At 42.8% G+C, this 243,793-nt stretch overlaps 1 protein-coding gene across 1 annotated transcript; it reads left to right on the top strand.

Annotated features, from left to right (window-relative positions):
- The first annotated feature begins 3,337 nt into the window (after window positions 1-3,337).
- On the top strand, window positions 3,338-154,564 carry LOC147751387 (podocan-like). Its single transcript, XM_086938379.1, has 4 exons — window positions 3,338-3,372; window positions 3,462-3,535; window positions 69,107-69,827; window positions 153,478-154,564. The coding sequence occupies exons 1-4, from the start codon at window positions 3,338-3,340 to the stop codon at window positions 154,562-154,564; spliced, it is 1,917 nt and encodes a 638-aa protein (XP_086794505.1).
- The last annotated feature ends 89,229 nt before the right edge of the window (window positions 154,565-243,793 follow it).

Below are 243,793 nucleotides of genomic sequence, written 5' to 3'. Positions count from 1 at the left end.
ATGTGACCATTAATTTGATACTTTGAATGATAGTGCTAATCAAAAATTAGACTTTATTAGCCTATAGGAAAAAACAACTTAGGCTTTTTTTCATTACCAGGGTATATAAAACATATTTTATATTATTCCTGCTTTTTATAACAATGCACTCTACACTTGAAAGTCCAGGTGAGTCACAGTTGTGCTGAGCTCATCAGAATACTAGGCATGCTGAAGTGCTTAACAGGACTGCCTGGTAACTCAGACTTGCTAGGCCCTGGAACATAAACCGACACCAGCGTGCTTAGTCATTTCTCATGCATGCACAGCCAAACTGAAGTGCAACCTCAAGGCCTTGGAATACATCTCATTGAATGGCAGCCTAGGTCTAGAATCGTAAATCACACATGCTGTCCTGTGTTGAATTGCAACCTAAGAGCATGGAACATATCACTTAGAATGCATTGTGCTCTCAGGCATGCTTACAACAAAGAGTGACTGATGCTGGCCTGCATGCTTGGTGGCTTCTGGGTCATTGAATTGAAAACGTTGTCATGCATTAAGTATGTCTTCTCTCCAAAGCCTTGCTGAAGTGGAAAAAGGAATCCCTAGAGGATAATAGGTGTAACTGCCTGTTGTCTGAATAAAAACGCTTCTTCGTATATGAAGTCATTGACTGCAGGAACCATTATGCATAATTCCACTGGAACAAAGGACACATTTTCAGGTAGGCTCCAACTTTGACAGAGTATGTAATAAATCTTTTTTGCATAATTAATAAAAACCTTTGCAACATAATACATAATAAGATACCTCTACAAAAATGCATAAAATGACCCCTTTCTTTTCAATGAGGTCACATATAACTCATTTATAAAGATATTTGCATTACTAAACATAATTAATGTAAAATTTCGAAACAATGCAAACATTAATAAGCAGTAAGAACATTAAAGTGCATGGTGTCGATTTGTAAAAATTTAATTTTGAGACAGGCACTAATTACTATGCTTAGAAACCTTGACTGAGCCGGTTAGGGTAGGTATAAGTGCGGTCAAGGTGAAGCTAAAGGTGCAATTTATTCCTCTATTGGGGATTACACCAGATTGTTTTTTTGGCACGGCTGCCGGCAGTTGCGAGAATATAAGTACTGATGTGATAGCTTCTCAAGTAGTTCCTGTCTCGCCGTCGGCAGCTAAATCCTTACTCCCGGTCTTCTTTTCAAATCTCTGTAGGAATTTATTCATGGCACAGTTCAAACTGATAACGGTTTAAAACAAGCGAGCACTGCCACCCTACATGAGCTTATGCCCCGGATTCTCCACATACTGCTCAGAAGCTCACACTCAAAAATGTCTTATTTCATTTCTTTTCAAAGAAATCAGCAAAAATCCTACACTCCCCCTACTTCCATCTATCAAAGTGAAGCACGTCTGAGCAGTTGTAAAGTCAGAGTTATAATGTATTGGAGCCTTATCAAAATGGGTGGTTTGATTTTCTTTCCATCTCTATCTGATGCCAACACTTCCAATACCATCTACACTAGTAAGGCTAAATATGCATTGTGGGGAGTTGCGTTTTATTCAATCATGCTGGGTCCCATCGGGAGTACCAGACTACTGCCTCGTCCACAAATAGCTATTTTGTCTCAGTGTCCAGGACAGTCTACTCCCTCTTTACTACAACCCTCTTGCTCAGAATAAATTGCTTGGAGAGGATTGAGGCTCCTACTACCTTGGACTCAACTAAGGTCCAAAATTGATTCTGATTTGTCCTTCATTGCATCAGAAACTGGTATCTTTACTGCAGATGAGTTTTCAGAAAGAACATTATACAATCTTGTGTAACTACATCATTTCTGTGCTTTGATAAGAAGTTAGGGTTTTTTACACCGTGTGAGTAGGTTGAATATATTTCAGATTACTGCCATCACTGATGCATAAGGATGCTCCTCAAAAACCTCTATCTCAACTTTCAAAATAATTAAGGTCGCCTGGGCCACAACAATACCCTAAACATCCCCTAGAGAGTTGATAAAATCCTATCTACTCTCCTGTCAAAAGTAGAGTCCTTGAAAGTAGCCATTTAGTTGTACCTAATTTAAAAAACAGAACGTTGCTGGTCTTCCAACATCAAGTCCCCTAGTTCTAATCCCCCAACATACATGGTTGTGCAGCAGACTCAGAGTAGGACTCCTTCTACTCTTATTAGAATTGCCTCTCTGTTTTCTCTGTGGCATTTTATGTTGCACACTATCTGCTTTCGGTCAATGAATGACACTCTGCTGCTGTAGAAGAAGTATCTAAATGTGCAGAGCTCTTTTCTAGGAGCATGAGCCTTTCACCTTCTGGCAAGGCAAACGGTTTTCTCTCCCAGCCATTCCATGCAAACTACAGCGCCTTTGGAAATAGCCATAATTATTTGATTTACTTCATGTGCAATACCTGCATTATTGGATGACGCTTCCTCCATCTTTGAAGAGGGGTTCTTGAAAGATACCGGAAGCAGGTTATACAACTGTTACCCTACAGGAAGGCCATTGCTTGTCTGGTCCAACACATCATTCTCTCCATTTGTCTTGAGTCAGTCAGCTTAACTAAGACATCTCTGGGTTTCTCGGTGGAATCTACAGAACAGTGTTCCACTTTATGTGCCCTTGTTATTTCAGTGGCAAAGTTTAACTCCTTTTGAAGCTCTCTGTTAAATATCTTAGCACTCCTTTAGGTTGGGAACCCAAATATTATCTCTTCTTCAACTCGGTTGGACATAGGAGATTTTTAGAATTTATTAATATTGAAATTTGCAATACTTTGAAATAAAATGGAACCCAACGTAAGAGCCTGGATAAACGTTTAAGATTTATTTTATTTACGTTTTTATGAGTATTTCTGTGAAATGTATTTCTATTGTGGTGACAGAGTGAGAAGCATTGTGAAGTTAATAGAAGCTGGCCAATAAAATGTTTTGAAATAAAAGAATGCAATATATTAATCTAGAAAATGTACAGGAGAGCTCTAAAAGTTACCAGGCAGCTCGGCATCAATTAAGGGCTGGGTGTGTGGGAATTTTCATAAGACAGTGTAGTCATTAAAGTCAGCAGGGACAGTCGTTTATTGCTGTTTACTGCCCTCTACTCTCCATCTGAAACTAGTGACATTTTTCCTTCCTCAGTATTTGTGTGTGAAAATCCCAAGTCAACATTCGACCCAGTAAATGAAAACGTGACTACGGCACGCGCATTTGAGGGACAGACCTGTCCTATAAGGGACTGAGATGAACAGGAGGAGAATGTCGTAAGGAGCAAGCATCAGTGCACAGAGTGGCATCGGTGTGATTCAGAGCGGCCCCCTGATTAGCCATGGCTTCCATGAAGTTAGGAAGAGCCCCTTTCAGGTAGTATAGCCGCAGGATTGTAAGATAGATGCAAGAACATAGCAGGTGGGTCAAAGCAGTATTCTCACAGGGCGCTTTCTCTTTTCCAGCATGAAGACCTGCGCGAGGACATTTCTAATCTGGGCCTCCTTTTTTGCAGCATTATCACGTGAACAGCAGACCAGTAAGTTCTCCGATTATCCGCTGTATTTTAGTAATTACGGTCTTACTAAATACATAGAATTATGTTGTTGTGCTATTTTACGGTAAAATATCTGCATGTTTCCTTTCAAAGCAAGTTAAACGTCTTTGAAAAGTATACATCAACGGAATTAGATGAAAGATGTACATTTCTACAAAACATGAGTGCTATATGGTTCATATACAGAAATTAGGAGTTGCATATACAGAAATTAGGAGTTGCAACTTTTGTTCATTTTGCTTTTCAAGAAGAACTTTCTGTTCATCTTCAAAGGTAATTATATACCCATGTGGGCGGTGAGGTTGGCGGTGAGGTTTGCCACAGAAATGTAATAACTTACAATGAAAGATCATGTGACTGGGTTAACAGGCGGCTATCTGTCCTAAAATTATCAAGTGCGCACTGACTCAACTATCCCTGATCATAGAACTGTACTTCATCAATAAACAAGGAGCCTTAGTGGCAGACAAGAATATTTGAGCTTACAGGTTTAGCAGCATAATTTCTGCAGCTTAGCTTTTATATTAGCCAGAATTTAATGTATGCACATTATTTATTTTTTACTATTTGCAGTTTAAATTGCAATATGTACATTTTTTATCTTCTCCATAGACCTCTGTGATGGGTGTCTAACGCAAGCCTGTCTTCAGCCAGCCACGGTCTGGTCATGTGCAGGGTGGGAACTGCTGGTGCTGCCACTCTATTTGATTAATCCAACTCCACAGGCAATTCATATTCAGTAGTTTTCTCCCCATTAAACTCTTTGAACTCTCTTTCTAAGTTATGGCTTGTAGCAGCCATTCATGAACTGAGTCTGGGCTGGTGAAATTTGTCCTGCCTTTCTCGCCTACCATGCCCATTTCAGGCACCAGCCTGGCCCAATGCTGTGCAGATGAAACTTTAATCTACTGTTAGAGCATTTCACTATATGTCTTCAACAGATGTTCAGCTCTAATGCCAGGGAACCCCTCAGGTTAGCTGTTGCACTGTACACTTTCCGTCATCATCATATAAACCTGAGAACAGTCAATCGATTGGATGGTAAATGACTTGAAGTGGGCTTCAGATAGGTCAGTTGGGCCGAGCATCTGCTGTATGGATCCCTGTGCAGCCTACTGGTCCCCGGCTAAAATCTCAGGAGATAGACTCAGTCTTCCGTACTTTGAACTTCAGTAAATTGAGAACAGTTCAATTTCACTGCGAAATAGAGTGCTTTAGCGGTTAGCTGAAAATTGCTTGTGCTTATTACTATGTAAGATTTGTCTAAGTGAGGGATTGTATCAACAGATCTGAGATAGCAACAAGTGAGATACGTGCACTATAAAAAAAGCTATAGCTAAATAAAAACAAATATGAAATCGACTTTGAGAAGATGATAAAGCATGAGAAGAGACCCGTTTTGTGTGGAACAAAACAGAATCTAGATAAAAATGTAACAATGACTCAAGTGTTCAGACCTCCTGCATACCTGGAGCAGGAATCCGTATAGGAGCAGCTCACTGATGCAGGGGCCAGTTTAAAATAATGTACAGTAGTTAGCTGAGTCATTCCCAGGGATATGTTTGAACTATGAACATAATCCTTTCAGTTATTTTGTTATCTATACATAATATAATATTATACTAATAATAATGTTATGAACGTCCCACTGTTCAGAATCGTTTTGCCTACAACATATGTTTGTGGTATTGTTATAGGCAGCTTTCTGTTTCAAATAACATGAAACTTTAACATTAAGAAAGTAGGCTTTGGGTCAGCCCTTTGCTCATAAATGAACAGCTTTCATGTCTATTTCCGTTCCCTGCTCCCTATTCGATGGCATGCCTCCCTACTCTTTTGTAAGTCCAGGCTCAGGAGTATTTGTTTTCCATGGTTTCTGATTGGATGAGTTTTATCCTTCCACTGCTTCCAGTGCTGACATGAGTGGACATTTTTTTATCTGCTTTCACCCTATGGGAGTGCATCGCTTAACTGCCTCTAACCTAACTTCCCTCTTTGTCCACCCATGCCCTATTTATGTGATTATCTCACAACAAAGGTGTATCCTTTGCAGCGGTGGGATGTGCAGGTATTTAATTTTCGCTCTGATTGTCCCTTGAAATCCCCCCTTTCACAGCCCTACTGCCCCACCGCTGTTACCTGCATGGACCACAGCTGATCCTTTGTATATATATGTATATATATATATATATATATATATATATTTCGACAAGATTTCCCCCTCTCAAGGCAGAAAAGGTTGGAGTCGCATTCAAATCAAAATCCAGCACAGCGCTGCGGTTAAATTTCTTTCGTGATTTTATTGATCCATGGGGTCAAAAAACAAAAAACCAACGCGTTTCGACAGCGTCCGCTGTCTTGCTCACGGTTAGTTGTGTGTCAAACTCACATTGTTTTTGAAACATTTGCAAATGCTGTAGGCACCGCCCACTTAGGGAATTCACAACAAGCATTATGGGATTTGTAGTCTTATTCAAACTTAACACAATTAATGCATTTCAAGGTTAAATGAAATACCAGTCCATTTCAATTATTCGCAATTATCAATTTCTGACATCATTGATAAGGTGTATGTTATTTACAGTGCCTTTACAATTTAACCAAAATAACCAAAATGAAACAACCAAAAGTCCCGCCCTCTAGTGGGCATACCTCCTATTGTGGGCATTGTGGGATTTGTAGTTTTTAGCGTGTTTGCTCCATTAGAGACTGAAACCTTATATTTGACATTTCCATAATGCATTTCCAGGTTAAATGAAATACCAGTCCATTTCAATTATTCGCAATTATCAATTTCTTACATCATTGATAAGGTGTATGTTATTTACAGTGCCTTTACAATTTAACCAAAATAACCAAAACGAAACAACCAAAAGTCCCGCCCTCTAGTGGGCATACCCCCTATTGTGGGCATTGTGGGATTTGTAGTTTTTTGCGTGTTTGCTCCATTAGAAACTGTTACCTTATATTTGACATTTCCATCATGTTATGATTATACAAGGTGCTACTATTATCACTTTTTTATTTTCATTATGGTTGTTATGTGTTGGTAAAAAATACTGCCCTCCAGTGGGCTGATTCCTGATTGGCTTGGATTGTGTTATGTGAGTTACTGTACCAAAAGGAGTGAAGGGAGGTGAAGTGCAGGGATAAATTATAAGACAAATGGTTAAAATTATTTGGATAAGGGTGAGAAGGAGGAGCATGTTATGACATAGAAGTTACTACTTTTCAGTCCGTTACAAGTGAATATAAAGTTCCTCCGACTGGTTGAGGCCCAGGGGGGTCATTGTTCTGAAAGAAAGGATATGTCTGGATTCTTTGCGTCTCAAAAGTTTTTCCATATGGCCGCCCCTGTCCGACAAAGCCATTGTTTCCAGACCCCAGAAGCGCAATTGCTTCCAGTCGCCATTGTGTTGCGCCTCCATGTGCTTGGCAACAGCGTTGCTTCTGTCCTTGTGGATTGTTGCCCGCACATGTTCCAGAATTCTTTTTTTTAATTCACAAATGGTACTGCCAATGTATCTCATCTTGCAAGGGCACTCGATCATATAAATTGTGTACTTACTATTGCAGGTTATGCATTCTTGAATTTTCCAAACTTTTTTGTTTGGCATTGTGAGTTCCGTGGTAGGTTTTGCGATCTCGCATACCTTACAATTGTAGCACTTGATGAAGCCCCGCGTTTGTAACCAATTTGTTTTTTTCTTTGAGGCTTGGAAATGACTATGGACCAACTGGTCCTGTAGATTTTTGGCCCTCCTATATGTGATTACTGGGTGGTTGCCCATTTTGTGACCAATTGTTTGGTCAAGTTGGAGTATTTTCCAGTTCTTTCTCAATATATGGTTTATTTGCTTAGCTTCCAAGCTGTAATCCAAGATTAGCCTGATAGGCTCTTCCACAGTATTTACCAGTTTTTGTTTCTTTTTTAAGCATTCCGTTCTTTGTGTTTGATTGGCTCTTTCCCAACATCTTTGTACTATTTTTTTGTTGTATTTTCTTTTTTGAAAGCGGTTTATGCATTTTGAGCTTTGATCCTGCCATTCTATATTCTCACTACAGATTCTTCTGAGTCTGAGGAATTCTCCGTATGGGATGCTTGAGATTAGTGATTGCTGGTGGAAGCTGGTTGCTTCCAGTGTGGCATTGGTTGCTGTGTTTTTGCGATGGAGTGTAGTTTGTATCCGGTTGTTGTTAATGTACACTTCTGTGTCCAGGAAGACAGCTCGGTTGTGGTTTATAGTATGGGTGAATTTTATGCAAGAAGTGCTGTTATTGAGGATGGTAAAGTATTCCGTGAACTTCTCTTCCCCCCCATCCCATACGATGAACAGGTCGTCAATAAACCTTTTCCAAGTAATTATGTGCTTGGTGAATCTCTCATGTTTTTCATGCCAGGCTGTCTTCTCCTCCCACCAACCCATGGCAGTGCAGGCATAATTGGGACTAAAAGAGAAGCCCATTGCGGCTCCGTTCTTTTGTCGGTACAATTTGTCCCCAAACAGGAAGATATTGTTGGTTAACACACTTCTTATCATTGTTAAGAGCATTTCATTGTGCTTCTGGTAGTGGATGTTCCGTTCTTTGAGAAAGTGGTCACATGCCTGTAGCCCTAAGTTGTTATCAATGTTGGTATACAGGGCAATCACATCCATGGTAATCATGATGTAGTGAGGTTGCCAAGTCAATTGTTCCAAAACTCCCAAAAAGTCTGTCGTGTCCTGGATGTAAGAGCGCAGCATTTTAACTTGCGGACTCAAGTAAAAGTCAATAAAGTTCGACCAGGGTTCCAACAAGGACCCATTAGCTGACACAATAGGCCTCCCTGGCGGTTTAGTGGCATCTTTATGTATCTTCGGCAGAAAATACAGAGTTGATGTTCTTGGGAAATCCACTGTCAGATATTTTCTTTCATCGGCATCCAGCAGGCCCTCATTCTCCCATTGAATTAAGTGTTTGTCCAAGTCCCTTTTTATTTGGTCTTGTGGGTTCACATGGAGACTTTCATAGTATGTGGAATTGTTCAATTGTCCCATAGCTTCTTCCACATACAAGCTTTTATTCCAAAGGACTATATTTCCCCCTTTGTCCGCTGCTTTTATTTCGAACGATTGATCATTTTTTAGGGAGATTAGGGCCTCTCTTTCTTGTTTGGATAGGTTATCTTTTCCGAACACCTTAGGTAGTTTGTACAAGTCGTGGATGATAGCCTCTTGAAAAATATCAATCTTGTTGCCAGGTGGTAGTTGGGGATAGAATTTGGATTTAGGTTTCATGTTGCTTGTTCCAGCTCCCAGTTGGGTAATGGCGTTATCCAGACTGATTTCCTGACCTTCTTCCGCATTAAGATTTAACACAGTCATGTATGCCTCCGCTTGTCTCACTTGCAAATTTGAGGTAGGTTTTATTTGTATCTTTGGTATTTTGGGTTTGTTTTTTCGCTCCTCGAAAAACTTTGCCAATTTGATTTTGCGGATATAAAGGTACAGGTCAATCCGTGTTTGTGCCATATCCATCCGTTGTGTAGGGCAATAGTTGATTCCTTTCTTGAGCAATGATGTTTCTGCTGCTGTAATGGGTCTTCCCGAAAGATTGACTATTTGTAAATCCTCATTTATTTCCCCTTCTTTTGTTTCATTAGTCTTGTTTCTGTGCCCAATTTTTCGGCTGTGCTTCCTCCTGCGGCTTCTTCTTGTTGTTGGTTTACAAATTTGGGTCTGGGTTGCCATGCTCTTCCTCTTCCCCTTGCTCTGCCACGTTGATTTCTTTGCGCCCCATGGTTTTGTTCCCACTGCCTTTGTGATAGAACTAGGCGCATATCTCCTAAAAAAACCCTCTGTTGTGGGTCAAGGTTTGAATCGTCCTCGCTGAGGTCCAGTGATGTCAAGGATGTTAAACTTGATGAGGAGCTTGCAACATTGGTTTTTGGGGGTTTGAAGGGATCGTATTTTCGTGCAAACGTAAAGATGCGTCCTTGCGCATAATCGTTTGCATCTCTTTCGAATTTTGTTTGCTTTCTTATCCTCACCTCCTCCTCATGTTTTTCTATTTGTTTCGATAGATCCTCCTTGAACTTGGTCATTTCAGGATTAAGCTTAAGACTATCAAGTTCCTTTTCCACTATTCGTAGTTGGTCTTTGATTTTTTCGAGAGCGATGTCTATGTGTTTGACAAGAATTTTTATTAGTCCCAGAGAAGAGTTGAGAGTATGTTCCCCCCATTCTTGTAGCAGGTCATTAGAAACATCCGCTTGGCTTCATTTGGTTATTTCATTTTGGTTATTTTGGTTAAATTGTAAAGGCACTGTAAATAACATAGACCTTATCAATGATGTCAGAAATTGATAAATGCGAATAATTGAAATGGACTGGTATTTCATTTAACCTTGAAATGCATTAATTGTGTTAAGTTTGAATAAGACTACAAATCCCATAATGCTTGTTGTGAATTCCCTAAGTGGGCGGTGCCTACAGCATTTGCAAATGTTTCAAAAACAATGTGAGTTTGACACACAACTAACCGTGAGCAAGACAGCGGACGCTGTCGAAACGCGTTGGTTTTTTGTTTTTTGACCCCATGGATCAATAAAATCACGAAAGAAATTTAACCGCAGCGCTGTGCTGGATTTTGATTTGAATGCGACTCCAACCTTTTCTGCCTTGAGAGGGGGAAATCTTGTCGAAATACAAAGCAGTTGGGCTCAACTGCAGGAGTGACGCGACCACGACTGTAGCGCCATCTGGGAAAGGAGGGAGCCACAAGGAGGTGATACGTTTTTCCCTGGGTGCTCGCCGGCAACGCGACCTGAATGGTGACAGAAGTTTTCCCGAACGATCAGCGGACGGAAGGGAGTGATCGCTTGCCTGCTGCGGGGGGAGACCCCAAGGTAAGAGTGAGTAATCACTAGTACGCCTGCAGAAAGTTAAGGGACATATGCCAGAAACGCTTTGAACTGTATACATGCAACAGCATAAACCGGCTTTAGTGGTACAAACGTCATTTTGGAAAAGCAACAGAACGGTTTTGATCAACGCACTCACAAGTCTATCAGGACTCTGCGAACAAAATAACCGACACTATTTGACTTTTCAAAATAACGTGAAATTCAAATCCAGCCAACAATAACGCTGACATACGGAAAATTAAAATCCAAAAGAGGGGGTCTCAAAACCCAAGAGGTACAAATGGATAAGCGGGATGCAAGGAGGAAGGAACAAATAGCGGCAATGTTTGAAAAAAGAGACATGAGTAAGCCAACAGAAAGCAATAAAGAACAAACTACAACCAAAAATGACACAAAGGATAAACTTAGACACTGGGAGAGACTTAATAAGAAGGAAATAAATAAATCATGGGAATTGATTTCCTTACAACAATACTTGGAGGTGGAGAGGGTCCCTCGGGGACTACGTATCCTTCTTTTGCCCAGCCAAGCGGATGTTTCTAATGACCTGCTACAAGAATGGGGGGAACATACTCTCAACTCTTCTCTGGGACTAATAAAAATTCTTGTCAAACACATAGACATCGCTCTCGAAAAAATCAAAGACCAACTACGAATAGTGGAAAAGGAACTTGATAGTCTTAAGCTTAATCCTGAAATGACCAAGTTCAAGGAGGATCTATCGAAACAAATAGAAAAACATGAGGAGGAGGTGAGGATAAGAAAGCAAACAAAATTCGAAAGAGATGCAAACGATTATGCGCAAGGACGCATCTTTACGTTTGCACGAAAATACGATCCCTTCAAACCCCCAAAAACCAATGTTGCAAGCTCCTCATCAAGTTTAACATCCTTGACATCACTGGACCTCAGCGAGGACGATTCAAACCTTGACCCACAACAGAGGGTTTTTTTAGGAGATATGCGCCTAGTTCTATCACAAAGGCAGTGGGAACAAAACCATGGGGCGCAAAGAAATCAACGTGGCAGAGCAAGGGGAAGAGGAAGAGCATGGCAACCCAGACCCAAATTTGTAAACCAACAACAAGAAGAAGCCGCAGGAGGAAGCACAGCCGAAAAATTGGGCACAGAAACAAGACTAATGAAACAAAAGAAGGGGAAATAAATGAGGATTTACAAATAGTCAATCTTTCGGGAAGACCCATTACAGCAGCAGAAACATCATTGCTCAAGAAAGGAATCAACTATTGCCCTACACAACGGATGGATATGGCACAAACACGGATTGACCTGTACCTTTATATCCGCAAAATCAAATTGGCAAAGTTTTTCGAGGAGCGAAAAAACAAACCCAAAATACCAAAGATACAAATAAAACCTACCTCAAATTTGCAAGTGAGACAAGCGGAGGCATACATGACTGTGTTAAATCTTAATGCGGAAGAAGGTCAGGAAATCAGTCTGGATAACGCCATTACCCAACTGGGAGCTGGAACAAGCAACATGAAACCTAAATCCAAATTCTATCCCCAACTACCACCTGGCAACAAGATTGATATTTTTCAAGAGGCTATCATCCACGACTTGTACAAACTACCTAAGGTGTTCGGAAAAGATAACCTATCCAAACAAGAAAGAGAGGCCCTAATCTCCCTAAAAAATGATCAATCGTTCGAAATAAAAGCAGCGGACAAAGGGGGAAATATAGTCCTTTGGAATAAAAGCTTGTATGTGGAAGAAGCTATGGGACAATTGAACAATTCCACATACTATGAAAGTCTCCATGTGAACCCACAAGACCAAATAAAAAGGGACTTGGACAAACACTTAATTCAATGGGAGAATGAGGGCCTGCTGGATGCCGATGAAAGAAAATATCTGACAGTGGATTTCCCAAGAACATCAACTCTGTATTTTCTGCCGAAGATACATAAAGATGCCACTAAACCGCCAGGGAGGCCTATTGTGTCAGCTAATGGGTCCTTGTTGGAACCCTGGTCGAACTTTATTGACTTTTACTTGAGTCCGCAAGTTAAAATGCTGCGCTCTTACATCCAGGACACGACGGACTTTTTGGGAGTTTTGGAACAATTGACTTGGCAACCTCACTACATCATGATTACCATGGATGTGATTGCCCTGTATACCAACATTGATAACAACTTAGGGCTACAGGCATGTGACCACTTTCTCAAAGAACGGAACATCCACTACCAGAAGCACAATGAAATGCTCTTAACAATGATAAGAAGTGTGTTAACCAACAATATCTTCCTGTTTGGGGACAAATTGTACCGACAAAAGAACGGAGCCGCAATGGGCTTCTCTTTTAGTCCCAATTATGCCTGCACTGCCATGGGTTGGTGGGAGGAGAAGACAGCCTGGCATGAAAAACATGAGAGATTCACCAAGCACATAATTACTTGGAAAAGGTTTATTGACGACCTGTTCATCGTATGGGATGGGGGGGAAGAGAAGTTCACGGAATACTTTACCATCCTCAATAACAGCACTTCTTGCATAAAATTCACCCATACTATAAACCACAACCGAGCTGTCTTCCTGGACACAGAAGTGTACATTAACAACAACCGGATACAAACTACACTCCATCGCAAAAACACAGCAACCAATGCCACACTGGAAGCAACCAGCTTCCACCAGCAATCACTAATCTCAAGCATCCCATACGGAGAATTCCTCAGACTCAGAAGAATCTGTAGTGAGAATATAGAATGGCAGGATCAAAGCTCAAAATGCATAAACCGCTTTCAAAAAAGAAAATACAACAAAAAAATAGTACAAAGATGTTGGGAAAGAGCCAATCAAACACAAAGAACGGAATGCTTAAAAAAGAAACAAAAACTGGTAAATACTGTGGAAGAGCCTATCAGGCTAATCTTGGATTACAGCTTGGAAGCTAAGCAAATAAACCATATATTGAGAAAGAACTGGAAAATACTCCAACTTGACCAAACAATTGGTCACAAAATGGGCAACCACCCAGTAATCACATATAGGAGGGCCAAAAATCTACAGGACCAGTTGGTCCATAGTCATTTCCAAGCCTCAAAGAAAAAAACAAATTGGTTACAAACGCGGGGCTTCATCAAGTGCTACAATTGTAAGGTATGCGAGATCGCAAAACCTACCACGGAACTCACAATGCCAAACAAAAAAGTTTGGAAAATTCAAGAATGCATAACCTGCAATAGTAAGTACACAATTTATATGATCGAGTGCCCTTGCAAGATGAGATACATTGGCAGTACCATTTGTGAATTAAAAAAAAGAATTCTGGAACATGTGCGGGCAACAATCCACAAGGACAGAAGCAACGCTGTTGCCAAGCACATGGAGGCGCAACACAATGGCGACTGGAAGCAATTGCGCTTCTGGGGTCTGGAAACAATGGCTTTGTCGGACAGGGGCGGCCATATGGAAAAACTTTTGAGACGCAAAGAATCCAGACATATCCTTTCTTTCAGAACAATGACCCCCCTGGGCCTCAACCAGTCGGAGGAACTTTATATTCACTTGTAACGGACTGATAAGTAGTAACTTCTATGTCATAACATGCTCCTCCTTCTCACCCTTATCCAAATAATTTTAACCATTTGTCTTATAATTTATCCCTGCACTTCACCTCCCTTCACTCCTTTTGGTACAGTAACTCACATAACACAATCCAAGCCAATCAGGAATCAGCCCACTGGAGGGCAGTATTTTTTACCAACACATAACAACCATAATGAAAATAAAAAAGTGATAATAGTAGCACCTTGTATAATCATAACATGATGGAAATGTCAAATATAAGGTAACAGTTTCTAATGGAGCAAACACGCAAAAAACTACAAATCCCACAATGCCCACAATAGGGGGTATGCCCACTAGAGGGCGGGACTTTTGGTTGTTTCGTTTTGGTTATTTTGGTTAAATTGTAAAGGCACTGTAAATAACATACACCTTATCAATGATGTAAGAAATTGATAATTGCGAATAATTGAAATGGACTGGTATTTCATTTAACCTGGAAATGCATTATGGAAATGTCAAATATAAGGTTTCAGTCTCTAATGGAGCAAACACGCTAAAAACTACAAATCCCACAATGCCCACAATAGGAGGTATGCCCACTAGAGGGCGGGACTTTTGGTTGTTTCATTTTGGTTATTTTGGTTAAATTGTAAAGGCACTGTAAATAACATACACCTTATCAATGATGTCAGAAATTGATAATTGCGAATAATTGAAATGGACTGGTATTTCATTTAACCTTGAAATGCATTAATTGTGTTAAGTTTGAATAAGACTACAAATCCCATAATGCTTGTTGTGAATTCCCTAAGTGGGCGGTGCCTACAGCATTTGCAAATGTTTCAAAAACAATGTGAGTTTGACACACAACTAACCGTGAGCAAGACAGCGGACGCTGTCGAAACGCGTTGGTTTTTTGTTTTTTGACCCCATGGATCAATAAAATCACGAAAGAAATTTAACCGCAGCGCTGTGCTGGATTTTGATTTGAATGCGACTCCAACCTTTTCTGCCTTGAGAGGGGGAAACCTTGTCGAAATACAAAGCAGTTGGGCTCAACTGCAGGAGTGACGCGACCACGACTGTAGCGCCATCTGGGAAAGGAGGGAGCCACAAGGAGGTGATATATATATATATATATATATTCACTGAAAAAACATAGGTTTTACAGACATTATAGTTTGGAATTAGCATTTAAAAAACCTTAAAAATTCACTGAAAAAACCATAGGTTTCAGGGACGTTTTAGTTATTTGGACATTTGACTCATTTAAAACCAAAGAAATTTGCCAGTTATAGTTATTTGAGCTAACTATAACTTGCGTGCCCGCAATGCAGTGCTGATGACGTCACATATTACATCACTCATGACATGGTCATTGACATCACTGATGACATCTCAAATGACATCACTGATGACATCACTGATGACATCATCCAGTGAATGTGTGTTTCTGGACAGTTGAAGCTTTTTTCATATAAACATATGCCAAGGTGTATTGGAGAATGAATGCATTTACAAGTGCCTAAAGGAATTATATAGTAGGTGCGTGACTGAATTTATAAGTGAGTGATTGAACATGTCTTACTGAATGCATGGGTTAGTGACTAAACTGTGTGAAAGTCTGTATTAGTCTCTCTGTTGGTGTGTGAGCAACTGCATGGGTTGCTGAATAGCTATATGAGTGTCTATATGGGTTATTGATTTGTTGTCTGAGTATCTGTATGGGTCCCTGAATGTCTGTGTGGGTGAGTGGGGGGTGTATGAGTCTGTGCATAGATGTCTAAGAAGGTGATTCACAGGTTGTATGGATAAAAAGTGCATCTGGGAAGGGCTGTATGGGTGAGTTAGTGTGTGTATGGGTGTATTGGTGAGTGAATGGATGTCTCAGCGGTATATCTGTAACTAACTACATATGTTTAAAGCACTATATGTGAGTGTTGGAGTATATAAATGAGTATACGTGAGACTAACTTATTTGAAGAGTGGGTGTATAAATAAGTGTCTGCTTCTATCAGTGATTGTATAAGACAGTCAATATGTGTTAGTATCTATATAAATAAGTGATGTGGTATGTCTTTAAATAACGGAGGTGGTGTGTATCACTGTATACATGAGTAAATGGGCATGTGATTGATTATTTGCATACTGACTAGGTGTGTGAGTAGCTCTATGGATGAGTGGCAGAGTGTGATTGCCTGTATGGATGTATGAGTGTATATTATAGTCCTGCATTTATGAGTAACTACATGTATAAGGGACTGGATGTGTGTGTAGACCTAGGAAATAGTGAGTGGTATGTAGTATATGGCATTCTTGTGTGTATGGTTTCACAAATAGTAGTCTGCATTTTAGAATGGGTGTATCAAAGTTCATATTAGGGCATCAGTATGCGCATCAGATTATCACATGGATGATGTCATCAGTGATGTCATCAGTGATGTCATTTGAGATGTTACCAGTGATGTCATCAGTGATGTCACTGGCCATGTCATGAGTGATGTAATATGTGACATCATCAGCAGTGCATTGCGGGCTCTGGTTTTACATGAGTCAAATGACCAACTAACTATAACGCCCCTGAAACCTATGGTTTATTCAGTGAATTTCTAAGGTTTTTTAAATGCTCATTCCTAACTATAACGCCTGTAAAACCTATGGTTTTTTCAGTGAATTTCAAAGGTTTTTTAAATGTTAATTTCATATTTTAATATTTATGAAAACCTATATTTTTTCTAATTGTTTTTTAATATTTTGGAACTCAATTATAATTTATTTAAACTTTTAAAATTATGTAATGTATTATATCTTTCCCCAAAAATATGTATATCATTTTTTTATGTTTTTGAGAAAACTACAGTCCTGTACCGGTAGTCTACTAAGCTCAATCAGCACGCAAATCCTATCCACCATATTTAAATGATGTGTATTCCGTATCCAATGTGTTTGTGGCACCGCGTCCCTCATAACAACATATACGTATCAGGTCGTGCCAGCTGCTACTTTGGTATGTGACGGATACACACTACCAAGCCGCGCGTTACGTCATGTACGTATGGGATCGTGCCCGCTGCGCTTTGGGAATGCGATGAGTGCACACTACCACGCCCTGTGTTACATCATAGACCAGGGTTCTTCAATCTGTGGGGCGCGCCCCCCTGGGGGGGCGTGGCGCCATCCCAGGGGGGGCGCGGGCTCCACTTCGATCTTCTCTTTGTGCCCGTTTCTTTGTCTGGGTGATTCTCCCAGGAGGGGGCCAATTCACGGAGTCGACAGCGTGCGAGGCAGGGGTCTCCTCTGCTAAAAACGAAAGCAAACAAACAGACACGCTTTCAGTTTTAGCAGAGGAGACCCCTTGCCTCCCACTGCAGCTGAAGCTGTCAGCTCTGTGAATTAACCCCCTCCTGGGAGAGTTAGCTCTTCCCAGAAGGGAGAGAAGGTTTCGCAGAGGTTTTGAGGCACGGGCAGGGTGGGCTCTGGTCCAGGGCCCCAGCCTTTCAAGGGGGGTGGGAGTGAGGGGGAGTTGGGGGGGCGGGAGTCCTTCAGTTATTTTGGGAAGGGAGGGAGAGGTTGCAATCCGGGTTTGGGCCATGAATCGGGATAGTGGGCTCTGGTCTGCGGTCCTCAACTCATGAGGATCTTTGTGTGGGCACCCGGTGTTCAGGGATGTTGGTCTGCAGATTCGAATTTTAATCATAAAAGGTGTGAGGGTGGAGTGATGGATGTATGGGTGGGGGGTGGATGGATGAGTGAGGGGATGGATGGTGAGTGAAGGGGTGAATGGATGGTGGGAGAGAGGATGGATGCATGAGTGGAGGGATGGATGGGAGTGGATGATGTGTGTATGGTTGGAAGGGTAGAGGGATGGGTGGAGGGGTGGATGGATCAGTGAAATGGTGGATGGATCGATGGGGGGGTGGATGGTGGACGAGTCGGTGGGTGGATGGATGAGAGAGGTGATGGATGGATTGATGTATCGATGGGTCAAGGTGAGGTTCCGTGACAATTGTAAGTGGTGTTTTCGACTCACACGAATATGGTCGAGTCTAGTATCTATGAACCGCAAATGACGAGTTTAGCAAGTGTGCGCAGTTTCGCTGTGCTAACTTAAACCGTTCGTTTGTTATATGGGTTTGTCATCTGTACCCACAGGTTCCATCTTAGATACGGCATCCATTTTGTCTCTTGCCCTCAAGTAGCCAGCGAACGGACGCTGTCCGCTTCGCGACCCTGGGACTCCCAAGATATTTGCGGAAGACACATGTTCTTTGAAAGTGTCTTTGTGACGAGGGGGATGCTACTGTAAGGCAGATGGCGCCGCTCGAGGCTCATCTTGCCGCACGGGCTTATTGTCTCAGTTGTGCATCTCATTAGGCACGTCCCTTTGATGCCTGTATCTCGTGCTTCTCGACACTCCCCTTTTACACCCTTTCCGATCTCCCCACTGTCTCCGTCTTCCTCTGCACCTGTCTTCGTTCCTATTTCGATCTACTTTACTGCTGATTGGAATTTGCTAATGGTGGGAAGATGGGTTTTTACAGTTGGGAACCGCCAAATGTTTCCGCACTTATGTTCCGGATCTTGTGTGTTTCAAAGTGATCTAAGCGACCCCTCTGAGAGCGACTTGTGGGAACCAGGTTGTAAACTATTGTGTATCATGTTATCCTATGGGTAGAAACTGTATAAAAGGAGCGATCCACAAATACAATTTGAAGCAGTCTCCCCGAACTACACTCGATGTACTTCTTGTGACTTCTGTGTTCCCTGCAGTAAATAAACCTTGACTCTTTGACGCCGAAGGAAGTGTCCCGTGTCTCTGTGATTTGTACGCCGGAGCAGGTTACCCACGAAGGTTTCAGGTGTTGTGCCCTGGCACCGCTGGGTCCAAAGAACCCAGTCCTTCAGTTGGCGCCCAACGTGGGGCTGCATCAGTGGTACCGGTCCAAGCCTGACGATCGTGAGGAACTTCGTGTGAAATCTCCGAGGGAAGGTGCACCCCGCTTCATCGATCCTGTTGTCGAAATAAGTGGCCCGAAGACTTTTCCCGCGAAGATTCCCGCCTCCTAACGGCTGCGACGGACTGCTACCCTGACTGTAGACCTGTTTTGGCGCCTGGCGTAGACCTTGGTATAGCGAGACGATTGACGGGCCTTCCTGAGGACGCCATTGATCTTTGAGTTAAGTATTTGTGGGTCGCTCCCAGAGTTCTTGGTTGTAGACACTTTAGCGAGTGTCTTTGTTGTAAACACTTTAGCGAGTGTTTTTGTTGTAGATACTTTAGCGGGTGTCTTTGTTGTACACGCTGTGTGAGTGTTTTTGTCGGTGACACTTTGCTAGCGTACTTTGTTGTTGTTGTATTTGTTTGACGACTGCAGCCGCCAAAGACCGAGGGTTTAGTTCTTTACTGGGACTTGGTAAATCCCGAAATCCCGTAACCCTTGAAGTTTGTGAAACTCGGCTAGTGTGCAAGATGCCTGGTCGCAGTACTTTGTTCAGTTGCTTTAGACCTTGTGGTGCGGATTCCCTGCTGGAGGACTCGTGTCCGATACCTCCGGTTGGAACTCCTACATATGACTTATATAGCAAACATGGGCTAGGCCCGATTGCTTTTAACGATTATTGGATCAAATATACAAAGAAAGACGGCGATCTTCGTTGGCCACCTCACGGTAGCTTCGAAGCGTCGATCTTAGATAATTTGGAAATAAAGTTGTTCGAACGTAAATCAAGGCCGGCCATGTTTGATGCCTTTCGGTTCTGGCGCAAAGAAGCCCGACAGAAAGAGATCAGACAAAATAAACGTAGTCAGCGAGATACTGTTGCTACTATAGTGAAGAAAGCTGAGCAGTTTCAGCGTGATAAGGAGGATAAGGATAAGGAAGTGTTTGAGAGATTACAGCGTATGTCCATAGACAAATGCTATCCTGTTTTGTCTACGGAGTCGGATAAGAAGGAAGAGGCAGTTGAGGATTCTTTAATGTCCTATCTTATGAAGTCGCCACCTCCGTACGTACAGGGTACCGCAGCTCCTGTGGTCCCTGCCGTACCTGTTCCACCAGTTCCTCAACCTGCACTTGCTCTTCCGACTGTTCCTGCTCCTTTGCCTCTTTCTATTCCTACTGCTCCTCCGCTCCCACATACTCCTGTTCCCGCTACTGCTCACGCTACTGCTCCTGTGTTGTTAACCCCTGTTGCTGCTAACGTCTCTACTCCTTCTCTTGTTAGTCCTGTGTCTTACTCTTCTCCCTCTACTCGTAATCGTGATTCTCCCCTTGCGACAAACTTCTTTCAGTCGCTCGGACCTGTTTTTGGGTCTGCAGGTTCTGATGGTCCACAGAGACGTAGCCAGCTTCCTGGTAATAGAGAACGTGTTGCGCTATACAATATGGCGATGGGTTGGATGATAAACCCTGTTAGAAATCCACCTCGTGTTGTCCTCGAAACGTTTGGTCAATTCAACATACCTACTCAGAGATATGTGTTTGATGAAATGTGCAAGTTCTTACATGATCAGATAGCGGACAATGCGCCTGACGAGGTGCTGACCGCCCTGTCTGAACTCCGGCTTCAGTTCGCAACTGGACTGATAGTCGACACTAATGTCCGACGTGCTATTGAACGGTTGCTATCTCTTCGTCCCGCTCCTATTCCTCATGCATTGTTCGTTGAGGACATTGAACAACGAGATGGGTTTGGCCAATATCCTATGCGAGAAGTTCCGCCAGTTTGGGTTCCCGCTGATAATACTAATGCTAATGCTCCAATACCAGCACATTTCCAGAGAGTGTGGATACACCTCCCTTGGAAACGATCGGAAGTGCTTCAGGTGAAACAAACTTTGCCTGATCCTCGCAAAAATCCTGCGGGGTATTACAAAGAATTATCGCAGCTCGTAGACGCTACGATAATGAATCTGGCCGATATCGACATGTTGTTTGGCAATGTCGTACCGCAACCGGTATGGGCCAAGATTCGTCACCAAGATCACGCGAATGAATTAGGTGGTGATTGGGCTGCCATTACAGCGGCAGACGCTGGACAGGTGGCTGCTACTAAACCCGATCAGTTGATTGAACTTCTTCCCCAGCGAATCATTACATTAATGAAAACGCTTATGCCAGCTATGAGGGTAAATTGGGACAAGTTGTCAGCCTGCAAGCAGAAGAAAGATGAGAGTGTTTCAGACTTCTTTACGAGGTTCGAGGAAACATTCGTCGATCATAGTGGGCAGGATATGGGTACTGAGGGTGGACAGAGGTTGTTTGTGGATAAATTCGTATCGAACTTATTGCCCGACTTGAGCCATAAATTGAAAAATTCAGAAAGTTCATGGGCCGTTTCTACCTCAGCTCAGATATTGGCTACGGCACAATATTACGAAAATAGAGAAAAAGAGGAAAATGACCGTGCCGATAAAAAGACGAAAGAGCTGAAAACTAAAGTGTTGTTACAACAAGCATATCCGCCGCGTTCTAATCAGAATGCGCCTCAGCAAAATAGATCGCAGTCGCAATCAAATCGATCGCAGCCGCGTAATGATTCATCTTTTCAGAGATCTTCGTTGGGGTACAATCAATGTGCTTATTGTCGACAGGAGGGACACATTAAATTCAATTGTCCTGCTTTAAATGACCGTAGTGGTGGTAATTCGTCTAGAGGAGGTCGTGGTGGTGCACAGCACGCATCACGTGGTAGAGGTCGTGGTGCTCAGAACGACTGTTCTGATAACTCGTCAAATTCTAATAATTGTTTCGACCAACGTGGATCATCGCAAGGACGATCTGCGCAGTACAATGTAGACGATTATTACGTCGATCAGGGAACTGACGATAGTAATTACTAGGACAGCCAAAGACAAGGAGAGGGAGTGGTATCAGTTCCGGTTGATCAGAGAGGGCCTTACGTCGCAGTTGCTACATCGGGCGTCGTTGAGCCTTTTCTGTTGGACACTGGTGCAGCGAAAAGTTCTATTATGCATTCGAAACTCCCTGGCGCACCTTTGTCTGGCTTAACAAATGTATCTGTTGGATTCTCTGGCGCCCCCGTTAGCAATCCAGTTTCGCGCCCTTTGCCCCTTAAAATTGGGCCTCGTGAGCTCGAAGCTCCGTTGATTTTAACCACTGGTTGTGGTGAAAATCTTTTGGGTCTGGATTTGCTTAAACGTTTGTATGCAACTTTGTATTGTTCTCCTGCGGGTGTAAAGCTTACGTTAGGAGAGAGGGTAGTCTCTCCCATGTACTTGTCCCTCGATAAGCTTCCACCGGAATTGAGTTCTCTTCCTGCATCTTTGTGGGCGACGGGTCCAAATGACGTGGGCCTACTTGATATCTCCCCTTATGTTGTTCAGTTGAAATCGAATGTGCGATTGCCACGTATTCCCCAATATCGTATCTCCCTTGATGGTGAACGAGCTTTGTTAGCGATCATCTATGATTTGATCGAGAAAGATGTCATTGAAGAAACTCGGGGAAACGTGTGCAATAGTCCTGTACTGCCCATTCTTAAACGTACTGATCCTACCAAACCGCCTGTTTATCGTTTTGTTATCGATTTGCGGGAGGTGAATAAAATTGTGGTTCCTCAATTCCCTGTTGTGCCTGACATTACGGCGCTACTGACTCTGATTCCAGCTACAGCTTCATGGTTTTCGGTGATTGATTTGAAAAATGCGTTTTTCAGCATCCCGATTGCCGAAGAGAGCAGGGACCTTTTCGGTTTCTCTCTTGGTGGACGTAGCTTCCGGTTCAAACGCGCTCCTCAGGGCTACTGTGAAAGTCCATCGATTTACAGTCAAGCTTTGAAGGGTCAACTAGATGCGTTTAGGTTGCCGGTTGGTGCGGCTTTAATCCAATACGTCGATGACTTATTGGTGGCTGCTGATACTCAGGACATTTGCAAAATTGCTACAGTGTCGTTGCTGCAACATCTCTGTGAGTTAAATCACAAGGTGTCACCTTCTAAACTCCAATATTGTTGTCAAGAAGTAACCTATCTAGGTCACTTATTGTCAAAGGAGGGAAGGAGATTGACCCCAGAGAGAATTGCAGCGATTGCGCGCATGGCTGTGCCACAAACCCAAAGAGATGTGCGTGCCTTTCTAGGTATCACATCGTACTGTAGGCAGTGGATTCCTAATTTTTCATTGCTAGCGAAACCATTGGTGGCTCTTACGTGCAAGGATGTTTCGACTCCTTTACCATGGACGGAAGAATGTCAGAAAAGTTTTTCTGAATTACGTGATTCATTGTGTTCGGCTCCTGTGTTAGGTACCCCTGATTACAGTAAACCGTTCACGTTATATGTTCACGAGAGGGAAGGTTGTGCTTTAAGCGTCTTAACGCAACCTTTTGGTGGTAAGCAACGTCCATGTGCATATTTTTCCTCGACCTTAGACCCAGTAGCTAGAGCATTGCCGAGTTGTTTGAGAGCAACTGCGGCAGCTGCGGTCTCCATCCGACAATCAGCAGGATTGGTCATGGATAATATGCTTACGGTGATGGTTCCGCATGCAGTCGATACTCTTTTGAACCGTACGAAAACTCAGCACTTGACGAGTGCGAGGTTATCTGGGTACGAATTGACGCTCTTGGCAAGCCACATTCAGATAAAACGTTGTAATGTACTAAATCCGGCAACTTTGTTACCAATTAGTGCAGAGTCAGATGCAGTAACAGAACATGACTGTTACTTGCGGACAGAGGAGGAAACAAAAGGTCGTGTGGACCTTAAAAACACCCCATTGGAAGACCCGGATGGCATCCTGTATGTGGATGGGTCATGTTTTAAATTGCCGAATGGTGATGTGACTACTGCTTATGCTGTGGTGACATTGAATACTGTTGTTGAGACTGCGAGATTGAATCAGAATTCTGCCCAAGCTGCAGAGCTGATCGCTCTTACTAGAGCATGTGTATTAGCAAAAGGTAAACGTGTGAATGTGTACACCGATAGTCAGTATGCTTTCGGTGTAGCGCATAGTTTCGGACGATTGTGGCGAGAACGTGGTTTCTTGACGTCACATGGCACGAAAATACAGCATGGCCAGCTTGTGAACGATCTTTTGGATGCATTGACTTTGCCTGCTCAAGTTGCAATTGTTAAATGTAGTGCGCATCGTAAGGTGACGGATGATGTTGGACGTGGTAATGCGTTTGCAGATGAGATTGCTAAGGAGACTGCCCGGAACCTTAGCACTCGAATGTATGTGACGAATTCGGTTAGGTGGCCTACAGAATCAAGTATGTGTGAGAATACTATAGAGAGTGTGAAAGCAATTCAGAATGAGGCCACCGACACTGAAAAGATGAAGTGGAAAGAAAGTACGGGAAGGTTGGATGTGAATGGTTGCTGGATTGATTTGTCAGCACAGAAAAGATGGATGTTGCCTGATGCGTATGTACTGGCCGTTGTGCAAATGGCACATGGGTTAGCACATATTAGCGCGAAAGGTATTTGCAAGTTGTTGGCTGATGTGTGGAAGAATGATGGAATTACTAAGTGTGCTGAACGTTTGGTGAAGAATTGTATGGTGTGTATAATGTACAATCCTGGCAAAGGAACCCCAACTCCCCCTGGCAGTTTTGCTCCTCCTTTGTATCCCTTTGAGGTGATCCAATTGGACTTCATCCATATGGAGCGATGCAATAACCTGAAATACGTTTTGGTTGTGGTTTGCGCATTCTCCCGATGGATCGAGGCCTATCCCCTCAAAGATAATACTGCTTTGTCTACTGCGAAAATCCTACTGAAGGAATACTTTCCTCGGTATGGAATGCCTAGAGTCGTGTGGTCAGATAACGGAAGTGAGTTTGTTGGCAGTGTGATGAGGAGTGTGTGTAAGGGCCTTGGAATTAATCAAAAATTCCACAGCGCCAATCATCCCCAGTCAGCTGGATTAGTTGAAGGGTACAATGGCACCCTTAAACTAAAATTAGCGAAGATCCAGGCTACGACTGGACTTTCGTGGCCTGACGCTTTGCCTCTAGCATTACTGTCAACTAGGGCGACTGTACACTCCCGAATAGGGCTTAGTCCCTATGAAATAGTGTTCGGCCGTCCTGCGAATGTGTGGGGGGTTCCTAGGCCAGGTATATTCGTTGATCTTGAGTACCCGATGTTGATTGACTACTTACATGACTTGACTGCTAAACTGAGGTTAATTCATCAACAGGTTTACGACGCCTTGCCGACGCAGACGGAGGGTCCAGGCCACCAGCTCCAGCCTGGTGATTGGGTTGTCACCCGAAATTTTTCGCGCAAGAAGAATCTGGACCCCCGCTTTGTTGGACCTCACCAGGTGCTTTTGGCCACGAGGACTGCCGTTCGTCTTGAGGGACGGAAGAACTGGGTACATGCTACCCATTGTAAGCGAGTCCCTATTCCTTTGCCGGCAGACCCGTGGGTGAGGAAAGGCATTGCGTCAACAGAAGCAGCGACATTGTCGGCGTTTGTACCTTTCAGTGACGCACAACTTGTTGGTGAACACTCAGTGCAGCAGAAAGCCATTGTTGGAACATTGTCAGCAAAAGACTCAAGACCAAATCAACAAACTGATCAGCAGGACGCTGTCTTTTCAACGGATCCTTTGTTCGACGAGCAGACACGTCCCGGGAAACATCGATATTCTTTGCGATCTCACATTAAGGACTAATAAAATTTTTTGCTTGCTTTGCTGAAATTGATAACTGCAATATCTTCGTTTCCCATGATCAACTTTGAACATTCGTATCATTGAAAATTGTTTTGTATATATATATATATCAAGCTTCTTCCTTGTATCTTTTTCCTTCCACAGCTGAATTATTGTGCTAAATAAATACATATTGTGTATTGAGGGCCGTAGGGCCGCGCGCGTACCTCCTTCTGGACAGTAGGTCTTGACGCTAGGTTAAAGGCCGTCGGTTCCTAGGAACTCCTGGGAATTGACTATTGCTGCACAGAACGAAGTGCGTCAAGAAACGTTGCGGACGGTCGTAGGGAAATGGCATTTTCGAAGCTGAATGATTTGGAAGGAGCTCAGGCATATAGAGTCAAGCTGCAGAAACTTAGTCGTACGAACTGTTTTGTATCCCAGTTGTTTGTTTTGTTTTTAACTGCTTCTGCATTTTTGGCGGGTGGGGTGTATTACACTATGTCTTACTTCTTACTTTCTACCCCTACTCCTACTCCTTACCCTAACATTACTTCTACTGCTTCTCCTCATTCCTTTCATATTTTACCGGAACACGAACAGGCTAGACGTGTAGAATTCCGCAACAATTCCTTTATCCAGCTCCTCCATCAGCATCAGTTAGTGGTTAACACTACTAATTGTTGGGTGTGTGGGTTGATGCCACATACTACGGGTAAGGGAATTCCATATCTGGTGTTACCGTATAGTTCCCAAGGGTCAGCTCGAGCATACCAAACAATGCTTCGAAGCGCACTAGGTTTCCACCCCTCTTCAGAACGTTCCCCCAAACCGGGTCCTACCTCATGGCAGTGGGTGGTATCGATGATAATACAGGATTTGGAAGATGAGATCTATGATGCTTATCTCATCCCTAAGGCAGAGGTACAAGCCTATAGGGCACCGAATAAAGGGGAATATAGTACGTTCACTAATGAAAAGCAGCTTAAAAGCTCGTCTCCAATATGGGTCGTACCCCACACTGGTAATCTTTGTCTTGTGGGTCGTGGCTCGCAAGCCTCACTTGGAGTAAGTGCTTGCACTGAAAGTTACGTTCTGTCAATGTCCCCGATCCCTGTGCTTCTGGCTGCCAAGGGTACGTACTTCATCTGTCATGATCGAGCATATACATGGTTGCCCGCAGACTTCATGGGCTCATGTTTTGTTGCAAATCTGTTGCCTCCGACGTTTACTGTAGATGCCGATTATCATAAGACTAGAGTTGTACGAGGCGTAATTAGTGAAGAGGATACTGCCGGTCAAGAGGCAGGAGACTTTTTCAAGGGTTTCCTCCCGTTTTGGGGACCTATGGTTAATAGTAGGAACCTGAGACATTTGACTCGAGTGGTAGAATCGACAGCTAATGTTACTGCCAGTGCCCTTGGTAATATCACCACAGAACTTCAGGCGGAGAGACTTATGACATTACAAAACCGTATGGTTTTAGATGTCGTCCTGGCAGATCGCGGTGGGGTATGTAAAGTGATCCATTCGAGCTGTTGCATTTTCATACCTGATAATGCTCCTACTGTCTATCAAGCCATCTCGAAGTTGCACAAGATCTCCGAATCCATACACGTGGATGTAGGGGATTGGACGCTACTTGGTTGGTTTTGGGGCCTGGTGTCGACTTGGGGTTGGAAGATTCTGACGATCATCGGGGTTGTGGTAGTGTTCCTGTTCACGTGTTGCCTTTGTGTGCAGTGTGGTCCTGCCTTATGTGGCCTCTGTGCTACAACGTGTATGAGACAACCATCTGTTACCAAGGGGACTCGGTTGGACAGAGCTATGCTACAACGACATCTTGATGGTCTGATGAATATCGAGTATGATTCCGACTAGTGCTTGCCTACATGAGGGCAAAAGGAGCGTCTGAGGTTCCGTGACAATTGTAAGTGGTGTTTTCGACTCACACGAATATGGTCGAGTCTAGTATCTATGAACCGCAAATGACGAGTTTAGCAAGTGTGCGCAGTTTCGCTGTGCTAACTTAAACCGTTCGTTTGTTATATGGGTTTGTCATCTGTACCCACAGGTTCCATCTTAGATACGGCATCCATTTTGTCTCTTGCCCTCAAGTAGCCAGCGAACGGACGCTGTCCGCTTCGCGACCCTGGGACTCCCAAGATATTTGCGGAAGACACATGTTCTTTGAAAGTGTCTTTGTGACGAGGGGGATGCTACTGTAAGGCAGATGGCGCCGCTCGAGGCTCATCTTGCCGCACGGGCTTATTGTCTCAGTTGTGCATCTCATTAGGCACGTCCCTTTGATGCCTGTATCTCGTGCTTCTCGACACTCCCCTTTTACACCCTTTCCGATCTCCCCACTGTCTCCGTCTTCCTCTGCACCTGTCTTCGTTCCTATTTCGATCTACTTTACTGCTGATTGGAATTTGCTAATGGTGGGAAGATGGGTTTTTACAGTTGGGAACCGCCAAATGTTTCCGCACTTATGTTCCGGATCTTGTGTGTTTCAAAGTGATCTAAGCGACCCCTCTGAGAGCGACTTGTGGGAACCAGGTTGTAAACTATTGTGTATCATGTTATCCTATGGGTAGAAACTGTATAAAAGGAGCGATCCACAAATACAATTTGAAGCAGTCTCCCCGAACTACACTCGATGTACTTCTTGTGACTTCTGTGTTCCCTGCAGTAAATAAACCTTGACTCTTTGACGCCGAAGGAAGTGTCCCGTGTCTCTGTGATTTGTACGCCGGAGCAGGTTACCCACGAAGGTTTCAGGTGTTGTGCCCTGGCACCGCTGGGTCCAAAGAACCCAGTCCTTCAAAGGGATGAATGAATGGATGGATGAGTGAAGGGGTGGATGTGGCGATGGATGGGTGATTGAGGAGGGTGGATGGACGGGGGGATGGATGGAGGGGTGAAGGGGTGGATGAGTGGTCAATGGATGGATTCATGAGTGGATGAGTGGATGGATGAGTGGGTGGATGGGTGAAGGGTGGATGGAGGGATGGGTGGCTGGGTGAGGGGGGAATGGAGAGAGAGGGGGAGGATGGATGGATGAGTGATGACATGGATGAATGATTGGCAGAGTGGATGGGCAGGTGTGTGCATGGATGGGTGAGGAGAGGAGCATGGAGATGGATGGGTCAGAGAGTGCATGCATGAGTGGGGGGGGGAGGGTGGAGAGCGGGATGGATGGGTGGATGGATGAGTGGGGGGTTGAGTGGGTGGACGGATGAGTGACTGGGTGGATGGATGAGTGGGTGGGGGGATGGCTGGATGGGTGAGAGGGTGGGTGGTTGGATGGATGGATGGATGGATGGGTGGAGGAGTGGATGGATGGGTGGAAGAGTGGATGGATGAGTGGAAGAGTGGATGGATGAGTGGAGGAGTGGATGGATGGGTGGAGGAGTGGATGGATGAGTGGGAGGATAGCTTGGGTGAATGGTTGGATGGATGGATGAGTGGGTGGATGGATGGGTGGAAGAGTGGATGGATTGGTGAGGGGATAGATTGGGTGAAGGGATGGATGGATGATGGATGGATGGGTGAGGGGGTGGATGGAGGGATGAAGAGGTGAGATGATGGATGGAGGGATGGAAGGTGGATGGGTTTGCAAGTGGTTGAAGGGGTTTGGATGTGGATGGGGCTCAGATGGAGGGACGGAATGAATGGTGGGGGAGTTGGTGGATGACAAGGTGTACATGATGGATGGGGAGGGTTTTGATGACTTCCTTTGCTTTCTTGGTGCCATGAGAGCTGTGGTTCAGAGTGGAAGGTATTTGAATTGTTTGGCTGCTCCCTTGCCTATGTGTAACTGTTCTGTATTCTATGTGTGCTCATGTGTGGGATCTATGCATCATGCGTGTGACATTTTGCGTGACGTCCAGCTGCTACTTGAATGCGGGGCCCCCATGGGCAAGGTCGGGTTCCATGTTTTGGGTTCCGCTTGGTGAAGCACCCATGGTGTGTTCTTATAGTGGGTTCATCACGGCGGTCCTCCCTTTCGTTCACTTGTGCATGATGCTTTACATCCTACAATGTATTTGTTTATTTGTTGGGGAGTTTGTGAGATTGGGTTCTCAGCACTTGCGGTGTTGAAGACTAGGTACCGTTTAGAACTGGATGTGGAGCACAGCCTGAGGATGGCAGTGGCAGAGATTCACCCACAGATTGAGAGTCTAGGTGTGGCTGGGCACCGGCACACCCGGCACATTCATGTTGGTGGTGGTGTTGTTGATCTGTGTCCTGTGTAAGGCAGGGCATCCTAGTGGGGAGAATTTGTGCACATTTTGTCTTGGAGGATTGTGTTTTGAGCTGTCTGGTACGCCTCTGTCGTTTCGTCACACCCACTCACAGGCCTGCAGTTTGCTAGGCACTCTTGTTGTGTTGAGCATTGTTTGCCGGATATGGCCCGTGGTGTGCGCGTGGCAGTCGATCACGTGGTGTGCCGGATTCCCGAGGTTTCTGTCGGGTGGTGGGGGGGCCCAACATCTGGGGGAATTCAGCTGGGGGGGCTCAACCTGGAAAAGTTTGAAGACCTCTGTCATAGACAAACAGTGTTGTGCCACGTATGCCATTCCCTCATTTTTTTTGTCTCAAAACTATATCTAAATAACTTTAAAGTGTATATGAGAGCAAGCGATGATCTAACATATTTTAAACATTTATATATTTCTAACTGTGATAAACTTATATTTTAGCAAATATATTTTCTCAAAATCACGTTGGGTGCGGTCTCCTTGTGCAATAGGGCCCCCATTAGAATGACGGGCGGACTTTGCCCGCCCGCCATCCTCACAGTACTAGGGACCGCCTGCCATAAGGGCGGGGTTCCGGTGCATGGGATTAGGATGCACCCACCACAGTGGCAGGCACATCCTGTATCTTTACCATTGCGGCGGACGGTGCTGCAAGCACCGGCCGCCGCAATGGTAAAGATACATGTCGTGCATTTCAAAGCACAACGTGACAGGCACCGTGCAGTGCCTGCCACGTTGTTCTTTGAAATGCTGGGGGGTACCATAGGTACCCTCCATGTGCACCCCCTACAGTCCCAGAGTCCCCTGGGGCCCGCAACGGGCCCCACAGGAAGTCTCCGCATGCATGCCGCCATGGAAAGGCATTCACAAATGCGCATACTAATATGGCTGGCGGTGTCTGATAGACACCGCCACCATATTAAACCTTTTCCGCCCCGGTCGCAAGGCTACCGGGGCAGAAAAGTGGCGGACGATCTTTCCATCTACCGCGGACCCCCCAGCCCTCCTAAAATGGCGGGGGGTCATTGCAGCAAGGAGGGCGGGTGGATCGCCCCCGCCAGGCCGGCGGAGGCTACTGCCAGGTTGACGGGGCAATCCGCCTGCCATCCTAATGGGCCCCTTGGTGCGCGATTGCCATGTGACCATAAAAAAAAAGCATTTCATTAGTTCATAACAATTCCCATTGTAACAGTTGGAAAACCCCACCCATTTTAGTCAATCTCTGTACTGCATTTGATGAGACACACCTCTTCTGCTTAGAGAGCTTTTTTCCAAACTTTTTGTAATGTACACACATGCAACCATCATCTTCATCAATACTCATGGTCTGTAAAGTAGCCTTCCACCTGTGATAGCCATACACCTAAAAGTTACATAACCAAAGTTTTCCCCACTACCAGAGGTAACATAGTTACATACACTGCCCACAGCACAATGTTATGTAATACAGCCCAGGGGCAGTATCATGCATAGATAATGAACACACAGACACATATATATAGTGGAAGTGGGTATGGGCAAGTGCACTCAACACCTTTTTATTACCAGGGTCACATATCCAGTGATGTCTGTGGTGGATGCATGTGGAGTCAGTGTAAACCATTCCTCAAGGGATAGTTGCTGCTATAATCTACTACAACAGTAATCATTGGATCACACACAAACATTCAATAACAAAAGAATCAATAGTTTGTACTGCAGTAAGGTAGGGACAATAGATGTGAAATAATACAGAAAAATATTCTATTGTCAAAGAAGCACAACTTATGGTATACTGAGACACAATTCATAGATCAGAAATAATACACAAAAAGATTGTATTATAAAGGGTCCACCAGTTGTAGTGCACTTAGATAGCCACATCAAAATCATTCAGCATGCCAACAACCAGCGATGATGTGTGCTGTAGACGGGAAGGCCGTACTTCGTGTAATATCTGTTGCCATCAACAGAACATCATCAGCAATAGCAACTCAATCTAAATTGTGAACACTGCTGTCTACAGTGTAGGCCAGAGAGAGCAGTCAGCAAGGGCCCACAGCTACGTAAGTTGGAATTCAGCTACACAGTTTGTCATACGTGAAGCAACAAAAAGCCTGTCTGGAGCCTGTAATAATACGTATTCATGGTGTAGACAGAGCACACTGGAGCAATGTCTTTTCCTACAGAACTGCGTCATCTACAAGACCAACTCGATCTGAATTTAGAACACTGCTATCTTCAGTGTTAATTGTAGACAATACTCACACAGACATTCATGAATACTTTCTCTCACTTCCTCTTCACAAAAGACAACAACATAAATTGCAGAAAATCTGCAATAAATAAAACAAAACAATTCAAATACCATTTCTGCTGTCTACAGTGTAGACTATTTAGTGTTCCTTTGCACTTGCAAATTAAATTTGGTCATTGTAGTAAACCTATGTCATTTCTAAAATTGTCTTCAAGCAAGTATACTAAAAACATAATATGTATATTCCAATAGACGTTGTAGTTACTTGACTACTGGATTCTATAATTAAACAATCAGCACTCGATCTGAATTGTGAACACTTCTGTCTGTATTGTAGGCCAAACTCACTATTCATTAACACCTGACAGTCATGTTCAATTCGAAAGCATGGACTTGATTGCAGCAGATCAGAGGGTGTACACAGAAATAATATCAAACTTCAACTTCTGATATCCTCAATCCAACAATCAAGACCCCATTTCACTGTTCGCACCTGCTGTACCACAGTGTAATCCACCGATTGGTGTCAACTAAGCACAATAATCATATGCAGCAGTTAGCTATGGAAGCACCAAGTCTGATGCATCTCAACAGAGGGAGTTCTATGAAAACCAAGCAACAAGTAATATCGGACATAGTCCATTGTGGAATCAAGACACCATTCCACTGTTGGGACCTACAGTTGCTTGCACCTCGTCATAGGGAGTAACTACATCTCAACTCTCAGATGAAGTTCTAACATCCTCCATTGTCGGATCAAGACACCGTTCCACTGTTGGGACCTAGATTTTTATGCACCTCATTGGAGGGGGGTACCACAAATCATCACAAACTGTAACTTCTGACATCCTCAATCATAGAATCAAGACCCCGTTCAACTGTTCGGACCTGCTGTACCGTGGTGTAGTCCACCAACTACAGTCAACCAAGGCCATTAATCATGTGCAGCAGTTAACTACGGAAGCACAAATGCTGATGCACCTCAACAGAAGCACCTCTGAAAATTCACCTGCACGTTATATCGGACATCGCCCATTGTGGGATCAGGACACCATTCCACTGTTATAACCTAGAGTTGGTTGCACCTAGTCGAAAGGAGTTCCTTCATCTCCACTCTCAGATGTTGTTCTAACATCCTCCGATGTGGGATCAAGACACCATTCCACTGTTGGAACCTACAGTTTGTTGCGCCTGATCAAAGGGGATACACAAAAATCATCACACACTTTTACTTCTGACATCCTTAATCACAGAATCAAGACCCCGTTTCACTGTTCAGACCTGCTGTATTGTGCTGTTCTCCACTGACTTGTGTCAACCAAGCACAATAATCATGTGCAACAGTTTGCTATGCAAGCACAGTGTCTGATGCACCTCAACAGAGGAAGTTCTATGAAAACCAAGCAACAATTTGTATTGGATATCTTCCATTCAGGGATCAAGACACCGTTCCACTATTGGGACCTAGAGCTGGTTGCACCTGGTCGAAGGTGGTACACAGAAATAAACACAGATTTTAACTTTTGACATCCTCAATCATACAATCAAGACCCCGTTTCAGTGTTCGGACCTGCTGTACTGCTGTGTAGTCCAGCAACTACACTCAACCAAGCTCAATAATCCTGTACAGCAGTTAGCTACGGAAGCACAGAGTGTAATGCACCTCAACAGAAGGAGTTCGATGAAAACCAAACAACATGTAATATTGGACATCTACCATTGTGAGATCAAGACACCGTTCCACTGTTGCGACCTAAACTTGCTTGCACCTGGTTGAAGGTCGTACACAGAAATAATCACAGACTTTAACTTCTGACATCCTCAATCATACAATCAAGATCCCGTTTCAGTGTTCGGACCTACTGTACCGCAGTTTACTCCACCGACTACAGTCAAACAAATCCAATAATCCTCTACAACAGTTACCTACGTAAGCACACACTGTGATGCACCTCAACAGAGGGAGTTCTGTGAAAACCCCATTGAGTCTTTTATAGAAAAACATCACAATAGTAACAATAGTCAACATAAAGCCATGATAGCCATGATAGGAAAAATAATTTTCAAGCTTTTTTTTAGAATGCGCCCCCATCCCACCCCCTCCCAACCCCCACCCCTTACTGCCTCCCACCAACAACCCCTCACCCCACCTTACTTGAAAAATTCCTATTTTTCCTCTTGTGTGATCCTTTTTTCATCTTGTACTTATAGTAGAACAAAGTGTTTCTGTACTACTCCCATTTTTTCCAAATACAAACTTTTGCCTTTTGCACAAATATATATTTTTCTTCTCTTTTCTTTTTTTTGTACTTCTTCTTGGCATTTCCAAATTTTAATCCAAACTAAATAATTTTCTGAAAAAATTTGATTCAATTATTTTTCAAATTTTTTCACTATGTTAAAATTATAGCATACAATTACAAAACCTCCACTAACGACTTCCACACCAAGTGCTGCAACGTGAGTGAACATGACAGAGCAGCACTAACAGGACAATTAGTGCCATAGAACATACAACAAGTATTTATTTAATTATTTACAAATACCTTTACAATTTATATGTAACTGCACTATCTCATACTTTTCACCTCTCCGCCGCACCCCACCACCCCACACCACTCTCTGCAACCCACCACAGACAACAAAAATGTAATCTATGTACTTAAGATGATATTATCAACCAAAAAGCACACACAAAAATTACTACTATCAGCCTACAATTTTATCTACAACTTTCCAAACATAACACTGCCCCCTCCGGTTTTAAGTGTGGGGGGGTGTCTGTGGGTGTCTGAGCAACAGCACTTTATTTTAGGTGGCCTCTAAACAGGTCTTTATGGGAGTCTACTTTCGGACCACGCAAACCTCATCCGTTTTTTTTTCTTTATTGCACTGCAGTGAGACTGAGAGCATGCACATTACTCACTACTTAGAAGTTCAATTGTATGAGAAGGGAAATCCTTTAAAAAGACACTTTTTCTCTCCGAATTTCCCTTCGCTTTTTGCAACGCAGGAGCAACATCATCGTGGGATAATTAGCAAACGCCCCACCAGGCGCGCATCGCCCATTGCCCCGGACTCTCTCAAACAGCTTCCTGAGCGCACACACACAGCCGCTCCTGAGTACTTCACAGGTCTTCAAAAGAGCATTTTTTGGTAAAGAAGACTGCTTTTTTCACCCCTTTTTACAGCCCCTACATCCCCATTCTACGTATTGCTGAAAGAATTAGGCTCCCCCGAACTTTTGCTCTGGTTGCGCCTCTGGAAACGACCACAAGCAAGCAACTCCAGCTCGAACCTGCTCTGACCTTACACATTCTCTTGTTTTAGGGATACGAAAACAAACGCTTTGCCTGCCTCACTTAGTTCTCACACGCCCTCTTTAAATATGAACATAAAAGCTTTCCAATTACTTTTATATTCCAATACTGTGCTTCATATGGACATATAGAAATCAAGGTTCTGACCACCCCAAATTACCTCTCTGGTATACTTTCTCAAATGTAAGACATACAGGTATTCAGTATCTGTCAGTCACTGCCACTTTTAAGCAGTGTCCCTATAAACAACTCAACAAAACGTTATGCTTCTAAATTAACGTTTTACACTTAAAAGCTCCTTTACATTTATTTCACTATATGTACCTTTCTTTAAAACACCACCAGAGAAGGATGGTGAAGTATGCTCCACAAAGAGCAACTCAAAGATTTGTAATTCTTTATAAAATAATTTGCCTGTCAATGCTTTTCGCAAACATTTCCGACCCCTTAAGAGGCAGGATGGATGAATATAGTACGACGAATTTAGGATCGGGGCGGACGATGCACGAAAATAAGAATGTATAGTTGAATAAAAGGCGAATGGATGCATGGCCAGAAGCATCAATGCATATATACATAGATGGATGTATCAATGTATGAATGGAAGCATAGATGAATACAGGGACCAGTACTGAAGATAGACTGGTGGACTGATAGATGCTTAGGATTGGTTATGGGACAGATGTATCTATGGATATGTAGGCGTATGGCTGCATGAATTACACAGTGCTTACAATAGGCGAATGGGCTCATAGATGCTTAAGATAAGTGCAGGAAAAGATGATGTATGTATATAAGTAGGAATGTATGCATCAAATAAAAGATGGTTGGATGGTGCAGTGCTTAGGATAGATGAATGCTGGGATTTAATTGGGCCGGGTCTGAGGATCAGCACTTATTTTCACGGAGCCTCCAAACAAGTCTCTATCAGGCTCTATTTTCAGCCCTCCCAAACATAGTCAATTTTATTATCGGCTCTCCAAACATAGTCAATTTTTTTATTGCACTGCAGTGGGAGCATGCACATCGATGTATGCATGCTTATTTTGCTCACTCCTGAGAACTGGAGACATCATGATAAGTTACCTATGTTGTAGAAGGAAGGGAAATCCTTTAAAGACTGTTTTATCCGAACGTAGGATAATTGGAGAGCATTTCCTAAAGCACACAATGATACTTATCTTGATTTAGACCACGGCCCAACTTGCATAGCCCACACACCTTTAAGAGCTTTACCCCCCCTTTTAGAGCACCCCCACTTTCTGAAACGCTCATAAGCAAAGCGCATTAAAACATGCACATTTTTTAGTAAAACTTATATCATTCCATAGGGCACTTTATAAGTGCTCCCAGTGGTACTACATCACCTTTATTAGCTCGACATTTGCACGTTACTATATTCTGTGTTTTAATCAGTAACATACCCACCTCCCCCATATCCACACCCATCCCGCCTTTCCTTAACCCACCAAAATCAAATAGAAACCTCCACCATTCCTAGTAGCACCACTATACCCATACACAGACTTGATTTTAACAGGTGTGTGCCGGAAAACTTATCAATAAAAAGTATTCAAACATGCAAATTTGCGGGAAAAACATAAACAATACCATAGCACAGTTAATAAATGGGCCCAGTCAAACTACATTACCTTTACTAACCACACATGCCCATGTTACAAATGTCTGTCTTATAATCAGCAACAGACACACATCTCCCACCCCCACCCATACCCATGCTTAACCTTACGCAATCAAACAATGAGCCCCTGCACTCCCGTTACCGCCACTATAGCCATAGATAGACTTAATGTTAACAGGTGTCTGCTGGGACGCTCATCAGCAAAAGCTATTAAAACATACAATTTGGCAACTCAAACATACACCATACCATAAGAAGGTTTATAAATAGTTACAGTACCACTACACCACCTCAACACCCTCCCTTGCTTAACTTTACGCAATAAAAGAAAGAGCCCAAGTAAACGTAGAAGTGCCACTATAGCCATACACAGCCTTAAATTCAACAGATGTCTCCTGAAAAGCTCATCAGCAAACCGTATTAAAACATGCAAATGTGCGAGTAAAACATATACCATGCCATAGGGCACTTTATAAGTGCTCAAAGTGGTACTACATCACCTTTACTAGCTCCACATCTCCATGTTACTATATTCTGTCTTTCAAACAGCAACATACCTTCCTCCCCAACACCCACCCCGCCCTTGGTTAACAGTACGAAATCAAACAGAAATCCCCACATTCCTAGTAGTGCCACTATACCCATTCACAGGCTTAATTTTAACAGGTGTCTGCTGGAATATTTATCAGCAAAAACTATTCAAACATCCAACTTGGTGGGTAAAACATAAACCATCCCATGGCACGGTTTATAAATGGGCCCACTCGAACTACACCACCTTTACTAGCTAGACATATATATGTTACGAAAGTCGTTTAAACCCTCTGTAGAGTGTATAGCAGGGCATGGGGAGAGAAAACAAAGTTTTAATTCCAAAACTTTCGATATACAGTCCCTCTACTGTATCTATATTAAAGATATTAAATGTAATGAATACATTGACGAGTGTCTCAAAAGGGATCAGTAAAACACGAACCACTTCAACACCTACGTATATCTGCCACAGCGACACAGCCTGACAAAATAGTATCACTTATAATCACATGTAGTTTTCTAAAGTCAACAAAGTCATACAGAGAATATACCGCACATTTACATTTTTTTAATCTCTCACACATTTATAAAACATCTCTTCCAAACAAGCACTCCCGAACTACTTCTATTCCATAAGAACAGGCAATAATTTTTATTATTCACTAGTCAGAAACTACAAAAACTATTAACTATACCCAAATACAAACCAGAAACCATATTCATATTATATCTCAACTTAGGATCACATGATTCAAACTATGCGTACATATAAAAGGAACGTATCAATTTTCCTATCTCCATCTCCTCTCCATGTAATCTCCAAACATTGTACACAGCCCCACTGTATAACAACCTACCCTGACTTACATTCAAACCTACCTCTCAGTGTCAAAAATAAGACCACAACCTGCCCACATAACATTTCTGCATTTCGTTTTATCGCTTTTAACTTAATAACACATACGTCTCCTACCACCACCCCCCACCCCACTATTTCCACAAAAAGTATCAGTTGCAAACGTGCAACATTTTCTTTATCTCCCCGAATACATTACAAACTCAACTCAATGCTGTACCTCATTTTCAAAACCATACAGTCCTATAAAGATGACAAACTACACTTCTTCTCTGTGAAAAATTCCTAAACATATATAAAGTACTTCTATAACAACAGCTGAAACCTTACGCATATTTCATAACCAATATCAAACACCACACTTTACTAACACTGTATTACTTTGAAATAAAAAATACTTTCAAAATTAAAAACATCACCTCAAATACATAATCAATACTATAAAACACATAACACACCTGGTTCATTTCTAACTTACGTTTCTAGTTGTTATCCAGAATTCAAATGAAACACGCATACAATTCTGTCTTTCTCACATAGTACATGTAAAGCTCCGACTTCATCAAGAATGAAACCAGGAATGGCACAATTTCTCAGTTGCTCCACACATAAATACATGTAAAGAACAAATCAGAATACTTCATTCCTTCAATGACATTCTAAAACTTACCTCCATTGGTTAATTTTCAATTTTCCTTCTGAAAAGCTACTTAATATTCCGCGCCACGTACAGGTCACAAGTTCAACCTATTTTATCACCACACTTTCAGGAACATTCTACGACACCTGCAGGTTAAAAGTTCATAATTTTTTTTAAGCTAACGATATACTTTTGCAACATTTTATCGAGCATTTAACAGCATGTGCAGGTTAAAAGTTCACAATAAGGGTCAGAATTTCATCAGCTTTATTCCCAACTCCAGCAGCACCTCACCTCACGCCCCCAGGGCCATCAGACCCGTAGGAGTCAGTGCTTTCCACTTTCCAAATACCAAATTCATTTCATACACATGAATTTACCTTCGCACTCCCTATATAACACCCCCTAAGCACCATACACAAGTTACAATGTTTGAAACAAAAGTTCCTCCGAGTAGCTATAACTACATGCTGACACTACTTGGACAGATGTGGCACCCCTGCCATAGCAAATGACTTCACAGCATATGACACACAGTTTGGGCTCACGCTTTCATCCCCGAGTCCGGCAGAGGCTGAACTTAGCAGCATGATACTCTACACACTACCTCACATATTTTCCGTACCCCAAACTTTTCAGACCATTACGGGTCAGTAGTTCATCCTGGTGGTTATAAACACATGCATACACTACTTCCACAGCTGTACTGCAGCGGCCACGGCATGTGAGTTCACAGCATAAAACACACAATTTGGGCTCACACTCTAATCCCCGAGTCTCGTACCACCTCACCTTAACAGCATCACACTCTAGGCAATACCTCACTTAATTTTCGTAGCCTAGCACTTTCAAACCGGTAGGAATGATTAGTTCACTTTGCACCCCCACTATAGCACACCCTAAACACCCCACAGAGGTAACAGTGCTCCTACCCTCCTATTTCCCACTTTTTTTCACTCTTTTTCCCCTTACTCACATCAACTGAATCACAAAATGGCTGCCAACAGTTCCTCCTTCCATGAGTCTCTAGACAATAAATCACATATTTTCCGTACCCAGGACTTTCACACCAGTACGGGTCAGTAGTTCATCCTAGTAGATATTAACACATGCTGACACTACTTCCACAACTGTACTACAGCGGCCAGGGCACATGACTTCACAGCATAAGACACACAGTGTGGGCTCACGTTTTAATCCTCGAGTCGCGCACAAGCTCACCTTAGAAACATCACACACTAGGCAATACCTCACTTAATTTTCGTAGCCTAGCACTTTCACACCGGTAGGTATGATTAGTTCACTTCGCACCCCCTCTACAGCACACCCTAAACACCCCACAAAGGTTACAGTGCTACTACCATCCTCTTTCCCACATTTTTTGCCCTTTTTCCCCCTTACTTCAACGGAATCACAAAATGGTGCCCAACACTTCCTAGTTGCAAACTCTCGCAGTGCTCACAGCCAAGCAGCAGCAAGCTTGTGCTCATAATGCCTCAGCCAATCAGATGGTAGAATTCCCAAATATCGACAACTGTAAATTTTGATATTTCCCAATAACTACAGAACGGATTTACACAAAATAAACAAAAGTGAGCTTTCTAGACCAAGACCCTTCTCCCTGCCAAATGTGGGCTAATTCTGTTCAACCGTTCAACCTGTAGCCTTGTCTACATTTTCCTATGGAAATTAATATTGAAAAAACACGTTTTGGGACCCCTTTTTTTTCGGCCCCCCCTTGACGAATCACCCCCAAACTTTTAACATAGGAGCTGATCTCAACAAAGAATTCGTTTTGAAATTTTCACAAAGATTCATCAATCGGCACCAAAGTTTTGTGACCAGAATGTTATCATTTTCCCATGGTACCTAGGTCCTAACTATAACTGGAAATATATATACTAGGAAATATATATATATATATATATATATATATATATATATATATATATATATATATATATATATATATATATATACATATACATACATAATATATACATATACATACATATATATATATATCCGCAAAAACTCCAAACACCACTTCCAGGTCAAACAACGTCAGACCGGCGAATTTTAACTTTATTGTACAGTTAATAAAAACCATTACAAAAAACGACAGAAATAAAAAGTTAAGAACATTTTTGAGACAAGAGCTTCATTTTTGATAATAGCAAAAATTGGATTAAAATTTGTAAAAAAAAAAAAAAAAGGAAGTGTTTGTCTGCCACTGGGAACTTCTGCATTTCCTCGGAGAAGGTTCCTTTTGTCAGTCCTTGCCTCCTTTCCCGTTCAAGGGCCTATTTGAGGTCCGCATTCCTTATGGAAGTAAGCCCATCCTTTTCCCTGTGTGCTCGTAACTTCTAGTGATCCGTAGTTGTTTAGTTTTGTTAGCCGGTTATGACTCTATGCAATCTTAATGTTTTGTTTCTAGGAGTATGGAGGGGGCACTGTCTTTGTCCGTTTGTTCTTTCCTTGTATTAATTCTGGTTTCTACGGCTTCGAAGTATTTTACCAGTCGGCAGGCCAGTTGGACATCATCGCCCGAGAAGCAGGCCAGGGTTGCCTGTCTACATGACCTGATTCCTTTTTTATTGAATAGGGGTCTCAACAGGTTCCTGCGGTCTTGCTGCAGATCTTTACAGATTGTGATGAGGTGTACAATATTTTCCTCGTGGTTCCCGCACAGGCGGCATTTTGCTGGCTTTGGTGGGCGTAGCCAAGGGGCCATGTGGTCTGCTGAGGGCAATACTCCTAGCCGGTGTTTTAGGAATGACTCTTTTATTTTTTTGGTAAAACTGGTCAAAAGGTATGTCTGTGGTGTTAGTTTTTTGTACGTTTGTATAGTTAACCAGCCGTGTGCTCGCTCCGTTAGTGAAGCTTTGTCTTTTAGGAGAGATTCTTTCCTGACAGTGTTATTTACTGCTTTTTTGAAGCTTGCCAGATTCCCTTGCAGATCCCACAGTTGTTGCGCCCCCAGTTGTGTTATTGCCTCCTCCAGAAAAAGCCTTGCTGGGCTGTGGTCTTTTCTTTGTAGGTCTCTCCATAGGAGTGCGTTGAGGGTGTTTGCCTCTCCCCTACTGATTTTATACCAGCTTTTGAGGTATGCTCCCTTGCGTGCAAGCTCTTCCTTTACCAACCCAAACTCGAGTCGGATCTGCGCCGGGGAAGTGTACTTCGGGAGGCCAAACAACATCCGCAACGCTCTTGTTATTACTCCTTCTAATGTTCCAGCATCCCTGCCTCTCATTGCTTCACTTCCGTATGTAATGGATGGTATCAGTTTTGCTTGGATCAGTTTTAGTAGTGGGGTGAAGTTTGGACCAGTGATCTTGTTTTTCAGATTCCTTAGAGAAACAGCTGTCATTAGGCCTCTCTTTTTTATCGCCTCTCGCTGTGGTGTGAAGCTCCCCCTATGATCTATAATCACTCCCAGGTAACGGTATTTGTTTGTAACTTCCAATTTCATTGCGTCCCAATACCAGCTGAATGTTGATGTCTTTTTGTGGGAGTTAAGGCACATGACTTTTGTTTTGTTGTAATTGATGCTGAGTTTGTTTGTTTTTGAGTATTGCGAGGTTATGTCAAGGAGCCGCTGCAAGCCAATCGGGGTCCGGCTGATTAGCACCAGATCATCTGCATAAAAGAGATTAGACAGCTGAGTGCCCCCTAATTTTGGTGCGTGTGAGTTGTTTTCATTTAGTACAGTTGACAGTTCGGCCATGAAAAGGTTAAATAAAGTTTGCGCTAGCACGCATCCTTGCTTTACTCCAGTGCTGGTTGGAATTTTCTTAGTTAAAAAGTCGCCATTTCCTAGTTTGACTTGGACCCACGTGTCACTGTGTAGGAGGATTAGTTGATTCAGCAGAGTTGAAGGGATTTTCATTCTCTCTAGTTTTTGCCACAGCAGATTTCTATTTACGCGATCAAAGGCCGAGCTATAATCAAGTGACAAGGCTAGAATATTTGTAGTCGTTCCCATGTTTTTTCTAAAGCCAGTTTGGTTGAATGGGATTGCTGATATTTCTTCCGCCCACGATGTCAGCTCCTGAAGTAAGAGGCCTGCATAGTACTTTGCCTCGTTGTCCAGTAAGGCTATTAACCGGTAACTTCTAGGGTCTCTTATGTCACCTTTTTTAAATATTGGTGAAATTATTGCCCCCCTCCATGATTGTGGAATTATTGAGGTCTGCCATATTTTTTCAAACATAGGTTTGAAGGCAATAGCCCAGTATTCTGGTTCTAGCTTAAATATGATCGGTGGTATGCCATTTGGGCCAGGGGCTCCCTCTGTTCTCCCTTTCAAGATTCTGTTGGTTATTTGTAGCTTTGTGATTGGTAAATCCCTGTTACTTCTGGGGGTTTCTTTGTGTGGGAGCATGTGTTCTTTATTTTCTTTTGGCAGTTCTTGGGTGTCACTAAAGTGTGTGCTGATATAAGTTATCCAGGCCTCTTCTGTCACATTGGAGTCAATCCCCTGGCTTTGCTCATTAATCACACTATTAATCGTTTGCCAAAACTGTGCGCTGTGGTTGGTTTTCGCATCATGTAGGAGTTTTCCCCAAAGGGACTCATCTGCGTCCTTTTTTAGTTGCCATATTAGTTTCCTGCGGTTGCCTTTTAGCTTTCTCAGCGCTTGGCAGGTGGTGGGGTCTGTTTTTACTCTTCGCAGTGTGTGGTTGATCTGAGTCTTCAGCCTTTTTAGCCTGCTGTCCTTTCTGAAATCATAATGACTCTTATGTGTCACGGTGCTGCCCTGGCCATCGGACTTTGTGTGCCCACTTCTTTCAGCTATGTCTCTCATTTTTTTTGTAAATACCTCCCAGCGTATAATTAGGTTTGGAGATATGGATTGTGCCTTCGCCAGAGCTTGTTTAGCTTGCGCTAAGAGGTTTTGTGAGTCGCTAGTTTTGCACTTTACCCGTCTTTCGTTTATTGTGAAGTCCAAGTCCAGTTTGCTGGCGCATGGTGGACTTGGTATTTCCGATGTTTCTATCTTTGTTTCCTGGGGCAGATGGTCGCTGTAGTCCATCGGGCAAATTTGAAAGTCTTTTACCCTGTGGTACAAACTGCGGGAGAGGAATGTAAAATCAATTGTAGAGCTTGCCAGTGTACTGTGGAATGTTGCGGATTGTGGTCTGTCACCTGGGAATCTGCCGTTAAGTGCCCTGAGGCCCAGCTCTTCAAATTTGGCCAGCAGGCTCCTCGCTGTTTTTGTGCTTCTACCTCCCGAAGTACAGTCTTGACGGTTTTGCTCCCAGGCAAACGGATCCTCCTCATCGGTGGTTTCCTGGGCCGATAGGCTGAGCATATTTAGGTTGAAATCCCCTGTGACAATTATGTTGTTTGTGTTCTCGATTTTGAGCAGTTTTACGAGTTCTTCCTTCAGCTGTTGTGCTCCCTTCCTTTTCTCCCTGGGATGCAAATAGAGGTTTATTAAAATGATATCCTCTTTTGTTTCTTGCTCACGGAGCGACAAGCGTAGTGCTTGTATTGCGTTTGGGGCGGCTAAGTTGTAAACTAATGGAACTACTTTTGTTATCGTTGATAGCGCGCTGTAGGTGGCCAGACCACCTTTCTTATGGCCAAACAATGAGCTCTGGGATGACGGTAGGAAATTCAAATTGAATCCCGGCAGCGCTGGGGGAGAGTCAGACCAGGTTTCTTGCAAGGAGATAATTGTGTACTTTTTCAGGTAGGTGTTTAGGCCCATATCTGAGAATTTATCTCCTAAGTCGTTAATGTTCCATGAGCATAAGCTTAAGGTACTGATTGTGTTTGTTGGTTTTGTGTTGCTTTGTCAATGGTTTGACTCTTTCGCGTTTAGGGTCCTACAGAGCCAGCTCCAGTTAGGCGAGGGCAGGCTGTCGTTACCCATTGTTCTGTTGTCGTGCTGGTCTCTGAGCACTAGGTTCTCTAGGGTTTTGCTTCGAGCTCCTCTTAGGACAGTTTTTTTGGTGGATGGTTCCTTTGTTTTTTCCCTTTGTTGAATGTCGTACAGTTCTTTTGTCAGACCGGCGACGAAACATAGGAGACGGACCACCAAATGCGCTTCACAGGATCTTTATTTGTAAAGAAGCCGGTAGGCAAGAGGGCACTACGCGTTTCGGGCTAGGAAAGCCCTTGTTCACATATATATATATATTCAGGATAAGATTCCAGATTCCACAGTCTTTGACACTGAAAGCATCCAGGCACTCACGAGCAGGGTTTTATCAAAAGCTTATTTATTTAAGCATGTACCATCAACGCGTTTCGGGAGTCAGGCTCCCTTGATCACGATGTTTTTGCGTTGGTCTGAGCCTTCCTTTTCACACACATACAGGGTGATAAAAACAGTGAAAGGACTCACAATGAAACACTGTTAGAGTAAACACAGCGGCCATCTTGACATTTTCCAAATACATAGATATCAAAGTGAATATCTTATTGCAGGACCTCACAAAACAAAGCATTTATAAGGGGATAATTTAAAAAAATGCTCAAAATAGAAGAGATATATATATATATGTATCACTATCTCTTAGATGTAACATTCACAATTTTCAAAGTGCAAGTGCATATTTCATTCAACGGAAACATGTTGGCTCCCTTGTGCAAACAAAAATTCTTATGTTTGCGCTTTTAAAATAAGGCAAGTGCCTATTTCAATCGAGCGTAACCCTTTCTTTTATGTGAGAGAAATTGTTGTCCTTAATCATATGTGTTGCCAGAAAAAGTCGCTGTATTAAATTTGACACAGTCTAGTCTCATGGGAAATCGTCCTGGCTCTAACTATCAAGTTTACGTTACTACAACATATGGGAGTTATACGAATGGTAATGCTGTCAAACAATTCTACCTTATTAAAAACATAAAGTGCAAGTGCATTAGTCAACAGATAAATATATACTGTAAACGGATCGACTGGATATTGCACATGGAAAATGACAAAATGCTAGTGCTCAAGAGGTACTTAATATCTCAAATAAAGTGCAAATATTTCTGTGTTTCTCACAGTAATTCATATCTACATACCATCCTCCTATGATATATAATTACATAGCATTGGAGGGATTCCATGATCTCATTATAAAGGTGCAAGTGCCTTTACCTCAAAATAAACTACTCTATTAATGTAAACATTCCACTCAAATTGCACAATCAAAAGCATTATTCCAAAGTGGCAGTGCATATCACAGAGCAAAAGACAGCATTACTATATTGTAAAAGATTTCTCCCAGAGCCTTCATTCAAGAATAAAACCACCTCTGTATGTGAAGATACAGAAAGGAAAAGCTTCAGATTTGAACCATTAAAATCAACAAGAAATTTTCACCAAAAGGAAGTTCATAATGAAAAAATCTTAAAAATGCAGTTCAAGGATCGTCGAGGTTTATGAAATAGTTCATTGTATTTACACAGTCAACCCAAGCAGGTGTATAGGTCTTCATCAACGTTCAAACCCTGTGGTTCCTTACAATTAAATTCTAAAATAAAGTAAGTCTCCAATCTCCTTAACTCCCCCTTTCTATCTCCCCCTCTCTTCTTTTTTTGGGACTTCTGCAATACAAGAGTATAACAGACCTTCGGGGTTACTTTGGTGATGGAGTTCAAAATGTCGAGCCACAGGGTAAGACCTATCCTGGTTCACTATTGCTCTTCTATGCTGTAAAACCTGTTGGTGTACTGGTAAAGTTGTACTTCCGATATAAATCTTGGGACAGGGACATTGTAAAAGATACACAACAAATTCACTTTTGCAGGTAATGGTGCTTTTAATTTTCACGGTTTTATTAAAAGATGTTTTAAACTCAGTGCGATTCATACCATGTTGGCATGCTTTGCACTTAAAACACTTCTTAAAACCGGGTTTTGGCTTCATCCAGTCAGCACCGCTCTTAAGTTTATCTTCAAAATCACTACGGACAATTAGATCTTTAAGTGACTTGGATTTCCGATAAGTAATCTCTGGATTTTTCTTCATCCTGGAACCCAACACTGGATCATTCTTAATCAGATACCAATGTTTTCTAAATATCGATCTAATTTCCTTATGTTTGGTGTTATAAGTAGTGATAAACCTAGTGCTGCCTTGGTCTTGTTGATTAGACCTCGATATGCGAGATCTAGAGGGCTCAAAAAGTAAAGATTGTCTGGTTAGTTTTTTGGCTTTGCTAGCAGCACCCTGAAGAACTTTCTTGCTATAACCCCTCTCAAGGAATCTCTGGGTCATTTCTTCTTCTATGGTGTCAAAATGTTCATCATTGCTGCATGTCCGTCTGGACATACATGTATATGTATATATATGTGTGTTTGTGTGTGTGTGTATTTATATTGCAAAATATTTTTTGCCGAATCTCTCACTTTTTTAACACTCCACTACAACTCATCCCGTAAACCCTGGCCCATCTGATTTGCCCTCTTTTGACTGGGTTATAAAAAAAAAATGTATTGACTTTGTCAGGGTGTGGCAGTTGCAAATTGCAGCTGGGCTGCTCGCCTCCCTTAATTTCCATGGCTTTTTATGCATACTTTATTTTTTCATTTACTGTCCGAAGCGACCTTGGTACGGTGAATGTAAATGAAGCATAACAAAAAGATGCTAAGGTGGCCTCTGTTTGCCAGCGGGTACAAGCACACTTGGGTTTGCAAGGCCTCTGCCATTTTGTAATGACAGAAATCATTCTAAGAGGATCATTCGTTCATGCCTATGTGTGCTGATGCTTCAACAGCAATCATAAAATGTTTTTGCCATTAAATTAAAGACACACATGGTCACCAATGCATGTGTACATATGTGCATGCTAAGTGATGTACTGCAGCCATTTTGGATACTTCTTTTTGGGTTTTGCACAATTGGAAATCAAACACTCATTGGCAATTGCAGGCAATTACAACAGCTCCATGCCTGCTTATTACAGGTGAGACAGCCAGGATTTGCCAATGTTTTATTCACCACTGCATACCACAACTCAGATTTTTTTAACCATTGTATATAATAGTGGTTACTATTACTCAAATAAATGGTACTCAATTAATGGACTTCAGGAGAATTAGAGGCTGAGTCTGCCCTGCCAAGGCTCACTCCTGGGATTGCTTTGGGCTGTCTACTTATGCAAAGACCAATTTTTTTTTGAGAGACTGTCAAGTCAGCACCTATGCAAAACAAGGTCTGTCAGGCAAAGCCAATATGTCTAGCTTTTTGTTGTGCATTTGTTGTCCTAGTTGTCCTGGAAACCAAAAACCATAATGAAGCTACAGCGTGGGCTACAGCAATATAGAACCTGCGATTAGGTCCACTCTGCTGACCATACATTAGCAGAGTTAAGTTGTACCCGCAAAGAACATTGTTAAAGAATGTTATGAAAAAGGATCCAAAAGATGAAGTTGGAAAAGATGAACCTAAAAAGCATACACAGTAAATGACTGCATAGTAAACACTTTTGACAAGTTGCGAATGCTGTTTTTGCATCTTTAAGAAAGCCTATCTGTGCACGCCTCTTTACTGTGTGATCCAAAAAGCATTTACTCAAGAAATATTTTATCATAATCGCAAAGTAAAACTAACAAATGTGAAAAGGTGACTAATGAATAGCACATGTATTGCAGGTTAAGGCCTACAAACATCAAGCAGTTCCTAAATCAAAATCAACTAGAAGTGAAAATGTCATATTCTTCTTGTAAAGTTTATTCATCAAAGAATACACACAGATGTTTAATAAAAACCTATATCATGTTGCATCTGCAGTCTAACAAAAGGACTACCACCAAAATCTAATTGGAACACAAACTGAACAAAGTCAACATGCCAGTTCATTGTTGGACAGTCCATCCAAGTAAGCATTGAGAATCCATGAAAAACAAATTAAAGCCATTGGCTGAAGAGGGGACTGACTGAAAACACCCTCTCTCTCTGTACTTCTTATTGTACATTTTTATGATGTAGAATTTATGACATAAGGCATTCATCATCTAAGATTGTCTGTAGCCAGACATAAAATTGTAATCACTGACAGTATGTAACTGTAAAATGGCTAGTTGTAATATGTCACTGAATCACAAAATGAGTTTAGAAACCCATAACAAATCACTATGTTGAAGGGACACATTTAGGACATCCCTTCATAATAGCAATTCATGAAGGTATGTATCAATGTTTTGGGACCAGCATACGATTGAAAAACATTTACATTTTACTGACAGCTCAAAGAAGGTGTTAATCCAATCCTATTTAGTTAGCAAACTACAAACAAACAAAACATCTTTATAAATGTAACGCAGTTCTTCTAAGGAAAACTGTCAATTTTTTAAAAAAAAGTTAACTTTATTTAAAATGTGATCACCAACATGGTGGTCTGCTGACTCCACCAGGCCACCCTCCTTGTGACGGGATGCAGTTGTGGTGAATCACAATTTACGACCTACCTCATGAAAATTGATGATGTAGGTCAGATTGCAAGCCACTATGATTCAGAATTTTGCTGACTAAACTATTAGTACAATGGTCAGGTTGCCAAATTCCTCTTCTTTTGCAACATTTGTGACCACTTTTTGCAAATTGAGATTTCTTACATCAGGTCATATGTCTCTTAGAGATGAACGATCGTTTAAACATAAGATATAAACATTAGGCAATAGTGCAGACATTACCACATCCTGAAGTTCAACTAGCCATGCAATAATTAAAGTCATTTGTGCTCCTGTGAATGAATGGTGTGACAGAAGGTGATTAGGGTAATTAGGGTGACAACTTCTCTCCATGTCACAGAAGATAATTTTTACAGTACTGAACTTTTCATCTACAAATGGCTACCATGTGTGTCAGTCTAAATGAGTCAATGGAAGCAAACCAAGACTTCACTGCCTAAACTGCTTTAGGCTGATACTCAAAACCTGAGGATTGGTGATTGTGTCCATTATGACATCAAGTGAGGTGGTCAGCATTTTCTCTATTCATCTACTCATGCAAATAAAAGTAATTTTACTTGCCTCATTCCATAAAAAACAGAAGATAACATTATAGTACCTCAGCCAAAAGATAGGGAATCTTTGAATCCTGACATAAATGGAAGACAATCTTCCTGTAACTCATCCCAAAACAACAGAAGACATGCATGTTTTAGCCCATTGGTGACAGGCTTTATATATGTGAGCATGCAAGGGAGGGCTGTTCTGTCACAGTTTGATCTAGGTAATAAAAGTTGTCTTGCATTACAAATTGTAGATGGAGAAGCTTCTAATTAAGCTACAGTTCTTTGCAAGAGGACACTGACCTTACATAGTATCCAACTGGAATGATACTTAGTTCTACCTCTCTCCACTCCCACCGTTGATCACATATACAGAAATATGAGGGCCAATTCTAGAACCAGGGGATAAGAAAACAGAGACTCAGGAATCCAGTGTGTCTGCTATGTCACTCAGATGGTCAGAGCTCCAAGTAATTCAATGAGTGCCTACAAAAAAAAGAGGTATCGTAAGACTTTGGGAGAACAAAACATGGTTACAGCTGTGTATGGATATAGCTGAAATCTATCCTTTATTTAACCAACTCCCTGTAGTTTTATAAGAAACTGGAACCTTTGTTTTTTTCAAGAGATATATATATATATATATATATATATATATATATATATATATATATATTCATTCTGCAGCACACATAGAAGTAACAAATCATCATCACGATGAGTTATTGGTAGATTAGTGGTTCCTTGGGAATATACCTGGTCCGTCAAGTCAAGAAAGACATGATTTCCCATGTTCATTCGAATAGGAACTCTTTGATACTGAAACGATGACTGAATGAAGTTACACCAAATCCGTCAAAAAGTTAGAACTTTACTCAGAAGGTGTGATTTTTGTCATTAGATGTAATCCTTTTAGCTGTTTAACAGAAGGGGCAATAGACACTTGTGCATCCCCTTCTGTTATACTGCTAGAACTGATGCACATGTTGCGCCAGCACTATCATGAGAGGGAGTTCTCTCATTTGAATGGGGGTGTGGACCCATGCAAATGAGGGAATCACTTTGCCTCTGCGCCTGCATCGTATTAGGGTGCAAAGGGAAACATGTCCTTAGGAGGCACACCGATTGAGTCACGGCACCCGCCTTCTAGGGGATCTCTCTCCACTCTTCAAAGTGCAGGCAGCATTCAAGGCAATTGAAAAATTACTATTTTTGGACTGTAGTTGTTTATTTAGCTCTTCTTCCCTTGCAGTGGTCCATGTATCCAACCCACCATGAGTCACCAACATCCACTATTCAGTGTGTGCTGTCTACAGGGCTGAGCAACAAGACTCACTATGCATCCCTTTTTTAGTGTCTACATCATGGTGGACTGAGGGTTAAGCACCGTTGTTGGATTTGGGTTTGTGAAGGCAAGATTAATTAGCAGATACAAGCTGGACTGGATGAACCTACTTCTTTTTAAAAATTAATATATATATATTTTTTGTCCTCATCTCACCAATAAGCTTTGGCGGGTCTTTTGAAGCCGATGTTTCATTCTGTCGGGCTCCCGGCTTACCGCACTTGCTTAGGTCGCCTGACCGGTCCCATTTGTGAGGGGACTTTGTGTAATCATAGGACCAGCTATATTAATCTTAAGTTGCGACCCCAGCTCTTAAGGGGCAGCCAGATGTTTCTCAAATTGTGACCTTCCCCTTCATGTTCCTGGCAAGCCATTGCAAATGTGGCTTGAAGCCAGTCCTCTCTTTTCGGAGGAAGAGGGTCTTTCCACTTTTTGCAAATCTCCCTCCGTGCTAGTAATACCAGATATAATAGTAACACACGGTGAGATTGCGGTGCTGTCTGACAAAAAAAAAACATCATCCCCCAAAGAAGACTAGTGATAAATTAACATCAATATTAACTTTAAAAATATCTTGAAGAGTATCACCAATCTCCTTACAGTAAGTTTTTAGGTCGGGGCATTCAAAAAAAATATGAAGGTCATTGGCAATAGCCATCTTACATCTGGGGCATTTTGGTATTGGAGTAGGAGCAAACTTGGCTATCTTGGCTGGAGTGTAGTAAGCATTCCTAGACAGCGGTGTTGCTGTTACCCAGACCTATATTTGCTCTTTGGAAGTCATCTTCAGCTCCAAGATATCCATTTTATGTGCGGTGGGGACTTGTATCCAGCTTGAGCATCCCTACACTGTCGGTTGGTCGAATCACAGGCTTGACTGCTTTGAATGCTCCCGTCCGCTTCTGGCCATCGTTGAGAACCTTATGGAGTGAGGATCTAGATATCACCCGAGGTATATCGGAGCCTATTGTTCCCTCCCGGAGTCTAACCCTAATCCGAGGGAAGTTTGATCCTGATTTTTGCATACAGGTGTGTTGATCCACACTACTTGTCCATCCTCGCCCTGATGAAGGTGTAGCCCCGGCTGGGGCCAGACACCGAGACGCGCGTTGGCGTTCCAACCGTTGTGGGGAGTTGGATTGTCTTTACTCCTACTCCGATTGTCATCTATTCATCATGTGGCAGTTCAAACATCTCAATGTGTTTTTAGACGTATTAATATTGTTCTGTATTGTATGAATGACTGTGGTACTAGGAATGTATGATAGCTTGATAGTATAATTGTGTATTTGATTGAGGTATGTGGAACATGCTAATCACAACGATGTGTTGCTGAGTATCACCTTGATGATATATTTATTCTATTAAAACCTGATAAATTGTCTTTTTGATAGTATGAAAATAAAAATGAAAAACTATTTTGTCTAAGTCACCTTAGTATTGTATAATCATGTTTTGCGTAGCTGTCTACACTGGTGTGTGTATGTAAGTATTAGGACCCTTCTTTAAGGGCCTTTGTGTAATCTGCAGGCAGGTACATTTTCTTTACTGGAGTGTAGTAAAGCCTATTGATGACAAAAAAAGTGATTTTTTTTTTTAGACTAGCAGGTTTGATGTATTTGTATAGTGTTTTCAATGAAGGCTTGAAAAGGGCGTCTATTGAGGGTTCAAGGGTGGTTTGATTCCAGGCCGTGGATAAAGATGGAATCTCCAAATCACCGGCTTCTAATAGGTGGTTATACCATACTGACTGACTGACTTACTCAGACCTGGCTCCTATTTGGGATTCCCCCAGAGCACCTTGCTGCCTTAGAGACAGCCTGGGAGTACCAATTAAGAGAGCAGGCATTAATACCTGGTCCGACTTGTCAGATTCAGACAGGATTCACCCCTGGGAATATCTGAGGGCTAGGATTGGTGCAGGGCTATCTAGATTCAAGTATTTACAGCTAGTATCATGGTTCAATGCAGAAAAAGGGGAAGTAAGAGGGAACTGGGATATTGAAAATCTGTGTCAATCTGTACATCCGATAAACCTACTTCTAACTAGGAAAGGGAGTGTTTCCTTAGCACATCTATACCGTACATTGTTGTAGAGTTTGTCAATCAGATAGAAGATGAACTGTCAATTGAATCTTCTGTTATTATGATGGATGCAATCAATGGATGTATGAATTTGTTAGAAAACCTGAGATAATTTCAAACGTAGGAGGGAGATTTAGCAAGAACCTGTCACTTTTGAGAAAAACGATTAATAAGCTTTTTCTGGATGTACAGCCTTGAAGAAGCAGGGTTTCCTGCGAAAAACGTGTTGTGTGCTAACATGAAGTTTCAAGCCTGCATCATACAAAAATTGAATCATTTGTTGCTGTCTGTAATTGTGAGGATATTTCACATTTGCCTTTAAGCCTCAACCTACTTTCAAACACACCTCTGTTTTAAATCCCTCTTATATTGCGCTACTTAGGCCAAAGGGCGTCAAGGCGCCTAACCCAAAAAATGTCCACATAGCAAGCTTATTGATAAGCCTTAATGAAGCACCACGTTTTTAATGCTTTTCTGAAGAGAGACAACAAAGGTTACGTCTTTATGTCGGAGGGGAGGGCATTCCACAGGCGGGGGCCACGGTGGCAAAGGCCCTGCCTCCCCATCTGACTTTCTTACTTCGCGGGATGCTCAGAAGATTCATGTTGGAGGAACAAAGGTTCCTGCTAGGGGAGTAGGAAATTAGCAGAGAGCCTAAGGCATCTGAGGGTCCTGCCAGAAGCGCTCCAGAAGCGCTCTGCAACCCATATTAAGTATACTCAGCCTTTACGTTGTTTAACATGGAGTAATACTTGTACCCAAAACTTTAGTGATTGGTAAACAATGCACCATATAACTTTCAACCATCACAGTCACACTTGCCCCAAGGGCTTATACTATTTCCATGCTATGGACCCCACGTGTACACTGAGTAACTCTATGTAGTGAATGTCTACTGTGGTATTCTGAGGTCATCAGTAATATTGTTTGAGATGTATTCAAATTGTGATCATTTAACATACCATAAGTGATGTAATATGTGAGGTCATAAGCGGAGCTTGGTGGGGTGCAAGGCATAATTAAATTAGCTACGTAACCTACTAATGGTAAATGTAAGTGTTTTTTGTTGTTTTTAAATGTTAGTTATCTTATTTCAAAACCTCAAGATTGACCCTGCACCCGAGAAAAACAAGTACTATTATGTAAGGATATCCTAGTACATCATATCTGAACAATAGAACAATGTATTGATGAATAGCTTCCCAGCCAAAAATAACGGTAAATGGTCAAAATATCGATTCCAAAATATAGACTAACCTAAGATCGACTCCAAAATATAGAATGGACAAAATATCGAATGGACAGAATATAGACATCAAAAATTTCGTTTTGAAGGTAAGTAATGTAAAATCGATTTTAAAAATATAGACAGTCAAAATATCGAAGTGCATAATATAGTTTATTAAGAATATCGAATTTTTAATAATATCGAATTTTTTTAAGTGTTTTGTATGTTAGTATATGTGTGAAAAGTGTATATATTTTTGTAATTTATTTTAAGTAATTCATTTTATGTTATTTAATTTTTGCGTAATTTAATTCTGTAGCTGGTTGTGGGTTTATAGGGGAATACGGTGGGAAGTAATTTAATTTTAATTAATTAAATATGTTAATTGGTATTTATTTAGAAAAAATTGTTAATTCATTTTTAATTGGTAATTAATTAATTCTTAATTGATAATTACATTTTATTGATTGATTAATTGATAATTATGTGAATTAAATTAATTTATTTTCTGTAGCGGGTTGTGGGTTTATAGGGGAATAGGGTGGGAAGTAATTTAATAATAATTAATTAAATATGTTAATTAATTAATTGGTATTTATTTAGAATAAATTGTTAATTAATTTTTAATTGGAAATTAATTAATTCTTAATTGATAATTAATTTTAATTAATTGATTAATTGACAATTATGTGAATTAACCTATTTTATTTTCTGTAGCGGACTGTGGGTTTACAGGGGAATAGGGTGGGAAGTAATTTAATTATAATTAATTAGATATGTTAATTAATTTATTGGTATTTATTTTGCATGAATTGTTAATTAATTTTTAATTGATGATTAATTAATTCTTAATTGATAATTAATTTTTATTAATCTATTAATTGATAATTATATGAATTATATTAATTTATTTTCACTAGAGTGGGAATAGTAAAATTTACCCCTACGCTATTCAAAGCTTTCCCTACTGTTGCACTCTCTGGAGTGGGAATAGTAATTTTTACCCTTACGCCAGTGGTTCCCAAACTTTTGACTCCTGAGGACCCCCATTGAGTCAGCACTGGAATGCTGGGGACCCCCAAGCAATTTGTATGAGTTAAATTTCAAACATTAAAACAGTAATTCAAAAAAAATACGCATGTGTGCGCACAAAACAAATACTCAAAGTACTAATTGGAGACACATTGCGAGTGGCAAATTGCGAGTCCCTAAATGAAATGTACAACAGTGTGTTTAACACTGTTTGGGATTCCCAATGGGGTCGCAAATTGCTTGGTTCATTAATATTAATGAGCCTCCCGCAATTTGCGAGTCCATTGGGAATGCCAGCCCTCCCAACGATGGTGGCCTCCTGGGCTCTGCAGGCCACCATGTCTCGGACTGCTTTTAAATAAAACAGTTTTAAAAAAAAAAAATTAAGACTGTTTACCATGCATTAAAAAAAAAAAAAGAAAATGAAACTTTTTCGCTTCATTTTCTAAGAGCAGGCAGAGGTCCCTGGGACCACTGCCTGCCCTTAAAAAATAATTTTGCATGCATTTGCAAAGGGGAAGGGGTCCCCTAGGGACCCCTTCCCATTTGCGAATGCATTACCATCTACTTGAAGTAGGTGGTAATTGTGACTGTTTTGCGACTCCAAAACATTTGTACATGGTTTTGAGACTCGCTATTTGGAAGGGAATGCCCCTTCCAAATAGCAAGTTGCAAAACCTATTTAGAGAGTCGCAAAAAAATTACGACTCGCGAAATAGGCTGTGTACATGGCTCAATAGGTTTTTGTATGCGCAAACGGGTTCGCGAACCCGTTCGTCCATATAAAAACAGATCGTACATCTGGCCCTTAGTATTTTATATTGAAGTATTAGCCCCTCTGTCACATGTATTTCATTTGTTTTATAGCATCTCTCATACCATTGTAGGATGTCAGAGCACTTTACATCACACACATATAGAGACATTGAATCATACATGTAAATCAGTGTGTATATAAAATGTTTAAAGAGTGCTTGGTCTGGAAAAGCACAAACTCAGGATTCAGAACATAACACAGTGGCTAGCATTGACTTTAACATTAAAAATGTATTTCCACCCAAATATATCATTTTAGCAGCATCAGGTTAATGAATAACTGGGAAAAAATATAAGTTACTAACTGGTACCATGCAGTTTGCAAGCAGCTCTTTGATGACAGTTTATAGGTCCCTCTGCTAGATTACGATTGTCACTTATGAAGTGCACATTAACAAAAGAAACTCTGTGACAAAAGCAGTAACCACGAACCTAGGCACGTAAAATACTGCATTTTAAGATGCATGTTACGCGTTCTTTGCAGTAGGCACATTAACCCTCTGTGCTACATTAGTTAAATCAAAGCTGCCACTGAACAAAACTCTCCTGCTCTCCTGCAGGTACATTAATCACTGGCATTCTCTTGACACTTTTATTGTTGCTGGAAAGCTGCTAATTATACAAGAAATGATTCTGTGCTTTTAAAACTGTTGCCTACGGACCCCTTGGGAATGTGTCACAGACCCCTGGGGGTCTGTGGACCACAGTTTGGGAAACACTGCCCTACGCTATCCAACGCTTTCCCTACTGTTGCACTCTCTGGAGTGGGAATAGTAATTTTTACCCCTACGCTATCCAACGCTTTCCCTACTGTTGCACTCTCTGGAGTGGGAATAGTAATTTTTACCCCTACGCTATCCAACGTTTTCCCTACTGTTGTACTCTCTGGAGTGGGAATAGTAATTTTTACCCCTACGCTATCCAACGCTTTCCCTACTGTTGCACTCTGTGGAGTGGGAATAGTAATTTTTACCCCTACGCTATTCAACGCTTTACCTCCTGTTGCACTCTCTTGAGTGGGAATAGTAATGTTTACCCCTACACTATCCAATGCTTTCCCTGTTGTTGCACTCACTGTAGTGGGAATAGTAATTTTACCCCTACGCTATCCAACGTTTTCCCTACTGTTGTACTCTCTGGAGTGGGAATAGTATTTTTTACCCCTACGCTATCTAACGCTTTCCCTACTTTTGCACTCTCTGGAGTGGGAATAGTAATTTTTACCCCTACGCTATCCAATGTTTTCCCTACTGTTGCACCTACTGAAGTGGGAATAGTAATTTTTTACCCCTACGCTATCCAACGTTCTCCCTACTGTTGCACTCTCTGGAGTGGGAATAGTAATTTTTACCCCTACGCTATCCAACGCTTTCCCTACTGTTGCACTCTCTGGAGTGGGAATAGTAATGTATACCGCTACTCTATCCAACGCTTTCCCTACTGTTGCCCCCTCTGGAGTTGGAATAGTAATTTTTACCTCTACGTTATCCAACGCTTTCCGTACTGTTGCACTCTCTGGAGTGGCAATAGTAATTTTTACCCCTACGCTATCCAACCCTTTCCCTACTGTTGCACTCTCTGGAGTGGGAATAGTAATTTTTACCGCTACGCTATCCAACGCTTTCCCTACTGTTGCACTCTTTGGAGTGGGAATAGTAATTTTTACCCCTACGCTATCCAACGCTTTCCCTACTGTTGCACTCTCTGGAGTGGGAATAGTAATTGTTACCCCTATGCTATCCTACGGTAATAATATTGTGTATTTTTTATTAATATTATGTTAATATATATATATATATATATATATATATATATATATATATATATATATATATATATATATATATATATATATATATATATATATATATATATATATATATATTCACTGAAAAAACCATAGGTTATAGACCATATATAGTTAGGAATTAGCATTTGCAAAACCTTGAAAATTCACTGAAAAAACCATAGGTTATAGACCATATATAGTTAGGAATTAGCATTTGTAAAACCATATTTTACTCACACAAAACCATTGAAATTTCATATATAGTTAGTTGCCCTAACTATATATTGCGCACCCGCAATCCACTGCTGATGATGTCACATATTACATCATTAATGACATGGTCAGTGACATCACTGATGACATCACTGATGACATCTCAAATGACATCACTGATGACATCACTGATGATATCATCCAGTGACTGTATGTTGCAGTAAAGTTAAAATATGTCTTACATATTGAAGAATGAGTGGATGTTTAAGTGTCTGGATGAAGGATTTAGTAGGTGCATGACTGACTGTATGAGTGAGTGATTAAATGTGTCTCACTGAGTGCATGGGTTAGTGACTAAACTGTCTTAATTTGTGCATCATTATGTCTGTTGTTCTGTAACCTGCTGCATGTGTTGATCAGTAGCTATATGAGTAACTATATGGGTTATTGGTTGGTTGCCCAAGTATTTGTATTGGAGACTGAGTGTGTGTGTGAGTGGCTGGGAGGTGTATGACTCTGTGCATAGATGTGTGAGCAATTGATTCACTAGATGTGTGGGTTCAAAATTGCATGTGGAATCAGCTGTATGGGCGGTTGACTGTGTGCATGAGTGTATTGGTGAGTGAATGGATATCTCAGTGCTACATGTCAAAGTAAGTACATATGTAAAACACAGTACATGTGAGAGTTGACATATATAAATAACTGTGCATTAGAGCCAGTGAATGTGTGAGTGGCTGTATGGATCATTGTGAACTTTTATTAGGGATTATATAAGAGAGTAAATATGTGTTAGTATATGTTTGAATAAGTAAGGTGTGTATAACTGTATAGTTGAGGAAATGGAGGTGTGATTGATTCATTGCATGACTGACTAGGTGTGTGAATAACTCCATGGATGAGTGACGGTCTGTGAGTGTCTGTTTACACTGAGTGTATCTAAGGTTATATTAGAGTCTGAAGAGGTTCATCGTATTATCACATGAATGATGTCATCAGTGATGTGATCAGTAATGTCAAATGAGATGTCATCAGTGATGTCATCAGTGATGTCATTTGAGATGTCATCAGTGATGTCATCAATGATGTCACTGACCATGTCATGAATGATGTAATATGTGACATCATCAGCAGTGGATTGCGGGTGCGCGATATATAGTTAGTGCAACTAACGATATATGGAATTTCAATGGTTTTGTGTGAGTAAAATAAGGTTTTGTAAATGCGAATTCCTAACTATATATGGCCTATAACCTATGGTTTTTTCAGTGAATTTTCAAGGTTTTGTAAATGCTAATTCCTAACTATATATGGTCTATAACCTATGGTTTTTTCAGTGAATTTTCAAGGTTTTGTAAATGCTAATTCCTAACTATATATGGTCTATAACCTATGGTTTTTTCAGTGAATATATATATATACATACATATATAAACATATATCATCTGTATATCTATATAAATACAAACATAAATGCATGCATACATATACTTATATGCATACAGATGCATGTTATTTACATGAGAGTTGAAAAAACACTAATAAAAGCAAAGCTAAAAAGCCACCTCATTACAAACAGAATGGCTTTAACTTAAACGAGGGCGAGATCTATTGCATTTTCAATGCTTGTTTACTTTGGTTCCATCAAGAAAGCATTCAGATGTGTCACACATTTGCCATAAATTCTGAATGTTAGCACTCTAGTTGCACATTAGATCACTGTAGTAAAGCTACTGCTCACCAGGGACGTCTGCTGCTGGTATTCAAAGTGCATGTTTCAGTCTGCATGTCAGAATTTTTTTAATAAAATAGAAGAGGATTTGAGAAGTCACTCAAAATGATCCCTAATTTTTCTTTCTGAAGCACTAATCATACTTTCTATGGCAAAATTAACCCCCTCATGTTGTTCCTTTTTAAATTGAGTGTTTTCAGACTTACCACTTCATTCCAATCAAGATGGCTTCTGGTGTGCCATACCTTTGTAATAAGTAGGACTGTTAGCGCTCTAGTTGTTCTTTAGAACACTCTGGGACATTCTGTCAGTGGGCTATACTTGGGGTACATCTGGGTGATATTTGGGCTACATTTAGGCTCTTTTGTCTCTGGTGGCCATCTTGGGAGACTGTATGTCAGAATTTTTTAATGAAATTGAAGAGGGTTTGAGAAGTCACTCAAAATGTGCCCTAATTTTTCTTTCTGCAGCACTAATCATAATTCATATGGCAAAATATACCCCCTCATTTTGTTCCTTTTTAAATTAAATGTTTTAAGAGTTACCACTTTAGTCCAATCAAGATGGCTTCAGGTGTGCCATACCTTTGTAATAAGTAGGACTGTTAGCGCTCTAGTTGTTCTTTAGAACACTCTGGGACATTCTGTCATTGGGCTATACTTGGGCTACATCCGGGTGATATTTGGGCTACATTTGGGCTCTTTTGTCTCTGGTAGCCATTTTGGGAGACTGCATGTCAGAATTTTTTAATGAAATAGAAGAGGATTTGAAAAGTCACTCAAAATGTGCCCTAATTTTTCTTTCTGCAGCACTAATAATACCTTCTATTGCATAATATATCCCCTCAATTTGTTCCTTTTTAAATTAAATGTTTTAAGAGTTACCACTTTATTCCCATCACGATGGCTCCAGGTGTGCTATACCTTTGTAATAAGTAGGACTGTTAGCGCTCTAGTTGTTCTTTAGAACACTCTGGGACATTCTGTCATTGGGCTATACTTGGGCTACATCTGGGTGATATTTGGGCTACATTTGGGCTCTTTTGTCTCTGGTGGCCATTTTGGGAGACTGCATGTCAGAATGTTTTAATGAAATAGAAAAGGATTTGAGAAGTCACTCAAAATGTGCCCTAATTTTTCATTCTGCAGCACTAATCATACTTTCTATGGCAAAATATACCCCCTCATGTTGTATCTTTTTAAATTAAATGTTTTAAGAGTTACCACTTTATTCCAATCAAGATGGCTTCAGGTGTGCCATACCTTTGTAATAAGTAGGACTGTTAGAGCTCTAGTTGTTCTTTAGAACACTCTGGAACATTCTGTCATTGGGCTATACTTGGGCTACATCTGGGTGATATTTGGGCTACATTTGGGCTCTTTTGTCTCTGGTGGCCATTTTGGGAGACTGCATGTCAGAATGTTTTAATGAAATAGAAAAGGATTTGAGAAGTCACTCAAAATGTGCCCTAATTTTTCATTCTGCAGCACTAATCATACTTTCTATTGCAAAATATACCCCCTCATGTTGTTTCTTTTTAAATTAAATGTTTTAAGAGTTACCACTTTATTCCAATCAAGATGACTTCAGGTGTGCCATACCTTTGTAATAAGTAGGACTGTTAGCGCTCTAGTTGTTCTTTAGAACACTCTAGGAGGCTGCAGTAGAACACAAAGGAATCAACTGACAGTCTCTGTCCTTGTTGGGTGTACATGTTTTACTGAGAATGTCAGACTTCATTTTCACATGACTGAGAAAGATAATGTGAATTTACAGAAAATATGCTTTCAGTTTAGCTTATAGATCCCCTTCCAAACCACTGTGGGAAAATCATGAGATATTAGTTTTCTTTCAAACAATATTCATGATATCACAGCAGAAGGTTTTTTCACATGGTAAAATCACCTTAGAACCCACCACAATTCCTAAAACGAGTATGGTACCATCAACAAATGATTTATAATGTAACTAAAGTCCTAAAACCCTCTATTAACTACAATGCTTTTTAATGAGGTGCTATCATGTATATTGGTCTCAAGATGGCTGCCAACACTTCTTGGATGAAGTGCTGACAGCCAATCAGATCAGATGTGTGGTTAGGCTCCGCCCAGATATATATCTTTTTTTGAACCTAAATTACTCAAAATCCACTGGAGCACATATATTGAGACCTAGCAAAGGCACATCGGGCTAACAGTCCCTACAATTTTGCCAAGTTTCGTGCAAATCCATTCAGCCGTTCGAGCTAAAAGTGAGGCCAACCGCCCTATGGAAATTAACATGGGAAAAACGCGTTTTGGGACCCCCCTTTTTTCTCAGCCCCCCCTTGATGAAACCCCCCCAAATTGTCAGGGGCTGCTCAGAAACAAAATGTTCCATTTTCCTGAATATTTCAGCCAATTCCGTCCACAAACGCCAAAGTTATTAGACATAGAATTTTCAAAAATCCCATAGAGAAAAAATATTTAAACATAACTCACTAATATTTATTTTTCAGAAAGACACATATTCACTGGATGGTGTCATCAGTGATGTCATGAGTGATGTCACTGACCATGTCATGAGTGATGTAATATGTGATGTCATCAGCAGTGCATTGCACGCGCAAGTTATAGTGAGTCCGACTAACTATAACGTGGGAATTTCAATGGTTTTATATCAGTAAAATTTCCAGCTAACTATAACTGGTGTGAAACCTATGGTTTTTTCAGTGAATATATATATATATGTGTATATATATATATTGATGGAATAAAATACCTTAAAAGCAAACGTGGACTCCCTCTGTGCTGTGGATACTCTGGCGGGGATCTTGCCGAGTTGTTCTTGAGTATATATATATATATATATTCACTGAAAAAACCATAGGTTTCACACCAGTTATAGTTAGCAGGAAGTTTTACTCGCATAAAACCATTGAAATTCCCACGTTATAGTTAGTTGGACTCACTATAACTTGCGCGTGCAATGCAATGCTGATGACGTCACATATTACATCACTCATGACATGGTCAGTGACATCACTCATGACATCACTGATGACACCATCCAGTAAATGTGTGTCTTTCTGAAAAATAAATTTGTTTTATATATGTATATGTAAAAGTTGATGTAAGAATAAATGTTTGAATAAGTGTCTAAATGGATGTTTTTTTAATGAAAATTGATTAGTTAACTGGCTTATTAAGTGTTTCTTAGTGAATACATATATTAGTGAGTAATGTTTAAATATTTATATATATGTATTAGTGTTTCACTTTGTGTATAAGTGGCTGCATGGGTTGGTGAGTAGGTACATGTGTAGGTATATGGGTTATTAGATGTTTTTTAGTATCAGTATGAGTGTTTGTATGGTTTGGTGGGGGTATTACTTATCACATAGATGCATGACTGACTAACTCTCGCTTTGTATGTGTTTTGAAGATAGCATATGTGCAGGACTGTATGGGTGGATGAGTGTGTATATGTGTGTGTTAGTGAGTGAATGACTGTCTCACTAGTGTCTTTATCAGTAACTACATATGTTTTAATCTAGTATATGTGAGTATTGATGTATATAAGTGAGTATATGTGAGAGTGAGATATTGAAAGAGTTCCTGTTTAAATAATTATGTGTTTTTATAAGTGATTGTTTAAGAGAGTAAGTATGTGTAAGTTTCCTTAGAAGTAAGGTGGTAGTGTGTATAGCTGTATATGCAAATAAATGGATGTTCAATAGTTTACTTGCATGTGTGAGTATGTGTGAGAGTAACTTTTGGATGACTGTCGGTGTGTAACAGGATGTATAGGTGAATCACTACATATGATGAGTGAGTATATGTATGAGTGACTATATAGAACTGTTGGTGAATGAGTGGATGTGTATATAGATGGTGGAATTATTGAATTGGTTGTTGTAACTAAGGGTGGGCGTAAAATCCGTTTTGCGGGCGAATTTGCTGATTTTCCGCGATTTCGCGATCCGCGAATCTCGCGAAATCGTGGTAAAATCCGCGAATCAGCGTGGACGAATTTTCAGCCAAGCAAGGGTTACAGCAGCAGGTGCAAAAGTTGAACCTAATTTCTTTGTAACCTTTTACAAAAGGGTTACAAACAAATTAACTTCAACTTGGAAACCTGCTGCTAATTGCTTCCTGGCGCCTCAATCTACTTGCAACTATTCTCTGACCCTGCTCTGACCTTCGAAGCAGGGTCAGAGAATAGTTACAAGTAGGCAACGAGGCACCTGTCCAAGGAATTAAACCTCATCAGGAAGCACTTACAGATATAAAAAACAGGAAGAAGGGAGAGGATGCCAAATACACCCATTTTGAGTTGTCAGGAGGGGTTAAACTAAAAGATACCTTTACAGCACAATTTTCATATGCATTTTGCTAAAAATAAAAAGCTGTATGCTCTGTAGGGGCAACTCAGGAATCTGGCCCTTCAGAGATCCGGCCTCTCTTTCTTTCTCTCGTTCTCTTTCTCCCTCTCTCTTTCCCTCTCTTTCTCTCTCTTTCTATCTATCTATCTATCTATCTCTCTCTCCCTCTCCCATAAACGACTGCATGGGTAACTTCGCTATGCAAGCGGCTCGCGAAGACGCAAAAAGCCCAGCGAACACGCAAAAAACCCCGCGAACACGCAAAAAACAAAAATCTGCAAATTCGCACAAATTCGCGAATTTTGCGGATCGCAAATTCGCAAATCCGCAAATTCGCGGATTGCGAATTTGCAAAATTTGACCATGCTTAGTTGTAACTGGTATGGGTATCTCCATTTTTTTGAAAATTTTAATTTCTATTTTTCAATATGTGTTTCATGGGTTACATTACAGTGAAAGGAGGTCTGTCACTCTGTCACAAGGATGGTGTCATCAGTGATGTCATGAGTGATGTCACTGACCATGTCATGAGTGATGTAATATGTGACGTCATCAGCAGTGCATCGCACGCGCAAGTTATAGTGAGTCCAACTAACTATAACGTGGGAATTTCAATGGTTTTATGCGAGTAAAACTTCCTGCTAACTATAACTGGTGTGAAACCTATGGTTTTTTCAGTGAATATATATATATATATATATATATATATATATATATATATATATATATATATATATATATATATATATATATATGTAACTGATATGATTGTATATTTTTTTTATAAGTTAAATTAGTTATTTAATAATTTTAAGGTAATTTAAGTATTTTTAAGTATATTTTAGCTATTTTTTTTCAAATATTTTTTTAATTTTACATTATTTTTAAGAAATTCGATATTTTTACAAAGTATATATAAGCGATATTTTGGGTTCGATATTTTGGTACTTACCTGTTTGTAGATAGGAGTTCGATATTTTGTCTGTCGATATTTTGGAATCTATATTTTGGGTAGTCTATATTTTGTCCCTCGATATTTAGTCAGTGATCCGAAAATAACAGATGAGAGATTCTCTTGATTGTAGCCAGTATAATCCTTTTATTGAGAAAAAACATTATTCTTTAAAAAGCCCACACAATTGCTTGCCAACGCGTTTCATCCCTCAATGGACTTCTTCAGGGCTAAAAGCAATTACAAAACAGTATTTACAATAGAATCACAATCAAAACATACAATACATTAAAACGACACAATTCATTACAATTCATTATTACTCTAACAATGTACTGCTAGTAGTCGCCCTCATAGTTAGACATGATTCTCATCATGTTAATTATAAAATAACGGGAAGCCACTCAGCATATCGCCTAACCTTTATGACACAATCATTTTAGCAAAGGGAGCGAACAGAAAATCACAAGAACATAGTCTCCTACAGTGAATCTCGCATCATAGCTTTGACCTGTATAAAGGCATGTTAGCACTATATCACGTAAGTGAAAGAAAAATTAACATAAGTAATGTCATCATTAGATCAAACTCCATTCTCTTATCTACTCAATAGATTCAATGTACCATATTAGACATATTTATAAGGCACCATCATTTATCAATAACACCTATCCTAGATTAGAAATACATAGATTATATATGCATGTGTGACAAAATCTGCACTCCAACTCATACCTTAGTAAATATCTGTATTTGCTGATGGTGTTATTGAAGGTTCAACCCAACTTTAAAAACAGCGTAGAAGGCTCAGTGTATTTATAAATGAACACAATTTGTTTATCTTCTATAGGTATATGCTACAAATGATGTTTTCAATTCATAACTAGTGCTCTGATTTATATGAGAACATCACTATGGCGCGTTCAGAAAGAGACAAATTGCATAAATACTATCATTTGCAGAACGAACATCATTGATTTATCTACTGAGCAGAATGAGTAGATAAAGTTTAAACAAAATAATAATCACAATTCTTCAATAATGCTTATCCTGAATCTAACATACATCAATTTTATACATATTTGTAGAAATATCTAAAATCTACCTCATCCTTAATAAAGGTATGTGTCGACTATCAATATTATCAAAAAATTCCCAACAAATTTTAAAAGCAGCCAAAAAGACATAATATGTCTACAGTCAAACACAGTCTGTATATTTTTTAGGTTTGGACTTTGAATATTGTAGTCCTTTCTAACTAATTCCTTATTATTTCATCACCTAACTGAATCATCACTTTCACCTTTATTATTTTCAGTGAATTTCTAGTTTTATTTTTATATAAGTGAAGATCTTATACCATACCTAACTTCATACATTACATGTACTTTACGCAGAGAAGCAATTCTCCTAATAGTCACTGATAGTGTAATATTACCTTGCTGCACACATTTAACTACTTGCATCCTGGTTTTAGTTAAATACTGGTATTAAAACAAATACACATGAAACAATGCCATCGCATAAATCATTCATATAGATGCAAAGAATATAATGTGTTTTTATAATATTGTTGAGGATTCAAGGGTCATAATAACTATCTCAAGGCTTTGTCTTTCATGAGTAATGACCCTCCAAACACTACACTAAATACCATATTAAACTGTGCATCTGCAGATCAAGCAGACAGACTGATAGATAGATAGATAGATAGATAGATAGATAGATAGATAGATAGATAGATAGATAGATAGATAGATAGATAGATAGATAGATAGATAGATAGACAGATAGACAGAAAGATAGATAAGCCTCTACGTATATACTTTCCTGTGGTTCATTATCCGAAAGTGTGGCCAAACCAAAGACCTTGGTTTGAAATAATGGTATTTGGATCTGAAATTGTAGATCTGAAATTTTGAATCCCAAATTGTGGCGGCACTATACTTGGCCAATAACCCTTTTTGAACACAAATTAAGGGTGTCCAAATAGTGGACATCAGACACTCTTAAAAGAGTATCATATGTGATCACATAAAATTTTGTGTCTGCCTTATGGTGGTAGAAAGTGTATTAAATGTAAAGATCAGTCAAAAACAGTACATTTTGTGGGTGTTCGCAGAAAATCACAGAGGTCCAACCGGATTAGAGTCAAATACAGCAATCATGACACATTTGATCTCTAACAACAGATTGATGCCCAATCCTGATCTTGATCTAAAATGTAAATCGTCTCATAATCAGAAAATATGGCATGATTCCAGCCCTTGGAAGCCCTTTGAAGACCAAAGAGGGGTACCCCTGTCTTCCACCTGAACAATCCAGAAAAAAATGTCTTCTGAAACAATCATATGCATTTACAGAATACCCTTAATGTTTACCTTATATTTTCCTCATAATGGAAGCTCTGAAGAAATTGAAGAAATTGGGCCATATTATAGAGGAGGATCATTTTCCTGGATTGCGCTGCGTACACCTTTCAAAATGTGCTCCAAAAGCAATTCAGAAAAATGCGCCACATTATGGTGGATGTGTGTCCCCAGGGCAGCCATGACCTCACGCTACCCTGGGGGCAGCACATTTATGTTAAAAACAGAGCTGCTGATTTAAAGCTGCTCCATGTTTTTACAGTGCAGGCGGCAAACCCGCCTCCACTTTTGAAGGGGTTTAGCGATCTCCTTGCAGGCAGACTCACCTGCAAGGGGGTGTCTGGATGGTCAATAGGGCCCCCTTTGCACCCTCCAGAGGGCCACAATCAGGGGGCGTACTGAAAGTGCACCATCTTTTAGGTGGTGCACAGACAATGTGCCTCCTGAGAGCTTCTTTGCCTCTTCACATGTGCCTGAAATACAGTGCAGGCGCAGAGACAAAGGGATTCCTTCATATGTATGGGATCAGGCCCCCATGCCCCCATGCAAATGAGGTAACGCCCTCTTGAGGGAGCGCTGGCACTGTCTGCGCACCAGTGTTATTGGTATTACAGGAGGAGATGCACAAGCATCTGTGCCCCCTTTTGTGATACCAAAGTGCCCCGGGGAGGCGTAAACCGGGCGCAAATGCCCGTTGAATCCCCCGGGCACTTCCATAAAACGACCCCTGGTGTCCTATACAAAAAATACCAAAGTGCCCCGGGGAGGCGTAAACCGGGCGCAAATGCCCGTTGAATCCCCCGGGCACTTCCATAAAACGACCCCTGGTGTCCTATACAAAAACTCCTTGGACAGTAAAATTAGTGAATGAAAGAGGTATTTTGTGCATGGACACATTGCCACACTTCAAACATGAAAATATCTGCAGAACGGATTTCTTTTTCAAAATAATTGTAGTTATAAAATTAATTTCCAAGGACCTAAATTAGTGAGCATTGTACAGTAAATATATTAAATATATTGACGATAAATATGATACAAAGTGTTTTTTGTTAAATTATTATTGTGACTCCTATGGCATATTGAGACTATTTGTTTTAAACAGGCATACCAGTTACTGAAGCAGAACATGGGATGGCAAATTTAAATGAGACCTTTCCAGCGCTACAGACATGGGACATGGAAAATAACTCAACATCACGTATTATTTTTGAAGTTGAGGAAGTCCTGAGCACAGCACATTCTATGCAAGAGATAGAATTTATTTCATACAGGACACCAGAATCAAATTCTAAAGAAGACAACACCTCCATGGAAATTTTATTGAATGATAGCCTTCTTCCATTCACACAAAAAACAATAGACCAAGCCGATCTTAGCATGAACAACACTAATGTGAACATGCAAAAAAGGGAGCAGCTTCCCAATGACAATGTTGGCAGCTTTCCTGGCATGGAAAAAGATAACAATGTTCCTGGCGAAGTACTAGATACTATGACTAATTCACATCTCAAAAAAGTACAATTTAGGAACTCTGGGTCTGAAGTCGAATCTGAGAAAAAGAAGACGAAAGCATTGCCTTCAATTATAAAAGCTAAAAGGAAAGATCCCCAAAGGAAAAAGAAAATATTGACAAAGAAAAACAAAACTGCGGCCAAATATTTGAGAGAAAACATGCCCGAAAATCACGATAAAGGTAATAAAGCAATAAATAATATGAGGAAAGAAGGCAAACATGGCAAACATAAAAAAGGAACCAAGTCGAAAGAATATGTGCCATACTTTGAAGATAATTATTGTCCACCAGAATGTGCCTGCTATGGAAGGTAAGGAATCTGACAAGCAGAAATACATTGTTGAACGGTAAAAATCTGTATTTTAAAACCAAAAACAAAACAAAATACATTGTTACTCGTAATTCATTAAACTTGTAAACATTATAAAAGCTAAAAAAGAAAAAAATCATGAGGATGAATATATAAAATAAGCTTAATGTGTCAGTGGGATTCTAGTGGGGAATCACCCCTGGGACAAGTTTTATTCTCACAAACAACTAAAATATTATTACAGTTCACAGTGAGACCAGCAGCAGTCAAAGGGCCCGATGTAGGTCGGTCGGTAACGGCCGAAAATCGGTATTTTCGGCCGTTACCGACCGGTATTCAAGGATTGGCATGTAGGGGCACAATTTTACAGAATCGGTAAATTTACCGATTCGGTAAATTTACCGATTCTGTAAAATACCGAATCGGTATTTTTACCGATTCGGTAAATCTCAGATGTAGGTGGGACTCTTCTGAGTCCCAAAGGCCCTACAAAATTGGTATTTTACCACACAATCCTATTGTGTAGTAAAATACCGAATTCAGGTGTGCATGCACATGCGTGCATGCACACCTAGCCATGTGACAGACAGACATGCCCTTAGGGCATGTCTGTGTGCCACATGGCGCACATGCCTATTTGTGGGGTGCCAGAGGTGTCAAAGTGACACCCCCTGCATCCTTGCAAAATTCGGTATTTACCGATTCTGTAAATACAGAATCGGTATTTCCCATTGATTCCTATGGGCTTCAAAGCCCATAGGAATCAATGGGAAATACCGATTCTGTATTTACAGAATCGGTAAATACCGATTGTTACAGATTCGGTATTTCCACATCTGGAAATACCTATATATCCCCCCTTTAGATTTACCGATTTTTAATTACTGAATCGGTAAAATTCGGTAATTAAAAATCGGTAAATCTAATTTACCTACATCTGGCCCAAAGTGATTTAAGTTATCTAAATGGAAATGGAAATCTTTGATTAATGTAAGGCTGGATACCTTTATGAAGGGAGTAAGAAAGCCTGCAAGATTAGTTTGGTGGGGGGTGGCAGAGGAACCTTGCCACAGACGAGAATGGAGTTAGCAGTCTAGCGGTCCCGGCCGACTGGACCCTGGTCCATGATTAACAGATGCCCTGCAGTTCACATTTGCCAGGCTCTCACCCAAGCCCCTCAGCGCCATGTCTGACTGAGCCCACTCAGAGGACAGAACCAGGTGGTAGGGTGGGGCTTCGATGGGGGCTCAACCGCCATACCCAGGCACAAGGCCGCAGATGCTGGGGCCTATGCCCATCATATCTTTAGGCCGTGAGTGGAGGACTTAGTGGATGGGGTGGGCAACTGGCCACCTGTGCTTCAGGAGCTGGCGAAAGCAGCATGCGACCCTTGGATGGCGATTTCTAGGCTGCACCACCCTCACTACAGGCTTTGTCAGAGCACAGGCACAAGAGTGGTTAGAGACCTCCTGAGATCGGAGACGCCCTTTCAGCTGTTGGGGGTGGACCCGACCTGAGGGCCCTGATCCACCTTGCCGTCACAAGCAGTCCCACACCGGGGAGACTGGACCTCATGGCTGCTAGATGGGGATCAGCGCGCTGCCATATAGGATGTGGCTGACTGACTGCCTTCATTTTAATCAACTGCTACAACCAGATGGCGCATGGTGGCCTGGCTCTCCTACACGGGTCAGACTCTCCTGTCCTGTTTCAAATTACATAGCCCTAGTCACATTGTTCACCTGGCATGGCTTTGAGTTTCTCACCGGCACTGAGGGGTGAGTCTTGTTCAACAGTTGGAGCCTACAAATTTATGACTACTACCCCTGTTGGGGTATCGGCTATCAAGCAGGACTCTCCAGGTGTAACCCATTTCTTTGTAGTCATCATTTTAGCTCTCAGCGCCAAGTGTTTCTTGGCCTCCCTCTTTTACTTTTCCCTCGAGAGTTCCAGGTCTGGGCTTGCCTGGTTGTGTTTGATGTGAGCTTGTGGAGGGTGAGATCTATACAGCCCCAAAGTCTTTTCATGATTTCTTCATGAGAAGGGAGTTGGAAAATCTGTTGCCAAAGGTCGTTATTGGTAAAGGTGTTTGGCCAGACCATTCAGAGGATTTGTCTTAGACAGGTGTTGATGAAGGTCTCAACTTTGTTAGTGGTGGTCACTGTTTGTCATCCAAGTTTCTGCTCCATAAAAAAGGACTGTAAGTAAGTAAGTAAGTAAGTACATTTTTATTGTATAAGTTAATAAAAACCTTCACAAAAAGAAATCACTCAAGGCGAAAATTTATCAAAATAAAACTACAATTTCATCATTTATGCAGACCAACAATTAAAAGAGCAATTGGACAGTTTAGCTTAACCCAGTGTTTCCTGTTCAGCTGGCTTGTACCGTGCTCTGACAAAATATCTATTTATCTGATGAGCTTTGGGCGGTCCTTAGTCCCAAACATGTAACATAAAAAACATGAATAGAATGGAACCAATGGATTACATATATATCTAAAAATAACAAAATTAGTTGCATCGTATAGCAGCCTTGTAGTCAGATTTTATAATGGAGATGCTACAGGTCCATAGCCTGTCAAGTGCTCAGTAGTTAACAAAAGATTATTTTCGATGTATTAAAAGGAAAGCTTTTTGTGTCAGGCGTTTTCCCAGGATAAGAGAGTGCCAAATCCGGGGGATGGTGAGCCCGTGTTCGAAGCTGTTTATGGTGCACCGGATCTCTTCATTTTCTCCTCTACTGCTCCCATGAATTGTACGAACTGGCAGGCCAGCTGTAGATCTCATCCTCCAAAGCAAGTCTTGCCTCATGGTTCTTATCCTCTTGATGTTGAAAACTGTTTTAAAAAACAAATGTCGTTCAGGCTCCAGTCCACGGCAGGTGCTTAGTAGGTGCGTGATGCTCTCTTCCACTTTCCAGCAAAGACGGCACTTAGGGGCATATTACCAAGGGCCTTTTTGCCGCTTTAGCGGGACTTTTTCCCGCTAAAGCGGCGAAAATTTCATCGCCCAATTACCAAGCTGTCGCTAACACCGGTTAGCGACAGCTTGTAGGCGATAGCGAGCATTTTGGGGCCCGCTTTACATGTCAGCGTTAATTATCCCTAATGACATGCAAAGTGGGCGTGCCAAAAGGTTAGTGACTGAAAACAGTCGCTAAAATCGCTATCGCCTATTACCTACAAAGGCGAAGCGATGGAAACATTTGCGCTAAGCGCGAATATCTCCAAAAGCTAACGCCTGCTAATACCAGTTCTTAGCCATGTTATCCAATGGGAGATGGATAACATGGCTAAGAGCTGTTTCACGCTAATGCGTGAATATTGCTGTATTGTCAGCGATATTCACGCATTTCGCCTGATTTTTATCGCTTTTGAGATAAACCTTGCTAATAGCAAGTTATCTCAGCGATAAAAATCGGTGAAGCGCGGCGATAATAATTTTGCAGCTAACCCTACTTAGCAATAAATATCGCTGTTTGTAGGTAATATGCCCCTTAGTTATTTCTGCGAATCGCTTCTACGGTGGAAGGTGCAGCAGGACGGGAAGGATTCCCATTCGAAACCGGAGATATTTCTCTTTTAATCTCCTGTGGAAGCCAGCACACAGATAGAGTTGCGGGCCGGGGCTTGTATAACTCTGCAGCACACACCAACCATGAGACCTTCCTCTGAGCCCTTCTTTGTCCTCTACTACTGACAGCCTTTTCACAGTCTTATTTACCAAAGACTTGAAGCTGTTCTGCCTTCCCGAAGTTGCCCAGAGCTCCTTCAGGTCTAAGCGATTTATAGATGCTGTCAGGTAGTCTCTTGCTGTGTAGGCTTTGCTTTCGTTTATCTCTTTCCATAGGTGAAAATTCAGAGAACTTTGACCAGATCTTCTGATCCTAAACCAGCCTTTCACATAGGCAGCATTTCAAGCTATTTTTTGGGATTGTAGACCAAACTCTAGCCTGATTTGTGCAGGAGAGGCATAATTTGGAAGGCTGAAGATTATTCTTGCTGATCTGGACATGGTTTGCTCCAAAGTATCCTCATCTTCTCCCCTGAGGCACTCGCTCCCGTAAGTGAAAGCTGGAATTAACTTTGTTGTAGAACCTATAGTAGGGGGTTAAAGCATGGCCCAGCAGTTTTAAATTTGAGGGATTTTAGAGCTACCGCTATTCAGTTATCTCTCTGTTTATGGCTTTTTGTGGTTTAAAAGTACCTTACTCGTCAAGTATCAACCCTAGGTACTTATAATCAGCCATGACTTCCATGGGTGCACCTGCCAGGTACCAGTGAAACCCGGTTGTGTTCTTTTTGGGGTTGAATCGCATAACCTTCGACTTCTCTAGGTTGATGATTAGACCATTGGATGCTGCATGATTGATAGTTGCATTTAGCAGGTGCAACTATCAATCACGCAGCAACCAAAAGGACTGTTTTTAAGTTGGTGTTAAATAGTCTGATATCAGTTTGCAAAGTTAGGTGCTTGGAGCTCCAGATCTTCTTAAGCTGAATGAAGGCAGCCCTTGCTTTGCCGATTCTTACCTTGATGGCGGTGTCAGTCCCTCCCTGCTTGTCTATGACACTGCCCAGGTATGTGAAGGCCTCAACCTCTTCCAGTGCATCTTCTCCAAGAGGGACTGCAGTTGTGCTGACCATGCCAGTGTTCAGAATCTTAGTTTTTCCCTTGGATGTTGAAGTCAAGTTGTGCTGATTAGGCTGCCACATTTTTAGTGTTCTCTTACATCGGCAAATGTGCACGAGAGAGTAGGGTCCAGTCGTTTCCAAAGTTTAGGTCATTGAGCTGTGTCCAAGGTGTCCATTGCATCCCATTTCTTCCCCTTGTTGTGGATTTCTTGCTGATCCATTCTATGGCCACAGGAAAAGAAAAGGCAAGAGCAAACAATGCTGGAGGACTCCGCTTTTTACTTGGAAGGGTTCTGTGAGTTGTTCTCGATGAACTATCTTGCATGTCATTCCCTCGTAAGACTGCCTGATGACTCTTACAAGTTTTTCTCGCACCCGCAGTGGTAGAGGAGTTTCCAAAGAATCTTTCTGTCCATGCTGTTGAATACTTTCTCATAGTCGATGAAGTTAACATAGAGGGGGGAGTTCCATTCAATCGGCTGCTCAATGATGATGCACAGTGTTACAATCTGGTCTGTGCAGGATCTTTTGTTTGCGGATGCTGTTTGCTGGTCTCCCAACTGAGCTTCGACTTGTTCATTCATTCTGTTCAGAATGACTTTTTGAACATTTTGCCTGGGGTTGATAGAAGAGTTATCCCTCTGTAGTTTGCGCAGTAACTCAGGTCACCTTTCTAGGGGCCCTTCATAAGATATCCCCCCTTCCAGTCTGATGGCACCTTTTTCTCTTCCTAGATCCTTCCAAACATGGTGTAATGCATGTCTACTGAAGTTTCAATGTCTGTCTTCAATGCCTCTGAAGGAATGTTGTCAGGTCCTGCTACCTTCCCATTTCTCAGATGTTTGATGGTTTGTCATATTTCTTCCTTTGTTGGTCTGCTGAAGTCAGCTGGCAAGTACTTGTCAGCTGGTCTATGTCCGGCGGAGACTGTGGTATGGGCTGGTTCAGCAATCCTTCAAAGTGCTCCACCAATCTTCATTGCTGGCCTTCATTACCCATGATTTTCTCCCCCAACTTTGTCTTTAACAAGTCCATTAGGCTTGCTATATCTTCTATAGAGTTTTCTTGTTATGTCGAAGAGTTCTTTCATATTTCCATGGCTTGCCACTTCCTGGGCTTTTGTGGCACGACCATCGATTAATCTTTGCTTGTCTGCTCTTAAGCTTCTCTTTGCTTCCATGTTGGTTTTGGTGTATTCGGCTTGAGCTTTTGCTATTTCTGCTCTTGTGTGGCTGGTGTTGATGGTAGCTTTCTCTTCCCATCTCTCTTGGATTTTTCAGACAGTTCCGGTGGAGATCCAGTCTTTATGCTGGTGTTTCTTGGGGACCCAGTACCTCCTGGCAGATTGATTTCACTAATTGTTTGATCTTCTCTCATTTACTTTCTAATAGGTCTCTGTTGTCCTCTAGGTCTTGCAGGACTAAGGGTTACTGAGCAATCACTCAATTTCTGAGCATATTTAAGGAATGTGGGGCCCGATGTAGGTAAATTCATTTTACCACTTCATAAATACCGAATCATACCGATTCGGTATTTAAGAAGTGGTAAAATGGAGGGGGGGGGTGATGTAGGTATTTCAGATTCGGTAAATACCGAATCGTTCTGATTCGGTATTTACCGATTCTGTAAATACCGAATCGGTAATGCCCATTGATTCCTATGGGCATTGAAGCCCATAGGAATGAATGGGCATTACCGAATCGGTATTTACCGATTCGGTACTTACGGAATGTGGCAAGGGTGCAGGGGGTGTCACTTTGACACCCTCTAGCACCGCCAATTCAGGCACTTGTGACATGTGGCACACAGACATGCCCTAAGGGCATGTCTGTCTGTCACATTGCACAGGTGTGCATGCACACATGTGCATGCACACCTGGATTCGGTATTTTACCACCCAATCGGATTGGGTGGTAAAATACCGATTCTGTAAGGCCTGTGGGACTCAGAAGAGTCCCACCTACATCTCCAAGTTACCAAATCGGTAAAAATACCGATTCGGTATTTTACCGATTCGGTAAATTTACCGATTCGGTAACTTTACCGAATCGGTAAATTAGGGCCCCTACATCAGGAATGACCATTTACCAGCCGTAACGGCCGAAATCGGCCGTTACCGGTCGGTAAATGGCCACCTGTGGTGTTAAATCACTGGGATTGGTTTGTTGGTTCCACCTATACTGTCTTCATCTTTAGTCTGACCACGTCAATGATGGTCTGACTACATGTCTGCTTCTCTCATCACTCTCACATTCTGCAGGGATCTCTATAACTTCTTGGCAGTTCAGACATGGTCGATTTGATTCTCTGTTGAATGGCCTCGTGACACCCATATTGCCCTGTGTATTATTTTGTGCGGGAATACACTACCGCCTATCACCAGACTGCTCAAGACTCCAATCCCACGGTTGCCCATGACTTCTGTATACTCAGTGCTATCGCTTCCAGTCTCGGCATTGAGGTACCCCATCAGTATGGTGATATCTCTCTCAAGGCATTCACCAGGTTGGAGTGAAGTCTGTTGTATAACTGCTCTTTATCCTCTTCTTTGCTGTCATTTGTAGGTGCACAGCACTGGATAACCTTCATGTTGATCCTCTTTTTCTTTGTTCAGAAGGTCGCTCCGATGATTTATAGCTCTTCGTGAAGGAGATCACTCTCTGACCAAGGCTGAGATTTCTTTTGGTTGACGTTTCTGTTGCTAACAATGCACCACCTTTCGCAGCTAGACTTGGGACTGGCCCTGTCGGAGTTGTTGGCCTTCTTGTGTGTGGACATTTGGTTCTTAACATGGTCCCTGATGACTCGGATGTAACTGGTTACCTATGAGGTGAGGCCCTCACTGTTCTGATATGCATGTATGTGTACCAGCCGCTGGGGAGTATAGCCCTAACTGAAGACACACATATAGCACACACATAGCTTGATCTGGTGAGTAGGGGTGTGCAGACACTTGGATCTCGTGGCTGCCTGCCGCACTCAGGAGGTGTGACAGTGGTCATTGGTTGCCTCTCTGGAGGGTGTTCTTCAATCTTGGGGAGTGTTTGGATCAGTAACTGTCTCCCTCTGGGTTGCCTAACAAGTCCTTATCGGTTTTCAGCTGGTGGGTCGCCTGCAAAAGTTTAGTTCAAGTCTATCCACCAAGTCATCTTTTCAGAGACTGTCTCTAACTCAAAATCGGCGGTGTCCTCCCCTATGGGAGCCATGGTGCAGGATCCTGCAGCCATATCACTATCAGCAATAGACACTTTACTCCTGGAGCTCACCAAAATTAAGGTATCCCTGAGTTTGATCGATGAAGTTGTCTCAGAAACAGCCACTGATGTACAATCACTGGGTTAATTTCTAGCCTCCTTTCAGCACTGCCTTGACATGACAGATGTTTAAGTCTCGGATATTGAAGCCCGTATTGACTCCATCTCAGGCAGGCCCTCGGAGATCTGGGAAATGCGATGGAAGGTGGTTGACTTGGAGAATAGGAGCAGGCAAGACAATATTCGTATTACCGGAGTACAGGAAAAGAAGGATGGGTCACCCATGACTACATTTTTCTGTAACTTCCTGCAAAAATTCCTTGACCTGTCATTTGTACCGCAGCTAGAGATACCACAGGCTCACAGTGTCAGGTCTCACACTTCTTCCTCTTAGCAGCGCCCCCAGTCTATCTTGGCGTGCCTTCTGCATCATCAACGGGCACAGAAGAGTACATCAGTGGCACGGAAACATGGCCCTACCAACATGACACCCACCAATTTTTTATTTCGGCTGACTTCTCGCAGCCAACTAACTTTCTGAGATGGCAGCTCCTGTCTCTGAGACCACATCTTCAGAAATGCGAAATTCGTTATGGGTCCTGGAACCTGCTGTGAGGCTAGTTTTCCAGGAATATGATGACCAAGAGGAGCTGGAGCTTTTTTCTTGGACATGTTGGATAATAATTACAAGGATATTAGGGAGACAATTGGTGAGCCACGCCCTGCCACTGTATCAAGTGAAGACCGATCAGCCAAGGACCAAGATGAGTGGAGGAGTTTGGAAAGAGTTACACAATGATGGCCCGCAGGCAGTGGGAAAAACACGGTGAAGAAGGGCATTGCCCACAGAGGCAAATCACAGCTTAAGGTCTCACAAACTGGATCCCAGCCTGACACTGAGCCTATCCATCTACTGGGACTTCGAGGATATGATGGGTGCCTGTGGATTCTTGTGCCTTAGGGACATGTTGCACCGTGAGGGTTCAACAGAGGGCTCACATTGGGTTGTAGCTGCTGCTCCGGACCTCCGAGGCTCTGCCAAGCTGAAGAACTGCCTACTAGCCATCTGCAGCCTGAGGTGGAGTGTGCATCCATCTGGTTATATTTTGTTGGGGCTTTTTCATTATTGTTTCTAATTTTGCATGTTAATTTTTTTTACCATGTGGGTGGTATATGGTTCTTATTATTTCTATTGTCTGTTATTAACATGTGGCGTTGCATGGGACCCGGTTGGACATATTTATTATGCGGGTTGTCTCGTCATGCTTATATCCCCAATTGTACTGCTTTTCTTAGGCCTCTCAGTATCAAGGGCCCTCGGCCACTTTCATTTGCTTTCCCCTCCCCTGATCACCAGTGATAGTTGCTCGAGTTATCAGGCCTGGTAGAGGTGAAGGAGCTTATCCAAACACAAGTTTAATTGTGGCCATTTTACAATCTCTATAGTAGGGCCATCTACAAAGGATCTTTAGTACATCATCTGTCTTCTTATTTTATGCTTCTTCCCTGACACCCATTTACTGGTGTTGATTTCCATCATCTTGATGTCCTGTGCATCCTATGTGGCCCAAGGCCCATTGTGGATGGTTTCCCTGAACATGAATGGGTTGATACATTTTATTAATTATTAAGAGACAGAAAGTGTTTCCTTACCTGAAGCATCAATGCCCAGATGTGTCACTGCTTCAAGAAATGTACCTAACAGATTCTGAACATGATAAGTTATGGCGGAATTGAGTGGGCACATCGCTTTACTCTAGCAGAATAAAACATACATCTCCTCTACAGAAAGGGTGGAGTGGCCATTCTGTTACATAAATCTTTGGTGGTCCACCTATTATAGACATACAGGGACCCCCTGGGATAGATTTGTCCCATAATAGGCTCCATGTACTCTCCAGTGAGGGATAAAACAGGTTTCTTACCCACACTGTCCAAACTCATCCATTCCTTCGGCTTTGTCAAGTTGGTCATAGGTTAAAAGCCAAGTTCGACCTGCATTCTCAATATGTATCCCAAGCAGAATCTGCTCTCTTCAGATTGAAGAAGAGGCACTATGAACATGGAAAAATGTGGGATGTTCCTTTAGTGGCACAGCTGAAGCAAATGCAATCCCACAAGGCAATACCTGCTATTTTAACGACGGGTGTTACACTTCTTACTGCCCCGAATGACCCACGTGACACAACCCAGGCAGAGAAGGAGCTCATGGGGAACCTAACCTTACGGACACTCACTCTTGATCAGGCAGAGTTACTTGTAGGTGAAATTACTGGGCTGAAATAGCACAGGCTATCAGTGATATGGCAACCATGAAGGCTCAGGGAGATGATGGTTTCCCGATCGAGTTTTACAAGACCATTAAACCCCTATTTGTGCCTCTGTTGGGCAAACTATGTAAAGAAATTACCACTGGCACAGTCCCCTCCCCAAAATCAATAGAGAGCGGATATCGCTGATCCCCAAGCCAGGTAAGGATCCCATACAATACCCTAGTTACCACCCCATCTCACTCATCAGGGCCAATATGAAAATATTGGAAAAAGTACTGGCCACTAGACTTAAAGTATATATTCACTCCTAATACAGCCTTCACAAGTAGTGTTTGTGCCTGGCCGATCCACAGCAAATCATTTGCACTTGCTGTCTCACCTCCTGTGGCAGGTACATAAAGGTGAAGACGAGAAACTCCTTGTTTCCCTTTATGCACAAAATGCATTTGATCACGTGGAGTGGCTGCTTGTTTCGAGTGATGGGAATGAAGTGGTTGGAGAAAGCATTCATTGACAAGGTTTGGTGGCTATGCTCTTCCCTCACAACAACTGTTTTATTGCAGGGGGTTTTCCTCTGAATACTTTGCAGTCTGGTGGAGACAGGGGTGTCCCCTATCTCTCTACTAATCCTTAAAGGATTTACGCCACTGACAAGTGCCATTAATGCCACTCAGGATATCCATGGAATACCAACATCAGCAGGGGAGTGAAAAGCATTTTATTATGTGGATGGCATTCTGGTGATCCTGTCTTGCCTTCTAGAATCAGTGCCAGCACTGATAAACATGATAGAGGCATTTTTAATTTTTTTCAGATTACTGAATAAACTGGCAAAAATGCAAGGCCCTACCTACCACTGACACCTACTACCTCGGCACCATCTCTCAGGGAACTCCCTGTTTTATTGGTGCTCCTTGTAGGAAGCTGGCTCTGCATATACTAAACCAAAAAGAGGTATAGTGTGCACAGAGTCAAGTGCGACCCCAAAGGTGTGATCTTGGGAAAATAGGGGGCCCCTGCCTAATCGAATGAACTCTGGCAAGGAAACAGCATAAGGGGGTAAAGTCAGAACAAAAGTGCACCGGGTTATGTGCCTGTTAAATAAAGGGGAGGAAAACTGAAAAACTAATGACTGAAAACACTCTAGTGTTGATTTCTTATGATATTTTATTTTAGTAACATCTTTTTTTCTTAGCAATTGTTTTTTTTATAATTCATTATACGTGCAAATTGTTATAGGTAAAAAAGACAAAATATGTGCAAATGGTGTAAGACTAGACAATTTGATTGATTATTAAAAAATACAGAAGTGCATTCCTTTTCAACGCGTTTCGGCGTGAGCCTTCTTCAGGAAGTCTGTATTCATGCACCAATATCTGCTGGCGAATAAAGCCCAAGCGGATGAGAATGTACTGTCGTTTGATAAAAGAATCAGTCCACCTGCTGGTATGTAGATGTCTTGAAAGTGTTCTATCTGACGGTGGTCTATAGATGCACGAACGAACGGGGCTTCTATCTTCACTGATTATATCGGTCGGTTTGCGCGGTGTTCGCTCCAATATATTAACTATATGAAGGTGTATGGTACCATTGATCGGAAGACACTAGTTTAATGCAGGTAACGAGTTCACCCTCATGGATCCAGGGAGGACTCCATCTAAAATAATGAGGATCCGTCCATGGCCCGATCGTCCGTCAGCAGGGTCCACGAAAAGGTGTGACACAGGTTAAAGTAGATAATGCCTTACTCTCAATTTACTGGTAGCTGGACTGAGCAGTTAGGCTTATCAGAGGATAGTGTGAATGCATTTGGTTTACATACTCATACAAGGCAGGAACACACACTCAATTACTGATTCCAGGTCAATGTTTGTGAAAGGAAATATTACTTTAGTTACTTTTATTTCTAGGAACCAAGTTGAACTCAGATACAGGTATGTAGATTTTTATTAAATACTTTCAAGAGGTTTGTATATCATCAAACAATATTATACATGTTCATGCAATAATTTTCAGTAAAGAAAAAGAGATTTTGTATTCAGAATCACACTTAGTAAAATACAGTGAGAGACCAATGCAATCCTTTGGGAGGAAATACAGGTGAGTAAATTACAGGTAAGTAACGGTTTTTGAGATTCAGTCTCTAGGGGATTTGGCCAAAACTGGGCAAAGGTCAGACCAAGGTAGGTACTGCACCACCAGCGGCACTAGGGCTGCTGGGTGCAGAGGTCACTGGGCCCAATGTTATCCTACATAGGCTGGAGATACCAAAAAGAGGCACCGGTTACAGGTAAGTACCTGCAGGTCAGGGACACAGACCCTGGGGGTTGAGGTCCACACTGGAGGGGCCAACAGACAGCACTGAGACTGCACCACCAGCGGCACAGGGACGGCCGGGTGCAGAGTGCAAAGGAGGCGTTGGGTGCTCTGTCGAAACCAATGGAGATCCTTGGTTGGGGAAAAAGACTGCAGGCTTGGTTCTAAAGGCTGGCTATAGGAATCCCATGACTGGAGAGGTAAGTTTGATAGTGGGGGATACTGAGACACCATTAGTTGGGCACTCCTAGGCCAGGGGCTTCAGGTGCAGGGATGTCTTTAGGTGTCAGGTATTTCTCACCAGTTCCGGTCAGGGAGACCCTTCAGGTTGAGGCTGCAGGCGTCAAGGGGAAGGCAGGAGAGGTTATCCAATGCTGGATCCAAGGTTAGGATTGCTAGGGAGACTTCAATGGGTCAGTGGGCCACCTGGACTCCGGCCGTGGGTGTTCGGTACAGAGTGGTGCAAGTGCTGCAGGTCCGCCTAGTATACATGGGCAAAACTGAAAGAAAGTTTAAAACTCACATACATAAATACAAGAGCAACATATGTACTAACAATGTTCAATCTGTGGTGGCCGCCCACTTTGTGGAACAAAATCACAATATAAACTAGTTGAAATTCACCATTTTGGAAATTGTAGTAAAACTTGAAGGAAGATACAATAACAACCGTCTTTTACAACGAGAGAATTACTGGATCACTTTTTTGAACTCCATGAAACCCCATGGTCTCAATGACCGAATGGAATTCCTGTGTTACCTATGATATATGCATTTATCTTGCATTTCTAATTTTCTATCTGAGTCCACAGATTGTCTTATCAGTCTCAAGTTTTCATTTACTGATGGGACACACTGTCCTTTAACTGATGTTCTCTCTTTTTAATTAATTTTCACGTAATGTATTTATGACCTTTCTTCTTTGGTACACTTGTGTTTTCCTCTGAGATCTTCTGTATTCTTCTAGCATGTTTCTTTATACTTTTCTTCCTAGCTGACAGATGTGACTGCTTTTATCAAACTTCCGAAACACTAAATTAGCTGCACAGCAGGCTAGGAGACCACCATGACATTCACACTCTTTACAGACCTGATTTATACACTGTCACCTTTAATATTATTGTCAATCTTTGGTTTCTAAGTCTCCCTTTATGTAAAAATATGGGCGTTAGGTCCTTAAAGAGGCTGAACGTATATTCAATTTTGATACTTCACAACCGGTAGTGTTCTGTACAAGCAGGTTTCTATTTAATATGTACCTGATTAGGAAGAAGCTTGGTTTAAAGCTATAGTTTAATTAACATGATTTTAGTGTTCGCCATCTTTGCACATTTGTATATAGTATGTTTTAAAAGACCTAATTTTAATTCTGGCTATTAAATTAAATTTTACTGTATTTATGTACTTGGATTGTAGGTTTTAGGGCGCAAATTGTAAATATGGATTAATTGTATATTTATTTCTGTTCTAACTCATTGTTCCCTGCTCACCTGGATATTGTCTGTAAACTGTTTTTATAATGTTGCTTTTATGGCTAAAAGATAGCCGAAATAAAGTTGAATGAAGTCTCCCATAATAGAAAGTTGACACCCTCTCCATTGTCACCTTCAACATAGTTACCCACTTATCACTGCACTCCCTTCTTTTTTTATTGCAGTATTGTATTGCAGTTTTTCTTGTATAGCAGCTCACATTCGTTTTCATTTCTTTTCATCGTTTTCTAGTAATGTTTTAGCCACTTCATCTTGGCTGCATCACAGACTTCACCATGTCATGTCACTCGTATCAAGTCAAGTTTGCTTTATTTCGATTTTGGTTTTAAATCATAAAAGCATACACAAATATACATTTATATATATATACTATCAGCAAATAATTAATAAGATAAAACCGTCATTAATACATTATATGTTAAAAAGAGGATTAAACAACAATATACAGTTTAAAAACAAGAGTGATTAACAACCAATAGGAGAGATACATACGTTTAGACGAGTGGTTTTAGTTTCTAACGATTAGGTTCAATAGTGCCTTGTACGTTACTTAGGTCCATGGTCCTGCGGTATCTAACGAGGCATTTAAGGAAACTAGCCACAATAAAAACCATGTATTCCCCCTGTAACATTTGTAAAAAAAGCAAAGCAGGACGACACTGTCTAAAGCCATTGTTCCTTAAAAATAAGACAAGCCATTCTTTCCTAAGATATCTATACAATCTGCAAAAGATAATAGTATGCAAGGTGGATTGTGATGAGATATTGTCACAAGGACAGGCAGTAAGGTCTTTGGCCCAATTATTCCTAGTGGGGAAGGTAACCAACCTATGGAAGAAGTTCATCCTGAACCTGACCAGTAAAAATCGTTCATAACTTGTGGTGCTGTAAGTGAGATACGGCTGGATAGTAGGCGCTGCTTGTATCATCAGGCTGTGTGTTACCGAGGGTTTAGAAACCTCTAGCGCCAGTCTCTGTTCCTCAAGATAAGCAAGGCATTTCATTTTGAGGAACTTCCTTGGGATCTCACAAATTGAGCAAGGGTCTTTAAAGTATTTATCCCATCCCAAATCATGAAAAAACCCAGCAACTTAACACAGCCACCTTGAGTTTTTAAAATTATCCATAGACAGGCATTCCATGATGATAGTCTGGGTCAAAGTCGCTTTTTCAGAAGTCCAGATCCTTCGCCATAGAAGCAAGGGTTCAACTTTGGCCAGATCAGTTACATACGTGAGTCCCAGCTCTAAATGGCAGGCAAAGGTACCTGAGCTGCTCGGTACTGCAAGGAGGAATCGTAGAAAGGAATTTTCTATTCTCTGTATATTACCCGTGGGCACAAACCCCCACAGCACAGCCTCATACAAAGCCATGGATAGACACTTGGCCTTGTAAATCATAATAATTTCGGGGGGAGCTCTCTTTCCCAATTTCTTGGCAAAATTTATCAAGGCAGAGGTAGTTCTTAGGAAAAGCAGTCTGCGCGTTTCTACCGCTTGCTTCCAAGACAGTTTATCATCTACAGTTATGCTCAGGTAGGGATAGGTTTGAGTTGCCGCTATTTTTTCCCTTTTGAGATAAATTCCCCTCATGTTGTGCTTGTGTCCAGACCCTGCCCTCATAACAAAGGTTTTCGTGATGTTAATTTTCAGGTCCAAGCTAGCCATAAAGTTAGAGTATCTGTCCAAATTCTTTTGTAATTCCATGGGAGTGCATGCCAATATAACGGTGTCATCAGCATAAAGGAGTGCTGGAATGGGGTGATTGTTTACCATTGGGAGGTCCTGGGACCCCTTCAGCATTTCTGCTTCCAATCCATTCGTGTGCAGTGTGAAGAGGAAGGGTGCCAGGACACAGCCCTGCCTCACACCCCTCTGTACCGAGAACTCCTCCGTTAGTTCCCCCCCAACCCATAGCGTACTTGTGCTGTGGCGTTTGAGTAGAGTTCTCTCAGAAATTGCACTTCATTTGGGGGGGCCCCCATATCCAGCAGGATTGACCAAAGCTTGGAATGAGAGACACAGTCAAATGCCGACGACAAGTCGACATAGACCATATACAGATCGCCTCCCTTGATAGAGACATACTTATCGATCAAAAGTGACAGGTTTAATGCCTGCTCAATTGTTCCCAGTCCTTGGTGAAATCCATACTGGAGGTCCGGTATGATACTTACATCTTCAGCCCAGTCTTGCAAAAGTTCTAAAATGACTCGACCTGCCACTTTACCAAAGGAGTCTAAAAGGGAGATTGGCTGATAGCAAGAAACCAAGCTCCTATCCCCCTTTTTAAAAATAGGAACCAGGACGGATTTCGACCATGAATCCAGCAACCCAACATTGCAGCTTGCATTCAAGACCCTGGTTAAGAGGGGGGCCCAAAGGTCCATTTGAGCCTTAAACAAATCAGGGCCAGGAGCCTTCCCGGTTTTTCTGGCTTTTAGGGCCAGTTCAATTTGGTTCAGTGTGAACTGTAAGTCAATGGGATATGGACTAGTTACTTTTCTACGAAGAGAATGATCCTTTTGTCCGAGATCTCCAAATTCACAGGTTTCTGTGCTGAGTGAAAAGATCTTCGAGAAGTGCTGAACCCAATCCTTCTCCTCCATGGCTACCTCCGGCTTTGGGTGATCATTTTTGTCAGTTAAAAAGGGGAACCTAACAACATGCCAAAAAGTGGTCGAGTTCTTGTGTTTACAGCTCTCATGTAGCTGGTCCCATAATTGGCTTTTTAATTCCTTTTTTCTTAGCTTCAGCTGTAAATTATATTTCTTCCTTAGCCCCGCTATCTCATGTGGGATCCTGGCTGATTTCTTCAGGGCTTTTTTCAGATTGGAATAGGCAACCGTGCACTCATGGTTAAACCGGCCTTTTTTTTGTCTACTTTTGTGCTTTAGTTCAAGCCACAGGGCCTCTTTTATTACTTTAACAATTATAGCAAAATGGGCAATAATCTCCAAGTCTGTTGAGTCTAGGGTAAGACATTTTAGAATGGAAGAGAAGGCCCCTTCTACCACCGTCTTTGTTACTTTGATAGGGTCTGCTTTCTCCCATTTTAGCGTATAACTCTTCAACTTATCTAGGACCATGTTGTTTTGTGTTAAAATGGTACCAAGACCACTGTAATATTTACACATTATTGGTATAGAGATGCTAACTGGGGAATGATCACTCAGTGGAATGTCATGTGTTGTAAAAAGAACGTCTGAGGTCCTTACCCCACTTGAGACTAAAATAAAGTCTATTACTGAGTGGCACCCCCTTCCATGAAAAGTTGGTGCAAGGTTATTAGCTATTAACAAGTCTAGTTCAAAGATTATTTCGTTAAGGTGATTACCTAGTATGTTATGCTTAAAGTGTGTAATAAGGTTTCCAGCTTCGTCAGAGACTCCACATGTGTACCCACGAAGACATGGTCCCAAGTTAATATCCCCTCCCCAGATGATTCCCTCCTTCTTAGTAGCCTTTTCCCTTTGATTTAGCAAAACAGAGCAGATTTTAGACCCCACAATCAATGCCTCAGCATCGGGCAAATTATTATAGAAGTTCACGATGATAAAACTTTCCCTGTCATTTAATGATAGCCTAAGGATCTGAAAGTTAATCTCCATCGCTATAGTCACTATCTCTCATGTGTTGAGGAGGTTTGTGACATGTAATGTTAGGCCCCCTTTTGCCCGTCCTGATGTAGACGGTTGGGCAGGCGAAAAATAAGTTCGGAAGCCCTCCATATGTATCACATCAGGAGACCACGTCTCCTGTAATGCTATTATATCGAATTTGGGGATGAAGGCCGTCCATTCATCATTGGTTACTTTGGAACGTTGCCCATCCACGTTCCAGAATAGGGTACTGATGCGTGATTTTACCTGCCCCATTTCATGTCAATGGCTCTCTAACATTGAGCTTTTCAAGGTTTTAGAATTTGGATTTTGATCACTGATAATAAGTGGCAGAGAGTGACTCAAGTTCGTGGGTTTTATTAGGGTATCCGTCCTACCAAGGCTATCAGTCTGCAGGGAATTTATATCTGGATTAATGAGAAATTTTTCATTTACCTTTGTTGCCATTTGGGTCCTCTCGACAGCAAATTTTAATGGGTCCCAAGACTGAAGTCAATTGACTCCTTCCATGCCCGATAGAGCTGCGTAGTGGTTATATACAGGAATGGAATAGGCTGGGGACTGATGCTGAAAAGGGGGCCTTGGTTCTGGAACCCGTTGCTGGAAGCCATGCCTTTGATGGAAAATTTGATTTAGAGGCGAAGGCCCAAAATGATCATTCCAAAATGAGGATAAGGGCCTTGGGTTGAATACTTGATTTCGAGGAGGAGGACGGTGGAAATTATTCCGAGATTGAAACACAGGGCCATTATAGTTGTCCCTAAGTTGAAGCAAAGGCCTACCATTGGTTTTTGGGGCCACTAGACCTCTGGGATAGAAATATGTCAGGTCATGTATTGCGATCGAGTTACTGTCGCTATAAGGGATCCTATCAGTAATATATTGGGCTGCTCTACAGTCCCTAAAATTTATTATTACAACATCGCCCCTTATATTCTTTTCCCTTCGACCCAGCCAGGGAGTGCGCCTGACAAGAAGGATTTCCCCATTTATATCAGGGGGCAGTGGACAGTTTTGTGTAAGCCAGAATATGACTTTATTCCTTAACTGTTGTTGGTCTTCTCTGTTTCCTTCCTTTTACGATGGCACCCCAGTAAGAGCAACCACGAAAGGGGCGGCTTCCGGGGGCAAATCTACCATATTTTTCCCAGATGGGAAAACCCTACTAATATGCCCTTGGTCTTTATATTTGGTGGTGCTCGGGTTTGGGGTTTGTTGCTGAGGATTAGGATTTTCGACTACTACTACCACTTTTCCCTTATCTTTAGGTTTGCTATTTGTGCCTGTTGTTTTGGAAAGCATTGGCTTTGCTAACTTTCTATTGTCTTTGGCTGAAACATTAGACTCATGGGTATTTTGGTTAACACTCTTTTGGGCTGGGAAGACAAACAATGGTCCTGGTTGGGGCTTTAAAGTGCCTTTTGGAACCCCTTTGATCTCACCAATGGCCTGCTCCAAATTGTCCCACTGATGGGCAATTCTTTTTAGCCTCTCCACCAGTGGTAATATCATTGATCTAACTAACTGCTCCATGCCACCCAACAAGTCTTTAGTGACTATGTCTTTATTTGAAGTGTGTGTAGAGGTGATTGATGCAAATGGGGATGGTACCTTTGGCGAAGGTTTTTTTACACTCTCTAGGTTGTTATCACTCATCTTAACTTTGTGTTGTCGCCCGCTCCCCCTCTTTCTTCTTTTCCTAGGTGGTGGGCCATGAATCTGGGGAGTTATATGTGTTTTTTTTGTTTTATTAGCAGACTTCGGATGAGGTGATGAAGTGTCCGCGAGCACTACCATTTCTTCATCAAAATTTGAGAAGGAGGTTGTAAGATTCGTGTTGGGGTCATTAGGCTTAATTTGAGGGGGGTGTTTTATCCCTTAGTAATAATGGAATACTGTCATTGAAGGATCCGTCTTGACCCTCACTTATGTTGTGCGTTGCAAGGACCGGTGACAAAACTTGTTCAATTGGGCCTAAAGACGAACGCCTATTCTTCATCAGTTCCACTGAGCGGCGCCTTGCAGCACGTCTCTCTGCAAGGATGGCTTCTCTGTCAGTTTCCAGCGTGTCCCTTAAAACAAAGTTATCTAATGTGCCTTGATTTTGACCACCAACCACTGCAGGTTTATCTTTGAGAAGGGATGGTGTCATTTTGAATAAAGGGCGCTAGTTCAAAATAGTTTTAGATAGGCTGGGAGTACTGGTGCTGACCCAAACAATTCTTTCGGGCTACGTACCCTGTTAAGTCTTGTTTAAGTTGTTTTATCGGTTCCTCTTGTTGATATGTCCAGACGGCCGGGGTGTAGGGATCACTAGATCGATAAACCAAGGGAGTGGGCCCGGCCCAGCCTCTTCTGGCCAGCCCCGGGCGTCCCGTTCGAGTCCCGCGACGCGAGGGGTATCCGCAATTTAATGCGCCTCCTAGAGCGGTTCAGTGCGGCTTCCGGCCACTAGGGATGCTGGTAATTGAAGTCCCTCGCGCTGGTCCCCCCCCCACTGCGGCCGTGCTCAGATGTTTCAGAGCAGCGGCGGCGGGAGGAGACTCACGTTAGCCGGCACTGCAGGACTGTGGCTGTGTCTACACCATGCCGGGTGAGAAGCCGGCGCTGCAGCAGAAACAGGAGGGAAATGCGGTCGAAGTGCATCCCAGGAGCAAAGCAGCAACACCGTGTTAGGTAAAGAACCCCCGCTCCACCAGGGGTATCCGCAATTTAAAGCGCCTCCTAGCGCGGTTCAGTGCTGCTTCCGGCCGCTAGGGATGCTGGTAATTGAAGTCCCTCGCGCTGGTCCCCCCCCCCACTGCGGCCGCGCTCAGGTGTTTCAGAGCAGCGGCGGCGGGAGGAGACTCGCGTTGGCCGGCACTGCAGGACTGTGGCTGTGTCTACACCACGCCAGGTGAGAAGCTGGCGCTGCAGCAGAAACAGGAGGGAAATGCGGTCGAAGTGCGTCCCAGGAGCAAAGCAGGAACAACGTGTTAGGTCATGTCACTCGTATCATATACTGTACACGCTGTATATTAGCATTATCCTACTGATTCCCTTTTCTACATGATTGCGCCAAGTACTTACCTGAATATTGCTCTGATTTATCTGTTTAATATTGACTCAAAGAGAGATTATGCAACTTGTGTGTTAAGTATTTACACCGTTCATATACTTTATTTGTTCACTTTCACCCGCCCAACATGGCTCGTACACTTACTACCATACTAACACTCTTAACATATAGTCGGTCTTCTTTCACCTCACCAGAACGTTATCAAGCGTCCTATGCTCAACACCGCGGTCAGAACGATTGCATCGGGGGCGGGGGGGGTGTGGCGTAGACAGCAATGTGGCAGCTTGCCTGAATCCGGGGTTCCGCATCTCCCTGAGAGGAACCAAACAAAATAACCTTCAACCGCCTCCCTGATGCTCGTGGAAACCAGAGGCCAGCCAATCGGAATGCTCAGTGTAAAGAAATAGAGGGAAATAGACACCACCAAAGGAGGCAGAAGCAATGAAAAGACACTGTTAGCTTCCCGGCACCCCGAAGGACCACAAAACTAAGATGCCGCACACACTCTGAAGAGGATGGTCTGAAACAACTAACTACCCACGGGGTGAGGCATCGGAAGATCGAGGCATTCAGAAACACTGCCAGTCAACGTTAGTGCACCAAAGAAACAAGAATTACCCCCTCATACTGCCGCTGCCTCTTCCCCTACACCTTCGAACTTGTAGGGCTGCCCGCAATAAACGAGGGAAATCGAAACCAATAGTCTATGCTGGGGGCCGTCATCTTAGGGTAAAGGAGACCCTGTGCAGAGCGACCATACCGACGATCGGTAGGGCGGAAACAACAGCAGGAGTGCTGTTGGGGCAGAAAGGTGACTCGGCGGCTCAGACAAGTGGATCACACAACCGGCAAACATCCCAGTCCCCCTCGGAGGGGAAACAAAAAGTGGCACCTCGCACAGAAAAGGTGGGCTCCGGGAACACCATCTGATCCAAGACACAGCGCGACTTATCAGGAGACGGGGGACACGATCAGGCAACCAGAAAAGGTCAGGGCACCAAGCGGGTAACCTCGGACTTACCCCCGGGCCGGTGGAAGAGAGCCCGCTGTGAACAGAGCAGAACAAAAACGATTCTCATCGCAGGAGGCCGCCATCTTTGACAAAGCGAATTGCCCCTCCCCACGAAGCGCAGATTAAATGTCGATCGCCCAATCTACCAGCGCAAACACCCTGGCAAAACAAAACAGTGCGACTCGACCCAAATACCCCCGGGCAGAACCGATAAAAGCCAAGAGAAGCAACGCAGCGCACAAAATCGAAACTGCAATCGCAAGCGCTAATCGGGACCCGCCATTTTGGGGAAAGCGGGGTGACCTCCCTCGAACCTCCTGAAGAGCAGCCGGGGCAGAAAAACGAACCTGGCACAACATCGAAGCTAATCCCCCGCTGGGGGGACGACACAGAAAGTGACATTTCACTCAGGCGAGCAAGAAGGAGGCACCACCGTGGGCAAGGGGCCAGAACACATGCGTGACACAAACCCCGAGGAACACAGCAAGTGAGCATATTTGTGGACCACTAGAAGCTATAGAGACCCCACGGGCACTGTAATAAGACCACCTGGCTGCCAGCAGAAGCCTGCGATTACCAAGCAGAGACCCAAGGCCCCAAGCGACCCCACGCGATACCACCCAAGAAACAGCGACTAAGGAAAGTGGCACTTCTAAGATCAACCAGGTCAGCTCAGACCCAATGGGCCAGTTGGGGGAACAAAAGGTGCACAAAAGAACAGGAGTAAGAGAGAAACAAACATCTAAGCCAGTCTCAGAGTAAACCGCACCTGGGCTCAAAGTAGTGGTCCAAACCCTGCCGACTGGTAGACAAAAGAGCCTCCCAACTGCGCAGAAAATTGACATGAGATACGTGCTAATACCAACGAAGAGAGGCCTACCAAAAATGGCAGGGAATGAAGGTAAAATACACCAGCAACCGAAGAAGAACAATAGCGACTCTATCACGGACTCTCCCATAAAACAAAGGGCAGACCTGAACCCCACTCTTGATATGATCCTGAAAAAGCTAGCGGAAGTGCACAACTCAGCCAAATATACCAAACATACCACCGACGCAATCCAACTAGAACTAGCAGCCGTCAGGGCCGATATCCACGCGGCGAACAACAGGCTTACAGAGATGTAACAGAGGGTCAGCGACATTGAGGACACTAACCAACATACCAACAAGACCATAGATACCTTGCCTAAGGCCACAGCTGCACTTCAGAGGCAGACAGCGGAGCTTGACGATGGCAACAGGAAGGGGCACATAAGAATCCTCGGAGTACCGGAGGGAGAAGAAGATAAAGCAGGCTCATGCATGGCCCTCATCAAAGAATTGATTCCCAAACTCACGAATGTCAAACTTGACCAACCGTTTGAACTTGACAAGGCCTATAGGGTCCCAGCCTTCAGAACACCAAACAGGTTGAGCCCACGACCAATTACATGCAAACCCTTATGCTCACATAACATGGAAGCTATCTTTGGGATTGCAAGGAAAAATCAGAACATGCAATGGAATGGCCATAGGATAATCTACCCCAAGACTACTTCAAGAGTTCAGTTGATATAAGGGAAGGGTTCCTGGCCCAGAGAGAAAAACTGAGAAAAGAAAACATCCTATTTTCATTTGTGGGAGCCACAAAGTTCAAGATTATCAACAAAGGGAAGTCACTAGTCTTTGAAGAACCCAAGGAACATAGCAGATACCTTCTGACACCGGAACAACAAGACATGGAGACCACACAACCAGGATCGAGCAAGATGAGAGCGCCGCCAGAGCCAAGAACAGACTGCAAATGCTAAAAGACTCAATCAAGACAATTAACTACAGCTACCTCAGGACAACCACCTACCTCAGCAATAAACAAAGTCAGGGAAGCTACCTCAGGACTGGCAGTCCACAAACCCTGTAACTTTATATCCTTTTGTCACAGTTTTACCTAATAAGGGGCCACCGAATCCGCATGTAGGATAGAGGGAACAGAAGTGAGGCATTCATTGCTAACCAGAAACACAAGAGCAGCGGCGACAAATATGGGACTACAATATAGACTAACTAAGGGCACCCTACAAGCAACAAGTTGGGTACCAAAATTAACAATCTCAGGGAGGCGGATAGAGGATCTTGCCGTCGCACGTTCAGTGTGCAAGGTTCGGGGTTGGGCAGGGAGAGATCGGGGGAAGGGAGGGAGGAGGGATAGGTAGGTTAGTGTTCTTCTGCCTTGTTCGTCTGTCCTGTCCAGTTCGTCTAGTTTGTTCCGTCTGTCTTACTCGTACTATCTAGGTCTCTTGCCTACTCAGACTTCCCCTTCTGTACCCAAACCGCTTTACTTCCTGCTTTCCACATACCCACACACAACCAGACACGCAGGAATAAGGTGTTATGTTTCACAGCTCCTAGTCAGTGAAAGGAGACATGGAGGGAGTCTGACACTTACACAAGACTCTCCGACAAAACGAAAGGGCAGGGCACGCACTCCACAGTGGGGAGCAGGGGCTAATCACAACACGCTCACAGTCTAAGTTATGACACATAACAGTAGCTCCCGCCTGCTAACCAACCTGAAGATAGTCTTCCTCAATGTGAAGGGGATTAATCAGCCCGGCAAGAGGAAGAAGATCCTAGACTACTTAACCAAGACCAAAGGCGACATCATACTATTACAAGAAACCAAATTGTCTCTAGAAGACGCAGCAATGGTCAAGGCACGCTGGATAGGTCAGGTGGCATGCTCACCAGCGACAGTGAAGAACTCGAGAATCACCATAGACGACCATCAGCACGACGATGAAGGTCGTCTACTAGTAACACAATTGAAAAGAGGAGGCGAAACATTCCAGGTAGTGAACGTCTATTGCCCAAACACAGATGACACTGCATACTGGGATGGAGTCTCTAGTAGACTAGAGGCAGGACCCCAAAACGACATGACAGTGTTGGCAGGCGACTTCAACCTACCACCAGCCTCACACAACACCCTATGAAACATATGCAGCAGATTCAATCTGAAGGACCCTTGGCGGCTACAACACCCGGACACCAGAGACTAAACTTTTTACTCCAACCCACACAACTCCTACAGTAGAATAGATTACATCCTAATATCAGGCTCTCACACCCATCTAATAGACTACACGGAGATAGCGGCAAGGATTATCTCAGACCACTCATGCATCAGCTCACAATTGTCGGGCCGACACATCAAACTCATTGCACCAGGAGGAGGTTTAACAACGCAGTTCTGGCAAACCAAGAAGACAAGTCTAAAATAGAGCAGGCCATTATTGAATACATAGAACACAATGACATGCAAGACATAGATCCCAACACCGTGTGGGACGCACTAAAAGTGACAGAGGGACACTAATTAACATTATGGCAAAACAGAACAAAAAAACTAGACTACACCTAGATCAATTAGAATCTGACATCAAAAACCTAGAGGAGACCCACAGCAAAGATATAAGGAATGCAAAAGCACTAATGGACCTAACGGGAAAAAAATACGAATACAACAAAACCCTGAGTGAAAGAGCGGGTCTGTGGATTAACAAATACAAACAGATCAACCTCTGCGAGGCCAACAAGGCAGGGAAATCCTTAGCGCCATACCTGAAATACAAATGGAGACAACACACCCTACCATCCATCACTGACTCACACAACAACACACACTCAACACAAAGACATCCTGCGCACATTCTGTGAGTTCTACCAGGAACTCTATAGCAGAGACAAGTCACTTGACCAGGACGTGGTCACAGATTACCTAAACAGATTAAACCTCCCTAAGTTATCAAACAAGGAGGCACTGGCACTTGGTAGGGAAATAAGTGCGACCGAAATTGAGGCGGCAATTAACTTGCTTAAAGATAACAAGGCCACGGGCCCGGGCGGCTACACAGCCCCCTTCTATAAAAGCCTTAGGACACGATTATTCCCAACCATGAAAAAGGTCTTCAACCACTGCTAGGGGGTGGGTAGAGTGTTGAATACTATGTTGGAAGAAACCATGATAGTTATCCCTAAGGAAGGCAAGGACATACAATGCCCCCAGAACTACAGACCCATATCTCTTATCAACCTAGACTGCAAATTCTACACCAAAATCATAGCCACAAGACTCAACACGCTACTTCCCCAACTGATAAGTAACTCACAAGTAGGGTTCCTAAAAACACGCATGTCACATGACAATACAAGACTGCTCTGCCATGTCCTCGAACAGTCAACCAAATCGAACAAACCTGCAGTAGCAATCACTCTAGACGCAGAGAAAGCCTTCGGCAGAGAATCCTGGCATTTCTTAGAACAATGTATGAGGACATACAACCTGGGAGATAACTACAGGCGGAAAGTGATGGCACTTTACGCAAACCCCAAGGCGCAACTGGCTATCAACGGGGGTGTCTCCGAACAATTCACCCTACATCGCGGGATGTCCCCTGTCCCCGCGCTATTCTTACTGGCTCTTGAACCTCTGATCAGAGACATCCTAACCAATAGAGAACTGGCGGGGGTCACCATCAACGAGGCCACAGCCAAACTAGCCGCTTACGCGGACGACATCCTCATATTCACAGAAGACCCCAAATCTTCCATCCCAGCCCTCATGGAATCCGTTGGTAGATGTTTAGCCCACTCAGGATATAAGATTAACAGAGACAAATCAGATTGTATGCCAGTCAATATCCACACCACCAGAGAGGTACTTGACAACTCAGACTCGTCTGGCAGCCCGGCTTCATCAAATACGTAGGGATCCAATTCGGCAAAAAACTCAAATCCACACTTGACCAAAATGAAAAAGTTATTTTAGATAAAATAAAAAAACTCTTGGAGGCCTGGTCCCCCAAGTTTATATCCTGGTGGGGGAGAGTAGACACAATTAAGATGATGATCACTCCGGTGATCAACTACCTGTTAGGAATGCTCCCACTCACACTAACCGATGACTACCTCCGTAAAACTGACAAATTGTTAAACAAGTTTCTTTGGCAAGACAAAAAAAACCAAGAATGGGCCTGAAGAAGGTACGACTAAATAAAAAATTAGGAGGCCTAAACCTGGCATATATGTCATATCCTTCCAGTGGGCATTTATAGCGAGACAGGGGATCTACCTAATCCGACCCATCCAGAGTTACACACCGGTCTGGCTTAGGATGGAAAAGGCCATTCTCAGCAACCTTGACCCATTAACATTACTCACTACAAACAAACAGTCACAAAACAGGAGCACCATATTCAAAAACACCAGACTAGCCCTGATCAAAGTAGATCAAAAACAAAAACACAGTATCAAAAACTCGCACTGGGAATCGCTGTGGGGTAACTAAAAAATAAAATATAGAGGGAAAAGCCTAAGCATAGGCGCATGGAAAAGAGCAGGGATCTCATTCCCAACCCTGCTGGAAGAGGGGAATACCCCCATCAGCTTCAACATGCTACAATTGCGGCACAACTTACCAGACATTGAACTCTACAACTTCCTTAAAATCAGAACTTCCCTAACCAAATCAGGTATAGCCAAACACGTACCCTCAATCTTCCAGTATATGGAAAACTTGAACAAAGTGGGCCACCAAGTCTCCCATATCTACAAACTAATCTGCCCCAACTCCTCCAAGATTATCAACAAAACAACCAACTACTGGGAGGCTGAGCTAGGCACCACCCTGACCGAACAAGGCGCCGGCCCCAGCAAAAATATGGTCTTCCCGGTGCTTGCCCAGATAAAATTCTGGCTGCTCCACAAAATCTACGGGACCCCGACTCACCTAGTGGCCATGGGCCTGAGGGATCATGACCGCTGCTGGACCTTTGACACAGAACAGGGGGACCTAGCACACCTCATCTTCCACTGCACAAAGGTCAGAAAAGTTTGGGCCAAAGTATTTAACCTAATTAACAAAGCCTTAGGGTGCACACTCAAAGAAGAGTTTTCCTCAGTTACAACCGCATTCATAACAGCTGACCTACGCACACCACACAACAGAATCCTCCTCGACCTCCTATTAACGGCAGCAGCTAAAATAGTCCTTACTAACTGGAAGGACACCTCCAAAGCCACCTTCAAGGGATGGCTCAACTGGGTGATATTCTTGAGAGAAGCGGAGCACACAACCCTGCGTAACACACCATGGAGAAATCCCAGTAGAGGAATGTGGGCCTCTCTAGATAGGTTCCTAGACCCGTATGACCCTTATTGAATGAGCTGGTGAATAGCAGTGGCAAAACCCAACACCTCTCCTCCGCTTGGAGCAAGACACCCCCACCACCCCCTTCTCCCTAGAATCTTACCTCTCTCTCCTCCTCCTTTACTTTCCCCCAGAGTAGACAATGAAACAGGGGACTATTCTAGCTCATAATCCACTACAGACCGACCAATACCCCCAGCTTAAAACGCCATCGGATATATGTTCTATGTTACATGTTTTACGATAGTTTATCAGGAACGTTCAATCCTTGTAATTCATGATACCAACATCTAAGTCGAAGGAATGTTACCCTGTATGAGCAGGGTAAATTGTTTTAATGCTGATCTTTTGTGTCTGTTTAAAAAAAAACCAATAAAAATATATTTAAAAAAAAGTAAGTGCACACACGGTCAGACTTTTAATAATATGCTCTGATGGCCTTTAAGGCTTCATTTAGTTTTTCACTTCGCCGTTGATCGAGATTAATGTACCGGGAACTTTAACTTTACTACCATGCGTGAAGGTATAATCTTTAAATGCTCACAACTCCGACAAGCACGACGTGACTGCATTAACTAACTCGTCGAGAGATGTCGTATACAGTATAGCGGGGGAAGCTCTGCCCACATTCTGCCTTTCTTTTTGATTGGTTTAAATTCTAAATGCTGCATTCTGATTAGTTTACAGGAACTTAATCCCACCTCCTGATGGCCATGTCCTAATTTTTCTCCATCCATGGCTATCAGTCCCTTTTACTTGGAAAACTATTTTGTTCCCCTGCCTCCCCCATTCCCTCCCGTAGTCCTTGACTTCTCTGCATACCACCACACCGCCCCCTCCCGTTTGTATGTTATTGAACGCCTGCACTTTTGTTTACAATGCAATGGGTCTCGAGTCCTATTGCATTTCTAAATGCTTGTTTTCTCCCGGTATTGGCTGGGTGAGTTCTCACCATATTTTGCCTGACCTGTCGTGTCCTGTCCAGAACGCTTGCGCATACAACGTCTTTTTTATGCAGAAGGAGTTACTTTAATGTTTGCAACTCGGGCCAATTGACGGGGAAGGCAGAGGTAGCACAAGCAGCAAAACGAAACAGGACAAAGTCAAGCGCGGCGGGTTCCACTCCCGCAGATCCCCCACCTGACTACTCTTCTTTGGTGAGGTTTTTATTTTTTACATTTGAACCGTACTTCCTAAGTACTTATGTTAGAGGCTATTGTGATCACAACGTTTTATGAGACTCTGTGTGTGCTATCAATACTTTTTACTGAAGCACTGTATAATGTTGCTGAATTGCCCTACAATGAATACTGGGAGACTGCCTGGTGTAGCAACAGGTTCCTTTATTTAGGTTCAGGATAAACTATCACAAGAAGAGCCGAGCGTCTATCTAGCCACAGCTCCGGTCGCTGATGCCCGGGAATCGTTTGCGCGCCTTCTCTTTCCCCCCACTGCGCATGCGCGAGTCGTCCCGTTCTGGCTCCAGTGCGCTGCGTCATCACGTCGGCGCGTCGGAGACTAGAACGCGACACTACATATCTCCCTTTTTTTCCAACAACAAAGAACGATTCAAGTCCCCAGCTCAACAGTCATTAACTTCATAGTCTTTGAATCGAGAGGGCCGGATCACAGCCCTCCCTGCACGGGTGCGTCTTACCGGAGTGGACTCTTCCTTGTTTCCTTCACGCACAGGGCTCTTTGCTCTCCTCGGTGTCTCCGCTTCCTTCTCAGTCGCGGCGGTTTTGTTATCGGCTGCCCTTCCTCCTGTGCTGACCTCTTCAAAACCTTCATTGTCTATTTGGACTTGTCCTTCCTCCTGACTCTCTCTTACCACCGTCATCTCTTCTACTTCGCTGGCTTGTCTTTGATCCTCAGTGTCTGCGTCCTTGCTGGCAGGCCACTGCATGATCCGGTTGATTTTTGCCATGCGGTCTTGGGACCACACTCTGCCATCACTGAGCAATGCCGCTCTTCCGTACACCTCCTCCACCTTTAGGGGTTTGCTGTATTTGCTTTCGCCTTTTCTTTTGATCGTTGCAAGTTTGACTCTGACCCATTCCCCTTTTTCCAGATCAGTGGTCTTGGTGTTGTGCCTCCTGTTATAATGGTCTGTGTACAACCTCTGAGCTCTTTCCAGGTTGTGCTGTACCACAGCGGGCGACCACTTGCTCATTACTGTTTTCTCCCTCCAGACCACGTTGTCCTTGGTAAAGGGGAGTCTGCCTCACAAAATCTGGAAGGGACTATAACCTAGTCCCGTTGGCGTTATCCTGTAGGCCCACAGCATGCTTTGAATCTCTGTTTCCCAATCCTTTCCTTGTATTATTGCGGCTTGAATGGACCCCATCAGGACACGGTTGAACCTTTCCACTTGTCCGTTGCAAGCGGGATGGTATACAGCTGTGTGCTTCGACTTGATTCCGTTTCTCTCCATGTACCTTGTCCATTTCTCTGACGTGAATTGGGGCCCGTTATCGCTTAAGATCGTTCTGGGTATTCCTTCCCGGAGAAATACTGAAGTGAGAAACTTCAACACTGTGTCGGAGTCCATGACTTCCTGCACGTCTAACTCCGGCCATTTCGAGTATTTGTCTATAACCACGCATAGGTATTTAGCCGTTCCTCTGGAGTCGAGCACCGGACCCAATATGTCCACCGCCACATCTTCCCACGGGTTGTGGGGCTGCTCGAACATACCTAAGGCATGCCGTAACGGTCTCAAGATCTTGTCTGCTCCTTGGCACTGGATACATTCTCTCACTTGTCGCTCTATCTGGTTGTCCATACCCGGCCACCAGTACATTTGTTTCACGCACATCTTTGTCTTTATGATGCCGAGGTGCCCTTCATGGAGTTGGTTCAGCAGCAGTGGGATCAGCGTCGTTGGCGGGACCACTTTGTCTCCTCGGTACAAGAAGATCCCCGAATCACTCACTGACAACTCCTCTTGCACTTCATAGAACTTCCTCATATTCTCTTTAAGATGTTTTTTTCTGGCCATCCGGAGATCAAAAATTGCTTGACTTCCTTCATTTTGCTGTCTGTGCCCAGTGGGACCAACGGTGCTTCTTCCATGGCTGAGGCCCTGCTCAAATAGTCTGCCACTTTATTGCGAGTCCCCGGTAAGTACTCAACGTCGTAGGTGTAGTCAAGCAGCTTGAGTGTCATTTTCACAATGTGCGGCGTCGCTGTGTCATGCCAGCTGGAGGTCAGCACCTTGACCAGTGGTTTGTGGTCCGTTTGTAGTTTGAAGCGGGTGCCCCATAAGAATTGCCTGGATTTACTCATGGCCCACGTGACCGCAAGCATCTCTTTCTCAATGACACTATATTTCTGTTCGGTGGGCGACAGGGCCCGGGAGGCGACGTTGAGTGTTTCCACCGTGTGATCGTCTCTCTCCTGCGCTAGCACTGCCCCCAAACCTCTTTCACTGGCATCTGTTGTCAGGATCGTGTGACCCATCGGATCGTACCCATGTAGGGGTATCGCCTGGCTTATGTTGCTTTTCAGTTCATCAAATTCACTCTGGGCTTCCTCGTCCCATTGGAACGTCGCTTTGTCCCTGATCAGTTGTTGGAGCCTGTGGGTCTTGGTGGCAAAATGTCTGATGAATTTGCTATAATACTCCGCCATTCCCAAAAATGACCTCACCTCTTCTTTGTTGGTTGGGGCCCTGGCGTCACAAATGGCTCTCACATTTTGTCTCTTGGGTGTGATTCCTTGACTCCCTATCTCATGTCCTAGATAGGTGACTGCTGACATGCCCAGCTTACACTTGCTCCACTCGGCAGTGAGGCCCTTCTCTTGGAGCACTGTCAATACTTTGGTTAGTTTTTTCATCATGGTCTTTTCGGCTTGTGCCCATTATCAGGATGTCGTCCTGAAAGTACTAGACGCCAGGTATGTCTTTGAACAGGCGGTGCATTCGTTTTTGAAAGACTGCAGCCGCAGGTGCCAATCCGAATGGCATTCTGTGAAATTGATAACACCCCGAAGGGCGTGATGAAGGATAAATTGATAACACCCCGAAGGGCGTGATGAAGGAGGTGAGCCTTCTGCTCGCTGGGTGCAAGTCAATTTGATGATACGCGGAGGTGAGGTCGATAGTGGAAAACCATGTCACTCCTCTCGTTTTCGCCAACATTTCCTCTATTCTGGGTAATGGGAACTTTTCAACTATCAGACACTTGTTGAGTTCGCGCAAGTCCACACATAGACGTAGCTTGCCATTTGGTTTCCTGGCAACGACTAAGGGGGCCAACCATTCCGAGCTGTTCAATTATCTCTTGCTCCTCCAGTCTTTGTAGTTCCTGTTGGACAGCATCCTTCACGGCAATGGGAATTTTCCTGACTTTGTGGGACACAGGGCGAGCATCTCCTTGAGCAGAATCTTGTGCACGAATTTATCTAGTTTTCCGACTGTGCCTCCAAACACTTTGGGGAAGGTTTGTTTCAGTTTCTCTAGATCTGGCCACCGACTGTCCTCCGTCAGCAGTATTTGTTTTGTGCCTCCTCGGTCTAATTTTATTCCAAGGTCACCCTGGTCTCTCCATCCTAGTTCGGAGGGTCCTCGTTCCGCTACGTATAGTTTGCATGTCGCCGAGCGTCCCCTGAACTCAAATTTCAGGGTGCGGAACCACACCATAGGGATTGCGTTGCTGGTGTACGATATCGGTTTTATGTCAGGTGGTTGTAACTGCGGGCCGAGGGTGGGCACGAAGTCTTCTTCCCATACGGATCTTTGGACAATGGAGTACGGCGACCCCGAGTCTATCGCTATGTGAACTTTCACTCCTCCGATCAGCATGTCTGTTCGAGGTTTGTCTGAGCGTTTGCCTGTTACATCCAGTACCTGTTCTTCGACGCATAAGACCATGTCATCATCTTCTAGGTCGTCTTCCGTTAGGTCTTCGGCCTGGCGCTGCTCAATGCATTTCACCATGGATTTCTTTCCCTTTCTGCGGCACACCTTCTCATAATGGCCAACCAGCCCGCAGAACAAGCATCTGGCGCGAAAAGCTGGACACCGCTTATTCTGCGCCGTGTGTGCTGCGCTCCCGCACCGGTAGCAAGAGAACCTGTTGTCCGTGGATTGTTTTCCAGCTGGTCCTGGTTTTCCCGCCCACCTAGATTCGTGCTTCCCTTCTCCTGTGGGTCTCCTTTGCCTGGATGAAGATTGAGCTTCGTCTATTTTGTTGACCATTTGTCTCTGGGGGTTCTCCTTTTTCGCCGCTTCTGCGCAACGTTTTGAAAGTTCTGCCTTCTTGACCATTGTGATCACATCCTTCAGGGACGCCTCATCTTGAGACCACAACTTATCCTGGACCGACTTGTTAGTGGTGTGCATGACTATCTGGTCCTGGATATATTCATCCTGGAGCTGTCCATAATTACACGTGATGGCTAGCCGTCTCAGCGCTGCTACATAATCATCTATGGATTCACCTTCTTCCTGCTTCCTTTGTTGAAAGCTGTACCTGTCAATGGATACGCACACCGCGGGCCGATAGTGATTGTCCAAACCCTCCAGGGCGTTTTTGAAAACGTCATCGTCAGCAGCTTGTCCTGTCGCTGGTACAATGTTTGCAAATACTCTCACGCCTTCCGGGCCCAGGTTATGCAGCAGTAACCTTTTCTTCCTCGCACAAGGAAATGGTTCTCCGTTTTCATCTTCCAACGCCTCCACGTAATTTTTGAAGTATTCCCTCCAGTCCTCCCACTTCATCAGGGGTTCTCCTGGTCTGGGTAGGAAAGGAACAGGTGGGTGAGGGCCGTCATTTGGTTGCTCATCTTGGGTACACTTCCTGGTCCTTCGCCTCGGTTTCGAGGGCTGCCTGGCGCGCTGAGACTTCCCTCTCTGTCTGAGTTGTCCCCTGGGCTTTTAGGGCTGCCGGGTGCGCTGGCGTTCCCACCTCGTGAGTTGCTGGGGTGGCTTTCCTTGTCGTCCCCCGTGTCACTACCTCCCTTTTCTGCCAGGGTCTCAGCTGGGTGCACTCCCCGCTCACCTGTTGCCTTGGGAGCTCGGGCTTCTGGTCTTGAGCCACGTGGTTCTTAGGCTGCAAATCTCTGCGCTGCTGCTGTGCTTCCTTGTGAATAGCGTGCTGTCCTCCTGTATGTCCCCAGTTGTTTGTCCTCCCTACAGCTGTGTCCAACCGTTCCACATTGCTGAGGTGGTCGTGTCGCCGTTCTCCTCGAAGGCTTGCTGGAGAGGACCTGGTGGGGGCTATCCCACTCCTCGTCACCACTATAATGTTGCTGAATTGCCCCACAATGAATACTGGGAGACTGCCAGGTGTAGCAATAGGTTCCTTTATTTAGGTTCAGGATAAACTATCACAAGAAGCGCCGAGCATCTATCTAGCCACAGCTCCGGTCGCTTATGCCCGGGAATCGTTTGCGCGCCTTCTAATTCCCCCCACTGCGCATGCGCGAGTCGTCCCGTTCTGGCTCCGGCGCGCTGCGTCATCACGCCGGCGCGTCAGAGACTAGAACGCGACACTACACACTGTAATGACCTCGTGCTCATGTGAGGTATTGTAGTGAACACTTCTTTTTATGAGACTCTAAACTGTCAGCACAGTGACTAGTAACTTTTAACTTGTGCCGGGAAAGGCTTGCAACTGGTGCAATTTTCTTGCTACTACCCCTGATGACTATGAGTAAGGATATATGGGAGGAGCATATGCTTAATAATGATTGCAGAACAATAAGAAGGCTTCTGTAACGCTCTGGACTCTCCAAACCGCTCACATCTTTCCGACATGACTACCTAAATCTGACTGCTCGGTGAATGCGCGCGCAGGAGCACGTACACAGTGACCGGACACGCCAGCCTGTTTTTTGCATTTACTGGGTAAGTTGGACTACTTTTGTTACTTGGCCCCTCCAACACCTCACCCACCATTAATAATATGATTTGGAATTTAAACTTTCGTGTTTGGAGTCCATGGATTTCTGCATTTGGTCTCTGACAATACCATAAGTTATTTGTACATTCAATCTTATTAATAAGTAAAAACGAGTCAAAAGACACTTGACAACTGATGTGGTTACAGACACAAGAACACAGGACAAATACACTGGGGAGCAGACAACAGGACACAGAGACTGATTGTGACACTGGGTTATCTGACATCTGACACTTTGGCATGGATATGGATACTGAGATACTGGCTAAGGAACATACCAATCAATCATTCAGAATTTATAAAGCACAGTTAATCATCTAATAGGGTATCCAGGTGCTTGCAGGCCCCGGAGCACAGGCAGGTTTCGCGGGCTATTCGGAATTCCAGAAGTGAGGCGATGGTCCAGAGGTGCATGGGGAGGCTGTGCCAGGTCTATAGAAAGCAATGTTTTTGAACTTTTCAGATGGTTGCTGAATGGCACAATGTGCATTCTATTGTCACGCGCGTTGTCTCTCTGAACCAGAACACAAGCAATTCAAGACCGGTTGCTTGTTACGGGTCTGGCTCAGAGAGAACCTGGCTTGGCAGTTCAAATTGGACTGTTCGTATTCAAGCAGGACCAAGGCTGATTTGTTTATGGCTGGCCTTAATCTGAGGTGGAGTAGGGGGCAAAAGAACACTCGGCTGGAATTCTACCCCAAATAAAAACCAGTGGTTAGACACATTGAAATCATTTCTCTAATCACCTTTTGCGGGTTTGAACTAATCTTTACGTCCACGGTCACAGTGGAATCGAACCTCTGCACCTAGCCCTCAAGTAATATAAAACAGTTGGGGCATTGTTTTGCGCGATGAAAAGGTGCTGAGTGGAATCCATGAAACATAAAACAATAAAGATTAAATGTCAGTAACAAGGCTCGAACTGATGACTTAAAGATTACTATATTTATAAGACCTATTGTTTAGCTGTGGGAGCCATGCTGACACAAAGTGTGACCTAACAGGCAAAATACTAATGTCATATACAATCCTAGAAAATCGTAAAAATCAGCCAAAAGCAGACATGTGCTGGCAACAGATTAATGAGGCAACCCATTATATTCCTTTATGGCATACCATTTTCTGTCAACAGTTTATACACACATGTATGTCTTTAAATAAGGCTACTGTTAGGTTAGTACCATTATACCAATTACACACATATGCCCTCAGAAGAATTAGACAGTAATTTAGAGATTGGCAATGGTTTACACTCCCTTATTACAAATATATTTTATCCTAAGGCACCTGTAATAAGGTAGATAGGACATCTGTCATAGTTGTGATGGAATAACCTGTCTGCAAAACCTTAAATTAGGTTCTTGGTTTCCTGGTATACCACAAGTTGCGCTCTATTCAAGAGCTACCAATTCACTGTTTCCTAGTGCTGGACATTTGAGATTTTCCATTTAACTAGTGAACAAAGGTACATGATAATAATTAAGATCAGTCCCAATCAAGGGAGTAGAGAGAAAATTAAAATATCTCCCAATTTGAACTAAAGCTCTGGTGGCACGAAGCCAGGGAAGCAAGTGAGCCCTACCCTTCCTACAAGAGCTCCCTTGTCTCTTGCATCCAAGCATTTATCCATTTATCCTTTCATCCTTCCATCCACTTGCTATATTGCTTCATCTTTCCATCCACTGCTTCATCATTACATCCTGTCATCCATTCATGTTTTCATCCATCATTCCGTCTTTCCCTATTCCCTCAATCCACTTTGCCAGCCATCTATCATCCCACTCTGCCATCCACTCATCCATCCATCCACTCTGCCGTCCAACTTTCCATCCATCCACTCTGCCACCTATCCATCTATCAGCTCTGCCATCGATAAATCCTTCCACCCTTCCATCCATCCATGCATCCATCCATTCTGCCATGCATCTTTCCATCCACTCTGTCATCCATCCATCAAATCTGCCATCTTTTTGTCCATGCATACACTCTGACATGCACCCATCCATCCACTCTACCATCCATCCTTCAATGCACTTGGCTATCCTTCCATCTATCCACTCTGCCATCCATCCTGTCACTCTGCTGTCGATCGATCCATTGAATCTGCCATACATCGACCAATCCACTCTGCCATCTATCCACTCTACCATGCATCCATCAATCTATTCTGCAATGCATTGATCCATCCATCCACTCTGCCATCCATCCACCCACCCTGTCATCCGATCCATCCATCCATCTATCTAATCTGCTGTCCATTCACTCATCCGTTCACCCACTCATACATTTATCCTTTTACTTTGCCATCCTTTCACCATTCCAGCCACTCATCCATCCCATTACTCTGCCATACGTTCACCTTTCCATCCACCTACCCATTCACTCAGTCAACTATCCACCCCTTTACTCTACCCTCCTTTCACCAGCCTATCCACCTACCCGTTAACTCATCTCTTCACCCACTCATCAATGTATCCTTCCCTTCACCCTTCCTTCTATTCAGTATTTATTTTATATTTTCCTGATCTATTTACCCATCTTCATTCTTTCCTACTCTTGCATCCTCCTATATTGACCCCGTATTGCTTTATAGCTTTGAATATGAGCTTTTACCTGCTGAGTTGCAGACAGAGGAGGCCCATGAAGAACACTCAATCAATCAATCAATCAAGACATTTATAGAGCGCACTACTTACCCGGAGGGTCTCAAGGCGCTTGGGGGGGTGGGGGTGGGGAGGGGGTGCTGCTACTGCTCGAACAGCCAGGTCTTGAGCTTCTTCCTGAAGGAGAGGTGGTCTTGGGTCAGGCGCAGGTCGGTCTGGAGGGAGTTCCAGGTCTTGGCGGCCAGGTAGGAGAAGGACCTTCCTCCTGTTGTCGTTCTTCGGATGCGGGGGACGGCGGCGAGGGCATGACTGGCTGATCGGAGATGGCGTTTGGGAGCGTAGAAGTTGATGCTGTTGTTGAGGTAGCTCGGGCCTTGATCGTGTAGGGCTTTGTGTGCGTGGGTGAGGAGACGGAAGGTGATTCTTTTGTTGACGGGGAGCCAGTGCAGGTCTCTCAGATGTCCGGAAATGTGGCTGTGTTGTGGGATGTCCCCCTGCTGTAGCTGATAAAGCGAGGGTTCTGGGGCCAATGCCCTCAACGGCGGGCAGTAGAAACCAGAAGTTTTAATAATTGGAATTAAATGCAAACATTTTAACTTCTTCCAGAGAAAACAAGACTCAAACATGGTGGTAAAGCTTAAATTAAAATTATGCAGCTACAACGCCTTGATCCAGCGTCACTATAGAAATTCTGTCACACATGCGTCACCATTCACTACCTAATACTCACCATACTAATCAATACCTAGGCCCATACGACTATGACAGAAAATCATAGAGCTGAATCATGTGGTCTAATTAATCAATCTATTCAAACTCATATGTACAATATTTACAACTGCAGTATAACATTTTATTCATAAGTATAAAGAAATATCATTTAACTAGACCACTTTGGCCGATGGTTCTAACTAATGGTAACAACAAAATAATCAAGACCAGCTTGACGTTTTAAGTCTTTTATTTATTTTAAATTTCAAAGTTTCAAAATCTTTCTTAGCTCATTTATTAATTTCAAACATTTTTAATTAATTCAGTTTTATTTCATTAGATCATTGGCTCAAAAGGTCCGGCACTTCAAGATAGTACAGAATTAATGAATTAAAATAAACATCAACCCCTAACTCCCTATGTTAAGCTTTCTGACCTGAAAAAGAATAATCATTTATTAAGCATTCAAAGTTCTTACGTGTCCAAAGGAAAAACGGACAGCACTTCGCCCTCAGGAAACAGTCAGCCCCGCTCCCTTCAAGAGGCCAAGTTTTTATACCTATTCTTGCTCACTAATCTATGATATTTAGTAAAAAGCAGCAACCTAATTGGTTGTCATCCATCAGACCACCGAGAGGCCAACGCATCAGTACTGGTGACATCATTATGTCATTGTCCATTGACACGAAGCAACACTGACTTCCCAGAGTTGCAACATTAAACTAAATGTTCATAGTTATTTCCTCCAGGATTTTAGCCAAGCTGCCTCTACACGCTTCCTTGGCCTTGACGCTTTTGCTTTCGGAGCTTGATGCACACATCATCCATTGTTTGAGCTTCTGCACGTTTCCGTGGATGTTTTTCAATGAAAGCACCATCACTGCCGTGCTCAGCTCCTTTTAGTCAGGCCAACCAACTTTCATTAGAACTAGGCCTCAAACCTTTCACTCGAGCTAGTATTTAAACAAACACAAAAAAGGTGATTAATTCAAGTAAAATAAACCCTTCTGTAACCCACCCTTCATTGTTAAAATTTAACCCATTAATATAAATCACCTAGCAAAAGCACACAATTAAAGCAGCATATTTAATATCTACCATTCTTCTTAAAGTCCAGCTGGAATCTTTATATATCTGAAAGAGTAAAAAGATAGACGAACAAAACATGGATGAACAGTCACAACATTGGACAAACACATAAGCACACATAATGAAAGCACATGCCATAATGTGATCAGCCGCATTAATAATGACAAAGACAAAAGGACAAACAAGACAATATCAATCATGTGTTACAAGACAAACTCGCAAATGCAACATGAGCACATAAATGTTAGTCCCGCGTGTTTGTGAATGCAAATTTACTCTAAGTTGGTTAAATAATACAAATCATGCAACAATTCATTAATAAATTAGTTCATGTTACAGAGAATTAACTTCACGAGCCAGAATAAAATGAATTCTGAAACTCGCTCCATCAACTCCCTCATCTGGTGGTTTAAAAATCACCAAACAACTCCAAAATTTAGGAAATTTTGAACCCAATTTTTAGTGACGTCATACCTTAAATTCTCTCAGTATTAATTTCCCTAAACTCCTGTTTCTGCTGTCTGGTCAACATTTTCAAACTGAGCCCTTCACATCTCTTCTAACTCATATTCCTTCTCCTGTTCCTTTCTGAGTTTGTAAATCCTCCTCTTTTCTTTCTGATGCTTCTTCCTCTTGTGAATCATGAAACTAATGTTTAGCAGCAATATCACTATAATGATGACAATTACTGGATAGAGCACTTTGCCAATGATGGAGCCACCAATTTCTGAAAACCATTCTTTTATTGCCTCCATTCTTTTGCCTATTCGTTCTGTGAAACTTTCTTCTTCCAGGGGTTCTATTTCTTCATGAAACTGTGTAATATTCTTAATAAGCGACTCTATATTCCGACTCTTGTCAGGAATATAAGTACAACAATGCTGGACATGTAAGACCCCACAGACTCCACCCTCTTTTGCAAGCAGAATGCCTAATGCAAGACGATTCTGCATAACCATGCTTCTGGTAGCAACAAGTTCTGTATTGACTAATTGGAAACCACTTGCAGTATCTGTTGACAACCTATCTACAATTGTAGACACCTTTCTGATTTTGATTGAATTCATGGTAATTCCCACCATAGGAATGACAGCACCAAGATGTCTCGCAGGACTTCTGTAAAGTGTTCTCTTTTGTACCTATTTAGGTGTTCACCAAATTCAAAAGTACCTTTTTCATTTCTGTCAACATGAAAAATTTTTGGAAAAACTAATCCAAGATAGCATGTCCCATACCAATGGTCTGGGAGGCTAAAATATGCCTTATTGCCGCAAATAAAATAAATTCCAGGAAAAATTGGATCCTTTCCACCTTTAAATCCCCATCCCCCTATGATACGATAGGTATGCTCACATTGACTAGCACCCACAAAAAAGTTATCATAAAGTGTGTTATCTCTTCTAATGCAAAATTTACCACTAACTGGTTCATCTATATGAATAGCTGAGTTTGTGCTAACACCATTTAGTTTAGCATCCTCCATTTGCCAGTACTTGGACTTAGCATTTTTAAGCATCTCATTTCTCTTGTAAACAGCCCTTCTCTCCTCAACCAAGTTCAGGAAAGTCTTTTCTTCTGCTCTCATTTTGCATGTTAAATTATTTCTATAAGCATACTCGTAATTAAGTTCATTAGCAACTAAAAAGAATTCCCTCATCTGTTTCGCAGGTTTTACTTTGTTTAAGCTATTTACAACTTTGAGATTTGCAAAAACCTCATCAAAATCTGAGTAATAATACTCCAGACGACCAGTTTGATAAAACAGGCTAGCAATTACACTGCAAGTGATGCCATAAGTGAGAGGTAACATGTTATAAGTAACCCCCTCTGAGACAGAAGCAGGTAGCTTCACACAGACATAACAATCTTTAACATTCATTACTTTAACATATTCAGACAGAAGCCTTGAAAATGAATTGCTAGAAAAATCTCCAACAGATCTATCTTGATGGATCTCTGGATTATGCTCAGTAACTCTGCTAAACTTGCCAGCATGTTTCTCATGTTTAGTCTCTACCTTACTTGTTATATTAGTCTTAAGTTTCTGTTTGTCAATACCAAAAGGGTACACTACAGCTAATATTAACCAAACTAAAATTAATAAAACCACACAGATTGAAGACATTTTGCAACATCTTCTCAAGATAGAACACCTTGAAGTATCTGAACTAGGCATTTTTAAAAATGATCAAAATTGAAAAACAAAAATTTAAAATTATGTAAGTTAACTAAAATGTAAGTGTAAAACTAAACTATATCCCCCTTTTAAATTTTTTTTTTAAAAAAGAACCCTAAACAGCTTTTTCTTCGACCTTGCGTCACATGAATATGTTCTTTCCAGCTAAACACAATTTCTTCGACCTAAAGTCACCTAACACATTTTCTTCAGCCTTATGCCAGGAATCAAAACCCATATCTAAAACTAAACAGCATCAGTCATTGACACTAGCTTCTTCCAAGTCTTCTTGACTGCTACTCCCTACCTCAACAATCGGCGGGATTATAATGTATGTCCACTCTGGGGACTTATACTTTTGATTCGGCTTTATCACTCTTTTTGTCTTACGAGTGATCACTTCAATTTTCTTATTATTCTCGTTTTTCTTATCAGAATCTTCTCTCTGACTAGATACTTCGTCGATCTGCTCTTTTGATTTCTTCACCAGTTTGAATTTCAAATTATCTTCAGGCCAAATATCTCCTTTTCTCAAGATTTTCTTCTTTGGCACGTTTTCGTTACATTCAACTTTCCAAGCTCTTTTTCTGAATTTTCTTATTTTAGATTCTTTATCACTTACATCAGTGTCTGTATCTGAGACTTCAAATCTGTACCTAGGAACTTCTTTACTCAGCAGCTTCACTCCATTAGGAACATCATCATCCTTACAGCTGGTACTTGGTAATTCTTCCTCTTCTTCAGGGATCGCCTTTAGCTTCCCAGTTTCAGGTTTCTTGCTCCTGCACACAGAGTTACTTCTTTGCCTTTCAATACTCTCCTCGATTAGATTTCTGTCTTGCTCAGAATCTTCTGCTCCTGAATCTCCTTTTTCTTTTTGAGATTTTTTTCTAACAGGTCTTCATCAACACCTTGATCTCCAGTTTCGATACTCAGATCTTCTTCATTCAAGTTCTGATTCTCATCTAGATTTTCTTGATGTTGATTTTCTTGCTGATCATCAGACTCAGGATCTTCAGGGTCTCCTTCTGAATCTGAATCAGTTGTTGTCTCACTATCTTCACCAGCGTTTTCAGGAGGTGGTACACGAATTGTATGGCTCGCATGCACCCACCTTTTCAGCCCTTTACACTTGACTGCATTTGTTGTGACCAAAATGACTTGTCTTGCTTTTTGCCACCTTGGTACTAAACAATTTCTTCTTCGATGAACTTTAGTTCTCACCCAGTCTCCAGGCAACAAATCATGTGCTTGTTCTTTCTCCTTTGTAATTACATCTTTTCCCACCTGATGAAATACAGAATTAACTACATCAGAAAGATTCTGACAGCATTCAATGATTGCACTATCATTAATACTCAATAGTTTGCCAACTGGAACAAATGCTTGCCTCATTACTCTTCCCATTAGAATATCATGGGGACTAAGGCCTGTCTTTTTCTCTGGAGTACTTCTCAATGACATCAGAACAAGTGGAAGAGCATCTGTCCACTTCACTCCTGTAGCTAGACACATTTTTGAAATCCTGTTTTTGATAGTTCCATTTATCTGTTCAACAATACCTGATGCTTCTGGTCTGTATGCACAATGCAGCTTTTGCTCAATGTTTAAAGCTTCACAAATCAATTTCATCAATCTGTTTTCAAAATGCGTTCCGCAATCACTTTCAATGGTTACTGGAAATCCGTACCTAGGTATGATCTCCCTCAAAAGCAATTTTGCCACAGTGACTGAGTCATTGTGACGAGTTGGGAAAGCTTCCACCCATCTTGAAAGCAGACAAACAAACACAAGTACATATTTTAGCCTGTTGTGCATCAGCATGTCATCAGCATGTCAATAAAATCTATCTGTAACCTGGTAAATGGACCACCCTCCCGTCCTATGGTTCCCATGCTTACAACAGTTTTCCTATTCAGATTCATCTGTTGACAGGTCAAACGTCTTTGGCAAAGTGACTCTGCAATGATTCTAAATTTTTGACTGAACCATGTTTCTCTGAATAGTCTAATCATTAAATCTCTTCCTAAATGCCCTGGACCATGGTACATCCGTGCCATGTCAGCAATCATGCAGTTTGGCATTACAGGCCTTCCATCTTTGTAAACCCAAACTCCATCTTCCTCTCGCTGCCTACATTCTGCTTTTAACCATGTGTTTTTCTCTTCATCTTCTGCCTCATCTTGTAATTCTTTTACCCCCTGCCATGTTTCAACTACAGAAATTAGCATGAGAGAATTCAACATGTTCCTTTTGTCTTTTTCCCGATTGATTGAATAATTGTTCTTTGCGCAGTACCTTGCGATCTCATCCGCATAAGCGTTGCCTTTAGTGATGTAATCTTCTCCCTTCTTGTGAGCAGCACACTTGACAACAGCAATTTGCTCTGGTAACTGAATGCCATCGATCAATCTCTTGATCAATTTCGCATTTCTGATTGGCGTACCCGCAGAGGTCAAAAAACCTCTTTGAGACCATAGCTGTCCATAGTCATGAACTATCAGTCACTATGGTTACCTTTTTGCCAGCTGCTTTTTCACAAGCTCGAATTAGACCAATTAGCTCTGCAATCTGAGCAGACCGAATTCCATCAAGAGGTGAACCCTCAACAACATCTGAAACTGTACACACTGAATATGCTGCTCTCAGAATCCCTTCATCAGTTCTCAAGCAGGAACCATCCACAAAATACACCAGATCAGATTCAGGTAAAGGAACATCTTTTATATCCTGTCGTGGTTTTGTACAGTAATCTACAACATCCAGGCATTCATGATCAATGTCATTTTCATTATTTACCTCAGTAATAACTCCATCTGGCAATAATGTGGAAGGATTTAAGTTCACACATCTTGCAATTGAAACATTATCTGATCCCAGAATTGTTTTCTCGTATTTTGTCAGTCTACTACTTGTCAAATGCTGAGTTTTACTTCTGGTAAGAAGAATTTCAACTGAATAAGGTACTTATACTTTTACAGGAAATCCCATAATGATACCCTCACTTTGTTCACGACTTACACTTGTTGCAGCCACTGCTTTTAAGCAACCTGGCAACGCTTTTGCAACAGGATCCAAAACAGCTGAGAAATATGCAATTGGTTTTCTCAGTTTTCCATGTCTCTGAATCAAAACAGACAATGCACATCCTTCCCTTTCGCTGCAATACCGTTCAAATTCTTTCTCATAATCTAGCATAGCCAGAGCTGGAGCTTCACATAAGCTTCTTTTTAATTTTTCAAAAGCTTCCAGTTCAATTTTTGACAATCTGATTGGATCTTTTATGTCTGCTTTTGTCAGTATTTGCAGTGGTTTCGCAATTACCGAAAATCCACTAATCCATTGTCGACAGTAACCAACCATTCCCAGAAACATTCTGACCTGTCTTTGTGTTGTTGGAGGCTGTATTGCTCGAATCATTTTAATTCTTTCAATTGTCACTTATCTTGTTCCCTTTGCAATTCTGTGATCAAGATATTTTACTTCTTGTTTACAAAACTGCAATTTTGCAGGTGACACTTTATGTCCCTCATCTGCCAATCGATTTAAAAGAGTAGTGGTATCAGTTACACAATTTTCTCGTGTTTTTGCTGCCACGAGCAAATCATCAATATACTGAACCAGTGTAGAATTTCCAGGCAATATCAGATCTTCCAGAGACTTCTTTAATAACTGATTAAAGATAGATGGACTCTCAGGATACCCCTGTGGGATACGACACCATGCTAAAATACGATTCAGGAACCGAAATGCAAACATTTGCTGGCTTTCTGGATGCAATGGAACTGTAAAGAAGGCATTACACAGGTCAATGACCGTGTACCATTCTGCATCATGCGGAATCTGATAAAGAATTACCGCAGGGTTTGGAACAATTGGGCAGCATGGAACAACAATTTGGTTAATTTTTCTCAAATCCTGAACAATTCTATATGTTCCGTTTGGCTTTTTAATACCCATAATCGGTGAATTACATGGGCTACTCTCAATTTCTTTTAGCACACCTTGACTTATGAATTTTTCAATCACTGGAATGACATCTTCAATTGTCTCAGCTTGAGGAACATTTGGAAAATCTATTCCCTGCTTTACAGTAATTTTTACTGGATCTACATTTTTCATAAGACCCATGTCATTCCCAGTTAGGTCCCAAATTTCTGGATTAACTGGCTTTTTGAGCTCCTCTGGCAAATCATTTTTGTCAAAAACAGGAAACAGTAGTTTTTTTCCTCATCAACCATCAACATTGTCAATTTATAAGGCCCATCTTCTTCTGATGTTTGCATTCCAATGCCATCTGGTGAGCAATATATCTTACAATTCATTTTGCATAATATATCACGACCCAACAGATTCACAGGACTGCTGTCACAAACTAGAAACCTGTGTTTATCTTTGTAATTTCCAATTTCCACTTCAACTGGTTCTGTTAAATTTGTTTTAATTTGCTGATTAGCTACACCTACAACTTGGATGGACTCACCAGAGAGAGGAAGGTTTTCTATTTCTGCTGATCTAACAGTAGAACGGGTAGCACCTGTATCCACAAGGAAAGTGATATCAACGTCATTCACTTTACCATTTACAAATGGACCAGACTGATCTACCTCAAGAGTGGGTCCAAGCACACACTCTTCTTCCTCTCTCAGGCACCGTCATGAATAATCTTCTGATGAATCACTTTCTTCCTTATTTTTCAACCAAAATTGGGAAGCATTTGACATGTTAACTCTTGACACATTATTTACCTGATTATCTCCACAAAAACCTGTTTCGGGTGTAAATCTCTGAGCATTAGCACTATTAGGAAATGGTGCTTGTGGTACCTGACTCTGCTGAATTTGGCTCTGCTGTATCTGGTTCTGCTGAATCTGGCTCTGCTGATTTGCTACCAGTCGCTGTAGCTGTCGCTGCTGACTTAACTCGTTTAACTGTTGCTGTAGCTGTTGCTGTTGCTGCTGATTTAACTCACACTGCACCTGTGGATTCAATGAATTATTTTTAAAATTTCTGGGCGGGTTTTTACACTCGCGTTTCCAGTGTCGAATTTCGCCGCAATTAAAACATGGGAGCTTTTGTTTTAGCTCTTCAACATTTACATTAAATTTAGGCTTGTTATTAATATTAAAATTATTCTTACATTTGCCTTGATTCTGCTGCTGCATAGAAGCTAACTGCTGTTGTTGCTGCTCTGCTACCTTCACTTGTGCCCACATTGCTTTTTCCTTGAGGTTTTTCTGCCTTGCATCTATCTCATCACCGCAATATTTTGCCTTTCTCAGGATGTCATCAACTGAAAGTGATTGCCAGCTCACAATTCCATTTTTAATCATTTCACCAATTTCAGGTCTCAGGCCATAAACAAATCTGTAAATAAAGTGGCTCATGTCCTTTTCACTTAATTTTTCATAGCCACTGTACTGTTTGAAGACTAACAGTAATCTCTCATAAAATGAATGTACTGATTCTTTTGGTTCCTGATTTGTTCTGTCAATTTTAACCCAGTCCACTTCTTTCGAGGGAATTTTCCCTTTCAGCCAATAGATTACTTTATTATAAATGTCCATGACATCTTTTGATGGGGCACCTGTAATTGTGTCTCGGGCAGGTTCTTCTTTTGGCCAATCCACAGAAATTTTGCATTCTGTCCAAAGATCTGAAGGGACAACAATGTCAAAGAATCCACCCAGATCAATCCACAGAACTTTTGACACTTTTATAAATCTGTCTACCTGTCGATACCATTCAACTGGCTTTTCTCTCAAGCAAGGGAAATCATTGGTAAACAGCAGAATATCCTGTCTGGACCAAGGAACATGCACATACCCTCCTCCTGCTATTTCCCTCATTGGAAATTCTGAAACCACTTCGTTTCTCAATCTTTTATCCTGTTCTTTATTCTTTGACCATTTTATTCTCCATTTACCTAATTCACCTAATTTTCTGAGAAAACTTATTAATTCCTTTATATAGGCCATTCTTCCAGGAGCATTGAGATTGTCAATATCCCTTTCAGAAAAATCCACTCAGTAGTGTTTTTGCAAATGTTTCTGTTTACTCGAATCAATTTTTAATGCAGCAGCCATTTCATTCAGTTGTTCATACCTGTTTTTCTTTTTCCACTGAATACTTTTGCAAATAAAAAGAAGTTCATCATCCTGATACAATTTCAAACTGTCAGTACCAATTGTGCCAATAATCAATTCTTCTAAATCTGCTTTTAATTTTGCAACATCAAGCTTTTTATAATCAAGAGCTTCCGGGGACAATGCATTTTGGGTTAAATCTATTCTGTTTAGGCTTCTCTCAGACGGACCTGGATCCGATTCTGCCACAGATGGTGTTTGTGAACCTGACAGACTCCCATTTAGAGTTAAATTTGGCATCATAGATTTTTCTCTATGTATTTCTGAAAGTTCCGAATAAAATCTCTCAGCTACTTTTTGAATCTCTGTATTTAATGGAACTGTCAAAGCAGTATGTCTATTTTCTCCTTGATCGAAAACTGGTACAACAGGACCAATAGTTACTGGGACTGTCACTGCTTCCATGCTTTTTGTCAATTGTTGAATTAAATCTTCCTTCGCTTTATTGTAACTAGAAATTTCTGGCATGTCAGCAAGTATTCCTTCCTGATTTCTCACAAAATTATTTTCCTGTTGAGGAAATCTATTTTCTCTGGGTGTACTACAATTATTTATTGACCCTACTCTTTCAGGTAATTTTAAAAATCTGGGAGAGCCTTCCTCAGCTTCCCTAGGAGGTGCACTTGGAGAAGTTCCTGTAGAAACTCTCGGGGTAGATTGATAAAACTGCATCATCTAATTCCTCATCAAGTTTCTTTTGAGCTTTCTTTTGTTCTAAATCTTCAAGAATCATTATTCTCACTGGATACAGACCATCATACATGTCTGCTTTTCTCCTGCGTCTCACTTTGTCTTCATGTGTCTCTCTATTTAGAATATACTTTGAATTTCTAGGTGCTAAGCATTTGCTTTCACGCTCAAGTTCCATCATCTCAACTTCCCATTCAACCAATGCCTCAAATTGTGTAGGTCTAGGCTTCAGCACAAGATCCATCATTTTTCCACTCAGGTTTCTCAAAACTTTCATATTAAATGACCCATCTTCTGGCCAGGCTAATACGCCATCATTTTTAGTATAATGCATCCAATTATCAAACCAAATTACAGTAGGCTGCGGGTGTTTTGTACTTATGAAGTAATTTACCACCACGCGTTTCAATTTTCTTGTCAGGTTTAAACAAATTTTTCACTTTCTGAAACCATGAAGGCTTCTTTATCTCACTATCGTTCCAATAACTCATGTTTTAAATCAAAATAGTTTATTCCGTAAGCTTCGAAATGTTCTCTTGGTGTTCCGCTATTCTAGCCAATCCGTGCGCGAAAGACACCAACAATCCAATCAGGTTAGGCTACGTCACCACCTTGCTCAACCAATAGAAATATAGTATTCAGAAGTGACCAATCTGGTAACAGCTCGTCACTGCCACGTAAACCAATCAATGCGCTTTCTGTGACGTATGTTATCCAATTACAGCGCGAACCGAAATGACGTGCACTGCCGCTGCAGCTTCTCTGCGTGTTACTCCGTAAAGTCACCCCTCCTTCACAAAAATTTTCACAGCGCCATTTTGAACAATGCTTTCCAATGAATTTTAATTAGTAACCACAAATAAACAAACCACTTGTCTGTTTCGCTAATAAAGTGATAGTTTTACAAACATTCAGAACTTTCTTCGCATAAAATAGACAACGCTATTTCTATACGATCATTCGCGCATTCATACGAAAACCCTAATCATACACACACGAAATCTTGGCAGGACTTGAACCAACCACAGAAAACGTCAAACGTTAATAAGAATAGACAACGCTATCTCACCCTTCTCTCAAGCTTGGATAAATCCTATTACTCTTTTCACAAAAAGTTTTAAAACGGGCTCACCAGGTCCCTATGCTTAATGCTACGATTTCATAGACAATCCTCACTATTACATTCGACCAGTCACATCTAAGGTCCCTAAACTTGTGTTGTACATCCACAACACGTGATATATTCTATACGACAATTTTGAAACAGAACAAATGCACTGTGTAACTCTTCTAGTCACACTACTCTTTGCCGGCAAATAACCAGGAATTTTTCACACTGCTGGAAAAATCCTTTCGACTACATACAACAAGTGAACAAACCTAACAACATATTTTAGACATGTATCCTATGTAATTTGCATGTAACATGTATGTTACCATAGTAACCATTCACTACCTAATACTCACCATACTAATCAATACCTAGGCCCATACGACTATGACAGAAAATCATAGAGCTGATTCATGTGGCCTAATTAATCAATCTATTCAAACTCATATGTACAATATTTACAACTGCAGTATAACATTTTATTCATAAGTATAAAGAAATATCATTTAACTAGACCACTTTGGCCGATGGTTCTAACTAATGATAACGACTAAATAATTAAGACCAGCTTGACGTTTTAAGTCTTTTATTTTTTAAAAATTTCAAAGTTTCAAAATCTTTATTAGCTCATTTATTAATTTCAAACATTTTTAATTAATTCAGTTTTATTTCATTAGATCATTGGCTCAAAAGGTCCGGCACTTCAAGAGAGTACAGAATTAATGAATTAAAATAAACATCAACCCCTAACTCCCTATGTTAAGCTTTCTGACCTGAAAAAGAATAATCATTTATTAAGCATTCAAAGTTCTTACGTGTCCAAAGGAAAAGCGGACAGCACTTCGCCCTCAGGAAACAGTCAGCCCCGCTCCCTTCAAGAGGCCAAGTTTTTATACCTATTCTTGCTCACTAATCTAACTAAAAATGATATTTAGTAAAAAGCAGCAACCTAATTGGTTCTCATGCATCAGACCACCGAGAGGCCAACGCATCAGTACTGGGGACATCATTATGTCATTGTCCATTGACACGAAGCAACACTGACTTCCCAGATTTGCAACATTAAACTAAATGTTCATAGTTATTTCCTCCAGGATTTTAGCCAAGCTGCCTCTACACGCTTCCTTGGCCTTGACGCTTTTGCTTTCGGAGCTTGATGCTCACATCATCCATTGTTTGAGCTTCTGCACGTTTCCATGGAAGTTTTTCAATGAAAGCACCATCACTGCCGTGCTCAGCTCCTTTTAGTCAGGCCAACCAACTTTCATTAGAACTAGGCCTCAAACCTTTCACTTGAGCTAGTATTTAAACAAACACAAAAAAGGTGATTAATTCAAGTAAATAAACCCTTCTGTTACCCACCCTTCATTGTTAAAATTTAACCCATTAATATAAATCACCTAGCAAAAGCACACAAATAAAGCAGCATATTTAATATCTACCATTCTTCTTAAAGTCCAGCTGGAATCTTTATATATCTGAAAGAGTAAAAAGATAGACGAACAAAACATGGATGAACAGTCACAACATTGGACAAACACATGAGCACACATAATGAAAGCACATGCCATAATGTGATCAGCCGCATTAATAATGACAAAGACAAAAGGACAAACAAGACAATATTAATCATGTGTTACAAGACAAACTCGCAAATGCAACATGAGCACATAAATGTTAGTCCCGCGTGTTTGTGAATGCAAATTTACTCTAAGTTGGTTAAATAATACAAATCATGCAACAATTCATTAATAAATTAGTTCATGTTACAGAGAATTAACTTCACGAGCCAGAATAAAATGAATTCTGAAACTCGCTCCACGCCTAAATGTGTATATAACATGTTGCCTGTATTAATTCCAAGAGTTACATTAGTTCCATCATAACGTCTTATCCAAAATGGCTTCTAACTTAAAATCATGACCACGTGGCTACCAGTGAGCCTCTGGCATCCCAAGTGCCTACATTAACGAAAGATTTGGCCCACCCAAAAATCGACATCCTCCACAAAACCCCCTGCTGCAGGTCCTGAAAGCTGAAAACCACCACAACCTACCAAGTTGAGTAAGTGCCATGGAAGGCAGACACAAAGCACGCTGCACTTGCGATCTAACAGGGAAATGACCGCTAGGCTGGAAAATTCCCAATAGGGAAATCCCATCCAGTGGCTAAGATAGCATGGGGGAGCCTATTGCATCACAATGTGGACTCATAGCGTGCAGTTGCCATAGCTGGGTGGTCTTACACAGAAGTGGGGAGCAATAGAAAAGTACCAGACTACAAGCAGGCTGAGTCTCATGGAAAAACACAAAATAGCTACATGAAAAGTAGTTCAATGACATCAGCAGGAAAGGCTACAACAAAGTCAATCGAAAGCAAGGTAACAGAGCTATGCTCCAGAGAATGGACAGAAAACATAATAGTGAGGAAAGCCACTAATATAAAGCATGGAACTGAGATAGACAAGAAAGCCATCAAATCATGAGCATAGTTTGAGGTTCTGGAGTATTGTGCACAACATAGTCAGCAATAGGCAGCTGGTGAAGTCTCTAGCAAGTGCAAAAAAACAATTGATGGACAGAATGCAGACTAATGTCATACATTCACCTCAGTACAGAGATCTAGGCCTAAATCCATCGTTTGTTGCTCCCCATGCCATTGCAGCATCCTGGGACCGGTTTCGGGGTAACACCCCTCATCAGCCAGGCTAGCTTGACTCCAGTGACATGGAGAGCTTCACATAAGCACGGCCCTAGTTCATCACATGCCATCCAAACACCATTGGCCTTAGCATTAAAGGGTCCCCACTAATCCTGAGGTGCTGTGATAACAAGTGGTCCCTCTGCCTGAAATACTATAAGCCAAGGAGGGCGAGCATTTGGGTTGTGAGTGGCAGGAGAGAAGAGATGGTGGAGTCAGAAGGATGAAGGTAAAGAGTGTAAACATGCTCTGGATAGATATGTACTCCCATGGACTAATATATTTAAAAAAAGCAAAAACGCAAAAAGTAGTTCCATAGTGTCAGTTGTGGAAGGCTAAACAATGGCTAATCAAATACATGGGTAAAACAGCTATGCTGCAGGGAAAGGACAACACAAAATAGGGAAGAAAGCCACCAATAAACAGCTGGGAACTAAAACTAACAAGGAAGCTATCTAATCATGAGCAAGGTTTGACTCTGTGGAGTATTGTATGCAATGCTCATATACATCTGCTCAATTATTTCCATTTAAAAGGGTCTAGTGTCATACTTGTGACAGTTTTTGAAGGCGATAATCAACTCCTCCCACATGGTAGTGATGGAATATTTTTGGAGTCCCCTTTTCTCCTCTGCCACAGAGATAAAACCTCTTTGTCAGTGTCAGAAATTGGGTTTCTAGTTGGCAGAGGTATGCACCCTGTTCAAGAAGGAACCACAATACTATTGAGGATAAGTCTGATAAACACTATAAATTAACCTGTGCTCACCCTCTGATAGCTTGGCACAGAGCAGGGAGACTTACCGTAACAGGCAATTTGGAAAGTATTTGTGCAACACTTCAAACAGTAACACAGTAATAGCACCACAAAAGACTCCAACCTCGTTCAGAAAAATATCTTATATTTTTATGAACAAAATGAGTTAAAAATGACTAAAATCCAATAAGTATAACTGGAATTCTGAATTTTGAAAAACACAATAAAATAGGGGTATCTGGTGTGCTTGGCCAGGGTAAATCCAAACCTTCAGGTCAACTGCGAGAGCAGGCCGGATACAGGGACCAACCTTGGCCCACTCAAAAGTACCTGAGCTGCATTATCGATGGAGTTGAGATCCGTGAAGCAAAGAGGCGATGCATTGGCGTCAAACTGCTGGATTGAAGGCAATGCGTTGTCATTAAACCCCTCAAATCAGAGATGCATCATCATTGAGCCGCAATATGTAAGTAATGCATCGTAAACTGGGGGCGATGAGCCAGGCTGTTGGGGATACGAAGTCCACGGTCTGTCCAGCAGTGGCAATGTTTCAAGGTCAAGGGAGATACGCCAGTTTGATCGTCGCAACATTGTCGATGCGTGGATTTTTTGCAGTTGCAGCACTTTATATCAACTTCCAAGGGTCCAGGACTGGATTAGCACCACTTGACAGGGCAAGGCTTGCAGCAAGCAAAGTCAGGTGCTGTTGCAGGTGATAAAAAGTCTTTTATGTCCCTGAGACTTAGAACAGGGGACGAGCCAGCAAGCCCTTGGAGTCACACTGGGTTCAAGAGAGATGGGTCCAGTCCTTCCTCAGCAGGGCAGAGCGTGGCAGGCAGCAGGGCAGCACAGACGAAATGCAGTTCTTCCAGAGCAGCAGTCCAGAAGAGTGGTAGTCCTTGTAGCAGTAAAGCAGTCCTTCCCCTGGTATAGTTTTTCACAATTCCAGTGGTGTCTACTTTGGTAGGGTCAGAGACCCAGTACTTATACCCAATTGTGCATTTGAAGTGGAGAGGACTTCAAAGAGGGGCTTTGAAGTGCACAGTGGTCATCCCTCCCAACTCTGGCTCCAGACTCCAGACTCACTACAGGGGTGTATGCAGCCATGTGTTTGGGGTGTCAGCTCCTCCCTCCCATTGTCATATGGTCACATTAGACCCAGGCAGGAACACCACCATTTTGCATGCCTATGTTTAAACTTGACATATTTTTTGGAACGTTGATATTTGACACACTTTTTGATTGCATTCTTGTACAGGTAATGTTCCTTGAAATACTCTGTTGTTACACTTTACACTTCTTCAACACATTATCAGAGCCTTGAACATTCTCTACTAAACCTAAAGTTCACTTCACAAAATGATGTTTATTTTTGTTCGCTCAGCGACAGCATTATCAGGCAGAATCAATAATGGCAGTATGACTGGGACTTGGGCATGGAAACTTGCGCGATGTTTGTTATATCAACAACATCACTCCTTTTTTTAGTTAGAGGAGAATTTCTCTGCCGTGGTGAGGTCGCCCCATGCCAAAATTCTAACCCAGCTGATTCCTGTTTACCTCTTGTGAGTGATGAAGCCCAGCTCGCCACCAAGACAGGCTCCCTGATAACACTTATCCACATGTAACGGGGGAGCTAGAGAACTCAACAGGGTCTCTGGCAGATTAATCCATCCTAAGCACACAAGTTTAGGTAGCGCTAGATAGGAAGACAAAAAAATGTAACAGTACTTATATGGTTGAATTGTTTATCTTACTCACCATTCTCGTAATGCAGATCACGCTATTCTGTGTCCCTATATTGATTATTGAAGCACAAGTGTTTTATTCAGGACTCATTATGCTTCAATAAATATTGAATGCCATGTTGTGTGTTTCTTTGGGTATGTATGAGTAACTCAATGGAAAGGTTTTAGATCTGTTACCACAATTTCCTTGGGGAATCAGGGCTGTCATGTTTTGAGGTTGCATACTCCACCTGTTACCTTCACTGGTTAGGGGTTAAGATTGTGCACTGTGAGCTACCAGGACTAAGGCAACATATCCTGATGGTGTGCGTAAAAATCAGTCTTGCACAGTTTTGATGCTTATGTTGTCCAATGAACGCACAGTTTTACGGAGAAAGTGTAAGGCGTATGACATTATCCCATCACAATGTGGAAGGCCACTCATTCACACCTAAGCTCCATTTGTGTGTGGCTGTCTAGAGGGAATTCACAAAATCCAGCTGTCACCTACCTCAGACGTGAATTGAAGACAGGCTGGAGGCACACAGCGATAAGAGCAGAATAATGCCATCTTTGTAAACGTGGCATTTTTTAAAGGGTAGTGATAAATGTTCCTTTACCAGTAAATAGGATTTATCATTACATATTCAAATGATATGAAACATGACAGAGCCACTCCTTCTCAATCAGAAAATAAACCTTTTAAGTGTAATAAGAAATTTCCAATAGTAACCTATGAGAGGGGTATGCCTCACAAATGAGAAATGATTTGGGGTGTTTTTCACTACTACAACAGGAAAAACTTAAATGTCCATTTCCTGCCTTTTGATTACAGAGCACCGTGCCCTATGGCCTACCTATGTCTTACTTTAGGGGTGACCTATATCTAATAAAGGTCGAGTTTACAGCTCGCAAAGGTTTTTAATGCTAAGTTGACATTGCAGTATAAACTGCACACTCAGGCTCTACAATGGAAGGGGCCTGAGACATGTTTAAAGTACTACTTGTGTGGGTGGCACAATCAGTGTTGCAGGCCCAATAGTAGCATTTAATTTACAGGCCCTGGGCACATGTAGTGCACTCTACTAAAAACATATATAGGTAAATTAAATATGCCAGTTGTGAAAAAGTCAATCAAACCATGTTTTAGGGGAGAGATACATGCACTTTGGCACTGGATGGGGGCGATAAAGTGTTCAAAGTCATAATGGCAACAAAAATAATTCACCAAAAAATGAGGCATTCAGTCAAAAAAAATGGGGGGAAGACAACTCTAAGGCTGTCAGGTCTAATACCTTCTAAAAAGGCATACATGTTCCTAATATCATTGAGTATTCTGGCACAAAAAAGTCCTAGGTAAACCATAGAGACTGGCTGCTTGATTAAGATTCATAGTTTTAATAGACTCCAACTCACTTACAGTGATATATTCAAGTAGTACATTATCTACTTCATAGCATCTCAAAGAAGACTATCCAGATGCACAAACACATATTTGTGCAAGGCTGTAGGAAATTTGGTTACTGCTTGAGGTAGGGTTAATATACTACTTAAGCAGCTACCACAATCTCCGTCAGGGTGAAACACAAGTGAACCCCAAAATAACTGTGCTTAACCCTCTGGTAGCTTGAAATGAAAACAGTCAAACTTAACTTAGAGGCACTGTGCGAAGTATTCATGGAGCACTTCAAACAGTAATAAAGTGAAATTACAACACAAGACATATCCCACTCCAATTAAGGAAAATAGAGTTAAGTGTAATAAATTATTTGACACTGAAACAACAAAAATCCACTCAATAGAACCGGTTCCAGACCTGGTTAAAGTCACATAATCAGGCTGCCAGAGATGGAGCATGGGCCAGATACAGAGAACAGGGTAGTCCAACTGAAAGATATACCTTCAAAAGTCCAGTGCAAAGAGTTCTGTTTTTGGTGGAAGGGACCATGAGGAGCAGGGAGAAAGTCACAAATGGTTGTCAATATAGCACAAAGAGCAGCCTCGGTGACATGGATGGACGTAGCTTTAGCACGAAGATCCTGTCGGGCATCGTGGTGCTTCATGTTGGCAGTCCCTGCGAGCTGTTTAAGCTGTATAACATAGTGCAGATCTCACATTTCCAGGTGTTGCTGCTGGTCACTGTGGCATGAAGAGTTAGGTTTGCCGGAGCTTCGTGTTGGCTGGCAGCGTTAGCGGCATGATCGGCCTGTTCACGAAGAACCCAATACCTCAGGATTTCTACTTTTATTTGTACAAGACCTCAACGGATGCCACAACTAGGGCCCAGAACCTGACGGACACCTCTTAGGGGCCAGGAACTCATTGCAGTAGAGGCACTACAGCTTAGGATGTTCCATTTTCAGGGCCAGAGAGCAGGTCAGCTGTGCAGTTGCAGGGAACCTCTGAAGCTTGTTATATCCTGTAGCTCAAATCAGGATGTAATTCAGCTAACCCTTGGGCACATTTCAGCCTGGGATTAAGTATTAAGGTCCAGACTTCCTCCCCAGCAAGCACGGCAGCAGAGTAAATGGGCAGCAGAGTGTTGGTCCTTAGTTTGAATGTAGAATTTTTCTTCAAACTTAAAATAGTTCTTCTGATGAGACGAGCCATCATTCCATGTTGTGTCATTGTACACACAAATTCACCAAGAATAGGCACTTGAAGTGCTCGAAACATACCTTGAAACCCGTGAAAAACCACATCAGGTTCATTCTTCAGCTTGAATCGGTGGCATTAAAGAAGAACTATTTTAAGTTTGAAGAAAAATTCTACATTCAAACAAATGGTATCGCTATGAGATGTCCCTGTGCCCCAGAGATGGCAGTTCTTTTCATGGCCCGGTTTGAGTAGAAATTTGTTTATGAAAATAACGCCTTCAAACAAGATCTTACAAAGTGATACCGCTATGTTGATGACATCTGATGCCTGTGGGATTGTCCCAAATCAATGCTAATGCACTTCTGTGATTGGCTCAACACAAAATATTCAGACATAAAATTTACTGTAACTAAGAGTAAGACCTACCTCACATTCCTCAATGTAAAAGTGAGACCTATAAACAAATAACTGAGGACAACTTTACATCATAAACCAACTGACAGGAATGCGATCCTTCATTACAAAAGTTCACATTCCATGAACCTGCGGGATAATTTGCCGTATGGCCAGCTACTTAGGATCTGACAAGACTGTTCACGGAAAGAGGATTTTGAAGTCCACACAACAGCATTTTGCAAACAATTGAGGGAAAGAGATTAGCCCAAAAAATTGCTCAAGCACACAAAACATGCTTGGTTAACACCAAGAGAATGCCTCTTATCCAAGAGAGTTAAGGAGCCAGTGACTAAATTGTTGTGTGTGTGTGTCGACTTTTGGTCCACACACGAACAAAGTCCTTCAAATCATCCTAAAAAACTGGCACCTGCTTCAGAACTTGGAATGTCCGTTTGAATGACTGCTTTTTGCCATGAAGAAAGATATGAGTATTGGACAGAAACTGATGAGGGCTGACTGCACCTTGGCTACCAAAAAACCTCAAACCAATCGAAGGTCACCACAAGTGCAGGAATTGCGTATCATGTGGAACCACCTGCGAAGGATCCATATTTGAACACAACAACAGTAAATGGATTTATAAGTCCTTCTCAAATTGTGAAATGAAAAACGTCATGTATGGAGTCATTTGCCCATGTGGCAAACTGTACATTGGCAAAACCAACCATGACGTCTGATTACGAATTGTCCAACATCGATCCAGAAAACGCACAAAGTGATGAATGCTGCTATGGTTAGCCACTTCATACAAGCCAACCATAGTTAAACGGACATTAAATGGACTGTCCTTTGTGTGGTCAAAAAGACACCTAGAGGCGGAGATGTTGACAAAACTCTATTACAAGAAGAAGCCTACCTCATTCTAAAGTTTAACAATGCCATATCCGGTTTGAACGAGATGTCTGAAATATCAAGGACTTAAAACATTGATAAAATTTAAACAAGCCTGGTAATAACTGTTATAATGCACCACAACTTCCAGCACCCATGGTGCTTTGCAAACTACAGCCTAGGAAACCGAAAGCCTTACACATCTGAGTAATCAAGCGAATAAAGTTGAGCTGACATCACTCCTCACGGCAGACGGAAGCCGAAGAATTAGACTGATGGCTGCTTGAGAGGTGAAGTTGAGTAACAACAGTAGTAAAGCACTACAAGATCCGGAATTCATTGCCATGGTGACTTGATAAACTATGGACAAGGAACCGTAAGTTCAAAACATCAGAGTTTTCAAGTGAACAAAGCCAAGCTGACATCACTCCGCACAGCAGACGGAAGCCAAAAAATGTGCCCGATGGGCTCTTGAGATGTGAAAGTGAGTCACCATTCTGTCTACAATGTATCTTGCGAAAGTAATTACAGAGAGAAGAAGCCATGTTGTTAAAATCAATACAATTTGTGTTTGCTCTTTCAGAAAAACATCTTGTATGCGCCCGCCGTCATCGGAAACCACAATACGGCGTTGTAGCCCTTAGTAAATTCCACGCTGCCACTGGAAGTGAAAGTCCAAGGCCATATAGGTTCTACGCAAAAAAGAACTAACTGAGCAATACGGAGTCAGAACTCGTGTAATTCGCGCTTATTCTTTCAGAAAAAATAACGTTCGCTGCCACTAGAAGTGAAATTAACTGTATTCACGGCTGCACCCGTGTATAAAGTAAGTCCAAAGCCACATAGCATTTACACTAAAAAGAAACTACTGAGTAATGAGAGCAAATGATTCAAAATGACATTGTTACACCTCTTTGCTTTTCAGATAAATTGAAACGTATTCACGAAAACTTCGAGGGTCTCGGCTTTCTACTTTACAATAAGTGCCCAACAAAAAGAGATCAGACTGGCAATATAAACCATTTTTTTAAGTAAGTGTCATCAACTACAAATATATCAAGCCTGCAAAAAGCACACCATATGAAAATAAGAGGGTATTGACCAAGTGTCTCTGTCATTTCAGGCAACAAACCTGCCTTTTTTTTTAAACTTCTAGCTTTATCCACAACTAAAGAATCTACAAGTAAGTCAAATAGCCAGTACTTAAAAGTTATAACAATTATCTTCATATTATTTTACATTTAACTCTGCTATTCCCGTTCATATTTCAGGCCTGTCGGTCAGCTACGTGAGTAAACCAGGCGACTCACAACTACAGGGTGAATCTCAGACTTATAAACATGTACATACTCCCCGGTCTCTGCTTAAGAGCCTATACTTTAAGTAGATAAGGAGGGCAGGTGATTTAAAAAAATATTCTTTCCTTATTAGTTTTTCAGAAGCCAGTCACAGCCCTGAAGAGAATCCCTTGAAATAAATTGGGATTTGAAATGCGTTAGCACGCATCACCTTCGGGAAAAGAGTTCCTATAAAAACAGATATAGCGACTGAGGGAAATAATGTGCTCAAAATGTTGCGCGAAATGTTTAACCCCTGTTGGTTGGTAACCCTAGCGTGTTTCACTAAAATTGTTATTGATTGAAGTGTAGGTTATCTTATTTTTGTTCTCACCTGACTGGTAATAGTTTATATTGATTGTCATTCACAATTTGTTCTGATGTTTTCATTTTTTTAGTTTTGTATTGATGTTATGTAATTGTGAAGTGTAGTTCATATCTGTCTTGTGTACTCCTAAAAAGAATAATAATGGAAAACAGTGAATAATTAAATGATGTAGACAATCTTATTCATGATTTTGGTCTGAGTCTGCTTAAATAGTTGGCAGCCCAATAAATGGTGAGCTGGATATTTAGTTTATTAGCTTTCTAAAAGTGGCATTTTCAAAATCGTAACTTAAAATCTGACTTTAACATTAAAGAGGATCTTTAATCACAATTTCTCTGACACCAAACATGAAAGGTTTACCTGTTCTCATTCAAACGTTAGCACTTATTAAATATAATAAGGCAACGCAAAATAATTCTATGGGAGAGGTAGGCCTTGCAGTAGAGAAAAACAAATGTTAGGGATTTTCACTACCAGTACATGCAAAACTTTAAAATATATGTCCATCTTTATAAATGCACTGCACCTTGCCATCTCGGCTTTTTAGAGCTACCCTTGGGTGACTTATATTTATTAAAAAGGAAGGTTTGGACCTGTCAAAACATTTATTTTAACAGGTCAAAATGGCATTTAAAACTGCACACACAAACTGCAATGGAAGGCTTGAAACATGTTTTAAACTGCTCCTGAAGTGGCTAGCACAATCGGTGCTGCCGGCCCACTAGGAGCATTTAATTTACAGGCCATGGGTACATGTAGTATCACTTTACTAGGGACTTTCATGTAGATTGAATATACCAATTGGGTGTAAGCCAAAGGTAAGATTTTTAAAGGAGAGAGCACAAGCACTTTAGCACTAGTTAGCAGTAGTAAGGTGTGCGGAGTCCGAAAGCCAGCAATATCAAAGGCAACAAAAACAGGAGGCTGAAAATTCGAGGAGAAATCAGGGGACTTGAGTACGGGTGCCATCCACATGCCCTTTTTCAGGACGTCAAAAGCAGTCTGGCATGCCTCCCTTCAGATCACCTTTTTGGGCTGCTTCTTAGAAGTCAGCTCTGTCAAAGGAGCAGTAATGATGCCAAACCCCTTCACAAATCTCCTGTAGGGCCGGGTTAGGCCCGGGAAGGCTCTCACCTCTTCACAGTGAAGGAACTTAGTAACTCCCACTCGAGCCCTTTCAACTTAGGGCGAACAAAAAAAAACCAAAGGTGATGATGAACGGAGCGTTGACAATACAAACACTCACCCCTAGTCAACTGATCTAGATTTAATCCATCACCTTTCTTTAGCTCACTCCGCCACCCCAGTTCAGACATGGCCATATGCAAATCAGTCTGACCCTGTGCCTCATGGGAACAGTCCAGCCCGAACTGCCAAACCATGTCTTCCCTGGACCGGAATCAAGCCTCCCAGGACCCGGTTTCTGGCATTACAGCCGTCTTCAGCCAGGCTTGCTTGACTCCAGTGGCAAAGTGAGCAAGGGACTCACGTCTGAGCATACCCTGCCATCTTAGGGCGAGCAAAGAAAAACCAAAGGTGATGATGGACCGAGCGTTGACAATACAAACACTCACCCCCAGTCAACTGATCTGGGTTTAATCCATCACCGTTCTTTAGCTCACTCCGCCACCCCAGTTCAGACATGGCCATATGCAAATCAGTCTGACCCTGTGCCTCATGGGAACAGTCCAGCCCAAACTGCCAAGCCATGTCTTCCCTAGACCGGAATCAAGCCTCCCAGGACCGGTTTCTGGTATTACAGCCGTCTTCAGCCGGGCTTGCTTGACTCCAGTGGCAAAGTGAGCAAGGGACTCACGTCTGAGCATACCCTACCAACTTAGGGCAAACAAAGAAAAACCAAAGGTGATGATGGACAGAGCTTTGACAATACAAACACTCACCCCCAGTCAACTGATCTGGGTTTAATCCATCACCGTTCTTTAGCTCACTCCGCCACCCCAGTTCAGACATGGCTATATGCAAATCAATCTGACCCTGTGCCTCATGGGAACAGTCCAGCCCGAACTGCCAAGCCATGTCTTCCCTGGACCGGAATCAAGCCTCCCAGGACCCCTTATGTACCGCTTTTGTCTGCCATAAGTGTGGCAGGGTATGCTCAGACGTTAGTCCCTTGCCCACTTTGCCACTGGATTCAAGCAAGCCGGGCTGAAAACGGCTGGAATGCCAGAAACCAGTCTCGGAAGCTTGTATCCGGTCCAGGGAAGACATGGCTTGGCAGTTCGGGCTGGACTGTTCCCATGAGGCACAGGGTCAGACGGATTTGCATATAGCCATGTCTGAACTGGGGTGGCAGAGTGGGCTAATGAACGGTGATGGATTAAACCCAGATCTTTTGACTGGGTGTGAGTGTTTGATTGATTCAGATGCTCTGTCCATCACCACCCCCTTTTGTACCGCTTTTGGCCGCCATAAGTGTGGCTGGGTATGCTCAGACGTGAGTCCCTTGCCCACTTTGCCACTGGATTCAAGCAAGCAGGCCGGAAGATGGCTGGAATGCCAGAAATCGGTCCTCGGAAGCTTGTTTCCGGTCCAGGGAAGACATGGCTCGGCAGTTCGGGCTGGACTGTTCCCATGAGGAACAGGGTCAGACTGATTTGCATATAGCCATGTCTGAACTTGGGTGGCAGAGTGGGCTAAAGAACGGTGATGGAATAAACCCAGATCTTTTGACTGGATGTGAGTGTTTGATTGATTCAGATGCTCCGTCCATCACCACCTCCTTTTGTACCACTTCTAGAAAGTTGACATTTTCTTGTCCTACCCATTTGGTGCCTGCAGCCTTTATCCTGGGTCACATGACTATGAATAGAGTGACAGTTGCCCTTTGTGTATTCTTCCCAGATAGTGAGACTAAGTATCAACAGGATGGGGAACAGCTGTTCCCTGTCCCACTTACATTTCAAAGGGGCTGCTTTAGCACACTCACAAATGACTTGACACCAAGCTTTTGTCATCCTGAACCTCTTGAAGCCTGGGCAGGGAGGAAGGAAATTCCAGAACCAGATGTTGAGGGTAGTCTAGATGTTTCTCCCGCTTCAAAGGCAGGCAGCAGATATAAATATTGGACCCTCAGACCAACTCTTCAGTTCACTCTTGGATCTAGTGAGGGCCTCCAGAAGGACTGCCTGTGCTTCAGAGGTCTGCTCTGCCCTCTAGAAAGGGAGACTAGTGAGGACAGTATGCAATAAATCCATGACATAGAGTCCTTACTTCTAGATTTATGTTTGTTGTTTTTGAGCATTAAGACTTTGTGTAGTAATGCTCTTTTTTCATAGCTTTACTTTGAACTGCTTGATACATCGCATCATAGATGGAAAATGCAAACACTTCTTTGTTGCTTGATCTATATTCTTTCCCACCTATATCTTACTGGGCATGTCTCCTTGTCCTGTAGGCCTCATACCCTTGCCTGTTTCCCTCTACCCACCACACTCATTGGTATTTTTATTTTGGTGACTGCAACCGCCATTCTTTACTATGGACTTGGCATAGAACAACCTTGATTTGGACTAAACTGGATCGTGCCTCAATGGACCTGTGGCAGCCATAATCTACTTCTCTTTGCCAATTTGCCAACAGAGCATTTACTTGTTTACCTTCCCAGGTGTGGCTGTTCCTTTCAAATATCTGATTGTCCGTAGTCTTTTTTGTTATGGGGCTGTTTATACATAAATAAAGGTTGCCGAGGACTACCCTGCTGCTTGAGGCCTGCTTTTCACCTAAGAGGACTGCTCTGCTGCTTGAGGTCCTCCTTGCTGCTTGTTCCCAGGACTACCTGAGTGAATCCAAGAACTAGTAGGCTTACCTCCTTATCTGAGTTACTAGGACATTAAAAGCTCCAATATGTGAACCTGGCACATGGATCATACCTGAAGTGAGTCATAGCCTCCAAGTAATGCCCACCCAGTCCTGGACCATTGAAAGTGGTGCTAAAGGTGCCAAACAACCAAAAACAGAAACTTGGGACTTAAAACATTTTCCACCAAACATTGGTCTGAAAACTCACAGGTGACTGAGACCTACATGCTCGCCGAACTGCCCAAGGTGCATCGCTGGTCACCCGAACTTTGCTGTAGCCCTTGTTACGTTCCTCTCAGAAACAGCAATTCCTTTTCAGTGCCTCATCTTCGGAAGGGTATCAGCCTCGAGGAGCACTAGTCCACTACCTGCTGGAGTTTTGTATTCCAAAAAAGTGTCTAAGTTTGAACACAGAAATCTTCACTGCGACTTCATCCAGCAGCAACCCGACAATGACATCACCTCTTCAGACACCGCTTCCTGCCTTTCCTGGTAAACTTTAACTTCTCAGACATTTTCTTCAAAAATCTTCTAATTCCAAATGTAAGCCGAGACCTGTCCCTTTCCTTTTCCTTTTTTTTTTTTACTTTACTTTATCTTTATTTCGATCACAAGATCATAAAAGATTTACATTTGTACAAAATTAAAAAAACATATTAAACAACATTAGTGATCAAGGTTAAAACTGAAGTTTTTAAAAAAAATGTAGCACAATTTTGGGACTGTCTCAAGACTTCAGGTTTTCTAACACATCATTTTTACACGACGACATCGAGCATACCACATGGAGGTTAAAAATTTAGATAAAGCAAATACTAAGGTGGGGGATAGGTCTGTCTTTAGGACTCTATATGCGGGTAGATAAGTTCTGAATCCCAAGTTCCTGAGCAAGGGTACTAGCCAATATTTCCTACTCCTTTCGTACCCCATGCAAAAAAAGACAACATGAACGTCATTCTCCTTTGAATGTCCACAGGCCGGGCAACTTTCTGAAGAGGAACGGGAAGACCAGGATGATGTGAACGATGCTAGAGGAAGGGTTCCATATCTCCATTGGAGACATAATTTCCTGGTTAATTGTGGAGAAATGGCATCTAGGACACTCTCGAGGTGGTAGGAATCTTTAGTTTGAATGAAGTTGTTGGACAGCGACCCCCTCCCGTTCACCGTCCATGGCTCTAAGGAGCATATGATCGTAATAAGCTCTCGTCAGTGCCTTTTTTGGAGTCCTTGAGCACATATTTAGTGGGTCTGTCCATAGTTCATAGAGTCCAATTGCCTCAAGCGTTCTCCTGATGTAGATCAGCCATGGCATTGTTTTGGCATTGGGTAGCTCTAGAAATTCCTGCAGCTCAGCTCTGTAATTTGAGAGATCTGGACTACTCCATAGACGCCGCCAAAATGTCAGGGGCTTTAGGCCCAGCTCCTCCGTTATGGGACGAATGTCCAAGTCCAGTCTGAGCGGGAGTAATGGTGTACTCTGTGGGAGAGCAACAATCTGTCTCAAGAATTTGTTTTCAGTTGTTAATAGTTTGGACGATGGAATGTGCCCCCACAGCTCACCCCCATACGTGACACCACCCCGGGCTTGAGCTTTGTAGATGTGAATTATGGGGCTAAGTGGACGGAAGTGGATTTATTCGCCAGTCTCATAGTGCCTCCCGCCAACTGTGCCAGTTTGATGTTCACTTTCGACTGGTGGGATGACCACGTTAGGTGTTCATTAAGAGTGATCCCCAGGTATTCGATTGTGTACACCCGTTCCAGTTGGACTTCTCCCAACCTTGGTGGGGAGCGATTATGCGGCTTCGGGTTAAGGATCATGTATTTGGTCTTTTGAGGGTTGATTTCAAGTCCTCGATCTAAGCAGAACTGTAGGAACCCATCCAAGACACGTTGAATGCCCATAGGGGATTTGGACAGCAGCAGGGTGTCGTCTGCAAACATGATTGCAGGCACCCTGCTGCCAGTCAGCTTTGGGACATCGGTGTTGGGAATCCTGGATAGGTGGTCCACTATCCCGTTCACAAAGAGGCAAAACAGGGTCAGTGCGAGCACGCAACCCTGTCGTACCCCTCTGCGAACGGGAAACCTTTCGGTTAAGTTGCCTCCTCTGCCACACCTAACACAGGCATAGTTGTTGTGGTGCAATCTCATCAGGATACCCAAAATATCTCCGGGGACATTCAACTCCTCCAAGACTTTCCACAACTTCAGTCTTGGTACAAAATCAAAGGCGGCACGCAAGTCTACGAAGACTGTATATAGGGTGCCGCCCTCGATTATAGCTGTCCTCCAGTATAGCAGGTTCAACCTAAAAATTTGGTCTGTTGTGGACACTCCCTGTCTAAATCCAGCCTGATAGGGAGTCAGGATGCCCATCTCGTCTACCCAGTCCTGTAGTCGATTCAGAACCAGTCTCCCAAAGAGCTTCTGGAATATGTCAATAAGACTAATTGGCCGGTAGTTGGCTGGGAGCAGAGGGGACCCCTTTTTGTAAATTGGGACTACCGCTGCGCCCAGCCAAGTATCTGGAATCTCCATACCCCCCAGGATGGCGTTAAATATTAATGTGAGGTATGGGGCCCATATCCCTGGTTCTTGCTTGAATAAGTCCCCAGGTACCCCATCAAGACCGGGGGCTTTTCCAGCGGAAAGCCCAGCTATAGCCGCCCTCACCTCTTTTTCTGTAAAACGGTCGCCACATGTGCCTAGGGCTGGCGTACTGTTTGGGATGCTGGGAGACCTTTCTTCTGCCGAGTACAGTGCCTTAAAATGGCTCTGCCATAAGCTGGGAGCAATATTAGGCTCGTTAGCTGAGGGTAAATCCTCTGTGCCGTTTGAGACCAGGCGCCAGAATTTATGCGAGTCTCGAGTGGTTAGAGATCTCGAGAGATTTTCCCAGTATTCCTGGTCCCATTCGGCCCTTGCATCTACCAAGAGCTTCCTGTAAGATCTTCTCCTGGCTTGGATTTCCTCCCTATTGGTGCCACTCTTGATGGCAAGTAGCAGTTTGGTCTTGGATTCCCTGCAAGTAGCATTGTACCAGGTCGTCTTGGCTGGGGGTCCTGATCTTTTTCCCGGCTTTGAGAACAGATCTATCTCTAGGGTATTAATTAGCTCAGCATGTGTGTGGGCAAGCTTATCTCTATTAGCTGGCCCTTCCGACTCTTTCCCTATAAGGAAAGCCTTCTCCAAGTGCGGAATGATCCTTGCATATAGTTTGGGTAAACTGTCTCCCCTAGTGATTAATTTCTCCCATCTAACTTTCCTCCGGTTATTTTCTAATAGGAGCCCCAGCTTGTCATTATCCGTACCGAGCATAGTGGATTCATTCCCTGGTGAGATGTAGGCAAGTTCCAGGGCATTGTGGTCACTATCCCTTCTCTCGATGATTTTAAAATCGACTACTTGTGGCCACATGGGTAGTTTAACGAGAATATAATCTATTCTTGATTCTCGGCCAGTTTTAATATAAGTACAAGTGCTAGGTATGTCTGATTTACAACGACCATTGCAGGCCCTTAATCCATGGGTTAGGGTGAGGGCTGTAATCTGCAAGGCCAAGGGGGTCCAAGCTCTTGGGGGAGGTGCCACCGTCACAGGTACGCGCCAGCGTAAGTCTTCCTCAAGAGAGGGACCATCACGTAGACCTGATAGTGGTTCATACTGTGAGTTTAGGTCGCCTCCCACCAGGCATGGAAGTTCCCAGGGAATACCATCAAGGAACACAGAGAGTTGCTCTATGGTACTGGATTCCTTGGACATTTGTACCGGCCTGGAATATATGTTTACAACCACCAATTTCGATGAATTTGGCCACTCCAATAAGACGGCCAAAATATCATCTAAATCTGTTTCCAGGTAGTTAGCCTGGCAGCCTAAATCTGTTGCTATCCATGTCGTGAGTCCTCCCGATGGCCTTCCCCTTCCCCCCCACTTAGCGGGTTTAGAGAAGGCTGCAAAACCCTGAAGCAAGATTTCCTCACGTGCCCAGGTGCTTGAGGTCCTCCTTGCTGCTTGTTCCCAGGACTACCTGAGTGAATCCAAGAACTAGTAGGCTTACCTCCTTTTCTGAGTTACTAGGACATTAAAAGCTCCAATATGTGAACCTGGCACATGGATCATACCTGAAGTGAGTCATAGCCTCCAAGTAATGCCCACCCAGTCCTGGACCATTGAAAGTGGTGCTAAAGGTGCCAAACAACCAAAAACAGAAACTTGGGACTTAAAACATTTTCCACCAAACATTGGTCTGAAAACTCACAGGTGACTGAGACCTACATGCTCGCCGAACTGCCCAAGGTGCATCGCTGGTCACCCGAACTTTGCTGTAGCCCTTGTTACGTTCCTCTCAGAAACAGCAAATCCTTTTCAGTGCCTCATCTTCGGAAGGGTATCAGCCTCGAGGAGCACTAGTCGACTACCTGCTGGAGTTTTGTCTTCCAAAAAAGTGTCTAAGTTCGAACACAGAAATCTTCACTGCGACTTCACCCAGCAGCAACCCGACAATGACATCACCTCTTCAGACACCGCTTCCTGCCTTTCCTGGTAAACTTTAACTTCTCAGACATTTTCTTCAAAAATCTTCTAATTCCAAATGTAAGCCGAGACCTGTCCCTTTCCTTTTCCACTTAGTTCCATCACGGTTGGCCATAACTTTCAACATTGCCACGGTCTCTCGCTTTACTAGTTGTTCACGGTTGGCACTTCGATATTTTAGGTGCTATTTTTCAATTAAAACTTTAAAAATTCAAAACTTCAGTTCTACTGATGGGATTTAATTTGTTGTGGTGTAATTTTGCTTGTTAGAATGTTCTCTATCTTTCTAAATTGTTTTTTTTTTCTTGTGCTGTGTTTTTACGTTATTGCTGTTTCAGTGCTTCATAAATACTTAACACCAAGGGGTAGCCAGCAAATTAAAATTCCTCCCAATTTGATCTACACCTCGAATGTCATTAGGTGAGTGAAGCGAGTAAGCCCTACCCACTCTTTAGGAGGTCCCATATTTATGCCTTCCGTTTGTCTTTAAGCTTTTCCCATGTACATCCATCTCTCAATTTTTTCATACTTTCATCCATCCATTCACCATTCCATCTATCCACCCTTTGATTAGTAGTTTTTCATCCATCCATCCTTCCACTCACACTTCCAAACATTCATACATCCTTTTTACCCATCCATCCATCCATTCATTCTTCTTCATTCATCCACAAATTCTCCATCTTTTTATCAATGTAGCAATCCATCCTTCCACACCTCCTTCCAGGCGACCACTTATCCATTCACCCATTCATCCAAACCTTTATCATTACAGCCACTTTCTTTCTCTCACTCATGCAAATATTGTTGTATCCTTACATTCATCCGTCCATTCATCCTTGCATCCATCCTTTCATCCTTTTTACCCTTACTTCTCGTCACAGTTTCTTCCTAATTTTAATATGCCCTTCATTTCACTCTTTCTTCCAGGCCTCTCACTTCCCCTCTCTCTCGCTCTTGTTCCCTCTCGTTTCCTCTTCATTTATTTGTTGTTATTAACTTTCCTTGCTTGACCTCTCTTATCAGTGTCCCATATTTTTAGTATTTTTAAGAGCTTTTATATGCAGAGTTTCTGGAAAGAATGGCTCACAAATAATTGTGAGTTTCAACACCACCCCTGCTTAAATTGCAAAAGCCGGTGTTCTAGACGCCACTGCTTAACATGTTGCTTCTAAATTCAGCCTGAATGCTTTTGTTCCAAGCTATCAGAGAAGTACAGATTAAATTATTGATTTTGTGGTTAACCCTGACAGGGATTGTGGTTATTGCTTGAGAAGAGTCTTCACCCCTCCCAACAAAACCCTGATTTCCAACACTTTTCACAACTGTTCCCAAAATGTGATTTTTTTATTAAAGCAACACAATGCCATCTCTTTAGAGGATACACTTAATAATAATCTGACAATTCGCAAACAGACTGATAAATCAATAACAATCTTCTTATAATAGTTGATAACCTCTAGGTTCCCCCCACCCAAGCCTCCATCCACCTATATTGTCACTTGCTCCTGATCGTGTCTGGTAATTGGGCTACATAACATTCCCTGATATCTGTTCCATTTCCTCCAAACCTTTGTCCAATTTTTGTGGGCATTACCTGCTCTCATAGATTGCCCTTTCCGCCTGCATAAACCAATCTAAATACTTTTTCCAATCCTTCAACGCCTGCCCTCCATTTCCTTGCAAAATTACGTTTTGCAATTATGAATCCCAATGTTACCCATAGGCGTTCAGTTTTTGTAAGGTTCGAGTCTCCCCATATGTTTAACCCCTTCACTGCGGCGGCTATTCCCCCGCAGTGCTAAGGGGCGGGGCGGCCTCGCGGAGGCCGCATGCTGGTGACGGAACCGCTCCGTCACCATCCTCGGTTGAGCTGTGCTCATGACGGAGCGGTTCCGTCATGGCCCGCCCCGCTCAATAGAATGCTCAGCGCAGGCGCGGAATTCACGCCGCGCAGGCGTTCCGAGCGGGCCATGACGGAACCGCTCCATCATCAGCACAGCGCACCCGCAGCTGATGACGGAGCGGTTCCGTCATCAGCGTCCAATGGGTTAATAGACAACATCTCTGTGATTTATCCTGCTCCACATTATAAACGTCCCTCATAGTTGTCAGTATTGTTGCCCAGTAGTGTTGGAGTGGTGGGCACTCCCACAGCAGGTGGAAGAAGGTACCCTCCTGTTCACACTCTCTTGGGCATAATGGTTCCCAAAATATGTTTAGCACCTTTGAGATTGTCCCCACATGCCCTCTTTTAGGTTTATTACCTAGGTGACTGACTCATGTAAGAGATACCACTGCTAAAGTGCGAGAGATCCTCTGTCAGCTCTTACCAGGTCTCCAAAGATCCCATTGCCTAAGAGTGTGAATCTGCCCAGCACTACTTTTTTTTTCAATATAATTTTTTTTTTTTCCGGAGTTGTATATAGCGCAAACTTGACCCGGTATCGAGTAGCAGAGCGCTTTACATAGCACCAGTTGCGTTACATGAGGACACGTTAATTTTATTCTTGTTAGGCACCTTTTGATTACCTGCACTTTAGTTTAACCTTCCAACACAGATGCCCAGAACAGAGTGTGCCATGTCAGTTTTTTTAGTCCATTTCCTATATTTTATTCCCACGTGTGGGTTCCAAAGGTCTTGCCGCGTCCTACAGAATAAACTTGACTTTGGTGTCACTTGCACAGTTTTGGGTACTTAATGGTGGTAAATATACATTTTAAATATTTGTTTGTAATGTTTACCACATTTAAATGAATAACTACATTCAGTGACAGGTGTTTCGTAGGCCTGGGCATAATTTAAATTAAGCAAGATTAATTCGTGTAATTTCCTGAATTTCATGTTATACTTGTGACATGAAATTCTGGAAGGGAAATTGTGCCTTAATCCAATATGCACTTATGCCACCAAAGCATCTGCTGATTTGATGCAGCTTGGGAGGGTATGTTTTGGTATATACATCTGAGAGGGTAATTATGTTCTAACGTTTCCGCTGTTTAATCTAGATGCTACAAGCAAATACTGACGTAGAGCCAAGCGAGACATTTTAAATTCTAGTCAAATTTACCCTTACGTTAGAAAAGGAAGTTCTTTAAAAGATAAATTTACAGGTCTGAAATCTTGGGTGATAGTTGACTATCCCAGCAGCAACCATAAGATACTGACATTTATGAGGCCTATGAGATTACTCACAGTTAGAAGCTATTTGGAGGTTACATTTTCCTTACGTTTTTGAGTGAGCCACACAGGTCCTTAAGTATGAACCCTGCCTCTAAGTTCAAGACTTTGTTGCAATTAATCATACCAGGTTTCACATTTGTTGCTCCATACAATGTGTTTCAATGTGAACATTTCTATTTTGTACACAGAGGCAACTACCAAGCTCTGCATCATACTAGTAGATTGTGAAGGAACAGTTGTGTTTGTGTGAAAGTGTTTCAAGAAGGGAGAGGTAAGCTTACCCACACCAACATAACTTTGTCAGAGCACCACCAGTAAGTTATATTGTGCAAATTGCCTTGTGCCTTGACAATCTCTTTAACATTCCTAGTGGGGTCTCCTGGTATATTAGAGAGAAGAAAATTAAAAGAAAAAAGAGATGTTGGTTACCTGTACAGAATCAATGCTAAAAAAAGAACCATCTTTTTACAGCCTTGCACATTATTAGGCGTTTTGGAAATATGAAGAATGTATCAGACTCGCGACTGCCCTAAGAAAAGGGATTATTTCAAATGTGTTCTAAGACGCCTAAACAGCGCACATAAGGTTAAAAATAATATCGCTGCAAACTGAATGAAAATGCCAAACTGCTCAGTCACTCTCTTAAAACTTTCCGTCTTTCACCTGAATACATTGAGGAAGAGTCAGATACTTCTTTGCTCTAGTTGATACCTTCCCTATACCCACCATATTTTACCCAGTCACTCATCTTTCAGGAAAGTTACGAAAACATTCCAGTTTCTAAATGCTTGTGACAGGTAGTGTGCTTTCCTTATGGAACCACTTTATATCAACACGTTCAGTAAATATCACCAAATTACAAGCACAGCAAATACCATGGCAGAAAACATGCCAAGTCAAGTTTTGGTTTACAATATGTTTGTGCAGGAAATGATCGTCCTTTGTGTGCTGTAACGCCATATGTTTGTACTATCTGTTTTTGCTGTTTGTAGAACCAGTTGTTAAGTGCCTGTGCTTCTCCTTTTAACACGGTTCAATTCGTTTAGTCCTATTTGGCACATGTATCTTGCTCTAAGTATGCAGTCTATGGTACAAAGTTTACCCAGGGGTGGGAAGTTAAATGCTACTAGTGGCCTTCAGCACCAATTGTGCCATTCACTACAGTGGCAGTGCAAGCTTGGCTTCATCCCTATCATTGCAGCCTGAATGGAGCAGTGTAAATATTGCAGTTCAAATGGTTAAAATAAACCCTGTGGACAAGTCTAAACCTTCCTTTTATATATTAATAAGTCACCCCTAAGAAGGCCCACAAGGCAAGATGCATTTTATTTAACAATAGGACATGTATAAATTTAATGTAAACATGTAGTGACTAGCACCCAAAAGCTATTTTCGCTGCAGGCAGTCTGGCTGGCTCATAAAGCAACAATGGGAAACAATATGAAATATTAATTTTACTATCTCTAGTTAGGGAACAGGTAAGGATATAATTCAAAAACTCTTTAACATATTTATTCAAAGTTTAACTCTATGGTAAATTAAGATTTTGTGTAACTATTACGGAAAAGTAACTTTTAGAAAGTAACCTTTTCCCTGCCTGAAATTCCTGAAGGCTAATTTATATGAGCCTTCCATATTTCACCCAGCTAATAAATGGCCCTGAATGAGGTGTGAAAACTGCTCCTACAGCAGACCTAAAGGCCTGGTTGTGGAGATGTGTTTTGGCTCATCTGGCAGGATGACAATTTGGTCTGTGCCCAGGAACTTAATTTACTTCAAAGGTGTGACTGTGGATGAGCTCAAGCAATTATGTAAGGTAAGGGGACTCCCAACCCAAAACTGTACCAAAAAGCTGGAGATGTAGAAAGCTTTGAGGGCCTGGTGAGAAATTCACCAGTCACAAATAACGACAGAGGAGCAGGATGATGAGGACGATCTAGATGGGTGAGATAAGGCTCCTGATATCAGCTCTGAAACACAGCCTTCAGTGGAGGAGGTAAACCAATGCCTGAGTTACAACTCCCTGCCAGAGCAGGAACCAGTGTCTTCTCACATAGCCTGTCCGCAGAGCAGCTGGTGTACAAGACGGCAGAGAGGGAATTCAGGTTACAGATGTCCCTACGTAAAATCGAGGAGAGGAAGTTGGCTCTGGCAGAGAAAGGATTGGCACATGAGAGGAGCCTTAAGAACTGGAACTGAAGGCAAAGCAAGCAGATTCCAGCAGCATTAGTGGCAACATTCCCTCAGTGTCTGAAGGAGACAAGAAGGTCCATACCCAGTTATGTTGTGAGAAATAACATTGATAAATGGTTTACAGCTTATAAGGTGAACGTGAGAGTGCACAAAACTGCAGAGGAACAATGGCGGCGAGGGGTGGGGCTAGAAATTGGTCTTCTGGTTGGCTAAGGTATACAACCAGCCCAGGTAGAATCCACCACTGTAGTCAGGATAAGCGAGATACACAATTAAGATAACCTGTGCTCGTCCTCTGACAGCTTGGTGCAGAGCACGCAGGCTTATCAATAGAGTCAATTTCTAACATCTTTGTGCAACACATAGTAACACAATGAACACACCACAAAAAGGCGCCACACAGGTTTTAGAAAAATAGCTTAACATATTCTGCCCAAATTAAGACCAAAACAACAAACATCACATGTATACTCTTGAAGATGTGCAAATTTAAAAATAGCAGATACTCTCAGCTTTCAAAGAGCCTTAGCGCTCCCTATTGGCTGTTCACCATCCCGATAGGGACTAAGTAATGATTGAATTGCTAATCAAGTAGTGCCTTAACACGAAGTGTTGGGCAAGCTTGTGGCCCGCAATTCAAGACCGGAATTCCCAAGTTGGCCCTACAGTCCTTAATTCACAGTGCCTGTTGTGGGGTCAAAGGCATGCTGCTCTTGGCCCCTCCTTTCGGAATTGTAAGGAAGGGGGGATGAGCTACGCTGGGCTGCCCATGAGTGGCCTGTCAGTGGTGTAGTCAGCAGCCACAGCGTTCTCATTCAGGCGGGACAGACTCAGCAGGCTCAATCGACACACAGTGCAGATGTGTGCAGATGTAGAATACAGGGGCACCCACAGCAATCCTCCTTGACACTGCGATCTCAGTCGGCACAAAGCACAGATGTGTGCGAGTGTAACGTACAGGGCACACATGGCAAACCTCTTTGAAATACGGCAATCTCAGTTGACACCCAGCGCAGACATTTGCGCATGTAAAATGCTGCAGTAAACACACCAGTCTTCTTGGGAAGGGCAGATACAGCTGTATAACCAGTGCAATACAGCACAGCAATCAGGAAGCAGCAGACCAACATAGCAAAGCAGTTAGCAGAGTGGCAGTCCCTCCTGGCGGCACAGCAGTCCTGCTAGGATGTGCAGATGTAGAGCCACAATGTCTGGTTGCAGGTCTAAAACGAATCTGTTTTCAAGGGGTCAGAGCCCCAGTACTTATCCCCAAAAGTGTTTTTGAAATAGGGGAGACTTTAAAGGAGCCCTATAAAGTGCACAAAGCTTCTTTTTAATCCAGTTCTGTCTGTCAGACTACTGGTGGGGGGTAATCCGCTCTTTGTGTGTGGAAAGGACACAATCTATTGAAGTGTACATGCCCACCCCACCCATTCCTCCCTGCCCAAGAAGACTCATCAGAATGCAGAAAATGCAGATGTAGTTGGGTGCTCTGTGTTGTGGCTGTCTAGAGGGAATACACAAATGTCACCCAGCCCAGGCCAGCTCAGACGTGTATTGGAGGCAGGCTGTCAGGCAAATAGAACAGTAAGTGAGGTAGCATGGTGAGCAAAAAATTCAATGGATTTAACCCAGATCTGTGACTGAGCGTGAATGCTTGATAATGTTCAGCATTCTGTCCATCCTCTTATTGTGTTGCTATAGTCACTATTAGTGGGAAGGGTATGCCCAGAAGTGGGTCCAGTGCTCACTATGCCACTGGATTCAAGCTAGCCTGGCTGATGAGGGGTGATACCCGTAACCTGGTTCAGGGTGGACCTAACCTGGCAGTTTGGGCTGGACTGTTCCCATGGGGAGCAGGGTCAAGACTGATTTGCATATGGCTGGATCCAAACTGGGGTGGCATGGTGAGCAAAACAAAGATGGATTTAACCCATATCTGTGACTGGTGGTGAATGTTTGACAGGGTTCAGCATTCTGTTCATTCTATTTTTTGTATTGCTCATAGAGCAGAAAGTGCAGAGATGTGTCCACTTTCTAAAAGTGGGATTTCTAAAGTACTAAAGTTAAATTCAACATCACCAGTAAGTAGGATTTATTAACACCAAACATATGAAACATCAAAAATCTACTGCTCTCTGATCAGGAATTACCACTTACAAAGATATAAGGGAATTCCCAATGCTAACCTATGAGAAGGGTAGGCCTCACAGTAGCAAAAAACAAAAAAGGCTGTTTGTCACTACCAGGACATGCAAAACATAACAGTACATGTCCTTCCTTTTACTTACATATCACCCTGCCCTCAGGGCAACCTAGGGCCTAACTTAGGGATGACACATGTAATAAAAGGGGGTCTATGGCTTGGCAAGTAGTTTTGGCGCAGCTCCCTCTGGCATCCTCTCTTGCTGATAATCTATCCTTGGTTGCTGACAAATCCACGCTTGAGCAGAACTCTAGCCCACCTAGTAAATGCTGTAAGGGTACTAATTTATCGTCCAATTCACTACAAACTTCAGGTTCCCACCCTTCGTCTTTTACTGGGGCTGCAGAGGAGTACTTAACAGGGCCTTACCCGGAGGAGAAGTTCGCTGACCTCAAGCAGGATCTCCTGATTTTCAAAGAGTTCATTCAGTCCATTCTACAGTTCTCCATGAAGATGGAGAAGATATGGAATCTACACCCTCCACTTGCGAATGTGCATTGTAACACACCTAGACTATGCAGGGTTGGGGTCGAAGAATCATTTTCCCGATCACCAATTAGTTCCAGGTGGATCTCTAGGCCTCTGTCCAACAATCACTACAGACCTCGTAGGTTTCATCCTCAGCTGTCGGAGAAAGACATTGACGCTCTTGTATTCTCATACAGTAGTTTGAGGTCTGACGCCTCCTCTAACTCCGTTATTAACATCCCCGCTATCATCCCTGACAGGGAACCCAGGGTTAAATCCAGATCAGTTAATAAGGAAAACCTACTCCAAATAAATTCTACTCATATTGAAGAAATTAACACCTCCCTCCACATTAATACTTTGCTGCTCAACTGCAGTTCTGCGGTGAAACATGCTGCTGACATTTCAGCACTCATCTTAGCGCAAGATTTGGACTTATTGATTCTCATCGAAATTTGGCTCAACAATACCTCCTCCCCGGTTCTGGACATTTTATTACCACCTGACTATGTCATAATCTGAGGTGATCACCCAGGGAAATTGGGGGGGGGGGGGGGCATTGCCTTCATTCATCACTACAGCCTGACCGTAAAGCAATCTCAGAAGGCTCCACCATCTTCCTGTGGACCACTTATGACAGAAATTTGGAATAAGGGCAAGATTGTCTGTGTACTCCATACAATTTACAATCCTCCTGGTCACAATTTGATCTTCCTAGAGCAAATCATGGTGCTCATTAGCTCATGCTCTGATCAACCATACCATTTCTTCCTTGGAGACTTTAACCTCCACTGAAATCACACCAATGATCTTTCAGTCAGCTCCTTTAAGACTTTCCTCTCTGCTCTCAACTTCCCTCAGACCTGTAAGGATCCCACCTACATCAAAGGTGCCACCCTGGACCTCATTATTGCTAGAGACAATCTCATTCAAATGAAGGACTGCCTACCTTGTGACTGGTCGGACCATCATCAAATTGCCTTCCACATACTGGAAAAGTCGACTAGCAGAACGGGACAACTTCTTAACCTCTTGGCTGCTAGGCGTTTTCCCCCTCCTGTGCTGGGAATTACCATTTTGCTGTTTCCATGACGAGCTCAGCTCGTCATCAGCACACGACACCCGTGGGTGATGACGAGCTGAGCTCGTCATCAGCATCGAAAGGGTTAAAGTGAAACAATTGACTCACAACATGAGAGACGTAATCATCAATGTTCTTACTTCCATCACCATGAATAGTCTTCAGCCTCCACCTAACATGACTAACCTGGATGATCTTTCAGACCATTTCATTAGCATTATGACTAATATCTTTGACTCTATTGTGCGGAACAACTAAAAAGGATTCCCCTTAAACAATCCAAGCCTTGGTTTAATGGTTCCCTAAATGATGAACGCTGTAAACTTAGGCTTTTAGAGAGGTCTTGGAGAAATGAACCTTCCACCACCAGCCTCTCTCCGCTAAGGAAAATGAGAAGTGCATACAATAAAAAAATCTGCATTGCCAAAATTGACCATTTCAGAGTGCAACTGGACTACGTCACAAACAGACCAAAGATGCTTTTTGAAATCATCAAACAGCAAGCGAACCACATTTCCAACCCAAACCTGTCCTCCGCAACTCCACTTCCTAGTGGGGAGGAATTCACAGTGCACTTCCCAGAAAAAACTAGGAAAATTGAACTAGAGCTCCTATCTGGCATTCCCATGGTGCCGCCCCTATTCCTCACCTCATCTCCAGAGAAGCGGGTGGTCCCCTCGGTGGTCTCCTGTTCTTTCAGATGTTCTCCCAAAAATTACGCCTCTTGGAATTCCTTTATCCTGCCAGATCACACAGAATTACTCCACGAGATTGCAACTCTAAAACCGCCAATCACTTCAATGATCCACTTCCTGCTAATTGTTTTAAAGATCTCAACTTGGCCATTCTACCTCTTTGGTCGCGGATTATTCATGAATCCCTTTTGCATGGAAACATCCCTGATTGCCTCAAAATTGGACAAGTCACTCCCATCCCCAAGAAGCCTAACTCAGATTTATCTGATCCCAGCAACTTCAGACCTATCTCTAACATAATGACGTTAGCCAAACCTCTCGAGAAATGTGTCAACAGGAAGCTCTGCAACTATATAGACAAATTTCACCTACCGGACCTCTATCAATCCGGTTTCAGAGCAGGGCATAGTATGGAAACTATTCTAACACACATTGTGGATGATGCACTGAAATCCCTAGATCAGAATGTCCCGTGTCTTCTAATCCTTGTCGACCTGTCTTCTGCTTTCGACACCATCAAACACAAAACTTGATCAATCTTCTACAACGGAGGATGGGTTTAGCTCGACCGGTCCTAAAGTTGTTTACCTCTTTCTTACACAATTGCACTCAAAGGATTAAGCTCAACCAGTCCCATGTTTCCAGCACCTAGATCAGGATTGGAGTTCCGCAAGGATCCACACTCTCACACCTGCTCTTCAACCTCTTTATGGAACCTCTTACTGTCATTCTGAACCAGTCTAACATTCTTTACCACATGTATGTGGATGACACACAACTTTGCTTGAAGATCTCCTCTCTAGATGACATTAACATTCTGAATGAAGCTCTTTCTCAAACTCAACAATGGTTAGTCCAGAATCATCTGTTGTTGAACACCCTCAAAACTGAATTCCTGCTGATTGCTCTCCACAATAACTCTGCACTGGACTGGCTAAAGCAACTCACAGCCCTTAATTGCATCCCTCTCGTGGTTGATTCTGCTAAATCGTGAGGCATTATTTATTTTATTTATTTTATTTTTACACTTATAGAGCGCACTGATACCGGTCGGCGTCCTGGCGCTAAAGTGATAGTTCCAGAGAAGCGAAAGTCTAGGTACTTATTGGGAGAAAAGCCATGTTTTTAGATCCTTCCTGAATGCCATGAGATTTGTATTAAGTTTGAGGGAGAGAGGGAGGGAGTTCCACGCCTTCGCAGCTCCCCTGACAAAGCTCCTTCCACCCCAGCGTGCCCTCTTGATTCGGGTGGTTTTAACCAGCCCCAGACTGGCCGACCTCAGTTGTCTACCTGGTCTATACCACTGAAAAAGATCTTGAAGGAACACTGGGCCAAGGCCATGCAGTGCCTTAAAGACAATACAAAGGGCCTTGAACCTAATTCGTTTCCGTACCGGAAGCCAGTGCAGTTTATCCAACTCCTTAGAGACTGAGGAAAACTTGGGCAAACCCCCAATCAAGCGGGCAGCCGCATTTTGTAAAACTTGAAGCTTGTTGAGCACTCCCTGTTGTGCCTCGAGAAAAAGACTATTACAATAGTCAATGCGTGATAGAACGAGGGCAGTCACCACCGTCTTTCTACAGCCCTCAGGAAGGTACGGTAGAACCTTTCTGATAATTCTCAGAATGTAATGTACTGAGGAACTCAGCGCATTGACTTGGGGTTTAAAGGTGAGAAGGTTATCAATAACGACCCCCAAATTCTTCACCTTTGTAACAGGGATGGGAGGGGCCCCCATATCAGTGGGCCACCAGTTAGGGCTCCAAAGATTAGTACTTGGGCCAAAAATGATCACCTCAGTCTTTGATGAGTTCAGTTTTAAACAGCTTTTTGCCATCCAAGAGCTGACTGCCGACATGCAATCCTGAAACCTGCCTGCCACCTCCCTCTCAGTCCCCGGGAGCACCGAGACCACAATCTGGGTGTCATCGGCGTATGATGTTAACTCGAACCCGAAGGATCTGATTACAGGGGCAAGAGCGGCTACGTAGATGTTGAATAAAGTGGGGCTTAGGGAGGATCCCTGCGGGACCCCCCGCGGGAGCTCGAAAGGTCTTGATTCATATTCCCCCATGGCCACCACTTGTACCCGCTCAGTTAAAAAGGCCTCCAGGAGCTTGAGTGCTTGGCCGCGAACCCCGCAGCCCTCCAACCGATCAAGTAACAATGCATGGTGGACGGTATCGAAGGCTGCTGACAGGTCTAAAAGAATCAGCACTGCCTGGCCCCCTTCGTCAAGCACCTTCCGGATCTCCTCTGTGGACTTAATCAGAGCCGTCTCAGTGCTGTGACCCTCTCTAAAACCATGTTGTGCTGAGTCTAGACCTTTAGAATTGCGCAGGAAAGAACAGAGTTGGGAGTTCATAATTTTCTCAACCATTACATTAGACAAACTACTTAACATGCAAGCTCACATCAATGCCACTCTTAGGGGTGCCAACTTTTATCTTAACACCCTCAAGAAAATCAAATCTTTCCTTCAGACCGAAGTCTTACAACCTGCAGTACAATCCTTGGTGATCTTACATCTTGAATATGGTCTGGTGACCCTTGTGGGGCTTCCTAAATCCAGCTTGGCCCCTCTCATAGCCACTCTCAACGCGTCGGCCAGGCTCATTAAAGGCTCCGAAAAAACACGAACACATTACACCTGAACTTGTGCAGCTTAATTGGCTGTCTATTTAAGTGAGAATTCGCTTTAAGATAGCTTGCCTCACGTATAAATCCTTGCATTACAATACTCCGGCCTATCTTGCGAACAAGCTTGTTCTTTCTGGCTTCAATCGTAACTTAAGAAGTACATCCACACTTCTCTTGAAACCACCCAAATTCAAGAAGAAAAGTACATACAAACGTGCTTCCTCTGGACTGGCACCTAGAATTTGGAATGCTCTTCCTTCAGAGTAGAGAGCCAATCCTTCCACTGCCTATTTTAAGAAACAGGCCAAATCGATTTTCCTGAGTGTTCATTAACTACATCATCGTGTTCTCTTTTACATGTCCTCTTGCTGACAGACCTGGCATTTCTCCAAACTTTTTGTTCTCCATTTATTTTAGGTTTGGTTGTTATTTTACCCGAGGGCCCTCAACGTTCAGGTTTGTCAATTATTGTATTATGTTGTGTCAAGTTCACTTGGCTTGTTTTACTAAATATTACATGAAATATTTTACACCCTAGGAGAAATGGATCTTGTGTGGCCCACTACCAGTTCCCTGATCTTGTGTGTGTACTCCTTGTGGTGTCACTATACTGACTTCTATTGTATGGAGTTTATTTATGTTTTCGCTGTATGTACAGCGCTTTGATACCCGCAAGGGTCATGTTCGCGCTTTATAAAAATTTCTAAATAAAAATAAATAAATAGGTTGTAGTGACAGTAAACTGCATACATTTGCACTGCAGTGGCAGGCCTGAGACAGGTTTGAAAGGCTACTTCTGTTGATGGCACAATCAGTGCTGCAGCCCACTAATAGCATTTAACTTTCCGGTCCTGGGTATATGGTATACCACTTTACAAGGGACTTACAAGTAAATCAACTATGCTAATCAGGTATACACAAATTACACACAAGTTTAGGGAAGAAACACATGCACATTAGCACTGATTAGCACTGGTAAAGTGCTCAGAGTCCTAAGGCCAACAAAAAGATGCAGCAAAATGTGGAAGTCCAAAGCAAAAAGATTAGGAAAAGATCATTCTAAGGATGCCAGGACTAACAGGTGTTCTGTGGAAGCATATGCTTCCAGTGGGGAGGGACTCTCTTCTGACCCTAGAAGTAGAAGACCAAACCAGGTACACCCCCATGAAAATCATTCTTCTAGCTACATTTTAGCTGACCGGTGAAAGTATCACAACAGGTTCAGGGACAATCACAATCTCCCCAATCAGTCTTGAGTGTATTTCTTGAACTACTCTAAAAAGGCACTAAATGGCTGGGTGAAGGAGAGCAAAGTTAATGATAACAATGGGCTGTACAACTTAACTCTAGAGAGCACATTGTCAATATTTGTTTTACAGAGCTGCACCAGCACGGAATCCAGGAAGCTTTCTGAGGATGCAGACCTCTGTGATGGCACCGGAGTGTCCAAAAAAGACATCTGGGGATGATTCCCAAAAGAGACGTCCGGGGTCCCACCAGGGGAAAGAGGGAGGAGAATAACTTAAAACCAAAAAGTTCTACAAAAAAAATCCCATAGAAACAGTGGTAACCAGTCTCAATATGTACCAAAGAAGAAGGGGTTCTTTGATAAACAGACAAGGGGGTTTGTCCCCTAATGTACTGAGTGTACACATATGGGCACACCAGGGGAGGTACCCAATGTCCCAAGAAGGCACAACCCTCCACCAGTGGGCAGACACCTGAGTTGGCGATCGTAGTGTTTGGGGAAGAGGTGGTCCCAGCTAGCTTTGAGGAGCAGACAGTAAATATCCTAGTGCCCCTGGGGGGTGGAGGGTAGGGAATAGTGCCAAAATCCCAGAAGCCTGCAAGTACTTTCAATCATAGGCAGTGAGTCCCTGTCAATGGGCAATGGGTGAAGGCTCTTGGGGAAACAGGAGCCAGCATGACTTCTGTAAGCTGTCAGTGGTGTCGTCAGAGCAGGTCCTCCCAAACACATTCCACCGAGTCATAGTCGCAGACACCCATGAGAGTGATCTACCCGTAGCTCTGGTCCCGTTTGAGTGGGCGGGGGTTGTGTCAAGTTCTCTAAAAGAAGAAAAGTAGCTGCGTGCCCTACCATGCCTGCAGATTGTCTGTTAGGCAACGGCCTGAAGCATACTATTTGGAAGGAGGTAGAGCTCAGGTGACACCTGGAGATGTTGGGATCGCCTGAGTAGGAGTGTATGAATAATGGTCTATGTCATGATACTTGAACGACAGCATGTGAACGAACAGTATGTAGATTTGGAAACTCTGTTCCATACCTGAAGAACAGCAAGAATGTCAGAAAAACATTCCAATTAGACACTGTTCAGCGCAATAGGTAAATACACTCACCACAACCAGTCTAGTAAAAAAAAAAAAGAATGCTGCTACCACACTGACTATTCACATGCAAGCAACATTCACTTTATTGTCTCATATGAGACACTGTCTGAGCCGAACTGTGCTCGATTTACAGTTTCATTATAGAGCAAAAATGTTCATATTTTCAGTTTGCAGCAAAATGAAGCATTTAACCGTTTTATGAGCTATCCGATGTTCATTATGTGATTAAGAACGTAAAAGCTGAGCAGTTATGCACGGTTTATTGGCATGCATTTTCATTGAAGGCATAAATATATAATAACACTTTTATTCGAAAAAGTTTCCTCATAGTTTTAAAACGTGCCTCTCTCCTAGAATGAGAACTCTTATAAAATTTGTTTTAAATGATGCAGGCTTGTATAGCACACGGATAACTAAATGTTGAAATCTCATAATTTCTGTTTCTTTTTCAGAGTAGTACAGTGTTCAGACAAAGGATTATCGAAAATACCATATGGAACACCATTCAATGCAAGATATTTATTGCTTATGAATAATAAGATAGATTTCATCCAGTTGGACTTGCTCGAGGAGTATTTGTCATTAGAGTTCTTAGTGTTAAATAACAACAGACTGACGGATGGAGCCATAGAAGGCGCATTTGAAGGTATGCCAAAGCTCACACGTCTCTTCATGGAAGAAAATCATCTTTCCAGCTTCCCTGCAGACCTTCCGCCATCTCTCCTGGAACTTCGATTAAATGACAATAACATTAGCCACATTTCAGACCGTGCTATAAGCAGTTGCACCAATCTTAAGATCCTCAGCCTTGAAAGAAATGGAATAACGGCTCAATCCATCCCAAGTGGAACATTTAATTCATTAAAGAATTTGCAAATTTTGCGACTGAATTTCAACCAACTGGAGGCTGGTCCTTCTAATCTTACTGCCAGTCTAAAGGAACTATATTTAGAAGACAATAAAATAACATCAATTCCAAATGATGTTTTCAGTGAACCATCTGAGCTTGAAAGCATGCATCTGAACAACAATCAAATTACAAACAAGAGGATTAAGAAGAAGGCTTTTCGAAATATGACTAAACTCGAAACACTTAACATGGCTAGTAATTTACTTAAGGCTGTCCCCAAACATTTACCCAAATCATTGAAAACATTGATACTCAGTGAAAATAGTATAACATCTGTGAAGAAAGATGATTTCTTGAAATTACAAAATTTAACTCAAATAATTCTTTCAAGCAACAAAATATTAAGAATCGAAGCTGGTGCCTTTAAAGGTCTGTCAAGTCTTGAGCATCTGGATGTTAGCATCAATCGACTATTGGAGGTTCCTCGAAAACTGCCAATTACTCTACTGACTCTGTTTTTGTTCAATAATCAAATTCGACTTATCCCAAAAGATTCATTCTGTGGCAGACAGCATTTAGAAAGTCGTCTCATTCTTGTGCGTTTAGAGAACAACAAGATAAGTCATACCAATATTGATGCATATGCACTCAGGTGCCTGCGAGGTTTTCAGATTGTCCACTTTTATTGAACATAATATTCGTTCGCATGAGTTCTCACTGAATGGTGGTGAAGTTTCACCATACAATCTGGTTCATCTTTTGAGTGTTCAGCCAAATATCCTGGAACTATAAGGGCATTGCCAATAGCCCAAAAGACCATGCAATTCAAGGCAGGCTAACACTATTTTCCATCCATAGATTCAGAAAAAAATACCTTCTCGGTCTATCATTTTTCCAAAGGTTCCCCAAAACTTAAAGGTGAAAATCATTATTCTCTGCACAATTCCCCCCTCCTACCAGATGTTCTGTGTCTTGCTTCGATATGAGGCATGAACGATTCTCAACAGGAGTTCAGAACATTTCTTTGAAACATGTCCTTGACCAAATGATTGTTTCTGAAATACAGTATTAACCACTGAGGGACATGTGTCTGAGTTTTAAACCGTGTTCTCTTGTGTCCTATTCTCCCGAGTGTTCCGAATTGCATGCAGGAAGAGTGAGGAACTCGACAGAGGTAATTTCATCACAGTATTATTTTCTAGAAAGCAACAACATTAGTTGAGCTCACAGACTAGTTTGCCTGAACTTCAGGTTGGGTAGGAAAAAAACAATGAGGGACCATTACTGTGTAAGACTCTCTGTTGTTTTATAAGGGATTAAACGGAGCAGGGCATTATTATGTAGCTAATGCTCCTAATGGTCATAATGAAGGTCTTCAAATACGCATATTAGAACTATTAATTGTGTATTATTGACTCTGTAAACATGACAGGCAGACTAGAACACCGTGCACACATGTGATATTAAGGAGTGATGCATGCCTGCATAAGGCGAGTCGGTCAGAATTAAAGTCCTGTTTATTAGTTTCTGGTCCATATTAAGGTTCTCACCATAGCAGAGTAACCACCGGCGTAAAGCAAACTCCAGCCCTGTACTGAAGAAGTGTTCAAAGGCTAGGTGATAAAAATTGCTTTTTGTTTTTTTGTCTGTGGTCATATTTAATGGAGACAAAAAGAGCTTTCAGAGCTATGCTTCAACATTGGAACCAATTGATTTCCACATAATCTCATTATCTTCTTTTACGAAGCGTGTGAGTGACGTTTAAAAGGGCAATCTCTTTGATTTTTTCAAGAGGACTCCAAACATGGTCAGTCTAGGCATATGAGAGCCATTTGAGAGGCACTTTACTAGTGCAGATTGATTTGAAGGCACATGGTACGCAGCTGTCCATGTAGCAGAAGTCTAACATTCGCAAGGCGGATGGTTCAAGATGCACTATCTGTCCCTGCACATAGATGTCATAAGATAGCCAAGTTATCTTTTTCTATCAATTAGAGATATTAGAGTCTTCTCACTGACCAAGATGTGGAGACCCACTAAACCATATTAAGAAATGGGAAAGCACACCTCCCCGCAAGTGAAATCCACATTGGAGCAGGACTTCGAGAAATTGAGGGAGAAATCGAGGGAGTACTCATTCTCTCTTCAACAAACACTTTTGTTCAGGATTTTAAGGGTGAATGTCTCGGAGCTGTTTGGTAGCAAAGGACCAAAATCTAATTCTGTTTTACATCTGTAACCCATTTCCCCCCATCTGCTGCTTTCATCAGATAATACATAACAACACTTTAGTTTACTGTTGCAATGTTTAATGATGTAACTCACAGGGATCCTTTCTCAAAAATAGGAGTACATGTAAGTGTTTATGAAGAAGCATGTGGTTCATTGCAGATTATTTATTTTGAACAATTACCATTATGTCTGAGAAACAAACTATTGTAGTCCATCAGGGATAACTTGCTATGTGCAAAGTTACTTAATAAATCGTCTTAGTGTTTTTTAACTCTGTCTTGGCCATTTTGTGCTAAAGAGGTAAAACACATGGGCACAAGTTCTGGAAATTCAAAAGCACACACACTTTGAAATTCCCTCCCCCGATCAACATATCACAAAACATGGTGTCTCTCATACCTGCACAACGAAGGGACTTTGGATGTTTCCATATCAAGGGTTTGATTCAACCCACCTATTCAAAAGAACATTCTTTAAATTACTTTTTATGGTCAACATGTAGTAGCAGGCATGTCGCAAATAGAGGGTCCAAAATATGAGCAAACTTTTTGCTAGCTTCCTTTATTTTCTGTGAAGTGAACTATGCTGTTATAGGCTGTGTTGCAAATTGTGCAGTCACAAAGGGTCGCAGAAAATAATGACCTTCCTAATAAATACTGATTAGGTAGGTCACTATCTGCAACCCCTGTAATTGGCTACAAACACAGAGATTGTGGCTGCAAGGGACAACAGGTCACCAGCCACATATTGCATTCCCTAATAAGAAACCTTTTATGTGCAGAAGCTCATGGTCCTTAAAGAATCAGGTACTGCTTCAAAAAAGGTGGTTTCCTGTTTGGGAAAATATTGGGAGTAGACAATTGTACAGGCCAGGGGACCACTACCTGCTCCCTCCTAATGCCTTTTAGCAGCAATTCTCAAAGGGGAGCTGTTCAACAGATCAGAAATTATTCATTCATCTCATTGTGAATTGCAAATAGGAGGAGATGCCACTTTCACACCCCCTCCTAAGGGTGATTCATTCTGAGAAGCATAACCACTTTTGGAATTTGGAAAGCTTTTCCTAATTGAATGAGGGATTTAGTACATTGTAAAAAAAACATTTTGCAGTTGCATGTGAATGGAAGGGTTTTCGACCTCAAAAAGGTTTTGTACATCTGATTTAAAGATACCTAAATTGCTCAACTATAAAATGCCTGTTGTTCAACAGACCCAACATTTCTTTTATGTAGAACTGAGCAACAGGATACACATTGTTTTCCTGCAGAAAGCAAAGTAGATACAGTTCCAAAGGTTTCTGTCTGAGAAGACTTGTTTATTCCTAATAGATCTGTCCTAAGAGGTGAATCTTACATTCCGGTCATCGTACACTGAATAATGTAGTGCCTGTCTTATCACCATGGACATTGATTCACCAAAATGCCAAGTGACATCACACACCCTTTGACCTTATTGACATCAAACAAAGTGACATTATATGACCTTTGACCCCGAACCTTCAAAGGAAGGTATTTGACTTGACCTTAACTCAGATGCCATCACAATAATTGACATCACTGAAGTTACAGTATATCTGTGTCATTAATAGAAAGATATAACACAAATGTTTCTACAGCCATATTAGGGTGCCAGCATAATCTGGGGCTAACATAACCTTTGAAAGTGGTGGGGTTTATGTAATACAATACTTGCCCTAAATTGTACTGAGCAAACCGAATGAACCACAGCGCTTTTGAATTGGTTTGGGGGATAGCGGAGCAGGGGGCTCATCTCACAAGTGAAGTTTGAAAAAATGGTTTAAATAGTGCATTTTAAAGCAAAATGTTCACATAAATCTGCTGAAAAGCCATGGGCTATGAAAGGGCACTTGTTAAATATATGAGGCCTTTCCCGATGTGCTAAGTCAATGAAACCTGACATACCATAGGAATTCACCCTATCTGTTTAAAAGTGTGCTAAGGATGCCATCATATGCCAAAAATAACTTCCATTGTGCCCGGGCCAGAATTTTGCCATGTGTGCCCCACATTAGCTACGGGTGCCCCTTATGCCAACAATTATGTATTATGTGCCAGTCCTAGAATTTTGCTTTTAATGTTATCCATGTATCCAGGGTGACTCTCAAGTCAAATTTTACATCTAGTGTGATAGGGTCATAATTTTGTCATGTTTGCCTCCCTCCTATATGCCACAGCTGTCATCCTTTATTTATTTATTTATTTTTTATTTACTTTTCACATTTTTAGAGCGCACTGTTACCCGGAGGTGTCCTGGCGCTGACTGACTGATATTAGTGTGCGAGAGCTGAGAAATTAGTGTGTGAAAAGCCAGGTCTTTAGAGCTCTCCTGAATGATAGAAGGTCAGGCATCTGTCTGAGGTTTAGCGGCAGTGCGTTCCATGCTTTTGCAGCGCCCAAGGAAAAGCTCCTACCCCCCAACGAGCTTTCCTGACTCTTGGGACTGCCACCAGAAAGCATGGGCAGAAAATCGGTTCCGCTCATCGGATTTCGCGGATTTTCGGTAAATTCGCAATCCGCGAGATTCGCTTATTTCCCGCAAAATCCGCGAACGGAAATCCGCGAACGGGGATTGGGTCAAAAGTTCAAGCTGACTTTTGTAACTCTTTTAGAATGGCGCCAGGAAGCTGCCAGAGCCATTCTAAAATAGTTACAAAAGTCAGCTTCAACAGGAAGCTCTAATAGATAAAGTAAAGCAGGTGCTGCTCAAATTCAATTACACAATCATTAATCACCCCCAAACTTGGGGTGATTAATGATTGTGTAACTTAATTTGACCTTCAACTGGAGCACCTGCTTTACTTTATCTATTAGTGCTTCCTGTTAAAGCTATTTCTAGGTATTTTAGAATGGCGCTGGCAGCTTGCCGGCGCCATTCTAAGTGGGGCTGATGGCAGAAGGGCACAAAAGTGGGACAGAGGGCAGAAGGGGACAAAAAATGAGTGGGGCAGAGGGCAGAAGGGTACAGAAACAAGTGGTACAGGGGGCAGATGGGCATAAAAAACAAGAGGGTGGCAGTGATTAAGCAGGCAAAAAAAAAAAACCCCGCGAAATGGGAAAGCGCCTAGCGAACACCCGCGAACACGCAAAAATAAAAAAATCCGCAAATTCGCACGAATTTGCGAATTTTGCGGATTGCCAATTTGCAAATCCACAAATTCGCGAATTGCCAATTCGCAAAATTCGCCCATGCTTAGCCACCAGCCCCTGCTCTGCTGACCTAAGGGATCTTACCGGTATGTACCATTGGAAGAGCAAGGTCATGCAGTGGGGGCCGATGCCATTCAGTGCCTTGAAGACCACGCCCAATGATTTAAAAATTATTCTTTTACGAACTGGCAGCCAGTGTAGCTTCACCAAGTCCCTTGCAGCCGAGGCGAGCTTGGGTGTACCGTAATCAGACGGGCAGCTGCGTTCTGCAGAACTTGGAGATGGTTTAGAATCCCCTGTTGTGCGTTCAGCAGAAGGCTGTTGCAGTAGTCCAGTCGGGACATCACTAAATCTGTGACCCCTGTCTTCTTGTACTCATCCGCCAGAACCGGCAAGACTTGTAGTGTAGTTCCTATTTTCCCTATAGGCCCTGCGCATTGGAATAACATAAACAGCAGTGTAGACGTAGGACTGAGGTCATCTAGGTCTCTACTGACTATGTTAGACTTAATTTAGGTTTGCGCCAGCTAGCTCAGAGGTCACTGGAAACTTTCTTGAATGAATAGGAAGGGATCAGCTTCCCTGGCTCAGACAAGAAAGGATTCAGCTTCCGACAACCATATAACATGACAACTTTGCTCCCTCAGAATAAGAGTAAATCTCTAGAGTCGTGTGAAAACAATAGACAGTTATTTCACTCAGTCAGATGTGCATTCTTAGTTTCACCAGAAGGCAGAGAATGGAGAGACGGGCGTTTTCAATAAAAGGTATTATTTATTGAGCAGTCTTCCTTCTCATGCAAGAGAAATGAATTGCCACAATTGCAATTCTTAATATAAAGTAAAGTACGTACAGTAAAAGGAGTATTATGAAATAATACTGTAAAAGCATTGATATGGTTTCTTAGCCATAAGACACTTTAAAATGCATAAAATATATATATACATATATACATTGGCTAACTATACTGGTGCTTCTAGAATACGCCTACCCCGGTGTACCTGACCTAAGCCTAATACGTGGGAAGGAGTAAGTAAGTAGCAGTTTGAGTTAAGAAGGTTTTTGCCAAGAATCTGACTCAAGAATTCTCTCTAAGGGTTTAGTCAGCACTGTACCTTTGGAATAGAATGTAGGAGGTCTGGTATCTCTCTCTCAGGACTCGATATCCCAGTCACCCGCAAGGGTAGGCTGGAAACACCGGAGCTGGATTTTCTGAGCAGGAGAAAAGACAGTGTCTTCCTCAGCGCGTCAAAGAGGAGGGGCAGCGTCTGTGGGCTTCTCGCATCTGCTGGGCTCTCTGCAAGTAGATAGCTGCTCTGCTCCAAAACCACCACTGTGTGTTTGCTTAAGGCAACGTTGGTATATTTATACCTGAAAGGTGCCAGGTTTGACGTAAGGTTGGACATAAGACGTCAATAAAGATGTCACTAAAAACTGGCCGTTCTTACAGTGTTTCACAGGAGTTCTAGGACGAAATCAAAACAAAAACAAACAGGGATTTCCCAGGTTGCTGGAGGTTTGTTTTGTTTAGAGAACTCGGTGTGGTTTCTAGGAGTCGATGGGAGTAGCTATGTTGTGCTTTGGATTGCATGGGCTATTACTGAATACGAATCTGATTCTTATGCCTTTTGTCAGGACATTATTGATTATAACCTCACAAGGGCATAAATCAGGAATATCAAATTAGGGTCCTAGATAAGAACACGACAGACTTTCCGTATGGTTTTTAGCACATAGTGGGTAGTTGAGGAAAGGGCATTTATTTGAGGCCTGAAGGATAAGGAGTCATCCATCAGAACACCCAGGTTTTTCACCTTCGTGACCGGTGATGGGGGTGTCCCCATTTCCTCTGGCCACCAGCGTGGGGACCAGAAGTTATCTCTGGACCCAAACAGCATTACTTCAGTTTTTGCTGAATTTAATTTGAGGCAGTTTTCAGCCATCCAGTTACTGACCTCACGCATACAGCCTCTGAACCTATCTGCTGTGCTATCCATTTCACCCGGTAGCAGTGACACCACAATCTGTGTGTCATCTGCGTATGATGTTAAGTTGAAGCCAAAAGATCTGATAACTGGCGCCATGGTAGAAATGTACACGTTAAAAAGAGTTGGACTCAGGGAGGACCCCTGAGGAACTCCACAGGGGAGCACAAAAGGGTCGGATTCAAAGGCCCCCAAAGCCACTTTCTGAGTCCTGCTGGAAAGGAAGGCTTGCAGGATTTTAAGTGCTTTTTCCTGAATCCCACAGGCCCTCAATCGGTCCACCAGTAGCTTATGGTGGATCGTATCAAAGGCCGCAGACAGGTCTATCAGGATCAGGGCAGCTCTGCCACCTGCATCCATCACCGCTCTTATGTTCTCTGCTGATTTAGTCAGTGCGGATTCGGTGCTGTGCCCCGCCTGGAATCCATGTTGAGACGGATCTAGGCGTTGACCTGCCTCCAGAAAGGCACTCAGCTGTGTGTTTAAAATACCCTCCATGATTTTCGCTGGAAGGGGTAGCCTGGCAATGGGCCGAAAGTTATTCCATTTATGCCAAGAATCACCTCCAGAATGTGCCCACCAGCATTTTACCCTGGATGTCCCATATATCAAGTATTATCTCCGGTATGCTAGGGCCAAAAGCAGACTCACAAGAATACCACATCCTCACTCATGCTGATTTAGATTCACTGACTCTCAGTTACTCTCACCTACTCACTCTTACTCAACCATTGTCACCCACTTGCACTCATTCATTCTCACTCTCTTGCAGTAACGCTTACAGTCACTCAACCATTGCCATACTTTCTCCCACTGATTAACTCACAGCTACTCACTCACACTGACTTGCACTCACTCTTGCCCTTACTCCATTTTTGTTACTCACCCAGACTCACTCATACTCACCTGCTGACATTTAATCTCATTTATTGCCACTCCTAGCATTTACTGCCACTGCCACTTTCAAATACACATGCTCACATACACACACGCTTGTAAATAAACACCTACTCTCTCATAAAAACACACTTTCACCTGCAAGCACACACAAAATATATATATTTTTTAAATGTACTCACCTGATGCACCAGTATTTTATTATTACTATTAGTAAATAATACACAATGATTCACTGTTATAGTAATTAGAAATTAGCAATACACAAGTAAGGCTGAGCTGCTCCTGTATTCTTGGGGCTGATTGCCACCTCTGAGGCCAGGGGTTGAAAAGGCTAGATCACAGGGATTCTTGGCTACCCGTAAATGACGCCTTACGGTTAGCACCTTTTTCATCCAGTTAAAATTGGTATTTATTATTTTGTTATTTCATACATTACATCCTCAGTTGAGAGAAATATTTTAATTTCAAAAGGTGAATTAAAATTCGCTTAACAGGTGCCAAGATACTTTAAAAAGCTAAATAACATCAAAGCCATTCCAGCTCTTGGACAGAGACATTTAAGGGATGGGCAAAGTGGGCTCTGGCCCAGAGCCCCATCCTTTCAGGGGGCCCCTGAAAGACCCAGATCTCTTCTACTGAGAGTCATGCCCTGATGACCTTGAATAGTTCTTAAAAATAGTGTTTCAAATACCGTTTTGCTTTCATTTATTTTAATCGAAGTGATGTGTGAGTCTATTATAGATATTTTGCAGAGAAATGTTGTGTTTATGTTACATGTATAAAAAAGTTTATTTTAGATCAAAACAGGACCTAACATATGAGAAATGGGAGCGTGTCACAGAGATTATTTTGAGTAATATTAGTGAGCTGCTGCTGTGTAACAATATTGAAAACACAATCCCTATTTCTGAATATTACATGTAAACACATTTAGAATTTGGACGGGTGTGCCTGTGCACTGTCAGTGACCTGCCCAAAGAGGGCATGAATGAGCTGAAATTGAATCATAATTTCAAAGCTGTTCCGAACAGGGGCCCCTATAATATATTTGGCCCAGAGCCCCCAAAATCCTTAAAACGTCCCTCCTCTTGGACAATTTGAATGTTTTTTTCAATGAAGGATTTCGTGTTCTTGCTTTATTAGAACAAATATGCTGACCGAATAAAAGACATTTTAGATCACTCAAGGCAACGTCTGCTCGCTAATTCTTCAATTTCAAATATAAGTACAGCTAAATGAAAATTATAATGATCTGAGTGGTGTTCTTCCAAAAGTATTGAAGGAATCGTATCTCCAAATATGATCGCAAACGAGTGTGCACAGCTGTTACATGTTTATACATTTAAGAGCCAGACAAAGGTGTGAATGCGGTCTAAGAGGACTGTACACAATGTTCACATGGAAGAGAATGGTTCTAGTTTAGGCCCCACAATCATTTGATAGGCTTCACCGAACAGTTTAATTCCTCCCTAAAAATCTACAAAGTTTTCTATCTTTCATTTTCTCTATTAATCATTGGGTGATATAGTGCACATATTTTCATGTTTTAATTTATCTTCGTGAAGGTTCTGTCCTAAATCTCAAAAACTCAAAAGTCCATTTGTTTTTAGAACGAGGTATTTACACTTAAAAATGTTGCCATTAATAATTTGGTTGCCAAACCATAATTTACTTTTTGCTAAGCAATTGGAAGAGAATGACGAATGAGATAGTACAAGAGAGTCGAGCAAGTTACATAAAATAATATGCACTGTGGTGTGCCGTTTCCCGGTGTAGTCAACACTTCTGACAATCACTGGGAAGGAGTAATTAAGTGAGTGGATGAAGTGAGATGTCGACTCCTTTGACTCTCATTTCACAAATGTGGGATTTGGGTTCCACACGTTTACTCCTTTGAAAATGTCCGATTTTCTTGAAATTCAGTAGGAGCTCAAAGAGAATTTATCGGAAACGGTATCTCTTTCAACTTCTTGGGAGTATTCACATTTTTTCACATTTATGCATTGCACTTTGAAATTGGGAAATTGAGTTCATATGTCTATATAGAATTGCTAACATTTTCTCGATGGGTAATGTATTTTTCCTTAAGGAGAAAGGCCCTCCACAACATCCCGCCTTTTCTACCCTGCAAATTGATTTAAATTGCTCTTAGCCTAAGTAAATCTCCACTATTTTCATAGTGGCGATCTACATGCAAAATATATGTTAATACCCGCAAGCATACAAGTTAGTGGGTGCAGGGCCGGTCCTAGAACTCCTGAGGCCCCGGGCGAAAGAGAAGATGTGAGGCAACTAATTTGCATGTATCTTCCAGTCGCAGCCAGCATGACTCGCGGGTGGAGTTTCTTGCGGGAGTTCGGAAGGGGGGGGAACAGGAAGCAGGCAGCCTCCCTCCCCTCCCCTCCCCTCCCCTAAGCCAATCATAATGCTACAATGGCAGCGTTGTGATTGATCAGGACCCCGACCAGCTAGGCGTCTACGGAGAGGCCATTTTCCCCATGTAGGCTGCATTGCAGCCTACATAGAGAAAGGCCAGAGTGCGCAAGACTGGATTGGTCGAACAGTCAGCGCCTTTAGCAGTTGGCAAGGCAATCCCCCCTGCCCTAAAACAAACCCGGCCGCCCCCAACGAAACACCTCTGCTTTCTCGCAGTGCTAGAAGCAAAAACATAAAATGGTCGTTTTAGCATTTTGTGTTTCTGTTTTAGCGAGAAAGTGGGGCGTCGCTCCTCCGCCCTAGTGAAGGAGCTGTCCTTGGTAACATCACAAGAAGTGACATCATAGAAAGTGACATAGCAGGGCTATTGATCTTATTTGGGATCCCTGAAGAGACCTAACGTGGATATCAGTAACATGGACAAAAAGATAAATATGCAAATGAAATAAGAATCCCACACTCCCATGCTAAGAGACGTAGGACAATCTTTTTTGTGTGTGTCCTCTTTACTCGCCAGAATTATGTTAAGTGCAAAAACACAACACATATAGTACAACATTACAAGACACCATTGCAAACAAATAAAGATTGTACAAAAACAAAAAAAGACTTAGGACAACCAAGACCACTGCTAAATCATACATTGACTTGAAGGTATGATACAGATTCAAGGGGTTGTCAAATCAATGCTTTTGATTTTGTGTTAGAACTGTAGGAAGTAGATATGGCCAGATTTAGCACTGGTGGGGCCCTGTGCAACAATGTTGGTGCCCCCAATGACTTGCTCTGCCACGGATTCTATCACTACCACCCTTAAACAGTGCCCCTCAAGTCTCCATGACTACACTCTCTCTCAGATGCATTTAATTTGATAAACAGCACCACTGATACCAGTTTAGAGTGTCAGCGAACTTTATTTCACACATTACACAGAGATAGTCAATCATACGTGTGTAAATCACAATAGGTAATTTTACATAAGACAAAGGACTAGGAGTCACATGACAATCGTACCAGTAGGCAGTATAGTTTAATAGTGATTGATCTGGAGAAACACAAACTCTGAATTTAGAACGCAATACCATGGTTGGAAGTTCTCTTTAATAACCAGAATTAATTTCTGTTCAAGTGAACCCTTTTCGCAACATTATGTTAATCAAAGACTGGGGGAAAAAAAACATAACGATGTAAATTATACCTTGCAGTTGGCATGCAGCTCTTAGATGACAGCTAATAGCTCATTGTTCTATGTTAGGATTTTGACTTATAAACTGCAAGTACCAATAGGATCTCTCTGACAAAAGCAGTAATCCACTGGCCTTTTACATTATGTGAACTTAGTGATCTGCATGGTACATGTTCTTTGCAGCGAGCACATTAACCCTCTGCGCTACCTTTCCATGAGTCAAAACTTCCACTTGACAAACCTCCATCTCTCTCTAGGAAGAACATTAATCACCGGAGTTTCATGACATTTTTATTGTTGCTGAAAATTCCTGGAGGCCAGGAAGGAGGCAGTAAGTGCTTTTAGAAACATAATATACTCGCAAACATGACCCAAAGTCAGCGCTCAATGCGATCTCACCGTTTGCACCACCCTAGAGCCTCCCTACTCAAGGGTCCTGTGACCTCAATGAAGAGTCACTGTTTCTCTAGGGTGTGCTGCTTCGTAGGCCTGCCCAAACGACTTGCGGTGGGCTTCAATAGGGATTGTGGTAGACAGGCCTTCAAGGTTAACCCACACTTGCCACTGCTAGGGTTCCCCTGCTGGTGCTAAGACACCAGGGCTTCTAAGGTCTTGCGGGTCCTTCCAAGGTCTCGCATTGAAATATGCTCCCTCAGGGAGATTGGTCTGGTGGACTGGTCATGAAGGCTGAACCTGGTTCCCCAGTTCCAAATTCGGCAGCTCTGACCATAGTGCCACATCCTCTCCCCACTGAACACCATACTACCCCACTGAGAGAAACTCGCACTGCCTTCAACTCCAACCCAATTGTGCCCCGCTACAAACACCTAGAGGCGACACTTTTCAAATGACGCACTAGACAAGAGCAATATGCTGCCTAAAAAAAAAAGTGACAACATTCTGGAAAAAGCAAACACTCATAAGGAATGTAAGCATGGGCATCTGCAGAAATGTTTCCAGGGGGGGGCAACATTTTAACTTCATCACCATCCTCCGACATGATTGAGCACAAGTATTAAATACATTTAATCAAAATCTAATAAGACAAAGAGCTTAAATAAACAAAGAAACTCACAGGGGGAACAGAAAAATCTTGTGAGGCACCACAGCAGATGACCTGGCAACTACAATAAAACAGAGAGAAAAACTAAAAATGCCCAGAAAAAAAAAAATCTATATCAGGTTGATGTGGTTCTAGAGCAAGGGTACTCACAAACTTTCTCTTGAGGGGGGCACATTTACATTGTGGTGTGTGGCTGAGGGCTGCACCGGTGGGCGATGGGTCGGTGGGTTAGGGGGTTGGGGCAAGAGCAACAAAAAAACTATGACCATGAGGTTTAACACATGCCCCTGCAGCGGATGCCTTCATTCACTGGGCCACCAGACCCAGCATACACACATCCCTCTCTCTCTCTCTCTCTCTCTCTCTCTCTCTCTCTCTCTCTCTCTCTCTCTCTCTCTCTCTCTCTCTCTCTCTCTCTCTCTCTCTCTCTCTCTCTCTCTCCCTCTCTTTCCTTCTCCCTCTCCCTCTCCCTCTCCATCTCCCTCTCTCATACACACATCTCTCTCTCTCTCTCTCTCTCTCTCTCTCTCACTCTCTCTCCTCCCTCTGCCTCTCTCTCTATCTCCCTCCCTCTGTCTATCTCCCACCCTCTATCTCTCTTCTCTCCATCTCTCTGTCTCACTCCCTCTCTCTCTGTCTCCCTCCCTCTATCTATATGTCTCCCTCCCTCTATCTATCTATCTCTGTCTCCCTCGCTCTATCTATCTCTCTTCTCCCCTCTCTCTGTCTCCCTCCCCTCTGTCTCCCTCCTCTCCCTCCCTCTGTCTCCCACCCTCTGTCTCCCACCCTCTGTCTCCTTCCCTCTGTCTCCCTCTCTCTTTATCTCCCTCTTTGTCTCCCTCTATCTCCCTCCCTCTGCCTGCCTCCCTCTGTCTGCCTCCCTCTGTCTCCCTCTCCCTCCCTCTCCCTCCCTCTCCCTCCCTCCCTCGGTCTCCCTCTCTCTCTGTCTCCCTCTTTCTCTGTCTCCCTCTGTCTTACTCTCTTTCTCTCCCTCTCTCACTGTCTCCCTCTCTCTCTCTCTCTGTCTCCCACACTCTCTCTCCCTCTGTCACCCTCTGTCTCCCTCCCTATCTAATCATCCCTCCTTCTCAGTCTCCCTCTCTGTCTGTCTTAGTCCCTGCCTCTATCTGTCTGTCCCTGTCTCTGCCTCTATCTGTCAGTCCCTGTCTCTGTCAGTCCCTGTCTGTCCCCGTTTCTCTCCCTCTGTCTCCCTCTCAGTGTCTCTCTGCCTGTCTGCCCCTGTCTCTGCCTCCATCTGTCTCTGTCTGTCTCTATCTCTCTCCCACCCTCTCTCTGTCCCTCCCTCTGTCTCCTTCTGTCTCTCTCTTCCTCTGTCTCCCTCTGTCTGTCTCCCTTCCTCTGCCTCCCTCCCTCTGTCTCTCTCTCTCTGTCTCCATCCCTGTCTCCCTCCCACTGTCTCTCTCTCCCTCTGTCTCCTTCTCTGTCTCCCTCCCTGTCTCCCTCTCTCTGTCTCCCTCCCTCTATCTATCTGTCTCTCTCCCTCTGTCTCCCTCTATCTGTCTCCCTGTCTGTCTCCCTCCCTCTGTCGCCCTTTCCCTCTGTCTGTCACCCTCTGTCTCCCTCCCTCTGTCGCCTCCCCTCTGTCTCCCAGTAAATCAACTGCAGCTCTGAAGCCCAATCAATCATTACACAGAAGCCATTTATTTCAGGATCTATTCAAAATAAATCACTGGATGCATTTTTCATAATCCTTCACCTATCAAAGTGTTTTAAGTTAAAGAAGAGCAGATATGATCAACAATTGTTTTTTTTTTATTAGAGAAAACGGCCCCGAAGAACAAAAGGAAGGTGACTTGGAAGGCTCCGGCCTGCTTCTGTGTAAGGATGCTGTGCGGTCTGTGCATTGCCCACACCGTGAACCCATGTGGATGCTGCCATTGCAGAGAAGCATGCCAGTGAATCCCCCCTTCCCCAGTGCTTGCTGCAGGCACGTAACATGGCCGTCTGCAGGGTTCCCTTGTTCCATCAGGTCTGCGTTTCTGCACACTGCCTCCTGCCACAGCACCATGGACGTCATTTAAGGGTCACCAGGGGCCGCGGCTGCGACCCCTGGCTCGTGCCTTTCAACCCATAACACTGCCATTGCGACACCTGGCCTGACAGATCACAAAGAGTGAGTGAGGGAGACAGACAGACTGGGAGTCTTTAAAATACCATTCACTTGTCAATGAGACTAAGTTGTGAATCGCCCGGCCTCCATAGAGCAGAGTGTCTGGCCGCACTGCTGCATTGGTGTTTGCTGACACTCTTTAATAAAAAAAAAAACACAGGCAGGATGTCTAGAAGGCATGTAATTACTACACTGTCACATGGCCAGCACTGAACAGACAGGCGATCCGGGGGGGGGGCAAGCGACCCGCCCCCCCCCCTGCGGACGCCCATGAATGTAAGATTAATTAAAGGATGTGAAATGTCAGCATGTACAACATGGTTACCTTAATGCTTTTGCACTTATTCAGAAATGAATGAGTGCTTTTGCATGAAAAGTTAAGGCCATGACTACAGGTCCGGAACTGACCTGCTTCAATGCCCATTGATTATATCCTTACAAAACGAAAGCAATATGGTTTAAAAAGACCACATTTGTTAATACAGAGCAGCGGTATGCACTTTATTTTCCAATCCGCCCATCAAGCAGGTATTGCAGTACATCCAGAAATGGTGCACTTCCCCACCCGGGGAAAACAATGCTGTTCAGAGAAAGACAAGAAAACAAAAGTAGCGCTTCACTAATAAACTCTGTGTAGTGGCACTAATGTGTTTTGGTTGTGAATAAAATCAATCTGGTCCCTTTTCGACCCACTCTGTCTTGCTTTAGTTATTTTTTACATTTTTAATTTTTTATTTCTCTCTTTCCCAAGGCTGCACTTTGGAAGTGAAAAATGTCACAAAAAATATGACCTTTCTTTCCAGCAAAAACGTTTTTCTTTTTTGCATTAATTTCACAGGGAAACACATAACGGAAAGGAAAAGAAAGAGGAAGTAGTGGCTACAAGGCCCTGGGAAGGGGGCCCCCACACCCTGACCTTGCAGATTTCTATAGTGCTTAGAGGCCCAGGGAAAGGGGGCCCCACACCTGGACCTTGCAGCTTCCTATAGTTCTTAGAGGACCAGGGAAAATGGGCCCCACACCTGGACCTTGCAGCTTGCTCTAGTGCTTCGAGGCCCAGGGAAAGGGGGCCCCCTCCCCTGGGCCTTCGAAGCAGTAACAAGGCCCTTCTTAAAACACTGCCCCAGCACCAGTTGATCTGGCTGCTCCCTCCTCCCCTCACCCACTGCTCCTTACCTGTGTCCGGCTGGTCCTGGAAACAAAGGGGCCTTCTGTCACCTAGCAACAAAATGCAGACAGGGAATGGCCGGTACTTAAGAAAGGTGTTGCCTCGCCCCTGACACTCTGAGCCCTAATTGCTGGCCCTGCCGCTTTGACTTTCCCACTCTGTTAGTACCTCCTCCCACCCCTGCACCCCAAGGAATGCCACCACGCGGTTGACACCAGACATCTCTGATGTGTATTGTAATTGTGTGGGGAGGGGGCCTTGGTGGAGCAGTGGGGCAATCTGTGAAAGTGTTTCATTTCACAGTGAAGGGGGGCCCCCTGCCTCTCACCTGAGCGTGAGGCCCTGGGCAGCTGCCCATACTGCCCATGCCTAGCGCCGGCCCTGAGTGGGTGTTCACCAATGTTTACAGGCATCCCCCTCGATTCTCCCTCAAGCTGCCGGCTTTGAGGACATTTACTAAAGCATAAAGTTACACTTGGTTAGTTTCAGTTTGCTTGTGAATAAATACATTTACCAGTACAAATTTATGTTTTTTGAATAAAATATTTTAGTTTTCATTTGCGGTTACCATTTGGTCATCAATGCATCATAAGGAGGTAAATGGAGTGGTGCCGGAGGACTGTTGTGGATGTGTAGATCAGAGGGCGTGATTTAGATGTCGGCAGACAGTCTCCTCCATCACAACAGGGATGCATATCCCATCCGCCAAAATATAAATCCCATAACATCCTAGGCGATTTAGATTTTGGCGGATGGGATATTAGTCCCCGTGGTGACAGAGTAATTCTTTTGGCAGGGGAAAATCGCAGAGTAGTTTGTAGTGCCCAGAAAGATTTCTTCCGAAAAGCAACTAAGGGTTGGCTCTAATCAGTATGGCTGAGCTGATATCCAAAATAACAGAAAGAAATTGCCAGTACTGATAACAAAACGTGATTAACATGTGTTATAACACAGCACCTGAAAATACCATTCAAGACTGGGAGCTCATTAATAGCTTTTATTATTTTGTTTACAAAGAGCAATTGGTTTCATAAAAGAATGTATTCAAAGGAATAAACAGCTAATAAATGCTGGGGACAAAGTAGAAGTTTAGGGAATCATTCACCATATCAAACATGTCACAGGCATACTAAAGTCAACCATTCAAGGGTGGTAAGGGATATAATGACTACAAAGGACTAAAACAAGTGCATAGCGTACAATATTTACAGTGAAAAAACGGGCACAAAAACACGGGAAAATGAGAGAGCCACAGTCTGCAAAGTAATTGGAAAAAATATCACTAGAAAGTTATTCAAGCAAAAAGTACATTCCTTTATCAAATTCGAATGTTCTCAGTATTTTAGAAATCAGAGGGTAATGTACAGGGGATAGTGATAAGCGACAGAAGAATTTTTTGATAAGCTTATCACCCATGCAGACTACGGTGTGGCAGGGGCCTACGCGTTTCGAATCCTGCTGATCTTGGAGGATTCTCTTCAGGGCCTTTAGTCGTCTCTAAAGAAATGAGGGAAAAAAGGGAAAGTTTGTAAGAGAGAAGTTAACATTCAATTGATCAACATCAGATTCCTCACTCAGGTACCACCCTTTCCTACAAAAGCTTACCAAATATGCAACCGTGTAATAAACGTCACAGTATCTTAGCTGGAAGGGGTAATCTGTACCTAAAGCAGTTAAAACAAACATAGATTCAGATGGAGGACTAATCGGGGTGGCTAAAGTGTAAGAATTACAAAGGCTTGATCTTACCTACCTTTTTAGTCGACGAGAAAGCTGTACTTGAGTTAGAGTCAGAACACAGGGAAAGGCGGGCGTTTTACCTGTGAAGTAAAAAACGAGCGTATGGTCAGAACGGGTTTCCTCATAGTAGTGAGCGGGTAGTTCTAAAGTAACAGCAGGAGTTCTTACCTACTATCATTAGACCTTAGTTTCGGTGCAGGCTGCCGTGGAAGGATAAATAATGGCACGAGGTCTGTTTCGAAACAATGAAACAAAAAGGTTCAGTTTACAAAGGCCGCCAGACGATACAAAAGTAGCTGGGTGAAACTAATAGAGTTTCTTACCGGAATCACTGGGGATCCAGTGGGGAATTAACTTGGACCAACAATTTAACTTGGTTGTTTAGAAGATCTGAAAAGGAACCAACGGGAGCCCATAAGAATAAATGGAATTGTAACCGCCAATTATTTTACAAATCATTCACAAAAACAGTGCGGCTTACCATAAACATTCGAGAAGGGCGTGGTCCGCAAGGCGTGGCTCGCTATTTAAAAGGAATTCAAAGGACCTGAAAAACATGAGAGACCCGGTGTTTAGGGGAATAGTGTTCCGGGTAGGGGGGAAACTACTTTTAAGAAAGTTACTGGCATATTACCGTCATAGCGGCGATGCTCGCTGAGGGCATGCTGAGAAATAATTACTGAAAAAAAAAGAGCGGGGTGGAAGTTAGTTTCAAAGCGAAGTCGTGCGATCGTCAATTACAGCGAGGAAAACAATCCAGTAATACTCACAATGAATTCGCTGAACCAGACCTTCGACCGACGGCGTTTAAACGAGCGCTGCACACTAACTCATGCGCATTAGCTGGCCGAGCCCAAGCTGACCGCCCATATATATACTTATCAAGGATTGGAGCACGCCCACACCAGGCCCAGGCAGACTACCTCGGGCAAAAAACCAGGACTGGAGTTACAGGCATGAAGGGTAAAACCGATATTAGAGGGACACTAAGCCAGGTTATATTTTGAATATTTCGCTTAGTTCATTTAGCCCAGAAACTGCTGTTTCAAATTTGACTATAAGAAAGGCTTCTCGCTTGGATAATGCCAGATTTTGGTCGCCACCTCGAGGGTTTTTTTCAACTTTGGAAATCACAGTCCATTTTAAGTCACTTACTGAGTGTTGTATCCGCGTCCAGTGGAGCACCAAAGGGGCGTTTTCGACCTTCCTCTTTAATCTAGATTTATGTTGAGAGATCCGATGACGGATCTCCTGATTGGTTTTGCCTATGTACAGTAGATGGCACGGGCATGTAATGCCATAAACAACAAACTTGCTCTTACAGTTACTAAAGGTCTCATGTTTCCAGGAGATTCCGTTATGTTGGAAGAGTGAACCTTCAACAGCAGATTCACAACAGAGGCAGGTACCACATTTGTGATGCCCAAGAATAGGGGGCATCCCCATCATTTGACGTAACGTCGCAGGTTTGGGTGCTGGCATAGCCGCCCGAACTATGTGGTTAGCAATGTTATTCTCCTTTTTGAAGGCAAATAGGGGCATATTTACAAGACTTTCATCCAGATCTTTTACTAGATGCCAGTTTTGTTTTATGACCTTTTTCAAGTGATTGGCATTGGGGCAATATGTCGTGACACAAACCTGACGTTGTAGTTCAGGTTTGGTTTTGCGTTCCAGAGTTATCTCGCGCGGGGTCCATTGAGCTCTCTTCATGCAGCTCTTCACGAGTTTCTTTGGGTACCCCCTATCACACAATTTGGATGTTAAGTTTGCTGAATGATGTTGGAAGTCTTCTTTAAACGTGCAGTTCCTGCGAACTCGCAAGAACTGTCCGTATGGGAGATTTTCTTTGAGATTCCTGGGGTGATTACTCGTAAACATCAAGGACTTATTTCTATCGGTTGGCTTGCTGTATAGGGTAGTAGCCAATTTCCCTTCAGATGGGAAGACCTCCACGTCTAGGAATGCAATCCTACTTGTTGAATTAATTTAATTTAATTTAATAACGATTTCTAAAGCGCCTGGTGACCCAAGGGCATCCCCGCACTATAAGATTTGTGATCCTGTTGAGGGGGAGGAGAGGGAGGGGAGACAGTCAAGGGTACTTCATTTAGGAAACAGATGAGTCTTTAATTTCTTGCGGAATGCTAGGTAGTTAGGTTCAAGTCTGAGGGAGCAGGGAAGAGCGTTCCATCCCGTAGCTGCTTGAACGGAGAATCGTCGTCCTCCTGTGCGGGTTCTTTCGAATCTAGGAATGCTAGCTAGGTTCTCATTCTGGGATCGTAGGGATCTGGTTGCTGTGTAGGGGGTGATCATTTTGCTGAGGATCGCCCGGCCAGATCCGTTGATCAGCTTATGTGTCGTACACATCGCTTTGAATTGCACCCTTTGGCGCACAGGGAGCCAGTGCAGAGCTTTGAGGGCCGGCTTGGCGGACATTCTGGAGGGGATGTTAGTGAGCAGGCGTGCCGCCGCATTTTGTGTCCGCTGGAGTTTCGTTAGGGTGGCCTCAGGGGCTCCCAGATAAACCAGATTGCTGTAGTCCAGGCAGGACAGTACTAGTCCCTGAATGAGTAGTTTCCTAGAAGTAGGTGGCAGTAAGGGCAGGATCTTGCGGGTCGTGCGCATGAGCCCGAAGCAGGTGCCCGAGGTTTTGGTTGCTTGTGTTTTCATAGTAAGCTCTGGTTCGAGCCACACACCGAGTGTCTTAATTTCACGTTTCGGGGGGGGGGGATTTCCCCGAACACATCGGGCCAGAGTGCTGGAGGGATGGTCATCCATTGTTTTCCTAGGAGCATCACCTCCGTCTTTGTCCCATTTAGTTTTAATGATGAGTTATTCATCCAGTTGTGAATTCCTGTAAGGCAGTTGGTCAGGTTTTCTGGATGGTCGATCAACTGGGACAGGGAGACGACCAACTGAGTATCGTCAGCATAGCTCACCATTTTTATGTTAAATGGTGTTACCACGTCCTCAAGAGGGGCCATGTAGACATTAAAAAGCGTCGGACTCAGGGAGGAGCCCTGAGGGACGCCGCTTGTGAGTGGGAGAGTGAATGAGTGATGATTGTCGTCCCACACTTGGAAAGTGCGCCCTGTAAGGAAGGATTCAATCCAGTTGATTGCTGTCCCGGTAAGTCCTGCATCCGCCAGTCTATGCAGAAGGACACGGTGGTTGACTGTGTCGAAGGCTGCGCTTAGATCCAGGAGGATCACTGCCACTGATCCTCCTGAATCCAGTATGCGCCTTGCTTCCTCAATAACTGCAAGAAGTGCGGTGTCTGTTCCATGGCCTGGGCGGAATCCAGTTTGGGATTGTCTAAGCAAGTTGTTGGCTTCAAGGAACTGTGACAATTGTGTGTTTACCAATTTCTCAGTTACTTTGCTGATACCAGGAAGTAGAGATATTGGTCTGTAGTTAGACAAGTCTGCTGGGTCTAGCTGAGGTTTTTTCTGAAGTGCTTTCACCACCGCACTCTTCCAGCTGTCGGGGACAGATCCGTGGGCGAGCGAGCTGTTGATAAGATCCGTGACAGTGGGTACGATGACTGAGGCTACGGTTTTGAGGAACCTGATTGGTGCTGGATCCAAAGGTGACCCACTTTTCATTTTCGTTAAGGTTCGTTCGACCTCTAGGCAGGTTACTGGCCGGAATGTCGGTAGTATGGGGCGTAAGTTACTTTCGGCCTGGTCGGGGGATAAATGTCTTTCTGTGTGGCAGGGGGGACCGGGGGGTGGGAGAGAGGTCAGGATGCGGGTGATTTTGTCATTAAAGTAATTCGCTAGCTCATTACTTCTGTCAACTTTAGGGGTGGTGGAGGGGGGAGTGATGGGGACTTTGAGCAGCTCCTTTACGATTAAGAAGGATTCTCTGGCTGAGTTGGATGATTCTTGTATCCGCGTATCATAGTATGAGGCTTTAGCTTGTCTGATGGCCTCTTTATAGAGTTTAACTGTGGTCTGGTAAGCTTCTTTGTTGGCATGTTGCCAGTTTTTCCTCCAGAGTCGTTCGGCTTGTTTGCAATTTTTGCGAAGTATTCGGAGGTCCGCGGTGTACCATGGAGCTGAGCCAGGTTTGCCGTTTTTGTCTTCCCTAGTTCTACGTGGGAGTACTAAGTCCAGAAATGTAATTTCTGTAATTAGAAATGCTGAATTTTATATCGGCAGTTCTGTCATTCAACCATTGATGGAACTGATCAAGAGTGTCACTGTCACCTGTCCAAGTCATAAAAACATCATCAATAAATCGGAGCCAAGCTCCGATATATTGGGTGAAAGGATTGTTGTTGTAGATATACGCGTTCTCATACATCGCCATGAATAGTACTGCCAGTTCCGGAGCCAAGGGGCAGCCCATGGCTACCCCTTTGACCTGGTAGTAATACTCGCCGTTGAAACAGAAGTAATTCTTCTTTAGGGCGAATGCTGCTAAATCCACAATGAATTTAGTGGGCACCCGCATAGGTCTAGGTCTGGAGTCAAGGTAATGAGTAAGTACTGCTACAGCCTCATCTTGAGGAATCTGTGTGTATAGAGCAGTTACATCCAACGTAACTAGTCTGTCTCTGTTTTCACAGAACTCAATGTTTTCTAGTTTTTTGATAAAGTCAGTAGTATCCTGGAGATAGGATTTTACATTGATCATGAATTCTTTGAGAAAACAATCTACGTATTTTGCTGCCGGCTCTAGCACCGAACCACACCCTGCCACGATGGGTCTGCCAGGCGGATGGTCAGGATCTTTATGAATTTTCGGCAGTACGTAAAACATAGGCACTTTAGGATGTTTAATTTTGAGGTATTCGAGTTCTTTTGGGCCGATAAAACCTAGATCAAAACCTTCTTGTACAATGGCAAAAAGTTCATTTTGAAGGTCTGTAGTAGGGTCTTTGTTTATATTACGGTAACAGCTACTGTCTTCTAGCTGTTTCATGACTTCAGTGGTGTAGTCATTGATATCCCACACTACGATGGCACCACCTTTGTCAGCCTGCTTTATTATGACAGTGCTGTCATTTTTTAGGTTATTTAGAGCTGTCATTTGTTCCTTGGTGGTATTAAATTTCACATATTTCCTCTCTTTCTCCATGGCCGATATAGCCGACAAGACGCTTTTTTCAAAGGTCAAAAGGTTTTTTGGGACTTTGCTTGCTGGGGGGCAAAACGTGGACTTATTCCTAAGGCCAGTGACCTCCATTGACTGATTAATGGGTATTTCCTTAAAAAACAGGGTCAATCGTAATTTTCTGCAAAATTCGATAAATTCCGACTTCATTTTAACAAAGTCATTTCTTTTAGAGGGAACGAATGACAGGCCTTTCGCCAAAATACTTTCCTCGTCAGATGTCAAAACTTTTTTGGATAGATTGAAAATTGGCGACGCATCTAGTTTTTGTAGTGCTGTCGTCTGGTTTTCATTTCCCACGGGATGTTGTTTCTCACTCGACCCCTGGGTAGTGTTTGACCTCTCCCTAAAAAATGGGGGTTAGACGATTGGTTTTGTTGTTGCTGGTTGGCGTTCCAGTTACGGTTCCTATTAGGGCGGTTGTAATTACTGGTAGACTCACTGTCAGTACCTGATGACGATGTATCAGAGAAGGAAATAAACTGTTTTCGTGATCTTCCTTGGTTTCCTTGAAGGAAACGTCTAGATTCCGCTTTGGAATAAAAATCAGCTTGCAAGTAAGGGTATATGTTATCTAATGAAAAACCTTTTTTATCCTTCTCGAATTGGTTAGATTTTTGAGTTATCGTATAGTCTTTGAATTCTTGGACCTCTTTATTTACTTTTTCCAAGAGTGCCTTAGCGTCAGCTATGGTTGGATTAATGCTTATTTCGGACTCTAATTTGGAAATTTCAGCTAGTTCTTCCTTTGATATTCGGACAGCTGTCTCAACTGTTAGGACCATCAGGTCTCTACTACATTTAGTTTCTATCATAGAAAAACCTTTTTTAAATATCGGGTCCTCTGTAAAGATTACAGGTATATTTTTGATTTGTAAACCAGCAGGGATGGTGCCTTCCCGGAGGTGTTGCAACAAGAAGTGACCATGGAGGTCTGTCCTAATCTCCTTCTTTTTAAGGCGGATCAATTTATCAGATTCGTTGGATGTAGTTGCTGTCTCTCTTAAGGTAACTGAGGAGAAAACAGGTGGGTCACTGAGGAGGTTTCTGATGTGATCCTCTGAGTAGGCGAAAGTGTCTTTATCTGCCATAACTCTGAGGAAAAGGAAAAAAGAAAAGGTTTTAGAACTTATAATAGAAAAGACTTCAAACAAGCATGTACGTGAAAAACGATCACAAAAAATGAGAAATGAAAAGGTGGCGTGGGGTCAACCTTTACTTCAAATGAATGAACAACAAAACCTCGCGGGCCTGCGCCCGCTATTATAACCGAAAAGCAACTAAGGGTTGGCTCTAATCAGTATGGCTGAGCCGATATCCAAAATAACAGAAAGAAATTGCCAGTACTGATAACAAAACGTGATTAACATGTGTTATAACACAGCACCTGAAAATACCATTCAAGACTGGGAGCTCATCAATAGCTTTTATTATTTTGTTTACAAAGAGCAATTGGTTTCATAAAAGAATTTATTCAAAGGAATAAACAGCTAATACATGCTGGGGACAAAGTAGAAGTTTAGGGAATCATTCACCATATCAAACACGTCACAGGCATACTAAAGTCAACCATTCAAGGGTGGTAAGGGATATAATGACTACAAAGGACTAAAACAAGTGCATAGCGTACAATATTTACAGTGAAAAAACGGGCACAAAAACACGGGAAAATGAGAGAGCCACAGTCTGCAAAGTAATTGGAAAAAATATCACTAGAAAGTTATTCAAGCAAAAAGTACATTCCTTTATCAAATTCGAATGTTCTCAGTATTTTAGAAATCAGAGGGTAATGTACAGGGGATAGTGATAAGCGACAGAAGAATTTTTTTGATAAGCTTATCACCCATGCAGATTACGGTGTGGCAGGGGCCTACGCGTTTCGAATCCTGCTGATCTTGGAGGATTCTCTTCAGGGCTTTTAGTCGTCTCTAAAGAATTGAGGGAAAAAAAGGAAAGTTTGTAAGAGAGAAGTTAACATTCAATTGATCAACATCAGATTCCTCACTCAGGTACCACCCTTTCCTACAAAAGCTTACCAAATATGCAACCGTGTAATAAACGTCACAGTATCTTAGCTGGAAGGGGTAATCTGTACCTAAAGCAGTTAAAACAAACATAGATTCAGATGGAGGACTAATCGGGGTGGCTAAAGTGTAAGAATTACAAAGGCTTGATCTTACCTACCTTTTTAGTCGACGAGAAAGCTGTACTTGAGTTAGAGTCAGAACACAGGGAAAGGCGGGCGTTTTACCTGTGAAGTAATAAACGAGCGTATTGTCAGAACGGGTTTCCTCATAGTAGTGAGCGGGTAGTTCTAAAGTAACAGCAGGAGTTCTTACCTACTATCATTAGACCTTAGTTTCCGTGCAGGCAGCTGTGGAAGGATAAATAATGGCACGAGGTCTGTTTCGAAACAATGAAACAAAAAGTTTCAGTTTACAAAGGCCGCCAGACGATACAAAAGTAGCTCTGTGAAACTAATAGAGTTTCTTACCGGAATCACTGGGGATCCAGTGGGGAATTAACTTGGACCAACAATTTAACTTGGTTGTTTAGAAGATCTGAAAAGGAACCAACGGGAGCCCATAAGAATAAATGGAATTGTAACCGCCAATTATTTTACAAATCATTCACACAAACAGTGCGGCTTACCATAAACATTCGAGAAGGGCGTGGTCCGCAAGGCGCGGCTCGCTATTTAAAAGGAATTCAAAGGACCTGAAAAACATGAGAGACCCGGTGTTTAGGGGAATAGTGTTCCGGGTAGGGGGGAAACTACTTTTAAGAAAGTTACTGGCATATTACCGTCATAGCGGCGATGCTCGCTGAGGGCATGTTGAGAAATAATTACTGAAAAAAAAAAAAAAAAGAGCGGGGTGGAAGTTAGTTTCAAAGCGAAGGCGTGCGATCGTCAATTACAGCGAGGAAAACAATCCAGTAATACTCACAATGAATTCGCTGAACCAGACCTTCGACCGACGGCGTTTAAACGAGCGCTGCACACTAACTCATGCGCATTAGCTGGCCGAGCCCAAGCTGACCGCCCATATATATACTTATCAAGGATTGGAGCACGCCCACACCAGGCCCAGGCAGACTACCTCGGGCAAAAAACCAGGACTGGAGTTACAGGCATGAAGGGTAAATCCGATGTTAGAGGGACACTAAGCCAGGTTATATTTTGAATATTTCGCTTAGTTCATTTAGCCCAGAAACTGCTGTGTCAAATTTGACTATAAGAAAGGCTTCTCGCTTGGATAATGCCAGATTTTGGTCGCCACCTCGAGGGTTTTTTTCAACTTTGGAAATCACAGTCCATTTTAAGTCACTTACTGAGTGTTGCATCCGCGTCCAGTGGAGAACCAAAGGGGCGTTTTCGACCTTCCTCTTTAATCTAGATTTATGTTGAGAGATCCGATGACGGATCTCCTGATTGGTTTTGCCTATGTACAGTAGATGGCACGGGCATGTAATGCCATAAACAACAAACTTGCTCTTACAGTTACTAAAGGTGTCATGTTTCCAGGAGATTCCGTTATGTTGGAAGAGTGAACCTTCAACAGCAGATTCACAACAGAGGCAGGTACCACATTTGTGATGCCCAAGAATAGGGGGCATCCCCATCATTTGACGTAACGTCGCAGGTTTGGGTGCTGGCATAGCCGCCCGAACTATGTGGTTAGCAATGTTATTCTCCTTTTTGAAGGCAAATAGGGGCATATTTACAAGACTTTCATCCAGATCTTTTACTAGATGCCAGTTTTGTTTTATGACCTTTTTCAAGTGATTGGCATTGGGGCAATATGTCGTGACACAAACCTGACGTTGTAGTTCAGGTTTGGTTTTGCGTTCCAGAGTTATCTCGCGCGGGGTCCAGTGAGCTCTCTTCATGCAGCTCTTCACGAGTTTCTTTGGGTACCCCCTATCACACAATTTGGATGTTAATTTTGCTGAATGATGTTGGAAGTCTTCTTTAAACGTGCAGTTCCTGCGAACTCGCAAGAACTGTCCGTATGGGAGATTTTCTTTGAGATTCCTGGGGTGATTACTCGTAAACATCAAGGACTTATTTCTATCGGTTGGCTTGCTGTATAGGGTAGTAGCCAATTTCCCTTCAGATGGGAAGACCTCCACGTCTAGGAATGCAATCCTACTTGTTGAATTAGAAATGCTGAATTTTATATCGGCAGTTCTGTCATTCAACCATTGATGGAACTGATCAAGAGTGTCACTGTCACCTGTCCAAGTCATAAAAACATCATCAATAAATCGGAGCCAAGCTCCGATATATTGGGTGAAAGAATTGTTGTTGTAGATATACGCGTTCTCATACATCGCCATGAATAGTACTGCCAGTTCCGGAGCAAAGGGGCAGCCCATGGCTACCCCTTTGACCTGGTAGTAATACTCGCCGTTGAAACAGAAGTAATTCTTCTTTAGGGCGAATGCTGCTAAATCCACAATGAATTTAGTGGGCACCCGCATAGGTCTAGGTCTGGAGTCAAGGTAATGAGTAAGTACTGCTACAGCCTCATCTTGAGGAATCTGTGTGTATAGAGCAGTTACATCCAACGTAACTAGTCTGTCTCTGTTTTCACAGAACTCAATGTTTTCTAGTTTTTTGATAAAGTCAGTAGTATCCTGGAGATAGGATTTTACATTGATCATGAATTCTTTGAGAAAACAATCTACGTATTTAGCTGCCGGCTCTAGCACCGAACCACACCCTGCCACGATGGGTCTGCCAGGCGGATGGTCAGGATCTTTATGAATTTTCGGCAGTACGTAAAACATAGGCACTTTAGGATTTTTAATTTTGAGGTATTCGAGTTCTTTTGGGCCGATAAAACCTAGATCAAATCCTTCTTGTACAATGGCAAAAAGTTCATTTTGAAGGTCTGTAGTAGGGTCTTTGTTTATCTTACGGTAACAGCTACTGTCTTCTAGCTGTTTCATGACTTCAGTGGTGTAGTCATTGATATCCCACTCTACGATGGCACCACCTTTGTCAGCCTGCTTTATTATGACAGTGCTGTCATTTTTTAGGTTATTTAGAGCTGTCATTTGTTCCTTGGTGGTATTAAATTTCACATATTTCCTCTCTTTCTCCATAGCCGATATAGCCGACAAGACGCTTTTTTCAAAGGTCAAAAGGTTTTTTGGGACTTTGCTTGCTGGGGGGCAAAACGTGGACTTATTCCTAAGGCCAGTGACCTCCATTGACTGATTAATGGGTATTTCCTTAAAAAACAGGGTCAATCGTAATTTTCTGCAAAATTCGATAAATTCCGACTTCATTTTAACAAAGTCAGTTCTTTTAGAGGGAACGAATGACAGGCCTTTCGCCAAAATACTTTCCTCGTCAGATGTCAAAACTTTTTTGGATAGATTGAAAATTGGCGACGCTTCTAGTTTTTGTAGTGCTGTCGTCTGGTTTTCATTTCCCACGGGATGTTGTTTCTCACTCGACCCCTGGGTAGTGTTTGACCTCTCCCTAAAAAATGGGGGTTAGACGATTGGTTTTGTTGTTGCTGGTTGGCGTTCCAGTTACGGTTCCTATTAGGGCGGTTGTAATTACTGGTAGACTCACTGTCAGTACCTGATGACGATGTATCAGAGAAGGAAATAAACTGTTTTTGTGATCTTCCTTGGTTTCCTTGAAGGAAACGTCTAGATTCCGCTTTGGAATAAAAATCAGCTTGCAAGTAAGGGTATATGTTATCTAATGAAAAACCTTTTTTATCCTTCTCGAATTGGTTAGATTTTTGAGTTATCGTATAGTCTTTGAATTCTTGGACCTCTTTATTTACTTTTTCCAAGAGTGCCTTAGCGTCAGCTATGGTTAGATTAATGCTTATTTCGGACTCTAATTTGGAAATTTCAGCTAGTTCTTCCTTTGATATTCAGACAGCTGTCTCAACTGTTAGGACCATCAGGTCTCTACTACATTTAGTTTCTATCATAGAAAAACCTTTTTTAAATATCGGGTCCTCTGTAAAGATTACAGGTATATTTTTGATTTGTAAACCAGCAGGGATGGTGCCTTCCCGGAGGTGTTGCAACAAGAAGTGACCATGGAGGTCTGTCCTAATCTGCTTCTTTTTAAGGCGGATCAATTTATCAGATTCGTTGGATGTAGTTGCTGTCTCTCTTAAGGTAACTGAGGAGAAAACAGGTGGGTCACTGAGGAGGTTTCTGATGTGATCCTCTGAGTAGGCGAAAGTGTCTTTATCTGCCATAACTCTGAGGAAAAGGAAAAAAGAAAAGGTTTTAGAACTTATAATCGAAAAGACTTCAAACAAGCATGTACGTGAAAAACGATCACAAAAAATGAGAAATGAAAAGGTGGCGTGGGGTCAACCTTTACTTCAAATGAATGAACAACAAAACCTCGCGGGCCTGCGCCCGCTATTATAACCGAAAAGCAACTAAGGGTTGGCTCTAATCAGTATGGCTGAGCCGATATCCAAAATAACAGAAAGAAATTGCCAGTACTGATAACAAAACGTGATTAACATGTGTTATAACACAGCACCTGAAAATACCATTCAAGACTGGGAGCTCATCAATAGCTTTTATTATTTTGTTTACAAAGAGCAATTGGTTTCATAAAAGAATTTATTCAAAGGAATAAACAGCTAATACATGCTGGGGACAAAGTAGAAGTTTAGGGAATCATTCACCATATCAAACACGTCACAGGCATACTAAAGTCAACCATTCAAGGGTGGTAAGGGATATAATGACTACAAAGGACTAAAACAAGTGCATAGCGTACAATATTTACAGTGAAAAAACGGGCACAAAAACACGGGAAAATGAGAGAGCCACAGTCTGCAAAGTAATTGGAAAAAATATCACTAGAAAGTTATTCAAGCAAAAAGTACATTCCTTTATCAAATTCGAATGTTCTCAGTATTTTAGAAATCAGAGGGTAATGTACAGGGGATAGTGATAAGCGACAGAAGAATTTTTTTGATAAGCTTATCACCCATGCAGATTACGGTGTGGCAGGGGCCTACGCGTTTCGAATCCTGCTGATCTTGGAGGATTCTCTTCAGGGCCTTTAGTCGTCTCTAAAGAATTGAGGGAAAAAAAGGAAAGTTTGTAAGAGAGAAGTTAACATTCAATTGATCAACATCAGATTCCTCACTCAGGTACCACCCTTTCCTACAAAAGCTTACCAAATATGCAACCGTGTAATAAACGTCACAGTATCTTAGCTGGAAGGGGTAATCTGTACCTAAAGCAGTTAAAACAAACATAGATTCAGATGGAGGACTAATCGGGGTGGCTAAAGTGTAAGAATTACAAAGGCTTGATCTTACCTACCTTTTTAGTCGACGAGAAAGCTGTACTTGAGTTAGAGTCAGAACACAGGGAAAGGCGGGCGTTTTACCTGTGAAGTAATAAACGAGCGTATTGTCAGAACGGGTTTCCTCATAGTAGTGAGCGGGTAGTTCTAAAGTAACAGCAGGAGTTCTTACCTACTATCATTAGACCTTAGTTTCCGTGCAGGCAGCTGTGGAAGGATAAATAATGGCACGAGGTCTGTTTCGAAACAATGAAACAAAAAGTTTCAGTTTACAAAGGCCGCCAGACGATACAAAAGTAGCTCTGTGAAACTAATAGAGTTTCTTACCGGAATCACTGGGGATCCAGTGGGGAATTAACTTGGACCAACAATTTAACTTGGTTGTTTAGAAGATCTGAAAAGGAACCAACGGGAGCCCATAAGAATAAATGGAATTGTAACCGCCAATTATTTTACAAATCATTCACACAAACAGTGCGGCTTACCATAAACATTCGAGAAGGGCGTGGTCCGCAAGGCGCGGCTCGCTATTTAAAAGGAATTCAAAGGACCTGAAAAACATGAGAGACCCGGTGTTTAGGGGAATAGTGTTCCGGGTAGGGGGGAAACTACTTTTAAGAAAGTTACTGGCATATTACCGTCATAGCGGCGATGCTCGCTGAGGGCATGTTGAGAAATAATTACTGAAAAAAAAAAAAAAAAGAGCGGGGTGGAAGTTAGTTTCAAAGCGAAGGCGTGCGATCGTCAATTACAGCGAGGAAAACAATCCAGTAATACTCACAATGAATTCGCTGAACCAGACCTTCGACCGACGGCGTTTAAACGAGCGCTGCACACTAACTCATGCGCATTAGCTGGCCGAGCCCAAGCTGACCGCCCATATATATACTTATCAAGGATTGGAGCACGCCCACACCAGGCCCAGGCAGACTACCTCGGGCAAAAAACCAGGACTGGAGTTACAGGCATGAAGGGTAAATCCGATGTTAGAGGGACACTAAGCCAGGTTATATTTTGAATATTTCGCTTAGTTCATTTAGCCCAGAAACTGCTGTGTCAAATTTGACTATAAGAAAGGCTTCTCGCTTGGATAATGCCAGATTTTGGTCGCCACCTCGAGGGTTTTTTTCAACTTTGGAAATCACAGTCCATTTTAAGTCACTTACTGAGTGTTGCATCCGCGTCCAGTGGAGAACCAAAGGGGCGTTTTCGACCTTCCTCTTTAATCTAGATTTATGTTGAGAGATCCGATGACGGATCTCCTGATTGGTTTTGCCTATGTACAGTAGATGGCACGGGCATGTAATGCCATAAACAACAAACTTGCTCTTACAGTTACTAAAGGTGTCATGTTTCCAGGAGATTCCGTTATGTTGGAAGAGTGAACCTTCAACAGCAGATTCACAACAGAGGCAGGTACCACATTTGTGATGCCCAAGAATAGGGGGCATCCCCATCATTTGACGTAACGTCGCAGGTTTGGGTGCTGGCATAGCCGCCCGAACTATGTGGTTAGCAATGTTATTCTCCTTTTTGAAGGCAAATAGGGGCATATTTACAAGACTTTCATCCAGATCTTTTACTAGATGCCAGTTTTGTTTTATGACCTTTTTCAAGTGATTGGCATTGGGGCAATATGTCGTGACACAAACCTGACGTTGTAGTTCAGGTTTGGTTTTGCGTTCCAGAGTTATCTCGCGCGGGGTCCAGTGAGCTCTCTTCATGCAGCTCTTCACGAGTTTCTTTGGGTACCCCCTATCACACAATTTGGATGTTAATTTTGCTGAATGATGTTGGAAGTCTTCTTTAAACGTGCAGTTCCTGCGAACTCGCAAGAACTGTCCGTATGGGAGATTTTCTTTGAGATTCCTGGGGTGATTACTCGTAAACATCAAGGACTTATTTCTATCGGTTGGCTTGCTGTATAGGGTAGTAGCCAATTTCCCTTCAGATGGGAAGACCTCCACGTCTAGGAATGCAATCCTACTTGTTGAATTAGAAATGCTGAATTTTATATCGGCAGTTCTGTCATTCAACCATTGATGGAACTGATCAAGAGTGTCACTGTCACCTGTCCAAGTCATAAAAACATCATCAATAAATCGGAGCCAAGCTCCGATATATTGGGTGAAAGAATTGTTGTTGTAGATATACGCGTTCTCATACATCGCCATGAATAGTACTGCCAGTTCCGGAGCAAAGGGGCAGCCCATGGCTACCCCTTTGACCTGGTAGTAATACTCGCCGTTGAAACAGAAGTAATTCTTCTTTAGGGCGAATGCTGCTAAATCCACAATGAATTTAGTGGGCACCCGCATAGGTCTAGGTCTGGAGTCAAGGTAATGAGTAAGTACTGCTACAGCCTCATCTTGAGGAATCTGTGTGTATAGAGCAGTTACATCCAACGTAACTAGTCTGTCTCTGTTTTCACAGAACTCAATGTTTTCTAGTTTTTTGATAAAGTCAGTAGTATCCTGGAGATAGGATTTTACATTGATCATGAATTCTTTGAGAAAACAATCTACGTATTTAGCTGCCGGCTCTAGCACCGAACCACACCCTGCCACGATGGGTCTGCCAGGCGGATGGTCAGGATCTTTATGAATTTTCGGCAGTACGTAAAACATAGGCACTTTAGGATTTTTAATTTTGAGGTATTCGAGTTCTTTTGGGCCGATAAAACCTAGATCAAATCCTTCTTGTACAATGGCAAAAAGTTCATTTTGAAGGTCTGTAGTAGGGTCTTTGTTTATCTTACGGTAACAGCTACTGTCTTCTAGCTGTTTCATGACTTCAGTGGTGTAGTCATTGATATCCCACTCTACGATGGCACCACCTTTGTCAGCCTGCTTTATTATGACAGTGCTGTCATTTTTTAGGTTATTTAGAGCTGTCATTTGTTCCTTGGTGGTATTAAATTTCACATATTTCCTCTCTTTCTCCATAGCCGATATAGCCGACAAGACGCTTTTTTCAAAGGTCAAAAGGTTTTTTGGGACTTTGCTTGCTGGGGGGCAAAACGTGGACTTATTCCTAAGGCCAGTGACCTCCATTGACTGATTAATGGGTATTTCCTTAAAAAACAGGGTCAATCGTAATTTTCTGCAAAATTCGATAAATTCCGACTTCATTTTAACAAAGTCAGTTCTTTTAGAGGGAACGAATGACAGGCCTTTCGCCAAAATACTTTCCTCGTCAGATGTCAAAACTTTTTTGGATAGATTGAAAATTGGCGACGCTTCTAGTTTTTGTAGTGCTGTCGTCTGGTTTTCATTTCCCACGGGATGTTGTTTCTCACTCGACCCCTGGGTAGTGTTTGACCTCTCCCTAAAAAATGGGGGTTAGACGATTGGTTTTGTTGTTGCTGGTTGGCGTTCCAGTTACGGTTCCTATTAGGGCGGTTGTAATTACTGGTAGACTCACTGTCAGTACCTGATGACGATGTATCAGAGAAGGAAATAAACTGTTTTTGTGATCTTCCTTGGTTTCCTTGAAGGAAACGTCTAGATTCCGCTTTGGAATAAAAATCAGCTTGCAAGTAAGGGTATATGTTATCTAATGAAAAACCTTTTTTATCCTTCTCGAATTGGTTAGATTTTTGAGTTATCGTATAGTCTTTGAATTCTTGGACCTCTTTATTTACTTTTTCCAAGAGTGCCTTAGCGTCAGCTATGGTTAGATTAATGCTTATTTCGGACTCTAATTTGGAAATTTCAGCTAGTTCTTCCTTTGATATTCAGACAGCTGTCTCAACTGTTAGGACCATCAGGTCTCTACTACATTTAGTTTCTATCATAGAAAAACCTTTTTTAAATATCGGGTCCTCTGTAAAGATTACAGGTATATTTTTGATTTGTAAACCAGCAGGGATGGTGCCTTCCCGGAGGTGTTGCAACAAGAAGTGACCATGGAGGTCTGTCCTAATCTGCTTCTTTTTAAGGCGGATCAATTTATCAGATTCGTTGGATGTAGTTGCTGTCTCTCTTAAGGTAACTGAGGAGAAAACAGGTGGGTCACTGAGGAGGTTTCTGATGTGATCCTCTGAGTAGGCGAAAGTGTCTTTATCTGCCATAACTCTGAGGAAAAGGAAAAAAGAAAAGGTTTTAGAACTTATAATCGAAAAGACTTCAAACAAGCATGTACGTGAAAAACGATCACAAAAAATGAGAAATGAAAAGGTGGCGTGGGGTCAACCTTTACTTCAAATGAATGAACAACAAAACCTCGCGGGCCTGCGCCCGCTATTATAACCGAAAAGCAACTAAGGGTTGGCTCTAATCAGTATGGCTGAGCCGATATCCAAAATAACAGAAAGAAATTGCCAGTACTGATAACAAAACGTGATTAACATGTGTTATAACACAGCACCTGAAAATACCATTCAAGACTGGGAGCTCATCAATAGCTTTTATTATTTTGTTTACAAAGAGCAATTGGTTTCATAAAAGAATTTATTCAAAGGAATAAACAGCTAATACATGCTGGGGACAAAGTAGAAGTTTAGGGAATCATTCACCATATCAAACACGTCACAGGCATACTAAAGTCAACCATTCAAGGGTGGTAAGGGATATAATGACTACAAAGGACTAAAACAAGTGCATAGCGTACAATATTTACAGTGAAAAAACGGGCACAAAAACACGGGAAAATGAGAGAGCCACAGTCTGCAAAGTAATTGGAAAAAATATCACTAGAAAGTTATTCAAGCAAAAAGTACATTCCTTTATCAAATTCGAATGTTCTCAGTATTTTAGAAATCAGAGGGTAATGTACAGGGGATAGTGATAAGCGACAGAAGAATTTTTTTGATAAGCTTATCACCCATGCAGATTACGGTGTGGCAGGGGCCTACGCGTTTCGAATCCTGCTGATCTTGGAGGATTCTCTTCAGGGCCTTTAGTCGTCTCTAAAGAATTGAGGGAAAAAAAGGAAAGTTTGTAAGAGAGAAGTTAACATTCAATTGATCAACATCAGATTCCTCACTCAGGTACCACCCTTTCCTACAAAAGCTTACCAAATATGCAACCGTGTAATAAACGTCACAGTATCTTAGCTGGAAGGGGTAATCTGTACCTAAAGCAGTTAAAACAAACATAGATTCAGATGGAGGACTAATCGGGGTGGCTAAAGTGTAAGAATTACAAAGGCTTGATCTTACCTACCTTTTTAGTCGACGAGAAAGCTGTACTTGAGTTAGAGTCAGAACACAGGGAAAGGCGGGCGTTTTACCTGTGAAGTAATAAACGAGCGTATTGTCAGAACGGGTTTCCTCATAGTAGTGAGCGGGTAGTTCTAAAGTAACAGCAGGAGTTCTTACCTACTATCATTAGACCTTAGTTTCCGTGCAGGCAGCTGTGGAAGGATAAATAATGGCACGAGGTCTGTTTCGAAACAATGAAACAAAAAGTTTCAGTTTACAAAGGCCGCCAGACGATACAAAAGTAGCTCTGTGAAACTAATAGAGTTTCTTACCGGAATCACTGGGGATCCAGTGGGGAATTAACTTGGACCAACAATTTAACTTGGTTGTTTAGAAGATCTGAAAAGGAACCAACGGGAGCCCATAAGAATAAATGGAATTGTAACCGCCAATTATTTTACAAATCATTCACACAAACAGTGCGGCTTACCATAAACATTTGAGAAGGGCGTGGTCCGCAAGGCGCGGCTCGCTATTTAAAAGGAATTCAAAGGACCTGAAAAACATGAGAGACCCGGTGTTTAGGGGAATAGTGTTCCGGGTAGGGGGGAAACTACTTTTAAGAAAGTTACTGGCATATTACCGTCATAGCGGCGATGCTCGCTGAGGGCATGTTGAGAAATAATTACTGAAAAAAAAAAAAAAAAGAGCGGGGTGGAAGTTAGTTTCAAAGCGAAGGCGTGCGATCGTCAATTACAGCGAGGAAAACAATCCAGTAATACTCACAATGAATTCGCTGAACCAGACCTTCGACCGACGGCGTTTAAACGAGCGCTGCACACTAACTCATGCGCATTAGCTGGCCGAGCCCAAGCTGACCGCCCATATATATACTTATCAAGGATTGGAGCACGCCCACACCAGGCCCAGGCAGACTACCTCGGGCAAAAAACCAGGACTGGAGTTACAGGCATGAAGGGTAAATCCGATGTTAGAGGGACACTAAGCCAGGTTATATTTTGAATATTTCGCTTAGTTCATTTAGCCCAGAAACTGCTGTGTCAAATTTGACTATAAGAAAGGCTTCTCGCTTGGATAATGCCAGATTTTGGTCGCCACCTCGAGGGTTTTTTTCAACTTTGGAAATCACAGTCCATTTTAAGTCACTTACTGAGTGTTGCATCCGCGTCCAGTGGAGCACCAAAGGGGCGTTTTCGACCTTCCTCTTTAATCTAGATTTATGTTGAGAGATCCGATGACGGATCTCCTGATTGGTTTTGCCTATGTACAGTAGATGGCACGGGCATGTAATGCCATAAACAACAAACTTGCTCTTACAGTTACTAAAGGTGTCATGTTTCCAGGAGATTCCGTTATGTTGGAAGAGTGAACCTTCAACAGCAGATTCACAACAGAGGCAGGTACCACATTTGTGATGCCCAAGAATAGGGGGCATCCCCATCATTTGACGTAACGTCGCAGGTTTGGGTGCTGGCATAGCCGCCCGAACTATGTGGTTAGCAATGTTATTCTCCTTTTTGAAGGCAAATAGGGGCATATTTACAAGACTTTCATCCAGATCTTTTACTAGATGCCAGTTTTGTTTTATGACCTTTTTCAAGTGATTGGCATTGGGGCAATATGTCGTGACACAAACCTGTCGTTGTAGTTCAGGTTTGGTTTTGCGTTCCAGAGTTATCTCGCGCGGGGTCCAGTGAGCTCTCTTCATGCAGCTCTTCACGAGTTTCTTTGGGTACCCCCTATCACACAATTTGGATGTTAATTTTGCTGAATGATGTTGGAAGTCTTCTTTAAACGTGCAGTTCCTGCGAACTCGCAAGAACTGTCCGTATGGGAGATTTTCTTTGAGATTCCTGGGGTGATTACTCGTAAACATCAAGGACTTATTTCTATCGGTTGGCTTGCTGTATAGGGTAGTAGCCAATTTCCCTTCAGATGGGAAGACCTCCACGTCTAGGAATGCAATCCTACTTGTTGAATTAGAAATGCTGAATTTTATATCGGCAGTTCTGTCATTCAACCATTGATGGAACTGATCAAGAGTGTCACTGTCACCTGTCCAAGTCATAAAAACATCATCAATAAATCGGAGCCAAGCTCCGATATATTGGGTGAAAGAATTGTTGTTGTAGATATACGCGTTCTCATACATCGCCATGAATAGTACTGCCAGTTCCGGAGCAAAGGGGCAGCCCATGGCTACCCCTTTGACCTGGTAGTAATACTCGCCGTTGAAACAGAAGTAATTCTTCTTTAGGGCGAATGCTGCTACCACCAAGGAACAAATGACAGCTCTAAATAACCTAAAAAATGACAGCACTGTCATAATAAAGCAGGCTGACAAAGGTGGTGCCATCGTAGTGTGGGATATCAATGACTACACCACTGAAGTCATGAAACAGCTAGAAGACAGTAGCTGTTACCATAAGATAAACAAAGACCCTACTACAGACCTTCAAAATGAACTTTTTGCCATTGTACAAGAAGGTTTTGATCTAGGTTTTATCAGCCCAAAAGAACTCGAATACCTCAAAATTAAACATCCTAAAGTGCCTATGTTTTACGTACTGCCGAAAATTCATAAAGATCCTGACCATCCGCCTGGCAGACCCATCGTGGCAGGGTGTGGTTCGGTGCTAGAGCCGGCAGCTAAATACGTAGATTGTTTTCTCAAAGAATTCATGATCAATGTAAAATCCTATCTCCAGGATACTACTGACTTTATCAAAAAACTAGAAAACATTGAGTTCTGTGAAAACAGAGACAGACTAGTCACGTTGGATGTAACTGCTCTATACACACAGATTCCTCAAGATGAGGCTGTAGCAGTACTTACTCATTACCTTGACTCCAGACCTAGACCTATGCGGGTGCCCACTAAATTCATTGTGGATTTAGCAGCATTCGCCTTAAAGAAGAATTACTTCTGTTTCAACGGCGAGTATTACTACCAGGTCAAAGGGGTAGCCATGGGCTGCCCCTTTGCTCCGGAACTGGCAGTACTATTCATGGCGATGTATGAGAACGCGTATATCTACAACAACAATCCTTTCACCCAATATATCGGAGCTTGGCTCCGATTTATTGATGATGTTTTTATGACTTGGACAGGTGACAGTGACACTCTTGATCAGTTCCATCAATGGTTGAATGACAGAACTGCCGATATAAAATTCAGCATTTCTAATTCAACAAGTAGGATTGCATTCCTAGACGTGGAGGTCTTCCCATCTGAAGGGAAATTGGCTACTACCCTATACAGCAAGCCAACCGATAGAAATAAGTCCTTGATGTTTACGAGTAATCATCCCAGGAATCTCAAAGAAAATCTCCCATACGGACAGTTCTTGCGAGTTCGCAGAAACTGCACGTTTAAAGAAGACTTCCAACATCATTCAGCAAAATTAACATCCAAATTGTGTGATAGGGGGTACCCAAAGAAACTCGTGAAGAGCTGCATGAAGAGAGCTCAATGGACCCCGCGCGAGATAACTCTGGAACGCAAAACCAAACCTGAACTACAACGTCAGGTTTGTGTCACGACATATTGCCCCAATGCCAATCACTTGAAAAAGGTCATAAAACAAAACTGGCATCTAGTAAAAGATCTGGATGAAAGTCTTGTAAATATGCCCCTATTTGCCTTCAAAAAGGAGAATAACATTGCTAACCACATAGTTCGGGCGGCTATGCCAGCACCCAAACCTGCGACGTTACGTCAAATGATGGGGATGCCCCCTATTCTTGGGCATCACAAATGTGGTACCTGCCTCTGTTGTGAATCTGCTGTTGAAGGTTCACTCTTCCAACATAACAGAATCTCCTGGAAACATGACACCTTTAGTAACTGTAAGAGCAAGTTTGTTGTTTATGGCATTACATGCCCCAGCCATCTACTGTACATAGGCAAAACCAATCAGGAGATCCGTCATCGGATCTCTCAACATAAATCTAGATTAAAGAGGAAGGTCGAAAACGCCCCTTTGGTGCTCCACTGGACGCGGATGCAACACTCAGTAAGTGACTTAAAATGGACTGTGATTTCCAAAGTTGAAAAAAACCCTCGAGGTGGCGACCAAAATCTGGCATTATCCAAGCGAGAAGCCTTTCTTATAGTCAAATTTGACACAGCAGTTTCTGGGCTAAATGAACTAAGCGAAATATTCAAATTATAACCTGGCTTAGTGTCCCTCTAACAGCGGTTTTACCCTTCATGCCTGTAACTCCAGTCCTGGTTTTTTGCCCGAGGTAGTCTGCCTGGGCCTGGTGTGGGCGTGCTCCAATCCTTGATAAGTATATATATGGGCGGTCAGCTTGGGCTCGGCCAGCTAATGCGCATGAGTTAGTGTGCAGCGCTCGTTTAAACGCTGTCGGTCGAAGGTCTGGTTCAGCGAATTCATTGTGAGTATTACTGGATTGTTTTCCTCGCTGTAATTGACGATCGCACGCCTTCGCTTTGAAACTAACTTCCACCCCGCTCTTTTTTTTTTCAGTAATTATTTCTCAACATGCCCTCAGCGAGCATCGCCGCTATGATAGTAATATGCCAGTAACTTTCTTAAAAGTAGTTTCCCCCCTACCCGGAACACTATTCCCCTAAACACCGGGTCTCTCATGTTTTTCAGGTCCTTTGAATTCCTTTTAAATAGCGAGCCGCGCCTTGCGGACCACGCCCTTCTCGAATGTTTATGGTAAGCCGCACTGTTTTTGTGAATGATTTGTAAAATAATTGGCGGTTACAATTCCATTTATTCTTATGGGCTCCCGTTGGTTCCTTTTCAGATCTTCTAAACAACCAAGTTAAATTGTTGGTCCAAGTTAATTCCCCACTGGATCCCCAGTGATTCCGGTAAGAAACTCTATTAGTTTCACCCAGCTACTTTTGTAACGTCTGGCGGCCTTTGTAAACTGAAACTTTTTGTTTCATTGTTTCGAAACAGACCTCGTGCCATTATTTATCCTTCCACGGCGGCCTGCACCGAAACTAAGGTCTAATGATAGTAGGTAAGAACTCCTGCTGTTACTTTAGAACTACCCGCTCACTACTATGAGGAAACCCGTTCTGACCATACGCTCGTTTATTACTTCACAGGTAAAACGCCCGCCTTTCCCTGTGTTCTGACTCTAACTCAAGTACAGCTTTCTCGTCGACTAAAAAGGTAGGTGAGATCATGCTTTTGTAATTCTTACACTTTAGCCACCCCGATTAGTCCTCCATCTGAATCTATGTTTGTTTTAACTGGTACAGATTACCCCTTCCAGCTAAGATACTGTGACGTTTATTACACGGTTGCATATTTGGTAAGCTTTTGTAGGAAAGGGTGGTACCTGAGTGAGGAATCTGATGTTGATCAATTGAATGTTAACTTCTCTCTTACAAACTTTCCCTTTTTTCCCTCATTTCTTTAGAGACGACTAAAGGCCCTGAAGAGAATCCTCCAAGATCAGCAGGATTCGAAACGCGTAGGCCCCTGCCACACCGTAGTCTGCATGGGTGATAAGCTTATCAAAAAAATTCTTCTGTCGCTTATCACTATCCCCTGTACATTACCCTCTGATTTCTAAAATACTGAGAACATTCGAATTTGATAAAGGAATGTACTTTTTGCTTGAATAACTTTCTAGTGATATTTTTTCCAATTACTTTGCAGACTGTGGTTCTCTCATTTTCCCGTGTTTTTGTGCCCTTTTTTTCACTGTAAATATTGTACGCTATGCACTTGTTTTAGTCCTTTGTAGTCATTATATCCCTTACCACCCTTGAATGGTTGACTTTAGTATGCCTGTGACATGTTTGATATGGTGAATGATTCCCTAAACTTCTACTTTGTCCCCAGCATGTATTAGCTGTTTATTCCTTTGAATACATTCTTTTATGAAACCAATTGCTCTTTGTAAACAAAATAATAAAAGCTATTAATGAGCTCCCAGTCTTGAATGGTATTTTCAGGTGCTGTGTTATAACACATGTTAATCACGTTTTGTTATCAGTACTGGCAATTTATTTCTGTTATTTCAGAAAGATTTCTTGGCAGGTGCATCAAAACCCTATCAACATTCCTCTACCATTAAATAAAAGCAAATCACTGCAAGTCAAATGTAGTAACGATGTTTCTCTCTAAGTGCAGCAAAAAGAACTTTTACCCTTTGAAGTGTACCTTTTGAAAGACACTGACTTGGTACTACTGTTATTTGTCACACCATCTGGTGTTGTACACCAGTGTGACTGCTGTTCAGCATGGCTAAACGTTAGTGTGGTAAAGGAGAGTGGCATGGAATGGAGTATCATAAAGTGGAGTACAGTTGAATATTATGGAGTGTCATAGAAGGTTATGGAGTGATGTGGAGTGGTGTACAGCTGTGCAGAGTGGAGAAGAGTTGAGTGGAATGGAGTGGAGTGAAGTGAAGTGGAGTGGAGTGCCATGGAGTGGAGTAGCATAAAGTGTTGTGGAGTGGTGTAGAACAGAGAAGTGGCACATAGGGTATTACATAGAGTGGAGCTGAGTGCTGTAGAGTAGAGTGGCATAGAGCAGAGTTGGTTACCACACTGTGGAGTAGCATAATGTGGAGTAGTGTAGGAGAGTGGAATGACAGAGTGGGTGTAGACTGCAGTGGCATAGAGTGCAGTGGTGCAATGTAGAGTGGTGTTGAGTACAGTAGCAAAAACTGCCTTTTGCAGAGTAGAGTGTCAGAGAGTGCAATGTTGTAATGTGCAGTTGCATAGAGAGCATTGGTGTAGAGTGCATTTGCGTAGGATGCATGGGAGTAGAGTTGAGTGGTGCAGAGTACACTAATGCCAAGTAGATTGGTGCATAGTAGAGTGTTGTAAAAGGCAGTAGTTTGGAGTACAGTGGTGACAGGTTCGATGGAGTGGCATGGAGTGCAGTGACATAGAGCACAATGGTGTAAAGTCGCATAGTGTGCAGTGGAGTAGAATACAGTGGTGCAGAATGTTGCAGAGTAGAGTATAGTGGCGTAGAGTGCAGCAGTGTAGAGTAGTTTGTGTAGAGAACTTTGGTTTTGAGTAAAGCGTAGATTGCACTGGTCTAAAGTAGAGTTGTGCAGCATAGAGTGCAATGGCATAGAGTGGAGTAGAGTGGTATAGAGTACAGAATAGTAGATTGTTTTTGAGTAGAGAGAAGTGGCGTAGAGTGGAGTGGTGCAGGACAGAGTAGAGTGGTGTGGGGTAGAGTGCCATGGCATAGAGGAGCGGTATATGGTGCTATGGTGTACAGTGCAGTGGTAATGAGTGCTGTGTTGCAGAATCAAGTGATATAGATTGGAGTAGCATAGAGTGGAGTAGCCTTGACTGAAGTGGTGTAAAGTGTAGCGGTGAAGAGTGCAGTGGTGCATAGTGGAGTGAGGTAGAGTGCATTGGCATAGAGCAGAGTAGTGTGGTATAGCGAGGTGTAGAGTGAAGTGGCGTGGACTGCTGCTCTATAGTGCTGTGGTACCCAGTATACTAGAGTGACAGAGTGTATTTGCATAGAGTGTAGGGGTGGAGAGTGTAGTGGTGTAGAGTGCATTGTTTTAGAGTGCATTGGAATAGAGTGGCATAGAGTAGAGTGGTGCAGAGTAAAGTGCAGTAGCATAGAGTGCAGTGGTGAAGAGTAGAACGGCATAGAGTTCAGTGGCAGAAGGTGCAATGCTGAAGAGTACTGTGCCATATAGTGCAGTGTAGAGTGGCTTAGTGTGCATTGGTGTAGAGTGCAATGTTGTAAAGCGACAGAGTGCAATGGTCTAGAGTAGAGTGACATAGAATGCAGAGTACGTGTCCTAGATTAGAGTTTTGTGATGTATAGGGCAGTGGAGCAGACTAGATTGGCATAGAGTGCAGTGAGAGAGTGCATTGGTTTTGAGTAAAGTGGTGTAGAGTGCATTGGCGTTGAGTGCAGGGGCACCGCCTAGAGAGGCGTAGAGTTGAGTGGACCAATGTAGATTGTAGTGGTGTATAGTGGAATCGAGTGCCATAGAGTGCAGTGGCATACAGTACAGTGGTGTAGAGTACAGTGTCATAGAGAGCAGTGGTGCAGGGTAGATTAGAATGGACTGGCATAGAGTGCAGTGACATAGAGTGGAGTCATGCAGAGTAGGTTGGTGTAGAGTGTAGTGATGTGCAGTGTATCAGTGTGGAGTGTTGCAGAGTAGAGTGCAGTGGCATAGAGTGCAATTATGTGGAGTAGAATTGCGTAGAGCGCAGTGTTGTAGAGTGAAGTGGTATAAAGTGGAGTGGTGCAGTGTAGAGTGTGGTGGTGCAGGGCAGAGTGCAGTGGCCTAGAGTGTACTGATACAGTGTAGAGTGGAGTGACTTAGAGTGGAGTGGCATAGAGTGCTTTGGTATAGAGTGGCTCAGAGTAGAGTGCAGTGGCATAGAGCACAGTTGTGCAGAGTACAGTGGCATAATGTTCAGTGGTGGAAAGTGCAGTGTTGTAGATTAAAGTGGCATAGAGTTGAGTGGTGCAGGGGAAAGTGCAGTGGCCTAGAGTGGACTGATGCAGAGTAGAGTGGAGTGACATTGAGTGGAGTGGCATAGAGTGCATTGGCATAGAGTAGCACAGAGTAGAGTGGGGCAGAGTAGAGTGCAGTGGCATAGAGCACAGTGGCACAGAAAACAGTGGCAGAGAGTGCAGTGTTGCAGAGTATATTGTTGTAGAGTGCAGTGCTGTATAGTAGAGAGGTGTAGAGTGCATTGCATGGAGTGCAGTGGCATAGAGTAGAGTGGAGTTATAATTAGACAAGGGAACCCTCTAGGCAGTTAAGGACCTGGGGTAGCAATTTATGAACATAACAGTGATCCTTAACACATTTAGTAACAACAATTTAGTAAAGTATAGTCAACAATGTGTACTATAGAGCAAGAAAGGTGTCCAGCCGGACACAGTATTTATTTAGTATAATGGTATAAAGGAATTTTGTGGGCCAAAGAATACACATTGGTAAAGAAGTGTGTAACTATTTAACTGGTCCAATTAAATAGACCAGTTAAATAGTTACACACTTTTTCACCAATGTGTTTGATCCGTGTGTTAACTATGTATGGAAAGCTTTGATATGCTCGATTCCTAATTACTAGCATCTTTTTGTTTCTGCCTGAATATTTTCCTTTTTTTGTTTAAATTGTTATTTCCATTTCTGTTTTGTCTTTTATGTATTTGACACAGGAGTGTAACCCACTGTATTCTTTGGCCCACAAAATTCCTTTATACCAAATAAATACTGTGTCCGACTTGACACCTTTCTTGCTCTTTTGTACACATTGTTGACTATACTTTACTAAATTGTTGTTACTAAATGCATTAAGGACCACTGTTATGTTAATATATAGAGTAGAGCGGAGCAGAGTAGAGTGGCATAGAGAGCAGTGGCTTGTATGTTAGTGGTGCAGAGTGCCATAGAGTGTAGTGACGTAGAGTAAAATTATGTAGAGTACAATGGCACAGAGTTCAGTTGAATTAGAGTGCAATTGCGCATAGTGTTGCAGATTATAGTATAGTGGAATAAAATGCAGTGGTGTAGAGTGCAATGGTTTTAAGCAAAGTGGTATAGATTTCAGTGGTTAGAGTAGAGTGCAGTGGTATAGAGTGCAGTGGTATAGAGTGCAGTGGTATAGAGTGCAGTGGTGCAAAGTGGAGTAAAGTGCAGTTGAGTGCAGTGGTGTAGAGTAGATTGTTTTGGAGTAGAGAGAAGAGTGGATAGAGTGTAGTGGAATACGTAGTGGTGTAGAGTTCATTCAGGTAAAGTGCAGTGACATAGAGAGCAGATTTGCAGAGTCAAGTGCCATAACGCAGAGTGGCCTAGACTGGAGTGGTGTAGAGTGCAGTGGAAAAGAGTAGTGCAGAGTGGATTAGAGAGGGTTAAATTGAAGTGGCGTAGAGTGCAGTGGTACACAGTAGAGTAGAGTAGTGTAGAGTGAATTAGCTTAGATTGCAGTGCTGCAGAGTAGAGTATTAAAGTGCAGCAGTGTAGATTAGCAAAGAGTGCATTGGTCTAGAATGCAATGGTGTGGTGTAGAGTGCAGTGGCATAGAGTGTTGCATGGTGGAGTATAGTGGTGTACATTGCAGTGGTACAGAATAGATTGGCATGAGTGCAGTGACATAGAGTGCCTTGATTTTGAGTAAAGTGGAGTAGAGTGCATTGGCATAGAGTGCAGTGGCAGCAGAGAACTTCAACACCTGGATTCCCAGCGCCATTGACTGAGTTGCACCACCAACCCAGCCTAAATGCACAGACCTACCAAATGAGCCAGCTTGTACACTCTGGAACTCAGTACATTGAAGCGCAGGTGTAAACAAGTGGTAAGAAGATGTTGCACCAGCAGGAACCACACCAAACAAGCCACCATCAAATCATCCCTCAATGACTAGCACCGCCAGCTCAAAGCTGCAAAAAAGTAGGCCAGACACACCAGCTCGAGTCCAGCACCAACCAAACCAAGGATCTCTTCACTATTGCCAGAGAGTTCACCTGCCCATCAGCCACTGAAAATTCAATCTCCTCCTCGCAATTGCTCCGGGATGCCTTCGCCGACTACTTCCACAACAAGATCGCAACCATCTAAAGAAACTTTGATCTCCAATCCTCTGACCTCCTATGCAACCCATCGTCCACCACAGTCAAATTCCTTTGATTGGTTTGGAGCTGTTTCCTTTGATGCAGGGCTCCGGGGACTTTGAGACTGGGCTCCGTTCCGCTCATGAGCCTCCCTTTCTCTGATCGTTATCTGAACCCCTTTGGTTCTGAGGGGAGGCATAAGGCGCAACGGGTTGGTTACTGCCCCCCCTTTGCTCTGAGACCGGGGATCCAAGATGGTCTCGTGGGCTACCCCCGGTCTTTGCTCAGCACTCCCAGTGGTCTCCCTGCGAGCTTGTGCCTCTGCGACCCTGGTGCTTCTGGCTTTCCCTCGGGCCGGGATGTGCTCCATCACGCCACTTTTCACCACATATGATGTGCGTCCTGGGCTGCACCTTGTATTCTGCTGGTGTTTCCCTGCGCGCGCGCGTATGGTGGCGGGGTTGCCGGTGTTTATGTCGGCCTCCAACTTCGACCATCTTAACAGCCCTCGATCACTTGTGGAGCTGATGGAGCTAGCTTTGGTTTTACAGAGAGGTCCTGTTTCTTTCCACACAGTCAGACGCCACTGCACTGGGGCTTGAGACGTGGCTCTGCTCTGCTCAACCATCTTTCTCTCCCTCCCCTCGGGATCTGCTCCACACTCATCGCTGCCACCTGACTTCCTCAGCAGCGCCGCACGGAGAACTCCATTCACACTTCTGATGCCCTCAGGTTGGCCGCCGATGTATCGGACTCAGTATGAGACTCTTCACCCCCCCAGCCCTCTCTACTGCCTCTGGATTTCTCCCCTGATGCGTTTCCCACTGCCATCCCTCCTGGTTTGCCTCCCTCTAACGAGTGGATCAAGATTTTATCCAGAGGTATGAAGAAACTATTTCTCTGGACTTTTGAGCGACATTGCCCCCCACCATTTTGGGTCCACCTCCAATGGTCACTCCGGTCGCGCTTCGCAATCTCGTGACTTGGTCCCTACTGCCAGTCCCATTGACCCCGTCATGAACCATTATTGTTGTTCTTCTCTCCTCCACATGGATACTCACATTGTATTAAAATGGCTATTGATACCTCTGTTCCCCCATTCTCTCATGTTATGTCCCCCCGATTATTTGCATGTCTTAATGTTCTAATACTATAGTTCGTATTGTACTGCACTACTTCTTTCCTTTACTCTCTCTGTTAATTTTGTCTCTTACCATTACCCTTGCTTGCACATCGACTCCTCCGGGTTTTTTCCAGCTCCGATGACTGTTCCCTGTTGAGCCTGCTTATAGGGGCCTGCCCATTCTATGGCAGCTGAATCTCTCCCCACAGTTCCACATCCTCCCTTTCCCTCCGCATTCATTTTTCCCACATTCTTTTTCTGCTAACCCCTTCATTTTGGATCTTGTTGGTGAACGGTTTTTGATCTATATTCCCTCTACCTTCAAGGTTAGCTGCTCTAGGGATATAGGCGCCTTATGACCTCCTTTAATTGTGCCCCTTGCCAAAGCGCTCCCTCTCCCCTTGTTGGGGAGGGATCCAGCATTCTTGCCCCGGAGTCTCAGATTCCCCTCTGAGAGAGTCCATAGTGCTTGAGATTCACATAAAATTTGATGAGGCCTTAATTGGCCTCCATTAAATGTACCCCTTGCCAAAGTACTCCTTCTCCCATTGTTGGGGCGATGTCCTGCATTTCTGTCCTGGAGTCTCAGGTAACCCTCTGAGAGAGTCCACAGTTTTTAGGGAATCTCACATAATTGGAGGTTTAGGAATGTTCCCATTATCGCTGGGAACCCATTCACCTAGCATCGTGATAGGCTCCCTCCCTGTAATTTCTGACGATCCATCTAGGCTGTTATCTTACCCTTTGTTGTACTTCGGTCGACCGAGCAACCTCTGGCTCTGGTCCCCCTCCTGGACCATCTCCTACCGATCTATTCTTTTGACTCTGTTTCTTCTCTAGTCACCCTTGCGTTTTCCCAACCCCTCCCTCTCCTCTGTCCTCCCTCACTCCTCACTTCTCCTAAATTCTCTCTCCCCTCCCTGCTTTTCCTCTCCCCACAACTAACCCATGCCTTTAAATAACTCCTATTTCTCCTTCCTTTTTGTGCCTGAAACTGTTGTACTTATGTAACTACGTTCTTGTAGCAACTTTACCTCGTTATGTAAAGCGCTCTGATACCTACGGGTCTGCCAGCGCTATATAAAACTTTTAAAATAAAACACATTTTAAAAAAAAAACACTCGCCTCTTGGGAACAACTCTGCACACCAAACACACCAACAATCATGCACTCCATTCACTCTGGAGCACCCACCAAACCATGCTCCCATCGTCTTTTCAACCTTGGAAAAGACAAGATCAGCCACCAGCTCACCACTATCCTCAATGCAGATGCCAGGAAACACTCAGAGGTGAGATCCCTCCTCAAAGAAAACCTTGGCAGACCCAGCGAGTTCCAAAAATACCATCCCATCTCACTGTTCCTGTTCCCCTCCCAAGGTCATGGAGAAGATCATCAACTTCCAGCTCACCAAACACCTGGAGAGAAACAACCTATTGGACCAGTCCCAATCAGTCTTCAGAGCCAACCACATCACCGAGACACCCCTTATCGCCACAAACTACAAACCGCACCCTACTGAACAGAGGAAAATCACTCTTCCTGATCCAGCTTGACCTCTCCACAGCCTTCGACACCGTCTCCACCACACACTCATCAATCGAATATGCCAGATTGGAATCACAGGCAATACGCTCAGATGGATGGCATCCTTTCTCAACAGGCGCAACCAGAAAGTCTACCTCACTCCCTTCACCTCACAACCCAAGCACACCATCTGCAACATACCCAAGGCTCATCCTTCAGCTTAACTAATTGACCAACTGCTCACTGGTGGTCTTACAGTACGACATGCTGAACATCCAGCCCTTTAATGTTGGTTGGTATTTACTCCCCCATTGCATTGCCACCTCTCTTTTGGCTAATAATAATGCAATTGCACTAAAACACGTATATGGCTGAGCAATCTCTTGCACATATCCTAGCAGTGCCTGCATAGATGATGGGGAAAGGCCCAAGCTAGTCATTTTCTACAGCTCATTAAATACGTGGGAGCAAAATGGCACAACTTTAACACAAGTCCAAGCCATTGTTGCGCCTCCACGAATGCGCCGCATTGACAATGCTGCGCGCCATGGCACAAGGATAGGCAGGTGCGTGTCGCATCTGCCGGCGTAAGGTTGGCGCAGTGCTGGAGTTGTGTCGCGGGTGCGACGCAATTCCAGCACTGTGCCAACCTGGCCTATCTTCCACATGGTGCGTCACAACTTACGACTGCTTCAAGCAATCTACACAAATTAAACTGCTCGAGGAACCTAGCTTCCTGGAACCTTGCATCGTCTTCCCTAGAGAACGTGTCGACCTGGAAACACATCCCTAATTTGGATCAAGTTAAATTTGATTAAGGTTTGTTGCATCGTGACCTCCTTGGTGATGGGTACCCAAATGCTCCCAGAAAGAGGGATTGCTGGGGAGTACAACAGCTGTATTCCCGTGGCTTGGGCTAATTGCATCCAGGCCCAGCTGGTAGTTGACTGCGTCTGTATGTCCAACGGGTTCAGTTTTAAACCGGTCCGCACCAATTCAGACAAAGGGGTGGGGTGAGATAAATCTGTCTCGGGCGCAAATATGGAATCCGTGAATCAAAATGAAACTGTTCCTGGAAAAGCTGCACTGTGCAACCAGGTAATAATTGTGAAAATTGGGAATTCCGAACCCCCCGCTCATAAGGGAGCGTCAAGGTGTCCCAGATAATCCCAGGCTGGTTGCTGCCCACACTAATCGAACTGATTAGGAGTGAAGCATGGCAAAAAAGGTCTTGTATAGTGGTATCGGAATATTCTGGAATAGGTACAGGAACTGCAGAAAAACAGCCATCTTAATCAATGCTATCCTTCCAGCCATTGCAAAGGGAAGCTTAAGCCTCCTCTTGATTTTACCATCCAGTTTCTCCATGGCTAGACCGTAGTTAAGTTAAAGTATGTGGGCCGGCTCCCTGTGTATACTTATCCCCAAATATTTTACTGAGTCATCGCAGACAATTCGGTGTCCTGCTTACAAGGGACCTCCATCAATGGAAACATTTCAGACTTACCCCAGTTAATATGTAATCCAGATAGAGCACTTAAGTGATTGATCTACAGCAAAAAGGGGCCCCAGGTTTTCTCCGGGTGCGGCACGTATAAAATGATATCATCAGCGTATAGTGTAATCAACAGCGGGCCCATTGGAAATTGTATGCTCCTATGAAAATGATTATCCTGGAGGTGACGTACCAGGAGGTCCATCGCTGTTACAAATAACAACAGAGAAAGTGGACACCTCTAGTGCATTCCCCTTGACAGAGTAAAGGAGGCGTCAACGTACAGTTCACCTGGATTCGTATCGATGGAAGCGTATATAATAACGAGACCACTGCTTTGAACCTGGGTGGCATCCCCACCTTATCAGTGTAGCCCGAAGAAAGGGCAACTCCAGAGAGTCCAATGCCTTTTTCGCATCTAAAAGTACTGCAGCTGCTGAGAGTGTGGGCGAAATCCTTTGCAAAGTGGCAAACTTAGTACGAAGGTTCAAGGCAATGGATCTGTGCGGGATTAGCCCTGCCTGTGCGGGTGACATCCCTGATTGACTATCAGGGCCAACTTGGTAGCTAACATTTTTGCCAGAATCTTATCATCAGAATTCAATAGGGATAATGGCCTGTATGAGCCACAACTCTTGGGGTCTTTACCTGCCTTGGGTATTAGTGTAATCACAGCGTCACGGAGAGTCGGGAGGAGAACACCTGTTTCTGTTGCTTCCTGATAAACATCTATAAGATGTTTGAATACTTTATAGAAACTGCCGGAAAAGCCATACAGACCTGGAGCTTTGGACCCATCCATTGCCTCAATAGCTTCAACCATGTCATCCTCTGTGAATGGCTCTGCCAGAAATTCCCTATGTGCGTTATCCAGCCAAACTAATGATGGCCGTCGCCTCAACCCGGAAGTCGTCTGGGTGGCTCCCCGTTCTGTGTCAATAGCCACTAATTGCCTCTCAATCCCGGATAGAGTGTTGTGCAGATTGTTAAGAATTCCGTCCCCTTTCGAGATACACATCCCCCTTATGTATGCTTTAAATGCCTCCCAAAGCATGGCTTAAGTGTCCACAGTGCCCTCATTGAGTTCAAAGTAATAGTCAATGGCCTGACCTATCTCGTCTGCAAAGACTCATCAAATGTTTAGGTAGAGGCAACCGGTCTGCAGCAGCAATAACAGCAGTGATAACACCACACGACACATAACACTGTGAGTTTGGCTGTGAGCGTCTGCTTTTTCTCTACAATGCAAGCTTCCATGGTTTCCAGGATGTTCTAACTACTAGACCCAGAAGCCCTGCTTCCCAGGTGCAACAGATTGCTTCTCGCCAAGTATAACATTGGAAGAAGGACGCAGCCTTGGGAGCTCCAAACCTGCTCCCGGCAGAGAGAATAAAAACACTGACCAAGAAACAGTTGAATTTTAGAGACAGATGAGCAACGAGAGCTGGATGACATGTTTAATGGTTCGGGGGACAGATTAGAGATGCGTGGCCATTTCATAACATTGAAATTAAAGGGGAGGGGTGAGATGAGGCATAAACTACTGTATAGAATAAATACTACATCTGAATGCCAACACAAGCGTTCATATTTGATTGATTAAGAGCTACTAAACTGTAATCAGTGCTTATAAATAACTCTAGAGAGTATTTTTCGATACATCTATGAAAGTTCTTTCCTTAGCAAACATTAGTGTGCACTGCAGCAGACATCTTTGTTGCTTTGGCATTATCCTAAACACATTTTGTTTAAAGAAATCGAAAGAGCAACTGGCAAAAATGATCCCTGGATTGGTTTGGATCAAATCTTTCTCTTCATTTAAAAGCCATTCCATCTGAAGAACGTGCACTGTTGTGCTCATATCGTGATGCCCTATTGTATAGTTTACACGTTTAGTCAGTCAAAATAGAAAAAGTTACTGAAACTAAGAACGAAGATTTGGGCAAATCCATCAACCTCCAAGAAACAACACTACAGAATTATTCTGTGTATTTTTCCTCAAACCTGTATCAATTTGATAATTCACAGCATATTAACCATAGTGTACTGTAACTTAAATTAAAATGTCAGCTATCATGGTCATTTACAAAACAGCAAAAGAAAAAAAATAAACAAGTACAATCACACTCTGATATCATTGAGGAAATTTACATTCCTAAATAGTCACAAAATTATAGCTATGATGTTTAGTGTGTTTACACCCAAACTCATAAAAAGTCATCAATGTGATAAACTACGGATGGTGTATGATTACCATAGTGCCAAATGTATCTCTATTCTGGCCCAAAGTGTACTTCAACAAAGCATAACGTGCCTTTGTTCAAATCATTCAATACTACGTCTTAAAGCATTGAGTTGGTTAATGTAGAAAGGATCAACATTCGCCTGTGTAGCAGTGCAGGCTCTTCATGGGGTTGAAGTACTTTTACACACAAGGTAATTTATATGATCCCTCTCTCACGGTAACCGACAACTAACAATGACGCACTGTGTTCCCTTTCCTTCTGTACAAATTACCTATTGCCATTAGTGAGCTGTTGAAAGAAGACAAAATCCCAGTTTCCAGCTTCTTTTTTATTTCTTATAAATAAAAAATTCAGCAGGTTCTAAAAAGGCCCTAACCTGTTCTTTGTCAACAGGGGCAGCCACAATGCTATCCGCTAATTCCAAATTGGGCTGAATACCTTCACCAGATATAACGTGACCTAAATAGGTAACTGATTTCACTCTATTCTTGCACTTTTGTTTTTTTTACAGTAAGGCCTTTCTCTTCTAGCCTCATCAAAACTTTCCTCAAAGTCATATCATGCTCACTCACTCCTTGCAGTATATAAGGATAGTATCTTGAAAAAAACAAAATATTGGGTATCTCCCTCAAAACCAACTTCATTTTTCTCTGGAAACAGGCTGCAGTTGAAGCCAACCCACATGGCAATCTAACAAATTGATAGGCTCCCAATGGGGTCACAAAGGAAGTTAGATGCCCAGAGACCTGATGTAGTAGCATTTGATGGCATGCTGAGGAGAGATCAAGGACAGAAAATAAACTCCCCTCCCTTTAGCATGGTGAGACATTCTGAAATATTGGGGAGTTGCTGGCTATCCACCCAAACACATTTGCTTAGATTTCTTAAATCCACACACATTCTAATGAACTTGACCCCATCATTTGGTGCTAAAACTGCTGGAGGCAACCACTCTGATGCTTCAATCTCTTACCTTTGCTTCCAGTAATCTGTCTAATTCCTCTTTGAGGGGTTTGAGCATCAAGTGAGGAACTTTACGTATCTTATGCACACTGAGATTAACATTACTTTTCAAATCAACACGGTGGTCAAACCCTTTAAGTAAGCCTAAGTCTTCCTGAAATACACCAGGGAAGTCTTCAAAAACGTTTTCCCATTACCACATTAAACATTACCTGGTCCTTAGCATTTGGATTAAGTATTATTCCCATATCTCTTTTGTGTCTCCAACACAGCAAATTGTCTCCTCTTTTTGCTATGTACATTTTGTACATTGTTTCTCTCCCTTTGAATTCAATTTTCTTCACCATAAAGCCAAGCACATCAATGCATGAGCCACCACAGCTGACTGGGTTGATGTATGGAAAAAGTAACAGTTCCTCAGGAAACTTACTTTCCCACAGTTTATTACCAATCATGGTGAACGGCAAACCACAAACAAAGATTTGTCGCTCAGTCTCAACTACACACTTGGGCATAAGCACCACATCTGCATCCACTCTTTCATCTTCACCTTTTACATTTAGTACTGCAGTACGCAATCCATCTGTCTCTACTACACGCACCTCCTTTGAGGATTTACACACCTTGACATAGTGCCCTTTGACACCACATTTACAACATGTTAAATGTCTAGCATTACAATTAGAACTATTGGCCATGTGATTGAAACTCCCACATCTAAAACATTTGGCTTTGCTGTTGTCAGAAAAAGTTTTAGACTTGGGTTTCACTGCAACTTTGCAAACACTGTCCGCTTCCTGTTGTTTCTCCCTCTTCATCAAGTCATGTATGCTACTTTGAACAGGTTTCCTGTTCAGAATCACTTCCTTGATGGGTGTGAGAATATGACTTCTCATCTCCTTCCCCTAGCCAAATGCATTTTTAACACCTTCTACAATGGCAATTGCTTCTTTGAGAGAGGTATTCATGGCCAACAGCTTTTCCTGTGCTCTATTGCTGTTGGTATATCTTACTAGTTGGCCCTGGATTAAGGAATCTGTAAGCTCCCCAAATTCACAGGTGCATGCTAACACTTTTAAAGATGTGGTGTAGTTACCTACTCTTTCGTTTGGTCCTTGCACTCTCATGAAAAATGTGTGCCTTTCTAATACTAAATTAATGCGAGGTCCGAAATACCGTTCAAGCATTTGAAGAGGCATGCCAAATGCATCTGAAGGTTCACCAGCACCATCACCGATAGGTAACTTGTCTAAAATCCCAGAAATGTTGCTGCCTCAAATACCAAGATTGTGTAAGAGAATTGTCTGCTTCCTGTGTGCTGTAAACTTCTCTCCACCAATAGCCACAATATATGATTAAAAAATCTTCTTCCTATGCTTCCAAGGTAACACTGGCTCACCCTTTTCAGAGAGAAAGGCTGGTGGCTGTGACATATTAGATTCTGGCATTGCGAGATATAAGCCTTAATATAATGTTAGTAATAAGAATAGTTGAAAATGTCAAAAGGCATAAAGAAAATACCTGGAATATCTTGATCAAATTACATAGGTGCATTCAGCACTATAACATGTTGTGTACTGTGTGAGCAAAGAAATGCGACACACCTATACTGTGAGGAAGAGTATCGAATACTCGCAAAGGCAGATCACACAGGCTGCTGTCCCTCGATTTGCAGCTGAATAAATCAGTGTTGCAGCTCACCTTTAACAACAGCTGAATCCAATTTACTTCTGATGCCAATTTACTCGAAGATGCACTTGCACTTCCAAAAATGTAGATTTCTTCTTGTGATAACTTGTGCGCTGGTTTGCTTCCAATGCAATCTGCTGGAAAATGGGGTCTGCACATCGTGACATAATGACTTGTGCATCACAAACATTGCCGTAGTTGGTTTTCCTCTACACAGCCCAACCGCAGTTCGTCACTGATCCACAACAACCTGTGATTCCAGTTGCTATGGAGCTGTCTCGCTCACAGCCAAGCACGCTCAGACTATTCATATTCATGAGCCCGGTGCGTGAAGTGGGATGCGTACGAGCCAGATGGCGGTAACCTGGATTCCTCTCTTCTTCCTTTTTATGAATATGGATATATTCATATGTATCAGAAATCACTCAGCCAGGTTAAAAATTAAAAAAAGTTACCCCAGGAGTAGTTGATGGTCTGAAATCGTAATCTTAGGGAAAACAGATAAGGGCATAGTCGAATATCCACAGGGGAATTGATGGGGTAGCTAGCTGGTCCCGACGCCATCTTCGCTCATTGCCAGTGTTGAAAGAAGACAAAATCCTGGTTTTCCAGCTACTTCTTTATTTCTTATAGTAACACCACCAATACTGCCTGCCAGTGAGCTCTCAATCTCCAACTGACTATAATGGAACATTCTCCTTGTAGACCACAAGCATTCCAAGCATAAGCTGTGCAGGTACACTTAAAGAAGCATGTACATAAGCACAACGAAAGCATAATTAAAGGACTTGACGATTTGCATTACTAAACAGAGAAATCTGCATGTAGTTTAATTTACTCTGACACACAAATCACATTTTTGAATGGATATTGATCCAGCGCTCCTATAGAAAATCTGTCTCAGTAATGCTACCTGACACCTCAATACTCACCATTATTTATAAAACACTTAAACAGGCCCATAACACCACTGAGACAATTATTGAGCAGCTGAATCAAGTGATTTTATTTATATATTAAACACATAATATTTACACTAATAGGTACAACTGCAGTTTATTCTTCATTACCATGATTTATAAACAACATTTGATTAAATCAAACCACTATGGTTGATGGATCAACTAATGGAAACTAGATCATGAATAAACAAGACCAGCTTGTCATTTAAAATCTAATTGTATTAGCTTTATTATTCAAAGAAAGAGCATTTTAGGTTTAAGATTTTTGTTTCATAAGCAAATAAGAAAGCAAAATCAAATCAGAAACATGAAGAATTAGTAAAATAACGGTTTCCTTTCCCTGAACCTATTTCCCTGTCTCAATCTGTCTTCACCTAGAAAGGAATAAAACATTATAAATCAGATGTCCTTACATGTGCCAAAGGTCCATCAGCATAACGCACACCATTCAGGAGTAGGAGAGTAAGAGTTTTTTCTCCACTCATGGTGTCATAATTTATACCTTTCTCTCTAGCTAAACTTTCTACATTTTACATTCTTTCATAAGAATCTTCATTTCCCATTGGCTGTTCGGTGTCAGACCATGATTAAGTCATCCAACTTTTGTCTAAAATCCGGGCTTCATATAAGGCCCATTGTCCTTTCAATTCCGCATCCTCAATTTCCTCAAGAATGATACTTATTTTTGAGTTCAGGACATTTACTTCTACTTCCTGGCCTTGGCCATCATATCGTTTTACCATCCTTGGCTAGCCTCCGTGAACACGCTCATCTCAGCAAAGAAAATCGCTATTTCTATTATAACAGCTTCGCAGCCAAATTCTTCACAGCTGCGCATGTGCGAAAATCACTCTGGACAAGCTTTCGTGTCTGCAGCTCTGTTAGCCATGTTTCTCAGAGCCAACTTTAGGCCTCACTTCGGAAACTATTATTAAACAAACACAAAACATCAATTAATTAAAGAATTGAGACCCATTCTGTTACCCTCCCCCTTTGCTAATTAACACGGTTAATTATGTTACCTAGCTTAAGCATACAAAGCAGCATCATATTTACCAGTCCTTTTCGAAATTCAGGAACTCTTTAAGCACATATAATAAGCACATGCCATTAAATAAAATTGCTGCATTTAATACTGACAAAGACAATGGACAAGGTTAGTGTATTAATTTTTCTTTGCGTTTGCAACAAAAAAGCATATTAATCCCATGATGAATGTATCTAAATTGATTAATAATTCCACCACAAACTTGTTAATCTTGTTACTTTTATTAGGAGAGGTTAACTTCGCAAGTTAGAACTAAATTTTGTTCTTTACCTTGCTCCATCAACTCCCTCATCTGGTGATTTCAAAATCACCAAACTATACCCAACATTTTATAAATTTTCAACCTTTGAACATGTTTTGGACTTTCTTAATATTAGTAATTCTAAACTTTTGACTCATCGTCTGATTTTCTGCTTCTTTCGTAATTAGTTTTTCGAAACTCTTCTAATTCTATTTTCTTTTCCTTTTCATCTCTTAGCTTATAAATTCTCTTTCTTTCTGTCACATATTTTCTTCTCTTGTGTAGCATGCAACTAATTTTTAACAAAAGTATCATTAAAACTACTATTACTAAAGGAAAAGCTATTTTACCTACAATTGAACTACCAATCTCTTGAAACCAGTGTTTGATTGCTGCAAATCTTTTGCTTAAACGTTCTGAAAAACTCTCATCTTCTAAAGGTTCTATCTCTGTATGTAATTCTGTAATGTTTTTAATATACGTCTCTATATTCTGGATCTTGTCAGATATGTATGTGCAACAGTGTTGGACATGTAAAATTCCGCAAATTCCTCCCTCTTTTGCCAGCAGGATATCTAGCGCAAGACGATCCTGCAATACCATGGTTCTCATAGCAACAAGCTCAGTATTCACCAATTGAAAACCACTTGCAGTGTCTGTTGTCAATCTGTCAACAATTGTGTACAATTTTCTAATTTTACCTGCATTCAGGGTAATTCCTACCATAGGTATTAATGCACCAAATATGTCTCCCAACATTTCTGAAAAACTTTCTCTGCTGAATCTGTTCACATGGTTACTAATTTCAAATGAACCATCTTCATTTCTATCTACATGAAATATCTTTGGAAAAACTAATCCCAGATAACAAGTCCCGTACCAGTGATCAGGAAGGCTGTAATAGGCTTTATTCCCACAAACAAAATAAATTCCAGGAAAAATTGGATCTTTGCCTCCTTTAAAACCCCAACCCCCTATAATCTGATAAGTATCTTCACATTGACTTTCTCCGACAAAATAATTATCGTACAGAGTATTATCTCTTCTTATACAAAAATTTCCACTAACAGGTTTATCTATATGAATCGCAACATTTACATTTCTACCATTTAGTTTTTCATCTTTGATTTGCCAAAACTTTGATTTAGTCTGTTTCGTCATTTCGTTACGCTTATAAATTGCCCTTCTCTCTTCCACCATATTTAAGAATGTTTTCTCTTCTGTTCTCAATTTACATGTTAAATTATTTCTGTAAGCATACTCATATGTAAGTTCATTAGTTGTCAGGAAAAATTCCCTCATCTGTTTAGCAGGTCTCACTTTATTCAAGTTATCTACAACCTTTAAATTTGCAAAAATGTCATCAAAGTCTGAATAATAATATTCAAGACAACCAGTTTTATAAAACAAACTTGTTATTACACTACAGGTTATTCCATAAGTAAGAGGAAGCATGTTATATTTAACCCCTTCTGACACAGAAGCAGGTAATTTCACACACGTAACAATCTTTTGCATTCATCACCTTAACATATTCAGATAAAAGTCTTGAGAAGGTATTACTAGAAAAATCTCCAATAGATCTATCTTGGTGAATCTCTGGTTTATGTACAATTATTCTATTAGAATCAGTTTTCTCAGTTTTGACCACAACTTTACTTGTCATGTTAGCTTTATACATCTCTTTATCTACTCCAAAAGGAAAGATAACAGCTAAAATTAACCAGACTAAAATAATCAAAATTATACATATTGAAGACAATTTGCAACATCTTTTGAGAATTGAGCATCTCGAATTTTCATTAGTATAAGAATAAGGCGTCTTTACTTTTTAAAGATAAAAAAAAGAAAAAAAATGAAAAATTACTAAATATACTCCCCCTTCTTTTTTTTTTTTAATCTAACAACTTTTCTTCGACCTTATGTCATACATCAAATGTGTTTTTCAGCTAACACAATTTCTTAGACCTTGTGTCTCCTAACACAGTTTCTTCAACCTTTTGTAAATTAATCAATAAGTTCAATCATCGTCACTTGCATCATCAAAATCTTCCTGACTGCTATTAACCTCTACTACTGGTGGGATTATAATGTATGCCCACTCTGGCGATTTATATTTCTGGTTTGATCTAATTATTCTCTTTGCTCTGCTGCTAATGACTTCTATTTTCTTTTCTGCCTGATTTTTCTTACTCAAGTCTTCTTCTTTTTGACTTGAAATCTCATTAACTTGCTCTTTTGCCTTATTCACTAATTTAAATTGTATACTTCCAATTTCTTTTGGCCAATTATCTCCTTTTCTTTTACCTTCTTTTTTTGCTCTTTCAAATTATACTCAACTCTCCAAGCTCTGTTTCTTGTTTTCTTCAATGTGGATTCATCTTCACTGTCATCTGTTTCACTTTCTGTGTTTTCAGCTGATTCATTAATGATCAATTTTTCTGAGTCAGATTCTTCATCAGATTCAGGTACTTCTTTACTCGGCAGTTTCACTTTGTTAGGAAAATCATTCTTATAGCTGGTATTCGGAATTTCTTCTTCTTCTTCTTCAATTACTTCCAGTTCACCAGTTTCAGAATTACTGTTCCTTCTTCCAAAGTTTCAATTCTGCTTTTCAATACTCTCCTGATCTTGATCTTGAACCACTTCTTGATCATTTTCTTTTGTCTGCTTCTTGATCTAGCAGATTGTCATTTTCTTCTTCAGGATCTTGTATTACAATCTTTTCATTCAAAGCTTCATTCGCATTTGAATCTTCCAGATGTCGACTATCTTGTCGATCTTTAGGATCTGGATTTTCATCAGGCTCTTCTTTTGAATCTGAATCAGCTGTTGTATCATCCTCTTTGTCAGGATTCTCAGGTTTTGGGACTCGTATAGTATGACTTGCATGAATCCACCCTTTTAATCCCCTACTCTTTACTGCATTTGTTGTGACCAAAATCACCTGTCTTGCCTTTTGCCACCTTGGTACTAGGCAATTTCTTCTTCGATGCACTTTTGTCCTCACCCAGTCTCCTGGTAACAGATCATGAGCTTGTTCTTTTTCTTTTGCGAGCACTTCAGTTCCTACATGATGTAACACAGAAGTCACCACGTCAGATAGATTCTTGCAATAATCCAAAATTGCACTATCATTTATGCTTAGTAATTTGTCTACAGGAACATATGCTTGCCTCATGACCCTGCCCATTAAAATCTCATGAGGGATCAATCCTGTTTTCTTATCTGGAATGCTTCTCAGAGTCATCAAAACAAGTGGTAGTGCATCTCTCCACTTCATTCCTGTTGTTAAACACATTTTTCCTATCCTATTTTTTATTGTGCCATTCACTTGTTCAACAACACCTGAGGCCTCTGGCCTGTATGCACACTGTAATTTTAGCTTTATGCCTAAGGCTTCACAAATCAGTTTTAACAATCTGTTTTCAAAATGTGTACCGCGATCTGTTTCGACCGACACTGGGAATCCGTACCTAGGTATGAATTCTCTCAACAGCAATTTTGCAACAGTGATTGAATCATTACGACGAGTGGGAAAAGCTTCCACCCATCTTGAGAACAAACAAACAATCGCCAAGACATATCTCAGTTTGTTGTGAGGTGGCATGTCAATAAAATCAAGCTGTATTCTGGTAAAAGGACCTCCCTCCCGTCCTATGGTTCCCATGCTTACACCTGTTTTTCTGTTCGGATTGATAGCTGGCCAATCAAACATCTCTGACAAAAAGACTCTGCAATTATTCTGAATTTTGGATTGTACCATGTTTGCCTAAATAGCCTAATCATGGAATCTCTGCCAATATGTCCTGGACCATAGTACATGCGTGCCATGTCTGAAATCATGCTGTCTGGCATTACTGGTCTGTCATCTTTGTAAACCCAAATCTTATCCTCTTCTCTTTGCCTACATCCTGCTTTTAACCATGTGTCTTTTTCCTCATCACTTGCCTCATCTTGCAATTGTTTTACTCCCTGCCAAGTATCAACTAGAGATATTAGCATAAGTGAGTTCAAAACATGTTCATTTTCTTTTTACCGATTGACTGCTGCAATATGTCTTGCACAAAACTTCGCAATTTCATCAGCATATGAATTTCCTTTTGTTATGTAATCCATTCCTCTCAGATGGGCTGTACATTTACCTACTGTAATTTTTTCTGGTAATTGAATTCCATCTGTCAGTCTTTTAATCAATTTAGCATTCCTTATTGGTGATCCCGCAGAAGTTAAATAACCTCTTTGAGACCAGAGCTGGCCATAGTCATGTACTACGCCATATCCATACTGACTATCAGTCACTATGATGATCTTTTGTCCTTTTCCCAATTCACATGCTCGAATCAAAGCAACCAATTCTGCTGCTTGAGCTGAACTAATTCCTGTGAGACTTGAGGCTTCAATCACATCTGCAACCGTGCATACTGAATATGCTGCACTCAGAACACCTTCATCTGTTCTCAAGCATGAACCATCAACGAACAAAACCAAATCTGATTCAGGCAACAGGACATCTTTAATATCCTGCCTTGGTTTTGTGCAATATTCTAATACATCCAGGCATTCATGATCAACAATTTCGTCTCTGATTTCTGTTTCAGAAGCATCAGGTAACAATGTAGAAGGATTCAGATTTACACATCTTGCAATCGAGACATTGTCTGATCCAAGAATCACTTTTTCATAGTTTGTTAACCTATTGCTTGTCAAATGTTGTGTTTTGCTTCTGGTAAGGAGAATTTCTATAGAATGTGGCACATATACCTTCACTGGAAATCCCATAATTATTCCTTCACTTTGTTCCAAACTCACACTTGTTGCAGCTACTGCTTTTAAGCAACCTGGTAATGCTTTTGCAACAGGATCAAGAACAGCTGAGAAATATGCTATTGGCTTTCTCAGTCTTCCATGTCTTTGAATCAGAGCTGATAATGCACAACCTTCTCTTTCACTGCAATATAGCTCAAACTCTTTTTCATAATCAGGCATTCCCAATGCTGGAGCTTCACACAAACTTCATTTTAGCTGTTCAAAAGCTTCCATTTCAGTTTTTGTTAAACTAATCAGGTCTTTTATGTCTGCTTTTGTCAGTCTTTGCAAAGGCTTTGCAATTACGGAAAATCCACTAATCCATTGGCGACAATAACCTACCATGCCTAGAAACATTCTAACCTGTCTCTGTGGTTTTGGAGGTTGCATTGCTTGAATCATTTTTATTGTTTCTGTTGTTACCTGTCTCGTTCCTTTTGCAATTCTGTGACCAAGATATTTTACTTCTTGTTTGCAAAACTGTAATTTTGCAGGAGATACTTTGTGTCCCTCATCTGCCAGATAATTGAAAAGAGTAATGGTATCTGTTACACAATTATCTCTTCTCTTAGCAGCAACAAGGAGATCATCAATATACTGCACTAACGGAGCTTTTCCAGGTAAATCTAGATTTTCCAAGGATTTCTTTAGCAAATGATTAAAAATAGATGGACTCTCGGTAGACCCTTGAGGGATTCTATACCATGCTAGAATACGGTCTTGGAATCTGAACGCAAAAATGTGTTGGCTTTCTGGATGCAAAGGAACAGTAAAGAATGCATTGCATAGGTCTATAACTATATACCATTCTGCATCATGCGGAATCTGATATAAAATTACCGCTGGGTTTGGTACAACTGGACAACATGGAACAACCATTTTGTTAACTTTTCTCAGGTCCCGAACAATTCTGAAAGTTCCATTTGGCTTTTTAATTCCCATAATCGGTGAGTTACATGGACTGCTTTCAATGTCTTTTAGAAAACCTTGTTTAATTATTTTTCAATCACAGGAATTACTCCCTCAAACACTTCTGCTTTCATTTTATACTGTGGAATATTTGGATAATCTACTCCTTGTCCTTGTTATTTGCACTGGGTCTACATTTTTCATCAAACTCATTTCATCTCCAGTGAAATCCCAAATTTTTACATTCACTGTCTCTTTTAATTCTTTAGGTAAATTGTTTTTATCAAACACAGGAAATAATCTGCTTTCTTCTGCCTCAACCATTGACATTGTTAATTTGTAAAGTCCATCTTCTTCTGGAGTTTGCAGCTCAATACCATCCGGTGAGCAATATATTGCGCAATTCATCTTACAGAGTACATCCTTACCTAACAGATTCACCGGACTGCTATCACAGACTATAAATCTATGCATGTCTTTAAATTTACCTATTTTAACTTCAACTGGTTTAGTTACATCTGTTTTAATCTGTTGATTAGCTACACCAACTACTTGGATCTTCTCCCCAGAGAGAGGTAGATTTTCTAATTCCACTGATCTAACAGTAGAACGGGTAGCACCTGTATCCACTAGGAAAGTAATTTCCACATCATTCACTTTACCATTCACAAATGGACCACATTGATGTACCTCAATAGTGGCTCAAAGCACACACTCTTCCTCCTCTCTCAGGCACCATCAGAAGTAATCATCAAAATCACACCCTCCATCTGCCTTCAACAAAAATTGTTGTGACAGATTTGACACATTCACTCTCGGCGATCTGTTTACCTGTTCACCTCCACTGAATCCTGATTCTGTTCTGTATCTCTGCAAATTTACTAAGTTTGGAAGTTGCGGTTGTGGTACTAATGTGGCAACTGACTTTGCTGAATCACTACCTGTCGCTGTAGCTGTTGCTGCTGATTTATCTCATTCTGCATCTGTGGATTTAATGATTGATTTTTAACAAAATTTCTGGGCGGATTCTTACATTCGCGCTTCCAGTGTCCAATTTCTCCGCAATTAAAACATGTGAGTTTCTGTTTCAACTCTTCTATATTTCCCATTAACTTTGGCTTATTATAATTACCTTTAAATTTACCTTGGTTCTGATCAGCATTTTTATTTCCCAAAGTTGCTATCTGTTGTTCAGCCACTTTCACCTGTGCCCACATTGCTTTTTCTTTCAACTTCTCTTTGTTTAGCATCAATTTCATCACTACAGTATTTTGCCTTTCTCAAAATATCATCAACTGTATGTGATTGTCACCCAACTATTCCAGTTCTTATCATTTCACTAATTTCAGGTCTCAAGCCATATATAAATCTGTATATAAAATGGCTCATATCCTTCTCACTCAGATGCTCATAGCCACTGTATTGTTTAAATACCAGCAGTAATCTTTCATAGAATGAATGAACTGATTCTTTCGGCTCTTGGGTTGTCCTGCCTATCTTGACCCAATCTACTTCTTTTGGGGGAATCTTATTTTTCAAAAATACAATTACTTTATCATATAATTTCATTACATCTGGTGAAGGAGCACCTGTTCCCTTGTCTCGCGTGGGTTCTTCTCTAGGCCACTCTATATGAATTTTACATTCTGTCCAAATATCTGATGGGACAATTATGTGAAACAAACTATCAAGATCAACCCACAAAACTTTTGAAACTTTCACAAACCTTTCTACCTGCCGATACCATTCCACAGGTTTTTCTCTCAAGCGGGGAAAATCATTTGTGAACAGTAAAATGTCCTGTCTTGTCCATGGGAGATGCACAAATCCACCACCTAATATTTCTCTCATTGGAAATTCAGCTATCATTTTATCTTTTTCCTTTACAAGAAAATTTAAACTTGTTCTGTCTTCATCTCTTTTGTTTGTCCATTTTGCTCTCCGTTTACTTATTTCACCCAATTTTTTCAAAATCGCAATTAAATCTTTTATATGTGTAATTCTTCCTGAATTATTCATGTTATCAATATCTTTTTCAGAAAAATCAACCCTGTAACTTTTCTGCAAATTTTTCTGCTTACTCAAATCAACTTCAAATTCAGCAGCTATTTCTTCAAATTGATCATATCTTTTTTTCGTTTTCCATGTTATGCTTTTGCAAATAAACAATAATTCATTATCCTGATATGTCTTTAAACTGTCAGTTCCAATTGTTCCAATAATTAATTCTTCTAAATCTTCTTTCAGTTTTCTAACATCAATTAATTTACCTTCTGGGGTTAAATTTATTTTATTAATACTCTTTACTGGCGATTCAGAATCAGAATCTGCACCAATTGGGGTTTTACATGTTAAGCTTTGATTAAGAATTAAGTCAGGAATCCTCATTCTCTCTCGATGTATTTCAGTTAAATCTAAATAACATTTTTCAGCTACTTTTTGTATTCCGTATTTAATGGAACATTTAAAGCTGAATGTCTGATTTCTTTTTGATCAAATACTGGAAAAACAGGTCCAATCGTTACAGGCACTGTTACTGCTTCCATGCTTTTTGTTAACTGCTGTAATAATTCATTTGCAGATGGAATATATTCTGAAGTATCTGGTATTGGTAATTCTTTATACTTATCTGCTCTGATTCCATTTCTTGGGGTATCATTTCTTGGAGTTTCATTTCTCTGATCTGGAGTTTCAGTAAAATTACTATTTATTGGTGATATATTCGAATTAAGTCCTGTTTCTGCTCTTTCTGGAGTTTTATTATTAGTCAAAATCGTTTCAGGGGATGTTTAATCAATAATTTCTCTAGGTGGGGCACTTGGAGCAGTAGTCCATGTACAAACTGGTTGAAAAGGTGACGTTTTTTTAGTATACATTTCTTCTAAACCCGCATCTTCTGAATCACTCTCTTTTCTAGTATTATTTTTCTTTTGGGAACTCTTTTTTCCCAATGTCTCATTAATTTGTCTCAGTGGGTACAAGCCATCACACATGTCTGCGCTTCTCCATCGTCGCATTCTATCATGATGTGCTTCTCTAGTTATTCTTTTTGGAATTCCTCTACTCTCTCGTTCTAATTCATGCATCTCATCTTCCTATTCAACTAAAGCTTCAAATTGTGTGGGTCTGGGTTTCGGTTCAAGATTTACCATTCTTTCTCTTTAGTTCCTCAAAACCGCTAGGTTAAATGATCCATCTTCTGGCCATGCTAAAACACCATCATTCTCAGTATATTTCATCCAATTCTCAATCCAGAGACAAGTATGGTAACCAGATGCACCTAGCATATAAGCTGCACGCATTTTGTACTTATGAATTAATTTTCCGCCTCGCGTTGCAATTTTCTTGTCAGTTTTAAATGTATTTTTCAACTTTTGAAACCGAGTAAGTTTCTTTTTCTCTTTTCTGAAATAATAATCGATGATTTAAAAAATTTTCTTTAACTTCGAAAAAGATCGTAACCAGGAAGTGATTATTCCGCAACACCAACCAATCCGTGCGCGAAACTCACTAACAAGCCAATCAGGTTAAGCTACGTCACTATTTTGCTCAACCAATAGAATTAGTATTTTCCAGTATAAGCCAATCAACTGTAAGCTTGACTTGTCACGTGAACCAATCTGTGCGCGAATACTGTGACGTATGTTAGCCAATCACAGCGCGGCACTAGTGATGTATACTACCGCTGCAGAGAAACTGCTCCGTCTCTCGCTCCTAAAACTGACCCCTCCTTTACAAAAATTTTTTTCACAGCGCCATATTTACAAAACTTTTAATGAAATTCATTTAATAACTTCACATAAAACAAACCATTTGTCTGTTTAGCTAAAATAAAATGATAGTTTTCTCATACATTCAAGTATTCTTTTCGCGTGAAATAGACGACGCTATTTTCACAAAATATTCAGATTCGTTGATAAAGTAGGGCTACTTTACCCATTCATTTACAGACATTCGTACGGAAAAGATCCCTAATCATGCATTCATGAATCTTTAGTAGGACTTTAACCACATCGCTGCTGTGGTTATTTTTCCCCTGTGCTGGAAAGCTTTGATCCCCACTGTTCATGACAAGCTCAGCTCGTCATCAGCACAGCTCAACTGTGCCTCATGACGAGCTGAGCTCGTCATGAGCATGGAAGGGGTTAACCCACCAATAGAAATCCACACTCACCAGTAAGAGAGACAACGCTTCCTTACCCTTCACTCAAGCTTGGATAAATTCTGCTACTCTTTTCACAATGAATTTTAAAACAGGACAGAAGTCCCTATACTAGAAAGCTACGATTTCATAGACAATCCTCACTATTACATTCTACCTTACATACCTAAAATTTCCCTAAACTTTTGCTGTACGACCACAACACTGGTGATATTTGACAATACCACTATTTTGAAACAGAACAAATGCACTGTGTAACTTCACTTGTCACACTACTCATGTACCGGCACAACTAGGAGTTTTCACACTGCTGGAAAAAACCTTCCGACTACATATAACAACTTTAAACAAACTTAACAAGTTTTAGACATGTAATCCTATGTAAATACCATGTAACATGTCAGTTACCATAGTAACTGAACTCTGCTACCAAGAAATTGATCCAGCGCTCCTATAGAAAATCTGTCTCAGTAACGCTACCTAACACCTCAATACTCACCATTATTTATAAAACACTTAAACAGGCCCATAACACCGCTGAGACAATTATTGAGCAGCTGAATCAAGTGATTTGATTTATATATTAAACACATAATATTTACACTGATATGTACAACTGCAGTTTATTCTTCATTATCATGATTTATAAACAACATTTGATTAACTCAAACCACTATGGTTGATGGATCATCTAATGGAAACTAGACCTAGCAAAACTTTCTACATTTTACATTCTTTCATAAGAATCTGCATCTCCCATTGGCTGTTCGGTGTCAGACCATGATTAAGTCATCCAACTTTTGTCCAAAATCCGGGCTTCGTATAAGGCCCATTTTCCTTTCAATTCTGCATCCTCGATTTCCTCAAGAATGATACTTATTTTCGAGTTCGGGACATTTACTTCTACTTCCTGGCCTTGGCCATCATATCGTTTTACCGTCCTTGGCTAGCCTCCGTGAACACGCTCATCTCAGCAAAGAAAATCGCTCTTTATTTTATAACAGCTTCGCAGCCAAATTCTTCACAGCTGCGCATGTGCGAAAATCATTCTGGACAAGCTTTCATGTCTGCAGCTCTGTCAGCCATGTTTCTCAGAGCCAACTTTAGGCCTCACTTCGGAAACTATTATTAAACAAACACAAGACATCAATTAATTAAAAAATTGAGACCCATTCCGTTGCCCTCCCCCTTTGCTAATTAACACAGTTAATTATGTTACCTAGCTTAAGCATACAAAGCAGCATCATATTAACCAGTCCTTTTCGAAAGTCAGGAACTCTTAAAGCTTTTATCACAAAAGACATAACATAAGCACATATAATAAGCACATGCCATTAAATAAAACTGCCGCATTTAATTCTGAAAAAGACAATAGGCAAGGTTAGTTTATTAATTTTTCTTTGCGTTTGCAACAAAAAAGCATATTAATCCCACGTGTAAACTCATGATGAATGTATCTTTAAAACTAAATTGATTAATAATTTCACCACAAACTTGTTAATCTTGTTACTTTTATTAGGAGAGGTTAACTTCGCAAGTTAGAACAACATTTTGTTCTTTACCTTGCTCCATCAATATGAATTAAATAGTGATAGCCACATATTGATGGACCTGTCTGGGAAGGCCTCAGTATACTTTCTCCGATTTTGCCTGGGAAGGGCTATAACTTTGTTAAGATGCCAAGTGGTGAATCGAAATTTGTCTAGCTTACGTAACGGTAAGTTTCAATTCTATTAAGGACACGGAGGCGAGGATTATGCTTTTCTTCCTTTGCTTTATTACATATACAAAAAACACAGCAGCCTTAGAAAAGCTCCAATCCATTTTCAAACTGCGGAAAAACTTAGAAAGAAACTACTTTTTCAAAGTTTAGAAGTCCAGGACGAACTACAGCTCCCATGACCCTTCTAACATTAGTCCTTCTATTATGTCCACTCCAGGTATGATAGCCAGTCCTTCCTCAACCTTCCTCCTAAGCATGGGCGAATTTTGCGAATCTCGCGTTCGCGAATTTTGCGGATTTGCGAACTCGCAATCCGCAAAATCCGCGAATTCTCGCGAATTTGCGGATTTTTTTTTGTGTTTGCGCGGGTTTCTGCCAGTTCACGAGGGTTTTGTACAATGTCGCAAATTGCGAACTTACCTGTCGGGTCGCAAGTTTCGCGAACTTGTTGTTTCTACGTGTCCAGCCTGTTTGGGACACTCTTCTTCATCACTGCCACTCTCTGTCACCACTGCCACTCTCTGACTACTCATGCCACCCTCTGGCCCACCCATGCCACCCTCTGTTTCATCACAGCACCCTCTGGTTGTCCAGTCAGTGTACATTATTATGGCAACACAAGCACACCTTCCCTGCCTCAAGTGACCTGAATTAATTTGGGGCTGATTAATGTGTCACAGAATATTTTTTTAGCTGGCGCCTGCTTCCTTAGTGCTTCCTGATTAGTGATCTTTTGCACTTGCTAAGTGCTTTCATTGTTGCAAAATTAGTTACAACACCTGCCCTGCCCCAACTGACAATAATGAATTAGGGGCTGATTAATGGATTTGAACTTCCAGCCTGGCTCCTGCTTGTCTCCCTTAGCTGTAATTCAGGACCTTTGTGGCATATGTGTAACTATTCTGAGGTTCAGAGCAGGGTCACATAATAGTTGCAACTGGCAACTGAACTCTGGAGGGGCCCCTCAGGAAGCACTACAGGAAATGGCTACTAATGATGAGCCTGAACTTTTGAACCTGGTAAGTAGTTTCAGTTTTGCTAAGATCGTATTTCTGCAATTTTGCACTTATTCGAGGGGCGCGAACTCACGCGAACAGTGCGAACAGTGCGAGCAAAATCCGCTGCTCGCGGATTTGCGGATTTTGCGGGAGATTCGCAAATCTCGCGGATTGCGAATTTACCGAAAATCCGCAAAATCCGCAAGCGAAACGGATTTTCCGCCCATGCTTACTTCCTCCTCTTTCTTCGTGCTGGTTATGCACATTCCTCATTGGTCTTGTTTGGAACCGTCATGTCCTAGCAGAAAAAATGACAGCGCAAGAGAAGCACCAAAATTCTGCTGAGAGCAACCAAACTGAGGACATCATCAAGACTGGCATCTAGAACATGTACAATGCAGAGATGGAAAACAGTTTACTTACTGACATACGGGCGGGTTCGCAACGTCGAACTCCAGGGTGGGATAATCCTCGCCTCCGTGTCCTTAATAAAATTGAAACTTACTGTTACGTAAGCTAGGCAAATTTCGATTCTATGTCAGGACTGGAGGCTTCGGATTATGCTAGTTCAAAGCTTACTCACCACCAATTGAGCTAGATCCCACACCGGTTTAAAATAAAACCTCTAAAACGTGGAGTCCGAGGACCAATCGGCTGCTCGCATTAAATCCTCCAAACGAGCTCCCACCGAAAACGCCTTAGAAGCCATGGCTACCCTGGCAGAGTGAGCTTCAAAACGTTTAGTATCAATGCCCACTTCCTGTATGACCCAACGCACCCACCTTGCAATGGTGGGGGAAGAGACTGCTCTGTGTGGTTTTCGCAGGGCAATTAGTAATTGTTGTTCGCCCGGAGGGCAGCTATCCAACGTCATGTCCTCATAAGCCTTCAAACATTGCACGACGCACAACTTGGGAGTGTCCACAAAGACTGGGTACGAGATAGTGTGTGACGCAGACTTTGTGCGACGCCCCACTGTAAAAGTAACCCCGTCCGGGAAAAAAACTTGCGCTGACACGGCCAAGGCGCGCACATCTGACACACGCCGGCAAGAAACCAAACACAGAAGCATAGCTAATTTAGCTGAAAGCTCCTTTAGGGACAAATAAGCGTTAGATTGCCAGGACAGAAAGAGGTTCAAGACCGCATTGAAGTCCCAAAGGACCGAATACCGGGGCTCCGGAGGTAAGGAGAGACGAACACCTCGCAAGAGCCTGCAAACAAAGGGATGTTCTCTCTCGATCGGCGAGTGCACGCTTGTAGTAATAAAGCGAAGAAAGAAAAGCATAATCCGAAGCCTCCGGACCTGACATAGAATCCTCTGGCCGCACAATGAACATGCCCCTTGAGCTGGCTACAAGCCCACAAATTAGTACTTTCCTATGTTCTAATTGAAAAGCCACTTCTCCTAAGAAAGAGAGAGAAGTTGAGAACATAAACAAAAATAACTCCTCCTCATAAACAAGGGCCTCTTACACTTTGGAAATTAAAGCAGGTAGACTGCAACGTCTGTCTATCTGAACAGGACTGTTTTGATCTCGCATGAAAGTTAATTTGGCCTTGTCAAAAATGGTCACTCTCCCAAGCATGCTGTACTATTTTGCCACCATGGTAGTTCTTTCAAGAGCTGGATACTGTGCTACTGGAACTGATATATGACTTAGGAAGACTTAGGGTGACACTGAGTAAACTCGGACTGCTGTCCACAGAGGAAAGTCTGTGTGTGACAGATTATCAGCTATACTATTTCCGGATCTCCTGCATTGAACAGCCAACTAGCTGTGGGGGAAGGAGATGACTGACAAGAGCGCAAACATCCTACCCGGTACAGTTAAAGGTGAAATGCAAATCCTCCTCAGACCCAGGAGAGGGGAGGACACAATATTCCAAAAGTTGGAGTCCTCAGGTACTGCTGGACATGGTGCTTAAGATGCACATGCATGTTTACACCATATGCACCAGAGATTCCCCTAGCAGGGAATATGAGTGGTACTTGGGGGGCCGACAATACACAACCTCTCATCCAAGAGGCAATGTAGCTGATATGTACAGTGGGGAAGTAGCGAGAGCTGTGACAATATTATACTGAAGACTCCTTGCCCAATCAAAATGCTCGTTGGATGTCCTAAGAGACAAATGGAAATTTGATATTAGTAAGCCCACTGAGAATGGAGACTGGGGCAGAATATTGTGTGCCACCACTGGGGTTTCCAGGAGTACTCCTTTCAAATTGATACACTTGTGTTACATGCACTCTAACCTACATTGCCTTCAAAATGATACCTTGCACTGCTATTTGACCATGAGAGAGTCAAGTGCTAAAAGAGAGCACTGGTAGGATATATAATGCACCTAGTAAAATTAACATACTCTATATAGGTACTGCCATGGGGTGCTCTGGATACTGGGATGTAGGGGGGTCCAAATGAGCTGGGACTACCCCAGTTTAGAAACATACCGAAGTCTGAATCCAAACCCTGAACTAAGCTGCAAATAAATAGAATGATTACCATAGACTTGCCTGTTTGGTCTGTTTCCATAAAAGGCCACTAATAGACCAACAAACCATGCTGAAACAGACATGAGCTGGTAGGTGAAGAAGGGACCATGACTGTTTAAATGGAAACTAGATACACAGATGTGGGCTGAATTTGAGTGTCTTTTAAATATAGATTTTAAAAGAGGATTGAAAAATCCTAATTTGACTCAAGCATGGGATCTGATAGTCTCAGGTGGCCTGGAAGAGGACTGCCCATTACAACAACATGATTGTTAAGCAACCTCCGTGGCGGTGGGTGACATTTCAAGGTGGTGGGGTGCAAAGTGATTTGCATACAGCACTGTAGCGAGCGAGCGTAGCGAGCGAGCCCGAACCCCAAAAGTGGGGTTTGGGGGGGTCACCCCCCTTAAGAAAACTTTGAAAAGAAAGAAGAAAAATCGTGCATGTTCAAGCAAATTTGAGAAAGCAGGAAGGTTAATAAAGCAATTGTGAAAGTGCAGTTATTACATTAATAGATGGCATAACATAGGTAGCTGCTTATTCAGTATAACCACAGAATGACCATGCAAGGTTCTACAGCATATTCTAAAGCAGAACAAAACAAGTGGAACTACCCCTCCCTTAAACCATATAAAAGAGGATGAATGAACTAGTCAAATAACAATTTACAGCGTGATACTGGTTTACATTTTGCATTTTCTTAGTTACATTGAAAATGGTTCCAGCAAGACTTAATGTTTCAGGTTGGTTTTGCTGCCATCTCTATTTTTGTGGAGTTTCTTTTTAAGTTTTGGCTTTTAGTTCTTTCAGCCAGTCAGAGATCAGTGGTCGTTCAATACTCAAGAGGCAAACTAAGACAGTACCAAGTCAACATTTAGGCCACCAACAAATCACTATGCAATACGACAATTGAGACAGAGGTAAAGGGCTGCTTGAAAACCCTTCAGTGGAAAAGTGCCATGCACTTACAACCAGCGACAGCTTAATGCTGTGAAAAATAACTAAACAACTGTTTCAATAGGCTCCTAATTGCAAAACCATGTACTAAGTGGAGCGGTCAATGGTGCTTTGATTAGCCAAGGCGATGTATGTCTGCCCTCCGCTCACACACACAGAAACACACAGTTGCCTTCATACACAGCAAGCAATTATATTGGATTTGAAGCACCTTGAGACAGGGTAAAACAGAATCAAAAGGAAAATGTACTGAAGAACGTCAATAGAAGCAGTCTGGTACCCAAATATTGTCTGATCATGATGGTTCCTAGGCTCATATGGGCAGGCCTGCTGCCCTGCGTGTAGTAACCTACGCCTTTCTCCCATTCTGTCTGCAGCAGTCTGCACCTCACACGGCCTGCGCCCCCTCGCCCACTCTGCAACGCTTCCCACTTTTACTGAGCTATGATGTACTCTCCGCCCTCCTGCACTCTATGGCACCCATGTCCTGGATTTTGCAATTATAGATTTTGCTAGCAGTCTAACTGAAAACGTTAGCCTGGGCACAACCTCCAAGTACATGAGACACAGAAGAGAAAAGTATGAATGCACGCTAAGCTGGCTGTTTGAGGAAGGAGTACAAGAAAATACTCCATCCTCCGTACCGGGGTCATCACCTTTTCTCTTTCACCACCGGGGTCATCACCTTTTCTCTTTCACCAAGTGACGGGACAGCTGATTGGATTCCTACAACATTCCCTTTGAAGCAGAGAGCAGTGCTGCCGTGTATTATTTTACAATGTCCATCTAATATCCAATTAAAAGCCTGGCCCTAGAACGTGCACCGATTCGTGCCAAGGGTCGTAACCCCCACCCACCCCTCTTGCTCTTATTTCCCAACCCTGACTTGCCTTTTAGTTCTTTTTGTAAAGCGCTGTATGATGTCTCCGAGGCCTAGCGCTTAGATACATGTGCAGCTCAGACTGCCTTCTGTGCAATCCAATAAAGTGTTGCCTATCCTAAGGAAACTTCATTGGTCCTACTGAAAATGAAGACGCATGTAGCCCATAATTGATTGTATTGGTTGGATATTTAAATGATTTTTCTTTGCCCCTGGTGTGAGCAATGGTGGCAGAATGGGATCCCTCTGGATGCGAGGGGGGCCGGAAGTGTTGGGAGGGGGCGTGCGCAGCAGGGGCTGGAAGGGCCTTTGATATGCCCCAGACACACTTCGAGGAAAGGCCCAGAGAGGTACTACAATTTGATGACCCTTTCAACTTTCAGATAATTGTAAGGGACCTCGCCAATCACCTTTTCTAATATTAGGAAGTGGTTGAACAGAAATGCTTTTTATTTCTTAACTACAATTATCCTTTTAAAATGCTTTAAATTACGGCAGATAGGGCATTGACATAATTTAATGCATACTTGTAAAGCGCACATCCCCCCATTGACATATTAGCACCGAAAAACAGATGTATATTTTTACCCATCTCAACAGTACCCATCGTATTGACCTCGTGAGGATGAAAGTGTGCATGGACCCGCTCGGATTGAGACCTGTGACCTAGGGTCAAACACCCTGCAGTGGTGCCCTTAGTCCACCAAGTCATACAAAGTGCTTTGCCCAAGATCAGACAGTGACAGGTAGCCATAATTTCACTTCAGCTGCATACTGGTGTCAAGCCTGCCACAGGATCCCTCTAATCCCAACAGCATGGATGCAGCCTCCCGCATCTCCCCATGAAAATTGTTCATCATCTGACTGGACAGTCAAGTGTGGGATACAGTTTTAGAAAGGATATCTCCTGTCCTAGAGCTGAGAGAGCGTGCACCAGGTTAGTCCTCGCTGGCCCGAAGCCTCGAGCCTTTGGTCCCAGCCACAGTCTCTCCCCACCTGGGCTGTAAGAAACCGTCACTCCACCCCAGGGTAAGGATCAGAGCATTCTTCCTTCTTGCGGGTGGGGAGCGCGGGAGGCAGTGACAGGGAGATTCCTGCAGGTGCTGGAGGCGCTCAAACCACCGTCTGAAATGAAGAAAAGGTGCTGGGGCAGAAGAATCTGCCTGTGACCTTTGTGTGCAAGGATGAGTGTTGCACTGGTCTTCGTATTTGTGAATCAGGTCACCCTATGTGTCAGCAGTGAGCATAACAAAGCACTAAACCATCTTACGTAATACTACACAGAAGCAAATATTTCAGAGGGGGGCAGCCAAGGGAGGGAGGGGTTGAACTCTTAAGGAAGGAAGAGGGCGAAGATAAAGAGAGCGTGGGGGTCTAGATTGCTCGTCAGTTTGGCAGAGGGCTAAATAACCTTTCATCCCTAAGCTGTCACATCGCGGTCAACAGTAAAATGCCAAGGGTACCAGAAATGAAGTGTGGCATCAGGCCTCTGTGTCACGACATTACTATCACAAAGGACAACAACTGGCCCGCTTTTCAGTACAGTCAATAGAGAGGCCAATAACTGAATGTTCAGGGAATCTGAACAATGCGAGTACCTGTACAAGGTCTGATGTCAGTGACGAACTATCTTATTTTGTGCTTTGCTGCTAAATATAAAAGCAGCCACATAAGAACCTCTCGTGGACCCGGTGACACTGTCTTGTCTTCGAGCATTATCATGTCGGGTATGACAACATTAAGTTATTTGCTCAGAATAACACATCACGAGGAAGTAGGGAAGCCGAGATTAAGACTCACCTGTGGGCCTTCTGCAGCAAACGAACCACCAGACCTGCTCACCTCTCAGCGTGTGGTGTTCAGCTCCACAGCTGCCGGTCTCTTACCGCTTCCAGTGCCAGTTACGTGCCTGGAGTCCCCGTTGATGCGGAGCCCAGGGAGTGATTGCTTGCTACAGGCAGGCGCATCCCTCTGGGGTGTTGCACTCCTGGGTCCCTCCATTCCGGGTGTCAGGAGGTGCCCCCTGCAGATCTCGCGGAGCTGCGCCTGCCGAGCCAGCCTCGTCCACGAACCTCCTTCCCTCTATGCAGGCTCTGCCGGCCATCAAGGTATGTATTCATAAACGGTCTCCAGAGAAGCCCAGACAACAGGTGGCATTACCTGGGCCCTCCCCGCCCCCACCCTGCTTCCTTCACCGACTCTGCTTAAAAGGGCAAGACCTGTTCGCCAGGCCGACCGACTGCATTCCATGGGAGGTGCCCTCTTAAAACCGGGCAACCTGCCCCAGACCTGTGTGCCACACGCGTGCCTCTGTCCAGGACTTCCGGCCGCGACAGAGCTCTTCCTTGACAGGATGTCCCTGTCCCAACCCCACCACGTGCGGCATCCAATTATGGATGCTGCGCGGTGGACCAGCCAATCCTGGTGCTGCATGCAGCGCCAGGATTGGCTAGGGGGGCACATTTGCTGCTCGCCCTGTCGCCCTTTGAAAACCCGGGCTGTGGCAGGCAAACAAGGTCCCGCTGGGAACCTTACAGTGGGTGAGTGCGCATGCTTGGGCAATTTGCAGACCAATTTGCACTTGCGCAGTACGGTCTGCTGCAGCCTGAGTGTGTGGACTGTCTGTCACTCAAGCTGCAGCAGGCCACCCCCCCTGGCCCCTGCGCAATTCCCGGCGGCTGATTGAATGTTGCAATGTTTGTATTATGTTTTACAGTCACACTCACAGTAATTTTATTTACATAGGATTGCGGCGGGCGGCCGCGATGCGGGTCCATGTGGCTGGTGGGCTATGCCCCTACACCCCAATGGACGCACCGCGGCTGCAGCTAAACAATGGGTAAAGGTGTTCTAATTCATTTAAGGATACAGACTGCAAAGACAAGGTGCATAGGCACAACAACTCCTTGAGTCACTCGTGCAAATACACAGTTTTTCCAATGGAACCTTAGTGCTTGTGGCTACTCGCACAAACTTTGTATAGAGACATTGATCATTTCAGCTGTGATACAGGACATTGCTCATTATGACTCCGATGTCGGATCTCCGGTATCGTTTTTCTCTCTCTCTCCCTCCCAATCCCCCTTCCCTTTGGGAACTACTAATGGCGCAGTGTTTCCATATTACTGCTACCTGCAACAGTCCTCAGAAGGATTCAGGGACTATGTTTTCCCAATGGGAACCATCTGGAGTTTTCAGGTGAGAGACTCTCAACAGGAGCTGTTGCACTGACTAGATCCTAATGATTGATACCAATGTAGCTCATCCTCGACACAACCGCAAACCAAGGTACTGTCTCAGTGGGCCAAATATGGTCCCTGTATCTGACCCACTATCCATGACGGTCAGCTTGAACTTTTGGATTTGACACAGTTTAGCGCAGCCTGATAGTCCAGGTTGATGCTTCATGCTTTTAAGCACTACATTTCAGTTTATTCTGAAAAAATGCATAACTCCAGTTATACTTATTGAATTTGTTTTGTTTTGGTATTGTGTTGTTCAATAAATGAAGCTCTATTTTTCTAACCATGTGTGCTATCTTTTTGTGTGGTATTTTCACAGTTTTACTATTGAAGTATTGCACAAATCTTTTACGCATTTCTTCTTAAATTAAGCCTGACTGATTCGTGTCAAGCTACCAGAGGGTGAGCACAGGTTTATTTAGGATGTGTATCTGACTTACTTTGACTAGGATTGTGGTACCTGCTTGGACAGGCTACATAATTCTGCCAAACAGACACCCAATTTGTAAGAGACTGGTACTGGGCATAAAAGTGAGAATCCCAAGTACTATCTTTAGATCACTTCAGGACCTAGGGAAGAACAGAAAATGTCTGGATCTACTTCTGTGACCCTGAGAAGAACCCTGAAGACAGGCCCAGCATCCCTCTTGTAACCAAAACAGAAAAATGGGCTACAGAGACACAAAAGGCCCTAAGAGACCTTTTTGCGCATTTCAAGCAGACAAGTCCTCCACCTGGACCTGTCCAAAACCCTTCTGCTGGCCTTTGCTTCAGTGAGGCTTGAGACTCAAGTGCCCAAGGTCATGTACCATTGGCTAGTGTCAAAGTGTACTCCTCCTGACGTTTCCAGAAACCTGGGACTTAGAAACTTTTTGCCAGCATTTTGCTCTGAGAACCGACAGGGGATTGCACAAACCTGCCAAGCCGATCCGACAAGCTGCATCGCGCTGGGCCTACTCCTGCCACGTTCTTCTCTGTAGCAGCAAACTCGATTTAGTGGGATCTAATGGAGAATGTGTCCAGACTCGTGGAGCCTGCAGCCTTGACCCTGGTGGAAGAATGCGAGCTCCAAAAAAGTGACAACGTCTGAAGGTGGAAATCTTCACCGACAGGGTGCAAAAAGTATCTGGCTGGCAAGGGACTTTCTCTGGGCGCAAAATGTAAATGTCTTCTGCGCAAAGGTTTTCTGCTGAAAGTCACTGCTTTACTAAGACCTCATCAAGGGGCTATCAGACGAGAAATAAGTTTGAAGGGAAAACGTTTCAGCTGGATGAACCTGACCCGAATTTCATCATTATTTTACAAAAAACAAGGGAACCTGAAAATTGGCTAGGGACCACGGGTAACAATTCTATTTCAAGGAACAATGGTCCTCAGTAATCAGAGAAATCAGAAAACAGAATATAATATAGACAGCAATGGGTTACTATATGAATCCAATGTCCAGCCGGACATGGAGTCTTATTCATCAAATTTTAGGAATAGAGTCAGCAAATTTTTGAAACACACATTTTGTGATTGGGCACAAGCCTGTACCCTGCTACGGAAGGGAAGTGCGGGAAAATGGAGCAACAATACAGAAGGTTTAAACAAAACAAGGTTACATAAATACAGGCAAAGACTTTGAGCTATGTATGTATGTATGTATGTATAAACCGTTTTGTAATGCGCTCTGTTACTTGGGAGTATCCTGGCGCGAGTTTGGGAGAGGCGGAGACACAGAGCAGCAAGAAGACAGCTTAGATTACACTCTTGAATAGATGGGTTTTCAGATTTTTGTTGAATAACGTCACAGTTTGCATAGAGCCCAGCTGGAGAGGAAGAGCGTTCCAGGCCCGAGCCACGATCACGGAGATCGACTGACCGCTGAGTCTGGCTCGTTTAAAGCGGGGAAGAGACAGTTTAAACAGAGTAGATGATCTGAGGGTGCGGGCGGGGGCATAGCAAGTGAATCTCTTTCTCAGATACAAGGGGCCTTGATCATGGATTGCTCTGAACGCGAGCACCAGGGACTTAAACAGAATGCGCTGTGCAACGGGAAGCCAATGAAGAGTGTGCAGATCAGAGCGCACACTCTTCCATCTAGGGATGTTAAATAGAAGACGGACAGCAGCATTCTGAATAATTTGCAGACGTTTCACCAGGTAGGCTGGAATGCCACTGAACAGTGCATTCGCGTAGTCCAGCCTTGCCAGTATGAGAGCACGAGCAACCGTCTCCTTGACATCCCTTGGGAGCAGAGGGAAGAATTTGCGAAGCATTCTCAGCGTGGCAAAGCAGGTACCCGTCAACTTCTTAATATGGTCCTCGAATCTAAGGTCCTCTGCAAACCAGATGCCAAGGTTTTTCGCAGGTCTCCCCATCTCTTTCGGGCTGGGAATGTTTGGGGGCCACAGCGTATTCCTGAACGAGGGGGGAAAGGAACCATAAAAGAGCACCTCGGATTTGTCCTCATTGCACTTCAGCTGGGCCTGAGTTAACCAGCGAAATACCGAGGACAGACACAGATGGACTGCCGACGTATCCAGATTGTCGTCTGGCCAGGTAAACAGCAGTTGGGTATCATCTGCATACCCTATGATCTTAGCCCCATACTGTTCCGTTAGATAAACCAGGGAGGTGATGTAAATGTTGAATAGTAGGGGACTAAGAGTGGATCCCTGAGGGACCCCTGTGAGAAGTGGTTTAGGCTCTGAGGCGTGGGGTGGCATCCAGACCTGCTGTGTCCTATCGGAGAGAAAAGAAGACAACCAGGCCAGAACAACCCCCCCAATACCAATAGCAGACAGCCTGGCGAGGAGGAGCTCGTAGGGGACGGTATCGAACGCAGTAGAGAGGTCCAATAAAATCAGGACCGCTCTGCCGCCTCCGTCAAGACACTCCCGAATTGCCTCAGTCATCTCCACCAGCGCAGTCTCAGTGCTATAGGCCGCCCTGAAACCCAATTGGGCAGGATGGAGGGCATTGAAGGTTTCTACAAAACTCTTCAATTGCTGAAGAACCACTTTCTCACAGACTTTAGCGAGTGCTGGCAAAAGGGATATGGGACGATAGTTCCCGGGGACCGTGGCGTCCAGTCCCGGTTTTTTCAGGAGCGGCAGAAGTTTGGCTCGTTTCCAGTCGAGAGGCACTTTGCCTGAAGCCAGGGAAAGATTCACTATCTGCGTGATCTCACTACAGACCGTTTCCGCCACCTCCGAAAGCACACGGGCTGGGCACGGGTCAGCGGGGAGCCGGATTTCAGGAACTGGAGAAGAGGCAGAACAGCGCACTCAGCAACTTGCACAAAGTTCGTAAGCTACTGTCCGGAGCACGGGCATACTGTAGGACCCGTGTCGGCCGCTAAACAGTCCGCAGGCAGAGCCGCTAGTAGGTCCTGCTGAATCCTGGCTATTTTGCTGATAAAGAAGGTGGACAGATCCTCGCACCATTGCGCAGAGGACGGGAGAGTGGCAGCAACAGAGGATACAAAGCTCTTAACAATAGCGAAAATCTCTCTACTATTGTTATCAGCTTTAGCGATACGCCCTGCATAGTAGTTCCCTTTAGCAACCTTAATGGCTGCGTAATAGTCTTTTTGGGCTAAACGTAGAGCAGACTTGGCCTCAGAGCTATACCCACATCTCCACGCACGTTCTAGTTTTTTACAGCCTAGTTTCATCTCCCTCAGCTCAGGGGAGAACCAGGGTTGGGAGGGAGAGCGCCGGAGTCTAGACACAGTGGTGTGTTTAGTGGATACAGTAGCCGCCTGCAACACCCACTCATTAAACCCGCAGACCGCCTCATCCAGGAGCCTCGTAGATCTTGGGCGGGCTCCTGACAGGGCCTGTTTAAACGCGGGCAGGTTGATCTTTTGGGTGTGGCGCATGGGGGGTGTTAGACCGGATTCCACCATTTCCCACGTGAACCTAACCAGATCGTGGTCAGACCAGGTTATTTTTTCAACGCTAACAGTCTGAATGGGGAAGTTGGAGCAAACTAGATCAAGCAGATGACCTCCCGTATGCGTCGGAGAAGTCACCCATTGCTTGAGCTGTGCGAGGTCGAGAATTTCACCAAGCCTGCGGGCTTCAGGTGAGTCAGGAGCATCCACATGAATATTTAGGTCGCCGACCAAAAGAAATTTTGAAAACCTAAGGCCCCCGGCACTATATATTCTTCTAGAGAGTCAAGAAAGTGATTAGCCTGGCCCGGGGGCCTGTAGATCAAGGACCCACCTAAGGTGAAATGAGGGGAAATTATAATGGAAACGTGGAGAACCTCGCCCCCAGCACCCGCAATCGGTGGCTCAGAGGCGAAATGCCACTCATCCTTAAAAATAACGGCTAGTCCGCCCCCTCTGCCCAGGGGTCTGTCTACCCTGGCAATCTTAAAACCTCTGGGAACAACAAGTTCCACGCTGGGAGCGGATGTACTGGTCATCCACGTCTCCGTGACGAACAGCACCTCCAACTGGCCATCCACTAGTAATTCAAAAACATCGGCGGCATGTCTCACCACGGATCTAGCATTAATCAGACCCGCCCTGATGGAAGTAACTTCGGCGTGACTGACTGGACGTGGGGGTAAGGAAGGCTGGGGAAGAAAGCCACAGCTAGGGCACTTCACCAGAACGCAGTCTGGGTCCGCGCGCAAACAAGGCAATCTACCGCCGGGGAGAGCAAGACTCATGACATCGTGACGAGAATACTTGCGTTTCTCAGAGCTGGCCTTCCCCGGGGGCCGCCAAGCAGAGTGGCTGGCCCTGGGCCCGTCCGGGACACGGACGGGCACAGACGGGCCCTCCTTTGGCGCTCCTTCGGCACGCAGACGGCGCGCCCTATGGGATATCATTATTTATCGCCCAAGCCCCTCCCCGAGCTGGACCGCTACCTCCCGACCAGCCAGGGACCGGGCCTCACTAAAGATTGGGCCGCCCGACCTGGCCCTCCACTACAATCGGCACAGAGCAGCCGCGGTGGAACAGCACCTCCAACTGGCCATCCACTAGTAATTCAAAAACATCGGCGGCATGTCTCACCACGGATCTAGCATTAATCAGACCCGCCCTGATGGAAGTAACTTTGGCGTGACTGACTGGACGTGGGGGTAAGGAAGGCTGGGGAAGAAAGCCACAGCTAGGGCACTTCACCAGAACGCAGTCTGGGTCCGCGCGTAAACAAGGCAATCTACCGCCGGGGAGAGCAAGACTCATGAGCTCGTGACGAGAATACTTGCGCTTCTCAGAGCTGGCCTTCCCCGGGGGTCGCCAAGCAGAGTGGCTGGCCCTGGGCCCGTCCGGGACACGGACGGGCATAGACGGGCCCTCCTTTGGCGCTCCTTCGGCACGCAGACGGCGCGCCCGCTGCGCGCCCTATGGGATATCATTATTTATCGCCCAAGCCCCTCCCCGAGCTGGACCGCTACCTCCCGACCAGCCAGGGACCGGGCCTCACTAAAGATGGCACCGCCCAACCTGGCCCTCCACTACAATCGGCACAGAGCAGCCGCGGTGGAACAGGGCACAGGGGAACCGGGAAACAGCACAAGAGTTTAAAACGGGTGCAATTGATTAAAATACATACATCACAATTCTTAGTCAATTGAATGTAGAAAGCGGATTTATTTTTAAAATTGCGCTAAAAAAGACAGTGCTGAAAAGCAAGTGGGCAGAAGAGGAAATCTGGCAGTCTGCCCGTCTTTCCCCAGCGGAATCTCAGAGTGCTGCCACCACCATGATCAACCACCAGGCTCGCATATAAATGTACTCTGCAGCGAGTTTAAACAAAAATAGGTACCACAATAGTTAGACATAGTGGACATTTGTGGTGCTAATTACAAGTGTTGACGTTTCGATCCCATGCTCACTAATTATCGGGATCATCATCAGGACTAAATCATAACATTTGCCTGGTATGAACAGTATTAGCCAGTAATGGGGTACTATCGGTTTCTTCAATCAATAGTATGGGGCAAGATGGCCACTGTGGACACGCTGATGTCAGGGTACCCACTTCAGTGGCAACGGGTGCCGTCTTACGGAATCAGATGGGTCCGCAGGGTTGTTTGATCCGATTAGGGGGGAACAACGTGCTCTTCTAAGTGTTTAGAATGCCGAAGGATCGAGCCGTCGGGTCGCCTATTTTGACCGGTTAGAATAGTAGGATGAAGGCTGGCAACAGCAATGGTCTGCTGTCCTGGTCAGTTGCGCGATGGCATATAGTGACCAGTTCGTCACTATGTGGTATATATGGTCCAAGAGTAGTAATTTGTCATCTGTCCCCTAGGAAATCTCTCAGCCACCGTAGGGCAGTGCCTCCGATTCCACACTCACTTAGTCTCTCCGCGAGCCTTTGATGAGATATCGTATCAAAGGCTGCGGAGAGATCTATGAGGATCGGAACTGAGGAGCCACCAGAGTCGAGAGTACGTCTTAGTGAGTCAGTAACTAGCGTTTCGCTGCAGAACCCCGGTCGCAAGCCTGACTGGGAGGGGTCCAGCATTTCATTTGCTTCTAGGTATTGACTAAGCTGGGAGTTAGATTCTAGTAGTTTCCCCAGTAGAGGTAACAGGGATATTGGCCTGTAGTTACTCAGCTCCAGTGGGTCGGCGGTGGGTTTCTTCAAGATAGGCCGCATGGAGGCCTCTCTCCAAGCCCTCATAATAAGGCCTTTATCCATTGATGCATTGAAAATTCGTTTGATAATTGGGGCACATACGGGGGACATGAGAGCCATTATACTAGGTGGGCATATATCCTGTGGAGATCCAGATTTAGCTACTGATAGCAATTTGCTTGTCTCTGCGACCGAGATGGGATTGAAATGGTTAAGCACGCCCTGTTTGGTATATGGAGGTTGTCTGTTTTTTGTTTGTCTGGGTCTTATTTATATCTTGAACCGGGAAGTTTGAGTAGATTTTTTTGATTTTTTCATGAAAGAAATATGCAATGGAATCACATAGCTCCTGGGATTCTGATGGTAATTGTTTGCATACTGAAGGTGAGGAAAAGTCTCTGACAATATTAAACAGGGCTTTGGTCGAATTGTTTGACTTTTCTATTTGGGTTTGGATATAGAAGCATCGAGCGTTTTTTATTTTATGGTGATAATTTGCTGCTACTTTGTATTAAGCATGGGCGGAAAATCAGTTTCGCTCGCGGATTTTGCGGATTTTCGGTAAATTCGCAATCCGCGAGATTCGCGAATTTCCCGCAAAATCCGCAAATACGCGAGCAGCGGATTTTATGGCTTGCTCGCACTGTTCGCGTGAGTTCGCGGCTTCCCAGTTCAACCTCGCGCCCCGCGAATAAGCTCTAAATTGCAGAAATACGATCTTAGCAAAACTGAAACTACTTACCAGGTTCAAAAGTTCAAGCTCATCATTAGTAGCCATTTCCTGTAGTGCTTCCTGAGGGGCCCCTCTAGAGTTCTGTTGCCTACTTGCAACTATAATGTGACCCTGCTCTGACCCTCAGAATAGTTACACAAAGGTCCTGAATTACAGCTAAGGCAGACAAGCAGGAGCCAGGCTGGACGTTCAAATCCAGTGACACATTAATCAGCCCCTAATTCATTATTGTCAGTTGGGGCAGGGCAGGTGTTGTAACTAATTTTGCAACAATGAAAGCACTTAGCAAGTGCAAATGATCACTAATCAGGAAGCACTAAGGAAGCAGGTGCCAGCTAAAAAAATATTCTGTGACACATTAATCAGCCCCAAATTAATTCAGGTCACTTGAGGCAGGGAAGGTGTGCTTTGCTTTGCCGAAAATAATGTACACTGGACAACCAGAGGGTGCGGTGATGAAACAGAGGGTGGCATGGGTGGGCCAGAGGGTGGCATGAGTAGTCAGAGAGTGGCAGTGGTGACAGAGAGTGGCAGTGATGAAGAAGAGTGTCCCAAACAGGCTGGACACGTAGAAACAACAAGTTCGCAAAACTTGCGACCCGACAGGTAAGTTCGCGTTTGCGAAATTGTACAAAACACTCGCGAACTGGCAGAAACCCGCGCGAACACAAAAAAAAAATCCGCAAATTCGCGAGAATTCGCAGATTTTGCGGATTGCGAGTTCGCAAATCCGCAAAATTCGCGAACGCGAGATTCGCAAAATTCGCCCATGCTTACTTTGTATTTTTTCCTATCTCCCGGTAGTTTTCCCTTCCTCCACTTCCTCTCCAGTGCTTTACATGTAGTTTTTAGAGACTTAAGTTCATCTGCGTACCATGGGGCTGAGGGTCCCTTTAGTGGAATAGTTGCCTTATTTTGTGGAATCACTGTGTCCAGTGTTTTCATTAGGGCTAGATTAAAACTAGCTAGCATGGCTGAGGGATCTTGGTCCGTTTGTTCAGTTTTATTGGTCTGATTGATGAAAGGTTTGGCAAAATTATCCATCGTCAGCTTATGCCATGGTCTTTTAAATTTTCCCCTTGGTATAAGGGGTTGACCTTATTTTTCGACCCTGTTTGAAGTTGGAGGGAAAATTGGACCCGGTAATGGTCTGACCAGACAAGCGGCATTGGCTGCTGTACTTCCATCTGTTCTGAGTTTGTAAGAATAAGGTCTAAGGTGTGGCCCGCTGAATATGTGGGACCTAACACCATCTGGCTAAGCCCAATATCGCTCAGATTTGAAAAGAGCGTCTTCACTTCTAGATTATCTTCGATTTCACCGTGAAAATTGAAATCCCCCAGCAGGATAAAGTTCTTGGAGGTCACGGCCTGCATAGCAATAAGTTCTATCAAGGCCGTGGAAAAATTGGATTTCGATTTGGGGCCAGGTGGCCGATAGAGCAGGGCCCGTCCCAGGAAGTTGTCGGGGAAACTTGTACTTTAAAGATGCCTAGTTCCATCATATCATTATTTATAGCCGATGTCCATTGAACTTTGAGCTCCTTTTTGAAGGCAATACCTATGCCCCCTCCGGTTTTTCCCTTTCTATCGAGATGAATACATTTGTAGTCAGTGGGCCTTTGGTCAGGTGAGGTCCCGATCAGCTAGTGTGCTGACCCTGCACCCTCCCAAGATGGCGTCTCCCTCTTGCCCGGTCCTTCCCAGTCTCACTCCAGCCCCAAACTCGGCTGAAACGGAGGTACGGGAGGATCGGGGATACCAGGGCTAAAATTACAGTGCAGGTAGGCTAATTATGAATTTGTGGCAAGACGGGCACAAAATACAATTTTAAAAAGGAGAATCAAGCAATCTGATTACCAAAAGAAAGTTTAGGTATTTTAAAAATCGCGCTGTAGTGACGGGGTCCCGGCTTCCGCCTCAGGAGTCCCCTCAAAACAGAATGGCTTAGTACTACATGGAGTACTTCAAAATGAATGGACGAACTGATGCTGCTGTCTCAACGAAAAGATAGGTCATTGTTTCTAACTAAAACCAAGATTTTCCAAACTCTGTAGCATTGGAAAAGCATATATTTCACTTTCTGTGTATATGTTTTTGTGAGGGTAAGAAAACAGTCTCTCTATATTAATGACCTAATATTTGAAAATTTCATTTTCAGCATTTAAGGAGAAATAACGTGTATAGAAACAAATACACAGCTTCGTAAAAGCAGATGGTAGTGATGAGTTATTAATGTTAGCTCAAGTAAAAACTTGCAGATGTTTCAACAAAGTTGGTAACGTAGGCTATCATAATTGATTTATTAAAACTAAAAAAGTAAAGCGTTCAATAGCTTTTAAATAAATCCCAGACGGTTTTCCTGCAAAATGTGTTTTGATGGAAGTTACAATTTCTGCTGTCGACGGTGTTTTCATGCCATTTACTAGTCTCAGTACAGATGTTTTAACAGATTTGTACACGTGGGACATAATAATTGAATTCTTGCAACACAAAATATTAAGCCTCTTCTAGACTTTCAAATAAAAGCCAAGCAGACAGTTCCCCTTTAAAGATAAACGCAAATTATGGTCTGATCCAATGTACCATTTCCGTGATGGATTAGTTATTATAAGACCTTTGCTAGCTTCACTGCACAAGATCTTTTAAAATGGCACGTGTTAAAGAATATTAAAATATGTTGCTCCTTAGTATAAAGTCTTAACATGTATCTACTTAGCAAATCACATTTTATTTCCATCTTTTTCATTTGTAACATTTTGTATGTTTTTTTATTGTAATTTGTGTTTGATTTTGTGAATCATTTAACATTTTAAAACAAGAGGTGGAAAAGACATGTAGTATAAATGTTTTAATAATTTATCACGTTAGAAAAGGTACCAAACTATATTTCGCACAAAAAATGGCAAACTATACGTGTACATTGTCTTCTGGGTTGTATTTTAGGATTATTCTTTTTTTTAACTCCTTTTATTATTTTCTTAGGTCAGATGACCAACACAGAAACACAATGTACATGTAGTAACCTGGAAAACGACTAAACTGGAAACACATAAGTTTATACAAATATGGAAGTAAAAATAAAAAGGAAAACATAGGTATGATACACCTAAAACCAAAATAAAGATGGCCCATTAAATTGCAGATAACATGGCTCTCCTCCCCGCTGCCCCTGTGGCCCCTCCACCTGCAAACGCACGTTTCCCGCCTCCCCTACTTAATGGTGGCCACTGCGCGGTCGCGTTGCGGGCGTGCCGCTGGCAAGCCCGACCTCACCCAGCAACAGGGACCCCAGGTCCTCAACCGTCCACTGCTACGACGCTACCGCCGTCCTTGTACTCAAGCCCGGAAGACACAACAACTGCCAGCTGTCCACGCCTACCACCACCCATGATCAGTTCTCTTGCCGCCACTGCCTCCAGACCTTCCCTACCTCTCCATCAGCCAACACCACCGACAGCCTAAGATGCATCCTCTTCACCGTGCGCTCCGGGCACAGACACGCAGTGGAAATATAGAACCTCCTGGACTCGCTCGCACCCAATGTCGCCTTTTTCACAGAAACATGGACAAACGCCTCCTTAGCCTCCGACATCGCCATCCAAAAATGGATACAAGATCCAGAGGAAGGACCAGCCCAACCACCCGGGGGAGGCATCGCCATCGCACACAAAACTCCCTCCGCCTCACCACATCCAGCAAAACTTTCCCCGCTGCCAGACACCGGCACTTCCAGTTCCAGAACAGCCGAACTCAACACTCCGCGGCACCCTCGCCCATAGACCCCCGGCGCTCGAGCACTCTTCGTCGACACATCACCAACCTCATCACACCCCACGCAACACACCAAAAACCTCAGCATCGTACTAAACTCCTTCCTCTCCATGAACCAACAGGTAAACGCCATCACCACCAGCTGCTTCAACACCCTCCACATCCTCCTCAAGACCTTCAAATGGATCCCCCAGGAGAAAAGAAAGACAGTCACCCATGCACTAATGCAGGCGGGACTACGGAAAAGCCCTCTACGCCAGCATCAACAAATCTCTACTCCGCAAGCTCCAGACAATACAGAACACCACCGCCAGACTCTTCCTTGGGGTCTCTCAACACGAATAGATAAGCCAACACCTACGCAAGCTCCACTGGCTTTCCGAAGAGAAAAGAATCAACCTCAAGATACTGCCCTACGCTTACAAATGCCTGCACATCACCAGACCCCAATACCTCTATGACAGAATCACCATCCACATACCCAAACAAATTCTCTGCTCCTCCAACCTCCTCCTCGCCAAAACCAAGTGCATTGGCAAAGCCAGAGCAGTGGGAAGATCATTCTCTTACATCGCGGCCAAGACCTTGAATGAGCTCTTTGCCCACATCAGACGTGTCCTCTCCCTGAACTGCTTCATGAAGACCTGGCTATACGAATGAAACAGAGCTGCTGACCCCCTTCCCCAGTGCCTTGAGACCCTCAAGGGTGAGTAGTGCACTTTAAAAAAAACCTGATTGATTGATTGATTAAGCTGAAACAACTCATGGTTGAATTATACAGAGTTGGTTATTAGACCCACACAATATTGTCAATCAAATCCTAACAGAATAATTCAAACATAAACATTGGTCTATGGATTCCAATTAAATTGTGCCCAAATTTGTTCCAATCACTTTAGCCAAGGTAAATTCTCACTCATATATTTGCCAAATAACAGCCTATTTGTGTGCCCTAGGGGTAAAGGGGAAACCCATGTTCAAGCAATACAGAGCCTAGCCAAAACAATTATTATGGACAACATACATCTCAGGCCAATATCAAATTCTGTTTTCTAACCCAACATAATATCCTTGGAAAGAACTTGTTCATCATATCCAATATAAGAAGTTAAGCTTTGGGTCATCCCTGCTCAAGATTCCTGGAAATTAGGACAGGTGGCAAACATGTGCAAAATATC

The sequence above is a fragment of the Lissotriton vulgaris genome, chromosome 1_1, assembly GCF_964263255.1.
Source record: "Lissotriton vulgaris chromosome 1_1, aLisVul1.2, whole genome shotgun sequence".
NCBI lineage: Eukaryota > Metazoa > Chordata > Amphibia > Caudata > Salamandridae > Lissotriton > Lissotriton vulgaris.
Note: the sequence above shows the minus strand (reverse complement) of the source record. Positions and strands in the feature narration are given on the sequence as shown.

What these genes read in the sequence shown, in the direction of transcription:
- LOC147751387 (XM_086938379.1), top strand. Translation starts at nt 3,338, where the DNA reads ATGGCTTCCATGAAGTTAGGAAGAGCCCCTTTCAG. An exon ending in TTAGGAAGAGCCCCTTTCAG is followed by an intron (nt 3,373 to 3,461) that starts GTAGTATAGCCG and finishes TCTCTTTTCCAG; the next exon opens with CATGAAGACCTGCGCGAGGA. An exon ending in ATCACGTGAACAGCAGACCA is followed by an intron (nt 3,536 to 69,106) that starts GTAAGTTCTCCG and finishes TGTTTTAAACAG; the next exon opens with GCATACCAGTTACTGAAGCA.